The sequence below is a fragment of the Lampetra fluviatilis genome, chromosome 25 (genome assembly GCF_964198595.1).
Source record: "Lampetra fluviatilis chromosome 25, kcLamFluv1.1, whole genome shotgun sequence".
Lineage (NCBI taxonomy): Eukaryota > Metazoa > Chordata > Hyperoartia > Petromyzontiformes > Petromyzontidae > Lampetra > Lampetra fluviatilis.
Window position 1 is genome coordinate 10501136 of NC_136299.1, and position 288358 is coordinate 10789493.

The following is a 288358-nucleotide window of genomic DNA, read 5'->3' on the forward strand; positions in this document are numbered from 1 at the left end:
AAAAGTATGTCATCAAACACTTCACTGCATTTCACTGTAGCACTGTATTAATGGTAGTGATTCTTGCACAAAACTAAGTCATAAAACACCTCACTTCATGCCACTGTAGCACTGTATATAACTTACCTTAAATTTCTTCAAATTCACTGCTCTCATACTTTATTCTCTTCTGCTTCCGGTCGCTGGGGTTGAAATAAATTGGAAATCGATACAATATCTGGAAAATCACCGAGAAATGTCTACTTTACCATAATGTAGAAAATAAATAAAGACACCAAATCCACTTTGTTGCTGCGTATAATTATCAGATTAACTTTCAATAAAGAAACGTCAAACTTAAAGCGAATTTGCAAAAACAAATATTTCCGCTCGACCTGCAAAAATCCACCCGCTCATAAATATTAATGACAGGGCGTGCGGCATGTGGAGTGACGTCACGCGCGTTACACACAAACATTATTGGCTCATTATAGTAATAAGAATAGGTTATACCCTTTCTGGCAATCAAACAGTTGTGTTAAGATGTTCAAACGCCAGACAGAGACCTCTTGCAAGGAATCCTGCTTATAACGAATTTGTTTTAGTCCGTACGGCGATTCGCTCTCCAGACCAAAATTAGTCCGGCAGAATTTGCTTAAGCATGAAAACTGAACAAGCTTGAACTGGCTCTTGGTTCACAGCAACATCTACTGAGTTTGTATACAAGACTGAGTAGGGCCCCACAGCTAAGTTGGCGTGCTCTTGCCAATAACAACTGCTAACCCAGCAGCATTTATTTAACAAAAACCTTGACTGGTCTCGGAAGCCAATATACGGATGAACTAACACGTTATTGTTCCGATTACACATCGCGACATGGTTCTGTTATTTGCCTTCTCACTGTGCCCAATCCCAGTTTCGGTCCGTCTCCCTCCTTGCACCCCTCCACTGGAATAAACTTCCCTGTGCATTGAGCAGCACTGCCCATAGACAAAAAACTGCCCATAGACTCAACACTGCCCATATACTCAGCATTGCCCATAGACTCAGCACTGCACCATCGACTCAGCACTGCCCATAGACTCAACACTGCCCATAGACTCAACACTGCCCATATACTGTATTCAGCATTGCCCATAGACTCAACACTGCCCCATAGACTCAGCACTGCCCATAAGACTCAACACTGCCCATAGACTCAGCACTGCCCATAGACTCAACACTGCCCATAGACTCAACACTGCCCATAGACTCAGCACTGCCCATAGACTCAACACTGCCCCATAGACTCAGCACTGCCCATAAGACTCAACACTGCCCATAGACTCAGCACTGCCCATAGACTCAACACTGCCCATAGACTCAGCACTGCCCACAGACTCAGCACTGCCCACAGACTCAACACTGCCCATAGACTCAGCACTGCCCATAAGACTCAACACTGCCCATAGACTCAGCACTGCCCATAGACTCAACACTGCCCCATAGACTCAGCACTGCCCATAAGACTCAACACTGCCCATAGACTCAGCACTGCCCATAGACTCAACACTGCCCATAGACTCAGCACTGCCCACAGACTCAGCACTGCCCACAGACTCAACACTGCCCATAGACTCCACACTGCCCATAGACTCAACACTGCCCATAGACTCAACACTGCCCATAGACTCAACACTGCACCATATATTCAACACTGCCTATAGACTCAACACTTCCCCTGTACATGAATCAGTCCCGCTCCTTAACCTCCCTTCCGTTCCTCTCTTCAACCCTCACCTCTTCTCCATCTCCCATTCTCTGCCCGTCGCTCGCCCCTCCGGGGCCTTGTGCCGGGCGTTTTGCCGCCAGGGCCCTGCCACGTGCTTTGACGACCCGGCGTGTTCCGAGCGGCTTCATTGTGGCCCAGTGACCTCGCTCGCTCGCTCGCTTGCTCGTCGCCGCCTGAAAAACGCAAGAGAATCCAAATTTGATTTTCCAAATGCGCTAAAGGGGGGTGGGGTGCTCGCGGAACTGAGGCTCTCAATTTAATTTGAAGATTCCTCGAGGCGTTTACTTCTCGTACCGGGAGGGTTTAAATGTGTTGATAAATATCCACGTTTTTTTTTTAAATGCAACTTGCGGTATACACCAGGTGGTGGGGGAACTTTTTGTTTGTAACTCGCCGTGAGCCACAAAGGACTTTCCTCCACCGGGAATTGAGCTCAATATGTGTACACAAAGACAAATATAAAGACTCCCCAGTGTCGCCTTAACGTGCGTTTTTGGGGCAAGTGCAGTTAGCGAGCACCTATTTGAAGGTCGGCACGGCACACGAGGGAGTGGGTGGCCAGTACTACGCCCGGCCGCCTTTGTCTCTCAAGTGGCGATATTTACACGCTGTACCAGGTAGTCATTTGAGGCTGAGTCCTCACTGGTTGTTGGTGGCCTTGAGTGGGAATCGAACTCGGGTCGCCGGGTTCGTCGCGCTGTGTGCTAACCGCTACACGACCGCTCCTCCATTCAACCACACATTAACACACACACACCTTAGAGGCCCTTGCCTTGACAGAAGTCACTGAGGGCACTAAAATTAGAAACGCAATGTTGCTGCCACGTCGAAAATATTCCCCTCCAGGACCCGATTAGTGCGGCTAAGATGCATTGCAGCGACGGGCAAATATTGTTTGTGGGCCCATGGTGGTCTCGCGTGGCTGAGGGTCATATGAAATTGAGTCACGGATGACTTCAGTGGCGAGCAATATAGTCGCTGGAACAACTTGCCCCTCTTCTCTCGCCGCCCCGACCTTCGCCAGCCGTACCTGAACCGCCGAGCTCTCTGGGGGCTGAGCTCCAGAAAATAATTCCCCCACCCCCTGCTCCTCCCATTGTCCAGGGAGGCGGTGGGGGTTCGTGGGTTCCGGGTGGTTATGGTTCGGGGGGGGGGGCTAGAAAATAATATAGGAGGAATTAAGCCCTACGTACGGTCAACAACAACAACAACAACAACCGCCGTTGGCCACTTAGTGGCGGTGATGTCACCACGGCGCGTGAGCCAGGCTATGTGCACGTTAAGGCCACGTGAAGTGTCAAACGCCCGCTGGCAAGGAGATCACGGGACAGACCCATGTGCCCTGGGTTGACTGATTGAGATGACTGGCCGATGCACCACCTGTGCCCCGTACTGTGGCAGCATACGGTCAAACAGCCCCCCTGGCCAACAGGGCACGGGGAGGTCTTCATTCAGCAGTATATTGACAAATGGCTGAGCGTTTTTTTCCAGACTGGAAACTCCTTCCTTTAGAACAGCTTTTTTGTGTTGGGTGTGTTGTCCTTCCCCCGCACCTCCTATTAGCACGGTTGGCTACGTACGGTGTGAAAGAAGTTCAACAAACATACGCTATTATTATTTGAATTAAAAACATTTCACCTGAAATTTGTAATACTAAATTCTACCTCTGGCCTCCTTTGCAAAACAAAAACTTCACCCAGTGACCGAATTCATTTGTTGATGGAAGGTAGCCTCGGGACTGGTGAAGATGTTAATCAGCCGATTTTTGATGTCAAAAACTGGCAACAAAAATGTACCTGGGAGCCTGCACGTGAATTTGGACATTGTTTTTGTTTTCTTATCTCAATCAGCTCTCATCCAGTTCTAAATAAAGATCACAAATGTCATCGACAGCAACCTTTAAATATCGCCCGACGTTATCATGAGTAGGTGGATAATTCTACATTTGTGCCAACATCCACATTTACCAACGTTGTAACTTCCTCGCGGTGACCAATTTAGAATGTAATTGTCCATCCATCCCACACACACAGACACAATAACGACAAATATCCCTCATGTAGCATTATAGGCTGTTGGGGGAAGTGCTGTTAGCGAGCACCCATTATGGCTGGCACGGTGCACATGGGGTAGTAGTGCGGCCAGCACCACGCCCGGGTTGCCTTTGTCTCCCCAGCGCTGATGTCCACACACTGCGCCAGGTACTCGTCTATGGTTTGAATCAATTCTGTCATGTACGTGACCCAGCTCACTCTTGCAAATGAGACTCATCCTCTTGAATTTTCACTTGGTTCAACTTAAATCGACCGAAGGTGGGTCCGGGGACAGATTCCAATATCATTTTGCCACCCATGTTGGCCGTGGTCTGGAATCAGGTTGCTCGTCCAGCAAACGATTGACACGAGGGCTGGACACTCTCTCGCGCGCGCGCGTGCACGCGCGCAAGTGTGGGCTATAAAAGCCACGACGCGTGGAAAAAAGACAAGCCCCAAATGTGGCCGCTCGAGTTATCTGCACACATGCCCATGATAAGTGAGAGCGACGCGTGATTGCCGCACGTGTGACTTGATTGCTTGGAGTGCAACCCTCTTCCCATCCCTCCTTTGCGAGCCACACGGCGAGCCCTCTGAAATAAGCGGCCGCCCATGTAAGGGTAGGAAATTGAGGCCACGTTGATAAGGTGGGCGTGGAGCTATTCCGAGCTTTTAAAAAAATATATATTATTTTTATTATTATTATTAAATCATGGGTCCTCTTAACCGTGCCGCTTAAACGTTCACGCTCTTCCTCCCGACAGGTCTCCTTGGAATTCTCGTCCGGCCAGGTGAGAGTTGTCGATCCATGTGCTGAGCTGTTTCATTTGCTGCGCGTGCGTCACTTGACACCCTTGGAGACTCTTGCCAATGGGATGTGTTCCATCCTCAGGTGCTTTGCAGGTAGGTGTGTTCGTAAAGAAATAGCTGCACATTTGGGCCCGTTTATGCAGTCCCTGCGCGCTGCGGTGTCCATCTGTTACTGTCTCATTCAGACCTCGTAGCTCTGAATGTTTACGTCTAATCTGCACTTTATGTGGAATCCACTGACTCAGCAAGTCTCTGTCTCCAGCTGATGGGGATCTGCACTTACTTTGTAGTCTCCGTCGCTCCGTATGGTTGGGTGCAACACGCACGACTGCATTGGTTGTCACTCGGTAAACCAGGCCAACCTTGCAAGACAGCCTTGAAGTCGCAAATTAAATCAGCCGTTTTGAATGCATGGCGGAGAGGCGGTGCAGTGGTCCGCGCCGTGTGCTACGAATCCAAAAAACTCGGGTTCGATTCACGGTCACGCCCAACATCATAGTGGCAAAAGTATGATCAGAACCAGTCTTGCTCCTCCCACCCCTTCACCGACATGCATTGACCAGCGTGGTGAAGTATGGTCAACCACCCCCCCCCTCCCCTCCGTTATGACCGACAAAGCTTAAGGAGACTTTCAGCCATCGGTGGATTAAACATTGAAAATGTCAGAATTTTTATTGTATTTTTATTATTATTATTGATTGTGAAAGTGTTTTTTTTTTACTTTCGTGCTCTAAATATTTGAGTGCGAGGTCTCCCTCGAACGAGGGACGCGCTCGCAGTGGGCTCGCACCAGACGGCGAATAAAGGAGACGGTGTACGCACCTGGAGGCAATTGACATTCGTTTGTGAGTGGCTCCGTGTTGATCATTGTTATTATTGCGTAGCAAAAAGGCGTGTGGCGTGACAACACAATAATGGAGTGCGCTGTAATGTTTGAGCGCACGTGGTCCCCTTAACGTGATTCCCGTCAACTGTAAATGAAACTTTCATTTGCGAATTCCGAAAGCCAATTTCTGTCGGTCGCGTTGTTCGCTTGCTCTTGCAACAGTCGGTGGTTTCATAATGGCCTCTGCATGTTTTTGCGAGCGGCAAATCGCTTAACCGGATATTGCCTTTGAACACTTTGGCCTGCCGGGGCTTTGTCGAGACAACCATCGAGTTGTTTAGCCGCAAGGGGCATTCGTGAGAAGGAACAAATTTGGCGGCATCGAAAACAGCAAACCCACGGTGCCATTGGGACAATGTGCCGGCTCACAATGCATAGAGGATAATCATCGTCGTCGGCAGAAAGAATCCGTCGTCACGAATTGATACCTCAATCAATTATCTTGCTCTTTCAAAAAATGACTACGGACACATTGGCCTCTAATTCCAAGCATTCAAATTATTCACGAGGATCACGCAGACGCCAACACATCACGGGGGGTTTTTAAGAAAGGTTTTTCTACAATTTGCCACACGTATACACAGCACTGTCATCACATTCTGGAGAAGAACAACGGGAACGAGGGTTATCCACGGTGCAGTCCAGACATCACTCGCCACTTGGTGGTAGCCGTGGCCGGGATTCAAACTCGCTCGCCGGCAGTCAAGTCGCCTCCCCGTCACTCTTCTATCGCTGCTGCTGTGCACGGTTGCTGCCGTCCACGTGAACTTCACTCCATCGACTCCTCCATCCACGCGGCTCTGAGCAGCCAACGACTTTTTAAATCCTTTATATTAAGTTCGCTTGCTTGCTTGCGTGCTTGCGTGCTTGCTTGCTTGCTTACGACCGTGCAAATCTTTCGGTCGTTTTTTTAACCCACTTCCCGTGATCCAATCGAGCTGACATTTTGCACACAGACTCGTTGTGCGTGACAATTTATTTTCGTGAAAAATTTTTTCAAAAATTTTACACTTTTTAGGTAAAAAATAATAATATTTAATTACCAATTGCTTAATGGTGGCAGGCAATCATCTGACCCATAGGTGGCAGCCATCTCAAGCCAGAGGACGAGAGGACTCTAGCCGCCACACATATAAAGGATTTATAGTGAAAAACTTTGTTTTTACGGGTTTACTTGTATTAAGTTCGCTTGCTTGCTTGCTTGTGTGCTTGCGTGCTTGCTTGCTTGCTTACGACCGTGCAAATCTTTCGGTCGTTTTTTTAACCCACTTCCCGTGATCCAATCGAGCTGACATTTTCCACACAGACTCGTTGTGCGTGACAATTAATTTTCGTGAAAATTTTTTTCCAAAATTTTACACTGTTTAGGGAATTTTTTAAAAATATTTAATTACCAATTGCTTAATGCTGGCAGACAATCATCTGACCCATAGGTGGCAGCCATCTCAAGCCAGAGGACGAGAGGACTCTAGCCGCCACGCATATAAAGGATTTAGAGTGAAAAACTTTGTTTTTACGGGTTAATTTATTTCGTTCTCATCCGCGCTGCGTTCAACCACCACCCTGCAGCTCACCCACACGCTCCTCTTCCTGCGTCTTCCCTCGCACTCTTCCACTTTGGAATTCCCTCCCGTCGTCGAATTTTTTCACCAAGTTATTACCAAACCTCATTCAAGTCAAGACACGTGCTAAATCGTATTCTGTTACACCTTCAAATGGCGCTTTTTGTTGCTGTCCACTTGACGTTTGGCGCTTCTTTGAGCCTGTAGTGCTTATACTAGCAATTACAAACAACGCAGATCGCCGTGTTCTTAGCGTAGTGTGCCAACCACTGCGCCACCGCTCCTTCCAATGTAAAATCAGCTCCGGGTTATTGCGCCGACTCAACGTGAGCAGGGAGGGCAGTCTGCGCGAGCGGTGGCATTTGTCACGAATAAAAACCACGTGTGCCACCTCCCAAGATGCCCCGCGCACTTGCAGCACGCACATCCGTGCAATGAGGAGTACGTCCTTAACATAACAGACGAGCCCACTTTTTTAGTTTTTACGTGCCGGGGATATTATCTTGACACGCATGGGATGGCCGCATTATTTAAACGGCGCGCGTGCGTGCGTGCGCGTGCGTGTGCGTGCCTGTGCATAGTGTACAGTGAATGCCTCGCCTAGTTAGCATATGCACGATGTCATTATGCGATACGAAATGGTTGGTAGTTGGGCCGCTTAATATTGTAGGGTGCTTCGCAGAGGCTACTGAGACGATTTCCCCGGGGCATCCGTATTGTAGAGCCTTTTTTATTTTTAGTGTATTACCACAGGTTGATCCATTTACGGATACCGCAGTAAAGTAATACTTGCGTTGGGAAATGACGGAGCAAGAGACGTAGCAATGCAAATGACCCCTAATATGAATCTTTAATATTGTTTTGCATTTGCTTATTCATTTCTGTGTTCACACCCATTTCTAAATATCACGTTTTAGAAATGTAACTGGGGATCACAAGACATCTGGACGACGCCGTACATGTCTTCCAACAATCTCAATCATTTATCCGAATTAGTCATGATCATGAATGCCTCCGATAGCTCACGATGTTGTGATGTAAATATCCCACTTGGCACCTGCACACGTGGTTTCAATCTCAACACACACACATCACACCGTCGAACACTTTCCGGATACAGTTTGCCTAGCATTTATTTAACAATAGTCAATCACCTGTTGAGAGTAAGGTTTAAAGTGGGTCGTTATTAATCAGAGGGGTATCTATAACTGGATCACCTTGCATGTGCGTGTCACGTGTTTGTGTGCGTGTGTATTTAATGCAATGTACAATGAATGGCATGCATGAATATCACGCTATAATGTTCTTATATCGCGGTATTCATAAACTGAACACATTTCATATTGCTTTCCAGCTCTAAAATATTGAATGCTGTGTATATTGTAAGCAACAATATACGGTATTTTCAATTTATCTTTGAGGTTTGTATTTTCGCTGTTACAGTATCCTGTATGCTGACCCTGAGTCTGCATAAGAAGCAGTGCTCATTGTTTAACGAGGTCACTCACTCCGTGGTGGGAAAGAGTTCATTTCAGGGCGCCACTGTGGCGAGATGTTAACTACCTCGCCCGGTATACAGAAGGTCGCGTGGGTTCAATCTCGACCCTGACAATGCCTGCTGTGTATTTGGAGTTTGCGTGTCTCTCTCCCCGTGGTCGCCTGGATTTTTCTCTGGCTCCTCCGGTTTTCCCTCGGCATTTAGAAACATCCCTTTACAGCATTTGGCTGCAATACATTTCGACGTGACAACCCACTTCGTTGGGCTGTCATTTGTGGCCAGGTCACTTCTGAAAAAGAGCTGCATAGCTCCAGTGGGCCTTACCTGGTAAAATAAAAAAAAAGTAGTTTAGTTTAAAAGTATACATTTTTGGGGAAAGTTACGCAACAGTCGCGTTTATACAAGGAATTGGGACCACGTGCATCGCGTTGTCTTGTACCTGCATGCACACGCACACCCCTCTTGCTGTCAGTCCACTGCTGGATGAGTGGCCTCCCGACGCCGTGCGGGTCGTGGGGGTGATGTGACCATACTTCACCGCGCGCGGCTTATTTAAGCGGATGGTGCAAGGGACGGTACCGGTGAAAATTTCACTCGCCCCTGATGTTCGCCGTGTCCTGGGAAATTAACTATACACTGAACAAGTAGCAGCAACACGTAGCAGGCTTTAGCGAGAAATATTATCCATAAGAGGTTTTTTTGGGTTCGATCGCATAAATATATGTGTCGTTAAACCCGCCACCACCCGACACAGCCAGCTAGTAAGGGTTGTCACGTAAACACAACATGCCAATTCGTCACTAGTACAGCACACAGGTGTGTTGGAGAGCAAATCCACAAAACATTTACACTCTGAGTACGACGTTTGGCCAGTAATTACAACTAGCTTCATCAGGCGACGCCCAGATATGTGAAGTCCACCTATTTCGTTCCTTATATAGAGGCGTAGATTACCAGTAAGGCCCCAACTTGAGCGATGGAGCTCTGTGTCAGAAGCGACCTGGCAACAAATGATAGCTCACGTGCAGGGAAAAAAACGGAGGACCCGGAGAAAAATCCACACGACAACGCAGGAGAGAGACACGCAGACTCCAAATATACAGCAGGCGTCAGGGTCGGGATCGAACCCACGACCCTCCTGTATACCAGGCGAGGTAGTTAACATCTCGCCACCGCGGACAGGTCGAAGATAAGCAACAACGGGTTCACGGAGCAATACGCTGACCACCGCGGTGAACATTGAACGTTGAGCCAACGTTGAAACTTGGTTGTAACCATTGAATCAATGTATTGTGTTTACCGGGGCTGCAGCGTAACGCCACGAGCTTTAATTAATCAAGAATGTCTTGCAACGTATTAAATATTGAAAAGGTCACTATGGATTAATCAATCAACAACATATTGTTTCTCAAGTTTATTTGTGATTGAAAAGCTCGGACTAGCTATAATTAATAATTCCGTGGACCACGTGCCTCACATGAATAATTCAACACAATGGGAACATGCTTTGTCTTTTTTCATGTGAAACATTTTCCGAAGGATCAATTAATCATCAATTTGTTGATGCATTTTAAGTAAAAAAAAATGTATTTAAAGACGGGTTATCTCATTGATTTCTGATGAACAAGGAATCACTGAACAGGCCGACTCTTGATTGTTTTCATAATTAACTCGTGAACACGTACAAGATGCAAAACGAGGTTACAATCCATACGTAGTGCAGTATCTATTAATTATCACTCCATTGCTGCATAGCTCATGTTTATTTCGAGACTTAAAAGCAAACCTTTCTTTTGATATCTGATTGATCACTCTGTGTGTGGTTAGCGTCACGTGGCGTGTGACAGTACTCACGTGTCGCCCTCTGAAGGCTTCCCCGTGCCTCGTGAGTCACGAGATTGTTTGACCACACTTCAGCACGGAGGTTGGTGCCCTTTGATAAAAGGGGAACGCCCAGGGCCGGCTCCACGTATTGTTAGATGCGGCCGGATATTGATATATATATGTGAACAGTACACAAGGACAAATACAAAGATCCCCCGTATAGGCTTAACAGAGTTTTGGGGCAAGTGCTGTTAGCTAGCGCCTATGACGGTTGGCATGGCACACGAAGGGATGGCCGGCCAGCATCACGCCTACAGGCCTACAGGCGTGATGCACGTCGGCAGGTACTAATTTGAGGCTGAGTCGACCTAGGAGAGGCCCATGACTGGTTCAAATAATCGTCACTGGTGTTGGCCGGGAGCAGAAAATCGAACTGAGGTCGCCGGGCTTGTAGCTCAGCGTCTGCTACAAACATGTGCGCGCGTGTTCCCATGTACACCCCGTTATCATCTGTCCACTGCTGGATGAGGGTCCTGTGGGTTATTTTGTCATACTTCACCACGCGAGTCAGTGCGGGTTTGTGAAGGCGGGGGGGGGAGCGCAGACGTGGACTACGTAAAAGTGCAATACAACATTGGATTTTGTTGCATTGCCCTCTGCTGCCCACAACGTATACCTGTTTCAAAAATAACAGGTTTAAAAAAAAATCATATACGGTACCATTTAATGGAAAAAAAAAGATAAAAATGCAGCCCTGCAGTTTGCTTGTTCACGCCACTGCTGGCGGAAGAGCCTCCACCAAAGGAAACCAGCGAGCATTCTGTCCAGCTCGTCTATGCTCGCCAGACATCGTTGACGAAATGGGAGTGCCCACGCTTCACCCCACGACGCGCAACCGATGTTACTCAATACTGCTGGGTGGACATAGACGGTAGGATTTTACTGGTAGGAACCTCCTGGTTACACCAGCCCACAGGGGATTATTGTGTCCGTCCGTCCGTCGTGCAACCAACAATGGGAGGGGTGGAGCTGGGTGGACAGGGGAGGGTGGGGAGGGGCTGGGTGGGGAGGGTGGAGCTGGGTGGGGAGGGGCTGGTCACCCCGTGGTGCCCTTATAAAACGCAACGTTTAACCTACTCACGCCGGCTTGTGCCCGCCCTCACAGTCGGCCATATTTGCGGAATACACCACACCGCCGTTGACCCTGGCCATTGACCGAGCAACCCAACGTTCCTACCAGCTCCCTCCGCAGGAATGTGTTAAGATACTAGCACCATTGGGCGCATTTAAAATACATGTATTTTTCTGATTGAAAGCTTTCGTGACTGCAGGGATTCATGTTCTTGGTTATTTCGGTAAAGTCGCGTAGAAGAGATATAATAAAATATAAAACAATATTTTTTTTATTATTTTAGTATTTCCCTTCTACGTGACTTTACCGAAAGAACCAAGAAGATGTATATTTCTATTAGATGATTGCTGTACATGAGAACAAAAGGACTCCGCTGCGGAACGCTGGTTGACAAAAAACAACCCCGCGTGAATAAATCCACCAGGCCCCACGCATTCGATGCGTCCTGATTGATGGGGGGGGGGGGGTGGCAGTTGGTAGACAGACAACCCGTGGAAGGGTGGTGGTGGTGGGGAAGGAGAAACGGTTGTTCTCATTTACATGGGAACATCGCGGCTGGTACAACATTCGTTTTTTTTGCTGTAACATGGGTGGTGGTGGCTATGTATGAGAAAGTTAATGGGCAAAAAATGGGGGACGGGGGTTTAACATCTGGGGGTGGGGAGTCCCCTGGCTTGTATGTCGGAGGAATTGAGGGGTGGGAAGGGAAGTGGAGGGCGAGCCGTGGGAGTTGCCCCCCCCCCCCCAAATCAACAAAACGTCAGGGCGGCTGGTGCTCGACACGACGCTTCCCCGACGAATAGTCGACGCGTCGCTGTAACGATGCCGAGCCTGGAGATGGAATCCAACCGACGACATCTGGGATTCTAGATTTTAAGCTTTCGTGACTGCAAGTATTCATACTCTTAAGTTTTTTCGGTAAAGTCACGTAGGTAAAAATAAATAATAAAAATAAAATAATAGAAATAATAATGGAAATAAAATTATAAATCACCACGTTTCGGAGGCAACACAAGTCTCCGTCATCAGGTGGGACCGTCAAAGCTAAAATTTACTGACATCTGGGATCACAACTCCAATGCGATAACCAGTACGGCCACTGTGGCAGCAGCAGCAAGCGGCAGCAAGCAGCAGCAGAAAGCAGCAGCAAGCAGCAAAGAAAAAAATTACACGAATAATTATACAAATGTATTGCTGGCGACGCCTCTAGAATTAATGCACACTGTGATTACTGGCGTGTAGTGGTAATAATAATGATGGCAGATAATGCGAATATGTAAGCGGCGTGAAATTGGAATGTGAGCGAAGCGCTTTGTGGGCTATCTTCTTCTTTCGCGAGCGGTTTGTATTCGAGATGTGTGCCCGCCCCGCCAAACACCCGCGTCCACCTCATTAACCACCCGCTCGTTTAATTCTGCCGCGAGTCTGAAAATGCTCGCACGCAACGCTGAATGGACGAGTCGATTCATCCCTACTGCCTAAGATGTGTAGGTCTTTTGCGGGATATTGCAGTGGCCTCATAATCGCGTGTGCGTTCATCCGCGGAAGTTCAGGCCGTGTGTGAATTCATAGTCACTATTAACCATGTTTTATCTACTGCTAGATGAAGCACCCCCCCGCCCCACTCCCTCCCATCACGGCCTCGCAATCTCACAATCCACGTTCCTGTACGCGAGCCTATTTCCACGGTGTGTTATTGGTTCCCTCGTTATTTGCGAGGGATACGTGACGGAGATGCTCATGAATGTCAAAATTTCGCAGGTAATGATATCGGCCTAGGAAAATTAAGTACCTTAAATACATATGTAGATAAGCTATTAAATTCATGACGATTATAATCTCATTACTTTATCGCATTACATTCTGTCTCATCACTTGATCTCGTCGCTTTATTTCTCTCTCGATGTAGTCGTGTAGGGTTCCAGTTAAGATGAGCGGATAGCCAAAACCGCGAATAACGAGGTGATCCTTTGACGTCATCTCGGACGTGTTCTTTCTTGTGTTAGACGCAAGGTTAATTTAAAGGAAGTCAATTAAACAAACAATTGGATTCAGGAAGTACCGTGGACACATCATGGCCGGGAGGGATGACTTGCGGCCGATGGGCGAGACTGGTGATGGCATGGCAGCCAAAATGATGGAACGCAGCCGAGAGGTACAACCACAGCGGAGATGGAGCCATGGGATCAGTTCATGAAGGGAGGTCTTCTTCCAGCAGTAGATGAACCACAGTTGATGACGAATACATAATAGTAACGCGTTAAGGGTGAACACATTAATGAATCAATCTTTTCTGCCCACGCTTGTATATAAGAGCCATTTTAATATATATTGCAGATTTGCTTGTACGGCGTCTTTGGCAGTGGGAGGTGATGAATATTGTTCGTGGAACAGAGGGAGACTAGAGATGGTTGTGAGTGTGGGGAGAGGTGCTGCTATGTAGTGCAGATAGATGCGGAGGTGGTGATGGTGGTGGTGGGCAGGGAGGGCAAAGTAAGCTCACAACTGGTGGTGGTGATTTGGTGGTGATGATAATCTTAGTAATGAGTATGGGAAGGATGTATGGGAAAGCACTAGAATTAGAAGCGGTGGTGGTGACGATCATGGTAGCGATGATGATGATGATGAGGGTGATGGATTGGTGGTGATTGTGGTGGGGAGAGAGGAATTCGCAGGGAAGATAGCGCAATAGCAAAGGCGGTGATTGTTTTTTTGTTTGATGTTTGGTAACGATGACAGTGATGGCGCTGACGACGGTGGTGGTGATGGCGATTATTGTAGTAGTAAGAAGTGGGGTCTGTGCACGGGTGACTGCATGATAATGAAAGTGGTCGTAGTAATGATGATGGTGATTGCATGAGTGATGAGTTAAGGATCGATCGCGATAAGATAAAATGTTGGTGTTGATGATGATGATGATGATAATAATTATGCGAATATTAGTGACGAGCGTTGTTTGAAGAGGAGTCTCTGCAGGGAAGATATATGGATAATCGAAGTGGTGGTGATCGTGATGATGACGTTCATAATGACGATAATGTCAGTGATGAGTGTGGTAAGAAGAGTCGGATTGTTACAGCGAAGATATCTGGATAATATAAGTGGTGGTCATGATGAAGATGGCGGTGGTGGTGTTGGTGGTGGTGGCAGCATTGATGACGGCGGTGATGAGAATGATGGTGATAGTGTCAGCAACGAGAGTAATGAGGGCAATGAGCAGATGAAGTGTGTACGGCGCAGAGAGCTGGAGAAGAACGGCAGTGCTGGTGGTGGTAGGCGGAGTTGGATGCGCGCGTCATTCTGCAATCCACGCGCTGCGCGCAGACGTGTCATCGCGTGCGTGCCGAGAGCATTCTCGCGTCTCTGCCGGCCGATAAAGCAACGAGTTGCTGCTGCTGCTGCTGCGACTGCCTCATAGCACGAGCGAGCGAGCCAGGGAGCCAGAGAGCTAGCGAGCCCATTGGACTGGACAAGCACAGCTAGATAGCTAAAAATACAAGCTCGAAAAATCGCATCTTTTTCTTTCTTTCGTTTGTTGTTGTTGTTGTTTAATTAAATCAGCGTATTGGCTAGAAGAAAGCAAAATGTCACTTTTAGAAAAATCTTTGGTACCACAGCCCCGGGTTTTGGCTTTGATATGATATTGCTTTGGCATGTGACTTATTTATTTACAAAATTTATTAATATATTTATATTTTGCGGAATTTTCAAATGTAGATTATTTATTGTATTTATGTAGTTATTATTATTTAGAATTAGGATGCATTAGGCTCAGTGGTCTTTGAGCTCACGGATTTAACGCGCGATGAAAATGAGACGTTTGCAGATGCGCCTCGGTGGACTGCTCACAAAATACGGCAATTAAAATAAATAATAAAGAAAGAACAATAATTAGACGAAGACGAAACGACGACGAAAACGAATCGAGGAAAGGAGGAGATCAAAAATATGAACCGCAATCCACGTCTCGTGTCGTATTGAGAATAAATGAAATAATTGTAACCAAAAAAAAAATGATGTGGACGCAGGGAATGCGCCAGGTAGAGTAGCGCACCATCTGGATGCTCCAGAGACAAGGAGCAATTCGCGCAAGACAGTCCGACTGCAGGTAATGTGCCACCCACGTCTCTCACCGTCTATTCCGTCTCTATTGCGATCGGTAACATTGCGATGGCGAGCGCGTGTGCGCGTGTGCGCGCGCTGGGTTCTCAGCCACGCGATTTGTCCACCCCCGCATTTCTGTATTAAGCGCCGACGTCCGCCGGGGAGATGGAGCGATGCGTTCAGCTCGCGTGGCGGGTTGCTGAACGGGATTATTTCACGACAGCGCGGGACCGATCGTGAGGGTTCACGGTTTCGGGAAGGCTTGCAAGTGGGCTTGACCATTGATGATGATGATGATGGTCGTGGTGCCGATGTCTTAAAAAAACGATGTAATGCTATAGCCGCGTCGAGCAATTGCTTCCCGACATAGTAGTGGATAGAGCGTGTTTCACTGGAGCAGACACACGGACATTCTCGCTTGCGTTAACGCAGACCAATTGCGCGCGCGTGTGTGTCTCTGAGCGGTTTATCATTTTGTCCCGGATTTAATGGGTCCGTATTGATTCCTGATTAACGTGGGTATCTGGGTAAAGGTGCAGGAAGGAGGCATACTTACAATAAAACAACGCAATAAAACCGCATCTAGCAAAATTCGTGCGTGTAAATTGACGCGTGCCAGCGCGTGCAATTATTAGCGTGGCGCTGAGCTGGATATTTCTACAGTCCATGCAAGACTGTATGATGGGGGGTATAATGCCGCCCGACACATTGCACTGTAATACACCAAATCGCATTGAACGCCGGACGTTTTAATAACGGAGCCGCAATAGACACGGGTCTCCGCGCTCTTAGCAGTCATCATCATTAGCCATGATCAATTCACTGCTGGATATCGGCCTCTCTCACCCCGCATCGCACCCCCCAAATCCGTCGCCATCTCCGACGGTCGGAGGCTTGCGATGTAGCAATCATCAAGGAATATGAAGGAGGATGGGGTGGGGGGTGGTGGTGGTGGCGGATACAGAGATGAGGTTTGGAGTGCGTCTGTTATTAGTGATGTTATCGCGGGTGATATGATGAACAACACTGCCGTTGCGCGACTGCCACGCACGTGAGGCGGCAGGGAGAATTTGTAATCACCCGGCGTGATGATGTTGCCTGGCTGCTCATCCTCTGCACACTTTACATACTCGGTGTACTCTGTGATTACGCAACACGCGCGGCGTGTTAAATACACTCGGCGTTGTCTGGTCTGTGTCCAATTCATCCAGCAGTGGATGGACACGATCGAGCCACTGCTGGAGGAATGTCGTCGTCGGCCTCACGTCGTGGTGGTTGTCTGGTCGTCCTTCAGCGCTGCTTGGTGAAAGCGGGGGGTGGGGGGGGTTATAGACGTTGAAGCGGAGTGCAGTACAACTATTGTTTTGCTGCACCGCCCTCTGCCGGCAACGTCGCTCCGCAGAAGCCGACTGACGACGCCGGTGTTATCCCTCGCGGTTGCCCATCCGAGCAGCTATCCAGGCTCAGCCGTGCTTCGCTTCCACCCATGACCCAAATCACAGGGGGTGCGACCGGATGGTTAGGATCTTGAAAGCCAAGCAGGGCTGGAGCCTGGACTGCGCCTGGATGGGCTACCGCCGTGCTGGGCAACGTGGTGGACATGGGAGAGCAGTGCAGTACAACGCGTTGTTGTGCTGTACCGTTATGCTTCTCCTCGCCGTCACCAACCTGTACTGACCAGCGTGGTGAAGTATGCTCAAATACCCCTCGCCCCCCCCCCCCGCACTCCTCCACCACCTTGACTCGCGTAGCGTGGGGAGGCCCTCATCCAGCAGTGGATTGACACGAGGTCTGTGCGTGTCTGTGTATGCAGCTGCATGTACATTTGCAGCATAGGCGAAGCGATGCATTGACTGAAACGGTATACGCGCGTGTGTGTATGTGTGTCGGTGTGTGGTGTCGTCTGCGCGTAGAGCGGTGGTGTAGTGGTTAGCGCGCTGCGCAGCTACGAACCTGGCGACTGGAGTTCAATTTCCGCTCACGGCCAACAACAGTGACGATTATCTGAACCGGTCGTGGACGTCCCCTAGGTCGACTCAGCCTCAATTGAGTACCCAAATGCGGTGTGTAAAGCTCGCCATTCGGGAGATAAAGGCGGCCGGGCGTGGTGCTGGCCACCCACCCCCTCGTGTGCCGTGCCGGCCTTCATAGGTGCTCGCTAACGGCACTTGCCCGAGCAGTCTGTTGAAGGCTATACGGGGGATCTTTGTCTTTGTATGTACTGTATAGAAAGTAGCACGTATCAGTCGGTACGTACGGAATCATAATGATACCCTTTATCATCACCGCTATCAGACTCGTGGACTATTTGCATTCACTATGTATGCAATGCACTGTGTGGTTTGAGTGGAGAAATGTGATTGGGTCTTATACCAAGCAAACCATATCAATATTCATAGCACCACGTACTCTATAGAAAACTGGGAATTAGCAATGACTTGCAAACACCAGTAGCTTATTAATTAAGTGGTAAATTTCCTTTAGGGGGAAAAAAATATTATACTGTAGTCCTTTTAAGTAAACGCATCACAGTATTATGTATGAATCCGTGTGTGTGTGTGTGTATGACTGGCCGCTAGTTGTACGTGCTTCAAGATAGTGTTTGTATTGTATGATTGTACAATGTATGCTGTGCGTGACCGTATACAAATCAATAGCTTAAGCCGTGCCTTTTGCTATTCTTGTGTTATACAGTGTCCTACGTGCATGTATTTGTATATTAAACGTTGCATGTATGTTAGGTAACCGTGTGTATAAAATACCTTGTATGCATGCATGTGTTTATACTATTTGTACGTGGCGTGTTTGAGTATATCTTTCATACACGTGCAGCCTGCACAATCCATCCGCTGTGCACAGGGAGTGAGTGCATAGCTCTATTTACACTCGGAAACCTTTATCCTATAAGGGACACAAGTAGACACAACGTTCTGGTATAAATGAACGTATTCATGGTGAAGAATTGCCATCACTAAACACACAGCATTCCAAGTATGCTGTGCAATATTGCTCACGTCTTTCACGTTTCAGATATCGTGTGTCTGCGTGTGTTTGTGCGTGTCTGCGTGTGTCTGTGTCTGTGTGTGGGGGGGGTAGTGGTTAGCGCTCCGCGCCACGAAGCTGGCTGCCCCAGTTCGATCCCCGCTCAGGGCCAACAAGGCCAGTGGCCAATATCTACACCTGGGCCTCCCCTAGGTCGACTCAACCTGACATGAGTACCCGGTGCGATGTGTAAACATCGCCACTGGGGAGACAAAAGTGGCCGGGCGTGGTGTTTTGCCACCCACCCACCCCCTCGTGTGTCGTCCCGGCCTTCATAGGTGCTCGCGAACAGCGCTCGCCCCAACAGTCTGTTGAAGTCTACACGGGAGATCTTTGTCTCTGTGGATAATGAGCTGATTACGTATGCATGCGCAGCCAGTGATGTGTATGTAGTCAACATGTATACATGCGCAAGGAGTCGGCTCTCTCTTCCTCTCGGGGGAGACGGGGGTGGTGATGGGGGGAGGGTAATAGGGCTTCTCCGTGCGCGTGGCGCGTGGGGGGGGGGGGTGCTGCTAGCCTCGGGGGCCCGTGGAGAGAGGGGGGGGGCATCTTCCCTCTGTCTGTGTCAGCCGCGGGTGCCACGAGCACGGATGTGATTGTGGCCCTCTGTGGAAACTGTCTTGTCCGTCTTCCTGTTTGTCTACCTGCCTATCTGTCTGGCTGCCTGCTTCTCAGGCTGTCTTCTTGTCGACGCGTCTATTTGCCTGCCTGCCTGCCTGTATGTTTGTCTCTCTGTCTCCCTGTCTCCCTGCCTGCTTCCTTGCCTGTCTGTCTGTGTACCTGCCTGTATTTTTCTTTGCCCGCCCCCCCCCTTGCCTGCGTTGTCTTTCTGTCCACTTGATCTGCCCGTTTTTTCTGACCGTCTCTGTCTTGCTGTGCACATGTCTGCCCCGTCTACCTTCACGTATGCCTGCTCGCCTGCCCGCCTGGCTGTCTGTTCGCTGCGATGTGATGGAGAGGCGGGCGCGTTCTGTGAAATCCCCGCTGTGCGGCAAGAGTGGGTGCAGAGATGAGATGATTGCAGAGGCATCGCATCCTCGCGCGAGACCGCCTCTGCAGATACTGGAAGTCGGGCGCATTGTTGCATGGTGCACGGTGGCTCCATCTCTGTGTCGGCCGCCAAATCTCCAAGTTGTAGGCGTGCATCGTCGTCGTCGTCGTCCTTACCATGTCCACGCGTGATTGACACCACGTGACGCGATTAAATCAAGCTGGCGAGGCAGGTTTAATAGACGAGGGCAATCGGAACTCACGCTTTGCACCACCCACTTTTCCAAACCACTTTCCTCTGTCGCCCAGAGGATCGCGGTTGCCTTTTGTCACATGCACAGGGCAGAACGGAACGTAACTTGTCGACGAATAAGAGAAGATTGACATTGTTAAAATGCTAATTCGTGGTAATGGAAAGGATATAAGAGCCCGCAAATTCTTCATGTGCACTTCATTGTATAATTTTATTTTCTTCAGCAATTCCTCTTGTTAAAATATATATATATATCCCCCGAATAAATTGCATTTGATTTTATTGGCATCACGTGACAAGGTAAAAAAAAAAATTCTTCGGTTGGAACTCTCCCGGAGTTCGCAGTGAATCAACCCGCGTGAGAGAACGCGTCCGGGAAGGTGACATTGCACAACAATGTCTGAAGTCACTTCACGAGACCTGCTTGTCCTCAGCAGTAGCAACATTTTAATCTGCTCTGCAAAGAGAGTTTGTCACATGTCAATCAAGCCAAACATTTTTTAAAATCTCAAGATCCTGGAATGTTGTCAAATTCAGTGAGCTCCTTCTCCTACTCCCTCCTCCCCAAAATTGTTCAATATGATGGACTTTTTTTTCTGCCGTCATTGATAGCTAGTCGCACTGAGACCATGGGCTCGCTCAAGTTGAAGCTCCTGTTTAATCGCAGGCAGCAGTTGTCTGGATTCCAACCCAGGCTTTCAGCGGTAATGGATCAGTCCCCTGACATCGGAGCAATCTCACCACCTAATTTTCGAAGTGATTTTTTTTTCAATATAACTTTTCTGCTATTTGCTTGATTTACAATTTTAATAATGTCATTTCAACCTTCGTTTAATCATGTATAAAACAATCATTTCTTTCTATGTATTGTCACAATGTCGTAAATGATATATTGCTTTGGTAAACATTATTCATCAGTTACGTCTGCTACATTTGTAAAGGTGAAAAGATAAATGTCCAGCCCTGTAGTTGCTGGCAGAAGGGCCTCTACTAGAAGGATCTCAACGGAACCCCTCGAGAGGGCATTTGGCCTACTCTTTCACACTGGTCGGTCGTATCGGAAGACGCCATCTGCTCTGTATCTTTAAGGATAAATATTACACGAAATTGATGTGTCGCTCCTCTTGTTGCCACGCAGGGCCCCATTAAAAATGTATTGTGTCTCTGAAGAGTCGAAATTGGGGAGATAACGACTGTTTCTACTACTTTATTATCATTATTAGATGGAGAAATTGAGAGACGGCGAAGAAAGCAGTTCCACTTTTTTGTTTACAAATCGACAAATTGTCTCCCTTTGTTGTCTCGGCTCAATATCAGTTAAATCGGGTAGTAGATTAGGCATGCTGTGCATTCCATACGCGTCTTAATTGGAGGATGTTTAAGGCTGGGTGTTAGGTGGGTGGCTGGTGAGAGCCACTCAAATGAGGAAGCAGTGAGGGGCAGTAAGAGAGACATTAGTGATGGCTGAGTGACTCATGGGTCCTATGAGTTAAAGTACCGAGCCAGTGCGCTGTGGATTCCGAGTTCAAGCCCTGTATAATTACTGGGGGGTAAAAGGAATCTAATGTGTGGGAAGACTATATCTTAATAATTTATAGATTCTTTTTTCTCAAGGTGGCCGGGTGACTTAAGGGGTCAGAGGACTGAGCTGGCAGCGCTGATAGGCTGGGTTTGAATCCAGGTTTCAGCCACCCGTAATGAAACCGGCTTCTCGATTTGAGCGAGTTAATCGTCTCAGCCCGGTCATCCATGGCCAGCGCCCATCGCATTAAACGTGCGCTTTTAATTTAATTTGGCTCGATCCTCACTCTGGAGAATTACATAATTGTATGTGATTAACAATGCGATGATTTAAAAATAGGTCAGTTTAGAGTTCAGGCAAATCTGTCTGTCGCCTGATGAAGCTGGTTGTAATTACTGGCTAAACGTCGTACTCACACTGTAAATGTTGTGGATTTGCTCTCCAACACACCGGTGTGGCTGTACTAGTACACTACACACTACACTACACACTAATGCTGTACTAGTGACGAATTGGCCACGTTCTGTTTACGTGACAAACCCTTTACTGATTGGCTGTGTCGGGTGGTGGCGGGTTTAACGACCCATTTATATTTACGCAATCTAACAAACAAAACACTGTATTATAGATTTACGTCAGCTGGTAAGTCCCAATGAGCGTAAAGCTTCTCTTTCAGACGGATGACCACAGCCCACGTGGTGGCGGTTGCAGTACAATGCGCGTGGCTTCAGAATTGTTCCCGTGACATCATCGTCCGTGGCCTTTTTTTTCCTTCCTCTGAGAACAAGTGATGCGCTACACAGCTGCAAGACGTCTTCTACCCGTGACGTGATGCCGGTAGCAACGGTAGCGTCATAATTGTTAGGGTTGCAGGAGGGAATGGACGTCTTCTCTTTACAAAGGGATATTAAACCCCCTTCGGAGAAGGCCCTGCGTAGAATATATGACCAATTATTTTTGTCAGTGGTTCAGTATGTTTTGGAATACTGTAAAGACTGGTGAAAGCAACAGTAGTGAGGGAATAACACTCCAACCCTGCGCAGATGTTCCTCTCAGAGGCCCACTTGATGTGCGGTCTCCTTTGTACGTCGAACTGTATATGTATGTTTAATTTCTTTCGCACTCTACTTAGCACCTCATCGTCATGCACGCGAATGCCTTATGCAGGCTTCTCCATCTCTGCGTGATTCCTTGCCGTTGGATTACAAGCATGCAGCACCACACCTCGAGGTTGATGGTCGCAGCCCAGCCACTGACGATGGGACACAACTTATTGTAAAACTATACACAGCACTGCATGTAAGAATTATAATTTGAGTTTACAACCCTTGACAATGTGCTACTGGATGAAGGCCTCCCCCCGTGCTGTGCTCAATCAAGGGGGTTGTCTGCTCATTTAAGGCGGAGTCAACCTAGGGGAGGCCCAGCACTGGTTCAGGTATGACTCACTAGTGATGATATCCGTAGTTGGGAATCAAGCTCAGGTTGCTGAGCTCGAAGCACGATGTGCTAACCACTGCACAATCGCTCAATCTGCACACTGCATACAAAGATACATTTTTAGATCCCCCGTATAGTCTAAACAAACTGTTGGGGAAAGTGATGTTAGCGAGTACCTATGAAGGCCGGTACGGCACACGAGGGGGTTTGGTGGCCAACACCATTCCCGGTCGCCCGTGTATCCCCAGTGGCGATTTTTACACCACACCAAGTACGCGTTTCCGGCTGAGCTGACATAGGGGAGGCCCAGTACCGGTTCAGATAATCGTCGCTGAGCGGAAATCGAACTCGGGTGGCCAGGTTCGTAGCGCAGCGCGCTAGCCGCTACACTACCGCTCCCCACTGCATACTCTCACACACAAAGATAAAAGACAAAGATCCCCCGTATAGCCTTAACAGACTGTAGGGGCAAGTGCTGTTAGCGAGCACCTATGAAGGCCGGAACGGTACACGAGGGGGTGGGTGGCCAGCACCACGCCCGACCGCCTTTGTCTCCCCAGTGGCGATGTTTACACACCGCACCAGGTACTCATTTAAGGCTGAGTCGACCTAGGGGAAGCCCAGGACCGGTTCAGATAATCGTCACTGGTGTTAGCCGTGAGAGGGAATCGAACCCGGGTCGCCAGGTTCATAGCGCAGCGTGCTAACCGTTACACTACCGCTCCCCACTCTCTCACACACACACAGATATACAACCACACGCAGCTGCAGAGGGCAATTGAAGACACTGAGATGACTCCCGCAGTCCCCATCGAAGGAGGGTTCCCCATTGAGACGTGTGGGCGCTGTCCACAGAGGGGGTGCTGAAATGGAATAAAGATCGTTTATTGGTCTTGTACAACATGGGTTTGATTGATTGCTAACAGCATGTCCTTCCGTCATCAGCCACGGTCAATCCACTGCTGAATGAGGGCCTTCTCAAGCCGCTGCCACCTCTCATGATCCTGCGATGCGATCATCGACCCAGGAGTTGCACGTGAGATGATTTCATCCCTCTTGGTGGACCGTCTTCGAGGACAAATTCCATTTCTTGGCTGCTACTGTTATTATTCTTGAACATTATCCATCATTCTTACGAAAAAACCCACCTCATTTAATAAACAAAATGTGGAAAGATACACACGTACGTGTACACACATACAACACACGTGCCAAGGCGTGCATACAGCAAGACGCCTGATTTACACACACACACTGTGCTGCCACATTAAGATAATTGTTTGGTGCGAGACGATAAACCGCTGCTTTAGTGGAAAGCGCATTGCATGGGTTGGCAAGATGGGGTTTGTTGAACCCCCCCTCTAACTCGCTGGTACAAAATCAATTTTCCACAGTCAAAAAAATACTCCGAGGGACAGATGATTGCGAGCCGTTAGTGGGGGCAGGGAGTTCTTACTAAGATCTCCAAATCTCTTTACTCTCCGTTGCTGTTTTTTTTATCTAAAACGTTTTAAGAATTTTCTTATTTACACGCCAAAAAACTAGAACGTTTCAATGAAGTCGTAAATTAAGCACGCTCCTGTCACGTGACTGGTCAGTATTACTTTGGAATGCGACTCCGTGTCTGTGCGTCTGTGCGGTGTCGTGGTGGAGTGGTGCTTCGTGCTCTGTGCCACATTACGATGCCGGTGAGCCGCCTTTGAATCTTGCTCATGCACTAGGATGGCAGAGCGGTGTCGTCTTACCTGAACCTATCCAGGGCCCCCTCGAGGTAGACTCAGCCTCAAATGAGTAGGTCGACCTGTCGCAGCGTGCAATCATCAGCAGTGGTGGAGACAGAGAATGATGCTGCCCACTTCTGTGCCTTGCCGCTCTCATCTTAATATGCGCTCGCTAACAGCGTCTTCCACCTCCAGTGTTCCCCATCCACATTTTCTTGCTTAAACAAATGCTGCCGGATAATCATTGGCCGATGGACTAAACAACATGTGAATGCACGTACGGTAGACGGGGAGAACGGGGGAGACACGGAACCGATGCGGCTTCGTGATCGGGGTGGGTGGGTGTTCGGGAGAGTTCTGTACAATTGTGGGCTTGGCAGTGGGGGGTTAGGGGTGGCGATGGCTCATGACTCACCGCGCACCTCATTAAAGCGTCTGCCTGGCTGCTCCGGTGTTTGGCTGCTGGAGCCTCGGGCGTTTCCGCCGAGAACCCCACGAGGACGCGATGGAGCGGCACAGGCGACGTCGCCGCCGTTGCTTCTCTCGGGAGCCGGGCTGCAAACCGTCAGTCATACCCACCCCCCATCCACCCCCACCCCACCCACCCCCACCCACCCCATCCACCCCACCCCCACCCACCCCCACCCACTCCATCTACCCCCACCCCATCCACCCCCACCCACCCCATTCACCCCCACCCCACCCACCCCGTCAACCCCCACCCACCCCATCCACCCCCACCCACCCACCCCCACCCATCCACCCCCACCCACCCCCCCCCATCTACTCCCACCCCATCCACCCCACCCCCCACATCCACCCCATCCACCCCCACCCCATCCACCCCCACCCACCCCACCCACCCCACCCCCTACCCCCCCCATCCACCCCCACCCACCCCACCCCATCCACCCCCACCCACCCCACCCCATCCACCCCCACCCACCCCATCCACCCCCCCCCCATCCACCCCCACCCACCCCACCCACCCTACCCACCCCATCCACCCCCACCCACCCACCAACCCCACCCACCCCACCAACCCCACCCACCCCCAACCTACCCACCCCACCCACCCCACCCACCCACCCACCCCACCCCCACCCACCCCATCCACCCCATCCACCCACCCCATCCACCCACACCCACCCCCCACCCCCAACCCAACCCACCCTCCCACCCACACCCCCACCCTCCCCCACTCCCCACCCCCACCCACCCCCCACCCATCACCCGCCCACCCACACCCCCACCCCCCTACCCACCCCCCACCCCCAACCCAACCCACCCCCCCACCCACACCCACACCCCCACCCTCCCATCCACCCCCCCCACCCACCCAAATACTCCTCCACCCACCCGATCCGGGGAGCTGATATTAACCCTCATTTGCGTATGCAGATGCTTCATTACTGCGCCGCACGTCGCCGCCGCATTAAAAGCGCGCGTGTGCACCCGGCTCGCGAGCGCAGTGGAAAAAAAAATCGTCCACACACGAGCCGAGCCACACATGGCGTGCCCCGGTCAGGCCAGCCACGAATCGTCACATTTGTAACGCGAGCGTATGGTATGAATGTATGTGCACACGTGTCTTCGTGTGTGTGTGTGTGGCGCTGACGAACCTGGTGCGACGTGTATACATCTGCCACCAGGGATACTAAGGCGGACAGACCCGTGTGCTGTGCTGGCCTTCATAGGCACTCGCTAACAGCACTTGCTCCAACAGTCTGTTAAGGCTACACGTGGGATCCTTGTGTTTGTGGCTGCGTGTCTATCCATCTACCCAAAAGTCGTAGGAGTGTGGAATTTAAATTGCGAACGCGAGATGAGATGCGTACCGCCTCAGTTGTTCATTTGAGAAAAAAACTAACTTTGACTTTACTTTTATCTCCTTTGCATAGCAGTCCTTGCCCGGCACCTACCCAGAACCAAGCAGTACCGACCAACTCAGTTACTTCCCTGGTGGTATCTACATGCCTACCAACACATCGCCCCTTCTAACTGCATACCCGTTCAAGCTGCTATCAAGCTACCAATCTACTCACTTACCTATCTCCCCACTCACCTAACCTCCTACCGTCCGGTCTACCCACTCACCCTCTTACATACCCACACATCCACCCCCTACTTGTCTGCCTACCCACTCGTATACCATCCTACCAATTATCTCAGTAGTACCTAATGTCTTTCTGCCTATCAATGAGGATCTTCAAATAAGCTGATGTTTTATTCTTCATATTTTTTGTAAAGCTCCCTAGGATGTTCTGCATGAATAATGTTTCATGAAAGTCAATCGTATTGTTATTCTATCGTATTTGCAACTCAAACAACCATTTAAAGATTACACTCATTATTTGGCGATGCTGCTACTGCATTGGCAGTGGTGCACGAACCAACCTCCACACATCCACCAACGACACCGTGACCTTAAAAGGAAAACAATTATATACACGTATCATCGGCGACGTTTCGGGCAATGGCTCTTCTTCGTCGTATTCTTCTTCGCTGCCCTCTCGTGGCTGGCAGACCTCGACATCGGCATCTAGCTCGGGAACGTTGCCGTCGTGCGCAATAACAGCACGGCGAGAGGGCCAATCGAGCGCCACGAGTGGACAATCGTCAGGGTCGGAGACGACACTCGACTCCGTGAGGCCTGGCGAGAATGGAACTTGAAGATTGGCGATTCTCAGAAAGAACGCGCCTCGCTCCCCGACCAACCCCATTGTGATTTCCATAACAGAGGTTTGTTTTTTTATTGGCGGTGGTGGGAGGGGGGCATCCACGGCGAGCGGGGTGTGCTCGCCATGGACGAGTTAAGGCGACGCAGCAGGCACATGGACGCATCGAAATAAATAATTTAAACATGCACTCCCTTCTGGCAAATATCGACTGCGTGCGCAAGAACATGAGCGCCTCACTGTTGAGACACCTCAAAGGGCTTAATTGGTGTAGAGCTTCAGACTCGCTGTACGTGTGCTCGCTGTTGTTGTTGTTGTCATTATCATCTTGGTTCATTTTTTGTTGGCGAATCTCTTGTGTGGATCCGTGCGTGGGAGAGGAGTGTGAGCAGCGGTTGAGTAGAATAAATGATGAGTTAAATTTTTTTTTACAGCGATGCGGCGACCTTACAGTATTAACAACTCATTCAGCTGCCGCTCACGATGTGTGAGTGGATGCTGAACTTCTTCTGCGCCGTTACGTAGTCCACTCCATCCATCTCGGATGGCGACAGATTGTTGTGGGAGGGGGGGAGGTATTAAACAGGCAGTGGATAGATCATGGCTGATGATGTTAGTGGTTGTTGTTATTGTTGTTGTCGTTTATAAACCATTGTTTACGTCCGTAGGTTATTCACTCGCTGACCGGCGAATAACCCGGTGGTGTGCGAGCATCATTTATACCTGTAATGGTAATTAGATGTCTGCGTTTTAATATTGGAATTCGTAATTTATGAGTGGGCTCGGTGCAAGGCGTCTGTCACGGTTAACCCTACCATCGCGTCCGCAGCAGACAGACATCGACAAGCACAGGGACATGACGTGTACGTTATTTAAAACAACGATGCGAAAACAAGGCACTCGCCTACCGATTGTTTACTTTCACAACCCGACTAGTTTCCTTTGTGTGCGTAAACACGTGCTGGCAGTGGATGTTTGGGGAGGTGGAGGTCGTGGTGGCGTTTTGCGCTGTGAACTCGGCCGTCCGAGTTCAATTCCTGACCGCGGCTAACATCTCTCTATATATAAATCCCGATCCGTTCGCGGGTTCTGTATTGCAGCAACGCACACCGAGCAGTGTGGTGAAGTATGGTCAAACGACCCCCACGACCGGCATGGCGTGGGGAGGGCCTTCATCCAGCTATGGATCGACACGGAGCCGCACAGTTTTATTATATTAATCCGTGAATATAATCTCGGACCTTCAATATTCTCCTGCGGTTAATTTACATTCCGTTGATTTAATAACGGGCGTCCTTAGCAAAACCCAGACGGCTAATACGTTCTAACGCAATTCATAAATCAATTGCCATTCGAAAATGAATTTGCGTATCGTGTGCTGTACACAAATTGCACACCCTTGAATTTCACGTGCACGATGTATGTGCTTGCATCGCCCCTTACTGGATACCTGTGACAAAGAGCTTCACAGCTAATCGGATTCTTTCCCCCCGATCTCAATAGATATTCCGATTCTGTAAGAATTGTTTGCAATCGATGAATCGACGTTGCGTGGCTAGTCGCATAACGCGCGCACGGGACTGCCCGCGCGTGCTCGCGCTCGCTCGGAGTGGATTGACACCGAATTCGAGACGTGCAAAACAAATGGAATTCTCCTCCGCGAGACAATGGAGTTGACTGCGCTGGACAACAATGTTAATGGGCCCGCGCGCTGCGCCTCGATGGGCCCGGTCTGGGCGGATTTCTCCACCCCACAACCTCCACCCCCCCATCCCAAGTGGCTTCTTCCACTGACGTCACGAAAAAAAACCCGCTCCGGAAAGCACTTGCCTCATCCAATTGCCCTTCCGCTGATAAATGTTAAATTGTTGACGCGTCGGTCAGGCGGGGTCACATTATAGCCCAACGCCTTTCCCATACTGGCCACGGACCACGGTCATGAGGCTACTACCCAGGCGAATGCAGGAACATGCGTTGTTGTACTGTACTATCTTTCAACGTGCATGTTCATGGGGCTTCACCAATCCTCTTCCCGATTTTAAGCGACTTTGAAAATTACACATTTACGTAACAGGTTGGACGGTGCTCCCTGCTCCTCGTGCCGGACACGGATAGCTGCTCCTGGGGTGCCCTTGGCTGGCATGCAGCAGAGCATTGCGACTGTTGACATGAGAATTGATGTTAGCCGCTTTAAGTTGCTGAGTCCTTGAACTGCCCTATGAATGCAAACCCTGATCCGCACTTACACATTTGCATTCGGATACGAATGTCTATATTTGGGCGGTATGTGTAACACATTTGTAATGCAGGGGCGATGGCATCGCTTCTTGTTGCATAGAGAGGGTTGCGGTTCTGATACGGCAGGCCACCCTAGTTAATGCCCCGGGCGTATTCACCTCAACAATACACGACGTCCGTCTACTTCAGCGTGGACATTAAAGATCCCCTGATGTCGCTCGGAGTATAGTCAGCCATTGTGTGCCGGCACATCATGGTCCAAAATCGTCGGCTTCAAAACATTACCCGCAAATTATTCAATCGGGATTATGCAAACAGTGGCAGCGAACATCGCCCTCCACCTGCTGCTTGCAGGGGTCGGTGCCGAGTCGCGTTGTACCACACAGGGGCAGCTGCCACTGGGGGTGCCCTTTCAAAATGCGTTGGGATGCGGGTCGCTTGTCGAGCGCAAAGTTCTGCCGAGACTTCCCCGGATGCAAAAGGGGCGCCCCAATCAAAAAAAAAATAGCAATGATTACCACGATGTTACCATCCCAAAGTAACTGTTACCATTCGATTATTCAACTATTTATTTTGCCAGGTAAGGCCCACCGAGCTGTATATATTTTTTTCCAGAAGCGATCTGGTTATCACAAATGAGAGGTCAGCGAAGTGGCTGATCGCGTGGAAATGTATAGCAGGCAAACACTCTAAACGCGTGATGTTGCTTCTCAATGTGGAGGTGAAAAACCGGAGGACCCGGGAGAAAAATCCACACGATCACGTGGAGAGACACACGCAAACTCGAAATATACAGCAGCAGGCGTCAGGGTCGGGACTGAACCCACGACCTCCTGGACACCAGGCGAGGTGGTGAACATCTCCTAGCCACTGTGATGATGATGAGAGAGAGACACGCAAACTCGAAATATACAACAGCAGGCGTCAGGGTCGGGACTGAACCCACGACCTCCTGGACACCAGGCGAGGTGGTGAACATCTCCTAGCCACTGTGATGATGATGAGAGAGAGACACGCAAACTCGAAATATACAACAGCAGGCGTCAGGGTCGGGACTGAACCCACGACCTCCTGTATACATGGCGAGGTAGTTAACATCTCACCACCGCAGCACCAACATTGCACCTCAATGTACCTCTCCTCTAACCGGCGGCTCCCCAAACCCTGACCCCCCCCCCCCCCAGTTCCCTGCCGCCTGAGCCGCTCCCACCGTCCTGGACCCCCGAGAGCGGCGAGAGCGGCGACAGCGACAGCAGCGGCAGCAGCAGCAGCGGCGTGACTACGACGCCCCCTCCGCCCGCGCCCGCACTCGCATGGCTCCGCCGGCGTTCCGGCCGCGTCGTCGGCCGCCGCTGCTGCTGCTGTCGCCTCCGCTGGCGGCGGCCGCGCTGGCGTCGCTGCTGTGCCGCGCCGAGGCCGGCTCGGCGCTCGAGCCGGGAGGAAGCGTCGGCGTCTCGCCGGCCAACGGCACGTGCGGCGGCTCCTACAAGTGCAAGGAGGGCATCATGCTGCCCATCTGGTTCCCGGAGAACCCGTCGCTGGGCGACAAGGTGGCGCGTGCCATCGTCTACTTCGTGGCGCTCGTCTACATGTTCCTGGGCGTGTCGATCATCGCCGACCGCTTCATGGCGTCGATTGAGGTGATCACGTCGCAGGAGCGCGAGGTCATCATCCGCCGGGCCAACGGCGAGACGACGCGCGCCACGGTGCGGGTGTGGAACGAGACGGTCTCCAACCTGACGCTCATGGCTCTCGGCTCGTCGGCGCCCGAGATTCTGCTCTCCATCATCGAGGTCGTCGGCCACGAGTTCAAGGCGGGCGAGCTGGGTCCCAGCACCATCGTGGGCAGCGCCGCCTTCAACATGTTCGTCATCATCGGCCTGTGCGTGTACGTCATCCCCGACGGCGAGTCGCGCAAGATCAAGCACCTGCGCGTGTTCTTCGTGACGGCCACGTGGAGCATCTTCGCCTACATCTGGCTCTACCTGATCCTGGCGGTCATCTCGCCGGGCATCGTCGAGGTGTGGGAGAGCCTCGTCACCCTCATGTTCTTCCCCGTGTGCGTGATCTTCGCGTGGGTCGCCGACCGCCGGCTGCTCTTCTACAAGTACATGTACAAGAAGTACCGCACCAAGCGGCACGGCATCATCATCGAGACGGAGGGCGAGCGGCCCAAGGCCGGCATCGAGATGGACGGCAAGGTGATCGGCTCGGGCGGCGACGGCGGCGGAGACGACTCGATGGTGGACGGCGGCGCGCTGGTGCTGCCCGAGTCGAACGACGCGGACGAGAGCCGCCGCGAGATGATCCGCATCCTCAAGGAGCTGAAGCAGAAGTACCCCGAGAAGGACATGGACCAGCTGGTGGAGATGGCCAACTACCAGGCGCTGATCCAGCAGCAAAAGAGCCGCGCCTTCTACCGCATCCAGGCGACGCGCATGATGACGGGCTCGGGCAACATCCTGAAGAAGCACGCGGCCGACCAGGCGCGCAGGGCGTCGAGCCTGCACAGCGTGTCGGTGGCCGAGCAGACGGACGAGCACACCACCAAGATCCACTACGAGCCGTGCTCGTACATCTGCCTGGAGAACTGCGGCTCGTGCGCGCTGAGCGTCGTGCGGCGTGACGGCGACCTCGCCAGCGTCGTGTACGTCCGCTACAAGACGGAGGACGGCACGGCGAAGGCCGGCTCGGACTACGAGTACAGCGAGGGCACGCTGGTCTTCAAGGCCGGCGAGACGCAGAAGGAGATCAACGTGGGCATCATCGACGACGACATCTTCGAGGAGGACGAGCACTTCTTCGTGCGCCTCTACGACGTCCACGTGAGCCCTGCCCTCGACTCGTCCTTCGAGCAGAACCACGGCGGATTGGCGGGCGTCGGAGTCGGCGCGGCGTCGGCGGCGGCGTTGTTCCCCGCTGCGCGGCTCGTGCCGCCCTACGTGGCGACGGTGACCATCTTCGACGACGACCACGCCGGCATCTTCACGTTCGAGGACAAGATGGCCCACGTGAGCGAGAGCGTGGGCATCATGGAGGTGCGCGTGCTGCGCACTTCGGGCGCGCGCGGCACCGTCGTGGTGCCCTACAAGACGGTGGAGGGCACGGCCAAGGGCAGCGGCGAGGATTTTGAGGATACGTACGGCGAGCTGGAGTTCCAGAACGACGAGACCATGTAAGTGGCGGGCTTCCCACCTCCCCCCCCACCCTTGTTTTTGTATTTGTTATTATTTAGTGGTCTCTCTCTCTCTCTGTGTCTCCCTCTGTCTCGCTCTAAATGTCCCTTGCCGCGTTGATCTGTGCGGACCGGATTGGCCCGGAGGGACGAAGGTCAAAGTTCGCGTGAGGGGCGAGGAGGTCGCTCCTTTTTCATTGTGACGCCGAGCCGCCGATGTTGACCGCTGTGAACTTCTTTGATGAAACCAGCGTCGATGATGTTCGTCGGCAAGGAGCTCGCAGTTGACGAGATCTGTGAGTGGACGAAAATCATCGAGGATGTCAGTGACGACGACCGCCCACCGGACCAAAGTGTGATTTATTATGACGACGCATGAAAACGTCTGACTGAAGATGCACACTGAGACAATGTGCTAACATCATTCGAGACTGCAGTACACTGACGGAGACTACAAATGCCCATTGGATATGTGTGTGTGTGAGCGAGAATTCACGATTGGATGACCTTACAATAATGGTTTGGGCGAAATTTGCAGCTCACACCACCAAAATGTAACACTAAGAGAGGTCACCCCCGCTGCATACATGCACAGGAGTTTCACTTTAAAGAATCACCGGACTTAAAATCTTAAAATGCCCGATTGCTGCAGTTGACCTCGCGGAGAAGAGACTGATAAAAATTTAATCCACAGACCTTTAACAGTTGTCTAAAAAAATCGGACGTTTGCACATCGTCGACGCTAAAACTACGACGAGAATTTGACTTTGTCTCTCTTCTCAAACGTCCGTCCAAATCAACAACCGCGCGTGGGCACTCGGCTGTGGTGTGGCGGTTGTGGCGGTGGTGGTGGTGTGCGCGAGAGGCTTGATCGTTCTATCTCGGCCTCCTCCAGGTGAGTGTTTGCGTCAACGGAAGACGACCGCTAGGGCGAAGGTGGGAAGATGGGTTGGTGGGCGAGGGGGGGGGCTAGGGATTTGTCGTACACTTGGCAGCCTCGATCCTGCGAAGCTCACAAACTTGCATGAGCGTCGCCCGTCTCGAACGGGCGGCGCCGAATAAAATAGAATCAATACCGACGCTTTAATCATCAACTCGCCATTCGTACTTCGACTCGGCCGGCCGCTGCATGCACCGCGCTCGCGGCGCGGCGCTCGAAGTCTCAACGAGAACATCTCCAAGTTGTTGTGCTTTAGACCCCATTTGTGCGAATTAGTTACTTACATTCTTTCTCTCTCTTGTCTCTCGAACTTCCTCTCCACCGGATGCCTCTAGCGCATCAGACGCGCGCTGGCGCAAGCCGAGTAGACTTAAGTGACAGTGATAACAACAACAAAACAGAGTTGAGTCAACATCTGTACACACGGAGCTGGCCGGGGAAACTGTTTGTGCGTTTCTCGGGTGGGTTTGCATGACGGCCGCGCCGGAGGCGCCTTCGATGCTTTGCGCTCGCGATTCGATGCGCGGGTCGCGAGCCTCCGAGTCGCAGTATCGCCGTCATTGTCGTCCTTATTAACCGAGGAGTGCGTGTGCCGTTAACGCCCCCTTCGCTCTACATGCGCGCAATTGATGCGTGCTATGTACGCCTTTGGGGACATTGTTACATAACTGCTGCCTCGGAATGTTGTTGAAATAACAGCTTTCCTTCCGCCGGTTTTGGCATCCGCCTGGGTATTGCAAAGCTCCAAGGTCAGGAGTGACTAATATAATGAATGTAAGTCTCATGTGCACCTATCAATCATTCAATTCATTACATTGCTGACATCACACCCTGGGCCTTTTGCTAAACCCTCGTTTTGCTGGCGGAGGGGAGTGTGGGAGCTCGGGGTTTTTGTTGTTGTTGCAGACCTCGATGCTGCTGTGATGGTGTATTGGCCTTGCCAGTTAAACCATTCGTCCACCCAGCTGCATTCCCTTCCGCCTACCCACTCACAACGCCAGTCGCTTACTCACCTGCCTACTGACCTAAGCACTTACCCACCTACCTACCCACCCACCTACCCACCTACCTAAACAACCACCAAACAACGCACCGACCCACTCAATCACCAACAACCGCCGTTTGACGTTAGCACCTACTTAGCCTTGTTTACATATCCACTCGGCACCGTCCAGATGACTAGGTAGAGTGGTCATTCTATTAAACAATGTGCCATCTGATTTGTATAGTTTCTCATTTGCTCTGTGTTTTTTTTGTAAACCTGTTACCCCGAATGTAACACGAGCATTTAATTTGCATGTAATTTCGATGCATCATAAATCATTCGTTTCTCCACGCATGATTCGATGGGTGCATCATGAGCAAAATAATTTAATGCAATCAATTAACTGTTGCATCATTACATCAAGTCGGCGGTGAGTCAGATCCTTTATAATTCATGCCATGTTAAGAGACCAGGCTTACAAAGGCAAACACAAAAAATAAATGTCAATTTCAAAGCAAGGAAATTAAGTGGCAGGTGTATTAACCAAACCTTCACGATTAAGAACAAACCAATTTGTCGGGACGAAGAATAAACACAAAGCAAATAAAATGGGAACATCATGTTGGTTTATTGTACAACAACGATCAAAAGCAATCTGCACTCAAGCAGATTTTTCCCCGAAGAAAATGAATCCGGTTTGTCAGAGAAGATCGATTGGGACGGAACAGATGGCAGTTGTCGAGGAGACGCCGAATTGTTGCCAAGTACGAATGACGAAACGTTCTCCGAGTCGCGGCGATGGGAGGAATTGAGTCGTGCGTCTCGAGGTGAGGGTTGCCACCAGAGGTCGCAACCGGGTACCCGATACCTGTACCCTACCCGATACCCGGTACGGGTACCCGTTTGCGACCCTGGTGCGGCCGGGTACGGGTAGGCCGTGAGTCACTGGTGAGTAACCGTTTGTCACTCATTACCCAACGTCTTGTCTCTTCTCACAACTCAAGTTCCTAGAATCAACCCACCCGCGCCTGCAACATGGCTTCATCCCAGAGGTCACAATCAGGTACCCGATACCCGTTTGCGACCCTGGTGCGGCCGGGTACGGGTACGGGTAAGGAATCAAAACCCGTTTGCGACCTCTGGTTGCCACCGTTTCCACTGCAAGAGCCAACCGAGACAGATTTGATGAGCCAGCCCGGCCCGGGCCGATCGCGACCGTGCAGTGTGTCGGCTCGGGGCGCTGCACTGGCGAGGTCGCCGTCCCGGTGCACGAAGCTCAGTGCACGCGAGCCGCAGTTCTCCGGGAAGATGTCCGAGCACGGCTCGTAGTGACTCTTAGTGGTGTGCTCGTCCGTGTGCTCGTCCATCTGTTTGGCCACCGAGACGCTCTGCGGGCTCGAGGCCCTGCGCTCCTGGTCGGCCGCGTGCTTCTTCAGGATGTTGCCTGAGTCCGTCTGCATGCGCGTCGCTTGGATGCGGTAGGAGGCGCGGTTCTTTGGATCAGCACCTGGTAGTTGGCCATCTCGACCGGCTAATGCATGCCGCCCGAGCACCGATGCCAATTCGCGTGGTGTCCGGGCCTGCTTAGCTTGCGAGATCTGACAATGCGATCGTTAACATCCCGCATGAGCGAACCAGATGAACGTCGCGGCAGACCCTGAGTGAATGCTTTCAAAATGAGCCCAGACCACGGCAAGTCCCTGCGTGTCGATAGTGGAAGGCCGCCAGATTTACGGTGGAGGTCACGATGATGAACAGAGGCGGCTCTAATTTAGAATAAAGCGCGCAAGGCCGAATGGAAGCCGGGCTCCGGACCTCTTCAGAGCCGCGTCGCGTTTCACATTTATAAATCACATCGCCGTGGTCGATAATAGGCACGGAGGTGGATGAGACAAGCTGGTGGTGAGCAGATAAGAGGCACGATTTGTTTCTGGAAGAGAGCCCCGACTGGATTTCTAATTTATTTGTGAGTTTTTTTGCGTTCACGAGCATTCAAAATCAGGTGCAAATCTCGCCAGGTCACCCTGCCTCGTCGTCTTTGGCTACGATCTCTGTTGCTGTTGTACGATGGCCTACGCAAGCCAAATGAGAGAATGGTATTTCGCCATTCCTCATCGTCTTGCGAGGCCACAATCGATCACACTTCTTGCGAAGGAGCCGATCCCGACGTTCCATCTCCACGGCGGACGGGCTCTCAGCCGTATTCTCTCCATTGGCTGACATTTCATCACAACTCTTTGGTTATTTCGGTAGAGTCACGTAGGTATAAATAAAATAAAATAAATCACGACGTTTCAGGCGCAACACAAGCGTCCGTCATCAGGTGGGAAAGCATGGTCTGCTGCTGAGGCAGACTGTTTTAAAAGGTTTGAAATGGGTGTAGCTCAAGGGTTATAAAGAAGTGGCCGGGCCTCGTGATGTGAATGTGAGAAATAAGCATGTAACTGTCAGACACAAGTCTCATCCATTGGTCATCATCCTCCTAGCGACGATGTCCTCCAGTTCGCCGATCGTACCGTCGATTTAAAAAAAATATTTTATCGTCCCAATGCGATGTCGCCCGATGACTTTTCAGCCCCCAGCTTTCTGTCGCCCCCCCCCCCCCCCCTTTAACTACAACTAGGCCTATACCAACCCCTCGTTATCAATCCCTCTTGTTGTACTGCATCAAAACTACACCATCACTTACAATAACCCCAATTCTTCATTTTAAATTATTATCATGCTATGTACAATTTAATAATTGCTGTAAATTGCCTTGGTGAAGGCGCTATATAAAAAATCTCATTAAGATAAGATGAGATTAAAAAAAAATCCTCAAATGTCAAGGAGGGGTCGGTGGAGAGACCGTTAGGGGAAGCGAAGGAGATGGATGGAGAGTCGGGGGAAAGTTCCAGAAATGATGGAGAATGGGGCTAAAAGAAGGGGATACAAGAAGGGGCTATAAGAAGGGGCTAAATAATTATATAAAAGTAGGGGGTAAAAGAAAGGGATGAAAGGAGGGAATAAAAGAAGGGGATAAAATAAAATAAGTGGAAAAAATGAAGGGATAAGAGAAGGGGATAAAAGGAGGGGGTAAAAGAAGGGGATAAAATTTAATAAGGGGATCAAATGAGGGGATAAAAGAAGGGGGTAAAATAAGGGGATAAAAGGAGGGGAGAGAAGGGATTCTGGACGGCGCCTCAACGGAGACTCGCTGATGCGTTAGGCACCACGCTCAATACGGAATGAAGTTCAACACTTACCAGGGCCAGAACTCTGTATATACTAATAATAATAATAATCATCATCATCATAAAAAAACAACATCCAACATTAATACCGGGTAGTTGCGTCGTTGCAATGTGAGTTGTTACGTAACGGAGGTGACTAACACGCAGGGCCAAAGCGATTACAATTGTTGTGAACGCTTGCAAAGGCGCAAAGTGATTCGCAACATAAATTAATGTAATCGTGGAGAGGCAGCCGAGGTGACTCAGCGTCATCGTCGTCGGAGTGAGTAATCAGGTTCATCTCGCAAATAATTCCCCAAAATAAGTAAACCAACAAGGCTTGGGAGCGCATTCGCTGGAGAGAGAGAGAGAGAAGGGATTTGAGATACGATCGCAGAGAACCTTGGAGCCCATTGACATCTCATACCTCGGTATGTGATATGCGATCTCTCTTCACACTCGACGCCAACTATTGCTAATCACGCATCTGTCGTTTCATATCCTCCCCCCCCTTTCCCCCCCCACCCCGGTTTCGTATTATCTCACCACGCCTCGGCAGCTTCACCCCTTTTTATTTTTTTAAACCGTAGAACCCCGAGGTTATTATTTACGTGGCAATTTACCTGGGTATTAGCTCTGGATGCTTAGCGCTGTACATCAGGACAATGGCGTAATGCGTTGCATTTCGCCGCGCAGTAAGTAATCAAAAGCGTGACTATATTGAAACCGATTGGTGTTGTGCATCGTGTAAGGACATCAATCTCGCGAGCTGCGCCGAGAAACAATGCGTTGTCCTGACAATTGTTTTTTATTGTACGACAGCCAAGGATTTCAATTTGACCTCAAAAATATGATTCTCAGAGAACACGCGCACGCACGCGTGGGTGTGTGCGCAGTGTTGCACGCGTGGTGTGTGTGCTAGTGCGTACAGCCCTTGCCCCAAGAGAATGTTAAAGGCTATACGGGACATCTCTGTCTTTGTGCCCGTGTGGAGGAGTGGTGGCACGGCAATTGGCGCACTGCTCTTCGAAGTCGGCGACCCGAGCTTGATTCCCGCTCGTGGCCAACAATCTGTGCCGGATATCTGAACTGGTCCTGGGACCTTCCTGAGGTCGACTTGGCCTTGGGGAGACAAAGGCGGCTGGGGGGGGGGTGGCCACTCCACCCCCTCGCGCTCCGTGCCACCCTTAAAAAGGGGTTCACTCACAGCACTTGCCCCAGCAGTCCTTGTAGCCTAAATGGGCGATCTTTGTCTTTGTTTGTACCTTCTATGTCCTAGTGAGTGCCAATGTGCACACGTGTGTGTGTGTGCACGTGTGTCCACCCATGTGTATTGTAGTGCGTGCCAACGTTGCGTATGCATGAATGGATGTATGCATGTGCACTCATATGTTCCAGCGTGTGTCACCGTACATGCACACGTGCATTTACGTACGTGTCTACACGCGTGTGCGTGTTCCCTTTGCCCAGAGCAGCCACCTTTTATATATAAAATAAATAAAAAGCTTACAGAGCAGGCTGCGCGCCATGGACAGAGGATGGTTTATCTCATTTTAACCGTTGGAATTGTGCGATTAGATTATGACAAGGGAAGAGATGGTTGCAAGATTAGGCCAGCTTTTAGAGACATCGCATTTATCAGCTGCTCCTCAACACCCCCCCCACCCACCCACTGCCTCCCCCGGCAATTTAACCCCATTGTCTACGTCTTTGCGTGACACTTCACGGGGCCAAAAATTACAGGTGCGGATTTTATTCGTTCCTACGAGTGTTTAAGTGCCTACGTTTGGCCGGCTACTTCAAGGCTATGGAGTTGACATGTGTAAATCCTGCACCTGCTGGTGGTGATGGTGGTAGTGGCGGTGGTCAAAGACAAAAGACATTTTTTTTAGGTGGTGGTGTAATGCTGCTGCTTGTGGTGGTGGCGATGATGGCGTTGGTCATACCAACGGCACTTAAGAAGGCACAATGTAGGCCTTTTAGCATAAGCTGGTAATTGATCACATCTTCCCATATCATTGGCCCTATTCTTACACGCAAAGTCAGAGGGAGAATCCTTGTGAGGCTTGCTCAGGAAATCCTCACCGAGTCTCAAGACTTTTGTTCGCTAGGAGCCTGCTTGATTTTCGTCTGCTCAAGATTTTTTTTGTATTTACGTTCGGCGTCTGAGAAAACTGTAGTGCCCAGAAAAGGGGCAGTGAAGTAACGGCCCATGGGGCTGGATATGACACGTGGCCTCATTCCGTATGGTCTGTCTCCCACATGAGGCCTACCTCTTCCAAACGGGTCCCAAAGTCCATTGTTGCTCATCCATCATGCAATGCATCTTAGCGTCGCTAATCGTGTACTAGAGGGCAAATATGTTCGACCTGGCAACACCAACCCGAGTTCGCTGCCTTCGTCGTCATCCGTGAGTGTAGAGGACGCCGGCTCTCGTATTTGCACCTTCGATGAGCACGTTTGGCTATGCACGGCGCGAAAGAAGTCCAACACACACGCATACATGCAACACGTGGTTTGTGTGCGCAGGGCGACTGCGGCTGCGCAGACCGATTCGCGAGTGTCCTCAGTTGCACTTGCAGCAGGACAGAGAAGAAGAAACCCCCTCCCCTCCCAACTAGTCCTGAGCACACAGCCAATGTCACGGTCCTCGTGCGATCAAAGTTTGGTGGGTATTAATGCGTTGCGCTTCGCCACAGGTGTTTAAAAGGGGCTATTCAGATAAACGGTTCTGCTACCCCGACCTAGAGAAAGCACCCTTCGTGCAGAGTGGGATAACACTCAAATCCTTGCATGTACAGGTCCTGAGAAGCCTTACGTGCATATATATCATATTTGACCAGAGCTGTCGCGGCAAGGTCAAATGTCAGGCGTGATCCAGCGTGATTGTGGTCCCGCGCCAGAGTTAATCAGGCTGGACCTGCGGGTAATTGCACGGTCACGCAGCGCTCGCAGCCTCTCAGATCAGCCGTCCTTCAACAGGCAATTCCGCACACGTCAAACGCAAATTGGTAACGCTCTCCCATCGTTTAAATGTCGTCATCATCCAAAATCCATTTCATTTCGCCTCCGCTGTGTGCTTACCGATCCGTTAGAGTGCACAGACCACCACCGCTACCATCACCGCTACCACCTATACAACCCCTACTCACCACCACCGCTACCACTATCCCTATACAACCCCTACTCACTACCACCGCCACCACTATCCCGATACGGCCCCTACTCACCACCACCATCACTACGAAATTAACACTGTAGTCAAAACAATTAACTTCCCATTATCACCGCATGCTGCCACCACTACCACCACCTTAACCACCACCATCTGTATTCTTAATGTAGGTCCACTCCCAGAAGGCTGTGCAGCTGATGGGTTGTGTAAAAAAACATAAATTTGAAGCAGACATGATCTGGTAGACACAATGGACAGGAAGTACAAGATCAATGGGCCCGCATTATGCGCATGTATCACATCACATCTACGCCTCTATAAGGAACGAAACGGGTGGACATCTCCACAAATCTGGCTGTTGCCTGATGAAGCTAGTTGTAATTACTGGAATCGTCGTTCTCAGATTGGAAATGTTGTGGCTTTGCTTTCCAACACACCGGCGTGATGTACTAGTGACGAATTGGCACGTTCTGTTTACGTGTAAACCCTTACTAGTTGGCTGTGTCGGGTGGTGGTGGGTTTAACGACACATTTATACATTTACGCGATGTAACCGAAAAAAACCTGTATTATAGAATACTTACATATTCCCAATATATTTCACTAACACAGCTCCTCTCCCCAAACACCACCACTATGCTCCCTGTATTGCCCCTTCACCACCACCACCTCCTCCACCACAACCACCTTCACCATCGCTACCACCTCCCCCATCGCTACCATCACCACCACCACCACCTCCACCATCGCTACCACCACCCCCACCACAACCACCCCCACCACAACCACCTTCACCATCGAGACCACCACAACGACCTCCACCATCGCTACCATCACCACCACCACAACCACAACCACCACCACCACCACAACCACCACCACAACCACCACCACAACCACCTCCACCATCGCTATCACCTCCCCCATCGCTACCACCACCATCACCACCACCATAACCACCTCCACCATCGCTACCACCACCAGCACACGGTCGAGTAAGATGTATGCGTGCGATATTTCACGACTGCCTCCACCGCTCCGGCTCAGATTACGCAACTGCGCGAGCGAGGGCATCTTGGCTCTGCCTGTGTAATACCGCTGGGGCTGATACGGGAAAGGTGTGCATCTGCTGCCTCAGATGTTATATCCGATACCCACAATATCCGCATTGTCCTCATCTGCAGCTATCGCAGTGACAGAAGCGTCCCTCGTCATCGCACGGATGCAACCGCCGTCCCTGGAGCAGCGAGACTAATGCGATGGATGTCGATTCTGGTCTCGTATTGTCCGGTTCACATGATATGACTCATATTGTATTTAATAATGAAAAAAAATCTATTGTGTACCATTGTAAGCAATACACAGTGTGCGATCCGGGTTGTTCATAGGGCACCCAGGAACAGTTCGGATATCACATGCCGGTGATGTTGGCTACGGCCGGGGTTCGAACTCAGGTTGCCAGGTTATTGGCGCAGTGCGTCAACCACCGTGCCACCACCAGCACATATCGCTGCAAGCATTACAGGGGATGATAGCCACAATACGCGGACACCTTTAGTAACACTCGGTATCGAGACGAGGCCCACGGTATCAGACGGGCATCGCAATACGTATCTCGATCTTTGTCGTGGGGCTGTTTCTTTGGCGCAGCGATTTGGGGGTCACCCAGCTGTAAAGGGGCAGCAGACCGCGGCTAAGGGAGCGACTTCAAACGGCACGTGGCACAAAGGAGAATTACAGCTGAATGGAGCCCTGGGAGGTACACGATTGCGTCCCATTTGTGCGCAAATGTCTCCTGCAGAGGAGTCTCTCCCTCACTCTGATGTTGGTAGGAGGCTCTGATATTGGCCACGGGCGTCTGGACGATGGGTTATTTATTTTTATATTTTTCATATGCACGCACGCACACGCGCACTGGAGCTGCCATTGGTGTTAATTTCTCGCGCACTGGAGAATGCGATCCAGGTCTCCGATTCCATCTTCCAACGATGCAGGTTTCTTAAAATCCCACCGCCCTCTGATCACCCAGCCGTATAAATGAGTACGGCACAGCTCGTTCATCAGTTGGTCGCGTGTGGTGGGGTAAAGTGTGGGTATTGCCACCTACACTCAACTATTTATTTTTACCAGGTAAGGCTCCCTGAGCTATATATGTTTTTTTCAGAAGCGACCTGGCCACAAATGACAGCTCAGCACAGTGGCTTATCACGTGGAAATGTATAGCAGCCACATACTCTCAACGCGTTATTCTAAAATGTGGAGGGAAACACGTGGAGGTCTCAGAGAAAATTCCACGCGACCACGGGGAGAGAGAGAGACACACACACAAACTCCAAATATACAGCAGCAGGCGTCGGGGTCGGGATCGAATCCACGACTTCCTGCATACCAGGCGAGGTAGTTAACATCGCGCCGCCATTTGCGCCCCCCTCTACGAAGATGTCTGCCCAGTGTGGATTCCCCTGCAAGTAGGGGCCCAGTGTGAAAATGGAGACCAAATATCCTTTGGGGCCCCTCTTAGTGGGGGCCCTTCCACCGGCGGTGTCACGAGCACGCAACTTGCGGGGGCCGCACTTTTACCTTCAACTTGTTATGGACACACGTACAGAAGAAAGTGGCTGACGTTGTTCTTTAGGCACCTCTGCATTTTCTGAGATTCAGCACGAGTGGCTCGAGCTCGGTAAAGCTGAATGAGGGATTTCTAATGAGACAAGACCGCTGTTCAATACACCGCTTAGAACTGAAATGCAATGCGCTCTACGCATTCGCAATCGTCTACAAGAGGTGCATCCCTGCAATTGCTTGCTCATGCAACGACTTGGGGAGATCTTAGACAAGCCACTCTCGAGGGTATTTGGCCTACTCTTCCATATGCTGGCCGAACGTATTTGGAGGGGTGGGAATACCCACCCTTTACCCCACCAACTCGCAACCTGGCGATCGGAGAACTGCTGGGTGCGCATTTATACTGCGCGGTGGACACAGGCGTAGAGGAGATTTAAGAAACTTGCACCATCGTTTCAGCTCCCGCGCCAGGAGATCAAATCGAAATGGTGACCTCTGGCTTGCAAGTCCAGTACGCCGACCATTGCATCACCGCACGCTGCCTGCCGATGGACTAACCGTAGTCTACCCATACATACTGCATACATGGTCAACCCATACATACTGCGGGACGAATTAGCTATGTTGTTGGTGAATCTTTTTGGTTTTGTTTAAAAAGAGTATGCAAATGTAAGTACATCTGGTAAAGTCACGTAGGTAAAAACATTAAAATTAATGAAAGTAAAATAAAACAAAACAAAATAAAATTCACGACGTTTCGGAGGCAACACAAGTCTCCGTCATCAGGTGGGACCGTCACAGCCGAATTAGCTGCATCAAGTGAAGCAATGATTCAAGATGTAATCCCTTATAAGCAAGTTGAAGGGAGGTGGAGAGGGGGGGGGAGAGCTTATCAGGCTGTGGTAGCCAATGAATGGAAACGTATCGGGAGGGAGGAGGAGCGGTGATCAAAGACTGCACGCAGTGCTCAACACAATGAATGGAGACGTGTCGGGACGGAGGGCGAGCGGCGATCAAAGACTGCACGCAGTGCTCAACACAATGAATGGAGACGCGCCGGGACGGAGGGCGAGCGGTGATCAAAGACATCACGTAGTGCTCAACACAATGAATGGAAACGTGGCGAGCGGTGATCAAAGAACAATGAAGAGATTACTGTTAAACACTGTGGATGTTAACACTCGGTGAAGTAAATTAAAATAGTGCCTGTCAGATAAGATGGTCCAAAAAGTGTAATTAAGTCTTTTTTGCGTGGTTAATAACATCTTTCCAGTGATTACTGAGTTTGTACCCATCATCACGGTTGAAATTATGTCTGTGTTTGTATATTTGTATGGCTTCGTGTACAAACCTTTGATGGTAGCCCGGAGGTTTGCAGAGAACCTTGGTCTCGGAAAAGACAATTTCATGAGAGCCCGCCGAGTTGTAGCAATGATCGGCAACGGCCGAAGAAGGCACCCCGCTACGACCCATCGTGTCGACGATAAACTCTCCGACGTACAAACTAGCCCGTTTTCTATCAGATACTCTGCTCCCCTTCACAGGCAAGACCTCTTCGGCAGTACTCAACTCAACCCAATTAGTCTCTATGGTTAAGGACATGGTGCTATTTTCTGATGACATCCTCGTCAGCTTTGATGTAGTATCTTTGTTTACCAAAGTCCCAGTACCGGACACCCTAACAATAATTGAGGACTTAGTCCAACATGGATTGAATTCTGATGTACCTGCGCTGGTTAGGCATTGCCTCACCAACACCTATTTTACCTGGAATGGCACCTTCTACAAACAGAATGAGGGTACCCCTATGGGCTCCCCCTTGTCACCAGTTATAGCCAACATGTTCATGGAAAAGTTTGAATCAGACGCCATCCAGACATCCACCCTGCGTCCTTCCCTGTGGAAGAGATATGTGGATGACACTTTCGTCATCTGGCCACATGGCCTCCCAGCATTGAACCACTTCTTGGACCACATCAATTCTAGACACCCATCTATCAGATTCACCATGGAAGTGGAGAAAGACGGTAAACTACCATTCTTGGATATTCTGTTTAAGAGGAGGCTTGACGGATCCTTGGGACATTCTGTCTACAGGAAAGCCACCCACACAAATTCCTACTTGAAACCGGATTCCCACCACCACCCATCTCAAAAGAATTCTCTCATCAAAACGCTATACCACAGAGCCCATGGCATTTCTGACCAACACCACCTGACTGATGAATTAAGACATGTACATCGGGCCCTCAGGATGAACGGATACTCTGACCGCACTATCCGCCAAGCTGTCTCTCCCACCACACAGAAACAACCACATGAAACTCTGACCAAAACTATCACGTTACCATACATAGCAGGCGTGACCAAAAAGATCTCCAAAATTCTAAACAAACATAAGATCCAAGTCCGATTCAGTACAGTGCATAAAATCCGTGATCTGATTCCATCTGTGAAGGATGTCGTTCCTGACTTACAGTATCCTGGAGTCTACAAATTGAGTTGCATTTGTGGTGATTGCTACATTGGAGAAACAAAACGTCATGTTGCTGATCGTGTCCGCGAGCACAAGTCAGATCTGAAACACGGCAGAACTGATTCTTCGGCCGTTGCCGATCATTGCTACAACTCGGCGGGCTCTCATGAAATTGTCTTTTCCGAGACCAAGGTTCTCTGCAAACCTCCGGGCTACCATCAAAGGTTTGTACACGAAGCCATACAAATATACAAACACAGACATAATTTCAACCGTGATGATGGGTACAAACTCAGTAATCACTGGAAAGATGTTATTAACCACGCAAAAAAGACTTAATTACACTTTTTGGACCATCTTATCTGACAGGCACTATTTTAATTTACTTCACCGAGTGTTAACATCCACAGTGTTTAACAGTAATCTCTTCATTGTTCTTTGATCACCGCTCGCCACGTTTCCATTCATTGTGTTGAGCACTACGTGATGTCTTTGATCACCGCTCGCCCTCCGTCCCGGCGCGTCTCCATTCATTGTGTTGAGCACTGCGTGCAGTCTTTGATCGCCGCTCGCCCTCCGTCCCGACACGTCTCCATTCATTGTGTTGAGCACTGCGTGCAGTCTTTGATCACCGCTCCTCCTCCCTCCCGATACGTTTCCATTCATTGGCTACCACAGCCTGATAAGCTCTCCCCCCCCCTCTCCACCTCCCTTCAACTTGCTTATAAGGGATTACATCTTGAATCATTGCTTCACTTGATGCAGCTAATTCGGCTGTGACGGTCCCACCTGATGACGGAGACTTGTGTTGCCTCCGAAACGTCGTGAATTTTATTTTGTTTTGTTTTATTTTACTTTCATTAATTTTAATGTTTTTACCTACGTGACTTTACCGAAAAAACCTGAGAATATGTAAGTACATCTGTTTTGGTTTGCGTTTTTTTGGCCCGCGTAACATTTTGGCATAATCTGAGATGGTGGCAGGTGTGTATGTATGTATGTATGTGTTGGACTTTTTTCGCACCGTACGTAGCCAACCGTGATAATCGGAGGTGGAGGTGCCAATAGGCCCTTTAATAGTGGGGAGCGGTCAGCGTGCTGCACTACGAACCTGGAGACCCGAGTTCGATTCCCGCTCATGGCCAACACCAGTAGCAATTATCTGAACCGGTCGTAGGCCTCCCCTAGGTCGACTCAGCCTCAAATGAGTATCTGGTGCGGTGTGTAATCATCGCCACTGGGGAGACAAAGGCGGCCGGGCGTGGTGTTGGCCACCCACCCCCTCGTGTGCCGTGCCGGCCTTCATAGGTGCTTGCTCATGGCACTTGTCCCAAGTCTGTTCAGGCTATACGGGGGATCTTTGTCTTTAATAATACTATCCTAAAGTTGACTGAATTATTCTGACATCTCTTGCTATGTTGGGGGCTCCCCGTGTCCTTGGCTCCGAACAACAAAAGCATCCCCGAGGTTAGCGAGCTCACGGTCCGAAAGAGGACCAAAAACATCATCCGAAACGCCACTCCGCAGCTTCAGGATGAGAGGTCCCTTGCATTTACATCGCCCCGCTCCCCTCCTCCTCCTCCTCCCTCCCACCGCAAAAACATCCAGCCGCAAAAATGCAGGTCATTAAAATGATTGACAGCTGCTACATATAACTCAGATGACACATACTGTTCACACAGACCTCCATTCTGTCTCTTCGCGTACAATTACAAATATTTATTTGCAGTCCGTCGGCCAATTGGCTGTCCGGACCAATATCATCAAACAGCATTTGTTTAAGCAAGAGAAGCCGAGATCCAGTTTTGACCATTCTGGATCTCACCGGCATTCTGGCTTATTTCAACAAACGCCAGGCGGTTTAAGGGACGTCATTGGCGACAATAATAACGCAGCGGCAGCCGAAAAATTGCAACGCGTCCTAGCGAACATCCAACGTGAAGAGATGGAGCGATGAAAATCAGTTTGCGTGCAGGTGCTGGGCGGATCGTTTCCCGGCATGCTCACGAGGGACGGCGGCTTGGGGAGGCCTCCATGCAGCAGTAGATTGACCATGGCTGATGATGATTGGCAGGAGCGCTCCACGTAACGCTACAATAGACAGATCTGACGAGAAGTCTCCTGGAAGACCTGGCGCGGATCCGGCGGGCGCGCGGAATTGAGTCCCGGTTCCCGTCACCGCGCAAGGAACGAGCGTCTGTATTCTTAGGTTTTTTCGGTAAAGTCACGTAGGTAAAACATTAAAATTAATACAAGTAAAATAAAATACACGACGTTTCGGAGGCAACACAAGCTTCCGTCTTCAAGTGGAACCGTCACAGCCACGACAGCTGTATCAAGTAAATGAGCTACCACTCCGTATATATACTTGATACAGCTGTCGTGGCTGTGACGGTTCCACCTGAAGACGGAAGCTTGTGTTGCCTCCGAAACGTCGTGATTTTTTATTTTATTTTACTTTTATTAATTTTAATGTTTTACCTACGTGATTTTACCGAAAAAACCTAAGAATATGAATCCTTGCAGTCACGAAAGCTTCAAATCTAGAACGAGCGTCTGCTCCGCGTAAATGTCTCCAATGAAGCCCGTTTTGCAGCTGTGCATTGAAGCAAGGGCACTTTCGGGTAAGGGATCAGCTAAGGGTCAAATCTAATATAAATAGCCACTATATCACTGGCGCTCAAAAGCCCCGTGCAGCATTAACAAAAAAATCCACCCACAGCTCTCAGTCGACTAAATAGCATTAATACTTAAGGCAAACATTTCAAAGGTGAACTCGTTAGCGGATGCATATTGCAGTACAGTTAACAGTTGGCGTGGCAACGCTCACAGTGGCAATCACTCCTCAAAGCTCCCAATCTCAGAGATCTCCAGTAACGCCGCAGGCTGTTAGGGCAAGTGCTGTTCGCGAGCACCTATTGAGGTTGGCATGGCACGCGAGTGCGTGTTGTAAGCCTTGGCTTTGTCTCGCCAGTGTCGATATTGACGCACTGCACCGGCTACTCATCATTTAAGGCCGAGTCAACGTACGGGAGGACCCACTCGCACACCGATGTAAGCCGTGGCCAGGAATCGAACGGAGGTCGCCGGGTTCATAGTGCAGTGCACTGACCACTGCACCACCGCTCCCCACGCACATACAAACACCCGTATGCATGCATTGCCACACACACATGCACACGCAACACAAAGATCCCCCGTGTAGCCTTAACAGACTGCAACAGCAATTGCTGTGAGCGAGCACCTATGAAGGCCGGCACAGCACACGAAGAGGGTGGGTATCCAGCACCACGCCCGGCCGCCTTTGTCTCCCCAGTGGCGATGTTTTGACACATCGCACCAGGTGCTCATTTGAGGCTGAGTCGACCCAGTGGAGGCCCAGCACCGGCTCAGATAATCGTCACCGGTGTCCGCCGTGAGCGGGAATCGAACTCGGGTTACTAGCGCAGCGTAGCGCGCTAACCACTACCGCTGCAACCGTAGATCAGCCAGCGCACGTCTCCTTCAAAACTCACCAGACTGGCAAAAGTCGTTCACAGTTAGGGGGGGGGGCGAACGAAAATAAACCCTCCCCCAATTAATAACTCAACGCACGTCATTGTCAGCACCGCGCAGAAGCCGCAATCACACTTACTCCGCTCGGGGCGCGTTCTCAAAACAACTCTCCGATTCGCGGGTTGTCCAATCGGACGACAGCTTCCCGCGCGAAGTCGCCAAAAGCTAAAATAAAACCATCTCCCGATTTTATTTCCTCTAATTTTTTTTGAGGTTCTTTCATTTCTTCTCATTTTTTGTTGTTGCGGCGAGGACACTTTCTCGCTAAACGCATCTGAAGCTCGCTTGTCCCGCTTGAAGCCCCCTTTTCTAAACGGTTTAAAGACACGCTCGCACGCACAAAGACTCCCCCCTATAGCCTGGAACAGACCGTTGGGGCAAGTGCTGTTAGTGAGTAGCACCTAATGAAGGCTGGAACAGCACACGAGGGGGGCGGGTGGGCAAACACCACGCCCGGCCGCCTTTGTCTCCCCAGTGGTGATGCTTTTACACACCGCACCAAGGTACTCGTTTGAGGCTGAGTCGACCTAGGGGAAGCCCCACGACGGGTTTAAGGCAGTGGCGTTGCTATCGAGTGTGCAGGCAGTGCAACTGCACCAGCATGGACCCAGACAATTGTGGGGGGGGGGTGGATATTGGTCATTTGTGAGGCTCCATAATCTAATTATTTATACTGGAGGAATCCGATGAGCTATCAAGCCCTTGTTTTTGTTTTGCAGGCCTAGAGCCCTCCAGAGTTAATGAATGTAGCTGTTTTTTTCTCATTTCTGTGAAGTCTCCGTGGCAACAGCGAATGATGCGCGGTATCTGGGCAATGGTTTACACAGAGACAGAGGACGTGGCCGATTCAGCCTGGATGCGCCACATCTCGTCGAATTGCGAAAGTTCAGCATTGCTTCGAGTCCGCTTATTGCGTCAATTGGTAACCGCCTTGAGTTGTGTGCGTGGGGATGCGAGGTGGTCACGTGATGGCAGTGTTGAGTTGCAACCTTGTGGGCGCCAAGGTGGCGAGATGTTAACTACCTCGCCTGGTGTGAAGAAGGTCGTGGGTTCGGATCCCGACCCCGACCCCGACCCTGACGCCTGCTATGTTTTTGACTTTTGCATGTCTCTCCCTGTGGTCGCGTGGATTATTTTTTTCCGGGTCCTTCGCTTGTTCTCTCCACATTTAGAAACATGTTTTATTTTTTATTATTTTATTAATTTCCCTTCTACGTGACTTTACCGAAAGAACCAAGAAGATGAATCCCTGCAGTCACGAAAGCTCTAAATCGAAATTTATGCGTGTCAAAGTATTGGGCTGCTGTAAATTCCCACGTGATGAGCCACTTCATCGGGATATCGTTTGTGACCAGGTCGCTTCTGAATAAGAACGGATATAGCTAAGTGGGCCTTATCTGGTAAAAACATATATAGAAAATTTGTGAGTTTTCTCTGATTCCTTCGGTTTCCTTCCACATGAAGCCAAACGCTCGTTAATTAGTATCCCAGTTCATGCAGGAACCTCCTGACAAGTCTTGATAATTATCAGCGAAGCTTTGCTGAGTAACTAATTGCCATTGTTATCATAACCTATTAGCTATGTATGGAATGGTCCAATTAAGCATGGATCATTTCTGTCACCAGTACCAAGCGGTTTCGGTCTCTTCTCAGTAAACTCAGCCTTAAAAGAAGTATGCCTTGCAATTGCGGAGTTAACATGAGCAACAGGAAGCCAGAGACAGGCCTGCTTCACGCTGGCTACATCACTCCACGTTGTGTCGTGGCAGCCCTAATAGGTGCTCACTAATAGCACTTGACCCGCGAGTCTCGAAGGCGCAATTATTTATTTAGGCTCTGCGTTTACGCCAAGTCGGGGCAGCAGCTTCATCATTTTGCAGCGTGCGACGGCGTCTCTCAGGCAGGAGGCCAGGCTCGGTGAGCGGACACGGCCCTGAGGGACGAGCGCCACCGTCCGTCGTGCTTGCATTTCGGGTTTGCTGCACATTGGAGGTGCCGCCACGGTGGCGAGGAGATGTTATCTCTCTCGCCCGGTGCAGGAGGTCGTGGGTTCCATCCCGAGCCTGACGCCTGCTGCTGTACATGTTGGGGTTTGCGTGTCTCTCTCTCTCTGTCTCTCCCCCCGTGGTCGCGTGGGATTTTTGTGAGGTCCTTCGGTTTTATCCCTCCACATTTAGAATAAACACCGGGCGTTTAGAGTGTTTGGCTGCTATGCGTTTCCACGTGATAAGCCAATTCGTTGAGCTAACATTTGTGATAGCCAGGTCGTTTCTGAATAAAAGCGATATAACTCAGTGGGCCTTGCCTGGTAAAAAAATGTTTTTGTTTTAATTCGGATCTCATTGCAGATCAAACCCGGGTGGGCTGATCGTAGGAGGGTCGTGTGCGGGGGATCGGTGTTCCTTGTTGACGAGGAGGGCCACTCCTCGCGCCGCGGTGACTGCTGACACGTCCTAAGGCTTAATGAAGAGTCATTAGTCTTCATAATAGCTCAGTGGGGGGATGGGGGTGGGGAGTGGTAGTGGTGGTGCCAAGGGGATTACACTCCACTATGACAAGAGTGCCCCCGAGTTCGATTGCAGGCCATGGCTAACATCAATTGGCGAGTCATATCTGAATCGGTTCTGAGACCCCCCCTCCCCCATCCATCCCACTCCTCTTCACCAATCCGTGACTGACACGACCAACAACGGCATTGGATGGTGGACTTTCGACCTTCATCCAGCAGTGGGGTGGACACAATCGATGTGATTCTGCATCAGCCGAGAGAAGGGAAATTAACAGTTGAAGACTCCCTCGACCGACCCGGGTCTCCAAATCAGCAGTGCCATATCAGATTGCCCGTTGAAGACCCCAGCCTATTTAAAGATGCCTTCTCGCTCTCTCTCTCTCTCTTTCGTTCCCTATCTTGCTTCTTCAGCCTATCTCTCCCCAGTTTACTTCTCACTTAAACGGACACTCCTTTATATGTACGGCACTGTGAGATTTTGTGTTTGTTCAGGGCACCTTGTGAATCTACCTAATTATTAACGTTATAATACGACGCGCCCGCTTCGCGTGCCGTTTGCCCCTCGGTCTGGATAACCACCGCCTACGTAGGTATGTAAGTCTGTTCTCCTATAACGCGCGTTTTCATAGCGCGAATTGGATATAACGCGATGAATGGATTAAGGAAAACTGTGTATAACGCGGATGCGAATTTGATATAACGCGATCGAGTTAACAGAACTACGTCGTGCGAGTAGGAGTAAGCGGTTGTACGGCTGCCTCGGTGTAGCACTGCACACGGCGGGATGCTGCTGGATGCTTCTAGATGTTACCCACGCGCCTCAAGTCTTTGCTCAGCCTGCGTACGCATCTTACGTGCTTTATACATTCTTTATTATCACGCGATTTTTCCATAACGCGGTGCTCTTCAGGAACGCAACTGCCGCGCTATAGGAGAAGAGGCTGTACGTTGAACTTCTTTCACGCCATAGCGGCCGTACGTAGCTAATCGGAGGTTGCGCGGGGAAGACAACAAACTAAATAATAAGATGATGGGAGAAGGGGTGGTTAGGATGAGGAGGACGAGGACGAGCGTCTCCTCCGGGCTTACCCCACGCTCACGCAAACCCTCGGCGAGACTGGGAGAGATGGAAGGGGGCGACAATGTTTCCACCCTCCCACCTCCTCCAGAGTGAAATTCTTTCTCGCTCTCTCTCTCTCTCTCTGAACGTTACGTAAGGAAATTATTCCAGCGTTAATGTTTCAAGGGCTACCGAGACTCGGTCAAAATTGGCCCAGTTTTTTTCTTTGTTTTGTACGTTTGAGTTTTCGTGTTTTGTAATTCTAATGAGTTACTCTTACAACGGTGTGCAGCCGTTATAATGTTTTATATACGTGTGTGCACATGTGTAAAGTGGCGTGTTTGTTTCATGAACAATATCCGAGCGAGCGAAACTGAAAGCCAAATAAGCAACACTTCAAAAGACATCCTGTGCAATTTACTAGAGTTCAAGAAAATTAAATCTTTCCGCTTAATGTTTTATTCAGCAAGACGATGCAAATCTTTAGCTTTTATTACAAATTCCTGAGACCCACCAATGTTTTTTAATGAGTAACAACATACTTTAAAAAGGAATTAAAATTAATCAATTTTGACCACAATTGTACCGTTACGCGTGTTGTTATCGTGTATAATTTATAAACATCCGCAATGGCTTCCGCCGTGGTGTAATGGTTAGCACGCCAGACTTTCAGTCCAGAGGGCGATTTTATCTCCAGGCGCGGCAGCTGAAACTATGGACACGTTTCATAAATCCTACCGCCTCTCACCACTCAACAGTTTGAATGACAACAAAACAGACTCGACACATTTGTCAATTGCACGGTGGCCTTAAAATGGAAATTATACAATAGGCGACGTTTCGGGCAATGGGCCTCCTTCACAGCACGTAAATAGAGAGGCCAGAGAAACGGAGTGGACAAGAGTTTGGAGACCATTTCTTCACACCATGGGGCATAATGAGAATAACATTAAAAAAACTCTTTTCAAATTAACTTAAAAAAAATTGGAATATGAATAGTTGTCTATTAGTAGCTATTGAGCAGTACATGATAAACGAACACACCACAGTCGATCGTCATATCACATGCGGTGGGGTAAAATGTGGATATTTTCACCTCTCCAGCATGGAATAAGCAAGACAACATACCCTCTAGAGCTGCACTTTAGAGCTCAATTTATTGGAGGCCTTCGTGCCAGCAGTGGGCCGAGAAAGACATTGCAGGGCTGCGCCTTGGTCTTCATCTCCAATGGGCTTTTGCTTCTCATTCATGGGCACCCTTAACCCCACGTGGGAAGATTTTTCATATTTTTTTAATTTGTCAGGGTGGTTCTGTCCTTTTGAATCATATAGAATGTGGGTCATGAAATCCCACAAACAATGCACATCATCAAGAGTTCAACATCCGTCACAGATGATAAGTCGTTACATTTATTATTCATGATTTCGAGTTCTCTATTTTTCAGAAAACACAGGCTCGAGGCAATGTTTATATCATGTGGTATCTGGACAGATGCCAAGTTTATGCTGCAGGGTTTCAGTTTACAATTATCTCCACACCTTTCCTAATTTTTCGTGTAAATGCACAGGATGTTTTTGGACTTGACTGCATGTTTTATTCAAAGTGCAGGAAGCCGGTTGAAATAGAATAAGTATACATATTAATGTAAAATGTTTTTGTTACAATTTTTTTCTTCACAACAGTAGTTTTTATTGCGTCACTGTAACGCCATCTCCACACGGACAGACACAGAATCGGCCACTGGTCTGGCTGCCAGGAGATTTGTCCCGAGCAGTTCCGTGTCTGTGGTGCGGCCCTATTTTCTAAGTTTATATTGAGACAGACACAGAGAGAGAATTAACACATTGACACGCAGGTGAATGACATCGTCCAAACTGCAGAATTAAGAAGCGTAAGTGGGCTTTGGCAGGTCACATTAACGCTAGAAGGGACGGTGGCCAATGGTTAAAAATAAAAACGGAGTGGCAACCCAGGAATGCACATCAGAGAGAGAGAGACGCTCGCCGAGGAGATGGAGCAATGACATTTGTTTATGCGCAGATGCTCGGCGCATTATTCCATTGCAGGATCATGAGAGGCGGCATCAGCTTGGGAAAGGTCTTCATCCAGTAGTGGATTGACCATGGTTGATAATAATGATGGTGATATAATACGTTATTATAATTTTTTCGTAAATGTTTTGCTTTTAACTGGATTGACAGATTTGGGTGATCATGACTCAGCTTCTCTGAAGCCACGGTTTTGTGTTGTGATTCCAATCAGACATCGGCATTGGGAACTCCCCCCGCTCCACCTCCCCCCTCCCGGTTTCTCACCATCGCGTACACTCACAGCCTCGAGGGAAATATGCGAGAGAGGGGAGAATTAGAATGAGTCATTAATCACCACCGTGGACGTGGGCTGTGCAGTGGCTCCAAACACATCTGGCCGTCTTGAGATTTCAGAGAGTGCGTGTCTGTGTGCGTGTGGCCTTCCTTGCCTGTGGGGAGGGCTGGCACAGTGATTAAGCGCGCTGCGCTACGAACCTGGCCACCAGAGTTCGATCCCCGGTCACAGCTAAAATCAGTGACGGTTACCTGAACCGGTCCTGGGTGGACTCCCCGAGGTCGACTCAGCCTCACACGAGACGCTGGAGAGGCAAAGGCGGTCGGGCGTGGTGCTGGCCACCCTCCCCACCGTGTAACATGCCAAGCTTCTTCTTGGTTCTTTGGGTAAAGTCACGTAGAAGGGAAATAATAAAATAATAAAAATCAAACATAAAATACAATTCTCACGACGTTTCGGCCACAACGCAATCAGCCGTCCTCAGGTGAAGAACAGGTCTGTCGGAAAGACAGCGTCTGAATGCCAAGCTTCATAAGTGATCGCTCACAGCACTTACCCCAACAGTCTGTTAAAGGCTATACCGGGGATCTTTGTCTTTGGGATTTTGCCTGGGGAGCGGCAGTCTAGTTTGCGCTCTGCGCTATGAACCCACCGCTTCGAGGTCGATTCACGACCAATAACCACGTGTGACAAATATTTGAACCGATTTTGGCCCTTCCCTAGGTAGACTCAGCCTTAAAATGAGTACCTGGTGCGGTAAAACATGAGCATTTGGGAGACAAAGGTAGTCGACCGTGATGCTTGCCCCTACAGTCTGTTAAACGGGGTCTTTGTCTCTGCCTGTCTAGATGGGGTTATGCAGTTGAGTGAGTTGTTGTATGGTAATACAATTTTTGTTGTTATGGTAATTTAAAGGTCTTGTTGCACTACTGGATATGTTTATTTTCGACATTTTTCTATTATTCCTAAGCTTGTCCGTTTATGCATTATTATTAATCTCTGTAAGTCTATTACATCATCATCATCATTACCATCATCGACATTATTATCATCATCATTGTAATAATTCTCCATCATCCCCATCATTGAGTTATAATTATCATCATCAGCATCATCACCACCAATTTCATACGCACATAATTTACATTTTCATCACACGTATTGCCATCATTGTCTTCATTATCACAAATCATCACGAATCATCATCTTGGCTTTATGAATTCCTACCTTTGTTATTGGTAACTCGGGTTGGTCCTACGCTGCTGTAATTCATCCCTTGCCCTGCTTTCATCTCTCCGTGTCGCCTTCGGTCATCCCATCATGCGTGTTCCCTTTCTTGGCTGCCTTTCTGCACCTATCCATTCACTCTGCTTTTGTTCATTTGTCTTTATGCCATTTATTGCCTCGTGACAGTTTTTGCCCAGTGGCAACTATCCTGAATTTGACACACACACACGAAATGAAAACATATTCCCTGCACAGTATAGACTTAATAACTCTAGGGACAAATGTTGCTAGCGAGCTCCTATTAAAGGCCAAAATCGAGCACCAGGAGGTGGAACGGCCGACACCCTGCCACCATGGTATTCAAGGCCTTAAATGCACTTGCTCCTCCCTACATTCATGACCTCCTTCAGCCACGTATATTCCATCAAGATCATTAAGTTCCTCAGATTGTGCATTGCTCGCTGTCCCACGGTCTCAGGCTTGACACGTGGCGGTGATGACTGTGCCTTAGCAAATTGCGGCACCTCAACTCTGTAACTCGTTGCGCCTTCCAGGCCGGAGGACTTCAGAGACACTTTACAGATCTTCAAATCTCGACTAAAAACGCTTCTGTTTAAAATGGCTTCCTCTCTCTTCAGTTATTTTAAAACGTCTTTCTCGCTTCTACTTCTTCTTGCCGTGGTTGCTCTTAAACTATTTTATGCATTTCCATGCGCAGCGCCCTGAGAACGATTGTTTAAGGTCCCTTTATTAATTTATATTATTGTTGTTATTAACCCTCCTCTTCGTCTTCCCGGTGCTGATGTTGACAATCCGCCAAATCGGGTATCTATTTAAGGCTGGCTTGGCCTAGGGGAGGCCAATGACATTAAGTTCTGATACAATTAGATATACCTGAGAAATCGACTCAAGTCGCTGGTTCGCACTGCAGTGCAGTATGCAAACCACGGCTCCATCACCTCATACAAAGACAAAGATCCCCCGTATAGCCTTTAACAAACTGTTGGGACACATTTAGCGAGCAGCTTTGAAGGCTGGCACGGCACACGAAGGGGTGGAGTGGCCAGCACCATGCCTGGCCACCTTTGTCTCTCTAGTGCTGTTGTTTACACACCACACCAGGTACTTATTTAAGGCTGAGTCGACCTAGGGAAGGCCCAGGACCAGTTCGGCAATTCCTCGCACACGAACACCCAGCCACCTTTGTCTCCCTGGCACTGAACTTCACACATCGAACCAGGCGTCTATTTAAGGTTGAGTTGATCTAGCAGAGATCCTATCCAGGTTAAGAAAACCGTTCCATTGATGTTTTTCTTCCATGATTTATGAATGACTGCCTCCCATCCATCCAATGTGCTCTTTGCCATTCTTGCTCCTTTGTAGCCTCTCTTTCATTCACATTTCCCCGTTTCTTGTGTCCCCTTCTTTTGTGAATCATTCTTGAGCTGTCGTTGTTGTTGTTGTTGAAATGATACGCTTCATAGGATAAATATTGCATTGCATGTCATTCACTTGCACCGATGTTTAGACTTAAAGGATTTTGGGGTTAGCGCAATGAGTGAGCACCTATTAAAGCTACACTTGTGCATCGTGAAGGGGTGATTTAACCAGAAACACGCCTGTACGCCTTTGTCTTCTGAGCGCAAATGTTTATATTTTTTTACACAGCACTCGGGAACTCATTTCATGTAGAGTCAACCTAGGTAAGGCCCATCGCAGGTTTGGGAATCAATTCCCTGACATCATGTGCGCTAGCCACTGTTTCACCTTTCCCCACCGTACACCACAGACACACAACGACTGATCTTCACTACAGTACTCAGGGGGAGGATGATACCACCACGGCGTTCGTGCCAGGCTAGGTGCACTTTTAAGTTACCTAAAATGTTAAAATCTCTCTGGCAAGAGATAACACGACGGAGCCTGCTGTTATGGGTTAACCGTCTGCGATGGCTGGCTACACATTCCCTCCTCACGGTAACAGCCGCAATCCGCCACCAATTATCGCCCACGGCGTTCGTGCCAGGCTAGGTACACTTCGAAGTCATGAGAAGCGTGGGAGGGTTCGCTGGCAGGAGGGTCATCGGACAGAGCCCTGACGCGTTGCGGGTGAACCGACTGAGATGGCTGGAAACACATCCTCAACTCTCTCTCTCTCACACACACACGCACGCGTGCTTGTGCACACAAAATAAAACAATGGGGTCATGGTTCCCACCACCACCACCACGACCACCAGACCCGCCGTTGTTTTTTTTTTAACCAACGACACACAGAGAGAGAGAGAGCGGGAAGGAGAAGAGGAGCGCCATTTTGTGCGTGAGGGAAGTGCTTTGCAATGGCAGCGCGAGGAGGAGGCAGCGGCTACGTTGCGAATGCTAATGCCGACAGCGGAAGGCGAGCGGAGTGGCGAGGGGGTGGAGAAGGAGAGGGGGGATGGTGATGGGGGAGAATTTGAGGGATGGTGAGGGGGTGATGGTAACAAGGGAGGTGAGGGGGAATTTGAGGGATGGTGAGGGTGATGGGGGTGATGGTAACAAGGGAGGTGAGGGGGAATTTGAGGGATGGTGAGGGTGATGGGGGTGATGGTAACAAGGGAGGTGAGAGGGAATTTGAGGGGTGGTGAGGGTGAGGGATTATTTGAGGGGTGGTGAGGGTGAGGGGGTGATGGTAACAAGGGAGGTGAGAGGGAATTTGAGGGGTGGTGAGGGTGAGGGATTATTTGAGGGGTGGTGAGGGTGAGGGGGTGATGGTAACAAGGGAGGTGAGGGGGAATTTGAGGGGTGGTGAGGGTGGTGGGGGAGGTGAGTGGGGTGGTGAGGGAAGTAAGGAGGATTGCGGTTGGGGTGAGGAGGCTGGCAAGTGAAGTGATGGAATTAGTGAGGCGGTCCCGGTCCTCTCCCTAAGTCGACTCAGCCTCAAATGAGTACCTGGTGCGGTGCGTAAATATCCCCACTAGGGAGACAAAGGCGGCCGGGCGTGGTGTTTGTCCACCCAACCCCCTCGTGTGCCGTGCCGGCCTTCACAGGTGCTGCTTGCTAACAGCACTTGCCCCAACAGTCTCTGAAGGCTACACGGGGGATCTTCGTCTTTGGGGAGGAGGAGGAGGCGGCGGCAAGGTGGATGTGAGAGGGAGGATGAGCGGGAGATTACGTGGGGGGTGGGGGGTGTGTGTGGGGTGTGTGGGGTGTGGGGTGTGTGGGGGGTGTGTGGCGTGGGGTGTGGGGGGTGTGTGGCGTGGGGTGTGGGGGGTGTGTGGTGTGGGGTGTGGGGGGTGTGTGTCGGGGGTGTGGGGGGTGGGGGGTGTGGGGGGTGGGGTGTGTGGGGTGTGTGGGGGGTGTGGGGGGTGGGGGGTGTGTGGCGTGGGGTGTGGGGGGTGTGTGGTGTGGGGTGTGGGGGGTGTGTGTGGGGGGTGTGGGGGGTGGGGTGTGTGGGGGGTGTGGGGGGTGGGGGGTGTGGGGTGTGTGGGGTGTGGGGATACCCCCGTTCGGAGCCGGACATTCCCTCCGCAACGACGGAACAGACTGCTCGTGGTTGCGGTGGGGTGAGATTAAGCGCAGCGGGTCTGCCGCAGCAGGGAAGCGGCCATCCACGATCCTATTGAGACGCGGGCGCTGATGTGGCGGAGGAGGAGGAGGCAGGGAGGGAGGGAGGAGGGGGGGCTGATGGGCTGGGTGCTTCCGATGATGCCGGTTCCCTTGGCTAAGCCACGCAGGTTCCTCCTCGTTCAACTCGCGCCCTCTCTTATCCGTTTGCAATTCCGTGCAGCGTGAGATTTCAATTCGCGCGCGTCGCTTCACGACGAGATCCTCACGGACTCGGGTGAGCAGCAGTAGCAGCAGTAGCAACAGTAGCAGCAGTAGCAGCAGCAGCAGTAGCAGCAGTAGCAGCAGTAGCAGCAGCAGGAGCAGCAGCCGCAGCAGCAGCAGTAGCAACAGTAGCAGCAGTAGCAGCAGTAGCAGCTGCAGCAGCAACAGCAGCAGCAGCCGCAGCAGCCGCAGCAGCAGCAGTAGCAGCAGCAGTAGCAGCAGCAGCAGCACCAGAATCAGGAGCAGCAGCAGCAGCAGCCGCAGCAGCCGCAGCAGCAGCACCACCAGCAGCAGCAGCCGCAGCAGCAGCAGCCGCAGCAGCAGCAGCAGTAGCAGCAGCAGTAACAGTAGCCGCAGCAGCAGCAACAGTAGCAGCAGCAGTAGCAGCAGCAGCCGCAGCAGCAACAGTAGCAGGAGCAACAGCAGCAGCAGCAGTAGCAGCAGTAGTAGCAGCAGCAGCCGCAGCAGCAACAGTAGCAGGAGCAGCAGCAGTAACAGCAGCAGCAACAGTAGCAGCAGCAGTAGCAGCAGCAGCCGCAGCAGCAACAGTAGCAGGAGCAGCAGCAGCAGCCGCAGCAGCCGCAGCAGCAGTAACAGCAGCAGCAACAGCAGCAGCAGTAGTAGCAGCAGCAGTAGCAGGAGCAGCAGCAGCAGCCGCAGCAGCCGCAGCAGCAGTAACAGCAGCAGCAACAGCAGCAGTAGTAGCAGCAGCAGCAGCCGCAGTAGTAGCAGCAGCAGCAGGAGCAGCAGCAGCCCCAACAGCAGCAGGAGCAGCAGCAGCGTGGAGTGTGCAGCATGTGGATGCGTGCGCAACGACGGGACGCGTTTGACTTGCGCGTTGTGGCTTTTTTTTTGGGGGGGGGGACGTGGTGGGGTGAGCGGTGGCGCAGCGGTTAGCGCAGCAGCGCTCGCGCTGCGAGCCGAGTTCGATTCCCGCTCACGGACAGCAACACCGGTGACGATTCTCTGAACTGGTCTTGGGCCTCCTCGAGTACCGCACGAACATCGCCGCGAGGGAGACAAAGGCGGCCGGGCGTGGTATTGGCCACCCACCCCCTCGTGTGCCCTGTCGGCCTTCATAGGTGCTCGTTAACAGCACTTGCCCCTACAGTCTGTTAAGGCTACACGGGGGATGTGTTTGTCTTTGTTGTCAACATAACACACACAATATGAATAATTCACTGCGTTTTACTTCTAGATTAACGTGAATTGCGTACGGGGTGGTGTGTCGCATTCGTTTACGCATCGAGTCTAAACACCGTGTTTCCACGTTCAGTTCAATGCTGCACTTAAATAGGAAAGGACATGGAGGTGATTCCGCACGACATGTCCCTAGGAGGGATGGACGATGGGCCCGTGGTCGAGACTGGCGATGGAGTGGCAGCCAAAGGAGAGGGGTGGGGGGTGGGGCGGAGCGCCGCTGACACAGAGGAACAAATAAAGAATCAACCATCGAACACTGTCCTCGTACATCAACGATTGGAATCACAAGGTATAGCGGCTTGGCTCGTGACGAAGCCGGCACATTATTTTCACCCGTGCGTCGCCGTGGCCAAAAAAAAAGACAAATTTACATTTCCTAACAGCCTCGCTCACCCCCGCATAACCCCGACCGCCAGCCGCACATCCTGCTGCGATCTTCCCAAACACCGCTGCGTTTCTCTCCTGCTCCTCAGATCCTCCACTTGAGATAATTGTGTTCTCCAGCTGGGCTGGGACAGATGGGCAGGTCGGACGCTGACCCCGAGTTGAACTCCGCGGCTACCCTCCCGAATAACGAACTGGAGGATGGAAGTGGGGTGGGGGGCCCGAAGATATGTCAGAGCTCCACATCCCTCCGCCTCCGACCATCGATGGACGGGAGAGGCCGGAGTGTGCCATAGTGAGAGGGGGCGGCGTTGATGGCTGCACGGTGAAATACAACCTCACGTGGCTCGCCGCTGTCAGTGATGGACTCGGCGGAATTAGGCTGTGTGGGGGGAATTAGTAATGTCGATCATAAATCATGTTTTTTTTTACATTCCGTCTCTCGTCGAAGAAACCACCGCAGAAAAGAGGCTTCGGAGATGGTGCGCGCATCGCGTGCATCACCATCGTCGTCATAGTGCAGTCGGATAAGTCATCCTGCAGCATTCAAACGTTTGAAAAAACATGATATAGTCTTTACGACCACTTATGAAGGAAGGGCACACGAGGGGGTGGGTGACCAGCACCGCACCCGGCCGCAATTGTCTCCAGAGTGGCGATGTTTACACATCGCACCAGGTACTGGGTTGAGGCTGAATCGACCTAGGGGAAGACCATGACCCGTTCAGATAAATCGTGATTGCTGTTGGCCGTGAGCGGGAATCGAACTCGGGTCGCCGGGTTCGTAGCGCAGTGTGTTAACCGCAGTGTGTTAACCGCTGCGCCACCGCTCCCCACACATACATTCAGACCCACAGGCAGAGATATATTTAATGAAGCAGCACTAGCAGCGATGTTCTGGCTATGGTTATAAGATCAAAGTCTTCGCTTGTTTTATAGCAGGGGTCAAGGTTGTGCTGTTTTTATTTATAGCTTGCTCATGAATAATGTATGTGCTACATTATTTCTGACGCTTTCAATAATTGTATTTTATTCAAATCGCTGTCAGTGTGTGCGGAATTCTCTCCGGCTTGTTTTTATTCGTGCTATTATTACCCTTCTGTTTTTGTTTAAGGAGAGGGGATGAATTACACACGTTTCTGCATCAGCTTTCCATTTTTTTCCAGTTCACGGAATGTCAAAGACTAAGAGAAAACATGAAGCAAAAAAAGGGTCTGTTCACAGGTCTGCAGCCAATGTTTCTACAAAGGCCGAGTGCAAAGGAATAAAAAAAACAATATTGCCATGGAAACAGCTGCTTTGTAGGATACTGTATTGGCAAACGATCAATCATTATTGCATATTTGGACCTTCTGAGGGCAAAAGTGGGAGCCCTGCAATTATTCGCGCACACCGCAGCTACTGCAAGGGCCTCGGGAATGAGGGAGCTCTAGGAAACCCGTCTAAAAGGGTATTTAAATCGACAACATTGCAAATCGGGACCTTCTAAAGGCAAAGGTGGAGCCCTACAACTGCTCAGTGAAGCCCCTGCTGGCAGAAGGGTCTCCAACTCGAGGTCACCCTCCAGAGCCCCTTTCCACGCAGGCCAGACGCTTTGAGAGAAGTGGGACTTCCCACACTTTACCCCATGCACATGCGACCATCTATCGACTGACTGCGGATGAATCGATTTATATTAGTTGGTGGATTTATACAAACTGCCACGCCGGGAGATCGCGTCGAAACGGAGGCCTATGGACTCGCAAGTCTGGCGCGTGCTCTCACCGTTACAACGGCGGCGGCAGCAGCAGCAGCAGCGGTACTCCCTTCCAGAATTTGATGTTTTTTCTTTTATCACGTAGGTCCCGGAAAGGCCTCTGCACAGAAGACGTCAAAGAATAACTCGTATTAATGAGACAATTGGACAGATGATTTCACGACGATCGCGTTGCCAACGTGGGGGGGGGGGGGGGGTGGGGAGAGGAGAATTCGGGGAGGGCTCGTTTGTAATTTCCAGCTTTAAACATGTAAAGCGGGGTTAAATGAAAAGACTAGGAAATCGATTGCAATAACAACCTGTGGGAAAATAGAATTAATCTTTGATGTGTTCCCGCGTCACGAGATGTCATTCCATTCTGGAGGGGTTTTGATAATAGGAGCGAGGGGTTTTGTCTTTGCGGTGGGCATGGTTTTTAGGGTGTGTTGAACTTCCTTCGCACCGTACGTAACCAACCGTGTTCATCGGTGGATGCGTAAAAGGTAAAGGTGCAGCCCTGACAATAGCTTGCTCGTGCCACTGCTAGCGGAAAGGGCCTCCACTAGACTGGATCTCCAGACAGCCCCACTCGAAAGGTAATTCGACCTACTCTTTCTTGCTGGCCAGACATCTTGGAAAATGGTGGCAAGTACGAAACCGACGTTTGACCCCATCACACGTGACCTGGCGATTGAATTCACTGTGGTGGTGTGCACGTGCGATCTAAGAAAACTTGCACCATGTTTAGTTTTTTACTGCCGCACCGGGAGATCGAATCGAACCGGCGACCTCTGGATGTTTGCAAGTGCGGCGGTGCGAACCGCTACACCGTTGCGCCAGCGTCCGAGTGCATGTGCACCAGCTTTCATGCATCGACACTGGGGATAAGCTTTTGTCTGTTTTACCTTAATTTCCTCTCTCTTCCTCCCCCCTTAGGGGAGAAAAAAAAACATTTCACTCGGCTGTCAGTATCACAATCTAATAATAGAGTTTCTGCAAAGTACCACTGCAGTGTGGGATATCCCAGGTGGGTCCATTCCAGAGTTATCAGTACACTCGGCAATTACTTAACCAATGACAGGGTGATTATTAATGGTGATTGCTCGTTTATATAAAAAAAAAACTGTCCAACTTAACCCCACAAACGTCTTATCTGCCTCCCGTGACCACACATCCACCCTGTGGCACTTGCATAAATGTAATCGAAATCGGTGTCCTGCGGATTCGTTTTTTTCATTTGTACCCACGTGAACACGCGCTTCGCCGAAATCTATTGGAAAATTGGTTTTTGTGGTCGTACTTGTTTATTTATGCCAAGAAAGAGGGCATCCCTAACCTTGTAAATGCATTCCTGGGTCCAAATTAACGGCCCGATCGCCAAGCCAACGCAACATGGGCATGGCCGGATGAAATACGATGGGGGCCCAGGACTGTATATTCCTTCCCTAACCTTTGACTGTTTTAGCACCACCATAACCCATAATGCCAGCCAAAACGCTCAATTGTCACTCGCCTTGGTTATTTCAGTTCTGTTTTTTTAAACTACCGATTATAAAGATAAAATTTTAGTTCAAATTAACGAATCTATTTTGGTTTGGCCACGTAACTGCTAGTAATGCACATCGGGGATTCTTTGGCATTAATTGCCAAATCACCTGTGTAGGATTTGTCATAATGCTTACAGTATCGTATTTCAAACATTTTAAAGCAGTGTATAATATAGGTTCCCCTTGCTTCATGCGAGTTCGGCTTCTGCGACTTAGTGTCACATATATACGTGGCTAGCATATATTTCTACCCAAAGTTCCTCTCTGTTACGCGGTCTGAATTCACTGAAATGCGGTTACGCGGTCGGACGTGTGACAACGCTGTGTGTGTACCGTACCCGCCCGCCACCAGGCAGGCAGGCGGCCGTCTCGTGTAGTTTGTTTCCCATTTGTGCCCTTCGCCCCCCCCTCCCCCCGCCGTTCGGAACGCATTTACCGCGTAAATCGAGGGAAATCTGTAATATTTTATTTGTGGCCCGAAACAAATTCGAGCCCTTCCCCCCCCCCCCCCCCCCTGGGCTGTGAAGCCTCTTAAAGCCCCGGCGTGGATCCAGGGTCCCTACGCGCCCGTTATTGGGGTTATGCTCAAGAACAGCCCTCGGGTGGGTAGGGTCAATGAAATTGAGACCTCCTCAACTTTTCCACTGAGCGTGCTTTGATTGCATTGGGCGCACCTGAGCCAGTTGATTTAATGACCGATCACCCGTGATCCCGACTAACACCTGAGGTCGCGTAAAACCTTGCCACCGCTGTCGATTTTAGATACATCCTTTGTTGTTGTTGTTGCTTAGGGCAAAATCGCCCTGAAATGGGTTCCATCTCATCCAGTCGCGGGAATATAAAGCTGGGTTGAGCTCTGGTCCCTATTTGTATGGGAAGGTTGCCTGGGAAAACGAGTATTTGCAGATGCGGGCTGTGATATGCAGGTACTATACGTACGGCATTCTGCCATGATCTCCCCATGGTTTCCCTCGCAACACATTTTTTTTAATCTTGTTTAGCAATATACACGATTCTCACACACAATCTGAATTCTTGCACTCTACTACAGCCTCAGCAGAACAATGTGACAGAGCACACATTTATGTGCCTTGCAATCGACCAAACATTCCCCGCTTGATTCTGTTACATATACACAGGGCACATAAAAACAACCGCAGCTTTTTTGCTAAATGAATTTCCACGGATCGTCAAAAATTGAATTGTAGCACTACGCAGCAGTAGATAAAGTAAACCCCTTTCGACATAAACATTTAACGGTGCTGCGATTAACACGGCCGAGGGTGGCAGTTGGTGGGTGGGGGGGGCAGAATGGGAATGACCGTAAACATCATGCGAATAACCGGCATTAAAACGACGTTGGTATTTTGAGGAGCGCGCATGATTTGAATCTTGATGCACAGTGGGGCAATGATAATGCCATTGAAAGCTTAATGGCTTTTCCTCGGGGAAAAGAGCCAGTTTCCATTCTTCACATAAAGCCTCGCAGCATTCCAGATTATCGCGTGCACTGCCCCGATTAATCTTGCGCGTTATTAATTCATGTTGCTTGTTGTCAAGTTGCGGCACGAATATCAGGCGGCTATTGATTGTCCCGGCCGCTTATTTCTTATTCATTTCGCGCCGAGGAAGTATTTTATGAGATCGGTCTACGTGCACGCACGCACGGGCGCGCACGTGTGCGAAATGGGTCACACATACAAAGATCCCCCAGGTAGCCTTAACAGACTGTTGGGGATAGGTCTGTTGACGAGAACCTGTGAAGGTCAACACGACACACGGGGGTCGCCTGCATCGTGCCCGACTACCTTTGTCTCCCCACTGCTGATGTTTACACACCGAACCAGCTACTCATTTGAGGCTGAGTCAACTTAGGGCAGGCCCAGGGCCGGTTCAGATAATCGTCACTTGGTGTTAACGTGAGTGGGGATCGAACACGGGTCGTTGTATTCTCAGCGCAACGGGCTAACCACTGCGCCACCGTTCAACAGGGCAAACACACACAATAATATTAATGGCGTGATGGATGGTGCCTTGGTTAACGCACTGCGCTATGAATCCGGTGACCTGAGTTTGATTTCCAGGTGCAGCTAACACTCAGTGCCGCGTGATATATGAACTGGTCCTGCCCCCACCCCACATCCACCAAGCCTCATTGGCCAGCATTGGTGAAGGACGATCAGGCAACCACCCTTCACTGAACACCGCATGGGGAGGCCTTCATCCAGCAGTGGATTGATAAGGGGCTGTAAAAAGATGCATTTGACCTGTGGAATATTTAATGTAATCAGAGCCGGCGGTAATGGAGGTGCCCCCTATTCTCCCACCACAACCCCTCCCACGTGTCCCTCCTCCTTCAACCCCCCCGGCAACCTCCCCCACATCCTCCCCACGTCCCCAGAAACCGTGCTCCCCATCCCAGGAGCAGCTTCTGTCAGAAAGGCGCCAACCCACCGATAATTAATACTGCAGTCGCGCAGCCGATGGTGCCTGCCAGGGGAGCTTAATTTGACCGACACGCACTCCCTGGGATGCTGGGGAGTCGCAGAGACACGAAACAAAGACAAAAATCCCCCGTGTAGCCTTCACAGATCGTCGGGGCAAGTGCTGTTAGCGAGCACCTACGAAGGCCGGCACGGCACACGAGGGGGTGGGTGGCCAACACCACGCCCGACCACCTTTGTCTCCCCTAGTGGCGATGTTTACACACCGAAACCAGGTACTCATTTGAGGCTGGGTCGACCTAGGCGAGATGCACACACACAAGCACAGATAAACCTTCATGCACATGCACACCATGATGAAGATCCCCCTTTTGCCTACATATACCGTTGGGGCATTTACTGTTAGCGAGTATAAATTAAGGCTACCACCACGCTCGGCCACCTTTGTCTCCCCCACTACTGATGTTTCTACACAATGCTCTAAGTACACATTTGATGCCGAGTCAGCGTAAGCGAGATCTAAGACCCGCTGCGCCACCGCTCCCATCGCACGCACGCACACACACACGTGTGTACAGTCACGCATGCACAGACGCACTATCTATAGGATGCACGAGTGTCAAGTATGGGTGCGTAATTATATTGGGGACGTACAACCAAACGCATAAATCCCATGGCATCAACGCGTAGGAAAATGCTTTGCGCGTGTGGACCTTTTATTTTCTTCAATATAAATATTACAAAATATATAATGCGTGGCATTGCGATGCCAGCACCGTCCCGAGTGACCGCCGCTTTGGCCCGCTAATCCCACGACGCGCGCGTGGCCGGGTGTGCGTCCGCGTGTGCCGACACTGAACGCGTCAACAAACAAACAAGCAAGCAAAAAAGTAAGAAACGCGAAAACCGCATCGCGAAAAGAAGAGGAACAAAAAACTGCGAAGCTGTCAGTTTCTTCAGCCGAGAGTCCTTCACTGCGTCATTATAATTACCTTGAGGGTTTTTTTTATTATCATTTTTTTTTTATGTTTGTTACCTATTAATAAATGCTGATGGGACAAGCGTGGGCACTCACATGACGTGTACGTGCGATCGTAAGGCACGGCTGCTGATGCGATGATAAATTTTATCGGTTCCCAGGTGCACGCTGCTGCCCGCTAATGAGCGTAAATGTCTCCCCTTTACGCACAATGCTTACCCAGCGCACAACGAAGTTGGGACGCAAACATCTGCCTTGTCCTTTCTTTTTTCCTTTCTTTAACGCTTTCATCGGCCGACCGCTGCTTTGTGAATTTCCTTAATCACCAGAGACGCACCAGAGACGCACCTCGAGGTGGAAGATTCACATTGTCTTGAAGCTGCTACGCCCATTCGAGGCGCTCAGGGTAAGCCAACCGAGCGAAAGCGCAGAGCTCCCAAGCAGCTCAGAGGGAACCTAGATGAATAAAAATGTAGAAATGCGTCAAAATATCAGCTCAAATTCAAATCCTAATAAACATAACACGTCTTCATGTTTGCCTATGCATCTATGGTCTCACTCCATCTCTTGTACACAGCATCACTTCTGTAATCTCACTAGCATTTCATGAATTTGGGAGGTGACTACCCAAAAGAATAACGCTTATGGCCCCCAGTGGGCTAGCAAACACCACTGGCTACGCTCATTTCTCTCCGAGTCAGGGGCTGGCTGTGTTTGTAAAGCCCTCTCGTATAATGAGGTAGCTGGGCGCTCCAGGGAGCTCATAATGGCAATGTTGTTGAAGCAATGTTGAAGCAATGAGCCAATGCCACCAAGATCCTCGAATTAAGTCCACGTGGCCACCCATGATTAGACCACGTTACGAATGACTGTCTATTGAGTGGGCTGATGGTCTGAGCTCAGTTTACACATTTCTGTTATTAAACGGATTTCAGCCGAGCCATCACATTCATGGCCATAATCCATAAATATATCGGATGATCGACAGGGGCCAAATTACGTTTATACGACACAAAGGAGCAGCATCTACTGATTGGCAATAAAAGCAAATTGATTTGACTTGCACCTACGATGACCAAATCACATGAACAGCGCCCTATAGTATCCGATCTCTAAAGCCAAGCAGCGTTGAGCCTGAGCAGAGCGAGGATGGGTGCATCGCTGCGTGTGAAACGTTGTATTGGCTGTTGGCCTAACGTGGCAGGCCAGCAGAGGTCGGTGGATCAAAATTCATCGTCGCACTGGACTGTACTCCTATGCTGCCGCGTCGATGCGCGTCCCCACATTCGCCAATTCCGGGCACCGACCGGCACGACGCACGGGTACCGTCAAGCCACCGTCGCGACCCGCACGTGTGGTGATGCCCTCATCCAGCAGTGGATTGAGAAAGGGCCGTGCGTGACATACATAAAAAATTAACCCGTAAAAACAAAGTTTTTCACTCTAAATCCTTTATATGCGTGGCGGCTAGAGTCCTCTCGTCCTCTGGCTTGAGATGGCTGCCACCTATGGGTCAGATGATTGTCTGCCAGCATTAAGCAATTGGTAATAAAACAATTTTTTTTTCCCAAAACAGTGTAAAATTTTGGAAAAATATTTTCACGAAAATTAATTGTCACGCACAACGAGTCTGTGTGGAAAATGTCAGCTCGATTGGATCACGGGAAGTGGGTTAAAAAAGGACCGAAAGATTTGCACGGTCGTAAGCAAGCAAGCAAGCACGCAAGCATGCAATCAAGCGAACTTAATATAAAGGATTTAATTTAAAAAAACGCATGTTTTGATTAGTAGAAGTTTTGTTTTGTGGGTTCTTCTGGGTCAGTTTCTTCACGAGGTTTCCACAGGGGAGGGCGGGCAGTGGGGGCAGTGGGGGGAGGGGGTGCATGGGGGTGATCCTTCATCTCGCAGCATGGCAGCATAACCGGGAGAAACGGCGCTAAAAATAAAGATTTCCCTTCGTAAAGTTTGACCGGAGACACGACATGGAGGTTAAACGTTCTTTGGGGAGGGTGAGCTCTGGCAGATGGCCGGCGACTGGGCCACACACTTTTTGCGGCCTCCGTACGATATATACAATTACAACGCGAGTCTTATATTGCCTCCTCAATGTGACTGCATCCTCAGAATGCTTCACAGACACATTGGGCAATTGTGAATTTTGTTTTTGAAAGAGAGAGGGGCAGTCATACACTGTCGCCCCATCGTGAACGTCACGATTTAGACCCCCACCAAAACCCACCAGCGATTGTATGAATTGTCACGTATCAGAGTTGTAATGTAATTAGATCCAATTTTCAATTCGTTAATGCCTCGTTTTAACTGTCTCTTTTGTACTGCGTTTTCTCTTTTATTCTGTCTCTTTTGTATTGTTTCTCATGCTCTTTTCACCTGTCATATTTTCATATTATTTTCATACATCACATTAACATTTTTTTTTACGCTTTACCTAGGCATGCAATTTCCATGTCTAACACAAGCATATAATTTGCATCCACTGTATGATTTGCACGAATTGGAAATCATCTATTCTCGCGCGCACACAATTCAGTTGACATTCTTTGCGAGTGTGTGAATCAGTTTTAATCGACACACCGCATGTAGGAGAAGCAGGCCACTGTGAGCCACGGTGGCGAGATGTTAACTACCTCGCCTGGTACACATGAGGTCGTGGGTTCGATCCCGACCCGTGACGCCTGCTGCTGTATATTTGGAGTCTGCGTGTCTCTCTCTCCCCGTGGTGACGTGGATTTTTCTCCGGGTCCTCCGGGTTTTTTCTCTCCACATTTAGAATCAACATCACGTGTTTCGAGTATTTCGCTGCTATACATTTCCACGTGATAATCCACTTCGTTGAGCTATCATTTGTGGCCAAGTCGCTTCTGAAAAAAAATTGCTACGTAGCTCAGTGAGCCTTAGTTGGTAAAAAAAAACCAATAGTTTAGTTTAGTCATGATGCAGCCAGGAACCTTAGGAAAATGTCCATGCACCGCCACCCTTTTCTCAATCGACTGCTAGATGAGGACCCCCACGTGCTGTTTGGATCGTGGGAATTATTTGACAGCACCGAACTGATCAGTGTAGATCGAGTATGGTGAGGAGCATAGCCGTCGGAGCATAGTAGAGTACAACTATTTATTTCTCTGCTTTCTGTTGACAACATAGCCCTGTAGCAGCCTTATAATAAACCTGGTTACTGCAGGTATCATATAGTACGTAGCCAACCGTGCTAGGCGGAGGTGCATGCTGGTTGACCGATGACTCACATCGCTCGGTAGTGCGTCCGATCTTGTCAAATCTCCGAAGATAAGCGGGTTGGCGCCTGGACATGGTTGCCGAGCGCACAAGCAGAGAGGTTGCCGTAACATCTCGCCGATATTCTACCGGAGCGTGCTCTTGACATGAGACGAGTTTGTGCCGAGGACGCTGCCACCGGTGTAGACTACTTGGTCAAATCATGACTGTAACTGCCCTTCCCCCCTCTCCCGTCAAACTAATAAAAAAAACACCACACCACCACTTTGCCAGCCAGAGTTGAGTGAGATCTTTATCTTCGTGGTCCAACTCGGGCAGCTTGACTGCTGTGAATGCAGTTACGCACGGAGTGATGGTAGAATTGATGGATGTCTGGGTGGAATGCAAGGTGCAGAGGCGGGGGCGGCGGTGGGGAGTGGGGGGGAGCCAGACCCGATTGGGAAGTGCATGTAGAAGGGATGTCTGGATATGAGGGATGGATTAGCGAGTGCAATATCGGCAAGCGGGCGAGGACAGGTGACTGACGGGCGCAGTTACGATGGCGGCGGACGCGTGACGGATGGACTGGCAGCGAGCGGACGCAATGCGCAGCACGAAGGCCGCCACCGCGGTTGTTCAACGGAATCAGGAAGGGACAAGGGGCACCACGTGGCCACGCTGGCCGCACACGTCAACGTGTACACGTTCCGGTGCAGGCCCCTTCGTCAGTCCGCTGCTGGATGTATCACTCAATCATCCCAATGTGCATGGGTGTATGTGTGTTGAAGTTATTTCGCACAGTGCGTAGACCAACCGTGCTAATCGGAGGTGCCCTCGGAGAAGGACGGCAGAAAGCAACTATAAAGAAATGAGTTTTCAATCCGGATGATTTAAAAGTGCATAGCTTCGGGTGGCTTCCTAATATCGGAAGGCAGAGGCGTTCCAGACGGCCGCAGAAGATGCGCTTCTGCAACCGAGCTGGCCGGAGTTGAGTGCAAGACAAATACGACGTGGACACGTTCCGTCGCTATATTCTGGGGGATTATTGCCCAAAAGGTTGCCATTAGCAGAGAGTGGTGCCCGATCTATTACACGGCGCCTTTATAGGGCACGTTTTGCATAAAGCAACGCTTGGCGGTAGGCCGCAGCACTTAATGATAATTTAGGACCCAACATGAGGGTTGCTTTGCCCTTTAGCTTAGGAGCATGATGCCATTCGTTTATGCATGTCAGTGCTTAGCGCACCTAATTACTTATTCTTCTTCTTCTTCTAGCCGTATTAAACTTGGCAAAATGTTTGACAAACACAGCAAACGAGATCGCTCGTAAAATCGTTGAAACAATTGTTGAAACAATTTACGTGGAACGCCGGCGGCGTCGTCGTCACATGCTTGTGTACACGCGCTTGTTTTTGTGGGGGGGGGGGTGGGGGGTGCGGCTTGTCTGCAATAATTCCATTGGAAAGTTACAGGAAAACGAATGATTCAAATTATCTCCATTCCGTATTACGTAACGTCAACGATGCTGCTTCCGTGCTCCCGCGTGGACGATCCTCGCCTTCGTCCCCGAACGCACGCGCGTTCGCCGAGCGCTGCGACATCCGCTGCTGTTGTACTGCACTTCTGTGCCGCCGCGCCGATGCGGCTCCCACACCGCGTCGAGCTGCAACCGGGCAGATAAGCCCCCGACCGCCACGGCCCCCAAACTGGGCTGCCCGCGCGTGTCATTTGACCTTGCTGATCTCGACAAGGTGCGTGGAGTATCACGTGAACTCCAGTCATCCTCGACAGCGGTGGCTTTTGTGCTGGCCATCGAACGGAGACGGTGGTCATCGCATCGCGCGCTTCGGGATGCGCTTCTGCGGCCGTCTGGAACGCTCCTCCTTCCGGTATTCGGAAGCCACCGGAGCTGTGCACTTTTAAATTTGAATAAAAAAATAATTTCTCTAGAACTGATTTTTGTTTTTTTCGTTTGTTCTCCTTCCCCGCGTAACTCCGATCAACAACGGTTGGCTACGTACGGTGAGCGAGAGAAGTCCAACACGCATGGGATGATTTAGAAATGTCGACGTAGTGAGTGCGCGTAATTTGCGGAGTTGCCCAGCGGTGGAGTTATCAAGCAGGAGGTCCATCATCGGGCAGCTTTGCCGACGGTGGCGACGGGCTGCGGCGATTGTGTGCAGCGCTCTTTGCCCGCTGTTGCAGTTTATCTCGCGAGCGATATTTAATTAGCGCCACCAGGGGTCACTTGCCACATTGAAAGAAAGAAATTGCCCTCCCGGTCATTGTCCGAAACTTATTTACTTGCCATGATGTTGTTTGTTGCTGCCGCAGTGTTGTTGACAAGCCGATGCCTTAAGGAGATTGGCACGAGTGCATTTCTAATTATCTGGATTTCAAGCTACTTTAAGATGGCAGTCTGTCGTGGTTGTTAATTATTGCTTCAAGTTGATATTCGTTTGGATCGTGTTTTTTTAAATTAATTTATGGAATAGAATGTTACCGTGGTGTCACGGACGGCACGCTGGACTTCATCGCACGGTACATTAATGCCCCGCCCCGATCTCCCGGCGTGCCAGTTTAAGCAGCCCCTTTCATCAATCTACTGCTGGATGAAGGATTCTGTTGATTGTGGGGGGGGGGGGGGGGTCTGGTTGTCCGTGCAGTGCCGAGTGGACCTAGCCTGGTTCAGACATCACTCGCTGGGGACGTTGACCGTAACCCCTGGGCTGTGTGTCAGACGCGGGTCGCCGGGTTCGGAGCGCGTTGCGTGAGCCGCGGTGGGTGTGCCGTTGTCCGGGATGGGAATGCGGTTTAGTTAATTTGTAAAAATGAGGACAAAATATAAAGGCACCGTGCGGAGGATGAACGATGTCTTTGGGGGGGGGGGAATGTGGGATTAAATTATGAAATTTCACAGATATTTTCTCGTTCCTTCTATATATATTTAAACGGTGTGTTGTAGTTATTAATGCATTCTAAATTAATTGATTCAGCAGGAATAGACTATGTTTTATAATGAATTATGCAAATGCAGCTTTAATTAAGCAAATAATAAAAAAAAACATGAATTTCATAACCTGTATTTTTATATATATATAATTTCCTCACCATATGGTACCATTAAGGGATAATGTGTTGAATTTCAACAGTAATATGAGCCCCCAGTCAATTCTAATTTCTACAAATTGACTTTCAAAAGAAACGGAGAGATTGTTTTTTTTGTTACCCCCCCCTCCTCCCCTTCAGGAGTGGCGTCAGATTGGACGGTAATGTGAACGTTTCTGAACTCCTGCGCTATTTATAACGCCGTCAGAGCGGAGGCAGTGAAACCACGCCACCGCTATTGTGCGTGGGATATTGCCGTTGATGCCTCGAATTATTGGTGGAGTCTCCTCAGGTGCCCTGAGCTTGAATGCAATTATGATAAATTGTATTTAAATTAGTTTGGTTCAGATTTAAGCGCGTCTCAATCGGCTCACCGCCTTAATTGCATTACGGTATGCGGTACGTCTGCCAAGCGAGATGCAGAGGTTCGCGGTTTGAATCTGGCGGGCTGCCCCGGTTATAACTTCGCACCTCCGATTAGCACGTTTTGGCTACGTACGGTGCGAAAGAAGTCCAACATACGCACGTGCACACACCTCAGGGCAGGGGCAGGTCGATGCGAAAACGTCACGTGGTCCGGGACTCGTGGCCACAGTCGCACTTGGGGTCGCATCCCTCGTCGTCCACTCGTGACGCAGGCGGTCACCTCGTCATCATCGACCCTCCCCTTCCGTGTCGTCATCGCCCCCTGTGTCGTCATCGAGCCCCCCCCCGTGTCGTCATCGACCCCCCCAACTGTCGTGTCGTCATCGTCGCCCTATGTCGTCATCGAGCCCCCCCGTCGCGTCATCGCCAATCCCCCGCGTGTCGTCATCGCCCCTCCCCCTCCGTGTCGTCATCGCCCCCCCCCCAACTCTCGTCTCGTCATCGCCAATCCCCCCCGTGTCGTCATCGACTCCCCCCCGTGTCGTCATCACCCCCTGTGTCGTCATCGACCCCCCCCCCCCCGCCGTGTCGTCATCGACCCCGGCCCCCGTGGAGAGGGAGTTGCAGGGCGGCTTCTAACGCACGCACACTACAATCATGGGGGGAGCTGAGTACGTGGTGGTGGCGTCCGCTGTGTTCGAGGGAGATCGAGGCGTTGGCACTTTACGTTGCATGCGTCCCACGATTCCGTCCGTCTGGGCGATTTTCAGTTTTTCAGTTTCATTGAATTTATTTAGTATAGCCCTGTGAGCCATTCGGCTCTTGAATCGGGTGCAACCGCAACAAACAAAAAGCTAAAACATGAACAAGAAAACATCTTAAAGTGTTGTCCTTCCCCCGCACCTCCAAAGAGTACGGCTGGCTATGTACGGTGCGAAAGAAGTTCAACGTACATGCGTACTTGATTGTACGCGCTCTCCTCGCTGTCTACAGAGTCGTGGAGGTGGGAGGTGGCCTGGGGGCTTGGAGATTGTCATTAGGCCAGGCTCTTAGGTGACAAACATTGTTTGCTTATAACGGAGCTGTTCTCTTATGAGGTGTGGCTTTATCTGGCTTCTGCCGTGATTGTACAACTGTCAATTTCGATAGACGGTCACACATCTCACCTTTGTCCACATCTGCATTTGTGGTACCCTAGTCGGATATGTGACATCGTACCGTATGTAGTGCATGTATGCAATTTACATAACCATATTACTTAGGATTTAGAGCATGTATATTATTTATTTCCAAATAAATTAAATTATATGTTTTATTGAATTCCTCCATGAAGACATGTTCCATTGGGTAAAAACAAATGCCATTCTGTGCGCAAGCTCTTAATCTGTTCGATGCGTAGTGGGTCGCCGCAGTGGCGAGATGTTAACTCCCTCGCCTGGTATGCAGGGGGTTGCGGGTTCGATCCCGACCCTGACGCCTGCTGCTGTATATTTGGAGTCTGCGTGTCTCTCTCCACATGGTCGCATGGATTCTTCTCCGGGTCCTCTGGTTTTTCCATCTACATTTGGAATCAACATCACGCGTTTCAAGTATTTGGCTCTTATAAATTCCCACGTGATGAGCTATCATTTGTGGCCAAGTCGCTTCTGGAAAAGAGCTCTAGTGCGCAAAAAAGCCCAGCGCCCCAAACTGGCGGTTGTAAGTCATTTGACCGTACCGGTTTTTATTAACGTTATCCAACCAAGGTCAAAAGTGTTTATGCATTAGCGTTATCCGTCCGTCCATCCGTGACTTGGGGTGGGTGCGAGGCACTGTAACTCTAGTAAAGATGATCTAATATGAGCACAACTTTAGCATGCCGTTGCGTCCCGATTAGCGATTTATCCTCGCTAAAACCAGATAAATTGACCCAAGCGTTGGCCAATACTAGGAGACACAAACCGTAGCACGGACTATTTTGCCCTGACACCTGCTCGTCATCATCCGTCCTGCTAATGAGATACTTCCAAAGAAAAACGCACGTGGAAAAGCGTTACAAAACCCAAGTGTGTGCCTGGTGTTTCATAAACTTTTGATGATTATATTCTGCAATTCAATCATGACCAATGGGCCGAAATTGTATGTACATGTAATAATAATAACACTCGAATGATTAAACATGAATATTTAAAGCATTTTGCCAGGAAGTCTTCATTGAGTCCGAAGACTTATCCAGCCGCGCCAAGTTTTGGAAGTTGAACCAATTTGTTGAGCGTCAGCGAACGACGCTCGGCTGTCCAATCAAATTATTACCGAGGTGATAACACACGGCCCCCCCCCTACACCCTCCCGTGTATCTCCCCTTGTACTCAGGCCTGTAGCCGCATGGCTGGGTACTCGCGTGAGAAAGCCAGTGGGGGGGGGGGGGGGCTGGCTTTGGGTGGGTGGCGATGAAGAATTGGCGACACGTGCGCACACCTGAAGACGGAAGCTTGTGTTGCCTCCAAAACGTCGTGATTTTTATTTTATTTTTATTTTACTTTTATTAATTTAAATTTAAATTTTTTACCTACGTGACATTACCGAAAAAACCTATAAATATGAATCCTTGCAGTCACGAAAGCTTAAAATCTAGAATGTCACCGTGTGTCAGCGGCGGTGCGAGGTTCTCTCTCGCTGTCGAGACACGCCAGGTGGGGCTTTGGCAGGAAACGTCGCCAGACTGGACGGTGGCCGATGGTCAAGAGTAATGCCGGAGCGACAGCCGAGGTCTTGGAGTGCGTCCGAGGGCACGTCCGCTGAGGACATGAAGCGACGCATCGGCTCATTATTTCACAAGATCGTGAGAGGCGGCAGTGGCTTGGTGAGGCCTTTAATCCTGCAGTGGATTGACCAAGGCCGATGAACAACATTTTTTTGTTTTAATTTTTCAATTTTCAGAAAATCGTAACTGGTATAGGCCATGAGCGGGAATCGAACTCGGGTCGCCGGGTTCGTATCGTGCAGCGCTTCGAAACCGCTGCATTCTACGTGCCCACGCGCACAGCAACGCTCCAAACCCCATCGTGGCAAAATATTTGTCCACGTTGTCTTGAGGCTGCGAGAAAGCACGGAGCGATCGGGGACGACGGGCGAGTAATCTGCTCGGCTCGCGCGCGGCAGAGTTGCGTGGAGGAGGTTCCCAATGTGGCCGTTCTTCCTTCCCTGCCGCCGACATCACAGGCGACAGCTCGAGATTAGCAGGCTGAAGGATCGCGAGCGTGCGCACAGGGTGCACGTGTACACACGCACGCACGCACGAGGTGTCCGCACCCCGCGAGGTGACCAGGGGATGGCGAGACAGCAACGGATTCTTGAATCGAGCCGGGTGCGAGCTTTGAGTGTCGCCTTTTCACATAGCGCGCGGTTTCTCTGTTTGGATCCTACGGTTGTCTGCCACGCACCAAACAATCGTGAATGGAAATGGCCGAGCGTCCCTTTGCAAAGGCCCCCCCCCCACCTTGAACAGAATGTTGAGACTCATTGAAGGTTTCCTGGGTATGCAGCGGTGACCGACTGGCATCTCGCGAGCCTCATGTGGCTCTTTAGTTCACCACACGCGACTCTATCGAAGGGGCATAACTTAGAACGTATTAATTATCACTGTAGCAAAGAATAATGAATGTCTCCCGTGCTGTGCCGAAAACTGTCAATACATATATACACACACACACACTTATAGGGACTCCTCTACTTACGAACATTCGAATTAAGAACTTTAAGAGATACGAACAAACCTCGTCCGTATGTCCAGTTTGCTGTTCGGACCGATAGTCGTAAGTTCAACCGCCGCGCAATAGATGGCAGTGGTGCCATCTACACCTGCAGAACATGAAGAACCAGTGGCATCTACATCTGCAGAACATGAAGAACCTGTGGCATCTACATCTACAGAACATGAAGAACCAGTGGCATCTATGTCTACAGATTATACAGCTTTTAAGGCCATTCCCCGTGTTCAGTGTACATGCCGTACAACACGTTTCGAATCGACAGGAGTAAAGTTGGACTTACGAACAAATCGACTTACGAACAGACCTCTGGAACCTAATTCGTTCGTAAGGCGAGGAGTCAATGTATGTACACACTTGCCTCTTCGCAGAACTCATTGCAGTGGTTAGCGCACTGCACTATGAATCTGGCGTCCCGATTTCCATATGCGGCTTCGGCTAAACTCAGTGGCAAGCGATGTCTGAACCGGTTGTAAAAAGTTGCCCCCAGATGTCACCAACCCCGCACTGACCATCGTGGTCAGTGTCCTATTGTTTAAACACATCCCATGGCTGACACAGTGTGGGGAGGCCTTCGTCCAACAGTGGATTGACAACAAGCCTGTAAACTATTCTAAGTTTCAACTCACGATTTGTAACAGTTTTCTAAATTCCTGTGAACTCTTACGACCATGACTTTCAGAACTACTTTCATCTTTTTAGGGTTCTTTGGAAAAAGAAACCACCAAATACTCCCGAAAACTTTGCGCTAATAATAATTTAGGCTAATAAAAATGTTCGCTGATAAAGCAGACCTGTGCACTCCTGTAACTAACCTCCCATTTTATTTCCCTCCGTGAACGTTCACAAAGTAATGGGGCAATGAGACAATAGTAAACGATAACAACACCAAGACCGTTTGGAGGATTCTTTATTATATTTTAGCTGTTTGACCCTGATGAACGTTTTGGCAAATTGTAAACACGTAGATGCCAGATTTGAATTGCCTTGCTGTACGATCTTGGTTGCGGGGCAAGCGATGGATTTTGTGTACATCTTTAAACTTGTTTAATTAATCTTTGTTTATCTTCTGACTTCGCATTGGTCCAAATTAAATGCCTTGCACTGTGTGCGCTACATCAGTCAGGATTAGAACGAACAAGACACATCACTGTTGTTGTTACAGAGGCCATTGTCATTTGTCTTCACCCTTTGAAATTTTGATAAGCCACTTCGTTGAGCTGTCATTTGTGGCCAGGCCGCTTCTGAAAAAAACAGCTATATAGCTCAGTGGGCCTTACCTTGCAAATTAAAATAAGGAAATCGGAGTCGGCACATATATGTTGTCTGCTTTCAAACCACATCTCTTTAAAGTGGCCTTCCCTCTTTACTTTGGTCCGTTGCCCTTGTTCTGTTTTTGTTTGTTGCATGTTATTCCTTGCGCATTGGGATCCTAGGATGGAATGCACATATAAATTTGAATCATTATTATAACCTGGAAAAAAAATTGCTTATGGTTGAGTTAAGTAACATCTGTAAACAGCTTTAGTTTATGTAAAAGCATTATGGGTAAAAGTTCACCCAATGCACAGTGCAAGCTTTAAGAGAAGCTGGATGGGGGGGGGAGTCTCATGACTCGCACACTCACACGGTCATACTTCACCTCGGTTGTCAGTGCGGGTTGGTGAAGGTGGGGAGTGTAGACACGAGGACATAGAAGTACAGTGCAACGATTGATATTTAAGCACTGTCCCCTGCTGAACCACGACATATACCTATATACAGAATATAGCGTCATAGCCTTGCTTTTAAAATAATTTAGCATTTTCAGTTGTCAATTAACATGCCAACCATTTAACGATTGTATTTTTTTTCTTCAGTACTGTAAAGCTCCGGAACTCTGCTGACAGATTTGTCCTTGATGGTCACACATTAGAAATACTGACGCGTCAATTGTAAAATATGGCTACCAATCAATTTGTATATTTTAATGATTAACCACTTTAACGTGTATTCAATGTGCGCTTCATATATATTCCAATTATACAGCATCGGTGAACCGCTGCACTCTCTGCCATAAGATCGTTTTTGAGAAGGAAATATGTTTAATTTTCAGGGCTGGAATTGAGAAAAGCCAAGTGCAAACTCATAGATGAATGTGCTGAGACCACCAACTCGCTACACTTTGACAACCTGGTTCAATCACGGGCGGCTGAAACTCAGATTCACACGCACAGATCTCAGCAGTGCCGGTTCAATTGCTCAGGACACCAGAGTGCAGAAAATCGGCAGGCTACAATTGTAGCACGTTCAGAAATGTCGTAAGAGCAACTGCATCGTAAGTCAGAGTAAATTTTTACTATTTCCATTTTATTTTACCAGGTAAGGCCTACTGAGCTAAAAAGCTATTTTTCAGAAGTGACTGGCCATTAATAACAGCTCTGTGAGGTGGCTTACGATGTGGAAATTTGTAGCAGCCAAATACTCTAAACGCATGTTTCTAAATGTGAAGGCAGGACTCGGATCCACGCGACCATGGGGAGAACATGCAAACTCCAACTATACAGCAAGCGTCAGCGTTGGGATCGAACCCACGTCCTCCTGTATACCAGGCGAGGTAGTTAACATCTCCTAGCCTGAGTTGGATTGTAACTCATGCTCTCGCAAGAGCTGTTTCGAGGGAAAACGTTGTCACGAATGCTGCGAGCCACCCAGCCACCTCACTTCCAAATGTTTAACTAACTCAGACTTGTGTGTGTGTGCAAGACTGGTGGGACCTGCAGGGTACTGTTGTGTTTTGTTTTTTTCCCATAATGGGGGGCTTAAACGCCACTCGCATCAGCATGCATTATTTGACATTTTCGCCCTGCCCTTGCACACATTTCATTTCGCAGCTGATGGGAATTCTCATCCGCTCATGAGGATGCTAGCCGTGAATATTAAGGGTAAAAAAAAATAATAATCCGAGGAACAATCTCAACGCACGGGCGCTGAGGGCCCAGGTTTTCATCCAATAGCGCTCACGTCCGGCTCACGAGTTCATACATTAAACATCGTTGCACTCGCATACGATATGTCGCCCGCAGCAGCGCAACGCGCGCGCGCGTATATATACCAGCAGCCCACCTCCCCCCGGACTCGACTTAAGCTGGTTCATGTGAGCTCTGGCAATTCGCTCCTTGCCGAGGGCGAGCGGAATTTCCACCGTGATCAGCCGTTGGCCGATCCGCCGCTGGGTGGAAGGCCTCTCAATGGAGCAGAGATTAGGGTAATGAAATCTAAATATTATGATTATTATTGTAATTGCTGTGGCATTATGGTTAGCACACAGATGCTATCTCCCGGCACGGCCCCTGGCCCACCCGGCAGGATAGATGGGTGTGACCACAGTTAGTCGATTGGCCAGTGCTGGGGTAAATCGTGGGTTCTTCCTCTTCTTCAGACCAGCGTGGAAGAGTAGGCCAAATCCCACCCCCTTGTGGTCTAGAGGGGCTCTCCACAGCTCTGTCAGCAGTGGCGCGACCAAGCAATTGTTGGGCCGCGGAACCTTTACTTTTACCGATACCTCGATCATATTTTATTTGCTTGTGGACCAGGCTATTTCCTTCCATGGTGAAGCCAGAGCTCACCGAGCCAGAATATAAATTACGTACCCAGCGAGGGCATCGACGGCCGATACTAATAGTCCTGTTGCTGCCCAGCCTGCCGCCGCCGCCACGTGGCCTAGATGTTCATTACGGCGTATAATAATGTAGCAAATAAATACAGCGCTGGGCAATTTTGCAGGGAATGGGTGTTATTGACAGTCCCCGGCCGGCCGAATCGAACTCAATTACATAAAAGCTGCACGGCAACGACCGGAGCTGCAAATTTTTAAAGGTGTTACGCGACGCCGCGGTGAATTCGGCAGAAAAACAACAAAAGTAACCGCATTTGTGCAAAAAAAAAAAAACTTTAGTGGATCGTAAACTTTTATGATTTGAAAGCGCGTGGGAAGAGCCGGTTCCGGTTCATGGTTTGTCTCTCTGGCGCGAGATAATCTCTGCTTATCGGACTCATTACGGGATTAATGTGGATCGCGCGCGCGGCATCGTGGCTTAGGATGCCGTGCGCTTGAACGCGGTTCGTTCGCTCGCTCGCATTGACGCGCGCGGGCGGGGGGCGCGCGCGTGACCCCGCTGGCGGTGAGCGCACCGGACTCGAAATTCAGAGATCGCCGGTTCGATTTGACCTCCATGCACGGCCGTTGAAAAGAGCGGCGTACGTTTCTTGCCGTTCGACCCTTTGCCCCCTTGTTCACCCAGCACACACCGGGGTTATTCGGTCGATCGGTAGGGTCGCGTGCAGCGGGCTACTCTGCTGGGCGCTCCCCACATCTCACAATTTGTCAGGCCAGTGGGGAAGAGTAGGCCAAAATTATCTTCGAGAGGGGGCTCTCTCTCTCGAGCTCCCTCTAGTGGAGGCCCTTCCGGCAGCAGTTGCGTGAGAGAGCAGATGCAGGGCTGTGCTTTAACCTTCACCTACGTGAGCCGGCAGACATTTAGACGGAGATGGAGAGGCAGGCAGGCCGGCCGGCCGGCCGGCTGGGCTTTGCGCGAAGGAAGCATTGAAAACATCGGCGTCAGGGAGAGAAAAAAAACAATCCTCCCAACTCACTGCCACCTCAGCCCCCTGGAGATGTTGTCGAGAAAGACCAATCTCCCTGCGAAACAATCCCCGCTCAAGGTGCCACCCTCCTCACACCACCGTCAACCCACGCAGACAAAGCCTTTGCACCTTGACACTGCTGATGCCTTCAAGTCCATGGGGAAGCCTCTTTCTGCAGCTGCCACACACACACAAGCACTTGAAGCCAGATCCACGGGGCAGCCAAACAAACCTCCGCTATAGCCTTAGCAGACCAATGTGGCTTTGTTCGTGAGGGCCAATGAAGGCCGGGAAGGTCTGACAAGGTGATGGGTGGCCAGCACCAAACCCGGCCGCCTTTGTCTCCCGAGTGGGTACTTGTTTGAGGCTGAGTCGACCTAGGCGAGGCCCAGGACTGTTCAGATAATCGTCACTGATATTGCCTTTGAACGGAAATCGAACTAGGGTCGATGAGCACTACACAGCCACCGCCCCCCACAAAGACAAAGATCCCCCGTATAGCCGTGACAGATTGTAGAGGCAAGTGCTGTTAGCGAGCACCTATAAAGGCCGGCACGGCACACGAAGGGGTGGGTGGCCAACACCACGCCCTAGTGGTGATGTTTACACACCGCACCAGGTACTCGTTTGAGGCCGAATCGACCGGGGGGAGGCTCAGGACCGGTTCAGATAATCGTCACTGGTGTTGGCCGTGAGCGAGAACTGAACCCGGGTCGCCAGGTTCGTAGTGCAGCGCGCTAACCGCTACACTACCGCTCTCCCCCCACGCACTGCTAAACACACATGCATTCTTACTCCAGTCTTGATTTTGGCACAGCTCTACGTATCGCTACGTGTCAAGAGCCTTCCAGAGGGGCAGCCTGGGCCCCGGTGCAGCTGCACCGCCTGCGCACTCGAGAGCAAACGCCACCCTCCTAAACGAGCGCGCGTGCTTCCCAGCCGGGTTTCGCAAGAGCTCTCTGTCCGCGCGCTCCGCGGGACGTGGGGATTGCAATTAGCGATGCGCGCCGCAACCTGAGTGACAACAAAACGCGCCGCAGAGTCGCTCCGGCGATGGCCCCGATGGTCGACTCGTCGCCCGCCCGAGGTCCGCTCGCCCCGGAGCAGCTGGCGGGTTGTGATAGAGCGCGGCGCTAGGAAGTGCTCTGCGTCGCCACGCTCATCCGCATGTCACCTCCCGTGTGACTGAGCCACTGACCATATGGCAGGGTCTCTACGGACTTTGTGTGTGTGTTTGTGTGTGTGTCTAGACATGTGCGCGCGCGCCGCGCTACGAACCGGGCGATCCGAGTTCGATTCCCGCTCACGGTCAACGTCGGTGACGATTATCCGAGCCGGCCCTGGGCCTCCCGAGGTCGACTCAGCCTCAAATGAGTGCCCGGTGCAGTGTGTAAACATCGCCACGAGGGAGACAAAGGCGGCCGGGCGTGGTGCTGGCCCACCCACCCCCTCGTGTGCCATTTCCAGCCTTCATAGGTGCTCGCTACATCTTCTTGGTTGTTTCGGTAAAGTCACGTAGAAGGGAAGTAATAAAATAATAAAAATAAAACATAATACAATAATTTTCACGACGTTTCGGCCACAACGCAAGCAGCCGTCCTCAGGTGAAGAACATGTCTGTCGATAAGAGTCTGAATGACACGTTCTAGGCTTGGAGCGTCTATTTAAGCTGGGAGGGAGGAGGAAGAGCTAACAGCACTTGCCCCAGCAGTCTGTTGCAGGCTGGACGTGGGATAGTGGCGGCACAACGATTTAGCGAAACTGCGCAACGAAACGCGCAAGCCCAGTTCGGTTCCCGTCAACGGCCAACATCAGCGGCGACGGTTCCTGAGTCAGCCCTAGATCGACTCGGCCATAAATGAGCTCCTGTTGTTGTGAGTAATGTCCGTCGCGGGGAGGCAGAGGCGGGGTGCTCGCAAGCAGCACCTGCCCCACTGATCACCGTTACATTGTTTTTATCGCATTATTTTTGTAATTTCTAGAAAGGTTTAGTTTAGTCCGATTTTTTGATGCAGTATTGAGTTATACTTAAAATTTTAATCTATATTGTATTATGATTGTTATCGTGATCTAACATCACAATGGGATTTTTTCGCACATTTTTGTACGCAGCATAAACAAATGGTGCTTTTTCTGGAAGATTTAATTGTTTTTGTAGGGGATGTTTCAATTTGCGTACAGTAATTTTTTAACGTATCTTGTAATTTTATTGCTTGTTGCGGTTGCACCCGAATCAAGAGCCGAATGGCTCACAGGGTTATTCCAAAAACATGATTTTTTTTTTTATGAAATGAAAAACTGTTAATGGCTGTGTCCGAGTACTTGCGGGTGTTGGTGTCGGGGGTTAATGAACGCGGACCACCAGTATAACGAGACAAGCAACGTGGCATAGCTACCTGGTCCCTGCGGACGATTGAGCACTTTTACTTAGCAAGCATTTGTGTGAGTAAACCCGTTACAGGTAATACGCTTGCGGTGTACTCACTGGGCGATGAACGGTCAAATTGTTTTTTTTTTTAAGTCGTTAAGGAATGTGTGCAAGCCCCATCGATACCGTTACGTAGTAATTGATTCAATGGTACAGCAGTAGTAATAACAAATATAACAATAAGAATGTACAGCCCTTATGCCGATACTCTGCTGGACGAAGGCTTCCCGATGTCCGACCATACTTCACCTTGCTGGTCAGTATTTGTAGGTTCAGATTTCACTTGCCACGGGTGTTGCCCGTAGTAGGGAATTGTACTCAGGTCACCGCCAGCACAGTGCGCTAACCACTGTGCCACCGCTCACCCAGTTTAGATTTTTGCATGAGTATCAATAAAATGTTTTATAAGTATAAACTTATAAAATAAATTAAAGTCAACATTTCATGTGCTTTGTAATATATATGTTGCAATGTGTGTACTGCAGTAATATTACAAGGACTCAATAACTTGCTCATTTATGTTAATAACAAATCAATCGAAGTATTTTGTGTGTGTACATCTCTCCATATAAAAAAAAAACACAAAGTGTTTCTTATACAACCCATCGGCCTTCTGGGAGTGCACAATATCAGCAGCATTGATTCAGTACAAGCAAACTCTGGATCGGTTTCCACGCTCATGATTATTGTGCGTAACGTACATTATGACGTAACAGAATAATCTTTTACGCCAATACACGCGCGCATGACGTGCACCGCACGTATTTTTTTTCCCACATATACATACGGCGTAAAAGTTGAACACTATTCAAAGGGTACATTTAAATTGCGTGATCGCAATTTTTACTTGAATAATTCACGAAGGTGAAGGGCGTTCACGCGTCGCCGCTGGCCGCGGTGCGCGCACGCGTGCCACACGCCTGAATTAGTCATATGTTAAACGCCGCCTTATCTCAATAAAATATTTCGAACGCCGATTGCTCGCGGAGAAATTGACCGAGGTGCATGAAGACGGGGGGGGGGGGGTGAGGGGGGGGGGGAATGGTTGAGATAAATAATGGAAGTGGCTCTCTTTGCCGCGAGATGTGCGAGGAGTCGCGGGGCAGGTGATAGGTCGTGGAGCCGGAGACGAAGTTGCGGTTGTTCGTCCGCTATTGGCTAATCTCGTTCGACACGAGAGTGAAAAATTGATGACGGCGATTGCCGGCTTTGGATTGACTTTGAATTGATTGCTCGTTGCATTAAATGGGAAAGTGTATGCGCAATGGGGCAGCTAAGGATACTGAATATGTGTGTGGTTTTTTTTCCTCTGCAATGCGCGATACGATTTGGAATTGTACAGCGTCGAATAGCAACCGCGTTTTGGAACGCTGTACGAAAAGAGTGGGACACGGCCGTTACGTGGGGAAGGAGGGATATTTATGTGTTTGTTACAGACCAGAAGACATTACTTCATAGGCAGAGGTGGAAAAGGGTCATGTATTGAGCCTCAACGTGAACAGGGGCAAACGTCGACAGAATAGATGTCTGGGGGAAGAGAGTTGCAGACTTCTTGGGGCAGCAGAGGAGAAGGAGTGACCTCCCACTGACCACATGGTGACTGGGGTTTTTGACAGAAAGCATTGGTTGCTAAAGCGAAACGTGTACAGACGGAAATAGATAGAAATTAAATGAGAGAGAGAGGTAGGAGAGTGCATGGAGGGGAGTAAAGTGAGATGAGAGGGGAGAGGTATGAGAGTGGGTGGAGGGCAGTCGAGTGAGATGAGAGGGGAGAGGCAGGATATTGTGTGGCGGGGAGTAGAGTGAGATGAGAGAGGAGAGGTAGGAGAGTGCGTGGAGGGCAGTAGAGTGAGATGAGAGAGGTAGGAGAGTGCGTGGAGGGGAGAAGAGTGAGATGAGAGAGAGAGGCAGGAGAGTGCGTGGAGGGGAGAAGAGTGAGATGAGAGAGAGAGGCAGGAGAGTGCGTGGAGGGGAGAAGAGTGAGATGAGAGAGAGAGGCAGGAGAGTGCGTGAAGGGGAGAAGAGTGAGATGAGAGAGAGAGGCAGGAGAGTGCGTGGAGGGGAGTAAAGTGAGATGAGAGGGGAGAGGTATGAGAGTGGGTGGAGGGCAGTCGAGTGAGATGAGAGGGGAGAGGCAGGATATTGTGTGGCGGGGAGTAGAGTGAGATGAGAGAGGAGAGGTAGGAGAGTGCGTGGAGGGCAGTAGAGTGAGATGAGAGAGGTAGGAGAGTGCGTGGAGGGGAGAAGAGTGAGATGAGAGAGAGAGGCAGGAGAGTGCGTGGAGGGGAGAAGAGTGAGATGAGAGAGAGAGGCAGGAGAGTGCGTGAAGGGTAGTAGAGTGAGATGAGAGGGGAGAGGCAGGAGAGTGCGTTGAGGAGAGTAGAGTGGGATGAGAGGGCTGGGCATAGGTAGACACCGTGAAATCCACGGAGGATCTTGAAGATGGCTAGCACAATCTTAGAGTTGAGCCGGGGATTGGATCATCTGTCGTCTAAACATAGCAATGATGAAGTTGTGGGGAGAGGGAAAAGTGAGTTTTTGGGAAAGGCTTTGGATTGGCTCATCCTTTGGGGCATTTTTATATCCGTGCCTGTGGCAGGAAGTAGCCATGAAATTACTTTTCATGCCGTTTTGTTGGCATCCCTTTGAACCATATATTTTTCAAGAAGTTCAATTTTAGAGACTTCTCTTATAGCTATTTCCGCCTTAAACCAGACCGTTATAAAGTAGTCGGAGCTCTTTTTCTTCAATATGAAAAAAATATATATATATATTCCGACGGATTTTGTTTCGTAACTTTCATTTACAACCACCTACGGCGGCGGGGTGGAGCCGTGGCGCTGCGGTTCGCACGCACCGCGCTATGAAACCAGCGACCTGAGTTCGATTCCAGAGCATGGTTTTCTCGTTTGCATGTTCACCACGTGTATATGTGGTCAATGCAGACTTGATCCCTCGCTAAGGTTTCAGTTAGGTGTATTAACCAGAGGTGTGGACTCGAGTCATGTGACTTGAACTCGAGTCAGACTCGAGTCATGAATTTGATGACTTGCGACTCGACTTGGACTTGCATAACAATGACTTTGTCCCACCTCTGGTATTAACATCTTAACACAACTGTTTATTGCCAGTTAGATTAAAATTCATTCTTGTATTTTTATAATGGCAAGGGAGGTCCCGTGATGTAGCGGCTCACCCCGAGCTCTCAATGTCCTGATGGTGGCGTTGTCTTTGTGCTGCTCACCTTTTGGCGTCCTCTGGTCTAGCACTGTGTGAGACGAGGCTCTAAAGAAAGCTGTCTTTGGTGCGGAACAATCAGTTTCAATGCATATACTACCAGAGCATGTTTTTTGTTTGCACGCCCACCACAAGTATTGTGGTAAATGCAGACATGATTCCTTGCCAAAGGTTTCAGTTTGGTGTTTTAACATCATAACACAACTGTTTTATTGCCAGAAAGGGTCAAATCTATTCTTATAGTCATATGTGAACCTATCCTGGGCTTAGCCCCCCTCCCCCCCACGCCCCACCCCTTCATCAGCTTCATCAGCATGGTGAAGTATGGTCAAACTATGCCCATGACTGATACGACATGGGAAGGCCTTCACCAAGCAGTGGATTGACAAAAGTTCGCAATGCGGGTGGGGGGTCAGGGGGTGATGGGGGGGTGACGCTAGGGGGTGATGGGGGTGATGGGGGGTGATGGGGGGTGATGAGCGGAATGAATGTGAGGTGTGGAATTGGGAAATGATCCTCATGGCGGTACCCCGGGGTACCAAATCATACAAAATGGGCCGAGGCAATTAAATATTTTATTTCTGGGACACAATTTTTTCCAGGGGTGTACTTCACTCCGTGACTGGGGTACCAATCAATCCGAAATCAGTGCCACTCCGCGATGTCGAAACGCAGCGAGGACGATTGCGCTGAAACCCTGAACGCTCGCGGTACGCACCGTAGCGGTGCATCGTAGTGTACAGCTCGTCGAGATGAGTCGATTGCCGCATCGCCGACCATCAACAGACTCAAAATGACTCCTTGACGGACATTATGCGAGAGCCGGGGTACTATAGATACCCCGGGGTACCGCCATGAGGTTCAAATTGTTACGTGCCACGTATAGTACCTGTTTGATACGCTGCTGTTCCGTACCTGTGTATGTATTTATTCAAAATCGGATTTATTATTTGTTGGTGATGCTGCGTTGGCAGCGGTAGAAATTAGATGAAATATTAAACAATATGTCTCAATCCTGTGCCATGCTAAGGTAAGCACATATTAGTAGTAACCTGTGTATGTGTGCAGTGGTTGAGTATGGTGTTCATGGTTAATTATACATGCACACTTCTCTACGCAGTAATGAAAGTACTTGTAGCAGGTGGCGCAGTCTAAACTTTCAGGTCATATAATGTAGGTGCCTCGTTTATATTGAACCGTATATATGTGTAAAAATTCCCAACGTAAAACCACATTTGGATAATGTTGGTGAAGAAATGCAGGCATTGCCAATTCGTTCAAGTGTATAAAATTAATAATGGAACATATTGTATTTTAATTAACTCTTTCACTGCTCAGACTGTTTATTTTATAGGAACTAACTTCGACGAGAACTGAAAAGTTGCAATGTAATTAACCAATTATTTTAATGTCGAAACATGTAATTTGACTTTATTATAATATTTCAACGTGGTATAATTTAATTGGCATAAAAATGATTTTTAGTGATACATGCAGAGTGTGTATTAAACCATTATAACTGCAGCATTCCCAAGAGCACGTCTATCATAGAGATGGAACGATTAAATCAGCTCGTGTGCAGGTGCTGATGGAACGTCGCAATCCAGCAGTGGACCATGCGGTAACGATAGTGTCGTGGAGTTAGCGTAAAAAAAAAAAACTCGCTCAGCCTCGCTGGAAAGATCCACGCACGCTCTAGCGAATTGATGAATTGTCGCGGTTCGTGGCGGTGATTTGATTCGAGAATCGATTCTCTTTGCTTGAGTTTGAACGCTTTTGCTGCGGTACCGTTTGCTCCATTATCCCACACCTCACATCGAAATGTCAATCGCGTATGATTTTCAAAAACGATAACAAATGGATTATCGCGCGCGTACAATTCAATGTGCGCATAACATCCTGAGCGTTAGAGTCGATACATTTGTCTACATTGGGGTCAAAGGTAGCACCACTCGTTGCTCCTGTGAGCGTTGACGTGCACCCGTTTGCATGCAAGATACACGAATCAGAATGCATTGAATCAAAGACAAAGATCCCCCGTGTAGCTTTAACAGACTGTTCGGGCAAAGTGCTGTTAGCGAGTACCTATGAAGGCTAGAAATGGCACACGAGGGGGTGGGTGGTCAGCACCACGTCTGGCCGCCTTTGTCTCCCCAGTGGCGATGTTTACTACACCGCACCAGATACTCATTTGAGGCTGAGTCCACCTAGGGGAGGCTCAGGACCGGCTTAGATAATCGTCACTGATGTTGGCTGTGAGCGGGAATGGAACCCGGGTCAGTGGGTTGATAACGCACCGCGCTAAGCACTGCACTACCGCTCCCCGTCCGTTTATTAATGTTTCAGATGGGTGCCACGGTGGGGAGATGTTAACTACCTCGCCTGGTATACAGGAGATCGTGGGTTCGATCCTGACCCTGACGCCCACTGTATATTTTAAATTTGCATGTTCTACCCGTGGTCACGTGGATTTTTTGGGTCCTCTGGTTTTTTCCCTCCACATTTAGAATCAACATCACGCCTTTAGAGTGTTTGGCTGCAGTACATTTCCACGTGATAAGCCACTTCGATGAGCGACCATTTGTGGCCAGGTCGCTTCTGAAAAAGAGCTACAGAGCTCAGTCGTACCTAACCTGGTAAAATAAAAAGAAAAAATTGTTTAGTTTTTTGTTTCATGGAAATAAGAGTAGAACGTGTGGCAGATGTGAAACCAGTGCAAGCTCGTGGATTGCATCAGGAAGCGTACACATGTTCTTAAACGTAAAGCACACATACTTTCATCATTATTCCAGACCATTATCTTATAATGTACTTTCCATCCGTGTAATTTATTGAATGAGCTGACATTTAAAATGAGAAAGATTATATATATGTTTGATATAAAATTATTTACCTACTTTTTATGATCTCTTGCACGATTTAACTCGGCAAGTTGAAATGACCCAACTTGACCCAGTGTGGAGGCGCGTGAAGTGGTATTTTAGCTCGTTACAAACATTAAAGGCTTTGCAGTGAAGCATTCCGGTGTTTTTTTGCGACCGCCAGAAATTACAATTGGGACGCGGATGATGGAGATGAAACACATTTGCGCCGTACAATTTAGGCAATTGGTTTTTTTTTTTTGCTAAATTGCCTTTGCCATATTTTCACCCCGATTTGTTTTGATGTTCCAAAATTAGTTTATTTTATTCTTGAAAAAAAAAGTAGCGGTTCATCCTTGCAAGCTGTCATTTTTATATTAGCGTTGAATTCCTCTATGGGGGGGAAAAATACCTCTTGATATGTGCGTAACAAAAGAACACAACCGAACACTCAAATGTTTCTCAATTCCATTTTTGCTCTCATCAACCCATTACACCGCTTCGCAATCGTAGGGGAAGCCGACACATATTTTTCTTGACTGCAATTTCCAGGCGTCTTATTTACCCGCGTGTCATTTGTCAACGCTGTATTTGACTGCCGAAATAAGCGGTATTGGCCGGTGGTCGCCATATAAATCGGGTTGAAGTTCAATAAAATGTTCAATTCACTTAACTACATGATGTGTATAAAAATAATGTACGTCGTGCTCATTCACTGTCGGTCGAAAAATATTTAATGTATAGCCCTCGGTCACTGCTGGATGAAGGCCTCCCTACGCCGTGTGGATTGCGAGGTTCATTTGACCACAATGCACTCGGTGTGGGGGGTTTGTTTGGGGGGGAAGAGTCAAGACGTGGGGGCAATAGAAGTGCGGTACAACAGTGGATGTTGGTGCACTGCCCTCTGCTGCCCACCACTTAGCCCAGCAGAAGCCGATCACGACAACCTGCAATGCAAGTGCTGTTTCAGGCTCAAGCCTGCTCAGCTTTCGATATCTGACGAGATCGGTCACACGCAGATAATAACAATAATAATCACAACACCATGGTATTATATACTCTTCGGTTGTTTCGGTAAAGTCACGGAGGTGAAAAAAAAATGAAAATAACTAAATTAAATCACGACGTTTCGGAAGCAACACAAGCCTCCGTCATCAGGTGGGACAGCCACAGCAATAAATAATTTGATGGAGTGGACTTGATGTGGCTGTCCTACCTGATGACGAAGGCTTGTGTTGCTTTCGAACGTCGTGATATAATTGATTTATTTTCATTTTTTTTTCCCTTACGTGATTTTACCAAAAGAACCAAAGAGTGTGGATCCTTGCAGTCACGAATACTTCAAATCTAGAACGGTATTATATAATCACGATACCCTATATTGTGAAAACATCATGATTCCAGACAGTTGCCATTATTTGACTGATTTCTGGCAGAACAATAATCATCGTAGACGTAATATTTAATTGAAAGCTAGTGTAGTGACCGATTATTCAGGGATAATAGTAACTGGTTGCTACACGAGTAGGATCATTACATCACCATAATCAGACATGATTGGTATTATTCAATTCCAGTATTATCTCCATCATCATCATATTCATAATTGTCATCACCATCATCATCAATTCCGAATAGACATTCATAAATAAAGTATCATTTAATTAAATTCCAGTTTAATAATTATAATAACCATCACATCATCAATTCATCACAAACAGTCATTTCTATAATTTAATTTAATTGCAGCATAATCATCATCGCGATCATCGTCATCATCATTATCATCGTCGTCCGGAGACACGAATGGCAACGGGGAAGATGCGTCTTGACGGGAGAGAGAGAATCGGTCCATGCTGTCAAATTACTCTCCAGCTCCGGTGGCGGAGACGCTCGCAAGCAGCCAAAGTGGCGCGTGGGGACATCTCATCTCGGGATTCATTAATGGCCTGAGAGATGAGACCCAGCGTCGTGACGGCAGTGAAAAGGTCTGATTTACATTCGTTGGCGAGGCTGACGTAAGCTGGTGTGCCTCGGCTACGCTTGCCCAGCAGTCGGTCCAAAGCTAACTAACTAATTATTTTTAACAAAAAATTACCAGATAAGGCCCATTGAGCTATATGGTTCTTTTTTCAGAAGCGACCTGGTCACAAATGATCATTGAACGAAGTGGCTTATTACTAGGAACTGTACAGGAGCCAAATACTATAAACGCGTGATGCTGATTCTAAATGTGGAGGGAAAAACCGGAGGACCCGGAGAAAAATCCACACGACCACGGGGAGAACATGCAAATTTCCAAATAATACAGGCCTCAGGGTCGGGATCGAACCCACGCACCCCTACATACCAGGCAGGGGAAGTTAACATTTCGTCCCCGCACTGCCCCATTTTCAGTGACAGTGATGAGCAATTCGTGGCATCGCTGTTTCTCTTGCTTCATACCCAGGGCTTGATACTTTCTCACGGAATATTTCCTTGGCCTCTGGCAGACAGGAGTAAAGCAAGGTGACGACTGTCATTTTCACGGCCAGACTGAAAGGCATACTCGATGTGGTGTGCCAAGTGTAGATGCATTTGCTGGGTCGTAAATCTAGACGGACCTGGCAGAAATTTCGCCCTGTGTAAGTCGATGGGTCCCTATGTAAGTCTATGAGTCTCCACGTATATTTGTGAGTCTCTATGTAAGTCCAAGGCTTAGTTTTTCACTAAATATGTTCCGGGTCGCCGGTAGACCGAAGTAGGTGGCATGTGATGAGTAGTAGCCACAGCCATATCGAATTATATACTAGATGTGGTGTGTTGGGCACGGAATAATTTTCTTGGTGGCTGAAATGTGTCCCCACTTATAACCCACTTTTCCGTGCTGCAAGCAATTCCGATGATGATGAATAGGCATGTGAATGATCCATGTATTAATAGATGTAAAAAAATCTACTGTAATTTGCTATTCTGTGATGAAACAAATACATTTTACGGATAACTTTCATTTTAGGCCCAAGTAATTGTTTCTTTCAGAACCCAAAGGTTTTCGTCCACACATACAGAGTGTACGAGGACATCTAATATTTGAAAAGTGGAATCAGCTTTTCAGAGACTGGAATCAACTTTTCAGAGACTTAGCCAGGAAAAATATTGGGTGAGAAGCATTATGGGTCAAGAATTTCAATCAGAGAGTTCATCACAGACACTTAGCTACATTTATGCATCCAGAGTAGCCCGGTGAAATAATTCTTCCTATTTGTCATTGGTAATACGAAGAAACAAAATTGCACAGCATTTCTCTTAGAAGGTCACTTTCATTACGTCGGTGTTTTTTTTCTTTCCAGAAATTGCAATACAAGTTCGCGAAGAGCAATATTCACGTCCGTTGTGTTTCCTTTGATGCGAGCGTGTATCTTGCACGGCCCTGTTGACACTCCACTGCTGGATGAGGGCCTCCCTACGGCCGTGCGGGTCGTGGGGTTTTGTTTGATCATACTTCATCACGCTAACGCTGAGTAAATCAGGGACGGTCTTCTTCTCTCTGTCTCGCTCGCATGATTAACGACTTGGAGAGGGTTTTTTTTATCTTCCCCTCTAATAGATCTCAAGCCTGCCTTGTTAAGTTTCTGTGCGTGTCTTTTAATTAGAGGCCTCATTTTGGTTTAATTTGCAAAACCTTTCAGTGGCAGCGACAAACAGCGGCGAGGCTTAAGGCTTGCGAAAGCACATTTCACGAGGGGAAATTAAAAGACCTCACTTTAAAACGACGTCATTCGCACGATCCCCGCACCTCGCAGTCTGCATATAAATTATGACTTAACCCAAAAATAATGGTAAGCAAAATATTGCAGCAATCCATAACAACTTTTTTTTTTTTACAGCTGGCGAGATCTTTGCATACGCTAAATGTGCCAGGGCAAACATTTCTATAGGCTCATAAAATTGTTATATTACAGGGAAGCCCTATTAAAACAAAGCACGGTTACGGTTTATGTTGTGGCGTCCCAGCGTACGGCTCAATTTCAAAACTTATTGAACCCCCGTAATTAGACCTGCCAAGGTGACACGGGCAGAATGTTAACAATTTGCTCAAACACACACACACACACACGGTGTCCTGGTTATCTATGGAAATTGGTGGTTTTAATGCGAGCGCTGTAAAACATTGTTTTCATCGGTGGTGGCAGTGGGCTCAGTGTTGCACGCACCGCGCGCTGTCCACGCGTCCTGGCGTCCCCGAGTTCGATTCCCGGCCACGTCTAACTCCAATATTTGCACACAAGCCCATTCCCCGGCGATGTAATGGTTACGATTTAAGGTCCGCACAATTCATTCACGTGTGAATTTAGTGGCCTGCGGTGACTGCGGGGGTCTCGTTAACCCATTGCACACGGGGCTTGTACGAATAGAGAAATATCGATCCTTACGTGCACGATTCGACGAATGTACCGTGAGTTTACGAATCTTCGTTAATCGATGGAGCCCAGCATCGTTACACTCACAACGTGAGCACTGAGGCAGGGGAGGCAGAGCAGTCGAGCGTAGAGAGTGCTTGGAGGAGGGAACCACCATGCATCCAGCAGCAGGTGTTATAGGCTGCTGTGGAGAACTTTCATTGTTAGTCGGGGACAGTGCAGTAACAATCCATTGTTGTACTGTAATCCCAAGCCCCGCATCTATGCCCCCCGCCGTCACCAACGCTCACTGATTAAGTGTGGTAAAATGACCCCCACGACCCATGTCACGGCGTGGCTAATAGCTAATCAATACTCTGTGTTTATATTTATCCAACCAAAGGACGCTTATTTCCAGAGGGTTTGGCTACACGTGTTTTTTTAAATATTTTAAATATGATTTTAGCCAAATATGAAGTGTATATACAAGTGGGAGGAAACCGGAGTGACCGGAGAAAAAAAAAAAACCCAGTGCGAGGGGGCAACGCTCTATCCCCGTACAGATGGAAACCGATGGCGATAAGTCCACTTCTTGTACCGCCTTCTGCTGGCGAGCCGGCGGCTGTGGCGTCGTCACGTGTTCCTCGAGATGCGCGTGAGTAGGTGCAATGGAAACTTCTGGCAAAACCCCATGTCGGAGTACACCTAGCATGGCACCAGCGCCGTGGTGACGTCACCGGCACTTGGTGGCGAACGGTAGTTTTGTTGTTGGGAAACTTTCGTGATGGATATCGCCAAGGATTTATCGCGTGTGCAAGGAGGCGGATCAAATATGAGGTCCAATTTGGAAGGATGCAAACATCCCTTCCCGCAGGAGAGAGGAATAGCTCTTGAGCGATCCGCAGAGGGCGGCGGGAGACGTTTCAAACACTCGGGGTGAGCGGGGCGCGTGTCGGTCACGGAACGCAAGCCGAGCCAGCTTGCACACGTCATTTTGGGAGTTCATTTGCTGCGCTTAGTGCTCCTCTGTTTATTATTATTTGTGTTATTTATTGGGAACTTAACAAGACAAGCAGGTTGCTTGTTTTCACTTGAACACGTACGCGCGTGTGTTATACAGCATAGCAGTTGTGACACCCGGTGCTTTATTGCTGTGCGGTGGTTCGTTCGTTCGTTCATTTATATTGTGTTATTTGTTGAACAGAGGTGGAGCAAGTCAGTGTGTGTGTGTGATATCAACCTCATATGAGTACCTAGTTCCGTGTGCAAACATCGCAGACTAGGGAGACACAGGCGGCCGGGAATGGTGTTGTACACCCACCCCCTCGCGTGCCGTGCCGGCCTTCATAGGTGCTCGCTAACAGCACTTGCCCCTACAATTTGTTAAGGCTACACGGGATCTTTGTCTTTGATGATCATCAACCTTCAGAGAAATTAGGTGCCTGAGCGAGGCAAGTACGTACTATTATAGTAAGGATCATCCGTGATAAATCCACCGCTGGATGAAGGCCTCCCAAAAGCCGTGAGCATTCCTCCACGGTCTCAAGACAGCGTCCCATCCTGCTGGTCCACACGGGGCCATTCCCATCGCTCCATCTCCATGTTGGTTGTCCTCCTGGGCCTGATTCCTCCTTTTGCTGCGTTGCCGCATGGCATTCGCAAGAGATGCCCACTGCAGCTATGGGGCCCATTGAGAGCAAAACATCAAAGTCATCAAAGCCTGAATGATCGGAAGTAACGTGAGTTTGTAAACGGAAAAAAGTCCTTCTTGGGACGTGAAGATGAAATATTTGAAACATTGCTCCGGATCGGCTTGGCCATAACCTGATGGACTTAAAAAAAAAAGCAAAATTTTTCATGGAGAAATTCACATTTGTCTGTTGATTTACTTATTTGTTTTCCCGAGAACTTCCACAAAAGGGACACATGATATATTTTGACTTTGTACATAATACTAATTAAATGTTACCTACCTGGATCACCATTGCCGTCATCATTGCCATCGCCAGTCAGAATTAATCCCCAAACCGTCGACATCTCTCAAGATTCTTGCATGGCAGCAGGAATCCACCCAGCAACTCCGATTCGCACGGTTGGCTACGTACGGTGCGAAGGAAGTTCAACACACAGAGCTGATTTCATCCTTAACACGACGTACCTAGCCGCCCCACGTTCACATTCACACCGCTGCCTTTGCAGCATCCACCGCCGCCGCTGTGATCCGGAGCGTAAAATAAAAAAAAACTACACGTGTCCTCCACACGACGTTTTGGCAGCTGCTGCTACAACTCTGGGCCCAAGCCAGCTGATCACACCAACACGAGCACCTGGTCCAAAGCAGCAGCAGCAGCCGTGGCAGAGGGAGTGTGTGTTGTGTGTATCTCGCCCTCTGAGATGCTCACCTTCGAACACAAAAAAACCGCTGCCTTAGTAATTGCACGCTTCTGCTTTGACTGCTGTTTCTGTTTTTGTTGTCGCTGCATGCGTTTCAGTACACATTCAGGGGGAGCAGCAAATGAAGCGTTTTGTTTTGCGCGCGTGTGTGCGTGTGCTTTCTCTTTGTCTCTTTCCGCTCCCTTTGCCGTGATCTGGGGTTTGGGTAAAACAGCGGAAATATTTGCAGCTGGGTCAGAGGCAAGTGCGCTGTAGATTGTGTGTTCATTGCGGCTGTAATTTTCTCTGTTACGCATTAACTTTGTCCGGTTATACCGCCGCGATAAATGAATGCAAACAAAAGGTGCGATGCACAATGACAACAACAGAGGCTGCGCTGCGAGGCACAAATAGGAAACTTTGTGCGTCGGTGTTTTTCATGCGGCTGCTGCCAGCATGCCCGCATTTGTCTCGCTGTGCACTACACAGCCCCTCCCTAACGAGCTACGTGGGGCGCTTCTGTTGGGAAGACACAGTAGACGGAGACTCGGCACAGTGGGATCTAACAATAACAACAACAACAACCGAGAAGGGCAGCGAGAGATCAGGAGAGGTGGAGGGAACTCGCTTTGACAACACGTGGGGAGACGCACGACGGCACCCAACGATTTGGCCACGTGGCTCAGCGGTAGAGCGAGGAGATGTTAACTACCTCGCCTGGTACACAGGAGGTCCTGGGTTCGATCCCGGCCCTGACGCTTGCTGCATATTTGAAGTTTGCGTGTCTCTCTCTCTCTCATCATCATCACGGTGTCTAGGAGATGTTAACTACCTCGCCTGGTACACAGGAGGTCCTGGGTTCGATCCCGGCCCTGACGCCTGCTGTATATTTGGAGTTTGCGTGTGTCTCTCTCTCCCCGTGGTCGTGTGGATTTTTCTCCGGGTCCTCCGGTTTTTAGCTCCACATTTAGAAACATGCCTTTCGAGTATTTGGCTGCTAGAAACTTCTACATGATAAGCCACTTCGTTGAGTTATCATTTGTAGCCAGGTCACTTCTTAACAATATCTTTATAGCTAAATGGTCTTTACCTGGTTAAATAAAAAATAGTTTAATGAAAAAAAATGATTAAATTGGTAGGAAGCAAGTTCAAATCTGTTTGAGGGATGACTCAACTCATCATCGCACTAATTTACTTATATTTTCGTGACTTGCTTACCATTTTCTCTCTTAAGCACTCCTAACGATTTTTTTTTCGTATTGTTTGCTGTTGTAACTTGCTGACCCGCCACCATACTGGACATGTGTGGAAAAAAAGAGCTTTATAGCTCATCGGATTCCATCCAGTCAAAATCAAGATTCTGATTTTGAACTGTGGCCAGGCTAATCGATGACCATAGGTTGTCCTTGGTAAACGGGCCGTGTGGCAAATGGTCCATTCTGTTAGCTCACCCAACCCAAGTTGACCATGGCCACTGTGTGTGCCAGATTTGACAAGACGAAATATTTTCCAGGGTATTAATGTCCCAGCACAAATCTGGGTGAGAGAGAGAGGGAGAGGGAGGGGCCACACATATACGTGTAAAATAAAAGTGGATGATAACGCCACTGCCTTGTCACCGTCTCAAACAATGTATCATCATCTTCTTCTTCACCTTTTGGTCCTTTGTAGCTTGAAGGCTGTCATCGGCCAGTACCGTTTACCAATTACAGTAACTCCTACCAGTTTATAATTGCAGAGGTCCTATTAAAGTCAGGCGCGCACGGGCTAGCTTGACTCCAACAGGCATGGCAGGGGAAGGCAGCCCGCGCCAGCTCTTGTTTGGGGTACACGGGGGTCGGGAAGCGAAAATAACAAGAAGAGCCATTTTGTTGTTTCGATTTCGGTCAACCCCTCTCAATATTTTAAGAGCCGTAGCGCACTGTGCGGTGAATACGAGCCGGTGGTGGCCGCTTGGTAAATAACGCGACGAAGCAGCAGTCCTTAGAGAGCCACGCGTGGGGTTGCGGGAGATCGCCGGTGGAAGGGGTGGGTCTCTGGGTGATGGGGCCGAGGGAGCGCGGCTGCGTAGGAGCGGTTAGTGGCAACGCACCGCGAAACCGGCCACCCCAGTTCGATTCCCCCCCACCCCCCACCCCCTCCCTCCCTCAGGGCCAGCAGCAGAGGTCGCAACCGGGTACCCGATTGCGGCTGGGTACGGGTACGGGTAGACCGTGAGTCACTGGTGAGTCACCGTTTGTCACTCATTTCCCAACGTCTTGTCTCTTCTTACAATTCAAGTTCCTAGAATCAACCCACCCGCGCCTGCAACATGGCTTCATCCCAGTGGTCGCAATCGGGTACCCGTACCCTCCCCGATACCCGGCCGGGTACGGGTAGCCGGGTATCGGGTAGGGTACGGGTACCCGATTGCGACCCTGGTGCGGCCGGGTACGGGGGGTAAGGAATTAAAACCCGTTTGCGACCTCTGTCCAGCAGTTGGTGACCAAATATCTGAACCCGTCCCCGGGGCCTTCTTTAGGTTGACTCAGCCTTAATAAACAGTACCTGGTGCACTGGTGAGAGACATGCGACCCGGGCGTGGTGTCGGCCACCCGCCGCTCTGGCTGGCTGTCGGTACTTGCCTCAGCGGTCTGTTGAAGGCGATACGGGGAATGTTGATCTCTCGTCTCTGTGTGTCAGGAGCCAGACTGCTTCATGCTTTTCCTATTTTTGAGTTGCAATGGCTCACATTGGTTACATACCCCTACCCCCCCCTACACCCTCCCACCCCCCCCCTTAACTTATAAATAATTCCTCCCGCTATTGCTAGAGTGCGACCCACTTTCAGTAGCGGGGGGAGTGGGGGGAAGGAGCAATGCGGAGCGGCTATTTTTAATCGAATCCGCAAATGCTAACGCGGCGTGCAATTCCACGGCCTTATTAATGGACTCCTTTGGTGTCACAATTATTTTAATTGCATTGTATTGTTAACAAAAGTGATATGAAATGATTACAGATTGGCACCTCGCTCGCTTGTATGTGTGCATCCCGCTTTGTAATTACGGCAGCAGCAGCAACACAAAGAGTCTAAAACCACCAGCAGCACCACCAGCGGTGTTGAAATACTTGGCTTTTTGTCCGTCTTTAAAAACTAAAAATTATCTCGGGGCTTCGTTGTAAAATGCCAGGAGAAGAGGGCAGCCTTGGCGGGGAGCCGGGGGGGAGGTGCCGTGGAAGATCGGCGAGGGAAACAGATTTTAAGGCGATCAAAACGAATATTTGGGGTTTGTTCGTAGGCAACAACAAACGACAACGTTAAACACCACAGGGCACAGACGTTCGACCTTTACTCCTTAAAACTATGCGGGGGAGAGATTGATGCTCTCTTTCGCCGCTTCGGGCGCCACGGTGGCGAGATGTTAGCTACCTCGCCTGGTATACAGGAGGTCGTGGGTTCGATCCCGGCTCTGACGCCTGCTGCTGTATATTTGAAGTTTGCGTGTCTATCTCTACCTGTGATCGTGTGGATTTTTGTCCGCGTCCACCGTTTTTTCCCTCCACATTAACAATCAACATCACGCGTTTAGAGTATTTGGCTGCGATACATTTCCACATGATAAGCCACTTCGTTGAGCTATCATTTGTAATAGCCAGATCGCTTCTGCAAAAGAGCCATACAGCTCAGTGGGCCTTACCTGGTAAAATAACAAATAGTTTAATGTTAAAGTGGGCAGGGTTCACGGATGGAGAAAGGCGCTGTGCAAATAAGCTGTGTTGCTCATCGGATTCCTCCACTATAAATTAATAATCTGATTCTGAAATGTGTTAGCTTAATCCTTTGCACACTGCTTAAGAGTCATAGGCAGGGCTGGCTAAGCCGGCTTGGGGGGTAACACGTTTTGTTTTCACGACGAGGGTACTCTGACCTGCAGATTCAGCGTGGTCTAGGTCCCTTCTGAACAAAAAGAGCTGAACAGCTCAGTGGGCCTTGCCTGGTAAAATAAATAAATAAAAATGTGTTTAGTTTAGATACGAAAGATCAATGTCCTCCATCGCATGCACACCGTATGCTGTAGACCGCAGATGGCCCCAATGCGTTACCGTCGCAAAATCTTCACTTCCGCTTGTCCGGTCGCAGGACTTTTTGTCCCATTTTTGTTGTTGTTGTTGCAAGGGGCCAGATGCGCGAATATTTGCATTTAAATTAATTCCTATTTAACTGTAACATTGATTAAATTAAGAATGCACCGTGACACTCGGAGTGGCGACACGCGTGCTAAATCACGCGTGCAAAACGTAATTTCAGATTTGTGTGCCTTGTACGTAATGGGTTCACGTGACCCCTGCTGCCGCTAGAGGCCGCTACATTAAACACACAGCACGTATAAATAGGCAATACGCGTGGAGAGAATCCATTCTTGAGCTGAATCGCGACCCCGTATCTGGAAAATGCATCGTACGGGCGGAGGGGAGCCGGACCATTCTGGACCTGGTTCCAGCCGCACTCTATCCCAGCCTTCATTGTGAAGTGTAATTGCTCGTGAAATGCAGTGCGGCCAGGTGAAGAGGGCATGCTGATTGAATGAGACATTTGGAGAAGTCCTGCGGAGTCTCATTCCAGGTTTGTTCGGTGCCAGCAGGGGGTTCCGATAGTGCGGCGGACGAAGCTTCACTCTGCAACCAACGCCAATGGCACTGTCGGCGAAAATACAAACAAAGTAACGGCGAGTCTCTGCTCAAATTAGTTACTGAGGCGGTGCTACTTCTCCTGTTGACGGCCCTGAGCCAGTGATGGATCTTCCACGTTCCTATTACAGGGGTGAGTTTATCCACAGGAACAACCGCTGTTGACTTCTCCACAAAATAGTAGCTATTTTATCGACCCCAGACGGTTGATGGGCTGAGTCAACCCCACCCAAGATTTGAACTTGCAGTATCTTACGATTTGCTTGCTCTAGCACAAGTGACATTTCCATTTCATTAGTCCATAAATACGTACTTATATAGCGTTCAAATACCTCTTATTCTGTTGCATTGGCTGGTACAGAGGTCAGTCAGTGAGCACCTCCTGAAGCTGCTTTCTATGTATGTTGAACTTATTTAGTAACATACATAGCCAACCATGCTAATCGTAAGTGCGGGGGAAGGACAACAAACTCACCACAAAAAGCAGTTCTCAACAAATGAGTTTTTAATCTCGATTTAAAAGTGCACATTGCCAGTGGCCTACTAATATCGGAAAAAAGAGCGTTCCAGACGGCCGCAGAAGCGCATTTGAAAGCGCGTCATGCGGTGGCCGCCGTCTTTGTTCGATGGCTGAGCCTGTTGGTGTCACCGGCACCACGTGACCCTAGCCTCCTGTGTCATCAGTGCTCACTGCATAGAGTTTCTTTTATTTTGTGTGTAATGCAAAGCATCGAGTCGGTCACAAGTCCGTATCGACGCCCGAGCTGACGACACTCGCGTGAACCCTGAGCTTGAGAATCGACGCCGTTCGATTCTTGTCGGTCGCCTCCCTCTCCCACGGCTCCCTCTCTCTCTCCCTCTGCGACATGTTCAGATGCCTGCCGGGGCACTCCGTCGGTGTCTGTCATTCTGCGATCCGCACGTTGCATCGCGGTGCAAATTGTGTGGCGGTGATGCACAACGCACTCACGATCAGACACTCGACACGCTCATTGTTATTATTATTATTATCAAACGCCGTGGGTTTAAAATGAAACACAGAACGTACTCAACGTGTTCTTTTTGTTTCCTTTCAAGGCCGCCGTGTTGTTGACGAGGGTGTTGAGTGCTTTCATCCGTCACGGTGGTTAACATGCAGTCTTAGACATCTCTTATTGTTTCCGGCACGTATCGCGGGTTGCTTTCTGTAATCAACTTCAGTTTAACCAAGGCCACTCCATCATGCTCTATGTCACCCCAATCCGTTCATAATCTCGATCCCAGTCTGTCTTTCATAATTGCCCGAGCCATTCATATTGCACCGCTTTCCAATTGTGCCCCATATTTTTCTTTCGAAAGAATACTTCATTCTCTTTCGCGAATTTGTTTTACGCGACGTTTGATTTGCTCGTAAAAAAATTTCCGGGGTTCAACTTTGCTGTGTTCTTCATTCAACCTCTTCAACCATTCCGTAGGGTGTGATTTCCGTTAGTTGTTATGATGACTGAGTTCTCAACAGACACGAGCTGGTGAGTTATTTCTCCATTTATATTCACGAATATATTTCAGTTTTACAGCGTTGGGAAAAAAATATATATTCTAAGGTTTCTGTGAATAGCCGGGGATGCATGCTTGGAGATTACAGTGGATAACACCTCTAGTGCATGGTGGTCACTGATCAAAGCACCCTATTTGCTAAACGCTGATTCTCGTTGTCATAGGCCTCAGAGGGCAACGCAGCGAAAACAAACACGTTCCTTCGGAGTGGGCAGGTAGGAACTTGGTTGGACAGCGCATTCGTGCACGACAGACAAATATGCACGACAGACAGACAAATAATCCCTGGTGGGCAGTGTGGAACCTGTTGTTCCTACCTGTATAGAAGATAACTTGACTTGAGGTAGCCAGGCAGCCAGCCAGGTAGCCAGCCCCCTTAACTATCGGCCCCTCCCCCTTGCTTAGGCCCCTCCCCTTACCCCCCCCTCCCTTAGGCCCCTCCCCTGACCCCCTCCCTCAGGCCCCTCCGCTGACCCTCCTCCCTTAGGCACCTCCCCTCTCCGTACCCGGCAGTCGGTCTCCACCAATCAAAGAGCTGTTTGTATCATACAGTACAACCTTGGATTGCGAGCATAATTCTTTCCGGAAACGTGCTTGTAATCCAAAGCACTCGTATATCAGTTGTGATCACGTGACGCTCGGCAGAGAAAGCGTATACACGCACTACTCGTATTGCAAGACCTCGCTCGTTTATCAAATTAATATTTATTTAAAAATGTTGCTCGTCTTGCAAAATACTCGCAGACCAAGTTACTCGCAATCCAAGGTTTTACTGAATATATATTTATGCACGACAGACAGACAGACAACAAAAATCCCCGGTGGGCAGTGTGGAACATTGTTCCTACCTGTATTATTTGACCATACTCCCGTGTGTATGCTCCCCCGCCTTAAAAACAACCCCCCACTGACCAGCACGGGTGGTCAAGTATGGCCAGGAAACTCCCACAACCCACTTGGCGTGGGGAAGCCCCCGGGCCGCGGGGAGAGTCGGCGACGCACTTCGTACAAAGAGGGCTTCTTTGACCCGGGACAGGCCAAAGTGGGGTCAAGGCTGTGATTACGTAAACATTGGAAATCTCACTTTTATGACACGTTGAACAAAGCGATAATTTATTGTGCTTGCAAGAAGCGAGTCTCAGGTCACGTCTAGACCATCTGTCACCAATTACATCATGTGCCAACTCTAATCATCCCTGTGTGTTTTTGCAGAAACGATCATTATGTTGTCGTTACCCTGATGTTCTTCCTCTCCACCACAGTCGTGTTCATCTTGACAGAGCTCTGACACATGTTCATTTAGCATTCAAACCCAACTTCGAAATGAACGGCCTCCAAATTATAGCCCTGTTTCCCAGTTTGAACGTCTTTAAGGATTGTCGTATGCTTATATCGTAGTGGTTTGGAGGCAGGCTGGCAGAGACGGGTGGAGGAGAATCATGATCATCACCCATTATCTATCCACTGCTGGATGCAGGCTTCCTCACTCTGGTCAGGCTGCTGCTCCTCCTCATCCACACAACGTTTTGGTTGCTGCTGCTGCTTTGGAGCAGGTGCTCGTGTTGGTGTGATCAGCTGGCTTGGGCCCAGAGTTGTAGCAGCAGCTGCCAAACCGTCGTGTGGAGGACACGTAGTTTTTTTTAACGCAGTGGCGGCGGTGGCTGCAAAGGCCGCGGTGTGAATGTGAACGTGGGGCGGCTAGGTACGTCGTGTTAAGGATGAAATCAGCTCTGTATGTTGAACTTCCTTCGCACCGTACGTAGCCCACCGTGCTGATCGGAGTTGCGCGTGAAGGGCACCAAGCTGAACACGAAGAGCAGTTGGAAATAAATTAGTTTTCAATCTAGAGTTTGACCATACTTCACCACGCTGGACACTGCCGGTTGTTAAAGTGGCCACATTGCAATCTCCATTTACGTTGCATTGTTTGGGAGCATTGCCGAGGCAGCAGCGATGTACAGTAACATCAATGGATTAAGCTGCACTGCACTTTGCTACTCACGCTGGAGCTAAGCAGTGTAGAGCTTGGATCGTGCTTTAATAGGTGACCACCATTCATGCATGCCAAGTGTTATAGGCTCTCACGTTACCATGGTTTTTGCCCGTGCCGGTTGCTCAAGTGTCAGGATCGCCACTGATGTTAACCGTGGCCGGGATATGGAATCGGTCTCGCCAGGTTCAGAGCGCAGTGCGCTAATCACCGCGCCACCGCTCCATCCTCTCGCCTCCGCGTGGGTTTTAATGATGCGCCGGTGTGCGCGTTCGCTCCCTCCTCCACGCTGGGCACACACCCCTGACGTTAATTAACGTGGAGCTGAACCCGCGGTTGTGATGAAGTGGATTTCTCTGCAAGGTGATGTGCACTGCCATTCCGCACACACACACACTCACACTCCTCGTGCCCATGCCACGCATAGCTGGGTAATAGAAGTGCGTTTGGGTGTCCGGTTAAGGGGACTGTCACTTACGTGGACACTCATCTCCGTTCGTGTTCATAGCGGAAGCGATGGTTTAATAAAGCGGATTTAATTCTTCGGCGGAGGAGAAGCGCTGTATCGTTTTGGCTACCCGCGTTCGTTGCCGGTGCGATATTCATAGCTCACTTATGCACCTTGGCAAAATATTTAAATGGAAAAAAGTTGGACCGGGAGTCGTGCTTTCTTTTTTAACTCTCTTGACTTTCTTGGGCGTTATTAGTCATTGTCCTTTAACCAGGTGGCGAAGTCCATTGACACTTCATGATCTGCTCTTGTAATGAGGACCTGAGGTATGATGGTTACATATGGACGGACGACTTCTCTGTAGAAGTCATGAATGCGATTTTCAGATTTGGAAAACGTACACTCCGACATCGGCGCTCGGAGTGGGATGATTCGCATCCCCAGGTGATTTGGTGAATTGTCGTGATTTCAGGGTTGTGATTTTATTCCAAAATCGGTTTGTCTTTTTGACGCCTGTGGCGAATGATAGCGCCCCAAATAGCCGCAAGGGGTGACAGGAAACAATTACATCCACAAATTAAGAATAACAAAACCCGTCAACCTTGACACTGCTCAAGCCAGCAGCCTGGTAGCGTAGCGACACTAGCTCATGCGCCACCGCTCCCCCCCGCACACACACTCACGTGCATGGACGTACAAACGCACGCGCACACATCTCACTCTAGAGTCTACACATAACCTACAAGGTAGCGAGCCGAAGGCGCAGCCCTGCAATTGATTGCTTGCGTCACTGCTGGCGGAAGGGCCTCCACTTGACTGCTGGTCTAAAGAGCCCCTCTGCAGGGCATTTTGGCCTACTCTTCCACCGTGAGGTACAAGTACCCACACTCTACCCCGCAAACACGAGACTTGCCGATGGACTGCGGTGCCAACCATTCATACCACGGGACTGACAGGAGGGAGTGGGGAATGGGGGTGGGGGGGAGGATTCATAAAAATTGCGCCGTTGTTTTAACCACCGAGCTGGGATGCGCAATCGAACCGGCAACCTCTGAATCGCAAGTCCAGGGCGCCTGCCCTTGGCGACGGCCTCACACGTGACCCTGGAGGACCGCAGCAGTGCAGTCTCCCCGCGGGTGGAGAGAAGGTAGCGAGCGAGCGGCACCTGCGCTCACCTGCCGTGTCCCACCCGGGCCCAGGGCGGGCGATGCCAGTCGAGGCGCGTGGTCGACACTCGCGGGCTCGCTCCACGGCGTTCCGTGCTGTCAATCGACGGAAAATTGTCTCGCCGTACTGCGAGATTATCGTCCACTGTATGTTTCAGCTGAAGGGCAACGCATTTCCTGCAACTTCCGCGACGGAGGGCGGGCTGGGTGTCGCCTGGAGAAGGTTGTGGCATGTGCCGCGGATAAATTTTGTTTTTTTATTCAGTTTCTTGGCTTATTTCGGCTGCCGCGCTCATGATCCAGAGAATCATCATCATCAGCAGCAGCAGCGCTGCGAATGCCCTATTTTCGCATGGCATCCGAAGGTCAAATTTGCGTTCGTGCTTGCTGCGTATGTGTATAATGGGCCCTGGCAGGTTACACGATGAACGGATTTCACGGCACCGCATTCGCAGTCCGGCGGCCGGAGCCGCGGTGCGGACAATCAGGCGACTTCATGGGATCGTTCACACGAGGGCATCTCCACATATCAGACGACCTCACGGGTCAAGATTTCACAGTCATCCTTTACAATACGTATGGGATGTCGATTTAAAGATAATGATCCATTCATTTTTTGTTGTCGTTCAAAATATGGCTTCCTTTACGGAATGAGCCAGTCGCTTGACGCATTCGTGAAATGCCCGCGCCCATGACAAAGGTCATTCCGTCCGAATAATTTGGATGTCAATTCACGAGACTTTCTCCCCTGTCAAGAATGGCGGGCCGGTCTCTCCTTCCCCAATCACAGCACCGATTGGTTGACACGTGGCACGTGCCACGCGCAACAACAACAACAAAAAGTCACTTCATAATTACCCCCTCGCCTTTAACGTGCCCCAAAAACTGTGCCACTGCCGACGCGTGAGCCCCCCTTAGTGTGTGACCGCATCGTGTAATGAATCCTTTAACCCTAATTTGAAAATGATCCAGAGGTAAGGCATTAAAGGAATCGCTGTCGCCTTCACGGAATTGTGGTTACACGGGCCTCACTTGAAACAGGGGCAATGCATTTCGAACGACTCTCACCTGGTTAAATGAAAGCTGGCGTACACTGAATACTAAGTTGGAGACTCGCACACAGAGAGGGCTGTGTTTGGCTGTAGGATACAGAACCTCAAAGGAGCCGACCAAGTCCTTTTAAATTGTTTTATTCCGACAGGAGCCCGGTACAGAGCGCGAGCAATACGAAGGGAAAGGGGGCAGAATCAGAATCTTTATTGATATTGGAGGAATCCGATGAGCTGTGAAGCTCTTTCTCACAGATGTCCAGGAGGGGCAAGGGGTCAGAATGTTACAGCAGCAATCCCATAAACCGAATGAGAGCACTGAACAAGTAACGTTGAAATGATGTGTTTGAATTCCAGGTTTCAGCCACCCGTGATTAAGTGTAAGTAGACTGACACCAATAAATGCCCCAAAACACCACCAAAACGTTACATTTGCCACTTAACTTTAATTATTGCGGGCGAGTGAAGAGCGTCGTCCAGGGATCGGTATTTTTCATACTTCATACGATATTATACGTTTTGCCGGCTGGCTGGAGGCAGGCATGGCCGTATCCAAAGAACATGAGGGTTGCTCGCATTAGGTTAAAAACAAAAATCTGCACGCAACCAAATTAAGTCGAGTCAAATTAACTTCCGTAAATAAACGTAGTCGACAGAAATGTCAACATGATTAAAATTACTCTGCGGCAGAGGAATTTATAATAGTCGGTATTTCGGCGAGCACACATTTAGAATGAATGCCGTGATATATTATTGTCAGAGCTAGCGTGAGTATGGAATATTGGTTTGTCTCTCCCCCACCACCCCCATACCCACCCACCGCCACCCTGCCAACCCACCCACCCACCCACGGCAGCATTGGACCAGGGAAACACGTGAGGAGTCGAACTCCCTTCAGGTGTTATCTCTCATCGGATGCGCAGCGTAACAGTATCTTGTTAGCGCGCGTGCAAGGGGTGGGAATAACTTGCGCGCCCCTTGCGTGATAATACGCGAGGCCGCGCTTAATGGAAAATTCGCAAGCGCTAGTCGAGGCGTGCGAGGTCACAGTTCACCGTCGCTTCTCCGGAGCCACGCAGGGTTCAGTGAACCGCTGGGACCTGACTCGCATTGGAGCCGCCTCAACAGTTGTTGCGGTTCTGTGCGCAAAGCGTACACGAGTGGGAAACCCAATTTTTCGATAGGTTGTCGTGGATTATTTATTTTTCAACAATGTCATCAAACCAATCTTTCATGATAAAATGTTCCCACTTTAAACTCTACCCCCCCTCCTTACCACAACAACCAAAACAATCCCGGCTTGCTTTTCGCATCCACGTGACGTGCCGTTTTACGATATACACTGTACACATAACTCACGGTACGTTGAGCTATAAAAGATGAAAATATGATTTTTTAAATCGCAAATGCCCTCCTCGTCCAATAACTATGAATCTTCGCCGGCGTTATTCTAGGGCCAGGTAATGCCGAGCTCCCACACACGAGCCCCCCCCCCCCCGCGCAGAGTTATTGCAATTTCCAGCCGTTTATTTACGTGCGTTTCTAGAGTGTATTGAGCTATTAATTTAAAGGGCTGGATGAATAAATACGAGTGTGCGTACGTGGGGAGAGATAGAGAGAGAGAGAGAGAGGGGCGTTCTCTCTCCGGTTCGCTTCTCTCTCGCCTGATATTCAGGAGGTCGTGGGTTCGATCCCGACTCCTGACGCCTCCTGTATATTTGGAGTTTGCGTGTGTTTCTCTCTCTCCGCGGTTGCGTGGATTTTTTTTTCCGGGTCCTCCGGTGCTCCCCCCCCCCATCCACATTTGGAACCAATGTCACGCGTCTCGAGTATTTGGCTGCAATAAATGTGATGAGCCACTTCGTTGGGCTATCATTTGGGATCTGCAGGTCGCTTCTGTAAAAGAGCGATATAGCTCAGTGGGCCTTGACTGGTAAGATGAAACATTGTTTAGTTTCTAGTAAAGCCACGCTGAGAGTTCCCAGGCTTCTCAATGATGGTAGATAATTGTTTCTGCGCGAGCGAAAATTCAACCCCCCTCCCTGCCACAAGGGATTCAATTAATGTGTCACATTTCACTGGCTCGTGACTCGGTCCAAGGATCGATATTTTTTTTCTGCTCGTTGAGACTTTCTTGCTTGTGTCGTTTAAAAAAAAGAATGTCCATCTCGTCGGTCCTGTTTTCTTCCACCCTATTACGCAGAAATGTATCAATGATATGTGGGAGTGACAACATGTAATGATAGCAACTTTGTAAATCCACTGCTGGATGAAGGCCTTTCCCTCCTGCGTCGTGGGCGTCTAGGGGGTTGTTTGACTATACTTCACCGTGCTGGTGCGAAGAAGTGGGGTGGGGGGACGTTAAGATATCATTCGCCAACGATGGCGTGAGCCGATGAGCACGGTTGACTACGTACGGTGCGAAAGAAGCTCAACACACATGGGTCCGTACAAAATAACCAAGAATCGATTTTAATCGCCGAATCGATGCATCGTTGCTCGCCCCACTCTTCTCGCATTTTCGGCCCGGCACAAAGGGCACGCGCGCTCGCTCAACGGCCGCGGTCGCCGCTCCCTCACCGTTGCCGTCCGGTCAAACAGCAGATCGAGGGAGCCCGGACCCCTAGACGGCGCCGTCAGCGAGCTGCGGGAGGGCATCTCAAATCGAAGAAGTTTTTTTATTTTATTTTGTTCCATCACCAGACTCGAGGCCGCGCCACAATGAAAGTCGCACGATCGCGGGGACACGGCGTGCTGTCCGCCACGTCATGCCTCTCGCCCCGTCTCGGAGCGATTAACCTTGAAGGCTCGTCTGGAAGAATTCGTCCTGAAGGTCCGACTCGAGCGGGGACGTTGTTGGCCTCGGGCCAATGCTGTGGCAAGGGTTGGGGGGGGGGGGTGGATGGGGGGGGCCTCTGACTCTATCGTGATCTTAATGGGCGCCGCTTGTAAAATTTAGGTGACACGCAGGTGTCCTGTCGCTGAGCCTCCCCGCACAATTGGGTTCCCAGGAATTAAGCCCACGCACTCCGCGCAGCGACGCGGCTCGCCGCGTGCATGTTCCACCTGCGATAAAGCGCGGCGTGAATTGCCCGCGACCGGGCCTTAATTTCAGCCGGGTCAGTCCGGGGTGTCGGCGACGCGGAGAATTATTCCCTCCTTCATCCGGCACGCCACGCGCAGCGTACCCCTCGCTGTGTCTGTGGCTCACAAGTCGAATTCCACGTCCTCTGGCCCACGAGCGACGTGGAAAATATTGAGCGAGAAACGAAGCCGTGCGTGCGTAGGACCAGTGACTCGAGGTCGGGAGGAACGTGGGGGAATCGATCAAGCTGCGCCCCTTCATGGCACACATTTGCGGGAACGCAGGGGCAACGTGTACGCAACGAGCACTACTCAGCCTGGTACGCGAACGCTGTTTGGGTCATCGTCATCATCACCACCGCGTTCCATGGGGCAGATTGCCCGTAGGTTTCCACTGCACATTTCGTCATTTGTTTTACACTTTCCTCTGCCCCGTGCCAAAAATGCTCCAGTCGTGCGCACGTCTTTCTGTCACCAATCTCTTGCGTCGTCGTCGTCAAGCCATTCTCCGTTAGGTCTTCCTCTCTTTCCGGTTCCTGCTGATGGAATATTGATTTCCCATCTCGCTGAATGCACCCTCCAAATTTGGAGACCCCCCTCCACCGAGAGCTCCCGCGTGTTATGAACGTTCGGCTTTAACGACTGCCTGGGACCGACCTCCTCTTCATGGGCAAAGAGCTCGGTGGCTCACGCAGACAGTAACATGTCATCGACGGTGCATTCGCCGTTCACGCCGTTCGCATAACGCAAGGCGATCACTGAATGCGCCGTGTTTCACAGTCACAGTCAGACGCGGCCTGCGCCCCGCACGTGTTAGGAAGCGAGGAGGCACCTGCCTTCGGGGCTGTGAGCGTGGCCCTGTTGAAGGCAGCGCAGAAAGTAGGTCGCTCGCCTACTTGCCGCGTCTTAGACACGTGTGAGGCTTTTCTCCGGGGCACTCCGCGATTCTCCTCTCACACTCAAGAGATTATCAACGAAGGAAGCCAAGCAAGGACCCCCCCCCCCCAATCCCCGTGCAAGAGCCTTGAGGCTCACAGTGCAGGCCCCTGTTCCTGGTTAAATAAAACCAACGGCCGACTCTGGGGTTTTATTTCGCTGCGCGATTTTTAATTCAACCCGTCCCAACCCCCCCTCCCCCCCCCCCCCCGCTATTTCACGCTGACCATTACGAAGACGCCGACTCAGCGGGTGGCCAAGCGGCGTCCTTGCGATAGCGGCATATGCACAGATGTCCCCAAAGTAATAAAAAAAACACGTGTGTTGCACGGGCTACTCGTGCGCCCGCCTTTGGAAGGGGAGAAATAAGTCAATTGAATTTTTTTTTTTTGCCGCGGCCAATATTCCTCTTGAGCAGAGAGCGGTAACGATTTCGGCACAATAAGAGTGGCACTGTAACGGCATTCGAAAGCTAGATGTGGAATGCAATGCTTTTTTTGCTCCCGTTACCTTTCCGTGAGAAGCTGAGTCGGTGGATTTTTTTTTCCCAAATCGACAACATTTTGCCATTTGTTTTACGTTGATTGCGTCCCACGTGGCCGTCAGCTGATCCCCCGCGAGAGACGGCTGCCCGAGAAGCGCGGCCCGGGCACGGCTAATGAAGCGCCACCGTCGCTGACACGCAGACGCCGTTTTGCTGTCACGGCTTTCTTTTAGAGAAAAAAAAAACGTCCAAATTATTTCACGCGATGGTGAGAGTCGCAGCTATCAAAGCTTGCGCACGATGAGAACCGCACGCACGCATTTGTAATGAAAGAAATTATTAAATGCACACAATTGTGCGGGTTGCAAAACGATTTGTTTCAAACACCACGCAAAAAACACAGCCGTTGTGTGTGTGTGTGTGGAGCGGGGGAGGGGAAGCCCCATCAGCATTTGCTGAATATCTCATTGTACCTGGCATTAGCCAAGCTAATGGGCCTCATAGTGTTAAAGTGCAGATTCCACCGACATGGTTTTCAGAAGAAAGCCTTCGCAGCAGTGAGCGTTGGTGACCGCACTGAGCTGATGAGCGCGAATGAAAATGAAACCGACCACAATTAGTCTATCGCTGCACCACTGCCACCGCTGTCAGTCGGACACATTTGCTCCCAGTTCTTCAGGCAATGTTGATTTGTAGTTTTTTGAATTTTCACAAACGTTGCGTGCTATTTTTTGCGCACTTTTATTTCCACGTGTTGTTCGAAACTTTGCGTTACGTTATTGATTTTCTCCGATTGAAAATTGGTTTCTCTTTTGTTGTTGTTGTTAGATCACCGTGTAGGAATGTCAGTTTTTAACTGCAACGCTCTCACCACTCAACAGAACCAATCAAATCAAGTTGTCACGTGGGCAAATGTTGCGCGAAATTGATTTGTTTTTTTTATTTCTTCAGCAAACCATTCGGTGGTACTCCTCCCCATTATTACCCCGGACAATCAAGAGCTGGCCCGTGCACCCGTTACGCTCACTGCCAAATAACCCGACGTTCAGACTTGTGAACATGCCGCGTATGCATTGCGACAAAACAAACGGTGAAGTAGATTCTTGCTCAACTGAGCACGGGGCAGTGCTGCTCATAGTGGTGGAAATTCCACATTACTATGGCGGGCGCGAGTCTTTCCGTAGCATCGCTCCTGCCAAAAAACGCACAAAGCGGTGCAATTTTTTTACGTGCAGCTTTTCACGGTCGTACTGCTCACGCTCCGAAAGCAGCTCTCCCCCGGCACGTGGAGCGAAACGTCGGGCATCGTGCCTAACGTCGCACGGCGCAGCACAGGAATTCACCAGAGAGAGCCTCGAATCGATCGGACCTTCGTGGGACCAACAGCTGAGTGGACCACCACCACCACCACCACCGATCGGGAATTGAACTCTGACCTTTCTCGCTGAGGGCCGTGGGCTCTCAAGCTCTGTGTGCCACCCGGGCCTGGGGGTGGTGTTATTGCTCCGCGTGATGAATTTGCACGTTGGTTTGATTTTTTTTTTTACTTTACCAGTTCAAGGCTCCGGTGTGAGTAATGTTTTTCTTTTTCTCGCCGCTGTAACTTTGCGGCAAAATTTATTTCGGCGAAAACTCGTGCGCCCGCGGCCACGTGGACAGCACGCGCGCACGTCGCACGGACATTAATTATGGAGCGGAGCGATTAATTTGAATGAAAACAAAATCAGTGCGATGCATTTTAATATTTAATGCAAAGGCTGTTTAAAGCGAGGAGAGGGAAAAAAAACCGCCATTAAGTTGCCGCGTGAATTACGGCATTGATTTGTGTTATCCCGTCGCTGTGATATATAATGGGGGGAAAAAAATCCATGCATATGTTTGTGGCATTGAAAATAAATAAAACACTGAAACAAAGCAGCAATAGATCATGCCCTTATGTAACTGCTTAGCCACAAGTCGGGTTCGCGAATCATGGCGACGGATTGCAGCTCCTGTGGCAGAATGCAAATCAGCCCTTGCGTTGTCAAGGAGGCTGCATTACCCAGTCTCATTACAAGCAATGAAAAGGCAGATAAATGGCGAGTTAAGAAAGTCATAATTTATTCTGCAACAACGCACGCTATGAATATTCAACGCGGGGCTGAGACGCTAACGGCAACGAACATCGAGCAGCATCTTAATCCCCGTGCCACCATTTAGCGTTCTGGACATCCCTTTTGGATTAATCGTCATTGTCATCGTCGGCCGCGTGCTCAATCTGTTGGCTGCATGAAGGCCTCCCCCGGCTGTCGCCAGCAGAGGTTCTCCCCACGTCACGAGGCACCTTGCACCTGCACCGACCCGCACTGACCCAGGTGCCCAGGTGGTGAAGTATGGTCATATCCCCACCCCCACCCCCACCATATGACCGTATTGGGATGATACAACAACAATAACAACAATAACAACAACAACATCCAAGGGTGGAATGCGCTTGCGCACGATGCACCGCTGCATCGCTTCACCGGCTAGCGGTCGCCGTAGTCCAGCAGCGGATAGAGCACTGGCCCAACGGTGACGATCGTGACGACGCCGACGAGTGCGAACATTCGCGAGCGATCGCCGCTTGACGAGGGTGGACAATGTCGGCATGGGGTGAGGCCCGGCACTCGCAGCGTTGTGTCGGAGGTGGGGAGGGAGGGAGGTGGAGAGGGAGGTGAGGAAGGAGGTGGGGAGGGAGGGAGGAGGTGGGGAGGGAGGTGGGGAAGGAGGGGGTTATGGAGGGAGGGTGGTGGGGAGGGAGGGGGTGAGGGGGGAGGGGGGAGGGAGGGGAGAAAGAAAGGTGGGGAGGTGGGGAGGAAGGGGGGGGGGAGGTGGGGAGGGAGGGGAGGGAGGTGGGGAGGGGGGGAGGGAGGTGGGGAGGGAGGTGGGGAAGGAGGGGGTTAGGGAGGGAGGGTGGTGGGGAGGAAGGGGGGGAGGGAGGGGAGAAAGAAAGGTGGGGAGGTGTGGAGGGAGGGGGGGGAGGTGGGGAGGGAGGGGAGGGAGGTGGGGAGGGGGGGAGGGAGGTGGGGAGGGAGGTGGGGAGGGAGGGAGGAGGTGGGGAGGGAGGTGGGGAAGGAGGGGGTTATGGAGGGAGGGTGGTGGGGAGGGAGGGGTGAGGGGGGAGGGGGGGAGGGAGGGGAGAAAGAAAGGTGGGGAGGTGGGGAGGAAGGGGGGGGGGAGGTGGGGAGGGAGGGGAGGGAGGTGGGGAGGGGGGGAGGGAGGTGGGGAGGGAGGTGGGGAAGGAGGGGGTTAGGGAGGGAGGGGGGTGGGGAGGAAGGGGGGGAGGGAGGGGAGAAAGAAAGGTGGGGAGGAAGGGGAGGGAGGTGGGGAGGGAGGGGAGGGAGGTGGGGAGGGGGGAGGGAGGGGAGGAAGGTGGGGAGGGAGGGAGGGGAGGGGAGGGAAGTGGGGAGGGAGGGGAGGGAGGTGGGGAGGGAGGGGGGGAGGGGAGGGGAGGTAGGTGGGGAGAAAGGGGGGGGAGGGAGGGAGGGAGGGAGGGGAGGGAGGGGGAAGGGGGGAGGGAGGTGGGGAGGGAGGGGAGGGAGGTGGGGAGGGAGGGGGGGGAGGGGAGGGGAGGTAGGTGGGGAGAAAGGGGGGGGAGGGAGGTGGGGAGGGAGGGGAGGGGGGAAGGGGTTTGGCGGGGCTCGAGGCGTGAGACACGGCGGCAGGGCGCCGTGAATGCCAATGCGTGGCGCTCGCCGTCACCGGGCGAGGCAGGGTGGTGGTGGTGGTGGCGGCGGCCGCGGTGAACGCTGCCATTCCAAGCCCATTCCGCCGCCTCCCATCCGCGGGCTGCCGCTGTAATTCCTCACCACGGGCTCGTAAATCGCCGATCTCCTGACGTTTCTCGTTTGGAGCTTCTTCGGGTGGCTTTGCGAGGCAAGATCCCTCTCCTCCTCCTCCTACATGGGCACCCCCTTCACACCACCGCCGCAGTCGTCCGCTGCTCTCAGTCCCCAACCTCCGTTACCTTCACCCCGGCCTTGTTTATGGGCCTGAAGCTGCGGTGCGTGCCGCGGAGCTCGGAAGCTACGCGGCGTTGAGCCTGGCCAGTTCGTAGCGGTGCTTGGATGTTGTAGGTCCGTGAGGTGGACAGGAGATATCGATACAGCGGTGGGTTCATTGAGAAGGGGATTAGACCTGTCTGTGGATTGCATCTATCTGTGCTGAACCTTGAATGTTATCTGCCCTACTATCGGTGGGGTTTTTTTCCAGGTTATCCAGATTTCCCCCCACCCCCCCCAGAAGCCAAACACACACATCAATGGGATTGGCACTATTTTCCAATGCAGGAACCTTCTGAATAAGTGTATTGAGACTCAGGCTATCAGGGGTAAATGAAGGGCATATTATTGTCATCATTATTATTGAGAACAAGTCTCACTGTGGTTAACACACTGTGCTATTAATCTGTCTAACCAGGGTTCGATTCCCGGCTGTGGCCAGTATCACTGTTGAGCAATCCTCTAAAGCGGTCCTTGCACCACGCTCTGACCAGCATGGTGAAGTATGGCCAAGCAGCTGACTATTATACAGTCAATAGAGTGGTGCATTACTCCCAACCTTCTCTCCCAATTGCTAATAGAGCAATGCAAAACCCCAACATAACACTTTGTGGCCTTAAACGGAAAATATATACAGGGTGGCCCAAATGTCGGGACACATAGGGTTATATTCAATATAGGGATTATTTAATTTAATTTAACAAATGGTCAAACGTACTTCCATCAACATGAATGCATGCGTGAATTATCTCTTGAAATAAATTTAGGACATATGTTTGTTTAAAGATCGGAGGTATAATCTTTGAAGATGAATCATGTAAAGTCTCAATTTTTTGGGGGGTTCTTGGTCGAGTTTTGTAAACAACAGATTTGATATGACCCCACAGGAAGAAGAATAATAAATATAGACATAATTACAACGTATAAATTATTAACTTAAACAATTAACAAATACAATGTTCAGTGCCAGTGTTCAAATAAAATGTAATAACCCTATGTGTCCTGGCTTGCTGGGCCACCCTGTATCATAGGCGATTTCTCAGGCAATTGCCCTTCTCCATAACACATGAGTAGAAATATCACCGTTGATTTGGAGGTATTCATTTCTTGGAAATACACATTTGTGAACACAAACACGAACACATAACGCGCTTAACAAACCGTACGACATGACAACCGAGGTTGCTTTCTTGTTCAGTCGAGACACTGCTGGCGAGCTCTTGTGGAACAATTCTCAGGCACGCACGCGCAGCGCATTGCAATCGCACACGAGCACAGGCAAAGGTGCAGCCCTGCAATTTCGCGCCCGCGCACTCTGCTGGTGGAAGGTCCCACTAGAATATTATTTGGCCATCTCTTCCTTGCTGAGCAGACCTCTGTGGAAGAGGCCGGTGGCACCCACACTTGACCCCACCGCGTGCAACCGGCCGAACGATTAACCGCGGTTGCTAATACTGTGGGGTGGATAGAAGCGGGGTGTGGGGGATTTAAGAAATCCGCAGTCGCTGGGAGATGGATCTGAACCGGCCACGTCTGGATTGCAGGTCCAGTGTGCGCTCACCATCATCCCACAGCAGCGTCACCACGTGGCCGTAGAGCGCTGTCGTTGACAAAAAACAACAAATGCTGAAACAGAAATCGAGCTGGATTTATGTTTTTTTTGCTCCCAAAGGATTGCATCGCAAAAATTGGAACAAATTCTAAAAGGACTCCGACGAGATTTTCCAGTCATTTCTAATTCCCCCCGGATGAAATCGAGCACACAGAGGCGTATATACACACACAGAGACATGTATGCACACACGCGCGCGCTGTGTTAATAGCAAAGCAAAAAAAAAACAACGAAAACGGTGAAAGGTCAGGAAGCGTTGGAGAGAAATTAAAGGCGCGTAACGCGTGACTCGCGCCACCTCCGCGAGAAGCCGCAATCTTCACGCAAAGCGCAGCGTCGGCCTGACACGTGGCCCCCATCTTATGGCGGGCCGCTGTTCGCAGCCACAATTCCTGTAAGCGCCCTCCCTCCGCCGCTCGCAACTCGCCACGTGGACGCGGATGAAAGCCGCGGCAACGCTCCGCAAGACACCGCGAGATGTGGCGGTAGGATTCGAGGAGACGGCTCGGTGAGCTCTCGCCTCTACCTGGGAAGAGATGCTCTGCTCCACTGGCAACTCAAATATGACCGAGGTGCGGGTGAAAGTGGAGGTTCCGCGGCCTGACGCTTGCTTGCTTGCTTGCGCCACTGCTGGCTCAGCTGTGAAGAGCCCCTCTAGACCTCAAGGAGGTGGGGGAGGGTGGGGGATTTGGCCTACTCTTCCACGCTGGTTTGAAGTTTTATGAGAAGACAGCGCGATGTGGCAATGTGCCGGCGGCCGCCGCATCGGCGTTGCGGGCCCTAAAGCCGCAGGGAGCAATGGCTTTGACTTTTGTTTACTCGGCACGCGCGGATGCACAACATTTTTCCTCGTCAGTGTGCGTCAAACTGTGCTAAATTTAGTCCCCCCCCCCGCCCGTTGACAGAAAGATCACGTGCAATATTATTAAAAACAAAAGGAGGAGACGACAGATCGAGAGGGGGGGGTGGAATGATTGTCTGTTTTAGCGTTGTAGCCGGTTACTTATTTATTTCTTCTCTCGCAAACTAATTGTTGTGTTGACGCGCTGTGTAGAGAGCGTGGCAGCTTAATTGAGCAGTAATTTGCGTGCGGAGATAACAAAAATTGAGCGCGTTTTGACAAATGTGCAGGAATAAAAAAAAAATCTGAAAAAAAATAATTAATCATCAAGGTGCAGGCATGGATTAAGGTCATCCTCAGCCATAATCCAGAGCTATGCGGTGGCTTGCCCTCTTTACAAGCCACTGGGTCTTCTATAATCCACTGACTTCACAGCCTCGTGTAAAGCCGCCCGGAGCCGCAACTCTTGCTCCCAGTGCTACGGCAGCTGGGCACCAAATGCCCACACGGATTCCTTGAGCCCGTTGGCCAAAAATAAATGAAATAAAGATGGCTCATCCGGTGTACCCTGGTACGGAAACAAACGCTTGCGATTATTTTCTCGAAGGCCTTTTTCATGGCGATTTCGCGCGTGTAAATATGATGACAAGGTCACTGTGGGTGGCTTTTCATGCGGAATATTTTGTTGCAGAATGTTACTCTAATATGCTTTATCGAGAATATCTTTGTAGGGTCGGGGGTAATTATATATATGAAAATAAATAGGATGTGTGGCTATAAAACAGATGGTATACACACCAAGGTTTCCGCTCGTGGTGGATACTGCCCATGGTAGACACCGCCTGTGACGGTGGATGCTGGATAACATTCTGCCACGCCAGGGGGTGTTGAACAACCACCGAAAGCCCATGCTGCAGCGATTGCTTTAGCCCATGTCCTCCTAAATGTCTTATACTTCTCATCATCAGATATCGGATGCCAATCAGCATTGAGAGCCTGCGCAGTAGTTGGTGGCCAGCAACGCCTACCGGGCGTGGTTGTCGTGGGGCTGTGAAGTGCGTGACCACGAGACGACAGTTCTGAATGCCAGCGCCTTGTTGTGCCAAGCGAAGTTCTGCTTGGTTCGTATTCGCATGCGAGGCTCTCTGGCAATGTCGGGTGCTGCAAGGGTGACCTGCAGACGGCAGTACAGCAATAGATTCTTGTATGCATCTGTGCGGAGCTTTGGGTTTTCGCAAGGTTCTCCGCGCTCCTTCCACACGAAGCCAAACATCCACACATGGCGGGACCCTCCTGAATATGAGTCTCGAGACTCTTTTGTACATTTATATTGTCTTTGTCATTCACTGGACTCTGCTGTCACGGTGAGCGGTGAGTGGTGCATTGGCTTCAACATTCCGTCACCCCCCTCCCCCCCGCAGGCCATCCCCAGTACACATCTCATGCCAGGGCTGGGGATTATAACATTGCCAAACGCGAATGCTGGCGGCAGGCCACGATTACACGGTCAAATTTACACCATTTGCAAAATTCCAAATGGGCCACAAGAGATTGTGAGATTCCAAAGCCATTCGTGCGTAGTGTGTCGGCAAGCCATCATCAGCTGGCAACGTGTGCTTGCCCTCGTGGTGTCTGTGCCATTTACCTCCACATCGCGTTTTTTTTTCGTCAGGTGTTGTTATTGATAGGTACAATTGTACCGAGCCTCTGCCTACAAGGTCTTCCCATTTGGTCCCAGGTATTTTTCCAAGTGCTTCTAAGCTTTCCCATCTGGTCTGATTCCTAGGCCTTCCCATCTGGTTCTATGTCTTCCCATCTGGTTCTATGTCTCCTTTGCATGCTCACGTGCATTGGCAATCACTGCAGTACATCCGCTGAGCTTTTTCGTTTTGCTATCCTCACATCCTCAAGCCACGATTAGGAACGCCGGTTAAACAATATTGGTCGATGACAAACATCGTCGGGGAGGTTTTTTGTGTCACTTCACCTTCTGCAATGACACCATTCTCTCCTATCATCTCTTGGTTCATAAGCCTTCGCAAATCACACTCATCGTGTGAAATGCAGCTGCCGAGTGCCGCGTGGTAATCATTTGGAGACGATGAAAAATTACCATGTGGAATTGCCCACGCTGTCTGCTCGATAATTGTTTTTTTTGTCTCTCGCTGCAATTCGTCAAGAGTTTGTATGTTAGTTTTTTTTTTTAATACGTGACTTGCAGGCACGGATAAATAAAGCACGCAGCAAGGGAAAAGTTTGAGAGCCTCCCTGACCGAGCTTTCGGATCGGGACTTCTCCTGGATGAATTCATCCTTGTCAGTCATTGCCCACCATAGAATGGCAAGAGGCCTCTCCAAGAAGAAATATAACGCAGGCCGTGCCTTATGGCCACAGTCAGATTAAATGATCATTACTTGGTGAGAACATCATACAGAGCAAGAGCAAAGCTCCGGGCATGTTTGTATTGGGCTAGAGCCTAATTTTTGTTTATTTATTTTATTTAATTTTCTACCTACGTGACTTTACCGAAAGAACTAAATAGTATGGGTTCCTGCAGTCACGAAAGCTTCAAATCAAGATAGAGCCTAATATTGGGGGAATAATTTCACGATTATACATCACGAATATTGTGGAGCGGGTGTGCGATGGACCCTGCAAACAAACCCGAGTTTCGCGGCCACTGCAAAAGAGGGCGGCGCGTGATATCTGAATGTATGTTGAACTTTTTTCGCACCTTACGTCGCCAACCGTCCTAATCGGAGGTGTACCGGTCGTGGGCCTTGTCCTCACCTTCAGTCATCCCGCACTGACCAGCGCGGTCAAGTGTGGCCGAAAGATCACCGCGGCAGACACGCCGCGGGTATAGGCTTTCATCCAGCAGCGGACCGATCACGGCTGATGGCAAAGAAAACGTGAAGTTGAAAAACTGCGACAACAAAAAATCGCCCAACTGTTTCCCAGCGCGGCGTGTTCGGCTGCGTCTCCCGTCGCTGCGTCCGCTCGCGACCAGGGAAGCGGATTTCGTGTGGGCGCTACAGTAAGCGCGCGTGACGGACGATTCAGCCGGCAAAGCACAATCACACCGTCGCCACGCAGCGCCCGTACGTAAGCAGGCGTCATGGTAAGCAGGTCTCCCGCCCCCGCGGCCCTTAAACGGGCATTGGCGAGGAGGCGTCGGCATTGGTGGCGTGCGGAGAATGATTGGGTCGTGCAGAAGAGCTTGAAATTGCGGTGCGTGGAATTGCCTGCGCCGCCAAAATCTGCTCCCGGGCCAAACGTCGTTTGACCCAAGAAAGCTCCACAGTGGCAGTCGGAAAATTGGGAAATGGGTTCAGAAACAGTTTTGGAGATTGACGACTATGAGACGGACTGATGCCGTTTAATGTCAAAGGCAATATGTCCCTTACGCTTGGGTTTCCAGCGCTTAGTCCGAGCGCGGGCGCTGGGCGCTGACATTCTGTCATGTACAACATTCACGGCTTTGTGTGCCGCCCCTTGAACACTGGGGAGGGGTGAAGGGCGTGGGGTGGGCGGGCGAGGAATGGGGCATGAATTCCGCAAACGAAAAATATCCGAGGATGTGATCTGTTTGTCGAGGACTGAGCTTATCTCGTTTGACGAGGTGGGAACTCGAAGAGGCCAGGATGAGGTCTCAGCTGCAGGAGTGAACCGGTGTTATCAACAATGACAACAAGCGAAGCAAACAAAGCGGAGCAACGGAGCGAAGAGAAATTGGGGGCAAAAAACAAAGTTGTGCAATATGAGAAATAAAAAAAATATTGCACAAATGTGAATCAATATGAAAAAATGAATTGCCCGCAGCATGCATTGGGTCGTCTCGATTGGTTTTTTTGTATTCTGATCACAGAGCAGAATTAAGTTACAGAAATATTCACGAGATTTATAGAGTGACTCTTTTACCAAAATGTCAACAGGTAAGGATGTACGAGCCAAATGCAATTGCAAGTGAAGTGATTCCATCTGTGATTTCATCATCTTAAAAAAACATCTGGGATACTGACACAGTGGTATAATGGTTGATCCCACTGGAAATTCCACATTGCTACGGCGGGAGCCAGTCTCTCCATTGGATAAGCACCGTCGACTTCCCCGCAATGTGGTACTCGTTTTATAAACCCCAAGTGCGATGATGGGTTGAGTCTTCCCCCAAACCAATTTTAACTTGCTTCCCAATTTAAACTATTTTTAGGAACAATTTTTATTTTAACAGGTAAAGCCCACTGAGCTACGCAGATCTTCTTCAGAAGAGACCTGGTCACAAATGAGAGCTCCAAGAAGCGGCTTATCACGTGCATATTTATAGCAGCCATATGCTCCAAACGCGTGATATTGACTCTAAATGTAGAGGGAAAAACCGGAGAACCCAGAGAAAAATCCGTGCAACCACGTGGAGAACATGCAATCTCCAAATATAGAGGCGTCAGGGTTGTGATTGAACCCACGACCTTCTGTATACCAGGCGAGATAGTTAACAATCCACCGATTCTATTCGATCTCAAAGCCCAGCAGTCGGAATAATGGGGCACTTTTCTTGAATCACTCACAGGCATTCAGCAAAATAAATGCCTACACCACAGTAGATTCGCAAGTTGCGTGTGGTGGGGTAAAGTGTGAGCACTCCCATCCCTTCCAAGGCGTTGATGCACGTGCAGAAGAGTCGGCAAAATACCCTCCAGAGGGTGCTCTCTGGAGCTCTCTCGATCGGAAGGCCTTTTGCCAGCAGTGGCACGAGCAAGCAATTGCAGAGCTGCGCCTTTATCATCATCAACGTCATTATCAGCCATGATCGATATACTGCTACTGGATGAATGCCTCCCGAAGCCACCGTCATATCTCTTTTGTCCTGGTTTGCAAAAGTCCACCCCGGCTCCTGCAAGTGAACTGAAACACACCTTGCTTGAGGAATGCGCTGCTCGCAACCCGGTATGCCCCAGCCACTCCAGTGCCAACGCTGACTCGAGGTGCCCCGAAGCTTCTCCAATTGGAGAGAATTCCCCGAGATGTATCGTCCGGTGGCTTCTACCTGGGAGAGCGGTTGTTGTGGTTTCGCGCACAGAGCTCTCTGAGCCCCATGCGCCCGAGTTCAATTTCCAGCCACGAAACAACATCAAGTCACCGGTGCTGTGTGGAACGGGGGGTCACGCGTGCTCCACTTTTGCCAACCTACCCTGACCGCTACGGTGATGTTGCGGTTAAACAACCTCCATGACCGAGACGCCAGAGCCTGGGGATGGGTGGGGAGGGAGAGGGGGGGGGCTGGGCGCTCCATCTAGCAGTGCATCGCCGACAATGCCCCGTGAATTATTTATTACTATTTTTACTTTGAGTGTATCCGCTAACGAGGCTGGGAGCCAGCACCGCAGAAAACCCCGAGTTTCCGGCCCTAAGTTACCGCTAAAAGTTAAAAGGTACCTAATTTAATTATTTTGAACTCAGATTTGAATTGCTCTCGGGGTCATATTAGAAAGAAAAAGCCTTCGCCATCAAACGCCACTTCGGTGCGCCCGAATGTAACGCTGCGAGCGGTGACGGCGCGAGAGAATTGAGACGTAACGAGGAGGGTCAAGGCCGCGGGTCAAGTCGGCAGTGGCCGCCGCGGGCAATGCCCCCCGGCCCGAGCTCGACAAGCAGGTTGCCTGGCGGTGGCGTGAGACTGCGAGGGAAGGTTTGGGGGGGGGGTGGTTACAGGGCAGGTATCGTACAACGTACCAAGCCCTGTTGAGCCTGACCCTGTTTAAAGAGGGGGGGGGGGGGGTGGCGTACAATACAGTGAACGATAAACAAGCTCTAAGCACAACATTTTCTGTGAGAAATGGAATGATGTTGGGGCTTATTTTGCATTCTGCTCCAGCTCTCACGCCCTGTGCATGTTTTGTGACGTAATTATATTTTTGCTGGACTATTGTAAGATTTGAAAGGGGGGCTAAACCTTAAGTGCGGGGGGGGGGGGTATGGGAATACATGTGTGAAAAAGAGCTTTATAGCTGATCGGATTCCTCAAGTATCAATACAAATTCTGATTCTGAATACATGGATTAAGGGGCAGACACACAGGTTAAAGACATAATTTGGACCGTTGAGAAGACGAAATGGGCTCGCCAGAGGAGATGGTGGCCGAAGGGCAGGAAGATCGCCTGCCTAGAAGATGGAGCGATGAGATCGGCTCGTTGATAAGTTACTTGGTGGATTGTTGCATTGGGGGACTGGCTTTGGGAAGCCTTCATCTAGCAGTGGATTGACCATGGCTCACGGCGATGTTGATGAATGACTGGAGGCGGGGATGAGTTGTGCACTGGCTTTTGTTTATTGAACTTCTTTCGCACCGTACGTAGGCAACCATGCTAATCGGAGGTGCGGGAAAGGAGTTCTAAAGAAGTGAGTTTGCAATCAATATTTTAGAATGTACAGCTCCAGTGGCTTCCTAATAAAAGTGCAATTGAGATCTGGCTGTGGTGATGATGATGATGATGATCTGCTCGTATCCGAGCACATCGTTCCACTACAGCCGTTCGAGGAGTATAAGGCTGCGTCTGGCTAACAGTGAAATATTATTTGTAATTTTCACGCGGCAAAGAAGCACGTGGCAGAGAGGGGGTCGAGGGGGGTCAGAGACTCAATGAATAGGCAATCGTAGGCAATTTTGAGAGCCTCAAATCACCCAATTCAGGATGAGATATCACTCGTCGTGATTTGAAGCTTTCGTGACTGCAGGAATTACTCTTAGGTTCTTTCGGTAAAGTCACGTAGAAAAATCAAATAAATTGAATAGAAAACGACGTTTCGATTGCAACGCAAGCAGTCGTCATCAGGTAGAACTACATTTGAGAGAGAGAGACAAAACACAGACACGAGACACACAGACAGACACACACTCGTCTGTTTGCCGATCGGTGGCGGCTACGCAGTTGCCGCTGCTGCTGCACGTGACTGTTTGTGATCCGAAAATAAAAAATGAAAATAAAAAATGTTCAAATAAGTGCGCGGGCAATGTATGACACGCACGCGCGCGCCTGCGCATTAGCAAAGACCAAGATCCAGCGTATGAGCTTTAAACAGACTTGTTGGTGCAAGTGCTGTAAGCGAGCACCTATGACGGTCGTCACGGCACAAGAGTGGCCAGCACCACGCCCGGTCGCCTTTGTCTCCCCAGCGCTGATGTTCACACACTGCACCAGATACTCATGTAAGGCTGAGTCCACCTAGGGGAGGCCCAGAACCGGTTTCATATATTCGCCAGTTGTTGGTGGTAACGAGCGGGAATCGAACTCGAGTCGCCGGGTTCGTCGCAGTGCAGTGGCCTTCATAGGTGCTCGTTAACAGCACTTGCCCAACAAGTCTGTTAAAGGCTATATGTGGGGGGGGGGATCTTTGTCTTTGTACGTACTGCATTGTCTAAACATGATTCTGTGGCCAAACGTGTGGAAGGCAGGCAGTAGGCAGGCATTATTTCTAATTAAGCCACCTTTTCCCAGGCCTCGCCGCTGCTGTGGGTCGCACTGCGCTTGAGGGATCACCCAGATGCAACCAAGATTATCTCACGGTTTCTAAGCGATGTGGAAATTCCCGGCGCTCGGGGCCACGCGTTTAGAGTTCATTAGCAGTCTCTCCCCGGTGGCACGGCATTCCTGGCCCCTTTCACGAAAGCCCCACCACCACTCTCGTCGTTCAAAATACAAAGATCACCCGTATAGCCTCAACGGACTGTTGGGGCAAGTGCGGTTAGCGAGCACCAATGATGGCCGGCACGGCACACGTGGGTGGCCAACACCACGCCCGGTCGCCTTTGTCTCCCCACACCGCGCCAGGTATTAACCTGAGGCTCAGTCGACCTAGTGGAAGAGGCCCAGGACCGGTTCAGATAATCGTCACCGTTGTTGGCCGTGAGCATGAATCGAACTCGGGTCACCGGGTTCGTAGCGCAGCATGCTAACCGCTACACTTCCGCCTCTCTGCCAGACCCCCTCCACCACCACCAGCACCACCACCCCACCGAGTTTTGTATTAATTTATAATATTAATTATTAATAATATTCATAATGCGTTTTTATTTTCACCCCTGGAATCAGCATGCCACTTGTGAGCGGGCGGGCGGGCGGGCGGGCGCTCTCTCGTGCGCCCGAGACGCTCCCTCTTGCTCCCTCGGTCACGTCGAAGGCGCTTCGAGCGCCGTGGCGGGAACGGAACGACGATTGCCTTCTCTGCGTAACGCGCGCTGATGCGTCGACGTCACCGCCGAGCGTTGCGTGTCGTTATGAAGAACGCGGGGGGAGACAAAGTCGCACGGAATCTGTTGTCTAACGACAACGTACGTACGAACGTATGAACGGAATGTTGAACTTTTTTCGCACCGTATGTGGCCAACCGTGCTACTGGGGGGTACGGGAAATCGTGAGAATCGAAGGTGCCACTTTAGAACGCCACGTTCAAAGTGGCACAATGGGATGGTGTCGCGTGACATCGCATGTCAAATGACGTCATCTCCGCACGTTACATGTAATGACATCATTGCTTTGGCGGCCAGGCCCAACTCTTTGGGGCACCGGTTTCATCACCACCATTGTGGGTGACCCTTTTGATCAATTTGGCTAGTTTTATCTCAGATAATTCCCTAATAGCAGTGGAATTGTATACAATAAATGTAGTTCATATCGCGGTTATCGCACTACACTCCCCCCATTGGAGATGGACGGACACAGCTGATGATTGCATTGCAGCTGATTAAAGGGTTATCTTATTACTTACCTTTTTAATCTTCGAATGAGACTTCTCTCCTCCTAAACTTGCCCTAAAACTTCCTCATTACCCTTTATTTCCATCCCAAATGAATTTTCTCCATTCGGTGCCACAACCCACAACTCAAGAATTTCCACTCATCTTTCGCCTACTCTCTAGAGTCGATCTTTGAATTATGAGAAAAAATAATTGTAAAAAACTCTACACATCATACACCCACGTTACATTCCGGCTAATTGTGAGAAACGAACTTCACGAACGAGACAGAAAAACAACCAACGGCACGAAATAAAAGATCAGACAGGAAAACATTGATTCGCGAATTGAATCATGCTCACCTCCACCGAATTGTGACAATTCAGAGTTTGGGTGGGTGGCTGACGGGGGGGTGGATGAATCATTACAACTCCGGACTATTTATATCACCCCTGCGGTCGCTTTAAAAAAATGTCCCTCCACCCCCCCCCCCGACTGTTAAATAAAAATTACTCGGATGCACGTGCGCTCACACCATCCCCTGAGCTTCTTGGAAAATCCCCACGCGGTAGCTTCTCTCGAGCGGGTGGCACGCCGTAGATTGTCGCCTCTTGACGTTTAAGCGATCCCTCTCCCGTGGGAATTACGCATCTGCGCGAGGTATGTACGCATGCCGATGTAGGCTGAGCTTCCTTCGCACCGTACGTAGCCCCAACCGTGCTAATCGGAGGTGCGGGGTGCATTGCCGCTGCAACGCAGGAACGGAGAGAGATGACGATGGTTTGGGGAAGCCTGGGTCCATTCTGGCTGGCGATGACATTGATGACAATGATGACGATGGTGATGGCGATCCAGGTAGATAGAATAACATGAGTATTGCCTAGAACGTCAACACATATTACGCGTCCCTTTTGCGGAAGATAGTGGGTAAACTTACAAATAAATCAACAGACAAATGTGAATTTCTGCACGACAAGGTTACATATTTTCATCGAGCCGTTCAGCTTATGGCTCCTTCCAGAGCAATGTTTGAAATATTTCATCTTCACGTCCCAAGAAGGACTTCTGTCTGTTAACAAGTTCACGCTACTGCCCGATCCTTCAGGAGGTGCGAGGGAAAAAACAAAAACCGGAAGAAAAAAAGGGTGGACACACACACGCACACACGCGTACGCACAAAGCTAGAGCGCGCTCCGAGGCAACAGACCGCTCTGCCTACCGGCTCCAACCCCCCTTCCTCCCCCTCCCGTTTAAGCGCAGATACGTCGAGCAGGAGGAGGTTTACCGGGAGAATAACTAGGGCTGGAAACCCCCAGGGCTCGTCTTCAAAGTTTCAGAAATTCCTAAAAATATCTTTGAAGAAAAATAAAAATAAATAATAACCCGCACAAATCCGCGCGGCTGAAAAAAAATTCCCCCGAAGCTTTTCGTTCTGCGTGAGTGGAAGGGCGCTCCGATTGGAGGTCGAACCATTACAGCGGCTTCCTCCCCTGCAAGGCAAACGAAAGTCTCATTTCTCTGCCTTTGATGCTTCGCGCTGTAAAAAAATGCATTTGTTCTATTCAATTTGGTGTAGTCTATCCCCAGCGAGTGTGCGAGCACGCGCGTGCGTGTGTGTGCGTTTTTACACAGCGTGTGTGTATGTACTGTACGTGTATATGTTTTGTGTTTCTTTTGTCTTTGCATGCGCTGCTGGCCACCCACCCCCTCGTGTACCGTGCCGGCCTTCATATGTGCTCACTAACAGCACTTGCCCCAAAGGAGCCTGTTAAGGCTATACGGGGAATCTTTGTCTTTGTTGTACGTGGCCAGGTGTGATGCTGGCCACCGCACCACCTTGCGTGCCGTGCAGGCCATCACAGGTGCTCGCGAACAGCACTTGCTCCAACAGTCTTTGTGCGTGTGTGTGGTGCATCTGCCAGTCATCTGAGTGCATCTGCCGGTCATCTCAGTGAACTAATGGAACCCAGCTCCGTCCCGTGACCTCCTGCCAGCGAGCCTTCGACACTTCACGTGGTGACGTCGCCGCACTTAGTGGCGAACTGCGGTTGTTGTTGCTATTGTGCACGTGTGTTTACCTGGCGCAGTGTGTAATCATCAGCACTGGGAAGACAAAGGTGGTCGGGTGTGGTGTTGTCCACCCACCCATGTGTCATGCCGGCCTTATTAGGTTCTCGCAAACAGCACTTGCCCCAAATGTCTATGAAGGCTATTGGGGAGAGGGATGTCTTTGTCTTTTTAGCCCACATGCATTTGATCAATTATGCTTGAGTGTGTATGTACGAATATACGCGTGCTGCGTGCGAATGGCAGCGCATGTGTATGTGTGTGCGACCAGGTGTGTGAGTGCGCGCGCGCGTGTATGTGTGTGTGGGTTTGGTTGTGTTGTTTAATGTTCAACGTTTAGGCGGCGTGGTGCCGCTATGGGTTTGCTGATGCGAAGTTAATGCTCTTAATGAGCCTTCACGCTGTAACGGGAGAAAAAAACCCACAGTACACAATCGAAAAACGCGAATTCCTTGGGCTTAATTGAAAATGAAATTACAGATAACCGGAGTAATTTGTGCGAATTTACTTTGTTATGGTGTACGAACGGGAATCACAATATGTTCACCAATTATTAATTTTCCATCGCGGTATATTTAACCAATCTGTCTGTCAATATACACAGTCTATTCGTGTTCATGTCGGCATATATTTCTAGATACATGCCAGCCTGTTGATCGGGTCATGTGTCACTACGCATTCATCTGTCTGGTAATTGTGTTTATTAATTTGCACCTTCCCATCCATTCACCAACTCACTCACCTCCCTATTCCTGCTCCCATCCACCCCGTCACACATCCATACACCCCTTTACGCGTAAATCTACACATGCACTCACCTGTTGATCCACGTATATACATACATACAGGCACTCACCCTTTCAGTCACCCACCAATTCATTCATCCATCCACTCACCCATTCGTCTAATCTGTCCACACATCCACCCATTCATACATCCAACCATGCATCCACTTTCCCATTCATCCACCCTTCCACCCATCCACATATTCATTTGCCCATCCACACATATATGAATTCGCCTACCCCACACATCCATGTATCCATCCATACACACACATCCATCCATACATCGCCCATTCATCCACCCATTGACGCATTAATCCACACATTTATCCACACATACATCATCCGTCTGTTCACACATCCATCCATCCTTACACTGATCTTTCCACTCATCCGCACATTCATCCATCCATATTTACACTAATACATCTATCCATCTTCCCCTCCATTTATCTAGCTACCCCATTCATTCACTCATCCACACCTTCCATCCATCCACCTACCCACCCATTCACCTACTCACCCACCCATCTACCCTATCTGTCTCCTATCCTTGTATGTCATTGCGAGTAAGAGACATACATTCCCTGTATCCTTGTTGTGCTTAAGCCCGACGCTTAATGTACAAATCTTGACTTGAAGCTTTCATGACTGCAGGAATTCATATTCTTTGGGTCTTTCGGTAAAGTCGACGATTGATTGTGTTGCGATCGAAACGTCGTCGTTTTTTGTAAAAAAAAAATTTGTTCTACGTGACTTAACCGAAAGACCCAAAGAATAAGCTTAATGTGCAATGTAATTGTTTTGTTCCATTTTTAAAGTAACGTACGCTTTTCCTGAAGGTGATTCTCAGCTAAATAACCACAATAATTCACCTTCAGCCACTGTGGCTCAGAAGACACTTATGATTTCTGAATCCAAAAAGCGAACCCAGACTCCATCAGCCTGAGACAATTGAGAATTGCGAAGCGGAGAGAAGTGAGACTTCAAATAAATGAGCGTATGTGAGTGCATGTGGGTGCGTGTGTGTGCATGTGTGTGTGTATGGGGAGCGGTAGTGTAGCGTTTAGCGCGCCGCGCTATGAACCCGGCGACACGGGTTCGATTCCCGCTCACGGCCAACACCAGTGACGATTATCTGAACCGGTCATGGGCCTCCCCTAGGTCGACTCAGCCTCAAATGAGTGCCCGGTGCGGTGTGTAAACATCGCCACTGGGGAGACAAAGGCGGTCGGGCGTGGTGCTGGCCACCCACCCCCTCGTGTACCGTTCCGGCCTTCATAGGTGCTCGCCCACAGCACTTGCCCCTACAGTCCGTTAAGGCTATATGGGGGATCTTTGTTATCTTTGTGCCTGTGTATGCGTGTGCATGTGTAGATGCTTTGCCGAATGCCACAAATAATTGTTCGGCCTGGAGTACCCGGAGAAAACCCACCGCATACTCGGGATTCTCGCTGGAAACTCCGCACAGATAGATGTACTAATCCATCGATGCACTACTGCCATCTCTGGTCCACCTCGCTCTTCGTGTATATCGATGCAGCGGCTGGGTGAACGTCTCCCCAAGCCGTTGCCACTGCTCACAATCCCCGCGATCTAACACTGAACTCCACTTAGCACCTGCACACCGCAGCTAATCGATTTTGCACAAAATATACCGGGCTAATTATACTTGTATTATTTGTAATATAATTCGTGTCCCGTTTGTCAATCGTCGGCCGAAAGGAAGGCTGACTTGCGCCGCGTCTGTGTTGAGGGTTGTTTCACCACACTTCACCGTGCCGCTCAGTGCGAGTTAGATGGATGGAGGGGACCATGATGGGTTCAAATGCAGTTATCACTCGCCTCTGACGCTATCTTCGGCCACGAATCGATCTCAGGTTTTGCAGGTTGAGAAACGCGGAGCGCTAACCTCCGTGTTACCGCTCCTCGTGAAGGTGGTTAAGGTAAAGGTGCAGCCCTGCAAGTGCTCGCTCGCAAAACTGCTGGAGGAAGGGCCTCTACCGGAGGGAACTCTCAACATCTCTTCAACTCTAGGTCAGCAGTTATTGACAGCGATTATTATACAAAAAATTTTGTATTTGCTACTTTCGTAAATACGTTACGAAACAGCTGTGTGTGTTTGCAAACACACACCTAATCTACCTCCAACCACAGGTACGTTTCCTCACCTAACACCTCCTGCTTTATATAAGTAAACAAAAGAGATTGGTGTTTGCAGAGCCTTAAATCTCATTTGCTTGCAAACAAGGTGCCAAACCTCACTTTCCCACGGCTCGGACTCACGTGTGCATCTCGCCGTACGCGGAGTTTGGTCGAGTTTACTTCTGTTCTTATCACCGAATCGTAAGAGCAAAGTGATGACAAAAAAACCCACGCACCCACACTAACAACAACAACAACTCTGTTTGGCAAAACAAAGACGAACATACGAGGTGAGCTGTTACACGGTGTGCTACACAAGTGAAAGCAGTAGGTGCTGTTTGTGTTTGTTTTAGGTGCTTGTTTGTGTTTTCTTTTTTCAATCTTCGCAGCACAATTTAATGTTGATGTGGAGATGCAGACGGAGAGTTCAGTTTTGTATGCGTTATTGCCCGTGTTGCCCCAGAGCAAACGCAGAATGAATGTGCGCCATATTACATTGTGCTTTAAACAGGGCCCCGTTGTATAGACGGAGGGCTTTTGCCAATAATATCTGGGCAACCCTGCAGTTATTAATTTACAAATCCCCGACTCCGTTGATGAGAATCAGAAGGTCAAAACCGGGTCAGACTTTGCGTAATTAAACAAATGCTGCTGGACAATATCGGTCAGCAAAATGCAAGAGACCGATGAACCAAATAATATATACTCTGTGTTTCTTTCGGTGAAGTCACGTAGAAAGAAAATAAATTAAATTAAATAATATAATAGAATACGACGTTACAAATCATCTTCTTGGTTCTTTCGGTAAAGTCACGTAGAATGGAAATAATAAAATAAAAAATGGAAATAATAAAATAAAATAATAAAAATAAAACATATTTTATTATGTTTTTATTATGTTTTATTACGTTATATTTTTATTTAATTATTTCCATTCTACGTGACATTACCGAAAGAACCAATAAGATGAATCCCTGCAGTCACAAAAGCTTTCAATCGAAAGTTACAAATCATATTTAGTTTTGTCTGTGGAGACAGACTGGAGTTCGTGGAATGTTGAGGTCAAAGTGGTTCCCATTCAATTGAGAAAGGGACCGGTGCTTATCTTCTGTTTCTTTAAGTTCTCAGTCAGTGGTGGCAGCTCACCATTCCCGTGGCGAGGATGATGGCGCAGTCGTTACGAGCCCAGTGACTTGAATCTAATTTCTGGCCTCGATTAACATCAGTGGTCAGTGATATCTGAACCAATTCTGGTTGCCCCCCCCCCACACTATGGTCAAACAAGTGGCATGACGTTGACGGCCATGGGGGAGGTCTTTATCCAGCAGTGGATTGACAACGGGCTGTAAGTTGTTGCTTAATTACATTCACTGTTAATGGCAAGGCTGAGTCTTTGTATAGGACAACCACCGTTGCCTTTCTCCCACAGTGATGCGTCCTTTTTACACGCTTTCATTTAACTCACTCTGTTGTTGTGGTCGTTGTTGTCGTTGTTGTATCCTCAAATCTTGCAACTCAATTTTAACCCACTTCCCAATGTGGTATCGACTGCCAATTTGTTATGCTTATGTCATACTGATGACAATACTATATTCCATCATAAAAAATACAAAATATATATTTGTAATAATTATTTTTTATATGTTATGTTTCGGCTTGGCTCTAATTGTCCACGGTAAACTGACATTGGCTGTAATTGGCCACGGTCCCTTACGTTATGGCAAGCTTCGGGGCCACTTCCTGGAGTCGTGGAGTCATTCCATTACTAGTACAGTTCATAAAATAATGTTTTTTTTTATATATAACTTTTTTATTATCATCCGTAGTCCAGCCTCCAACCGCGATTCGAACTCACGTGCTTCATGGTGATCACCCATCCAAGCACTTTGCACGCTCAAGTCAGCGCAGATTCTGACATCTGATTAAATTGGGCCAAATTCTGGGTTGAATTGGTCACGGGCAGATCGTGTGCGTGTGTGTGTATTTAAGGGGAGAGAGCGATAGTGCAGCATTACGAACCCTGTGACCCGAGCTCGATTCCCGCTCACGACCAACACCAGTGACGATTATGCTGGGCCTCCCCTAGGTCGACTCGGCCTCAACTGAGTACCTAATGTGGTGTGTAAAAAAAACATTTCCGTGAGGGAGACAAAGGCGGCCGGGCGTGGTTTGCTAGCCACCCACCTTCTTTCGTGTGCCGTTGCGGCCTTTATTCGGTGCTATTGGCGAACAGCACTTGCCACCAGCAGTACGTTAAGAGCTGCACGTGTTCATCCGGTGATGTGCTTGGCTTCGGGCTCGCTGTTGCCGGCGTCTAAATCCCATTACGGAGCTCTCGCTTCCCGTCACACCTACACTCCTATCGTCCGCAGTGGCGCTACAAGCCCACCAAGCAATCGATTACATTTCTCCAGCCTCTATCTATTTTAAATTCGCGCCCAGCCCACGGGCACCGAAGCTCTGCGCAAATAATAGAGACAAATGAAAATGACATTTCACACGCAGGGAAGGGGAATCGCTGACACTAAAAACTTTATGAATAGAATTGGGTTTTTTTTGTAAGTAAATACGCCAAAGAAAATAACTGTATTGAAAGAAACCATATGCTGCTGGATGATCTTGATGTATAAAGCCATCAGGTCGATGGGCTAAAAATATTTTATTTATATGTGGGGACACAGCCGAGTTCTGCCTATATTTGCTTTTACCCATAATGCTCCTCAACAAAGAATAACGGGTTTGTGTCGAGTGAACGAAACCGTTATTTATTTTCCTAATTATTTTTTAATTTTTCCCAAACGTGCTATCACAATGGATGCAATTGAGAGGTCTTCTTCCTTTGTGCTACGGGGGAGAGGACCGGCACCACTTATATGCCCGTGTCAAGGTTGGCGAGTGAGCCAGTGGGCTGCTTCAGAATTAGCCGGGTGAATATCTGCATTTCCGCCGGCAAATGAACCAAAGTTGGCATTGCTGTACTACGCGGTTCACGGTTTGACATTCGTGACTGTGGTGACAATCTGGGTCGTTCTTAACTTCATATTTGATATTGGGTGTATTGCTGTGTAAAATAAAGTGTTAGTTTGAACTCTTACGTTGTTCACTGTGTTCGAGACCCAGCGCGCAAAAAAACACATCACATAACTACTTCTGAGATCCCTTAGAGTGACCTCTTATTCACACTTGGAGGTGTTACACTTTGTCATGCAATCTGTTACAGAGCTGTTCAATATATGGCGGTAAAGCCCAACTGTCATTTCGTTTTATAATTCTCAGAGTTGGATTTGTTTTTGTCACGGTTCGAGTCAAGTGGCTACCCTGATTAATATGGCGCGTGTGTTAACCCGTGAAAAATTCCCCGCTGGCTGTTTCGCAGTGGATGGCAAACATTTCCGGGGCGTCATTTGCAAGAGCAGACCCGTTGTGCGTCGGCGTCATGGTCCAAATGTGCCACATTTTAGAAACAACACCGCAAAAACTCTGCTGAATTGGAATTTACATAGAGAACAACTTTGCTCCCTTCTGTGAAAACTTGGCAGGATCCTCCTGAAAAAAAAAAGTAGCAATGAGACAAAGTGAGGCTTTCCTGGGTAAACTAGGGGAGGAAAAAAAGGAATAAAACAATTAATGAGAGATTTTGTTGTGAAGTTATTGGTGACCGGGATTAGATTAATTATCAACCGTCAACAATTCATTAATAGATCAAATCCCAGGATTTTGGGGGGTCTGGGCTCAGTGCCCTGACACCTGAGCCACCCAGCCACTTCAAAACTTCTTCATTTCAAAATCTCTGACGAAGTGACTCTGAATCATCTGTGGTACATCATCACCAAAGCCATGAACCTGACCTCATCTATCTTGTAGTCAGATGGCTTTTAATTTTGACGCGTGCAGCCAAATGCAACGTAAGTTCAACACCGCGTTTGTCTTGCACGTTGGGGAGAATAACGTCAAAAGGAACAGATGAGGTTGGTGGTGATGGGATGTTGCAAAGTGAAGCTTGATTTGCAGTTGATTATATATCCTGCTGGGCTTGGCAAATGCTGCCTGAAAAAAAAAATCCAAAGTCGGATTAAAGTCATTGGCTACGAAGATTGGGTTTGATTTTTCTTAAACGCTCACTGCATGCAAATGCCGTTGGCCAATGCTGGGAATTTTAATTCAGCGCGTGCTCTTTCTTGGGCAGCCCTCGAAGCACAGCACGTGTCGTCTGCCACACTGAATCTGCAGGTCAGAGTACCCGTGTCATGAAAAACAAAACGTGTTACCCCCAAGCCGGCTTAGCCAGACGTGCCGACGACTCTTAAGCAGTGCGCAAAGGTTTAAGCCAACACATTTCAGAATAAGAATATTAATTTAGAGTGGAGGAATCCGATGATCTGTAAAGCTCTTTTTCACAGATGTCCAGTATATCTGGGAGATTTAACCGGGACATACTGTGAACTGGCAGCTATTCTCTCCATCCGTGAACCCTGCCCAATTTGACATTACACTATTTCAACTTTTTTTTTTGTATTTCAACAGTTTAGGCCCACTTAGCTATGTATCTCTCTTTCAGAAGCGACCTGGCCACAAATGAAAGCTCAACGAAGTGGCTAATCATGTGGAAATGTATAGCAGCCAAATAATCTAAACGCATTTTTCTAAATGTCGAGAGAAAAACCGGAGGACCTTGGCGAAAAATCCACGGGACCACGGGGAGAACATACAATGTCCAAGCAAACAGGCGTCAGGGTCGAACCCACGACCTCCTGCATACCAGGCGAGGGAGATACCATCTCTAGATTTGAAGCTTTCGTGACTGCAAGGATTCATACTCTTAGTTTGTTTCGGTAAAGTCACGTAGGTAAAAAATTCAATTAAAATTAATAAAAATAAAATAATGAAATTCACGACGTTTCGGAGGCAACACAAGTCTCCGTCATCAGGTGGGACCTTCACAGCCAGATTTGCTGTACGTCGTGAATTTTATTATTTTATTTTTATTAATTTAAATTTAATTTTTTACCTACGTGACTTTACCGAAAAAACTAAGCGTAGGACTGTCCCTGCCAAGTCAGGGACGCTTGGTTGGGGGGGAGGGAGGACCCTTCCGCGCAAAACCTCGCTGCAGCCCTGCGGTGGAACGCCGCAAGACTGTGTTGCTAATGCGCGGTAAATACAATCCATCACACGGCACCGCGCGTGTGTGCCGTGCATGCGTGCGGCTCGGAGCACGGCAAGGGACAGAGGCAAAAACTCGCCAGGCGCGCGGTGGGAATGTTAATGCACGACGAGCCAATTCCACTTGCCACTAATCAGATGATTGCTAATGCGGTCGGTGTGTTCCCATTGTCTGTTGGCTTTTTTTTTTAATATGGCACAATATTTTTGTTAGCAATTACGCCGATGAAACTTCTTAATGAGCTTTCAAGCGGACGTGCACTTTGGCAGCCTATCGGCATTTTCGCCTATACACCCCCCCCCCCCACAGCTCAGAAAGAGACCTGTGCCTCTGTTCGGAAGAAAAAAAAACCCTACACTGTAAATTTGAAAGCACGTTTGGTTCTTGGAAGCGCGAGGGATGGTTTTGTCTTTTGCACAGAGATTCTTGTTATTCGTGGAATGTCACAGAACCTTTCTTTTTTGCCAATATCACAGGATGAAAATGATAATAATAATAATATTCTTAGGTTTTTTCGGTAAAGTCACGTAGGTACAAGTCTCCGTCATCAGGTGGGACCGTCACAGCCGAATTAGCTGCATCAAGTAACTTGATTCGGCTGTGACGGGCCCACCTGATGACGGAGACTTGTGTTGCCTCCGAAACGTCGTGATTTTTATTTTTATTTTATTTTATTTTCATTAATTTTGATGTTTTACCTACGTGACTTTACCGAAAAAACCTAAGAATATGATTCCTTGCAGTCACGAAAGCTTCAAATCTAGAAATAATAATAATAATAATGTGTTCACCATTTCAGGCAATAATAAAAGCGGTGTGAAGATGTTCAAACACCAAATAGAAATCTTTTGCAAGGCATCAAGTCACTGCGTTAACCACACATTACTTTTGGTGAACATGCAGAAAAAACATGCTCTGATAATATCATTGCATTGTCTTTTAAACTGATTGGTCTGCACCAGAGACAGTCTTCGTGTGTAGGCCAGTGATTTTCAAAGACAATGCATATATTATTATTATCAGAGCATGTTTGTTTGCATGTTCACCACAAGTACGTGTGGTTATAGCAGACTTGATTTCTCGCAAAAGGCATCTATTTGGTGTTTGAACGTCTTAACACCTGTTTTATTGACATAAAGGGTGAAACCCGTTTTAGTTTTCATATTCTTGGAATGATTTGTCCTTGATGCACGGGTGCAAGTAAGGTGGCACTTTGAGTGCAACCGCTGTCTGCGATGGCGCGGTGTTGTTTTTATTGTGATGCTGCGGGTCAGAAGTTTATCTTTGAATCGCATGAAACAACATATCAATCAAATTCCATCCATCGATCGATTAATCCACGAATAAATCTGCCTACGCCTCCGTGTGGATTCCAAACAAGGGGTATTGAATTATTTTTTTTTAAATAAAAATATGAAAAATCTTTGATAGCGGCATATGAAAGCAATTGCAGTTTACCACTTCATGTCACATGTAGCAGCCGTCGTGTATTTGCATGCGGGGTTTAATTTCCGCCAGGCCTGTCTGGGTCGTCAATCAAGAAAATATCGCCGGACTCGGCACACCACATCCAGTATACCGCTTGCTACGGCTGTGTCTACTTCGTCGCACGCTTACAGTCTCCCAGTGGTCCGGAAAACATTCAGCGAGAAGTTAAGCGCTGATCACGTGTACGTCATCGTACCACGCGTGTATGTCCTTGTATCACACGTTTCGTGCTTTGAGATAGGGTGGGATATTTTATAGCTTTTGGGCTCGAGCTGCAGGCTCCCTACATTTCGCGTGTGAATTCAAACCCCATTTACATAATTCGACCGCGTTCTCAATCATGGGTCCCATCACTGGGTCCTCTCGTGTAGCAGGCTGGTGGAGTGAGCTCCACGCGGCACAGACAACACTTTTTTTTCCTTTGGACACGGTGGTCTCCTGTCATAGAAATATGCAATTCCGACGGCTCGCCGGCAACGGATATGAAAACCAACGAGACACTTTGGGTTACGGGGACAATTTTCCACTAAGACGAGGCTTCAAAATCATGAAAAAATAAAGATGGGCTTGTTTGCCGTGCTGTTGATGTGTGAGCTAAAATATGTGCGGGTTTTATTTTTTCTCTCCCAGCTGTCGGAATATGCATGGATTGTACACATTAATAGATAACGCGGCATACGGGTATACAGCGTAATCCCCATGGGCTGGGATGGGGACATTTGTATGCAGCATGCGCGATCATTCAGATTGCGTGGAATTTGTTGCGTGTCAGGGCGGAGTGCGGCGTTTGGAAGGGAAATCCTGGCCACATTATCAAAGCGGCACCTGTAAAGAGCCGTGGTCATCCTCACCTCACTAGAGGGCTTAGCACCACTGAATCAAGGTAATGGCAATTCCAAAACAAGTGAATAATCGACTCAAAACTACACGTGAAATGAAATAGCATCCTAAGCAGAACATGAGTCGGAAGAAATATACTCGAGTATTGGAGACCCAATAAGGCTCTGTTGTCTAAAAATGCGAAGTGAATTCTTGCTCGATTGAACGGTGAGTCGTTGGTGCCATTGGTCGAAATTATCGATATGGCGAGGGTGAGTCTTTTCATAGCACAACCAGTTTCGAGGTCCCCATGCAGTGGTATTCATTGTTTTAATGAACCCTAGAGGCATTGACGGGCCGACTCAGCCACCCACCAAGAGATCAAATCGCAAGCCACCCGTTCCCAAGCCACCCGCTCCACCTCTGGTCCACCTGGCCACTTCTTTGTTTAAATTAACATTTTATAAAATGTGAACTCTGTGTGAATGAAAACAGAAATTTGACCCCTGCTCCAAATCACGACAGATGCATTTAAGTTCACGGCCTTTTTGCCAACCACTGGCGGGCGAAGTTTTCCCCCATGCCAGATCAGTTGTGGGGGGCTGTCTGACCCTAGTTCACCACTTTGACGCGGGTTCGTGAAGAAGTTGGGTGGGGGGCCCGCCAGAACCAGATTGGGCGTCACTCGCCACCAATGTCAGCCGGGAATCAAACTCAGGCCACCGTGCGAGTTTGTAGTGCGTCAACAACGTGCAGCCCCACCTTCCTTGGGTTATACGCAAAATTACTAAACTAAACTTGTATTTTACCAGGTAAGGCACACTGAGCGATATAGATCTTTTTTAGAAGCGACCTGGCCACAAATGGCGGCTCCTCTGCTTTGGCGATGGCGCGAGGCGCTCAAAGACGGTCCCCTGTACGCTGCACTGTCTCTTCTGCAACACTTTCATCAGAGCCCTGCCACTCCTCTTGAGCAGGAGCATAAACCATCGTCACGCCAACTCCGCTCATTCTCGCAGCAGCAGCAGCAGCTTTTGGTTATAGCCATCGAACAAAGATGGCCACCGCTGCATTGGCATTGTTGCTGCATTGGCATTGCTGCTGCATTGGCATTGCTGCTGCATTGGCATTGTTGCTACATTGGCATTGCTGCTGCGTTGGCATTGTTGCTGCATTGGCATTGCTGCTGCATTGACATTGCTGCTGCATTGGCATTGTTGCTGCATTGGCATTGCTCCTGCATTGGCATTGCTGCTGCATTGGCATTGTTGCTGCATTGGCATTGCTGCTGCATTGGCATTGCTGTTGCATTGGCGTTGCTGCTGCATTGGCATTGTTGCTGCATTGGCATTGTTGCTGCATTGGCATTGCTGCTGCATTGGCATTGTTGCTGCATTGGCATTGCTGCTGCATTGGCATTGCTGCTGCATTGGCATTGCTGCATTGGCATTGTTGCTGCATTGGCATTGCTGCTGCATTGGCATTGTTGCTACATTGGCATTGCTGCTGCGTTGGCATTGTTGCTGCATTGGCATTGCTGCTGCATTGACATTGCTGCTGCATTGGCATTGTTGCTGCATTGGCATTGCTCCTGCATTGGCATTGCTGCTGCATTGGCATTGTTGCTGCATTGGCATTGCTGCTGCATTGGCATTGCTGCTGCATTGGCGTTGCTGCTGCATTGGCATTGTTGCTGCATTGGCATTGTTGCTGCATTGGCATTGCTGCTGCATTGGCATTGTTGCTGCATTGGCATTGCTGCTGCATTGGCATTGCTGCTGCATTGGCATTGCTGCATTGGCATTGCTGCTGCATTGGCATTGTTGCTACATTGGCATTGCTGCTGCATTGGCATTGTTGCTGCATTGGCATTGCTGCTGCATTGGCATTGCTGCTGCATTGGCACTAGTGCACCGCCCATGCTTCTGGTGCTGTTGATACACTTGGGCTATGCCCATTCCCAAACCTTTATAAACCGTTTGCCTTTAGAGGCTGACTCCTTTACCTGATGACGCCCGCTTGTGTTGCGATCGAAACGTCGTGATTTGTTTCATTGTATTTTATTTCTAACTACGTGACTTTACCGAAAGAACCAAAGAGTATGGTCACCACATCGCACGCTTTCAGATGCGGCCGTCTGGAATGCTCTTCCTTCCGATATTAGGAAGCCACTGGAGCTGTGCACTTTTAAATCATCTATATTTAAAACTAATTTCTTTTTAACTTGCCTTTTGTATTTAATTTGCTGCCCTTCCCGCACACCTCCATTTAGCACGATTTGCTATGTTACGTTGCGAGAGAAGTTCAGCACGCGTACTGTACACACTTCGTCTCAATTCCGCCGTGCAGATGGCACGAGCTGGCATTGGGTGTCTCCTTCTGTAGAGGCCCCTCCCAGTTGGAGTTGTTGCGTGACAGAGGCTGATTCCTTCGCCACGCGGCCGCAGCAATGAATAGTCCAGCCTTTCACAATAACGGTGTTTTGGGTTAGATCACGTGAATATAAATCTGTCATTAAACCCGCCACGGCAAATTAGTGAAGTTTGGCACGTAAAAGAAACGTGCCAAACTTGATTTGAAGCTTTCGTGACTGCAGGAATCTATACTCTTTGGCTCTTTCGGTAAAGTCACGTAGGTATGAAAGAAAATAAATGACGACGTTTCGGGCGCAACACAAGCGTCCGTCATCAGGTGGGAAAGCGTGATCTGCTGCTGAGGATTGAGTTTGTGGATGTCATCTATCTGTGCGGAGATATTAATTACTCATTACCACCCTGTGTGTATGGCCCAACGTGTAAACGCAGGGCTCTCTTGCAAAAACTAATTGCATCTCTAGAAGATCAAATGTTGCCTCGATAAACTCACAATCGGTATAAATAAAATATGTTTTCCATTGATTGCGAATTGATTCGCTCAATTGATTCGCAACCATCTCTGCGGTAATTGACCTCGGCGTCGGCGTAGCAACTTGCACTGGGAGACCGTGGGCTGGAAGGAGCTCAGCAGCTGGTCTACGAATATGTGAGATGGAAATTGTACAGGGATGGGGCCCCCATTTCATTCCCTCGCACCTGGGCCCATGCCAACCTGATTACACCCCACTGGCCCAGGAGCTGATGGGCAACCGTCTCTGCCGTCGGCGAGGCAATGCACGAGCTCGAGGAGAGAGGGGGGCAGTTCCCCCCACCCCCTCCCACACCCCCCCCCAACCCCCCATTTTGCCGATTCGCTCGACGGCTTGTGAATCAGCTCCGTCTCTCCCCCCCCCCCTTCTGATCCCCCCCCCCCCCCCCGAATCGTCAACGCGCGCAAATTACACGGAGCGCTCGGTTTCACGTCAGAATCAGAGCCACGTCCCAGAAGGGCCCAGGCAGCTGCCTTGGGTCAGCCAGTTTCTGCAAGGGTGCACGGAATCTAAAATCAACACCGCGGCCACTGAAGATGGCCACGGGACAGATGGACGGTTGCGTTTTTTTCAAAGGGATCAACAAAACATGGCGAAATCCTCCATCTGTTGTTGAGTCGGTTGGCTTTTTTTGGTGTTCAGGCAACACAACTGAGTGCAGTGTCAATTATGTGATTGGTGATTCATCGCATAGGTCACAGCTGCATTGATGAATAATAATAATGGCCCCTTTTGGTCACGCTAACGCTGGAAGAAGGCCTCCCCGTGCATGCAGCGTCGGTCACGGGCGTTGTTTGCTTCACCAAGTTGGTCAGTTGACGAGGGAAAGGCCCAGGACCGGTTCGGATATTACCTAGCCGCTGATGTCAGCCGTGGCCTGGAATCCAACTGAGGTTGTGTGGTCCGTAGCAACTTGCTGACTCGCCCCATGCTGGACATCTGTGCAAAAATAGAGCTTCATAGCTCATCGGATTCCTCCTGCAGTCGACATAAACATGCTGATTCTGATGCGCACGCGAACCACTGCTCCGTGACCACCACGCCGGGTGGATGCAATGAAATTAGAAGCCCTTTGTCAATGAACTTCTCGACAGAGAACTCCCGACGCAGCGGGAGTGGTGGAGGATACTGGGGGGGGGGAGGGGTTTGCTTCGGGGTCCCCAGGGACAAAATGACCTTAATCCAGCCCCGCACTGGTCCCATTGCCGATTTCCCAAAACGTTGGTACTCAATTTGATCCGCCCCAGGGAGATGTTGTGCTGCGTCACTCCGCGATCACTACATCACGTGACAGTGCACGGAAACTGAAGGTGGGACGCGCGTGCGTGAATTGTACCTCGCGTTGCTGACCTTCAAGTGTAATTAATCACGTTCCTGTTTAGCCAACTGTGTAATCAGCAAAGGTGAAAGCAAAAACATTGAATAGGAATGTCGACAAAACATTTAAATTTGCCTGATTTCGTGATGTTCATCTTGTTTTAATCATGCTACGCTTTGCAATATAATGTATTTATTTATTGCAATTGAGTGGGGTGGTGGTGCAGTAGTTCGCATGCTGTGCTATGCAGCTTGTGACATGAGTTTGATTCTTGGTCATGGCGATCATCAGTCCCTGAATTGCTGATCACCATGCATAACAAGTTGCTATAGGCTGCTGCTACGTGACGGGTGACAGAGGACAGCGCAGCATAACCCCATCGTCCTTTTCTTCCATGCCTCCACGCCGATGCTCCCCGTCTTCACTGACCAGCCTGGTGAAGTATGGCCAAGCAGCCTCCGTGACCCACGCAGTGTTGCGGAGGCCCTCATCCAGCAGTGGACGGATGGACAAAAGGCCGGATGTACACGGACGCGTTAAAAGTTCTTCAAACGTCTGAAATTGTGCAACTGCTCCCCTGGTTATTAGCAACTGGAGGCGCATGCAGAAGTAACAATTTCTGATGTGATCCGTTGGCTCGCTCCAAATCATTGGCACTCCAAAAGGCATGCATTTCCTTTTCCTGTTCAAACACTGGCGAAGATTTGTTGCACAAGTGTTGCAGCATATGTGTAGGGCCCACATCTTTTCCTGATTTCCAATTTTGCAGCCAAAACAAAGGTGATAGGCTTTCTTAACCATAGTGGTTATACTGAGCTTTTGTGATGCAAAGGTCACTTCACCACAAACATAGCAGAAGTTATCTGCTCTGTTCACACAAGTGCGAGGCATCTCTGCTCACTTTGGCTAAACAGAAATGTGTCCCTTTGCAAAATCAAACACTGACAAATAATAGAGCACGACACTGTCTGATTTCTAGAGCCGATATAGGGCAATTTGTTCAGCATAGGGGAGGTAAGCCTAGTTATGATTGCATCATCCATGAATTCTAGGAATAACATGATGCAATTCATATAATGTCTGACGCAATACCGGGTTCAGATCGCATCATTCATTGTTTTGCTCAAAAAGCAAGTACTGTCCAAACTCAGTTATGAATTTATTCATAGATCCAGTCAAAGATGTATTGTGTTTATAACTCACTTATCCTCCGCCATTCCCAAGTCAAGGGTCGTACATGCTGACCCAGTAGCATATCTCGCAAACTAGAGCCAGTCAGCAATTTTAGCATCATTTTCATTCTCAGTGACGCAGAATTAGTGAAGGTGGTCTACTTTATTTCGGAAGCATTTTGGCTGTAGACCCGGTGTATCATCGGATGCGAGAGGACCCCTTTCCTTTCTCGTCCGGCGTGCTTTAGCGATGCAACGGGGAACCGCTCGCTTCCCTAATTAACACGACCTCGACGCCGCTCGTCGACTTATCGACTCCGTAGACATCAAGTCGCAGTTAACGCTCCTGAATTTTTTTTTTTTACGACTTTGCTTGGTAGCCGTTGGGCGCTTAAATAAATTGACAAGCGACAAATCCAAAAAAAAGCTCCGTGCAGTGCAGGATTTGTGGCGGGCGTGCCCCGGGTTTGTCCGATTATGACCGCGTGTAAAAGTTTATCACCCGTGTCTCTAAACAAGGCAGCAGTTGTGAGCGTTGGCTGGTCCGGCACGGCCCGAGGGAAAGTTGTGCTCTTCTAGAGTCAGTAGATGTTGATGCCAGTAGCTTTTTCGGCCAGCGATGAATTTGAGTTTCAGCGCAGTGGTGCAACCTGAGTTCCATTCCCAGCGACGGCGGCGGCTTGTTACGTCTCCGCCGTTCCTGGCTCTCACCCAACTCGTTCGCCCTCTCGTCTGTCGTTCATCTCAACAGGAGTTTATACATTGAAAATGGTTTGGCCCCCCAAAAAATAAATATTTGTTAGGGCCCCCCACACCCCTCCCCAACCATGGGATAAGCACCACATCCGTCCATGCATAGGCATGATTGTTATTCTAACTTGGTTATTTTTTTTTCTGCAGAAGGAGATGACGTGAGGCAACAGTGGCGTGTGCCTTTCTACCTTTGCCAATTCAATTCCGTCTCCGGGGCACAAGTGTTGATTAAAGAAAAAATATTGTCTTAGAATGAGCCGACGCTACATCTATGCCTAGTATGATCGTATTTTCATTTCCTCTTCCATAAAAAAAAGACGGCGTAATTTTATCATTGCATTTACTGTTTAAATCTTTGCCACGGCAATTTGCACTTAAAATGAATGGGATAATAATGGCATTGATTATATTTTCCCTCCGATGAAAGTGTATTTATGATGTTAGGATGCGCGCGGCGTGTATACATATCCCGTAGATATAAATAACCCAGCGGAACATTTATTGGTTACATTTCGAATGCCAAGTCTCCTTTAATACGTTTAACTTTGAGAAAAAAAGTCATGCAGGAAAAAAACATGAAATTGGAAACGCTCATTATTGGAAGAAATTGAAGTGTGTGTGTCGTTCCTGGTTTCACTGCTGGTTTTGTTATTGTGTTTTAGAAAGCAGATTGACCATTAAAGTGCAACCACTTGCCTTTTTATGAGCATTTGCCAAGGGTTTGGCAGAGCTTTGTAATAAGGCATGGCATCTTCGAACACATTCAATTTCAACGTTGCTGGATATCAAAGGCAAAGCTCCCCGTATAGCCTTAACAGACTGTTGGGGCAAGTGCTGTTAGCGAGCACCTATGAAGGCCGACACGGCAAGCCAGGGGGTGGGTGGCCAACACCGCGCCCAGCCGCCTTTGTCTCCCCAGTGGCGATATTTACACATCGCACAAGGTGCTCATTTGAGGTTGAGTCGACTTAGCAGAGGCCCAGGTGTGGTTCAGATAATCGCCAATGGTGTTGGCCATTCGAACTCGGGTCTATGAATTCGTAGCGCATGCACATACACAGACAAAAAGGTCCCGTTCTAAAATCAATGTGTATGCAAATTATATTTACCAGCACCTGTTAAGGTGGAGGTGGTGCATGATTTCGTGGTGTGACGAGCAGCACCTAGCTGCCTTTATCTCCCCAGGGCTGATCTTGACACCCCACAATGATTTGTGCTGTCGTGCGAGGAAGCTCACTCTCGTATGCAGAGTGAGCGGAAGTGCTGCCCGCTACTTTGTGTGAACCAGTGATCACTCGCTGGTATCTCAGAGGTTGCTCTGCAATAGCCACTTCCGTGGGCTGGACTTCAACACGAAGGGTTGCACTGCTATGCGAGAGATCTGAAAGGGAAATGTGTCTCGTGACTTGATGCCGATGCAGCAATCGGCGTAGAATTGCAGAAACATTGACGAAAGAATATAGAAGGCTCAAGGCCACAGTCACATCTCAGTCGTCACTGGTGGTGTGCATCGTAGCCACGAATCGAACCCGAGTCACATTGGGGCGTGCAGTATAATGTCGCTATGCCTCTGTCTCACATCTACACTCACACAAACCCCATCTAAACCACCAATCTCTCTCTCACATCATCTACACCAGACAAACCCCATCCCCACCACCAGCCTCTCTCTCTCTCTCTCACATATACACTCACACAAACCCCATCTAAACCACCAATCTCTCCCTCTCTCTCACACATCTACACCACCACCGTCTCTGTCTGTCTGACACGTGGCACACCCACACACCGCCTCTCGACACAGTCCGGGAGGAGGCTTAGACGAGCAAACTCGACGGGTGTGGGTAGTGCTGGGGGGGGGGAGGTTCTGGTGGGGGGGAGGGGGTGCTGGTGGGGGGGAGGGGGTGCTGGTGGGGGGGGGAGGTGCTGGTGGGGGGGAGGGGGTGCTGGGGGGGGGGGCTGTCGCGTTGCTCCTGAACGCAGCGGAACGAGCAGAGCTGATGAAGGACGAACGTCGGCGGGCCGAGATCGCGAGCGGCGTCACAGCCGAGCCCCGGGGTCACCGGTGTGGCACACCGGCCTCGCTTTCTGCGCAACAGAAATTCAGCCCCCGAACCCCAAACAGGGGGGGGGGGGGGTCTAGGGGTGGGGAAGTGAGCGGTGGTCTCGCTACTCGAACGAGCGACGGAGTGGCAAATGTGTCGCCCGCCTTCACCGGTGAGCCAGAACCGATTGATGCAAAAATAAAAATGCCGCGTTCCCACGGTGTCTTTGCAGAAAGAACAAAAAAAAACAACCCAACAACGTCGAGTGAAAGTTGTGACGTTTGTGATGGGAAAGGACAAGTGGGGTGGGTCGCAGCGGTTCGTCCGCCGTGTAATGAACGCGGCGTCCTGAGTCCTGACAACGCATCGGGAATTGTCCAGGACATCGCCGAGTCTCGAAGCTCGGCGAATGATTGTGAAGCAGCGCTTTGGCGGCTGGGCTGTGAGGTGGCCAGGAGGAAGCGACGGAGCACGTGGGTTTTGTAACAACACTCCCCGTGTGGACATTGTCCCCTCGAATGCGTGGGATGTCTCCAGGTGCTCCTGTTTCCTCCGACATGCAATCGTCCCTTGCAAAGGAATTGGCCGAACGTCCCGATTCAAGACGACCCTCGAGACTCGGAGAAGCTTTGCTGGAGAATGAAATTATGTTATTACAATAACATAAGGACTGGCTCTCTTAGGGGAGGGCGGGGAACAAACAAATAAATGTTGTTATTATTGATTGATCCGCAATGTATTTACTGTGTTTACTTACTTAATGGCTTCATCCAAAAGCTAGGAGCGCGAGGGCGTCAGAGTGATGCGTGCGCTCGATGCAGACCCAACACACGCGTCACGTCCACGTGCGGTGGAGTTAAATGTCGCCCTCCTTCAGACGACGTCTCTGCGCATTGCAATCTGCCTAACCACGTGCGCGTAAATCCACGTGGGACGTTTGCAATGTCCCCTTTTTCATTTTTGACTCGAACACCGGGTAGCCCCCCCCCCCAAGCCCCCCCCCCCAAGCCGCCCCCCCAAGCCCCCCACCCCTTCTGCCAATAGCCCCTGCTCCATCTTCGCTCTCCCGCACAACCCCCACGTCTTCGCCTGCCACGCGATACCGATCCGCAGGTGAGCCGAGCGCCACGTGGCGCGGCGTCTCGCGCTGTGGAGGTCGGTGTTATAGCAGCGGTGGGGAGAGGGAGGGGGGAGGAACCTTGTCCTCACCCGGGGTCACGTGGGGAATTTAAAATAGTTCCTTTGGCGGGCACGCGCAAAGCGCGCGTGCACGTAAACGCAACACGCGCGGTCGCGCAAAGCGATGCGCGCGGCGACCGGGCATGGAGCGATATTCGCGGCGACAAAAGTGTCCGAGCCAACGAGAGCTGGGAACAAAGCGTGGCTCGGTCCAATAGAATCCCCTCCAGCACCCACTTCGTGTGGTGAAGATACTTACATCATCATCAGCAGCAGCAGCCGTAATCTATCCACTGCTGGATGACGGCTTCCCTACGCTTGTCGCAATTTGTCAAGGTTACCCCGACGCAATAAATTGCCCAAGCGTCTTCATGCTTAGCCGACTCATCGCTCCAAACTCCACATGGGCAATGCTTAGAGCCATCGATAACCAGTGCTACAAACGCATCTAGCTACGGCTCTGCCGATGAATATTGTCTGTGGGCCGTTCCGAAGTTGGCCGTGGGCTGTACGAAATGAAGTCACGGGCCGTGTGACGCGTACGTCTGTTTAACTTCTTTCGCACCGTACGTAGCCAACCGAGCTAATCGGAGATACGGGGGGGGGGCAACAAGCTAAACATAAAAAAGCAGCTCTCACGAAGTGAGTTTATCAATCCAGATGATTTCAAAGTGGCGGCTTCCTAATCGGAAGGAAGAGGCGTTCCAGACGGCTGCAGAAGCGCAACTTTAAAGCGCGCGACGCGGATCGACCGTCTCCACCAGATGGGCTCCAGCCACAAGCCACCGCCGCCACTGCCGCCACTACTGCGAGGACGAGTGGAGGTCGCTCGATCCGGTTGAACGCTCCCTGCCGAGGAGAGTTACGTCACGGCGGGGGTTGCATCTGGCACGTGGCCGCCGGCGATCCTCGGGGGGTTTGAAGCGCGTGGGGGTCTCGCTGCGCACATCGTTGGCGAGCGAGCCGCTCGCACCCCCGCACGGGACGACCGGACGGAGCTGCATCGATCTGGCAGCGCAGGGGGACACCGCGAGCCCTCGTGGAAGGCGGCGGCGACGGCGGCGGCGGCGAACTCGTAGCGCCGTTTCATGGCAGGCACCGGGCGGAGCAGAGGTGTTAGACTGTGGGGGTCAATCAAATAGCGGGTGGGGTGGGGTGGGGGGATTCGTCATTAATTAAGGTACAACCCATTATATAACGACCTACATTACGTGCGCTTGCTTGGCTAATTAGGCAGACCAAAGGTTCTGATGACCCGAACATTCTCGTCTTTGCCCGTAGTCAATTTTTATCAATTAACGTTGAGCGCGACGGTTGTTCTCTCTCTCTGTCTCTCTCTGTCTCTCTTTCTCTGTCTCTATCTGTCTCTCCTGTCGCTCTCTCTGTCTCTCTGTCTCTATCTCTCTGTCTCTCTCTCTGTCTCTCTCTGTCTCTCTCTTGTCGCTCTCTCTGTCTCTCTCTGTCTCTCTCTTGTCGCTCTCTCTGTCTCTCTCTGTCTCTCTCTTGTCGCTCTCTCTCCCGAGTTCATGAACGAACAACTAACGTCAGCGGCTGCGGGCTGAAGGAAGCTTCACTTGAGTAAATTGACGGTAGTTCCCGAATAGACCTTTGACCTTTCACCGAGTGGTTAAGGCTTCTGGCTACTGCGGCTAAATATAGTTTGGGGCACCGCGTGGTAAAAAAGAAACCCCAAAGGAAATGGGCACTTACTTATTTATAAAAACATTAATTTATTTCTATATAAACATTAGAGCTCTCGTCTCACTTGTGCGCAGAATAGCATACACATTGAGCCTTCTGCTTGATGCACGTTTAAAAAATCCCTCCCACCGCGCTGCCTCTTGTTCGTCTCTCTGCCAAAATCCGTTAGGCGTGTCCTGAAACGCGAACTGTGAGAAGCTGTTGAGCTCCGCGATGAATTATTATTTTTCATCGTGCAACCACTTTGATTAAGACTTGCGACTTTTCCGAGGCAACATCAGAAACATTCAAAATACTTTATTTGTTTCAATGACAGCGGCAGCTGCTCGTATTTGTGCGTGTGTGCGTCTTGGGAGCGGTTGCCCAGTGGTTAGCGCGCTGCGCTTCGAACCCGGCTACCCTCGTTCGATTCTCGCTGCACGGTCAATACCGGTAACGATTATCTGAACCGGTCACGGGCCCTCCCCTACGTCGACTCGGCCTCAAAATGATTACCTGGCGCGGTGCGTGTAAACATCACCGCTGGGGGAGACAAAGGCGGCCGGGCGTGGTGTTGGCAACCCACACCCTGGTGTTCCAACAGTCGCCGGCCTTCGTAGGCGCTCGCTGAACAGCACTTATCCCCGACAATCTATCAAGGCTACGGGTGGGGGGGGGGCACGTGCGCGCTGCATCGCAGGGGGTTCTAAAAAAAAAGAACCACGCTCGCCACTTAGATCCCTCATCCCCTTCGGCGAAGGCCGTGGCCTTTCCACGCTGAGACGAGATTTACATACGATGTACACACAGTATGAGGCGCCCCGCGGGAGTCTTGTTACGTTTCGAAAGGGAGGGAGCGGTGGGGTGGGGGGTTTAAAGAGTGTGTTGGGATTGCGTAATAGGTAGGAGTGGCCTCGTGATCGTTGGGAAAATATACCGGTGATGGGACTTTCTTTTGGCCAGTATCAATGTATGAAAAAATAAGATGTTCAAACACTAAAAAGGAATCTCTTGCAAGGAATCAAGTGCTGCATTAGCCACACACAGTGATTTTGGTGAACATGTAAACAAAAACATGATGTGGTGTAAGCCCATCAGTTTCAAAGACAATGCAATACAATCATCGGAGCAAAATGTTTGAACGTCTAAACACCTAAATTTCGATTTATAGCTTTCGCGACTGCAGGGAATCATCTTCTGGGTTTTTTCGGTAAAGTCACGTAGAAGGGAAGTAATAAAATAATAAAAATAAAACATAATAAAATAATTCTCACGACATTTCGGCTACAACGCAAGCAGCCGTCCTCAGGTATATTTAAGCTGGGTTGGAGGGGGAAGGAGAGCGCCTTGACAAAATAATTTGCATATCAAGAGGAATTTAGCATATTTATGGGAAATGCGTAGGAGGTGGGCGGGGGGTTTCTAAACACCTCCTGTTTAATTATTGCTAGAACGGGTGAACCCCTCTGCTTATTTTTCATACTGAAAGCGCTTCTTCGTGGCTTGTCTTGTTGTTGTTGTTGTCTAAATTCTTCGCGTGCCATCCATTGTCACCTTGATCGCCTCTCGTTCCTCGTTGACCCTGCAACTCCATGCTGCTCTTCTCTGCGGTTTGGCGCAGGGCCTATCTCTTGATGATTCTAATTAAATCGGGAAAACTGCCACTGTGAGTTTCCCTCCGCTGGCTGGACTGCAGCAGAACCGTTGATATGGTTGAGATGAGACGTAAGATTATCTCAGTTGCCGAGGCATTTAAACACCCTATAAATGCAAATAATAATTATGATTATCCTTCATACAACTGTTATCCTTAATTCACTGAGACATTTTGCTGCAATAATAATAACAATAATTTACAGCCATTTTTCAATCCACTGGTGGATATGGGCCTCCCGCACATCATGTCGGTCACGTGGGTCCATAATTCACTTTTCCATTTTTTTCATCATCATTGTGGTTACTGTTTGTGCTTTATTTGTGGTTGTCGTTGTGCTATCATGGTCGTGTTTGATGTTGCATTGTCATTACTGTGGGCCGCTGATATTGCACAAATTGTGGATGTTATGGTTGCTGTGGTGGATATTGCTCAAGCATAACGTTATTTAGCAGTCCATTGGTGTTTTTTTCTTTCTATGTGCCCATGACAGTGTAGGCATTTTGTCATCGTGATGGTTAGAGGTGGGAAAGGAACCAATTTGATTGTCTCTTTATCAGAGAAAAACAAAAACAGGTGCATTTGGTAGCTGCAGGGGCTCATTAACTACAAGTAAACGAGTTTATTTATTTCCCAGGTAAGGCCCTCTGAGCTATATGGCTCTTTTTCAGCAGCGACTAGCCACAAATGATAGCTCAAAGACGTGGCTTACCATGTGGACATTTATAGCAGCAAAATAATCTAAACGCACGTTTTTAAATGTGTAGAGAAAACACGGGGACCAACGGAGAAAAATCCACGGGACCAAGGAAAGAACATGCAAACTACAAATATACAGCAGGCATCAGGGTCAGGATCGAATCCACGATCTCTTGCATATCAGGCAAGGGAGATAATATTATATCTCGCCCCCGCGGTGCCCCTAATGGCCAGGTGCGTACACTGTGCCAACATCGCTGAGATCCTGGATTCGTATCAAGGCATCCACTTGTGATGAAGCCATCTGGTGAGGCAAGATGAACGATAGAGATGAGATGACCTGTTAACAAGAGGTATTCATTAGCGGTCACAGGTGCAGACGTTGTGATGTCACCACGTGACGTGACATCTTCACTTTCTGCTCACGTGGTGCTGTGATATTATTTACTTTTTCAAAAACGTTGCAATTGGAGCCTTGCACGGTGCAACGCTCTGCCCGCCCATGAGCACAGAATAAATGCGATGCAATTGGTTAGACAAAAAAACAACAACTCCGAAATACGTGTTTCTTTGAAGTTACTGAATTTTAAAAATCTGTTACATTTTTTTTTTCAAATAGCTTAAGATTACAATTAAACGCTTATGAAGTATTTCCACCTAAGAAAGAAAATACGCCTCATTATTTCGCCCCCACTCGAAAGCAGATCATTCCTGGGCTCCACGGAAATCTGAGATTGTGTGAATGGAAGCTACTTAATTGCGTTGCTTTCGCATTTGCTTCGATTATTACCACACTCTTAGGCTTTTTCGGTAAAGTCACGTAGGTAAAAAATAGAAATAAAATTAATAGAAATAATAATAGAAATAAAATAATAAATCACGACGTTTTGGAGGCAACACAAGTCTCCGTCATCAGGTGGGACCGTCACAGCTAAAATTACTGCATCAAGTGAGGAAAAATTCCACGGCATCTCTTGAGGAAGGCCAGCGTCTCGAGAAGCTGTGACTTCTTGTTTCTATTATGACTTCTAGAAATTGTATAATTTATTTTTACCCACGTGACTTTACCGAAAAAACCTAAGAGTATGAATCCTTGCAGTCACGAAAGCTTCAAATCTAGAATTAGATTATTACCCTCAATTTCATCAGGGCAGCGACAGCTGGATTCAGCGATTTCGCCGGTAGCCAAAAGACTCGGCATGACCGACTCGATACGATTGATTCAAGCACCCACCGGCCCCGTTTACTACACGCCGTCATCTTTAGTTATCAGCATCAGCAGCCGCCATGCTCAATCCACTGCTGGATGAAGGTTTGCCTCAAGCTGCCGCGCAGCCTCTCACTTGCCCTGCGATGTAACAATCCACCTACACCACCTCCGCACGAACCGATTGCATTGCTCCACGTCTCTCAGTGGACGTCCCCTGGTGATACGTAGAGCTCACTGCGCCTCTTGTCAGATTGGGCGCAGTCGGTTTGACTTGGTCATAGGCTCATAATGAACGTTTTTGGGTTTAGATCGCGTTATTTATAAATGTGTCGTAACCCTCCACCACCCGACACGAATTGCCCGATGATGCTGGATGCAATTGCCAGCGAAACGTCGTGCTCAAATTGTAAATGTTGTGGTTTCACGCTTCAATACAACGGTGGGCTAAAGCAGTGAACTATTTGTTTTTTGTCAACGTGACACTTTTTTACTAATTGGCCCTGTCGGGTGGTCGAGGGTTACGACACATTTATAAATAACGCGATCTAAACCCAAAAACGTTGATTATGAATAATATTGGTCGCGAAAGCCTACGTGTTAAAATAGTCATAGGTCTTCGCAGGGAAGCTCAGCAGCGTTTGAGCCTGGACAGCGCTTGATTGTGTGATCGCCATGCACGGCGTTGCTACAGGTGGACGAGGAGCTACGTGGTGGACAGCTGAGGCCAGTGCAGCAAAATCCAATATTATACCGTACTTCTATGCTACCCGCTTTCACCAACCAGGACTCAACAGCTTGATGGCGAATAGCCCCGTTATCTGCACGGCATTGGGTGTTCCTCGTCCAGCAGCGGGTTAGCAACGGGCTTGTCCATAATGAATTATATGTTTCGATTTAAAGCTTTCGTGACTGCAGGGATTCATATCCTTTGTTCTTTCGGTAAAGTCACGTAGAAGGGAAATAGTAAAATTATAAAAAATAAACAATAAAATCTTGGTTCTTTCGGTAAAGTCACGTAGAAGGGAAATAATAAAATAATAAAAATAACACAATATATTTAATTGCTTTATTTGAATATTAATTTTATGTTGTTCCTGAATTCATAATTGACCGAAGCGATTAAACACTCATCGAAAGGGGCTGTGCATATACAGTAATGCATGTACACAGAATACCCCATGATTTGTATTCTACACGGCAGCAGCCACAGCCACCGATAGAAACACATAAATACATAAATGCGATTGTTTATGACATACATGTCTATGATTAACAACAATAACTTTCGGGGATTATCAGAGAAAACATTCGGTAGCTTAAATTTTGACTTAAAACTTTCGTGACTGCAGGAATTCATATTCTTGGTTATTTCGGTAAAGTCACGTTGGTAGAAAAAAAAACTAATAATGAAATAAAATCTAAATTAAACATTATATGAAAAATAAAAGAAAAAAAACCCACGACGTTTCGATCGCAACACAAGCGGTTTTCATCATTCTCTATATACGTGACTTTACCGACAGATCCAAGAATATGTATTCGGTAGCTTTCATTTTTTTTGGTCGCATTTGCTGACACTTTCTATTTTGTCATTTAATGCTTCCACAAAGTTGTTGATTGTTTTAGATGTTCCTGTTGCTGCGTATTATTATTATTATTCTTGCACACGGAGCACTTTAGGGATTATAGCCTACCTACGGGAATACATGTCGTGCGTGTAGAAGCATTTTATCGCCTCGTCCGTTGGGGATTTGCGACTCATTGTTATGAAAATAAAACTTCTCCCAGCAACATTCTGGAATTACGCTCCCGCATTTGCAGACCGTGTGCGGCAAAAGCGTACGCTCTGTGCACGCACACTCCTTATTTTTTTATAATTTTACAGACGGGTTTTTTTGTTGTTGTTACAGTCAATGGTTTGGCATAAAGGTGTGAAATATAATAAAGGCAAAACATGCGATAATTGCTTTTTGTTCCTAAAATTGATTTTCTAATCTTCAGAGGCCTAAAATTTTGAGTTCAACTAAACTACAAACTAAACTATTTTTTCATTTTAACAGGTAAGGCCCACTAAGCTACTATATAGCTATTTTTCAGGTGCGGCATATGTGGACATTTATAGCAGCCAAATGTTGATTCTAAATGTGGAGGTAAAACCCGCAGGAACCGGAGAGAAAAATCCACACAAACATGGGGAGAGAGACATGCAAACTCCAAATATACAGCAGGCGTCAGGATCGTGATCGATCTCACGACCTCCTTTCTACCAGGCAAGGTAGCTAACATCTCACCCAAAAAAAGGTCACTCCCAAGGTTAAAGTTCACATTTTCTTCTGGCATTTCTTGCACTGCTGCTGCAGTGGTGTCACGGTCAGCACGCTGGTGGACTTCTGTCTCCAATCGCAGTAAGTTAAAATTACGGGCGAGGTTCCAGAGTCCCTTTGACTCCTGTCCACAAAAGAATCGCACACGGTGTTGGGGTACACCGCGGCATTTCGTCAATCGGCAGGTCGTGTGCGATGTAGCAGAGCGTGGGTACTCCTACCTCCATCCGGTGTGGAAGAGTAGACCAATTACCCTCGAGAAGAAGGTCTCCTGCCCTCCCGTCCAGCGGAGGCCCTTTCCGTGAGAAGTGGTGTTAGCGGGCAATTGGAGGGCTGCACTTTTACCTTTCGCATTTTATTAATGTAAGGAAAGCACACAGGGTTACTCGTAAATAGACGTCTTCAATGGGTGGGTGACAAGGGATCGTAAAGAGGGAGTGTGAGTGTTGAAAACGTTGCTGCGTGCTACAGTGGCATGCAAATGAGCTCATTATCATGCTAATGAAACATTTCTGGTTTCGCCAAGGAATTGGGCACTTTTAGCGTAATTTACATTTTTCTTTCATTACCGTCACAGTTTCATAAAATAAACATGAAAATAAATACTTAAATTGAACAGAAAAATGAATGAATGCGATTTGCCTATGCGTGCATCATATATGACTCACGATTTCTCTTTTTGGACCCAGTTTTTTTTCTTTCTCTACTCTCATTGTTATCCTGTTATTGTGTCTGCCCAGCGTGGAAGAGTAGGCCAACATACCCTGCAGAGAGGCTCTCCCCGGAGCTCTTTGTCGAGCGAGGCCGTTCCGCCAGCAGTGGCGTGAGCCGGCAATTGCAAGGGCTGCGCCTTAACCCTCTCACAAAGTGGAGCGACACGAGTTCAGTTCCTCAATGCACTTTGAGTTGCAAACGGCGATCAATCAAATAACCTCTTGCTCAGCGCCTTAACCTGTTACCCTCTGCTCGCCGTGGAGTTGCGGCACGGTACATTCACAGCCTCTGGGATTCCGATGCAGGCTCGGACACCTAAATCTCTGACAGATGGAATTGGTTTCTGTGGCCGGCTGGGGATTCTCCAGGGTCAACTCGGCCTGAAACGAGTACCCGGTTCTGGCCGCCTGTGCCTGTGTCGACGATTTGTGAAGGACTAGAATCCAGCTTGGCGGTGTCGTACATCGCTCACCTTTTACGATGGGTGGGTTCTACGGAGCCGAGGTCCTTCCCACCGGGAAGAAAAGCATGCACGGCTCACTCTTCCTCTGGAGGCGGCAGTGCAAAGTGGCCGATAGTTTTGTGTGGCGGGTGGAGGCAGAGGCAGCGGTGCAAGGAATGAGAATCAGGATATTTATTGATGCTGGAATCCGATGAGCTATGACAAGGCCGTAGCCATGGAGTCAACATTGGGGGGGGGGACAAAATCTTCCAGGGGGTCTAGGGGTTCCCCCCCCCCAGAAAAAAAATCTAAATTTGAAAACTAATTTCCTGCCTAAAAGAGTAAAACATGCACTAACACATGGACTTTTTTTTTACAATAATGTCTAATAGTGTATTGTATTACATTGCTCTGTTTTTTCTTTTTTACCTTTTCTTGTTTTCATTGTATGTAATGGCAGAGATTAGGGATTAATACAGTACAACCATAACCACAATCACATTAACAGAAATCTATGCATTGATTTATATGAAGACAAGTCCAGATATTTACATAGCATAGCAATTTTTTTAAATATTGTTTACAGCAATATATTGGGGGGGGGGACATTTTGAGCATATTTGAATATTGGGGGGGGGGGGTGTCCCTCCCAATATATTATAATTACGGCCTTGAGCTATGAAGCGCTTCAGTGCCCCACTTCCCGTCGCCCCGCGTGTACGATGTCTCCCCTGCCCACGCCTCACTCCGCAGCCCGGCAACCTGGGCCCCTCGATGGCTGCGCCACTCGATGGTAGAGTAACCTTTCTCAAACTTGGCTCGCTCGAGACTCACGATGGAGTGGCAGCCAAACGAGGGAACACGGCCGACAGTGCCCCCCCCACGGAATTGAAGCGATTAAATGGGCTCAGGTGCAGGAAGGAGCTAGATAGATTGTCGCATTCCGAGAGATTTTGATAAGCGGCAAATTGTGGCAATTGCTTGGGGAAGCCTTCGTCCAGCAGCGTACTAGATCACGTCCGGCGATGATGATACCGATGATGACTCGTCTGAACGACGCCACGTGTCACAAAGAAAAGCTCAGCAGGAACCAGACCGTTGACTCGTTCTCAAGCGACCACGTGCTGAGCGGTGCCTTCCAGCGGGAGCGATGCCAACGTGCCCATCATTACTCATCCGCGTCACGCCTGGAGATCGGCCTCGTAGCTGTCGAGTGCCCAGGCGGTACAATCGCGCCGGCAGCACGGGCGGACGGGACCCTGGAACCGGGCTACGAAGGGGTGAGGCAGGAGGAATTGTGACAGAGGGACCCCCCCCCCCCCCCACGATGTCAGCCCTTGCACGAGGGCTCATGCCAGCCTCGCCTACGCCACTGATGGGGGGGGGGGGGGTGCAGCCCTCTTCATAGCCTCAATCTTGCCCGCTGGGACGTGAAGGCAGCTCTTGCCAGCAGTGCTCGTGTGAGATTGTGTTTTTTTTGTCCGAGCGAGAAGGGAGGAGACCGCTCCTTCTGCTGCCGCCATCGCCGTGGAATTTCGTCCGCGCTTGCGAATCACCGAACGCACCGTTTTTGCCGTGGCGTATGCCCAACAAATAGTCCGCGTTTTGTTGTTGTTGTTGTTGTTCGTCGTCCACCAGTCGTGGACTATTTCATTACACATCTCGCGTTATTTATTAAGTCGAACAAAAGTGCTCTCATTAGTAGGCGGGATTTAAAAAAAACAGTCAGCGCAGAGCATGGCGATGTCACGCAAACGTAGCGATGTAACCTTTTGGTTTAGAAGCCACAGAGACAATAGGTCTCTATCAAATCTCACTTTTCCATTTCATACTGCAGACAGTGAGTTTCAACAAGTGGAGGTAATACAGCACAAAGTAGTGTAACCATTATGCAAATACTCCAACCATTAGTCGACCGAGCAGAATAACACTACAGCCACAGTCAATCGCTAGGTCACGTGCGGTGGCGTCAAGCGTGGGTACTCACACGTCTGGCCAGCGTGCAAGAGGAGGCAAAAATACCTTCTTATAGGGGCTCTCTACCACTCTTTAAAGTGGAGGCCCTTCCAGTAGCAGTGGCATGAGCCAGAAATTGCAGGGCTGCACCCTTACGTTGTTACGCAAAGAAATGGAATAGAATTGCAAGCGTGTGTGACCCCTTCAGCAAAAAAAAAATTCGATTTAAAGCTTTCGTGACTGCAGGGATTCATCTTCTTGGTTCTTTCGGTAAAGTCAAGTAGAAGGAAAATAATAAAATAATAAAAATAAAACATTATAAAATAATTCTCACGACGTTTCGGCCACAATGCAAGCAGCCGTCTTCGAGACGACTCTGTCGTCTCGACAGACCTGTTCTCCACCTGAAGACGGCTGCTTGCGTTGTGGCCGAAACGTCGTGAGAATTATTTTATTATGTTTTATTTGTATTATTTTATTATTTTCTTTCTACGTGACTTTACCGAAAGAACCAAGAAGACAAAAAAAATACTTTAAATTCAAATTGAACTCCCAAGTGTCCATGTGAGAGTGTAAAAGTGTCGCTCTCGCGAATGTGGTGCTAAGACGTTGAGTGGATTGGGAATAATTAAGTGATTCTACTTGTGCTCGGGTGCTTATAAGATCACAACTCTCGTAATGATTTCCCACTAATTACAGCTTGTCAGAACAGATTTGCAGCTGAGCATTAGAAATCCATTTTTACTCCTTAAACCATGAGGCAATTACTTTTTCTTTTTACGCTTCCTGGCAAAAAAAATGTGTCCGAGCAGTTAGAAGTTACTGGTCGGACAAACTTCTTTCCAAATGTGTTGGGCATGAAAGGTGGGGGTCATCGGTCGCATCACCACCACGCGGATTCCTCCGCCTCCGCATTGACTTGTGAGTCTTTGGTTTTTTCGGTAAAGTCACGTAGGTTAAAAAAAGAAAACAAATAAATTAAATCACGACGTTTCGGAGGCAAAACAAGCTTCCGTCGTCAGGTGGAACCGTCACAGCAAAATGACTGTATCTTGAAACTTCGTGATTTAATTTATTTGTTTTCTTTTTTATTTACCTACGTGACTTTAACGAAAACTTCAAATATAGAATTGTGAGTCTTTCTCACCCGCCTTTCGGGTATGCACTTTGTACGCATGCAGCTTGAACTTCTTTCTCGCCCTACGTTTATCGGAGTTGTGGGGGAAGGATAATAAATTACAAACCAAACCAATCATACTCGAGGTTTTCTGGGGGTTAGATCGCGTAAATATAAATGTGTCGTTAACCCACCACCACCCGACACAGCCAATCAGTAAAGTTGTTCACGAAAACAAAACGTGGCAATTCGTTACTACTTCAGCATACCGGTGTGCAAAGATCGGGTGGGGGGGGGTCAATGTCATAACATAAATAATAATGGGTTCTGTTAATCTGAAAATACACAGCACATATTACCGGTTGGGTTCGTTACAGTTAATCAATATATGGTAACCTGCATAGGCATGAAATTACACGGTGTATCACCGTTTACCACAGCGGTTTGAAGTAAATGAGTTTTCAATCTTGGTGATTTAAAAGTGAAATAGTTCCCAGTGGCTTCCTAATATCATCATACGTCGTCACAAATGTCTGAACCCCCCCCGTAGGTGCGTGACGTCATTTATGGACGGCCCCTTAATGGAATGAGTAAAAAAAAAACTTCATAAATCTAGAACCGCAGAGCCTGGGCATTTGCTTGGTTGCCTTTCCCGCTCGTCTGCGGTTCCTCACACCTCTTGAGTCGTTCTCTCTCGTACGCACGTATGCACTGTACGTTGAACTTCTTTCGCGCCGTACGTAGCCAAACGTTCTATAAATCGGAGGTGCTGATGTCGTCTAAAGCGCGTGAACGTTATTATCGTCCAGCGAAGGTGTGACCACCATGGAGGAAGAGGCCAAATACACGCTCGATGGGGCTCTCTTTGAGCGTCTTCGAGTGGAGGCTCTTCGTCCCGCAGTCGTGGGAGTGGAGGGGCACAGTCAGAGTGCAAAGCCTCCGTTTGATCCGTAAGAGGTTCTTTTGGGGCTTAGATCGCATCAATATACAAACGTGTCGTTAAACCCGCCAACGCCCCACACAGCCAATTAGTAAGGGGCCGTCCGTTAATGACGTCACGCACCTAAGGGGGGGGGGGTGGGTCAGACATTTGTAACGATGTGTGACGAGGGGGGGGTGGGGGGTTTGAGAAATGTGACGTCACATCAAAATGCGCAACTTTAAATAAATATAGAAATGTTATAACACAACTAATTGTTATAACAACACTAATTGTTATAACAACACTCCTACAACATTAGAGTGCAGCGCCACATAAAATACGCACTACAATATTTTAAAGCGATTTGAAGCATGTTTTATTTTCAAAATGGAAATATATTTGAGGGGGGGGGGGCAGAGCTTCGTGACGTCATATCTGAGGGGGGGGGGGGTCTGACTTTTTGTGACGCCGTGTGACGAGGGGGGGGGGGTAAAAATTCGTCCAAAATTGCGTGACGTCATTTATGGACGCCCCCTAAGGGGTTTTGTCGCGTAAACAGAAGGTGCCAATTCGTTACCCAGTTTAATTCCCGACCAATCGCCTTCGCCAACCCGTACTGAGCAGCGTGGTGCGTTATGGTCAAACATATCCCATGACCCGAATGGCATTGGAAGGTCTTCCACCCAGCGCCCTATTGCCAAAGGACTGCACAGTCGTTGTTATTCTAACACGTAGCAGGCTTTCGCGACCAATATTATTAATAGAGTTTTGTTTGGGTTAGATCGCGTAAGTATAAATGTGTCGAAACCTTCCACCTATTCTGGCAAATCGCCCAATGATGTTGGTTGATGTAATTACCAGCGAAACGTCGTACCTCGAATTGTCAATGTTGTGGGTTTACTCTCGAACACGCCGGTGGGCTGAAGTAGTAACTAATATGCGTTTTGTTCACGTGACAAATCCCTTACTTATTGGCTGTGTCAGGTGGTGGAGGATTTAGACGCAACATTTATACTTGCGCGATCTAACCCAAACGCCTTTATTACGAGTCGTTGTTATTATTAATCAATATTCTGGCTTGCAGGTAGGTAAACAACACTCCAAGAACTAATGCATTTTCTGACTTTGGACAATGCATCGTTGCAGCTTATTTCAATGTAGTTCATTTAAAATTAATATGTGTGAGTGACAGGCCATTACTAAAAGTGAAAAATAATCAAAGAAAAGAAAACCTAATATATTGCATGCTGAAGAGGTATGTGTTGTCACGAGATTCGGACATCATGCTAAGTCAAACATATTGAGCACTCTAAAGATTCAGTGGACATGTACAAGGCATAGAGAACACAACGACTCTACAAAGCCATGTTCCTAAATGTCTACGAACACTGTCATGGAGAAACGACTTCTTCCAGGGTGAGTGGGCTCTGCCTTTGTTTTTCTACGGATTTTTTTTTTTAACGCTCAGATCCAAACTCGCAGCAAACACACGTCCTTTGCAAGTGACTCGTCTGTCCGTCTGTCCATCCTGCCAGACAGAAATATATTTGTTAGTTTTATATATGGAGATTAAATAGCATGAAACGGCAAAGTCATTTGCAGCTCAAGTGAGCATTGACGCGTCGGTACTCATGTGCTGTTTACAGCGCTGCGGAGCCATTGGTGGAGATTCCAAACTCCTATGGTGGAGGCGAGTCTCTCCGTAGGACAGCCACTGTTGACTTTTCCACAAAGTGGTAGATATTTTATCGATCCTGTAAGTCTGATGGGCTGAGTCTACAGCAGCAGATGATGTTTACTCAATTTAAAACTTACTCCCCCATACACTCATCTACATATGTTATCGACCCTGGAGGGATGATGGGCTGAGTCTACAGCAGTAGATGATGTTTACTCAATTTAAAACTTACTCCCCCATACACTCATCTACATATGTTATCGACCCTGGAGGGATGATGGGCTGAGTCTACAGCAGCAGATGATGATGTTTGCTCATTTTAACACGTACTCCCCATAGACTAATCTAGTTATTTTATCGACCCTGAAGGATGATGGACTGAGTCTACAGCAGCAGATAATGATGTGTGCTCATTTTAACACGTCCTCCCCCATAAACGCATCTAGCAGTAAGCAAACACACTCCAGAGTGACAGCTTTACGCTTAATGATAGCTGAGAGTGTGTAAACGTTAATGACACTGAACGGCGCTATCCAACTATTGAGCACAAAGGGGGACCCATCTGGTCCAGAGTGGGCATCGTAACGCTGCTGACTCAAAAAGCCAAGAATAACTGGGCAATCATTCAAATAAATGGAGCAGTCAAAATATCTGCCATTCTGCGTTTGGTGCCAGTCGTCGTACGTGTGAAAGTTAAACGCGCGCGCGCGCGTGTGTGTTGTTGTCGTTGTTGCTGTTCGCGTTTTATGTTGTGCGATTGTACCCTCGGGGCAATGACAGGACACATCTCTGTTTCGGGGGGGTGAGATTTGCGTGCGACGATGAGTGTGTGTGTGCGCGCGCGTGTCTCTGTGTGTCTGTGTGTGCGTCTGGGGAGTGGTGGTGTAGCGGTTAGCGCGTTGCGCTATGAACTTGGGGACCCAAGTTAGATTCCCGCTCACGGCCAACACCAGCGACGATTATCTGAACCACTCCTGAGGCCTCCCCTAGGTCGGTTCAGCCTCAAATGAGTACCTGGTGCGGTGTGTGTAGTAAACATCTTCGCTCGTGTGCCGTGCCGGCCTTTATAGGTGCTCTCTAACAGCACTTGCCCCAACAGTCTGTTAAGGCTACACGGGTGATCTTTGTATTTGTATGGGGAGCGGCGGTGCAGTGGTTAGCGCACAGTTTTACCAACCCGACGGCCCGGGTTCAATTCGCGCTCACGGCCAACACCAGTGACGGCCATCTAAAACTGGTGCTGGGTTTCCCTTGGGTCGGCTCAGCCTCAATTGAGAACCTGGTGCCGTGTGTAAAGCCTCGCGACTAGGAAGACAAAGGTGGCCGGGCGTGGTGCTGGCCACCCACCTCCTCGTGTGCCGCGCTGGCTTTCATCGTTGCTACTCGCTAACAGCACTGGCCGCAAATGTAAATTAAGGCTATAGGGGGCATTTTTTGTCTTTTGTGCTTGTGTGTGTGCGCGTGTGATAGCCTGGGCGAGAGAGAGAGAGAGAAAAACCCTGAGAGAAAGGAGGGCGCATTTGCATGATAATAGACGACACTCACTCCAGCCAGCCAGCCTGTCTGATGTACACTGCACGCAAGTCAATCAGTGAGATGAGCTGCACGCAATGAATAAACGTGAGGATGTTGTGGGTCAAAATAATGAACTTTTTTGTCAGATTATTTCAGGCAATGGGGTATTTTCATTTTTAATTGGCCAACATGCATTGACATCGCATTTTTTTATTTTAAAGCAAGTTTTGCGATTAAAAGAACGTAGCTATAACAAACAGAAACCCCGCTGTTTTGTTTAATATTCACATTCTATTTTGATCGTACAATCTCGATGTCTGTAGCTTTATTTTTAGTAGATTAACAAACGTAACAAAATGTATCCTGTTTACAAACCTTTGCTGAAGGGGGCATTTAACATAAACTATTACCGTTCTCTAACCACATCAAATCACCCAAAATGCTTCCCATCTCATCAGATCTGGGAATGTAACGTAAGTTCAATAATACTACGATACAAGAGACGTATTCATCGACAGATACATGACGTTTACATGTTCGTGATTAAATGTAATTTTTAATTTATGCCACCTAACCCTATTTTGCCAATGAGTTTCAAGTATTAATATTCGCGTCTAAAGCTTTCGTGACTGCAGGGATTCATCTTCTTGGTTTTTTCGGTAAAGTCACGTAGAAGGGAAGTAATAAAATAATAAAACATAATAAAATAATTCTCACGACGTTTCGGCTACAACGCAAGCAGCAGGAACGTCGTGAGAATTATTTTATTATGTTTTATTTTTATTATTTTATTACTTCCCTTCTACGTGACTTTACCGAAAAAACCAAGAAGATGAATATTCGCGTCGTTACCTTAGGGTCGTGCGCCCGCGAATATTAAGGGATTGTTGTCCTGCACTTCTATGCCCCCAACAACGCTCACTGAGCAAGATGTCGAAGCAAGGTCAAAGAACCCACCGCAACAATCACAGCGCGGAGAGACCCCTACTAACCAGCAGTGCATTGACAAAGGACTCAGAGTCTGGAAAGTAAGAAAGCCCATCCATAATAGAGCTTTTTGTTTGTTTCGATTGCGTAAATATAAATGTATCATTAAACCCACCACCACCCGACACAGCCAATTAGTAAAGGGTTTGTCACGTAAACATAACGTGCCAATTCGTTACTAGTACAGCACACCGGTGTGTTGGAGAGCAAATCTACAACATTCACAATCTGAGTGTGCGACGTTTTGCCAGTAATTACAACCAGCTTCATCAGGCAGACAGCCAGACTTGTGTTCTGCTTACGTGACAAATCTTACTAATTAGCTGTGTCGGGTGGTGGCGGGTTTAACGACACATTTATATTTACGCGATCTAACCCAGAAACATATTATGGATAATATTGTTCGCGAAAGCCTTCGTGTTAAACTAAGAGAGACCATATTGACTGCGTCTGAAAATGTGAACATTTCACAGTCTCACTCTGCTCAATCTGCTTGGGAGGTTCCAGTAAAGCTGCATTTTAAAGGTGTCAGGTATAAATAGAATTAAGGTTAGCTCTTATCAATCGTGCTCGTATCCATGGTTAATGTTTGTTCATCTTTACACGGCCACATAAAGTCAGACAGACTCTCTCGCGTGCATCCCCTCCGCGTGAATCGACGCATTAATTCTCGCCAATTGTGGGGGTTGCGATTCGATTCAAGTAGCTCTTCTGTTTCATCTCCTCGTTTTTATTGTTTTTGTTGTTGCCCAATCTCATTCATACATGCAGTTTAATTCGCTCCATTAAGCCCGAAGGTAACACGAGTGTATAACTTGCATATCATCTGCGTACACTAAAAAAAACACCGCTGGATTGATCATTGATATTAATAGTCGAGTCAATGCATCAAACAACCCCCAATGCCACACCGCCTTCACATAAGATCATTCTACATTGTGCGGTTATGAAAAGTGTTTTTTTTTCTGTTAGCCACTCGCCATATATTAATCCTGAATGCGACACAAATGCCCTACACCTAAGTGCGTCTATTCACTGATTGAAAAGCGCACGCTTGTGCATTGAGGTGTATGTGCGCGTGTGAGAATAGGGAGCGAGCATGCGTGTGTGCGCATGTGTACAAGGGTTGTGAGGAGCGGTGGCGCAGTAGTTAGCGCACTGCACTACTAACCGGGCAGAGGACCCAAGGTCGATTCCCGCTCGGTCAACACCAGTGACGATTATCTGAACCAATTCTGGGTCTTCCCTACGTCGACTCAGCCTCAAATGAGTACCTGGCGCGGTTTGAAAACATCGCCACTGGGGAGACAAAGGCGGCCGAACGTGGTGCTGGCCACCCACCCCCTCGTGTAGCGTTGCTGACCATCATTGATGCTCGCTAACAGCACTTGCTCCAACAGTCTGTTAAGATTATACGGGGGATTTTTGTCTTTATATACCGGAATGGGAGTGAGTGGGGTGCAAGCGGTAGCGCAGTGGTTAGGGGGCTGCTCAACAAGGTCAAGTTCAAGTTCATTGATTAGGTATAGCCCTGTGAGCCATTCGGCTCTTGAATCGGGTGCAACCGCAACAAACAAAAAACAAAAACATGAACAAGAAAACATCTTAAAGTGACTATGTGACTATGTGCAAACAGAAAATCCAAGAAAAGACAGCAACATTTTGCAGATAAAGCACCGTACACCAACACTGTGTGCAAGAATCCCAGTGGGATGCAAGTCAAACAACAACAACCACAAGACAACTTAGATTAAGGCCATCAGTCTAACTCTGTACTACAACAAAAAAACATGGCCAAACCAAAAAACTTTTCGAAAATCACCAAAATAAAGCCATAAAAGCAATGAAACAGTGATCATAGGAACTGTGACCGAATTTTCACAATAAACGACATAAACAACACAAACTCTGCAGCCATAGCTGGCTGCATTAGTCACTCCACAACAGCAGCAGGAGCATCAGTCGGAGTATCAACGAACCCGGGTATCCCCAAAGTTCACGACCGACATCAGCGGTACTTATTTGACCCCGCCCGAGACACCCCCCTACCGCAGGTCGACTCATCCTTCGACGTGGGCTGCGCGTTTTGCCCTCCAAAGCTGCTATCCAACAGCACTTGCCTTGCCCCCCCCCCACCCCCTCATCGACAGCCTGCGGAGGCCACACGGGAGATATTTGTCCTCCGCGCACCTTTTGTGCGCGCGCGTGCATAGAGAGCGCCGCGTCCACTCGGAAGGGCGGGAAAGGGTAAAAGAAACGAATTTGCATGATAATGGAAAGCGTTCGATTTTAGCGAGGCGGCATGTCGCGCACGTGCACCGCACAAGTCAATCAACGGGATGATTTATTCGAGCTGCTAAGAAATGCGCACAGGAACTTCTATTTTCTCTCTCTCTCTCTCCCGGCTGGAGCACGCGTACCACACACGTGTCGGTGATGTGCACGTCTTCTTCGAAGGCTGGGGAGCCGGAAAAGCCCCTCTCTGTACCAGCGTGGACGGCACCCTCGTGTTCACCTTCTGAAGCGCTCGCTCGTCGCCGTGGCGTGCGCGATGACCACCACCACCACGTGGCTTTGCTTTCGTGTTGTGCGCGCTGCATTTAGCGCCACAGCGCGTGGATTTGTAGCGATTATTTGTTTGCTGGTGACTTTGTGTATTTCATATCGGAATCGCCTCCAGTGCTGTTGCTGCTGGCGGCAATAAAAGTTGTTTAAAAGTCAAAGTCTCTCGCGCTCGCTCGCTCGCTTCCCTGCAGAGCGAAGAGGCACCAAATGCGGCCATATGTAGTAAGTACTTTACATATGTAGTATATGTAGTAGCTACATATGTAGTAGTACATATATATGTAGTACTACATATGTCGTAGCTACTACATATGTAGTAGCTACTACATATGTAGTACTACAGGCCCCGCACTTTCAAGGGCCCCGCGTTAAATGCGTTCAAGCTATAAATTCCGGTTCAGTGATTCTGCACTTGCTCTATTACTATAGTACTATACTGCCTTCAACTTTTACGAACGACTGGGTGTTTAAGGTTAGCGATTTGTCGTATTATCTGGCCGTATAGCAAATGACAAACTACAATTACTTTAATATGCAAGTAAAAAATTAGTGTTTTAATATTTACGTGGGGTTTCTTTTTTTATTTAGGACCCCTTCATAACATATGCTACAGACCCCGCACTAGCTACTTGTGTAGCTACATAAATTTAGCTTTTGCTACCAAGAAAATCTGGCACTGCGTGGGGGAGGGATGTTGATATGCGACAAGCCTTGCAGAAAACTCTGCCTTCACCCTGCCTGCCTGCTTGCCTGCCTCCCATCATTGGAGATCGATTTGTTTTTTAGTTTTTATTTATATTTTTATTACCCAGGAAAGGTGAAACCTCGCTGAGTCTCGAAACTCTCTTTCGGCGGGAGGAGGGGGGTTCGTACAAAATCGCGTGACGTCATTTATGGACGGCCCCTTAATACTGCATCGAATTGGAATCCCAATTGGTGACAATGCGTCGAATCACTCCAGGGCTTCTATGCCTTTAACAGCTACAACGACTGCGACTCTAACTATTTAACCAGGGCTCTTCATTTAAGCCGCGTATGGACATATTTACGCACACCCGATACCACCGCATCAAGCAGCCCTCTCCACCTGGTTGTGGCTACTGGCCACGTGTCTGCTACAGTCAGCCAGAGACCCGGAAAATATCGAGTGAGAAAAGATCAAATGCCTGTCTGTAACAAGACAAAAACAACTGCTAGAACTGCCGCTGTACATTTAACATTTGTTCTTTCTGACATTTGCGCGTACCTGGCAGCTGATTCCGTGCGATCCCTATTGCCACGTGTAGCGCCAGAACTGTTGTAACATCTAATGAATAACGAATGAGTTCCAGAAAGGGGGGGTGTGGGTGACGTGCGTTCGTAGGGATGAGTGCTTCAACCATACCCTTCACACGAATCGGTGCCCTCTGAGCGTGGTGGTTGGCATCGGCCCAGGGCGCAAGCAGTGAAATCGGGGCCCGTCGCTGTCTCAATTCCCCTTCCCACGCACTCTGGGCCCCGTCCGGGCCTGTGGCGAACCGATGCAGTTGCACCGCCTGCACACTCGATAGCGACATCGCTGGCAGGAATGGTAGACACATCTTCGCCTGTCGAGGCAGGATGCGGGTGACAACGTCAGTCGGAGTGTTGGATATTAGTCGACACGCTATCAGATACATGTGTTAAAAATACGTTAACTGGGGGGGGGGGGGGGAACCAGAGCGAGTGTGTGTCTGTGAATTAAAAATAATAACCATCAAACATCAATACAGCAGCCAATTAAACACGGCGAAGCTTTTGGAAAGGGAAATTGTGCGCGTAATTACCGCGTGACACACCCGCGCGCAGCACGATCGACCAGAAACAACAGCGTATGCAGATTTATTTTAATATAAATATACATTTATAACGAAGGCAGCAGTTTGTCACTTTGACAATGCAAATGACTGACGCCGATGTGGATATGGGTTCACGCGCGCGCGTGCACGCCAGAGGGAGAGAGAGCGAGTGGTTTTGTGTTTCGTGTCCCTGGCCCTCCCTACTCGGCGAGACGTTTTTATTTTGACGCTGCAGCGACGGAGGGCGACAGGGGAGAAGCGGCGCCAACGGCTTCGTTGTGGCCGCCAAAGTCTAAAACACCGCGCCACTTTGAACAATCATCCACTTAACGCAAACAGCAGCATCCGCCGTGGTACCACAGACCCACGCACCGCGCCCATCTCCCGCGAACGAAATGAAACTATTGCAGAGTACATCATCCAATTCGCAAGCAGCTGTTGGAAAAATCGGGAGGCTATAACGCCGCCTGCTGATATTCGCATTGCGTTTCGAAGTGCTGTTTTGGATTCCGCGCTGAGCTGGTTCACGATTCAGCGCTACGTTGAACGAACTGTAACGATGCACTTCTGAGCCACTTGTCGAGTTTGGAGGGGAAGGGGGGGTTAGGGTCGGATGGGGAGGGGGGGGGATGCAATCCACAACGTTATTAATTGTCCGTGCAATGTAAATGAATGCATCTGCCAATTAGTAAGTGCGACGTGTGTGTTTTCATATTTTTTATCAACCCAAATTATTGTCGTGGGTGTTTTATTTCTTCACCCTCCCGGTATGTGATTTGTCGTTGTTGTTGTTGTGTTACTGTGTTCTTCTTTCCAGCAAAATAATTGCGATCAAAGTAATTGACGACGAAGAGTATGAGAAAAACAAGAACATGTTTATTGAGCTTGGCGAGCCGCGGATGGTTGAGATGAGCGAAAGAAAAGGTTGTATACCCACAATGCCTTGCGTGGGAATCCTTAACTCCGTGTGCGCGCCACCCTCTCTAACGCGGCTAATTTCACCGGTTTCACATATCACATGGTGAAATTAACGAGTTCCCCGTCCAAATTTTTGTTCACGTTAAATATCTTCGATTCAAAATAATGACGCTGTCAATTTGACTTCTCGGAGGACGTGAACGGAAGTATATCTCAAACGTGTCATCCGATGTTCCGCCATGTGATATCGCTACGCGCTGATGTTCTGCACTTACCCCTAGGACGTCAATGATGTACCTGTTTGACTAATCGCTTGGTTTGTTTTTTATTGCAAGGCGAAGTGAGTCGAATTGTCCAAGTGTTGTTGGCCGACCCACTCACCCTGCCATTGCTCATCCGTACTAACCAACAAGGATAAGCCTTGTGCCAGGTGCATGGCGTTGGGTTTAATAATCCGAGTCACTCCTTACCCTTGCACTCCCCCTTGTGTGACACTTCCTCAACTCACTCCCCGCCCCCCAAACAAAACCTCTGCCCCCCCCCCCGCCCTACCCACCCCTCCCCCACCCCCATCCCTCTGTGTGTTCCCACAGAAAGACAATTCACATAAAGATAACAGACGATGAAGAATACGAAAAGCAAGATAATTTTTTTCTCGTTCTTGGCGAACCCAGGTGGATAGACCAAGGCACGACAGGTTCGGGAACTTCAACCCCTTCCGCCATCGATCTGCACGCTCCCATCGTCATCCCGCCCCATGATTAAGTGCTTTGCCGTGGTGGTGGTGGTGTTATTTTTATTATCATCATATTTTTATTTATTGTAAATTGTCATTATTGTAAAGAAAACAAGACCCCACCCTTGACGTGTCCATTCGCTCACGATACATTCGTGCAATTCCGCGTGGTGACTCACCGCGACATTCCAAACTCGCTTAATTATTTTACCTGATTCATTCATTAATTTGCCCCCCACCCCGCCCGCCGCCGCCACAAGTTCGTTGTGAGCTGCGTTGGTTTGGGGCCTCAAATTGCAGCACGTTTGTTTACCCCACTTTCTTATCGTGTGGTGCAGTGACACTCATCCAGTATGCATGGGTTTTTTTTCCCCCGCTCTCTCTCTCTTTATATTTTTTCTTTGTTTGTTGACCTTTTGATCCGCGAGCCCTGTGATGTTCGCTGCGTAAAGGTATTTCCTGCACGGATATTTGGTTTGGTTTTGGTTTTCCCTCTCTCTCTCTCTTTCTTTTCAGCCCCTTATCAAGCAAAAACACACGCCACATCCACGTTATGAATACGTGAATGAAAATGTTACGTTGATATAAGTGGGGGGGGGGGGGTTAAAGAAGAGGCGAGAGCACATCTCGACAGCGCCCGCCTGTCGCAAAGGATACAATGCCCCGCTCAAAGGAAACTGACAAGACTTACGTGGGGTTGGGGGAGCCAAAGTGGACGTTTGTTGATGTTTTTTTAAACGACGAAGAATCGTAGCTCTCAGTCGCATTTCCGGGTGGCTGCCGCTGATCGATCGGCATGATGTTCCGACGTTTCGCTCCACGTCCGATGTCAAGCCGGGCGATGCGTGATACAACCCGGCAAGACGCAGTTGAGCTATGAAGCTAAAAGGTGACTGAGGATCATCGTCGTAGGCAGCGATTGCTCAATCTGCTTCTTGGGAGATGTCTTCAGTTGCAGTCGCCAGACATCTGACCACGCGCGCGCCCAAGTGAAATTAGTGCGAACATCATATGTATACATAGTAGAGGTTTGTTGGGGTTAGATCGCGTAAATATTTATACTTTTCGTAGGAAATCTAACTTTCATCACTCCGCCCGCCACCTAGTGTCTCAAAACATATATCGTTTTTACGTGCTGCTTAATAGTGGCTGGCCTTGGAGGTGAAGAAATATGACGGAGTCAATCACCCGCCAGAATATGCCCTCCCACCCACCACATTTTTACGAAAACACCTTCCGCCTAACGTGGAACGCCAGCATACACAGGGGTGCCACGGTGGCGATGTGTTAGCTACCTCGCCTGGTATGCAGGAGGTCGTGGGTTAGATCCCAACCCTGACGCCTGCTGTATATTTGGAGTTTGCGTTTCTCTCCCCGTGGTCGCGTGGATTTTTCTCCGGGTCCTCCGGTTTTTCCCCTCCCACATTTAGAATCAACATCACGCGTTCAGAGTATTTGGCTGCAATGAATTTCCACGCGATAACGATAAGCCACACTAACATTGAGCCGTCGTTTTGTGGTGGCCACGTCGCTTCTGCAAAATAATCTAATAGCTCAGTGGGCCTCACCTGCAACAATTAAAACACAGCAGCCGCAAACGAACGGCACGCCTTTTCCAAAGGGCCGCTAGAAGAACTAAATAATACACTCGGGTGCGGTTGAACACCCCGTTGGGCCGCGGGGAGCTTAGCGCCACGCTTCGCATCGCACGCGAGGGACGCTCACGAAACAACGCTACGACGGGTTGGCAAGTCGCACTGCCCGCTAGCGCCTCGTCCTCACGCCCCCCACCACCCCCCCCCCTCACTTGGCGGTGGCACCACGCGGGAGACCGCCTGCGGGTCGCGCCGCTCCGTGCCCTGACCCAGAGCGCAACGGCGAACTCTGGGGCAGCGTAAGAAGGGGGTGGGGGTGGACGCGCTTGATTTTAGTTCTACGAATGACATTTGGGAATTCCATCCAGAACGTGGCGGGTGGAACCCCCGAGGCGTTGACCCGTCCGCGTTGGTTAGCGCACCGAACTTGCAGGCCAGAGGGCACCGGTTCGAGTCGATCTCCAGGTGCAGCAGTTGGCACGCTGGTGAAGGTTTTCTTTAAACCTCCGCGCCATTGCCTCCAAGCGGCCAGCGGTACAATTAGAATCAGAGGCGTTACCATCGCGGATTAACTCCGCAACACCCGCCTTGACTCGCACACATTTTTTTTGTCTTTCCTTCCTCGTATCGTTTATTTACAATCGCCGTTTTTTTTTCTTCCTCCCGTGTTTTCTCATTTCTTGCTTGAACAGCCATGTTACTGAATGAGCCTGGTAAGATTCCATTCCGTTTCCACTTTCGTTCTCAAAGCTGTTCTCCCACCACCACGCGCTGCTTCTTTTGCCAATCACGGAACACGATTACCACGGTTATTTATCGGACACGCCACATAATATGTACAATGCTACATATGTACGCACACGATGAACAACTCACGCGCGCAATGCGCTCGATCTCGTCTCGTCTTGCAAGCTAAGCAGCCTCGAGCCTGGATAGTGCTGCCATTGGCGCCAGCGATGCACGCCAGGTTGTCACGCGCTGCCGAATGCCTGTGCCAAGTGGCTGGGGGCAGAGGGCAGCGTGGCGAAATCAATTTTGTTGTGCCGTGTTTCAATGCTCCCACTACTACGCTCACCGACTCGAACTTGATCGGCGAGGTGACATTTGGTAGATGTAACCTCCATGACCCGAATGGCAGGGGCCGGCCCTGACCCAGCAGTGGATTGACCAAAGGGCTGTGTGTTTATATATATACACACACACAGCCGTATATATACACACAGACACTATGCAAATCAAGTCACGTAGATTTAAATATATATTCAATTGTTTGCTTTGTTTTTAAGGTGCAATCCAAAAACCACGAATGTCTCGCATCTTGTAGATAGGTATCCAAGTTGCGTGTTCCGGGCTGCCCTACATGATTTTGAAGCTTAAGTTAATCATTTAATGTTTGTTTCAAACTTGTTTACCCCCCAAAAAAGCCTCTCTGAACCTCAAGATCCTTTCTCGGGAGCTTCCTGCTAAGTTTTCGCAGCAGGGGGCAGCGATCACTGAGCATTTCCCCCCATCAAGTAATTTGTGAGCGATTCCCAAATTTCGAACCAAGACGCAGGCATCTTTAACGGGGATCTTAAACGTCCACTGTGAAGCAGCTGGCGCGTATTTCGTGGTTAATGCACCCGCAGCAGGGCGTCGTGGAGGCGAGATGCTAACTACCTCGCCTGGTATACAGGAGGCCGTGGGTTCAATCCCGACCCTGACGCCTGCTGCTGTATATTTGGAGTTGGCGTATTCTCGCCGTGGTCGCGTGGATTGTTTTCTGGGTCCTCTTGTTTTTCTCTCCACACTTAGAATCAACATCACGCGTTTAGAGTGTTTGGCTGCCATACATTTCCACGTGCATGGCCACTGAGTTGAGCTATTGTTTGTGGCCAGGTCACTTCTGAAAAAAGCTACATAGCTCAGTGGGCCTTACCTGGTGAAAATACAAATTTTAAAAAGTTTAGTTTACCTTTGAATTCAACAGGGCGGCCTGCCGGAGTCGAACCGCAACCCTCTGCAAGAAGAGCCGAACGTGCTACCGCTCACGCGGCCATGCCTCGAATATCATGAGAGAAAGAAAAATAAAATACTCTCGAAATTACGGGGCACGTACACTATCATGGCACTCTCGTGCGTTTGGGCGTAAGCATGCATCGCGAAACGTCGGACATCGTGGCGAGCAACACGCAGTGCAACCTGAAAACACAGGGGGGCGCTTAGAGGGCACCATAGCGAAAAGCTACCCAGTGCGCGAGAACATTTGTTCATTGTTGGATTGCATCTTCCTTTAACGTCGTGGTAATTGAAAATGTGAAGATATTTAATCGATTATGCAATATTTATCGTTTTCTGTCTGTAGGTGAGCTAGTGAGAACAGGTATGAGGAATTTGCTAACCTATTAGGAAAAGTAATTATTCTCACATACTTGGTACACTTTTATTAGACATTCACGTATTCTTAAAAGATGCAAAATGTACATCGTTATTATGTCGCTTCATTGTTTGACTGAGTATGTGCTTAAGGAGGCTTATTTGTTAATAATATATCTTACAAGTATTAATTTTAACGTGTCATACAGTGTGAAGAATACTCATACACTTTTAAAATAAATGCTTGCTTTTTTTAAAATGAAAATATATATTCCAAAGTAACATGTTTTTTTTATAATTCATTTGCATATTGTTTTTCATATTTTCTCCGTTGTTTTGCTCTCATTTCCACATTCATCTGCCAGGTGGCATGTTCAAGGGTAAGAACCGTCACTCCCTCTTACTGCATCTCATCAATTATTTCTCACATAAAGATCATCGATTGTAAATTTGCAGTTGTTCACCGCTTGTGCTTATCTCATTCCTACTCTCGATGTCCACGAATGTCACGCCACTGATTATTGCCTTGCAATGACATGTTTTCCTCCCTCTGAATGTGAAAAAAAAAAAACATCTATAGGCCACCCACTGTACAGGAAAATACAGAGCAGAGAGAATATGATTTCTGCTGCCATCGTGAATTTCTCAGGTAGAAACCCCTTCGGTTGTCGATTTAAATGCCACCAAAACTTTAACCAAACCTCGAATAACTCCACGGTCTCGATTCACGTGTTGTTGATGAACATTTGTTTTACGGCAACATCTCCGCGTTGCAATCGTTCGCCGGGTTTCCGTGCAAAAAAAAGTTCCGAGAACAGCTCTGCTTTTTTTTTAATATAAATGTTGATTTTTTTCTAAGTTGAGTCGCTTCGCCATCCTTCATATAGGAATTGGTTTTCTTTAACAGCTAATACTGGCTGCTTTCATAGTGGCTTCCTGATTAAAGCTGTCTGTGATTGGTTGGAATATATTAACTTGTAGGTCATGTTAAACTTAATACTCATTCATTATGTCCTACCATTAATTTGTTTTACGAATTATGAGAAAAAAAATCAACCTATACATTTGTATCCATCCGAGCTATATTCCAAAGAACTTTAATTCGACTAAACCGTATTTCATTGATGAATGAAAAAAATTGTGTTGGGAACCTAGAGTATGCCGGAAATCACGACGGCGATGTGGTTGGCTTTGATTCTTCAAAGATATGAATCTGGCCCTTTGTTAATCTCTACAACTGGACGAACGAGCCCATTTTACAATGCACGTATCCATCTCTGTTCGTCAGTGGCTGCGCTGACTTCCTTTAAGAACACGAGTGATGTGGTGCCAACACATCAGTAACACGTGTTGTGTAAAACTGCGTGTGGTTTGCAGCATAACCCCTTTGTGACCAAACTAACCATGAACACTGACCACACGGCATTTACACAATTCTCTTGACTTCTTAGTTCCATGGGTCTCTCTTAGCAGAGGTGTGGACTCGAGTCATGTGACTTGGACTCGAGTCAGACTCGAGTCATGAATTTGATGACTTGCGACTCGACTTGGACTTGCATAACAATGACTTTGTCCCACCTATGAGATGTGGACTCGAGTCATGTGACTTGGACTCGAGTCAGACTCGAGTCATGAATTTGATGACTTGCGACTCGACTTGGACTTGCATAACAATGACTTTGTCCCACCTCTGTCTCTTAGTCTCCCTTGCAACATTAACTTATTTATCGCATTCCACGCTCGCCCGGGTATAAATTTCACGTATGTTTAGATGTCATTAGACAAAGTCTACCTCAACGATATGAAAAATAGCAACAACAAAAAAATGTAGCACTAGATATAGTTTTTATTTTGACGCCTTTGTACGAAAAAAAGCTGACAAGATCCATATCCCGAGCACTCCGCCTTAGTTATTGGTGCCCGCGTAGTCGAAGCGGCTGCATTCTGTATGTTTATGAACCCGTGTGTGTAATTACACATTTGAGATGTTTTATACGAAGCCAACTTTGTAAATCAGGGCACTGGCTCACGCGAACGCGAAACAAATATTTCGATAATTGCATTCTCTCTGGCTCACCATGGACCACCGCCACTATTGTGTTAGCCCGTAAAAAATAGAGTAATTTGCTGCATTTACAGGCACAAAAAATATTGATTCCCGCGGAATGGAGGCTCTTGAAATCTGTGTTTACACGCCGCTGATAATGAGCTGAAAAGCACCAATCGGGTCTGCACGAAAAGTGTGGACAATCGATTGATTTGGATGACACTCGTGAGCGTAGGATTTGTTTTTTGGCCGTGTAAAATTATTTCGCCGCCAAGTGGGCCATCGCGTAACGTTGGGGATCGGATGGGCAGACTTTTTTTTTATCAATGTGAAGTTTTTTTGGGGGGTTAGATCGCGTAAATATGTGTGTCGTTAAACCCGCCGCCACCACCACCCGACACAGCCAACGAGTAGGGTTTGTCACATAAACAAAAACGTGCCAATTCGTTTCTAGTTCAGCACTCACCAGTGTGTTCGAGAGTAAAACCCACAACATTTACAATTCGAGGGCGACGTTTCATCGGTAATTACAACGAGCATCATCTGGGCAGACAGCCTGATGGCAATTATAAATAATATTGGCCGCAAAAGTCTACGTGTTTGTTAATGTTGCGTGATTACCGCGCTTTTTTCGCACTCTCACCAGGCGCCAATGCTGTCGACCGCCACACAATTGGGAAATGTCCATGCACGATGGCGAATTGAGGCTCTGTCGACGCACGCAGCCTTACATTTTTCTCCCCATTTGCAACAGATCAACAAACCGTCTGTACAGTAGATATGGAGGAATGGATGCTAAATATTTTGTAAAATCAAGTGCCAGTTGTTGTCCAGTAATATGTGAATAGGCTATATATATATAAAATGTACAGAATCAAAATATGTATTTATACCGGAGGATCCGAGGAGCTATGAAGCTATTTTTCACACATATCCAATAGGCGTGGGTAAGAAAGTTACAACAAAACAACACAGAAACACGACAGCAGTGCAAAGTACAAGGAAGGTCAACACATCACCCAGACACAAACAAATTAAACTAAACCATCCCCATCCTTCTTCTTGGTTCTTTCGGTAAAGTCACATAGAAGGGAAGTAATAAAATAATAAAAATAAAACATAAAATAAAATAATTCTCACGACGTTTCGGCTACAACACCTGAAGATGGCTGCTTGCGTCGTAGCCGAAACGTCGTGAGAATTATTTTATTTTATTATGTTTTATTTTTATTATTGTATTACTTCCCTTCTACGTGACTTTACCGAAAGAACCAAGAAGTTGAATACCTGCAGTCACGAAAGCTTTAAATCGAAACATCCCCATCCTACCAGGCCAAGCCCGCTGAGGTATCAACTTTTTTTTCAGAAGTGATCTGGCCACAAATGATAGCTCAACAAAGTGGCCCATCATTTGGACATTTCTAGCACCAAAATAGTCTAATTAATCTCAATGCTTGTACACAGAAACTAGAGATGAGCTTCAGACTTCAGATGAATTTTTTTAACATCCGTCCATGATACTAAATTGTGAAATAGATGATCGGGGAAAAAATATTTGTATTTGGATTGATTGGAAAAATCTTATGCGATGCATTTCCTGCCAAAAAGTGGTGTCACGTTTCGTCGCGTCGGCCTGATGACACTTAAAAATGATTGCAATAACGTGAACGATCCGCCAAATATGAAAATGTTTCCAAAATGGTCCTAAAAATGTGACATCTGAATATATTGAACTCCGACACTTATCCATAATGTGTATAGTATATTAATGGGTCCAGCATAGTTATTATTGTGGAATAAAGATAAACTCATGTTGTTAGTCAGCCCAATCAGTGTTCCATGCTGTCTAAACAGGATACAAATACCAGCAATGTTTTAACGTAGCTGCAGTAATAATAGTCAACACACATTCGGTGCACTTCCTGTAAACGGTGTGAAAGTTTATAGACGGTCCACCAGACAACGCTTATTCACCTACAGCTGTGTTCCATGTACACTGTTCAAACGCTAACCTACTCTACGTAAACATAAGCAAACCATAACTCCGGGAACATTTACTCGCGTGTTATTTTCACACAGCCCAAGGCTTCTTAAACCGTGATCCTCCACGCCCGCTATTACCCCAGATCTTCATGACTGTCGCTCACCAGTTGTCCACAACGGGCACGTACTTTCAAGTCCATTGGAACACGTAGAGTGGGATCACGTGGCAAGCATACAATTAGTGCACCTCATCAAACCCAGTGTAAACATATCGTAGTTGTGTGTGTATATATGTACATGTAGTGGGGAGCGATAGTGTAGCGGTTAGCGCGCTGCGCTATGAACCTGGCGACACGAGTTCGATTCCCGCTCACGGCCAACACCAGTGACGATTATCTGAACCGGTCCCGGGCCCTCCCCTAGGTCGACTCAGCCTCAAATGAGTACCTGGTGAGGTGTGTAAACATCGCCACTAGGGAGACAAAGGCGGTCGGGCGTGGTTCTGTGGCCACCCACTCCCTCGTGTACCGTTCTGGCCTTCATAGGTGCTCGCTAACAGCACTTGCCCCTACAGTCTGTTCGGGCTATATGGGGGATCTTTGATCTTTGATGCGGTGGCTGCCGCCACGGTGCGATGGTCAGCACGCTGGACTTGCGACACGGAGATCGCAAACGCGATCTCCTGGAAAGCACCACAATTAGTCGTCTGTGGGCAGATTGCAGTGTGGTGGGGGAAGAGTGTGAGTCCAATCACCTCTTCCATGATGCCTCGCCAGTGTGGAGGAGGAAGAGGAGAAAGCCAAATGCCCTCTCTTTAGAGCTTCCCCTAGCGGGACCCCTACGGCCAGCAGATTGACGAGCCACCATGGGGTGACGCGGTGGCGAGATGTTAACTACCTCGCCTGGTATACAGGAGGGTCGTGGGTTCGATCCCTCTGCATTTAAAATCAACATGCGTTTCGATTATTTGTTGAGCTATCATATGTGGCCAGGTCGCTTCTGAAGAGCTTTAGTTTAATTACAGGGCTGCACTTTACCTGTTACGTTATATATATTTACAAACAGAACACATACCGTTCCCTCCGTGATTCATGCATCCCGCTTAATTGTGCAGCTTGAGACGAGGTTATGCTGAGACGCTGTGTCCCGTCCAAATTGTATTTCACTTCTTAAAACCGAGCTCTGCATTGTTAAAGTGGAGCCCTGGATTCCAAATAATGGGTTGAAGCATGTACCCTTGTAGGGATAAAAAAAAGTCAAGGTTTGTTGAATCGATTATTTTAAATTTAGTTGTAATACGGATGGACCGTGCAGGAAAAATTAGGCTGTTGTTGAGTAACGAAGCCACATGCATGCGTACACGCACATGAACAACACTTTCCAATGTCCACGTTTGTGCCAGAAAATCCATTTAATAAACCCTTATTGTGCACTGGGACATAGGCTTTAAAAGAAAGAAAAAAGAATCACATATTCGTATATATAAACATTTTACGATGCTGATTTTAACGCGAGCCATTTATAATGCGATTAATTAATTCTTCTTAAGAGGAATCATGCCTGCCATGCCATTGACACATTTATAACTAATTATCTTAACCACAGTTGAAGTGTCGACTGACCTAAACATGTACAATGTATAATTTAATTTCTGCAGTGCCTATTTATTACGGGATATAATAACAACCCCAAATCACCGATGCACAACTGTGATGCATCATCCTATCTGGGTTAATGATCCTAGCTCCAGGCGTAAGAGTTATCGTTGCTTTCACATCGAGCACTTTCCCGTCATTAGACGGTGGAGGTAAAGGTGCAGCCCTGAAACTGCTTGCTCACGTCACTGCTGGTGGAAAGGCTTCTCGCTCAACTGTTTCTGCTGCATGCTGGGTAAGGCATATTGGAATAGGTGGGGGCACCCACCGTTGACCCCACTGCACGTGACCTGCTGCGCAAGTAACTGTGCAGGAGTCGTACCCTTTTCAGCCGCTGAGTGAACAGCGGTATAGTGGGGTGAGTGGGATGGATTTAAGATCCTGACACCGTTGTATGCAAGTCCCCGCGTCGCCAACCATCACGCGCACGGATGATAAAGAGTTCATCAAAATCAATCGCCAATGTCAATTGCAGATTTCCGTGACGAACGACTCATTAAATTGTGCCGGCCGTTGAGTAATCGTGGGCTCGAACTTGGGGGGGGTGCCCCTTTTCGACGAGAGCGCAAACCGCAGGGCAAACACTCCTCGTGATGAGAACCACCTCCTCACCCCGCTGACGAGCAGCAGCAGCAGCAGCCCCTTGCGTTCGATGAGACCGCCCTCACCGATCACACGTTCGCCGAAGCCTTTGATGCTTTTTGTTTACGGGCAGAGAGGGTGGCGGTTTCGCAGAAATGTTCCCGTGGCTTCTCGTAAATGTCCCCGACGGAGGAGAGCCCCCGCGAAAGGGCCAACACCTCGCCCGGCCGCCTTTGTCTCCCTAGTGGCGATGTTTACTCATCGCACCAGGTACTCATTTGAGGATGAGTCGACCTAGGGGAGGCCCCAGGACCGGTTCAGATAATCATCACTGGTGTTAGCCGTGAGCGGGAATCGAACCTGGGTCGCCAGGTTCGTAGCGCAGCGCACTAACCGCTACACTACCGCTCCCCACGCACGCACGCACACACGCACGCACACACACGCACACACGCACACACGCACAAACACACGCACACACACACGCACGCACACACACGCACACACACGCACTGCCGGCGATGTCATCCCATTCGCTTCCAGTGGGATAGCACAGTCGCACAGCCACATCACCACCGCACCACGGAGCTATCCCAAGAGGAGCATCTCGGTGTTTTTTTTTTGTAGCTGAGTTCAAAGGTCATCGATCGTACGTGTCTCATCGTCAATACAACAGGTCCCTGATTGGCACTTGCTCAATCGGCACCGTGCCGAACGGCGCGCGCTACAACCTGAAATCACTTTGAATAGTTGAGGCATTTAAACAACTAAACATCTCATGATTATCATGGTGAAAATTTTCACTCACGGTGTTTTGATTGTTAACCTAAGCCATCCACAGAGCATCATCAATAAGATAGATCATTGGTTTCTACTCGTCAGAATGAGCCTTTACTCGAATTAAGTCTGTTATACTGCAGTTGGAAGCGGGCTGCCCAGTGGTGGTGGTGGCCCATTGGGAGCCCTGAGAAGAAATGAACGTGCAGATCCCTTGTGAGATGACAGATGAGAAATAGACAAGAGACGTAACGTGTGGTAAGATAAGAGAAATGTCAACAAGACTAGAGATGTAACGAGACGAGAGAAGATAAATAAAGACAAGATATTGATCAGAAAGTTGAATTAGCTCCTGTTAATTGTTAGATTTATTTGGTTTCAATTTGAGCAGATATTTTGATGCATAACTATTCGGTTTAGGTACGTACGTTGAACTTCGTTCGCGCCGTACGCAGGGGCAAGGCCAACGAACTAACCACAACAATCTGTTTGGTTCTTTCGGAAAAGTCACGTAGAAGGGAAATAATAATATAATACAAATAAAAAATAAATAAAATAATTCTCACGACGTTTCGGCCACAACGCAAGAAGCCGTCCTCAGGTGAAGAACAGGTCTGTCGGAATGAACACCACCAGGCTTGGCAGCGTATATTTAAGCTGGGTTGGAGGGGGGAGAGAGCCTTGACAAAATAATTTGCATATCAAGAGGAATTTAGCATATTTATGGGAAATGCAGATATGGGATTAGTCATTACTTGTGGAATGCGTAGGAGGTGGGCGGAGGGGTTTTAAAGTCATATTATGCCCGTGCATTATGCAGGATTAGCAGCATCAAAGGGAGGGAGTAGGGTTAGCATTAATAACAACCCTTTAAATCGAAATTTAAATCGAAATTTAACCACAACAACTCAAGCATCCAGGGCCCCCTGGACTACTTGGGGGCCCTCAGCTTTTGCTTGGTTTGCATGCGCACATGCTGGTACACGTGCTAGTACACGTGCTGGTACACGTGCTGGTACACGTGCGCATGCACGAGCATCGTATAGCACGTTTGGCAAACCTCGACGCATCTTACTTTGCGGACCAGGCAGAAAGTAAAATTGGCAGGTTTTTTTTTTTCAATTAAATTCAGCTTTCAATATTTCCCATGCAAATTCGGTCAATTAAAGTTAATTGAAATGCCTGCACTCGGCACAGGCTTTCAGCTGCTAAATCGTATTGGCATCGTACGTGTTTATTTAGCCTTCCTCGTAATTATAAAGTTGTCGCTTAAATTAATCTGGATTTTTTTGTAGTTTCTCCTCAATTTTCAATTTTGCACACGTGTCACTAAGGCGGTATAGCACGATGAGATACATTGTGCACGATTCAACTCGAGAATGAGTTCCACTCTCTGGATCATTTCGCTGAGGAGGTTTGGTACCCAGACGTGTTGAAATGGACGCTTATCTCGAGCCCTCATTACTCTGATAGTGCGTTGTCTCTGAGTTGTGCGCCTTTTGGCGTCATCTGGTCGAACACCGTATGAGACTAGGCTCTAAGGAAAGCTGTCTCTGGTGTGGACCAATCAATTTCAAGGACAATGTGTTTTTGTTTGCATTCTGACCGCAGGTATTGTGGTTAATGTAAACATGTTTCCTTGTAAAAAAAGGTTTCAGTTTTGTTGCCAGAAAAAAGGAGGAAAAACCTATTATTATATTTTGGTACTGGCAAAGGAGGCCTCAAGATGGATCAATAGAAGTGCCGATTCCAGAAGAATCACTTTGCCATCTCAACTCGACAACGTTTTTTGCCAAACTTACTTTTTCAACTTCATGTTTAAAATTTTCCGTAAGTTTTTTGTTTGTTACATTTTTGTTTTCCACATCTTGGACTGCCAATCACGAGTCCCTGCACGGGACAAGAGACTGGCAGATGTGGTTGCCACCTGTCCTGGTTTCCCCATGATCATTCTCTTCTTTGAGAAGGTAGCTGTTGTCCTGAAAAATAGACAAGTCTTCCTGGGTCATTAAAAGCCCCCCGTTCTTTTGTTGTTCATGTAAATACCGTAACAATCCACCATATAATGATCACATTTACTTGTCGTCGTCCCCCCCTCTATTGTGAGATATTATTTTTACCCACAATATGGGCTGGATTTTTTTTTTGCACCGCGGAAGTAGCAACCCTGATCCCCCCACGCGCACCATGCAGGTCGTGGCAGATCTTCGCCCGTACTTGACGCTGGTCAGTGCGTCTTGGTGAAGTAGGGACGCATAGAGGAGGTCGGCAGCACAATACGGTACAGCCGTACAGACACAGAGCTTGCCACCCTACTGGCAGAGTTGAAACAGTTATTTGAAACCAACATGGCTTGAGCAGGGGAGGCGTTGGGAGGTTGTATGCACTTGGATAAATAATGCATAGGCTGTCACGGTGCTGGGATCTGCTATACCCCCCCCCCACTAACGTGACGATTGCTTGCATCGTGCCAGATGTTCAACGTTCAATACATTGTGGGGGGAGGGGGGGGGAAATTAAAGCTGCCACTGCACAAACGATGCGGGCTCCGAGCCACCGCTGTAATTGGGAGGCCGGTGGGGGGGGGGGGGTTAGGGGGGGGGTTCAGCAGCCGAGTCACAGTGACCCCGAGCCGACATTGACGTTCCAAATGCCGCCATCGGTGGTGAGCCTCGCTCCACGATACGTAGATGAGCGTAAAGAGACAATGAAAGTGAAGAAGTGAAGCCGCGTTGTCTTGCATCGCCTATGCAATGTGCGTTGCTGCGCGGGTGGTATAGCAACACGGAGGAGAAGCCTAATGACGATACCGGCGATGGTCAACCATGCACACGACCCGCGTGGTCAGCAGAGGGGAGTGCAGCAAAATCCATTTGCGGTGCTGCAACTCTGTCCCAGAGTCTGCATGCCAAGCGCCGGCACACCGGCACATTGGCGTGGCGGTGAAGTATTCTCACGTAACGCCCCCCAGCCCCCGCAAACCTTCACGGCGTGGTAAAGCCCCTCAATCCAGTAACAGACTAACAGAACTCCCGCACGAGTACACACACACGCACGCACAAATGCGCGCGCGATGTTATTGCTAGGGACCTCGCTAAATGCCACGAGCCGGCAGCGAGCCGGAGTTGTGTGTGACTCAGCTGTGAGAGCCCACGCGACTTCCCGTGGCCTCTCCTCTCTCTCTCTTTCTCCTCTCTCGCCTGCCTCTCTCCACTCTCGCCACTCTGTCGGCGCTGTCGGTGGCCGCCGTGCAGAGGACGGAGAGAGGAAGCCGCTGAGCGTGGAGGAGCAGGAGGCGAAGCGAATCGCGGAGATGGGCCGGCCCGTCCTGGGGGAGCATCCGCGCATGGAGGTCATCATCGAGGAGTCGTACGAGTTCAAGGTGGGAGAGGCGGTCGGTGGCGGTGCGGTCATAACAAAAGCGGACTTTGATCCAACACCATGTGAGACTAGGCTCTAAGGAAAGCTGTCTCGGGTGTGGACCAATCAACTTCAAGGATAGTGCACATTATCAGAGTTATGTTTTTTTTCATTATGACTGCAGGTATTGTGGTCTATGCAAACATGACTCCTTGTAAAAAAAGGTGTCAGTTTTGTTGCCAGATGGAAGGGTAAATAAAACAATTATCAAAAGCGGACTGCTTCGGGATTACCGATCTTGCCGATATTAGCCGATCCACCAATGAAGAGAGAGAGAGAGAGGAGGGGGGAGGGGATTGATAATGGGATGACGCAGCGGATTAACCCGTGGATTCTGATTAACCCCAGTTTGTTTGATGTTTGTTTATTATTGATCGACTGATGAACGATGCGGTCGATTGTAAGGCATCGAGCAGAACTGGATACCCACGTTCACGATATGCGTGCGTCGATAATCGTCGCTCGGGTTTGATTCGAATTGCCTCTCGGAGATTACTGGGTCGCTGCGTTCAACATCGAAATAATGGAATCTCGCATTGGGACAACCCCCAGTGTTAAGGCCCAATCTACACTCGACATAATAGGAATCGAATGTCGCTTTGCGACAATTCACAATGTTTTCGGCCCAAACTGCACGCACTGAGTTGCGTGTGTATACAACGAACGTTTTAAAATTGTAAGGAAATTAAATGCCGATGTTACGTTTCGGCTGGAGGACCAAATCAAAAGACACACGTGGATTAAAAACAAGAATTAGAGATTTTGATTTAAAGCTTTCGTGACTGCAGAGAAACAATAAACTAAAAAATATATATTATATATAAGATATATTTTTTTAATTTTATTGTTTCCCTTCTACGTGACTTTACCGAGTAGAACCAAGAATAAGAATTAGAGAAACAATACAAATGAGGAAGCGAACACGACACGCGAAGCATCGAATTCAAGAATCACTTAGAGGGATAATTTAAAAGTTTTGAACCGAACTTCATCCAGCGACGTACTCATGACGATGATGAATCAGGAGTCTTTGTCAATAAGCACAGAATTCACGCAATGAGCGGTGCGCGTGTGCCTATATATGTAAGTGCAAGTCGGTTGAACTGTGTTTATGCCAACGGGCCACTGCGGTCTGCCATCACGGCCTCGTCATGTGTGTCCTTTGGAATTGCCATCCGTGAAGCAGCCCTCAGTGACAAGGTTTTTTTTTTGCTTACAAATTTTTGATGTCATTTTTTTTTTAAAACTGCGTTATTTATACATTTTCTATATTTACCATCCTTGGACACGGTGCCTCTCGCCGAGTGAGCAATTTCACGGAGATTGTGCACGAAAGCAGCCGACTTCCCGTCAACTTGGTCCAGGTGACAGCCTTTTGCAAGTCGGACAGCGTGAACCGAAAGCCGACATTTTCTCCCATAACCCCACTCGTCACATTACGTAAATATATATTTTAAAGCGTCTCTTTGCCAGTTTTATTCAAGTTGTCTTCTTGGTGTCATACAATGAGACCAAATTGTCTGTCCGTAACCTCCCAGAGCACTGCATCGCCCGTCCTTGTGTTCGAGAACAGCCCGCAAAAGAGAATGTCACAGAACTACTTCCGAGATCTCTTCAAGTGACTTTCCTTCGTCTCACACCCTAGGAGGAGCACACATCCCGCTACAGAGTTCATCGCATGCCATAAAAAATGTGTGTGTTGGGATGAGAAACTCACTGCACTTGAAAACCCGGGATAAATCACGGGTGCCTGAAACCCACCCCTAATGGACATCTATTAAAAATAAAGAGCTTCACAGCTCATCGGATTTCCTCCTGCAGTACGATTAAAGATTCTGACGGCACTGATGTTCGAACCCAGCATCTCGGCGTTGGGGGCGACCTTTCAGCCTCTTGGCCACCCCCGTCACAGCGATTCTGCCGTTCGCGGGCTGCCTCCCTCACATACAATGGGACACGCCCGGCTGCAGCGCTGAAGCGCACGACCGGCACGAACATAATATAATTAATAATTGGAAGGAAAACGATTTCGGAATGTGGGGCGAGGCACATTGACCTGGCACTCGGGAAATTACTCATCCGCTGCTTGCCAACGTCCCCCAGCTGTTAGTTTCATTCCCACGGAATATATCTGTCTGCGTGCCACGCGCTTCAGCGGGTGAACTGAGGACTCGGAGTCATAACTGGCAGCGGCACCTCGCACAATGCGGGCGTCTGCTGGTCGGGGAGAGACAGAGAAAGAGAGAGACAGAGAGAGAGACAGTGAGAGAGAGACAGAGAAACAAAGAGAGAGACAGAAAGAGACTTGACTTTTAAACAACTTCTATTGCCGCCAGCAGCAACAGCACTGGAGGCGATTCCGATATGAAACCCACAAAGTCACCAGCAAACAAATACTCGCAATAAATCCACGCGCTGTGGCGCTAAATGCACCGCGCACAACACGAAAGAAAAGTCACGTGGTGGTGGTGTTCATCGCGCACGCCACGGTGACGAGCGAGCGCTTCAGAAGGTGAACACCACGAGGGTGCCGTCCACGCTGGTACAGAGAGGGGCTTGTCCGGCTCCCCAGCGTTCGAAGAAGACGCGCTGCACATCACTGACACGTGTGTGGTGAGAGATACAAAGAGAGAGCGCGCATGCTGGGCTGGTGCAGGTGGACTAAAAGTAAAGACGGCGTCGCGTCAGAGCCGACGCTGAGACGCAATTAATTAGCGGTGTGCGCCGACACTTTCGAGGCCGCGAGAGATTCACTTCGCTCGCCACGACGCGCCGCTTACCAACTGCGACACCGTGACCACGCGCATTCGCGATCGAGTTCAGCTCCCTTAGCGCCCCCCCCCCCCCCCCTGTTCGCTGTCTCGCACACACGCACCTCGCTCCCTCTCTCTCTCCCGTCGCCCCGCAGAGCACCGTCGACAAGCTGATCAAGAAGACCAACTTGGCGCTGGTGGTGGGCACGCACTCGTGGAGGGAGCAGTTCCTGGACGCGCTGACCGTCAGCGCCGGTGCGTCTCGCCGTCGCTTTGCAAGTGGCCTTCGTGCGCGGTTGTGTGCACGAAGCCGCCCACCTCCCCCCGCGGTTGGACGTTGAAAGCGAACCTCTGAAATCGTTCGTGAGATACAACGGAAATGTAGGGGGGGGGGGGGGGGGGTTGGGGAGTGGTGGGAGTTCGGTTGGGGGGGGGACAGCGCCTCTGCTCAAAGGCAGCGTCAGCAGCGGCAGCGTCTTTCTAAACCGGGCTCGTTTTAATAAAGGTCGTAATAATGTGTTGTTTCTAAGGAAGGATTCAATGAGTCTGAGGGTCTTGTCTTGCTTAACATGGGGATGTTTGGCAAGAGAGTTTGAATGGGGCTTCGGCTCGCGGATGGCCGTAGATCAGCGCGTGTGCAGGATTTTGTGCTGTGGTGTGAGTAGAGGGGGGGGTGGAGGTTTTTGGAAACCTGTGTGGGTGACAGAATGTTGGCCCGAGACGGGAGTAGTGACATCGTAGCAAATGTCTAGTAGCTTAGACTGCTGGGAGGTTTGCCCTTGAGGCTCTTATTTATGGGTTTTCATTTTTCGACAGCAGTCGGATGCTGCCCTCTAGTGGCACGCTTTGATCTCAATCCTGTTGAACGTTCCTACCCCATCACCATCAGTATTAAACACATTCCTGCGGAGGGAGCTGGTAGGAACGTTGGGTTGCTCGATCAATGGCCAGGGTCAGCGGCGGCGTGGTGTATTCCGCAAATATGGCCGACTGTGAGGGCGGGCACAAGCCGGCGTGAGTAGGTTAAACGTTGAGTTGTATTAGGGCACCACGGGGTGACCAACCCCTCCCCACCCAGCCCCACTCCTCCCACCCCCCACCCAGCCACACCCTCTCCACCCAGCCCTTCCCAACCCTCCCCTCCCCACCCAGCCCCTCCAAACCCTCCTCACCCAGCCCCTTCCCACCCTCCACCCCTCAACTAACCCAGACCCCTCCCATTTTTGCATGCACGACGGACGGACGGACACAATAATCCCCTGTGGGCTGGTGGAACCAGGTGGTTCCTGCCAGTATAATGCCAACCACCACTCCCCACTCCCTCTCCAAGCTCTGCGGCCCTCTATATATTTAGTTATCGGTCCAATGAATAAGTATTTACATGGATTTGAGAGGTGTTTTGCATTGACATAGTTGGGAATAATTTGGGGAACCCTCTCCCCACACAAGGCCACGACAATTAGCTTAATCATCTTACCCTTAACAACATACTATTTTTTTCTGGAGAATGACGCTTCTATAGTTATTTGTTTTCCTTCGCAGAACACCCCAATCATTGCAGGAGCGCAGAATACAATCACATCCTATGAACATCTGTATGGCCGTGCGTGGGGCCTGCTTGCCCGCGTGCTGTTCTTGCAATTGGGAACGTGGAGCGAAACGTCGGGACGACACGTTGTCGAAATAACACGCGGTGGAACCAGAAGGCACATCGGAGTGCTACACACATGATGGAAGACGACGATTTAAAATCAACATCACTCGTTCAGAGTATTTCGCTGTGGCTATAAAATGCCCACGTGACAACTCACTTTGTTGAGCTGTCATTTGTGGCCAGGTCGCTTCTGAAAAAGAGCTATGTGGCTCAGTGGGCCCTACCTGGTAAAACAAAAACATTCGATTAGTTCCCGTGAATTTCACGCGTTGATTATTCTGCCCATGGTGCAGACTCGGTTAACCAGACACTGATTCGTCTCATCTTCACTGTGATCAACCACCACACTGCAGGTCACAGCACGACTCACTCACCTCTCACACACTCACCTACCCACTGACTCCCACTCACCACACTGCAGGTCACAGCACGACTCACTCACCTCTCACACACTCACCCACCCACTGACTCCCACTCACCACACTGCAGGTCACAGCACGACTCACTCACCTCTCACACACTCACCCACCCACTGACTCCCACTCACCACACTGCAGGTCACAGCACGACTCACTCACCTCTCACACACTCACCCACCCACTGACTCCCACTCACCACACTGCAGGTCACAGCACGACTCACTCACCTCTCACACACTCACCCACCCACTGACTCCCACTCACCACACTGCAGGTCACAGCACGACTCACTCACCTCTCACACACTCACCCACCCACTGACTCCCACTCACCACACTGCAGGTCACAGCACGACTCACTCACCTCTCACACACTCACCCACCCACTGACTCCCACTCACCACACTGCAGGTCACAGCACGACTCACTCACCTCTCACACACTCACCCACCCACTGACTCCCACTCACCACACTGCAGGTCACAGCACGACTCACTCACCTCTCACACACTCACCCACCCACTGACTCCCACTCACCACACTGCAGGTCACAGCACGACTCACTCACCTCTCACACACTCACCCACCCACTGACTCCCACTCACCACACTGCAGGTCACAGCACGACTCACTCACCTCTCACACACTCACCCACCCACTGACTCCCACTCACCACACTGCAGGTCACAGCACGACTCACTCACCTCTCACACACTCACCCACCCACTGACTCCCACTCACCACACTGCAGGTCACAGCACGACTCACTCACCTCTCACACACTCACCCACCCACTGACTCCCACTCACCACACTGCAGGTCACAGCACGACTCACTCACCTCTCACACACTCACCCACCCACTGACTCCCACTCACCACACTGCAGGTTACAGCACGACTCACTCACCTCTCACACACTCACCCACCCACTGACTCCCACTCACCACACTGCAGGTCACAGCACGACTCACTCACCTCTCACACACTCACCCACCCACTGACTCCCACTCACCACACTGCAGGCCACAGCACGACTCACTCACCTCTCACACACTCACCCACCCACTGACTCCCACTCACCACACTGCAGGCCACAGCACGACTCACTCACCTCTCACACACTCACCCACCCACTGACTCCCACTCACCACACTGCAGGTCACAGCACGACTCACTCACCTCTCACACACTCACCCACCCACTGACTCGCACTCACCACACTGCAGGTCACAGCACGACTCACTCACCTCTCACACACTCACCCACCCACGGACTCCCACTCACCACACTGCAGGTCACAGCACGACTCACTCACCTCTCACACACTCACCCACCCACTGACTCCCACTCACCACACTGCAGGTCACAGCACGACTCACTCACCTCTCACACACTCACCCACCCACTGACTCCTACTCACCACACTGCAGGCCACAGCACGACTCACTCACCTCTCACACACTCACCCACCCACTGACTCCCACTCACCACACTGCAGGCCACAGCACGACTCACTCACCTCTCACACACTCACCCACCCACTGACTCCCACTCACCACACTGCAGGTCACAGCACGACTCACTCACCTCTCACACACTCACCCACCCACTGACTCCCACTCACCACACTGCAGGTCACAGCACGACTCACTCACCTCTCACACACTCACCCACCCACTGACTCCCACTCACCACACTGCAGGTCACAGCACGACTCACTCACCTCTCACACACTCACCCACCCACTGACTCCCACTCACCACACTGCAGGTCACAGCACGACTCACTCACCTCTCACACACTCACCCACCCACTGACTCCCACTCACCACACTGCAGGTCACAGCACGACTCACTCACCTCTCACACACTCACCCACCCACTGACTCCCACTCACAACACTGCAGGTCACAGCACGACTCACTCACCTCTCACACACTCACCCACCCACTGACTCCCACTCACCACACTGCAGGCCACAGCACGACTCACTCACCTCTCACACACTCACCCACCCACTGACTCCCACTCACCACACTGCAGGTCACAGCACGACTCACTCACCTCTCACACACTCACCCACCCACTGACTCCCAATCACCACACTGCAGGTCACAGCACGACTCACTCACCTCTCACACACTCACCCACCCACTGACTCCCACTCACCACACTGCAGGTCACAGCACGACTCACTCACCTCTCACACACTCACCCACCCACTGAATCCTACTCACCACACTGCAGGCCACAGCACGACTCACTCACCTCTCACACACTCACCCACCCACTGACTCCCACTCACCACACTGCAGGCAACAGCACGACTCACTCACCTCTCACACACTCACCCACCCACTGACTCCCACTCACCACACTGCAGGCCACAGCACGACTCACTCACCTCTCACACACTCACCCACCCACTGACTCCCACTCACCACACTGCAGGCCACAGCACGACTCACTCACCTCTCACACACTCACCCACCCACTGACTCCGACTCACCACACTGCAGGCCACAGCACGACTCACTCACCTCTCACACACTCACCCACCCACTGACTCCCACTCACCACACTGCAGGCCACAGCACGACTCACTCACCTCTCACACACTCACCCACCCACTGACTCCCACTCACCACACTGCAGGCCACAGCACGACTCACTCACCTCTCACACACTCACCCACCCACTGACTCCCACTCACCACACTGCAGGCCACAGCACGACTCACTCACCTCTCACACACTCACCCACCCACTGACTCCCACTCACCACACTGCAGGCCACAGCACGACTCACTCACCTCTCACACACTCACCCACCCACTGACTCCCACTCACCACACTGCAGGCCACAGCACGACTCACTCACCTCTCACACACTCACCCACCCACTGACTCCCACTCCCACTCACCACACTGCAGGTCACAGCACGACTCACTCACCTCTCACACACTCACCCACCCACTGACTCCCACTCACCACACTGCAGGCCACAGCACGACTCACTCACCTCTCACACACTCACCCACCCACTGACTCCCACTCACCACACTGCAGGCCACAGCACGACTCACTCACCTCTCACACACTCACCCACCCACTGACTCCCATTCACCACACTGCAGGCCACAGCACGACTCACTCACCTCTCACACACTCACCCACCCACTGACTCCGACTCACCACACTGCAGGCCACAGCACGACTCACTCACCTCTCACACACTCACCCACCCACTGACTCCCACTCACCACACTGCAGGCCACAGCACGACTCACTCACCTCTCACACACTCACCCACCCACTGACTCCCACTCACCACACTGCAGGCCACAGCACGACTCACTCACCTCTCACACACTCACCCACCCACTGACTCCCACTCACCACACTGCAGGCCACAGCACGACTCACTCACCTCTCACACACTCACCCACCCACTGACTCCCACTCCCACTCACCACACTGCAGGTCACAGCACGACTCACTCACCTCTCACACACTCACCCACCCACTGACTCACACTCACCACACTGCAGGTCACAGCACGACTCACTCACCTCTCACACACTCACCCACCCACTGACTCCCACTCACCACACTGCAGGCCACAGCACGACTCACTCACCTCTCACACACTCACCCACCCACTGACTCCCACTCACCACACTGCAGGCCACAGCACGACTCACTCACCTCTCACACACTCACCCACCCACTGACTCCCACTCCCACTCACCACACTGCAGGTCACAGCACGACTCACTCACCTCTCACACACTCACCCACCCACTGACTCACACTCACCACACTGCAGGTCATCTCACTTCTCTTTCTGCTTCTTCCCTCGCACTGCTCCACTCGGGAATTCCCTCCTATCATCATCATCATCACTTTCCCCCAAATCTTTTAACAACAATAACTGTGCTCAATTCATAAAACGTGTTAACTCGTATCCATTACCCAAAATAAAGCTTGTTTTTGTGTTAGATCGCGAAAAATGTAAATGTGTCGCTAAACCCGCCACCACCCGACACAGCCAATTAGTAAGGTTTGTCACGTTAACAGAGCGTGCCAATGAGTTACTTCCTCAGCACACCGCTGTGTTTGGAGAGTAAACCAACAACATTTACAATTCGAGCACGAAGTTTCGCTGTTTATTACAACCAGCTTCATCAGGCGACAGCCAGAGTTATGAAAGACTCCTCCTGGTTGGCCGTGTCGCGGTGGTGGTGGTGGTGGCGGTTTTAACGACACTTGTATATATTTTCGCGATCTAACCCCGAGCAACAACAACAACAACAACAAAAACAACTCTTCTACGTTTCGATTTAAAGCTTTCGTGACTGCAGGGATTCATCTTCTTGGTTCTTTTGGTAAAGTCACGTAGAAGGAAAATAATAAAATAATAAAAATAAAACATAATAAAATAATTCTCACGAGGTTTCGGCTACAACGCAAGCAGCCGCCACCTGAGGGCGGCTGCTTGCGTTGTAGCCGAAACGTCGTGAGAATTATTTTATAATGTTTTATTCTTATTATTTTATTATTTTCCTTCTACGTGACTTTACCGAAAGAACCAAGAAGATGGAACTCTTCCACGGATAATATTGGTCTCGAAAAGCCCACTTACGCATCAAACTTTCGCCCGTTGCCTCGGGACGTCCTGGTGGCGTGCCGCCCCCAAGGTGACGAAGACGAGGACGACGAGTCCGGCGAGGAGAAGCTGCCCTCCTGCTTCGACTACGTCATGCACTTCCTGTCCGTCTTCTGGAAGGTCCTCTTTGCCTTCGTGCCGCCGACCGAGTACTTCAACGGCTGGGCCTGCTTCATCGTCTCCATCTTCATGATCGGCCTCCTCACCGCCTTCATCGGCGACCTCGCCTCGCACTTTGGCTGCACCATCGGCCTCAAGGACTCCGTCACCGCCGTGGTCTTCGTCGCGTTGGGAACGTCTGTGCCAGGTGAACCGCGGGCCAGATGACCTTGTTGACCTCCCCTCCACCACCACCTCCGCGGCAGCGACAAGAGGCGATGCGATGTGTAACAATGTGTTTTTATTTTACGTAGTAGTAATACAGGGACTCCTCTACTTACGAACGAGTTAGGTTCCAGAGGTCTAAATTTCGATATAAAGCTTTCGTGACTGCAGGGATTCATCTCCTTGGTTCTTTCGGTAAAGTCACGTAGAAGGGAAATAATAAAATAATAAAAATAAAACATAATAAAATAATTCTCACGACGTTTCGGCCACAAGGACGGCTGCTTACGTTGTGGCCGAAACGTCGTGAGAATTATTTTATTATGTTTTATTATTTTATTATTTCCCTTCTACGTGACTTTTCCAGAGGTCTGTTCGTAAGTCGATTTGTTCCTAAGTCCAACTTTACTCCTGTCGATTCAAAACGTGTTGTACGGCGTGTACACTAAACACGGGGAATGGCTTTAAAAGTCGTATAACCTGTAGACGTAGATGACACTGGTTCTTCATGTTCTGTAGATGTAGATGCCACCACCGCCATCTATTGCGCGGTGGTTGAACTTACGACTCTCGGTCCGAACAGGCAACTGGACATACGGACATGTTTGTTCGTATCTCTGAAAGTTCGTAAATCGAATGTTCGTAAGTAGAGGAGTCCCTGTAATTTATTCTCGGTCGGGACGGTTCTCCAGGATCTTCCATTCCCGGATTTGTGAGCTGCGCTACGAGCAGTAATGAGCTCGCGTTTTGTGTTCAAATAATAAAAGTAACAATACTTGATTATTGGATTGAATCGCAAACCTTGAACGGTGTATTCCTATAAAACCACAAATTTCTACCATCCTCTCGGGATTTAAATAGTCACCTTTAAATATATTGATATAAAAGTGAGTCTTATAAATCAGGTTTGTGTGTGTGTCTGCGTGTGACCAGATTTATATTGCTTTATTGACACAGGGCACAAGTTTGGAGTGCGTCCTACATTACAGTGTAAAAGTGACACCAACTCTAACCAGGACCTTCATTTCAGCTGGGTTACTGCCGCCGAGTTGGAGAACCGGACTCAATTTATGCACTCGGCACACCACATCCAGGATACGTCTCACTATGACTGCGGCTACAATTCACTCGAGTCTAAAAGCGACCCTAAACCATTACTAAACATTTATTTTATTTTACCAGGTAAAGCCCACTGAACTATACAGCTCTTTTTTGAAAAGCGACCTTGCACAGATGATAGCTCAACAAAGTGGCTTATCATGTGGAAATTTACAGCAAACAAAAACTCTAAACGCGTGAAGTTGATTATGTGCAGGGAAAAACAGAACACAAAAAAATCCACACGACCACAGAGAGAGAGAGAGAGACTTGTAAACTCCATATATACAGCAGGCTTCAGGGTTGGGATCGAACCCACGACCTCCTGCATACCAGGCGAGGGAGTTAACATCTCCTAGCCACCGCCAGACAATATTGCGCGAGCACTAATCCCACGGGTTTGATATCGACAACGGCTTTGGTGCAATTCCTTTTGTTTTTCTCATGGCGGCTGTCAGCACGCTCCTCTCCCAGAGTTGAATGTACAAGGGTAATACTACTACTACTACCTTTACGTACCTCTTTGGAAACCGTATCGACTATTTAATTCTTTATGGAAACTATATAAACGATTCTGTGCTTGCTTATGATGGCAACATGGTCAGGAGCTAAATGCCAACGTCGAATAAGAATCAGTAGTTATACTGGAGGATTCCGAAGAGCTATAAAGCTCTTTTTCACAGGTGTCCAGGAGTTTCACAGATGTCCAGTGGTCGATGTCTCCAAGCCACGACGAGAGGACTTTGGGAGAGAATTCGATTCATTTTGAACGATTTGCATGCTATGCTTATCTGCTGCTTTGCTAATCAGATGCTAAACAGAGAGCTAATGAAATACAGCAACACCCCGATTTACGTCTCCCCCTTTTAAGTCGTTTCGCTTCAGGGTTATCAACACCGCTACCCGATTCACTGCACACTCACGCCGCCGCCAACACATCGTCCGTCCCTTCTCATTATCCATCGCCTCTCTTATCCATCTCTGCACCCCCCCCCCGTCCCATCGATAAAAAAAATGTGTTTTTATGCTGCGCCGGTCGCTTGCCGCGCTCGATCGAGCAGAGCGCCGAACTAACGGAACGCGCCCCCCCCCCCCCGACGCCCCGATCGAGCAGACACGTTCGCCAGCAAGGTGAGCGCCACCCAGGACCAGTACGCCGACGCCTCCATCGGCAACGTGACGGGCAGCAACGGCGTCAACGTCTTCCTGGGCATCGGCATCGCGTGGTCCATCGCAGCGATCTACTGGTGGACGCAGAACGAACCCTTTCGGGTGGACCCGGGCACCCTCGCCTTCTCCGTCACCCTCTTCACCGTCTTCGCGTTCGTCTGCGTCGGCGTGCTGCTCTACCGACGCCGGCCGAGCATTGGCGGCGAGCTGGGAGGTGGCCGCACGGGGAAGATCCTCACCAGCGGCTTCTTCTTTTCGCTCTGGCTCCTTTACATCCTCTTCTCGGGCCTCGAGGCCTACTGTCACATCAAGGCCTTCTAGGAGATTAAACAACAACAACAACAACAGCAGCAACAAAAACACCCGGCGATTGGGAGGCCAGTTTCCCACCCACCACGTCGAGGAGCTGCGGTGCTTTGTTTTTGGAGGGTGCTGGGGGGGGTTTGTTGTTGATGGGGCTGCCGAGGATGGGATGCGGTGGATGGAGTTGGGCAGTTGAGCGATAGAAGAATGGGCGCGGTGGGTTATGATTCGTGGAGTTGATTTCATCAAGAGGATTATTGTTGTGTGCTATTATTGCTACGATCACGTACCCCTGGTGCAAGGAATGAAGTGGGGTCAACCTGTCCAGTTTAATTCACCCCCCCCCCCCCCCACACTCTTCGTAGCACGTCACGCCTGGACCCATCTGGCGACGTGGGATCACCGGTGCAGTTGCACCGCCTGCACACTCGATAGCTACTACGCCAACTGTTATTCCTACTCTTTACTGATATAATTGATATATTATTTTTTGGTTTGGGCCTTAGGTCGTTGATTTCTTTTCTGGGGTAATGTTTAGGGAAAGAGCACAGTGTCCCACTTTTGAAAATGGAACGTGTGCGCAAAAAAAAACATCATCGTCGTACGGTGACGAGCGAACCGAAGCCGAGGTTTGTTGCATCTCTTAACCGGACAGACACATCCACGAACACGGACAGACACACACAGACGGACACATACAGGCACACGGACGGACACATACAGGCACATGGACAGACACATCAACGCGCACGGACAAAGATTTCCACACAGATGGACCGACAGATTCACACAGAGAATCATGCACAATTGCTAACACCTTTACCAACGTTGAGTTGAACAAAATTATTGTGAATACGGTAGTACAATGCTGATTATTTGCTTCGGAAATGTCATACCTGATTAGGTAGACTCCCATGCCCTGCTGTAGAACAAAAACATTATTCTCAAATACAAAGGGCTGATTCGACACTCCCTGAGCTACGAAACAACAACAACAATACTAACAACACTTCACGAGCAGCTGTTCATGTTAGCAGCTCGGCAAGTTGAGTTACACGCGGAATTTTGATAATGAGTTTGTGAATAAATAAATACAGATTGCCACGTGAGCTCCATCTCAGGGGTCATTCCTGGACTCCCCGTTTCGCGGACTAAATTGTACAACAAAGAGTGCTTCAGTGTTTTACTCGTCATTTTATCAAAATATAAAGTGGTAAGTCGAACATTTTTTTTTATCCAGTTCCCAAAACATGTTTATAGTGTCATTCACAAGTCATTATCACGATTTTTTCTCATCTTATTTATTATTTTCTAATGCATTGCTTTGATTGGAATTAAGCAGGCTAAAGCATCGGGCTGTTTATTTCACGTGTTTATTAAAACCAAGAAGGGTTTTAGCTCCGAAGAGTGTGCCTTTCCACGAGGGTGTGTTTACTCCCTTGCTGCAGAGGATGAATAACCGTATCAGAGACGGAACCGTGAAATTTAATCAGAATCAGAATATGCATTTGTACTGGAGGAATCCGATGAGCTATAAAACACTTTTTCACAGACGTCCAGTAGTAGCAGGTAAGAACGTTACAACAACAAACAGTATTAAAACACGAAAGAAGTGTAAAGCATGGGGAAGATGAAAATCACTTTTAAAAAATATACAAATAAAATTAAACTAGATTTCATCTTATCTGGTAAAGTCGACCTGGAGTAAGAACTTGTGACTTCGAAGCGACCTGCCCACAAATGATATCTCGTGTGCAGCAGCTCGATGGGGTGGTGAGACAACAGCGAGAGATGGAGAAATATTGGGGGGTGCAATAACATAGCAGTGGATAGATGAAGGGAGGGCGATGATGGCCATATTCCTCATGCACATGCTTACACGTGCCCCGCTATGAGACAGAATTAAGCACCAGGGTGGCGCGGTTGTAACACCTGTGCCTCACAGCAACTACGGCATTGGGCAGCCTTCCGTGTGTGGAGTTGTGTACCTTTCTCTCTCTGTTCTGCGTGGGTTTCCTCTGGGTTGGGGTTTTTTTCTTTTGTTCACCGTTTCCTTCCATTCCTAAAAAAAGAGAGAAAAAAAAACCCACACAACGCAATTGGTGTTGGGCCAAAACATCCCAAGGTAGCAGGAGCCTCATGAGAAAAAAAATACAAGAAGAGTCTTCAGGGCTCGGTGTGGCTTTCCCGAGTAAATGAGTGAGTAAAGTGATGTTTATAGAGAGCTCCACTTGCCTCCATTCCCTCCTCCCGATCCGTACGTTTGTCGACACCTTGACTCCCCCCTTCTCCACACCGCGACCTCCCACGCTTGTGAACAACAACTACGAGAGTGACCGAACCGAACCGAAGCGCACATTCTTGGAATCGCTCGAGCAGACCCAGAGGTGCAACCTCTTGGATTACAGAACAAATAAGAATCCGAGACATCGCACTCATTAACTGAAGGGAGGTAGCGGGCGGGGTGAGTGTGTGTGTGTGGAGGGGTAATATAGGACATCCCCCTCGTGACGGAACGGTATTCGGGCGAGGAAAAAAACAAACAGGGCCCTGATCCAAGTGGAGATGGAATGGGGCTGAAATAGAGACCGGTGGTGGGAGCGAGTTGGGGCTGCGGGTATCTGGAGGAGTCTCAGTTTTTTTTTCGTGTCGGGGGGGCTTTGTCCAGTAGTTCGATAAAGAGGAATTGCCGATGCCTTTAAAGCGGTTGGCGCCAAATCTCACGATGCCCTTCAGTCGTCGTGAACCCCTTAGCACCGTCCTGTATTCGAGTATCTGCAATAATTGCCATTGTACTATCGATTATATACCTAGGTTGTGTTTAAACCTTCATACATGCGTTTGTTTTTATTCAATTGCTGTGTTGTTGCATTGCACCCAAAACTAAACTATGTTATAGTGTAGACAATTTTTAAGTTAGGTGACCTTTCATTTATTCACTAAAATACGTCCACGTGATTGCCACAATACGGTACCACATGACTACGCACCAAATACATTTCATAACAAAACAACAAAAACGCAAGTGAACGGAAGACTGGTCTTGCCATGACGTGATGTTTGCCGTGGCGTTTCAGATGTTGGGATTGGCAATTTCTTTTTTTTTACAGTCATATTGTATGTATGTTGAACTTCTTTCATACCGTACATAGCCAACCGTGTTAATCGGAGGTGCAGGGGGAAGGCCAGCAAACTAAAACACGAAAAGCAGTTTCTAAAGAAATGAGTTTTCGATCTAGATTTACACCGTTGTGGTAAAGAAAAAAATTAAACCCCGCTATGACAACTCCGAACAGAGGGCACCTCTGCAACGCAAGGTGCATCGAGCCAGGAGGGCGCATTCCCTCCCCCCCCCCCGCGTCATCCCGAGGTGATTCGATATTTTTTTGCTCTGGGGATGATTACATCGGTCGGAGGAAGAACCCGTGTGCAGGAGAACAAACCTCTGAAGCGCGGCCAACCCTCTCTGTGCGCAAGGTGCAAACGGACCAGCCAGCGGCGCACATGTACGGCGTACAGACAGCGCGCACCGCTGCTCTTATCGAATGTTGTGCCAAACCGGAGGTGAATGTAGGGATGGGATGTCTGCGGAGCGCATCGGCGGCAACGGCGTCGAGCGTTCAAACCGGCCAACTGCCGCTCGGCTCCGTCGGCCTTGCGTGGCACGCGCGCTGCGCTGCGCAGGTTTGTGTCTGCCGGGGTCAGCTGAAATGACTTCCACCTCACGCTCGCACGAGGACTTAACGGGAGGGCCACGACCTCATTGTTCTCAGCCTCTGCTGCGAACACTTTGGCTCCACTTGTACATACTCCCGACGAGTCGCCAACATGTCCTTGTATAATGGGATTTGTTACAGCGGGGTTTTTTTTTAATTTTGCTCTGATGTTATAGGTTCACGATGAAAGTGGGAATTTGGGTTAGGCATACTCTCTTTCCCCACCGAGGCTGTTAAGACGAGGTTCCACTATACTGTACCCCCCATACGGATATCCAGGGGCACCCAGTGGGAGGGGTCAAAATGGGCAATTTTTCCTGGGCCTCGCACAAGAGAGGGCCCCACGAGGAAGCTATTTTTTCTGTTGCCAACGAATAAAGAAAGGGACCCGACGTGAAATTCTGGGCCTCCAGGAGCCTCTGGACGATGCTGTGGATATCCTTGTACCAGCGCTTAAGTTATCGATGTTTTCACGGGGTCTGCTGGCAGTCTGGTATAGGTGGCCTTGTGACCATAGTAGCCGCAGCCGCAGCGAGCGATATACTAGCTGTGGTGTGCCGGGTGCGGGAATATTATCTTGGTCGCCGACTCGGACAAGAAGCGGCCGCAACAACTAGGCCCTGGAATGTACCAAGCACCCACCTTCGTCTCGTGATGTGGATGCACGGAACTGAGTGTGTGGTACAGCAGCTGTGTGAGGCATGCACAGGAATGATGCTCGGTTAAAAAAGAATACAAGTTCATGGGACGTTGAGGCATAATAAGCTGTAATCCTTAACCTACCGGTATCCGAGAAAAGAACACTGATGACAAAAGAAGCCATTGAAATGCCTTGCGGCATCTCCTCTAACACCGATTTATATGATTGTTAAACAAAAAAGTTATATATAAAATAAAGGTTAGGGGATGTGTTTCTGTTTTGGAATTCAACCGATGAATTGTTGTGTTTTCTCTGAATATCTGAATGCCATACACAAAGAAAATGTAGCTTTTTTTTCGTGTTTGAGAAACCAGCACTAATATAATGAAAGAAAATACGTAAAAAACACATCTTGGGCGTCACCAAAAACCATTGGGAATGAGACAGTAGGGATACTTCTCATCTTTTTTTTTTTGTTTAGGCTTATAATTCCCATCTTTACGTACAACATATATACGTTAGATTGTTGCGGATGGCTCTATTGAATATAACATTATATTCGTGATACGCGTACCTTGATCGTCTCATTCCCAAAGTTTTGTGATCCTCGTGTTGCATACATATATCTGTAAACGTCCGATTATACATATATGTATGCAACCATACACGCATACATACATATATGTATATACGCTCTATTTAAATGACTGTGCACAGGTTAAACATTTGTAATGCTGTAAAACATAGAGGAGTGTAGAACTTTTGTCTATTTTGTACATTCTCGCTGCAGTGGCAGTCAGGATTTTACCACGTTGGCTCCTTTATTTGTAACTCGTAACTTCTATAACGGCATCACGGGCAATTGATGGCGGGGGGGGGGGGGTCAGGCCGCCGTCAGTAGCTCAGAAAGGGAACAGAGTGGCTGAGCAACTTTCCCTCTCGTTTGACAACTCCTTTGCCCACCTTTTATCGGCGCGAGTGGAAGGTTACTCCGACGTGTTTGGAGTTCAACATCGGTGCTTCATTTTGTTGTTGTTGCTGTTTCACACACGCGGTTGCATCACGGGTGAATTAAATTTTTTTCGTGAAAAACTGACGAAAGGTTAAATGTGCTCCGCGTGTCTTGTCGTCGCTGCACTCGTCGGTCGGGCCACGATTTTGGCACGGTGGACGACGGAGGTTGCGGAGTGCTCGGGGTAATCGTGACTTTTGAATAAAAGTCTATTAAGTTAAAACTTGGAAGTGACCGACGAAACGCATTCGATTAGGCGCTTACCTTTTATTCCCTTTAAAAAGCTGTTTATCAACGGTGGGAATGTTCCATGACCTTTCCATGAATTCTAGTTTTTTTTTCCCACATTGGCTGTGAATTTTACTAAGAATTACCGTGCCAAAATCGTCGCCTTACTCATCAGCAATATGTGTGAGTTGTGCTTAGGTATTTGTTTCCAGGCGTTATCAATGTTTTATTTTTTACATCTGATTCCCACGCCCTTGCTATAGAGCCATAATTAATATATATAGAGTATATATAGAGTGTTCATTCTGACCACACTGGAAATATCTTGTGACTACAACACCTGATATACAGCCAGGTGGCACAGCAGTAGAATGCCTGGCTCGCAAGTGGAAGTGTGTGAAATTCACATCTCAATCGGAAGGTCAACTCAGCCCTTTGTCCTTCCAAGGTCAACAAAGTACCGCTTTGTGGAAAACTCAACATTGTTCAATGGACAGACTCGCCCCACCACCATAGTAACGTGGAATTTCCACCACTGACTCTGAGGCTGTTAACAGCAGATGAGCGCCAACCCGAAACTCAAATGAGCCGGAAACCACTTGGATGTTTTTTTTGACAATGTGAAACCGAACGTGAGAACAAGTGTAGCTTTTGTTTCATAATAGACACGGTCTTTATAAAGCGGTCATGAAATTCATCACGAGAGGCTAGCACTTGTTTCTGTCCGTGCGCATTTTGCCTTTGACTTCATTTCAAGATTTTGCACACTGGAGATTGACGTGTAGCAGCAGCAGCAGGAACATATATTGTCTAATCCACGGAAACGTGCCACGCTTGTTTAACGCGTGTCGTGCAATAGAGCGAGTCCCAATAACGGTGAGAGTGTGGCATCTGATGATGCTTATCGTTGATATTTCAGCCATTAAGTTTGTCGTTTAGCCCAAAGGACGTGTGAAATCTGCCGCAGTGTTTCACACATTCCTCTTAACCCAGCTGTACGCAGAGGTTGAAATGCCTATTGCTTCCAAATACAATGACGAGGAAATTATTTTTCGTGAACCATGTTCTGTTTTAGTTCTTTTTATTTTTGGTTTGTCCCGCCCTTCTTGACGACAAAGAGGTTATTTTCTTACCGTAGTGCTTATCCTTTCGCGCAAATGAAACATTTTGGTAGGAAGTCATTTATCGTTTATTTGGTCGTAGAATTGAGTTCGGAATGCTTCACACACACGTGTTAAGTGTGGGTATTTTGTGGCATTACATTTATTTTTATTTTCGCCTGGCTATTGAGAGTTATTCCCGACCTCTGCGCATATTACTGTGTGGAGTCGGGAGTATTTTACTGTGAAGTATAATGCGGAAACCAAAACAAAACTATTAAAAACTAAAAGCTACAAATGTAAATTACTTCATCATGTGATACAATATTAAAACAATCATAAAGGACAAAACAAACGTTTAACTGTTCTCGTTAAACGTAACAATACACATGTTGATCGCTTGGAATAAATCAAGGTAACACTAAAGCTCGATTCATACATGGGAGAAGCATACTGTGTTTTTATATGAGATTTTAGAAGAAGAAACAAACTTTGGATTAAGGTTTATTTTTTAACTAGATAATATATATTCGGAATATATTGAGGGGCCATCTCGAGCATTGCCGTACAGATGGGATTGGTGCTTTTGGTTTGACATCCTCTACCCTGCCCCCTGCTCTACCCCCGACTCTCTCTCTCCTGTTCCTGCTGCCCACAAATAAAGCGACTAAGCTGTGCCCTGCAGTGAGCGCAACGGCTGAAGCTCGTGGCGTGTGTAGTTCAGAATCGGAATCATAAAATTGATTTAAACTGGAGGAATCCGAGGAGCTATTAAGCTCTTTTTTAAAACAGGCGTCCAGTCGGTGTTCACAGATGTCCAAGTAGGTCAAACGGGTCGCCATCAGGTTAGCATTCGCCAAGCCAATGCCATCGTGGCCGGAGATGAGGCTGGCGACTGCCAATTGTGTTTGTCTGCTCACATCCCACCCTGCACCCAGATCGAGAGACGCAACTGCATGGGAGCTCTCGTGCCCTTAGGCAGGGGTGGGAAACTTAATGGCCCGTGACGGACTGGGACAAAGCAAAAAAAATCGACCGGGGCATTTTGTAAACACAGCAGGCCCCTATTGCCGTGCGATCTCATTGGCCCGTTGGGGGCCGGGGTCCAAAAAAAAAAACAATGGGGCCGGAGAGCAAGTATCTTTGATGCTGCCGAGTATATGGGACTCAATGTCAACTGAGAGTGTAAATAAGCAATGAAGCGTACACATTAGAGCAGTGGTTCTTAGCCTGGGGTACACGCACCCCGTGGGGGGTGGGGTGCGAGAATCTCTTTTCTGGGGGTGCGAGACATGGCCAGATTCTTGTAGAAGGTAAATCATCGAAATATAAATTAAGCCACGGGCACGTCAGTACAACTACTTTGTTTAATCAACCCTCTGTATTTATTAACGTTCTATTTTTTTTTACGATTGAGAACAAAAGGGGTGCAAGGTTGAAGTAAAGGTTAAGAACCACCGCATTAGAGGCAAAAAAATGTTTAAATTAAGAATACATTACTTTTTCTTTTACTCCGATCACATTTGCAATTTCTCCACACAGACTGCCCTATGACCAGTCCGTCCCTGCATATGCCTCACGGTCCAGTTTTATGATTCATAAACTGGTTCCTTTAGGGTTAGATCACTGTGTGGGTGTAATGTCAACTCGAGCTAAAAACCCTCCACCACCGGACACGGACGCACAAAATCAAGTTGTGACGTCATGGTCAAACGTGCCAATTGATTTGGGTTTTGCAGCAAAACACCGGAACGTTGAAATGCATGCAAATCATTGGACAGTTTTGTATATGAACAGGAAAACTTTTAAACACGTGTTAAAACGCGAAGACAGAACGGGTAACGATACGATACGCTTTTGTCTCACCATGCATTCCGCCCTGGTTTCTCATTCAAGCGTGTGCTCATTTTGACGAGAAAATATAAAGAACGGGCGACTGTAACTGAGCCTTCAGCAAGTGGCTTTCAGCACGTTCCTCACCCCCCTCTCCCTCCGCAACAATATATAAATCCGTCACTGCAAGCATCTTAGCTGCACTAATCGGGTACTCGAGGGTAATAATTTGCAACTTGACAACGCCGTGTTTCTAATTTTAGCGCCACGCTGTCACTTCTCTCGCTGGAAGGGCCTCTTCCAGTGACATAAGTGACCGAGTAGGGGGGGAGGGGTGTTTAATGTGTGGTCAGTCAAAGGTATTTGAAAGTCCTATTCGGCCCTTGGTTAGGAAGTCTGCCTGTCTGTGCACTAAGGCAATCATCGATTGTTGTGCGTGTGTTTGTTTGCCAAATCATACAGAAAATGTGTCCCCTCTGTCTGTTAAGAATAAATCACTTTGCTGCAATTCTCTAAACTCTCGGTTCGCCTCCGCGCTTAAATTCTCCCTGCATGACACTGTGTTGATGATTTTATTGCGTTTTTAAATTACAATTTTACGTTCCCTGCTCATATTCTGGACAATATGTGGTTTACCAGGCTTGTTACTATTACGCTTCCTTGAGATTCGATGAATTGTCACGATGCGTGGTCGCGATTCGTTTGAAGGATCGATTATGTTTTTTATTTTACATAGCGGTGCAATGGCTGTAGGGGTCACGTGAACTAATTACATACGACATGTTAAATAATCTAAAATCATTGATTCTCACAACTTATGGTTGGACACATATCGTGAGCATAAAACAACTATTTTAACCCATATAACGACTCATTGTCGCCATGTTATTGCTATACATGCGTATGTAATTTAGGCTGTGGTCATAATTACGTTTTATTATTTAAATTATTTGCTCAGACCTTGTAAACGAATGTTCTGTTTGTTTATGTATACCAAGCCGTGTGACTCATTCCTTCCTCCTACCATGTGGCTGTTTGGATTTGTTTTTCTGATCGGCAAATCGACCCATTCATCAACTGACAATTTAGCCATCGCCAATGCACTCACGAAAATGAGACCATAGTGGAACCCAGACGGCCGGGCTCATACCAACAACCGCCAACGCATGCATTATTCTTGCACGGAATGCATTTTGCTTGTTGTGTGTTCCACACACACACATACAAAGACAAAGATCCCCCGTGCAGCCTTATCAGACTGTTGGGACAAGTGCTCTTAGCAAGCACCTATGAAGGCCTGCACGGCGCACGAGGGGGTTATGTTTACACACCGCACCAGGTTCTCATTTGAGGCTGTGTCGACCTAGGGGAGGCCCAGGACTAGTTCAGATAATCGTCACTGGTGTTGGCCGTGAGCACAGCACGCTAACCGCTTCCACTTCACTAACACTCCCCACAAACATACACACACGTGTCCTCCCACACCGAAATGCACATGCATGCACTTGTAAAAATGTCTCCACACGTATACATGTGAACATACCTCGACATACATGCAGCTACGCATACCTAAGCCCACATTTATACCTATATGCATACCCACCGATCCACCTATATACATACGCACACCTTGAAATACTACTACACATACACATGTTACACGCACACACGCACATACCTACACACACACACAAGTACCTACACATAGAAACCTACACATGCTCATATACATACACAAAACAAGACACAGATCCCCCCCCTCTTATAGCCTTAACAGGCTGTAGGGGCAAGTGCTACACACTCACCTACAAAACACTTAACTACACACGCACACAGACAGGCAACCCCTTCCCCCCACCACACACACATCACGCGTTGTGGCCTTTCCAGAGGGCTACTCATGAATGTGTTTGATATCGAGTCGCCGGAGCAGGCCATCCGTCTCTTATGGCACGGTGTCACCAGCGTTGTGGTCAATAGAGTAATAAGCAAGGACTGCCCAGCAGAAGACTTTGCTAGCACTTTTTCTGCGGGCGATGGCACGAACAGCTCTCCGATGCGCTTGGCACATGGTGTCCGACGTTTCGCTCCACGTCCTTTGATCTTTTTTTTTTTGGAAACCGAATTGAGGGAAGAATAAAAGTGAGCGGGCTCACTTCAGTTACTAAGGAGGAAGGTCCCAAGTACCTGGGGCGAAACGTTGGACAACATGCACCACAAGACACATCAGAGAAATGTACAGCACAGCCGCGAAAACCCGCGCAGCAGTTTCATACCCACTACAGTCAAAGTTACAACTGCATTCACCATTCTCCTGGCTTCTGCGTCGTGATAATGTGGATATTCCCCCGCAAAAGACCTGGGTTAATGTCCTATGAATATCCAGAGTATGTAGACGTCTTGGATTGTTGAGGTGAGGTGCACAATTGGTGGATGGATGTATCTCGTCGTTGGTTTTGTGAAAATTGTCAAATTTTTTCCACGCGGCAGAGAACTGAACATGATGTGCACTCCTAACGTGCAGCAGTTTTGCATCAATGAGTCATGAGGGAAATGCGTTCCCAGCAAGCCTGTGGTGTTTCACACACATTTAAGCAAATTTTGTCCGAGCTTGTAATCCGTAAGTTGGTCACGTTAACAAGTAGTGGCGTAGCGTGGTTGGCATGGGCCCTTGTGCAAGGAATTACGTTGGGCTCCCCCCTGGTCGATTCGCACCCCACCCACGCCACCCAACCCTCTCCATTACCCGCTGCCTGGGCCCCGTTGACCCGTATGGACTATGGTGCAGTTGCACTGCCTGCACACTCAATAGTTGCACCGCTGAGTCACACGCTTGAAACAGAGATGGTATCATAATAACGGCGACTCGGATGTGAGCAGCACTGGTTCCATTCCATCCCATGGCGTGGCAAGTTATGGCAATAGGCACAGTATATATTATTTTGCTGTTGTTGTTATTGTTTTATTACTCAACTGGGAATACACATGGCAATCATTGTTCCCGACTGGAAATGCTCATGCCCACTTGCAGGCCAGGTTCTGAGCCACCTTGTGCCTCACAGGGAACAGCTGACCACAGGAGGGGCCCTTCAAATGTATTCAGATGAGATGTAAGTCACTTTTAACATTTAAGCTTTCGTGACCAGTATGTATCCATAATTAAAGTTTTTCTTGGGGTTAGATCGCGTAAACATTGAAATGTGTCATTAAACCCGCAACCACCTGACACAGCCAATTCGTTAGGTTTGTGATGCAAACAGAACATGCCAATTAGTTACTAGTTCAGCGCACCGGTGTGTTGGAGAGTAAACCCACTCTATGTACAATTCGAGTACAACGTTTCACTGGTAATAAGAACCAGCCGCATCAGGCGACAGCCAGAATTGTGAAAGAGTCCTCCTGTTGGCTGTGTCTGGTGGTGACGGGTTTAACGACACGTTCATATCTTTACGCGATCTCACCCCAAAAATATCAAACCTCTTTTATCAAAGCGTGTGGAGCGCTCTTAGGTGGCCCGTGTGGGAGAATGCGCGCAATCAAAAACTAAATTATCATCATCATCATCATCACTATTAACATTATCTATTCAATCACCTGCTTTTGTTTCACCCAGCAGTATAAATGGGCACACCGTAGTGAGCGAATGGGCAGGTCGTGTGTTGCGGTGGGGTGAAGTGTGGGCACTCCAACCTCTTCCAGCACGGAAGTGAGGCCAAATAACCTCTAGAGGGGTTCTCTAGGGCTCTCTGTAGTTGGAGGCCCTTCTGCCGGCATTGGCGTGAGTAAGCAATTGCAGGGCTGCACCTTTATCTTTCGACGTGAGAGTGTTCCTTTCAGAAGCTCACGTAGGATTTATACGTATTACTTTCCAGTGTTGAATTTGCTGCAACCCCTTGGTACGTTAATTTCGCCAACAGATTGTTATGGAACAAAGTAAGAATGTAGCTACGACAAAAAAAATTCTCCAAATGTATAATATGACATGTATATTTAAAGAAGAAATGAGTGTCTGAAAATTCACTTGTGGACTTTGCATTACAAGGCTTCCATTACGAAAAAGTTATTTTGGATTTTGTTTTCAATGCTGTTTAGTTATGCCTGTGTGGATGGAATTTTAATCACCTTGTAATAATAATATAAAATAAAAGGATATTCCTCAAGAATATGTAAAAAGAATGCCTTGAATTTGTAACTCTTTTTTTTTTGTAAATACTTTCATGTGAATACATTATCAGGAACAACAATCATCTTCGTCAACGCATCGAATAGCCTGTGAAGCGGTGTTTCTCAACCTTTGTATGATAGTGCCCCCCCCCCCCCCAATCAAGACCCCACGTCCCTGCTGAAAGGCTTTCCTGGGAAAGGGAGATCGTGACCCACAGTAATTCAACGCAAATTGATTATCAGGAAAACATTTCAATATTCCCGCTTGTTTTAATCTTGGTTTAAAGCTACACTTGTTGATCAAAATTACGAGTCGCACAACATTCGATTTAAAAAAAAATAACGGACAGAAGTCAAGCTTAACCACTCAGCCGCTGCCTGCTGGCGTCTGCATTAATACATTTCAAGCCAAAATGTTTCTCGCAGTTGATGATGGAGAACCTTTAACGATGTCGCGACGCGTTCATCAAAAGTGTCATGCCCTGCTGTGCCTGTTGGTGGCACTCTCCTTTGCTGGAAAACCATTTGACTCTTTATCAGACACCACATTGTACATATACCCAAGGTTGCATCGTTACTTGTTTTTGCTTCCTATTTTATCCTATCAGGACAACATTGCTCGCCGTCAAGATACAATTTTTCGGAGTGTCCTGCTTTATCCACTGCTGGATGAAGGCTTCTACCACACACTTTTGTCGCGAGGGTTGTTTGACCTTGCTTTACCACTAAACCGTAGTTAGTAAGTATAATGACCCAGTGGTTGCTGAATTGTGCTATAATCCCCGCGACCCGAGGTCCATTCTCGGCCAAAGCTAATACACCAGTCCTGGTTTCTCCCGGCTCCACAACCTGCACGTACGTGTGGTCAAAGAACCCTTAACGACCAACACAGCACGTGGAGGGTGGTCTTCTTACAGCCGTGGATTGACAAAGGGGCTGTGAATGGTCGTTATTACGCGTGGAAATTCCACATTCCCACGACGGTGGCTGTCTCTCCATAAAATAACAACTTTTGATGTTCCACAAAGTGTAATTAACATCATTAGCCGCCATCAATGCACGGGGGATGAAGGCCTCCCCACGTCGCCAGCATTCTTCACAGTCCCACGATGGACCAATCCACCCAGCGCCTGCACATTCGCTGACCTCATCGCTCCATCTGGAATGAACATCATCACTGCATTATATTTAGGAAGTGGCTTCTTGCAGCTAGAGATGAAAAGGAATAACATTCAAAGAATCGCGTGCAAGAGAGACCTGTGATATGAGCAGGAACGTTTATGGATGTGGCTCTTGGCTATACTGTATCATCGGCTCTTGTGTGAATTCAGGTAGCTCAGCCATGCACACTGGGGGAGCCAGATAAGTTTTGCGTATAGAGGGCCCCATGCTCTCCAGATACAACACACTGTCCCATCTGCATTCCAAGAAACGTTTGTGAGATTTCCAGCACTTATTTGAACATTTTTTATTTATTTTACAGGCAAGTAAAGGCTCATTGTGACCGTAAGGAACCAGGGATCTATGGTACTGATGATGATGTATCACTTATGAGACTTTGACCGAGGTAATAAACACAACAAGTGTTTCGCCATGCTAATCTTACGGAGGTGAAAACATTCCTATAGACACTCCTTCTGTTCCTCTAATATTCTGAGTATTTTTTTCGTATGGCAGTGAGTTCACCAGAAATGATCAATCGACCAGTGGTGTTCATATTTAATGAGATGAGAGTTGGTGATAGTTCTGTAAAATAAATTCTTAAAATTCTGGGTAACGTGTGGAGGTAAATGGAGTCTCTGTGGGAGGTGGGGGGGGTAGAGATTTAAATTGTGAAATTTCAAGGGAATTTTCTAGTCCTCGGTGTCATCAATACAACAACATTGTCCTAACCTGCGTTTGCCCTAGAGGGCATCTGCCATGTGCTATCCGCATGTGCCCCAGCCGACAAAACATGTGTCAACAGCAAAATGTATCGATGTACAGTATTTTGTTTGCCAACATCTTCAGATAAGCACTGTTTTACGTCACGTGGGTCAATGTCATGGTATCTTTTGCAAACGCAATGAGCTGTGGTTTAAGTTTATTTTGTATTGCGTGTGCAAAGGGTTGTCAAGACGTCTTTAATTGGGACGTTGAAAGTATGTCTAACTCGCCTCCAGTGAGTGTGACTGATGTCGTCAGAAGCTAAGCAGCGATGAGCCTGGTTAGTAATTAGAGATGGGAGATTGCTTATGAATGTCAGGCGTTATAGGCTTGTACTCCAAGGTGGCCAGGTGGTGGCAGTGCAGCAAACGATTCTTCATTCCATCTGTGTGGAGCTTTGAGTGTTACGTCCGCGTATGCGTGGGACTGTTTCCTGGGTATTCCAGCTTCCTCCCACAAGCCAAACGCTCGTGTATGGAGTTTGCCAAACATCCCAACGCACAACCCTTGTGCAAAAGAGTCTTGGAACTCACCAGGAAGTCCTGGGTAAAAAAAAGACTGATAACATTTCGCACACAGTTACTCGTCTAGACCCAGGATCGACCAAAAACGTATTCATCAAAAACATAAACAAGGGTTTTGGACAAATGTAGTTATGCATGGATTCAGTTCACATGCTGACGGCTACAGTAAGCGTGTTGATGATGATAATTATCATCAATCATCAAGGGTTCAGTAATATTTTTACTGTTGATGATGATAATTATCATCAATCATCAAGGGTTCAGTAATAGCCAACTTTAACGCATTTTCATGCCAAAAAACGTATTAAGCAGGCGACTTCTACAATGGTTCAAATTGCGAAAAGATATGAAGTTGAATGAGAAACTATTATAATGATGATGATGATGTTCACATATGAGGGATGAGTCCTGACAAAAGGAATCGACAGGAATTGATATACCTTTGCAACGTGTCCTTTCTACTTTATTCTTATGTATTTATCTATAATGACTCGCTTATCTTTCCTATACTTTGCACTCATATCTGTTTTTTTGTATTATTGTTGTAGTAACTTTCTGACCTGCCCCTTTACTGGACGTCTGTGTGTGTGGGGGGGGGGGAAGAGCTTCATAGCTCACCGGATTTCCTGAAGTATAAAATCATTATTCTGATTCTGACTAGAAGTGTACCCCGTGGACTCAACGTTGCGAAGCCTGGTATACCACGTGGTCAGAGTGTGTGTGTGTCATGGGAAACGGAGCGAGTTTGACAAGGCTTGCATACCAGAACGACAGGACGCAGAATATACTCTTCGGGGAAAGTTTTCTTTTCACTTACAGAAAAAAATCACCCCACCTCAGCACCTATCGCTTTGCTGATCGCAGTTACAGTGCAGTGTTTGGAAGCCGAACCACGTGTCATCATGAACCACCCGTGCTGCAATGCTGCGTTGTACTTGGGAATAAACAATGAGCGGTTATTATTATTTGCTTAATTCAATTATACGGGTAATATAAACAAAAGCTATATTTCTTATCGAGTATTATTACACAGGTGTCTGTGAATATCAATACAGCAGAGTGAAACGTCGCATATGCGGATATGTGAGCATGTCGGATACGTGAACATCTTCTGGTAAAATAACAATTCAAGCACGCAACAAAAACACACAAAAAAGAGGTGACTGGTCAAAAGAAAATTAATACATGTCAAACTGCTTTAGACATGGAACGCGCTTTGCCGCGCCTTAGATAGGTGGGGGGGCGGACGCATGGATTCGTGGGATTTAGAACCGACATTACCTTGAACGAAAAGGTAGGGTTATGGAAAAATTACGTTAAAAAGACTTCACTGAGTGTGAGCGGTTAATTGTTCATGACGGATACGTGACAGTCGAATATGCGACGACGCATTGTAGTTTGATTTTACTGCTGTTCGGTATTCAGATATTACAACAAAAACCAGACCCGTTACCTGACCCCAGGCATAGCCCTCACAAGGCACCGTTTAGCAATTTGGTGCTTCGAGGCTTGGATTTGTATTCAACAGCAGATCCGTTTTTTTTACCGACTCGCCGGTTGTTACACAACACGAGCAGAAGGGCAAATTAAAACTCACCGTGCCCCCCCCTATAGCATGAGGTGCAAATGATTTCTACCCATAAATCTGCTCACCCATGACCAGTTGGGGCCAGATTTTCTACTACCCTCGCATCTGCGGTAGGTGTCTCCCTACTTAGCATACAATCGTGGACAGTGCTGCACGGTATTTTATTTGACCTTTGCGTTGCTTCTCATTTGTCCCCTCGCTAATGCACAGCTTCGTTCACTCGGTGAGCCCAAATGTCACATCGCCACGTCATTTTGCGTGACATGCCACTGCTGGTCAGTGCGTTTTGGAGAAGGCGCGAACACGTAGAAGTGGGCACCATAGAAGTTCAGTACAACAACGATATATATATGCGGCGTAACTCCACAGCCTGTAACCAGGACATCTGTTGTGGATGCTGGTCGCCTATGAGAGCTGAACTCTGCGTAGCTTCTGATTTGGTCAAAGGCTATTTGCATATAATTTGCAGACATTATAAACAATAAACCCTTAACACTCATCATTAGGACCCTCCCCCCCTCACTCACTCCTTTATTATTTTGATAAGCTAGAGACAATGATTAAAGTTTGTAATTTCACTTAAAAAATTACTTAAAAAAAAGTTGCATTGGAGTATATTATAAGCGTTTATACTGCTTGTGTCTACCGTAGATGGTTGGCTAGTACGTTATAAAACCAAATTCAGTTACATTCATTCAACAAGTAGGTTATGAATGATAGTATTAACAACAAAGGTGTGCTCACAAACAGTTGGAAGGCACGAATCCCATCATGTCTGGCATGTATGTAATGTGACAACCACGTTACATGTACAATGTTCTCATTGCATGCACAATAATACAGTATGACAGTAAATATGAATAACTCCAGGAAGTTTACTTAAACCTGTCTTTACAATGCATACGTTTATATATATATTTAATATTTCCACTGTTGACGTCTTCTGTCAAAAGTTGATGGTTTTACTAAATAGCCTACCTCGCCACCATACGAATGTGGAATTTCCAACCCAATCTTGGACCACCAACCGAGAACACTTTTTTTTTAATCGTGGGGACATTTAATTGCACAGTATTGTTTCACTGGCTGGTTGATTAACACACCTTCAGCGGACTTTTCCAATTTTGCCCATGTCAAGCAGCCTTGGAGATTATTTTGTGCTATAAATGTCCAATTGATGGGCCACTTTGTTGAGCTATCATTTGTGGCCAAGTCGCTTTTGAAAGATAAGTTGATACTTGAGTGGGCTTTGCCTAAGTAGGATGGGGATGGTTCAGTTTTATTTGTATGCGTTTGGGCGATTTATTTACCTTTCTTGTACTTTTCACTACTATCATGTTTTTGTACCGTTTTGATGTTGTAACGTTCTTACTCGCCCCTACTGGATATATGTGGAAAAAGGATTTATAGCTCATCGGATTCCTCCAGTATAAAAACATATTATAATCCTGATAAAGAAAATGATATTGCACGTTTGTTGCTATTTTTACTTTTTAAACACAGTTCAGCACCGTCGACATGTTTGATTCCATGAAATGTATTGTTATTAGATTTATTGTGTCGCAAGCATTGTCATAATATAAAAAGGATAGGCATGATGCATTAGATAATCACTCCATATTTTAACGGTCTTATTCGTGGTATGGTGTGATTAGTGGTAGAGAACTATTTCTTAAACGTGGCTTTCTCACGTGGTTTCTCGGCTTCTAAATATTATTCGTGTGCAATTGATATGATGTGCGCTGAGTCGAATTGGTCTGCAATTAATCACCTGAATTGTTATCCCCATTTTAATAGGAGGAATTATTGGAGTATCATTTCATTATTGACGTAGTCTATTTCATGGTTCTGTGTAAATATGTGAGTGAATATGTCCACGAATTGTATTCAAGCAACTGGTTTCACTTCTCTTATGCTACCCACGGTTTTACCATCTGACCTTGGGGCTTATATGAGCGTGGTTGTGCATGATAAAGCGGAACATGATGTATTTAAAATCAAACATACATTGTTTAAAAAAAGACCATAATGAATACCGTATTATAAAACATATCTTAATGCGTTTAATGTAACTGGCCACTGACGCCTTTTCAAGATGGTTAAGCAGTAGTTTGCAGTCTGTTTACATACAGTGTACAAGGTACGCTGTACATGTTGCAATGCTGCATTTAGTATGATGAAAAGTTGTGTTAAACTTGGAACGATGCATGTAGTTGTTTTTTTTGTTTACATATACATGACACGTGCATGATAAGAATACTTCAGTCGGTCATGGCACAAGTATGTTTTATTCATAGTCTAGTCGGGGCCCATTCTGACCAAAGCAACAGGACCCATGGTATCAACGATGACATATGGGGCCGTCCATAAATGACGTGACGCACCTAGGGGGGAGGTGGGGGGTCAGACATTTGTGACGATGTGTGACGATGGGGGGGGGGGGTTGAGAAATGTGACGTCACATCAAAATGCGCAACTTTAAATAAATATAGACAACGCGTTCTACTTAATTAGACTTTTAAATAAATGTTTTCTCCTACAACATCAGAGTGCAGCGCCACATTGAATACGCACTACAATGACAATAGTTTAAAGCGATTTGTTTTTTTTTGGGGGGGGGGGGGGGGCAGAGCTTTGTGACGTCATATTTGAGGGGGGGGGTCTGACTTTTTGTGACGCCGTGTGACGAAGGGGGAGGGTCAAAAATCGTCCTAAAATTGCGTGACGTCATTTATGGACTGCCCCTATGTACAATTTATGACCGTGGACCTAATCATGTGGGGGGTCTATGATAATAATCATTTTAAAAAGACGTGTCCAAACTGGTGGCAGCATGAGTCTTTCAAGAGTTGAGAGTTGGAAACAGTTTTGAGCAAAGTGGAAAACAATTCCCGTTAACGTGGAGGGAAGGAAAAATTCGAGCCTTAGGAAGGGAGGGAGCCTTGAACCGTCGGGACATTTCGCAGGCACGTTCTCCGTTTTAAACGCGGCACACAATGTGAGTGGATGCAGGGCTGCGTGATGGGCAGCAGAGGGCGTTGCAACACATCGCGTTGTGCTGTACTTCTATGTCACCGCGTATATATGGTACCGATCCGCACTGACCAACGTGGTGAAGTATGGCCACATATATCCCCACGAAGCGACACGGCGTGGTGGGAAGCCCTTACTCGATAGACAAAGGGATGGGTTTTTTTAATGAAACGACCTATTTTCCAATCGCGGCGCACGTCAGGGGTGAGTGCTTGGGTTGACTGGGGGCTGGTGGGTGGGGGGTGCAGGGGCGACCGCATCACTTCCTCTCGCCCGGAGAGCGCTCCGCGACGCGCTTCACTAAAACCCAACCCGCGCTGCGCACCGCTCCACTTTTATTTCTTTTATATTTATTACTCCCGTCGTTAGTAAGCGAGTTTACAAACTTTTTTCCCTCTTCATATCAAACATCCCTTCTTCTTCTTATTCTTATTTACTCGGCGACGTCCTTGCCCGTGCCCGTCCTAAATCATCTTCTTTGTTGTTTCTTTACACACACTTTTGTTGGGTTGTCGGTGGCGTGTGTGCGCGTGCGTGCGCGCCTTTCGGGACATCTCTAACACTGCTTTCACACATCGCCCCAATTAACTAATCGCCTTCCACGTATTATACATTATTCGTAGCAGCAGCAGCAGCAAGCAAGCAGCAAGCAAGCAGCAAGCAAGGCAAGGCTCGAGCCGAGGGGAGTAATCGTTCACATGCACGGACCATGTGAGAGCCTCAGCAGCAGATGGTGCCCAGAGCGGAGAGTCGTAAACCATGAGCGAGGATTGCAGCGCAGACGAGTGAGTAAACACCACACTCTTTAGTACCTGTTTTATCGACCGCGTTTCTCTCGCGGTGTTGTGTGGTTTGTTTGTGAGTCTATCCGGCGGTGGTGGTGAGGAGATTTGCATTGACGGTACAGTGCGCGTACAGTGCGCGGTGTAACCAATTCGTGTGTTCGGCCGCTTTGAATGTCGAGCGGTGGGGTCGGTGACAGCTCGTCTGGGTTGTTGTTGTTGTTGTTTGATCTGCTGGAGCAAGGTTGGTCGTGTGAAGCGGGGTTGGTGGCAAGTGGGTGTTGAGGAGGAGGAGGATGATGATGAGGTTCGTGCCGGCATGGTGTGGCGTGTGTGTGTGTGTTTAACCGGGGCGTGTTTCGTTTTTGGTTCGCCTCCATTCGCACGCGGGGACGTTCATTCACAAAAAAGCCACCACCATCACCACCCACCAGGACTCCCGTGAAACAATCTAATAATTAACCCGTCGTACAATGCGCCGTGGCAGTGGGGCGTTAATGTGTGGCCGGTTATCTCTTTACGACGACGACGATGACGACGATGATGATAACGATGGTGATAACCGAAGCACACTATAAGACGAGGCAAGGGGATGGTGTAACAATGGCACACGACGTTACAAGCCGCGTGGATTGTTTTATTATAATTGTGAATGTCGAGTTGGGGGGGCAGAGGGGCCTGTGCTATCCGAGCGCGGGCGTGCGAGATTCCTCCGTTGTCATTTTGTTAATTTTATTTGTTAAATTCCTAAACCCGCACCGATTAACACCATCGGACGTGGTGCGGACGTGCTCTTGTGATGATGATGATGATATGTGTGTGTGTACACTAATCTGCCACCATCACAAAAGGCGGTGGTCGCCTTTGAGTGCTTTTTACAGTGGCCTAGGGTCACGTGGCGCCTCTCATTCATAAATTCATGAAGGCGCCCAGCGGCTCCCTCTCTCTCTCTCGGCGCACACTTTTGTTTTGAATGACCTTGCTTGAGTATGAAAGAGAAGAGACACACGAACAAGCAACACACACGCCCCACTCGAATTAAAGATACCAAGTAGACAGCGAGAGAGAGGGGGAGAGAATGGTGATTATAGCACGTGGATAATAACTTCTCTTCAACATCGGCATTTTGTTTGAGGTCTCCTCGCTTGGTGTTTTAAAAACGTAGCGTCATTATTATCATCATCGTCGTCGTCGACACCATCATCGTGCAATACAGTGAGGATGTATGCCGCGTATCAATGTAATTTAAGATTTAACACGTACAGACACGGTGGGGGGGGGGGTGACAGTGTATTGACATAGGCAGTGTTTGTCATAGGCTGATGAAAATTGTGCAAGGGAGTTCGACAGCGCGGACGGATTGGGGGGAGGCAGTTCCAGACTACGGGGGCAGCAAGAAGGGAATGGTAATCATCATCGTCAAGATACCCAACATCATCACCAGTGTCGTCACCGTTTTATGTATAGAGCTTCTCACGAAACAAGTTCCCCACAGGATGCACTTATTCACGTTATTGCACCATCAAAGGATGCACAAAACATGTGCAATACACGCCTTCCTTATTACACAGCAGAGCCCAATTGTCTCAATGGGCTCTCACCTCGTTCTGGACAAAGGTGACTGATTGACGGAGTGAGAGAAGTGTGAAATCCACGGACGATTTAACACACGAGAATACCACTACCAGAAATGTACACTCATGTACACACATGGCCTCGCCACCCCTACTGCATTACGTATACTTCAAGCCAAGTCTTAAGAAGTACTGAATGTGCGTTGTGCATCACTTTTAAATGAAACATCTTGACAGCCGTAACAGAGGGATTGCTACCCACGTTACAATGTAACCTTGTAACCATTTGCAAGCAACACACCAGCTTATCTCGCACGGCTTAATGGACCTATATGACGCCAAACAAATAGTGCTAAATTTTACTTGCCTTTGTTAGAGTTTTACATTTTATTCATGGCCTAATGGACAGCCAACATAGCCATCTCAACAACCGTAACTCGAAAAACATTTTCTTGTTTAAACCATGTAGCCAAGTTAAAGTGGTGCATCGGGCCCAGCACTGCCCCATGATGGCCTAATGTTCACCCTTTGTTATTGTCATTTGGTCAATTGTTGCGTGGGTCTCCGTGATCTTAGCGGAGACTTGCCATGGACGCATGACCCACTTACCCACTGCGTGTACACTACTGTAGTGCCTTAGGGGAGTTAATGCATCTGATGGTTAATGCATTTATTAATGTGGAGCCGTTGGCCGCTTCCCCTCCTGATTTAATATTTATAAGAAAGTTGCCGTTCTAATAAATATTGTCAGAAAAGTAGCCGGTGATATTGACGATGTTTATTAATGAAAGATACTCTACTAGTCCACTGTCAAGACATTTCGGCAGCGGTCTGAGATGAATGGATTGTCTTGGACGTGCCGTGCACTTTTTTTTGGGGGGGGGGGTTCTGATTTTAGCAGCAACGTTGTTAATGGCTTAGGAAGTACTGTATTGCAATCTTCAAAAAAACCTCTAGGATATGTCACACATGGTTTTAACTGTATGCATACAGACACTTGTTTTATGTTGTACGTATACAACTCTTGAGCAGGTGGACGGCAAAACGTTCGCTCATTAGTGATGACAGGCAAACAGAACAACTGTTTCAGGAGACTATTTTAGTGACCATGAAGACAGGGCCTTTAACCCCCATTATCCTCTACCCAAGGAAGACACTCAAGCCTTAGACCAATTGCTTTTCAGTTCCAGCAATGGACCCCTAGTGGGACGTTGACTCCGACATTTTAGTTGACCATCGGTTAGCTTTATAAATGCAAGAAAGCGAAGTGCATATTTACACGCTGGTTAAGCATAATATTGGGGGTTTGTATTCGTATTACCTGCTACGAAAGTATTCCATACAGGAAGTTGCTTTTAATACATTGAACGTGATGAATGTTAGGCAAAGACGATTTGGAACTGTACAGTACTTTGAGCCTCGGTATCTCGAATAATTGAAGTAGTTGAGTGCTTTAACTGTGGCGTTGGGTATTATTGGGACCTGCCCATACTGGCAAGCCTATTAAATGCAATTCGCATTACATGGCAGTGTTTCAGAGACCAACTTAACACTTAGTCACCTGCTTGCATATGTATGAGAGCTGTCGCTTGCACCTAGGTCATTGGAGTCAGTTTTTTTTTTATCTCGTACAAATGATGCTTTACCATATTTTTCAGCACAAGAGCAGCAGCACCACGTTCATGAATAGCCACAATTGTGTGACAAAGTTGCGTGCGGATTAATTAAATGTAAGTTCTTGCATAAAGGGAAAACAATATATATTTTTGTTACAGCATTTACGGTAGATTATCTTTGACAATCATCAATTAGCATCGCAGAGAGTAATGTGCTGCGTTCTGCTCATCACGCTACCAAGGCCGCTGGGTGTTTAAATTTGAACAACGGTTTTATTTTTAGTATAAAGTGCAATGCTTGGGCATTGAGAGGGGTTACACTTCTTTGAAACAATATACATAATGGTCTGAACGTTGCTAAAGAAGCACTTTAAAAGCACCAGCTTGGATGGTAATTGAGGCTTTTACTGTAGAATGGCCATCGTGCTACAAACGATTATTCAAAAGCTTTTATTTCAAGCGGGGTATTTTGGGAGCTGTATTGAAGCAGTCTGTAATTGGGAATGTCTGTTTTTCAAATAAAACCGATTATACACACTTAAGGATGTACCACCGGAATACAATGTCATGCGATGTTTTTCACATGTTGAGTGTAGAACTAATCGTAAAAAAAAATATTTTCAGTGTTATCCCCAGTAATTCCATCGTTTGGGATGTTAGAAGTGCATCATTGCATGTTGTGTTGTTGCATGTGTGTTAAATCTGCCTGCGCCACCCATATCAGTAATTAACACCATTCATTTATACTGCACAGTGGAAATGATTGTGTCAACAATAAGCCCCCAGGCTTTGCACAGATCGCGTGCACATGCAAGTGCATCTTTCCTGTCTAGACAATCACAGTGCTTTGAGCGAAACGGTATCCTAATTAATTCAAATTATTTGGGATTTCTGTTTTGGCGGTGGTGCCCCAAGCACAATGAAAAATAATCGACACACTCTGCAACAAAACTGGCTTAAAATTTTTTTTTTATAATTATCGACATAGTGCTCTGAAGAAGGGTCTATTGCCTGAAATGTTGCCCAATGAATGCAAAGCTTGACAATTGCATCATCCCCTAGAGCTATTTTGTGTCTGGTGTAGATTTCCTTTACGGGTCTATTGTCACAGTGTATTAAGTGTCGGTAGATTAGTGAAGCGAAAGATTAGAATATTTACATTTTCCATAGCTGTAGCGTATCGTGTTAGAGTGCCGTTTTCTGAATTCTTTTGAACACCTGCAAACCCGCCCGTAAACTCCGTAACTACGCAGTTTGTGAAAATACAGTGCATTAAAATATTTAGCATGAAACTACAGCTCTTTTATTAAAACGTACATTTCAAGGACACATACTTTGTCATAATTTGAATGCAGACACCCCCATATTTATATTACTGTAGAATTTAGATATCTTAAGTTTTGTGTTTAAATTGCATCGGAACCTTTGACATAACAGTGGCCAATGCTGGCTTTATTGTTTTAAGGTTATTTCTCTATTTTGCAAGAAAACGACAAATATATGAAAATGAAGTCTCATTTCCAAGATCGTACAAAACACAAGCCATACATGTCTTTACAAAGAGCGTACCAATAGTTAACATTTAACAATTGCGCGAGTGATTTAACCAACACAATTACATTCAGTATGTCATATGCGTCACGTTTTATTAATGTTACCGTTTTCCAGTTGAGGGAGAAATAAATGGTCAGATGTGTGTTACGCAGGGAAAGATGGCCAGATATTCCTCCCTTTAAATTGCCAAATTCTACTTTTCTAACGCAACACTGTCCTTGATGCAGTTTCAACTGCATCCGCTCTTTCTCCAGGACACAGCCCTGAACCAGATTTCCAACCTCTTTGCCATATGGGCCATTTTAGAAGCTGCCCTTCTTGCACTGCGCTCACACACACACAACTCGTTCATATCCCTGCAGTAGTGTTAAGCAGCTGCATGAACTATTACCGACTTTCCTACGGGCCGCACGGCTCCCAACGACACCAGAAGCTCCTGGCGACTTGTATACGAAAATGCACGCGCACAAACTCCACAAATTGCTTTTGTGGTGCGTTCGCGTCGCGTCTTTCGATAAATAAGAATTTAACTTCGGGAGGCTATTAAAATGCTTTGGCATAGCAGTTTAACTTGGGAGCCTGACCTGTATTGAAACAAGGGGTTGATTCTGTTAAGTGTTGGTTGTCTATTGGAGCTGATATGGATATCATTGGATAGTTTTGAGCCAGGGTATAGTTGGGGGTGGTGGGTTGGCGGGGAGCGGGGTAGAATCGGTGTGGAGTAAAATATCAAATTGATTGCTGGGGCACCGCAAGGGTAGCTTGCAAGTGTAACTTTGCTGTGCCCCTAACAGTGTGGGTGCTCATCACTCATGCAGCTTGTCATGTGTGCTGTATTATTTATGTGGGCCTTTTTCAAATAATGTACAGTGCTGTAATATAAACCTACAGGATGTTCCGTGTGAGTATGAGCATCGTTCACCTGAATAGAAAAAGGGCAATAATGTAATGATGCAATGCTCCAAATTACATGGAATGCACTACATTTATTTGAATTTTTTTACCGGGTAACTTTTTTTCCCAGTTCTCTGGTGTTCGTACATGTGTAATTTTAAGGTCTTAATTTCAAAGCAGTTTAACAAACTTTGCTTCTGAACACCATCCTTATATGTTTACATCATGGTCTTTTCATCGTGTGCACGGGACAGACCACCATCTGCATGTAAAATCAACGTATGCGCATCAATCAAATGGATTAACTCGACTCTGCGTGCCACAAATGTGCCAAAGCTGTTTTTCTAGCGAACACTAACTCGTCAAAGCCGTGGCCACAAATGTCACACCGCTCTCCATGCACTCACTTTAAATCAACTGGCAACACCTGACCACAGGCACTGCACGGGGTGGGGGGTGGGAAACCCGGGGCTGGCATATTTGTCTTATTCGGAGTGGACCTCTGGCTTAATCCCTGGAATTTTACGACTCGCCGTAGCGCACTCTTGTTGCGCACGTTGTGCCAAACGTGACCTGCCTTTGTTGAAGGCGTCGAACGTGCGCAAGTTGTTCAAGAGGCAGGTTAACGAGAGGGGTGCATGGCCAGTAAGTCGCCGAAACGCGGGTGGTGATGGTCGTTCCGGGGAGTGCTTGGCCGTCTGAATACCTGCCAAGCTCATTTAAGCAAACGGAGCATTCCCAGCTGTTGTTCATGCGGCGCGGTCTGCAAATGCACGCAACAACTTGTTGTTCTTTGTAACACTACAGCGTTCGAGCTCCAAAGCCATCTTCCATCGCGAGTTAGCCAGACTGCTTCATTTGGGAAATACACACCACCGTGATGTTATGATTTTTGCCGTGTAAAAAAAAAGTTGTATGCTCCGGTTTGATTTGTATGCATCAGCCGTGGATAGAAAGTGGGTTGTTTTTGGTTAAAGTGTAAAAAAGTTAATGTTTTCAAAGCAGCAGCAGCAGCATAGTTTGTATTTTGAAGTGTGTGTTTGTGCTGTGGTTGAAATTGTGTGTTTTCCTTGCACAGAGGTGATGCAGGTTACTTAGAGGCTGTCTGCATCACAACCGGTCGGGGTGGGGAAGTCGATTAAAACAGCGGTCATTCTCCCCCCCCCTCTCTCTTTCTTCGATTGGTAGCGACGCTATCACATGCATGCAAAAACACGGCGCGATACAATGCGAGCATTGTGCAAATGCGCCAGCAGCGTGTTGTGTTTTTGTGCATGGTTATTCCGGTATGAACACAAATATGCTGACAAGGCAATCTGCGAAGCCAATGAAATAACACTTCGAACCCCCCCCCTCCCGCGTCAGGTATTGCGAACGTGTTGATTGCAAATACGCTCACCGCTTATACGCTTTGACGCCGCCACTTTTTTGGCCTTCGGGCATCCCACAGGCAGAACAGCGATTTTTGTTAAAGCCATTGGATCCAAATTTAACAAGCGGTGATGGAACATATTTAACCATTTTTCCGGATGTAAAGTAGAGGAGCGTAGTGTTCTGCACTTTGCTTGACTGTTCCACCCTTTATTGTCCACGTGTGCTTTTCTTTCTATAAAGTTGTTTGTAACGCTGGACATGAACCGTGAAAGAAGCGCGCCCCCTCACCGCACCCCCCCAGTTCTTCCACTAAGCTCTCCTGGTTTTTGGTGTGTTTGGGACCACAAGTGGCCCTTTTTATGCATCCCGCCTCGCTCCTTCTCTTCCCGCGCAACCGAATGGCACGTTCCAAATTTAACCGTGGACGCGCACATGTACGGACGTGCGTTAGTTGATTAATTATCCTTGAAGTAAACGTTGGCACGGTGAAAGGGAAAGCGGTGTACTTGTCAAACGTATGCACTGGGCCATGGCAATGGTATCTGCTTGTATACAGAAATACCAAAAAAAAACACTGTCGGTGCTACGCAAGTTGCAGGTCAAGGGGATCAGCATGGAAGGAAAGACATCCACAGGGGGCCGAGGTCTACAGCTCTGACCCTTTTGTTGGTGGGGTGGGGTGGCGGGTGGGAAAGAGAACCTCGGGAGGAGATAGAAAAAAAAGCACCTACCTTGTCACGCATGCCACTTTTTTTTGTGTGTGGGGCGGGAAATCTCCCCGTCTCGTTTGGTTTGAGGAAGGAGTGGATTACCCCCCCCCCCACAAAAAAAACTGATACGAGACATTTGTGGAAAAAAGGTTAACAAGTGGAGCCGTGTGCATTAATTAAATTAAGAAAGTAAAAAAATACAATGAAGAATTGAGGAACCGGCTGATGTTTGTTTCACAAAGAGTAATAGTTATCTTTCATTGTTGGGGCAGTTTTTTTATCTTGCATTAACTGTAATCGTGTAAGAAAGAACGGTAAAAAAAATCTCTTTGGAAAATAGGTTTATTGTGATATCTGAATTGTATTTATTACTTTAGGTGTTTTGTACATTCGTAATTACTTGTGTATTTTTCTTCTTCGTTAGTTTGGCCGTGTATGTACTGTACAGGTTTGTTGTGGTAGAGATGGCCTCAGGTCTGCTCAAAGTGAGGTTTGGAGTGTACTTCAACAATGCTACGCTTCGGGGAAAGAATGACCATAACATTCTCGCAAGCATATACTTTAGTATTTAGAGGCTCTCAAAAACGGTACATTGTTCGGGGCACAAATGCTATTTTCCGTTCGCCAGATGAGCGCAACAGAAGTTGGTCACTTTAATTAAGGAAAAGGGCGTGCACATGCGCTCAAGAATGCGAAATTAGTGTGCGGTACGGAAAGGCAAATTGCAGCAATTAATACGAAGGCTTTTGCAAGTCAGACAGGCACTCCTTTATGGGTTCTCCGTTTTAAAGTTTTAAAACAACACACAGGGATGTCTTAACGGTACTGACCTGTATTCTTGGTTCTTTCGGTAAAGTCACGTAGACCTGGTTTTCTTGTATTTTTGAAACATACTTATATTGGGAAAATCTTTACAAAAAAATATTGATTTGTCATCGTTAATATTTCAGGGACACTCATTTGTCCAGTCCGTTATTTAGTAGTATTTAAAGTCTGTGTGTGATTCGGATTACTTGCCCATTACAAAGTTAGAGTGGTCAATTGGGAATATAAATTGTGGGGATTAATTTAATTTTAAAAAACGCAGGTAAAATTGTGCTGTACTTACAATAATGCTTAGGTTTCCACTGTGGCTTCCATGGGTGCTCCCAGTAGAAATACTGTTAATTATATAAATTACTTGGGAAAATGGCCCCATTCAGAACGCCATGAGAGAAAAAAAAACTTACCAACTGGTTCATGTGGTAGTTTTTTGGTGAAAATGAATAGCCGTTCATTGCAAACATGTTGTTTGAGTAATATTTGTGACAGTCCGGCAAAATGTAATCGACGCAAACATGGAGTGGGGGTGTCAGCTGAGAAAAAAAATGTGCCCAAATTTCAAATTCTGGAAAACATAAGTTGGCATTGAAAATATCAATACAAGTTTGTATACGTTGTATTTAGATTTTTAATGTATTTTAAATATCCAATTTATGACGAACAAAAGCAATGGCTTGCAGAAAGCGTGCAATGTCATGGACCGTGTGTACATGTGAGAAATTGTATGGTCAGCTAAAGTACGTTAACATTTTCCTACCGCGGATTTTACTGTACTGTAACCATATACGATATGAATCTGCCTCAAATTTCCATGTTAATATAGCAAGTTTTTTTTTTCCCCAGACAACATAGTGTATACAGCATTTAAAATTCTCGCTAAAGGTAAAAATACCATGTCTATACTATTAAACCATTAAGAATGAGGGATGTACATGCACCAATAAAGCGTTTTAAGCAGTACTATTTAGCACATCAATATTAACAGTTGAGGAAATAACGTTTGAAATGGCAGTGAGGTTCAGACACTGAGTAACTTTAAGTCAAAACATGCGTACATTGGATGGCAGAGGTCACCCGCTCGTAAGGACAACACTTATTAAATAATGCCCTTATAAAACATTTACCATTTGGAAATGGGTTTAGATCTCTAACCAAGTGGCATTGTGTATGTTGGGCTTGAAGACCATCTGGCTACCTGATATCATGAGTATGCAAAAAGCATACCAGAATTACACGTTTTGGGAAAAGCTAAGCATCGACTTTTGTTCTGAAAAGTAATCTCTGCTGGGATGTGGTGGGCCCAGACTAGCCCTAAAAATGCTGTTCGAATTGGTCAAGTGGTTAAGAAGATGTCCTTGGAAGCATGATACATGCACATCACAATCACATGTTGAGACGGAGAGAGATGTGTCCTTAGATATGTGGTTGATGATATGCTGACCCCTTCAACTCATAATTAAAACTATGTAGCATTTTAGACTTTACATTTAAGTGGCTATACAGTGTGATATGCATTGGAATTCTGCATATGTGCTAGTTAACTCTTGTCTCTACCAATTATTGGCATGATTGGTTTGCCAATCATTCACCTTTCCACCTTACCTGAAAAGTGACTTCAGATGTTGTGTGGTACGAGTCCATTCCTCGGCTAAGGAATTGAACATGTATTTGGCCTATCTTTGAAGAAATATGCATTGTATTATGAATGGATAGTCATGGTCCAAATTTATTGTTTTAATAATATTGCATTTTTTTCACTTGCAACATGGCATAAGGTATGTATTCATTTTTACCTTGTGGAAAAAGGGTAACACATGTTACAAGCCTGCTAGTTATTAAAATATTCAGCTTTTTGTAATCTCTCGGTAAATGAGGCCAAGCACTTGATTTTTCCAAATGCTGCAATGTAACGGTGCTGGCTCTAATGGGTCCCAGATATGTCCTGGAGGATTGTCTGAAAAGCTTGGCATGTCTGGAAGCGATCTCTGCACAGGAGGCCAGCTATTAGGATAAACCGCATTTCCTTCCTTCCTCCCTTGCTGCTTCCTCCTCCTCCTCTTTCTTTGTGGCTAAAAGTGGAGCACCCAAATTAATGCTTGAACCATGGTTGATTGTGGTATTATTTTTATTTTCTCTTTGTTTTTCCCCCCCTTGTTTTTGACAGTGGCCTTCGCTGGGTTGCCTGCAGTACATCCTCTAAGTTGCTTTGTTTGTCTTGGAAACTTCATGAACTAGAGGCTAAATTTTGGCGGGGATGGTATGTCGTGGCGCATACACATTTTCTGGGAAGTTACAAAGCACATTTGTATTTTTAATGGTGGAAAAATGCATGTGCGTTCGTCATACATATTTTGGAAAAGAAAAAAAATTGTATCGAAATTGGCACAATGGCATTGCACAATATCACGTATGCATTTCTAGAATCACAGCAGCCATTTTAAATTTAGTCTCCATTATTAATGAGCATGCTCAGCACCTAGATCCAGTAACTTTCTCATTCACATCATTCTGCTTTTTATACATTCCCCCCCCATAATATTACATTATTTAGGTATAACACATAGCCTTCATTGTTTGATTCCAGCAGTTACTCTTTAAGACTAAACACAAATGTACAGGATTGTTTTACTCTCACTACAGCATAGTTACTTAAGTCTGCACAGAGCTAGTTAAATACAAGGAGAGGCCCTGTTGCCTCGGTTGCAGAATTTGGAGAATGTTGGTGTTTAATCGTACACAAGGTTGACCATTACACGGGGCACACAGTGGGATACCTTTGCATAACGCGCTTTGGGATATTTTATATTCATAAGCAAGGAGATGGGATGGGGCCCTCTTGGGCACAGCCAGGTGTTTGATAATGTTCTCATAACAAGTTATTAATGGAGCCGAGATAGATGCTTCGGCTGTCAAAATGTGGACTTTGAGGCCAACGGTGTTATCTTGACTACTCAATCGCCCTGCCAAGCAGGCATTCTTAAAGAAAAAAATGTGTCTGCAGGTTTATATTTTCGCAGCATGTGAATACAAGAATGTAAAGTGGCGTATTATGTAAAATTGTTCACGCGCAATGTCTATGTATAACAATCTATGTTTACTCCACCAGTTAAAGTATTTTATTCATTGGAATTTTTGTGAGTGGCATTCTGGGTGTTGATACTTTTTTCGTTCACAGCGTAGGGCACTGCACCATTAACATAAATGCCACAAAGCGGATGGAAGTGATGCAAGCGAAGCCACTGAGATAAGCTTCTGGTTTTGAGGGATTTGGTTTACTTCCTTGTTTTGCAAAAATGTATATCTCTGCGGTTTAACTGCTCATTCATGTTGCATGCAAATCTCTTAAATTTCCACCTAATGTACAGCAGCGCCAATTTATATCTTAACAGCGTGTGCCTCATGTAGTTACCACAAATTTCCATCAACATGCGTTTCGCCAATGCATGCATCCATCATTCTTCCAATTACATTGACCACCATCACAGTGCTGTTTTTTTATTATTATTACTGTTTTGATGATTTGTGATATCAACTTTCTAGAACTGGTTGGCGTTTGTTAAATTATTATTCATCCTGCAATGGCATTTTTCATGACAGGATAACGCTATTAAGCTGCATAGAACATCTTTTCTATAAAGAGAGCATTAACTCGACCATCTCACTTCCTGGTGAAACATTTTACGACTGAAAATGTGGCATATCCGGAGAACAGAATGCCACATGATGGCATTATGGTTAGTTAGGTCTTTTAAGAACCACATGGCAAGGGATTTACTTGTAATTAATATACCACTGAGAATAATGTGCCTGGAACATATAGCCCGGAGGGTCCATGATGGTATCCCTGGGATAACGATGTACTCTAGCAGTAAGATGTATGTAAAGCTCATAATTAGAAATTAGGATTTATAATGTCCATATTAGGATGTCTTTTTATATACCGTACACCCAATTGTGACTCGGTTAAATTTTGATCCATGCGTATTCATGCATTGGATCTAGATTGCGGTGGACAGATGCCAAGCGTACCACGTGTCACTTCATTGTTTGGCATTATCACGCTGGAATTCCTGGCTTCACAACTTTGTATAACGCCTTCATGATTATTGTTTTCTTCAGATACATTTCGGCTCACTCTAACTCTAAAGCAGTGCTTTCTCTGCGACTTGCGTGACCCTTAAGAACAACAGCCGCATGACACGGTGCGTGTCGCACACAATCTGGATTGCGCTCGAGCCAGTGCTAAGGCCCAAGTCTATAGTTCGGCAAGGCAACACTCCACCCATACACCCACACCCTGCAGTCAAAACTGGGTGCATGCCATTTTTTACTCTGGCCCGGCCCAGCGGCTTTCTCTCTCTCGCTCTGTGCCATTGCATTGTGGCACGTTAGTAAATGAATGGTGCAGTATGTCTTCGTAAGTACATTTTTTTTTTGAAATAAAGCAGTTGTTTTTGTGCGTGTAATGTTTTTGTCTTGCATCCGTTAAAGTCTACATGCAAAACACATTTGGATTTTTTTTATATAGAAAAAAGGCTGATTCTGTTTATTTTTTTATAAACCTGGAAGTAATAAACTATATGAAGCACTGAAGTTCTGCACGTACAACAAATCTTGGCAGGACTTTGCGAACCTTGTACATTTGGAAGTGATCAATTTATACTTACTGGATATTTTTTAAAGGATAGTTTACAAGTTTAGGCTTTAGCAACAACAATGAGATGAGTGGTGTTTTTGAGTTGTCTTCATTCATGTTCCCTTCAATCTGCTTTGGAATATTCTTCAACAATGACTGATTATTTCAAAATAGTTGTTATTTAGGCCTTAGCGCGTGCTTAGTTTATGGGAACTTGGATGACCGCATCAGTTTCCACTGGGTCGAATACCTTTTCGTAGTCTACAAAGGCCAAGCATAATGGTATTTGATATTCATTAAAAAATTTCAGAAACCAATTTTTGGTTTGCTTGTGGTAGAGTAAATGGGAGAAAACCCGTAAATCCTGAACCCAGCTTACTGCTGTGGTTGGTTGACCTCTACATTTTCCATTATTCTTTTCCCAATGATCTGCACAAACAATTTATATCCATGTGATCAGAGGCTCATGGTTTTGATTTCATGATTGTATTGAACGTATATAACACATGTTGAAGGAATTAACAAAATACATATTAGATGGTGAGTTCGGCACGGAGACACACTTTCACCTTGGCTTATTTGTAATGATGTTCGAAGGTGTTTTGTGAAAATTGGATTGCAGAAAGAGGCATATGCATAAATGGTGGCAGCATTAACCAACGTGGGTTATTCATTAAGTTAATTGAGCAAATTCTGCAAAGCGTGCATATGAAGCATAGAGTGGTGTACAGATAAGCGTGGAGAGAAGGAAAGGGGAAGGATTTGATGGCATGTTAGAGACATTATATTAGAGACATGACATTTTCTGTCAAGAATATTGGGCTGGGCAGAACATGTCACGAGAAGGCATGATTGCCAGCGGTTGGAACTAACAATGGAGTTACAACCGAAGGAGGGCATGTGCCAGAGAGGATTTGCCAGTGGGGATGGTGCAGTGGGCTCAGATTTTTGACTGCTTGAGGGAAACCTTCATACAGCCGTGGATAAATCATGGCTGTTTATGGCCGCGACTGATACAACAATAAAAAGCGGAATATTATTTTTGCAAACACTCAAAGAGAATGCACGTGTTTATTTTTTTGTCTCTCAAATGTAAACACGATTTCGTAATATTACGAGTAAATGTTGAGATGTACAAAATGACGCACCTGCGCACGTCTTTCAATCCTCTTATGTTCGCACGTGCAACACCACGCAACTCATTCCTCCTTGCAAGCGAGTTGCCAGTGCGCACAAACACACACATATAGGCAGTGTGTTTTTTGTGGCCGCAAAGTTTCGTGGCTTTCCCTAACTGTGGCCCTGTGTTGCCACGCGTGCCTGTGCGCGACAGTGAAAACTACATCGTTCGCGTGCGCGCTGTCGTGATGACGAGGGACGACTCGACGGGCGGCTGGGTGCCCCTGGCTGGCGGAGGCATCAGCCGAGTGGGCATCTACAAAGTGCTTCACCATGAAGAGACCGGGCGCAATGAGTTCCTCATCCTGGGAGAACGTCTCAAGGATAAGCTGGTGAATAATGTCCGCATTGCCGTTCAAGAGTGTGTACAAAGTTATTTCCACGCGTGTGCAGTTAAACCGCGGAGAATCGTGGGGGGGTGGCACGCTTGTGCCCAGTGCTCGAACACACTTGCGAAAGGACAACAATTTAGAAGTTCACAAGCTGGTAGCATATGTACATATGTGGCAATTTTTGAAAACCACTTATGGATGAGGGCCTCCCCACACACTGTGTCATTATTTGACCACGAGCTTGTTTGCCCATCTTAGGACAGAATCTGTAATATTTACAAAAAAATTGAGCAGAGTATCTTAATGGCAGTGAATCTTGCACAAAAGTATGCCATAAAACACCTCACTTCATGTCACTGTAGCACTGTATATAACTGACCTTCAATTTGTTCAAATTCACTGCTCTGATACTTTATTCTCTTCTGCTTCCGGTCGCTGGGGTTGAAATAAATGGGAATTCGATACAATATCTGGAAAATCACAGAGAAATGTCTATTATACCATAATGCAGAAGCATAAATTAGACTTACCTTTTGTCCCAAGTGCTGAAGAAATAAAGACACCAAATCCACTTTGTTGCCGCGTAGAATTATTGATTAGATTCATAGAATTATTTATTAGATTCACTTTCAATTAAGAAACGTCAAACTTAAAGCGAATTTTCGAACAAAGTTATTTCCGCTCGACCTTCTGCGCGAGTGTAAAAATCCACCCACTCATGAATATTAATGATGGGGGGGTGCGGCATGTGGAGTGACGTCACGCGTGTTACACACAAACAGACATTCTTGGCTCATTATCGTAGTAGTGCGGGTTGGTGAAGGCGTGCACCATAGACGCGGCATCGTACACTACAACAATGAAGTTTGCTACACTGCCCTCTGCTGCCAACTAAATTGGCAACAACGTAGTAATGTATACAGTTGGAAAATCTTGAACGTATTCCTGACATTAGTGAATACAAAATAAATTAGTTACAGAAACCGTTGAAAGGCTATCCAGATTAAAATTTATATATATTAAAAAATTACTTCCTCAAGCTGAATTTGCATTGGATCTTTTAACGGTCTGCCAGACGTTTACTGCATCAAATTTTAAATTGAACCTTTATTTAGTTGAAAACTGCTCATCAGTCCAGAGCTGTAACACTTGGTTGTTTAAATGTATTCAGATTATTATTATGGTAACTGTGAATATACAGAATAATCAGGCATGACTTGGTTTTATTCTTGGCCCTAAGGGTTTTTTTATTGAGCCGATTGGTAATCTTATCTACAGCATGTGTTGCAGCCATAGCATTAAAAGATGCAGTTTATTGGAGGTGGCCTGCAAACTCAGAGGTCTTAGAGCACTGAGCTGGTACCGTTACGTTCCGTGGCAGGAGTCTGCGATCAAAACTGGATTCTCAAGTCTTACCGAGTTGATGGTCTCCGCCCGATCACAAGTGACTTAAATAACAACCAAAAATCACATTATGTTTATTTACTTAGTTTCGCCAATTTTCAATCTCTGATAAATAAAATTATTGGTTTGACTGCCTAAAAATTAACTTATCTTCCTTCAGCAGAGTGGGTGGAAATGTGCAAACACTAGTGTAAGAGGTCATTTGAAGATGTTTCAGTATTAGTGATGTACTCTCTCTATCCATGGACTCTTTTCCAACCTTGCATTTTTCATTTCGTATGACACGACAATGATAGCACAATCAGTATAAAATTAGGACGGAATGTTGATTTTTAGGCTCTTGTCAATTTGGGAGCATTCTGTGACTTGCTGAGCAAACGTTGGCCTTCACATGCCATGCCACAACTACATTCATCCATGGAAATTCTTCAAAGGTTAGGGCGCTTACACACATTAGTGTCGTGACGTAAAACCTCACGGTGAGCCATGTTCGTGCTACGCATACATATATTAAAACTATATTGTGTATCTATAAATACTACTTTGTCATATGATCCATCAATTGCTGTTCAAACAGACTTCCTATGTGTACAACGTATTTTACTTAAGAATGATTGAAGGGGGCCTCTTGTCAGATTAAATTGAACAGGGTCATCCAAAAGCCACTGTCTTTGTCTCCATCGTCTTTAAAGACGACTTCTCTAAATCTCCGCAGTGAGCGTGTCTCGCCTCGCCACCTTGCTCATCGCTCCGACTCCCTCGCCTGGACCGCTAACCGCTGACCACTCGCCTCGTTGACAGGTCGTACTGGAATGTGTCCTGAAGAAGGATGTGGTGTACAACAAGGTAACGCCAATCTTCCACCACTGGAAGATTGACGAGCAGAAGTTTGGCCTGACCTTCCAGAGCCCGGCGGATGCTCGCGCTTTTGACCGCGGAGTGCGCAAGGCCATTGAGGACCTCAGCGAAGGTAGAGGAAGTCACGGGACATTCGGTTTTTCATTTTTTTTCTGCTTTGCGCTTCCCCTCTTTATTTGACCTTCACTGTGAGATTCGATTTGTAAACGCATTGTCATGCCTTTCCGTGCTTGTTTTGACAATTTATTTTTGTGCACTTGCATAAAAAAGTGCACTTGCATATACCGCTGCCTCCGCGCTGCGCAGCTGCAATCCATCTTAACTCGCACATGTGCCTTGATGTCATTCTCCTTCTCCCCTGTGGTCGTTCGCTCATGTGTTTTCCTGCCATTCTGCCACTGGTTGTGTCCATTGGTTTTCATCCTTTCTGCAAATGTATCCTGACCAATTTCATCTTTTATAGTGAAGTGTCATGGCATAGATTTTTTTGGTTCCACACGTGTGTTTTTATTTATCTTTCTAAGCTATTCGAAGAATAACGTTTTTACTTGGTCGACGATATGCTTGGAAAGTTGGATGATAAGTGCGCTTTATAGGAACAAATTGGTGTACTGCAATAAGTAACTTCACATGTGACCTGTAATAGGCTGAGGTCTTGTCATATCATACATTTGTGTAAGAACTGCGGGCCAAATGCCACTTGACAAAAGGAGTTCCCTTGCTTGTAATGGGCTTTAGTGATGTGTGTGGTGTACCTTTTACTCTTTGAAATTTTTCTGTAATGGCACGCATTTTGTTGCCGCACGTAATTCGCTCTTCGTCTTCCAGCAGGGTCCACAACGTCATCTTCCACGTTGCAAAATGAATCTGAAGTTGGGGATGACGATGTCTTCACCGTGAGTGCTTGTCTCGTTATTTCGTCCCGGTGTACTGTGCTTTTCATTTGCACCGATGATAGAGTAAATACATTGAAAACAAATCAAATAATTGCATTAGAATGTCTAACTTGTGTTTTCCCCGTTAGGTCAGCTTGCTCCTAAGCTAATTGCATTGCTTGTTAAATGTTAACCTTTCTGCTTGCAACAGCCCTCCACTGACTTGGGGCATGAAGTATATTTCTATCTTTTCCATGCTTTTCCACTTGGCCTCATTCCCATCACATTTAAAAATCACATCCTGCTTTCAAATTCTTTCTCTTTCGCACAGATGTACAAAACATCTCTGCTTTTGCGACCAAATTTTTCCAGTAACTGAAATGAAATGGCAACGTGTACAGTATGCGTGTGTAAAATCCTGCCATGGTAGTCGGCTTAAACATATGAGCGATACTTTATACATTTGTTTTATGTGCTCATACAAGCCGAATGTAGACCTTATGGAAAACACATTAACTGTACAAAGCCTGGGTTGGGCATGGAATTAGCAAAATTGCACACAAGTATAGATGCCAAGTCTCAAACATAACTTGTAAATAAATAACCGACCAATACTCTCATTTTGTTTTCTTATGATTAATTTGTTTGTGCATATTTAGCTTTCTTAGTTTGGCATTTTTTTCCCCTCCTTTTTCAAGGTTATAAAAAAATACCATTGGACTAGAAGCAAAGACTAGGACATTGTTTTAACATTTTGAAGCTCATGATTTTTTTTTGCTTGATATTTTTCCCTGCACATCTGGCTTTCATTTTGTAATTATGTGGGATTGGTGGAAAAATTCAGTAGGCTCAAGCCCCAAAGAAGGGGGTACTTCTAATGCCAAACTCTTTTTGATGTTGTCATTAAAACATTCACAGGTAATCGTTATTTTAAGGAGGTAAAACAAAGGGGATCATTGTATTATTGTTGGGCTTAGCCTAGCCACTTTAATAAACTATCATTAGAAAACTTCATACCGTTCAAATGAGTTTTCTAGCTCGATAATGTCACTGGCAGCAATTTTTTTCATTTATTTTTACATTTAAGCTCACATTTCTTACTCGCATGTTACGCTAATCTTTTACGTAGCCTTTCACACCATAAGAAGTACACGCATCTCAAAAATATCAGCCATATCTCGCTAGGAAGATGTGTGTTTTCGAGCATATGGAGTTTGCTTGTTCATAGGCTTTATGTGTACAGTGTAAACATTGCCTAGTCGCTGTGGTAGGTGTTCCACTGCCTTGCTCTTTGCCCTTGGCTAAGGAGCCATTGCGTAACCTAGGCGGTAAGGAGGGCCAATTGTCATTGAACTCGAGGAAAGTCACCACTCGCCAATTGTGCAAACAACTGGGTTGCAATTTTCGATTACGTTACAAATGATTGCCGCAAGAATTTCCGTCCCGCAGTATACACAAAAACAGTGTTCTCCCTACAACTGTAATCCATTCTGCCGGGACTGGCAAAAGTGTGCTTGCTGGTTTTTCGACTCCCTTCTAAAACATGTGCACACTAAACCCACTGACTTCTTGCACTGCATCATTAAAGCCTGTGCCATTATCCACATTACAGGCCATGGCAATGTAAATAATATGTGGTGGTGGTGGTGGGGTGGACGGCGAAAAAACGCCTGATGCCTAACGCAGGTTTTTGTGAGGAATGTTAAATCTAAGAGGATCTGCAAATTGGCGTCTGCTCCTTCAAAAAAAAGGAACCACTGCCTCTGCTGCTTGCCTCTTGGAAGTTGCCTGTTGCGTAAGGTTGTCGGCAGCGGTGTGGAAGCTGGTGCTTCCGCTCTGTTGGTTTTGCAATTCGTTTGCCGCAGTCTTCTTTTCGCTCGGTTCTCAGGCTCAAGGAAGACAAGGGGGGGGGGGGGGCAAAGGGGGGGTGTTTTGCTCATGACATCTGGGTGTACTTGACCGTACAGGTTTTATATTTGCCAAATCAAAATGCGCTTTGGTAAAAAGATGGAAGTTGCCTACCCAGCACTGTAGGATATTGTTCACCCTATAGCGGTATGAGTTATTTAATCGCATCGCACTGGTTTTAACTTGCACATTACAAAGCAGCATTTCCTTGTGTTGCTGGCTACAAGCCACCGATGTAGTAGAATCTCCTTCGTTTATTCTTACGTGAGAAAGTCCGGTTTGCGCGCGCACACACGTACATGTGTGCAAATAACACATGCGCACACACACACGTACATGTGTGCAAATAACACACGCGCACACACACACTCACGTACATGTGTGCAAATAACACATGCGCACGCGCACACACACACTCACGTACATGTGTGCAAATAACACACGCGCACACACACACGTACATGTGTGCAAATAACACATGCGCACGCGCACACACACACACTCACGTACATGTGTGCAAATAACACATGCGCACACACACACGTACATGTGTGCAAATAACACACGCGCACACACACACGTACATGTGTGCAAATAACACATGCGCACGCGCACACACACACTCACGTACATGTGTGCAAATAACACATGCGCACACACACACGTACATGTGTGCAAATAACACATGCGCACGCGCACACACACACACTCACGTACATGTGTGCAAATAACACACGCGCACACACACACACACACACGTACATGTGTGCAAATAACACATGCGCACGCGCACACACACACTCACGTACATGTGTGCAAATAACACACGCGCACACACACACGTACATGTGTGCAAATAACACATGCGCACGCGCACACACACACACTCACGTACATGTGTGCAAATAACACACGCGCACACACACACGTACATGTGTGCAAATAACACATGCGCACGCGCACACACACACACTCACGTACATGTGTGCAAATAACACACGCGCACACACACACGTACATGTGTGCAAATAACACATGCGCACGCGCACACACACACACATACATGTGTGCAAATAACACACGCGCACACACACATACGTACATGTGTGCAAATAACACATGCGCACGCGCACACACACGTACATGTGTGCAAATAACACATGCGCACGCGCATACACACACACAAAACTAGGCGCCAGGGTGACTGGTCGTCACAAAGTGGGGTTGATTGCAGCTTACACATTTGGCGGTGCCTCACTCGTAACACCATACAGACCGGTAGGATTTCAGCTGTCAAGTAAACATTGCCCCAAGAGCATTCCATCCATTCATTGATGATTTTAAAAGCGATGTTTTTTTGTTGTTTCGATTCGGTATCAATGGAGGTGGGGTGGGTGGAGGGAATATCTACAACACCTTTTAGACCTCTCTGTGAAAATATATTTTCGTCAACTTTTGTTTAAAGTACAACTCATTATTGTTATTGTTTAAATTGCATCCAGCCATAGCCCCTTTTCTGGTGTTCACGGGAAGTGCACCCTACTTAACACGTCACAAACACGGGTAATGAAATTTAAAGGGGATTGGCAATAGGGTAGGGCACATTAAAGTGAGCAGTTTTTTGTTCAATCGGGGCCTATTTGTGTTTACATTTTTCTGCCTGCATAGCTCACATGCTGAATGCATTAGAAAAGGCTGCAGGGCAGCTGTTGGACCTCGGCGCTTGGTACAGTATTGGCATCGCCAATAGAAACACTTAGATTCTCTGAAGTCCAAACTCATTTCATAGTGCCGTTCTGACGTTTAACGTGGCAAAATGTGCTCTTGCAGACCGTCAGCTGGAAAATGTAAAAAAAATGTTAAACTTCCACTCCGTGACATACTCTGGGTGGGTGTTTCCCTAATTTTCACAGTTACTCAAGAGCTGAATTCGACGTTTGTTAAACGTGCCCATTGCTTCTGTGTTTTCTTTGTTGACCTCCCACCACACATTAGTCATACTTTTGCAGAGTGAACATCGTGGCTGTTGCAGTGTGTTGATAAGAAAAAAGGTTTGTTGTTAACATAATATTAAATATTTTGTTACAACTCTTTTGCTCTTGCTATCCATTTCCTGTGGGTAGTTTAGCCAACTTTGTTGCAACATTTGTTTAAAAACAACAACATACATTTCATGTAAAAAAAAACGAATAGAACTTTGCACTTGTCACCCAAGGCATAGATATGATAGCTGTCTGTGTATTTATTGATAATTTGTTTAAACATTTGCCATGCATTATACGTTTCAGATATTTAAAGCAAATTCCAATTTACAGATATCTAAAATTTGTAAAATTTTCTGAAATTTTGTCATTCTGAAAGTTGGCATCACTTTCTAATACAAATCCATAGGCTGCATTCAGCTGACCTCGCTCTTTCCACACTTCTGAAATTCTTAGTGTAACCTTTAGCCCTGGGAATTAACGGCGATGGCAGACAGGTGTTCCAAACACGACGGAGAGTAATTACCATAGCATGCCAAGAAAATAGCAACATTGCCTAAAAAGAGAACATTTTGTGCGAATTGAAGGTCTTTGTATTTGCAAGTTTAACTTTTCTTTCCATTGGGACTACAATGCTGTATTGTTTTTTTTATTTTTAATGCTTCTTTTAATTTTCTCACCAGTTGATGGGTAGCTAGTCTCATCTTTGTAACAAATTGGTGGCTTGTGCTTAATTTGCGGTCTCATCTGCCTGATGTGATCTTTGTAGTGGCTTAATTTTTGTGGTGGGGGGGGGGTTAGAATGCAGCAGGTCAATGCCGTAAGTTCATTCAGAGTTATGTTTGATCCCCTGGTGGACTTTACCATGTGTCAACATTCCAGTGCTTTTTCATGTTGAACCAAATAAACTTAGAAGATCCTGTTCTGAACTTGAACCTATAGGCTTAATGCTGTCATACGGGGCACAGAGTGGACCCGACTACTGTGGCAGTTACATATCTGAAATGCTGCAGCCTGCAGGAAAAAGTCTTATAATTTATTTTAATCTGTTAAAATATTGCTTAATCTTCACACCTGCATGAAATTGCTGACCGCAAACTTTTACATTAAAGCATCAGACAAAGGAGCTCTTTTTAAATCAAATGTGCAGGACATGTTCCCACATGTTCACAGAGGCAAGACAAATCATGATCATTCCTTAGACTCCAAAGAATGATCGTACATTTTTTTCCCTGTGTGCCTCGAGAGTGGGACATTTCACGGAAAGAAAACAAGGCTCAGCCGCATTTATGTAGGTCAGGTATTTAAAGTGGTCCGTTGCCAGCAATATTATATAATTTCTATCCAAGCAAAGTCATGAACATACATTGTCGGGACCAAGTTTGAGCGAAATCCTTGACGGGACTTGCATTTGTGACTAGGGTAGGCGCCCTTGCTAATTCTTCGCGGCGTCTCTTCGTTTTGGCGTGGCAGACGGCGACCGACAGCTCCTCGGCATCCAGTCGCAGGGAGCCACCACCGCCGAGGCCCGTCGAGCCGTGCCGGGGCCGCTGTCTGGTGCGGCCCGCGCACGAGGACTACCGCCATATGGTGCAGCTGCCTTCGGAGCGCGTTGTGCAGGTCCGTCTCAACTGTTGCTCACCCAGTCCTCCTCCTGCACTGGGCGCCGCGGTGGCGAGATGTTAACTACCTCGCCTGGTATGCGGGAGGGTCGTGGGTTCGATCCAGACCCTAACGCCTGCTGCTATATATTTGGAATTTGCGGGTTCGCTCTCCTCGTGGTCGCATGGATTTTTCTCCGGGTCCTCTGGTTTTCACAAAAATTTAGAATCGATGTGTTTAGAGTATTTGGCTCCTTAAAATTTGCACGTGATAAGCCACTTCGTTGAGCTGTCATTTGTGGCCAGGTCGCTTCTGAAAAAAAGCTATATAGCTTAGTGGGCCTTGCCTGATAAAATAAAAAATAGTTTAGTTGATATGGTGTGTCCTTGAAATATACCATGTACCCGTAAATTAAAATATTTGAAGCACACTCCCCCGAAGCTCAGTTTTGCGAAGCGATGCTGACTTGTTGCGTTGGCTGAAATCTCCGTGCTGTGCAGAAACGTCACGTGCCAGGCAGTTCCAGTTTAGTCACTCCTTTTGCATTGGATCGCATGTTTCCCGAATTGCCTTGTGGTATTTGTTGAATTCAGTCGTGGTTTTTTTCCTTAACCTTTACAATTGCATGTACCATTTCAAGCTGTAAATTGACTAAATGTCTTCATGGAAATAATGGGGTTCTTCAGGAGGAGGACTTCTTCACAATCATGGCTATCGCCTGCTAATGAAGCTGGTTGTGATCACCAGCGAAATGTTGTACTCTAATTATAAATGTTGTGTGGGTTTACTCTCCAGCACACCGGTGTGCTGAAGTAGTGGCTATTTGGCACGTTTTGTGTACGTGACAAACCCTACGAGTTGGCGGTGTCAGGTGGTGGTGGGTTTAATGACACGTTTATATATTTACGCGATCTAACCCAAAAAACCTTCATTATGGATAAAATGCTTGGGGACCCCACCGCTAAATTAGCCATGTTATGTGGCTGTGACATGCGGCATGTGGTTTCTTTTGAAGACCCTCAAAAGTCAGCTTCTCAAGTGTTTTTTTAATACCGGAATGCTGGGCTTAGATTAACGCCCCCTAAAGTTTTCATTCAGTCCCCACTTGGTTTTATGACTCGTCGTACCCTTCATTCCAACCGCGACCGGATGAACATCGGTGGCATTGTTGAGCCATTCGCAGCTGGGGAGGTGTGGACGTGCAAAGATGTTTACCTTTCGATTTAAAGCTTTCGTGACTGCAGGGATTCATCTTCTTGGTTCTTTCGGCAAAGTCACGTAGAGGGGAAATAATAATGCGTTGTGGTCGAAACGTCGTGAGAATTGTGTTTTATTATGTTGTATTTTTATTATTTCATTATTTCCCTTCTACGCTACATTAAAGAGAGAGGTGTTCGAGTTGTCCGTGAGCAATTTTACATTTGTTCAGGCTTCATTGTTGACAAGCGTAGCCATTCCCTTTCCACTGTTTGATGAAGGCCTCCGCAGGCCAGTGGAATTCCTCATGCTCTCATAAAACCACAATGCACTTCACTCCTGCACAAGACCTCGTCTCGCAATGCCATCTTTGCGGCGGTTGTCCTTCCCAGCGTGTTCTCTCTTGAATAATACCATTCTGTCACGCAAACTCCAGTCATCCTTGCAGCGGCTTTTTACTCAACCATCGAACAAAAGATCGTTACTGCATCGCTCGCATTCAGATACGCTTCTGTGGCTGTCTGGAATGCTCTTTTGATATTAGGAAGCCACTGGAGGCTATGCACTGTGACATCTAGATTGAAAACTCATTTTGTACAACTGCTTTTTGTGTTTAGTTTGTTGTCTTCCCCCGCACCTCTGATTTAGCATGGTTGGCTACATACTGTGTAAAAGAAGTTCAGCATACTGTCTTATCCATCGGCCATTATTCCTTCTCGTGATAGGTCCTTACCCAAGCCCACTCGTTGACGGCTAATGTATCCGACTTGTGTGTCTTCTCCGATCCATCTGTTTCTCTCTCTGTCTCCGAGTGCAATTCCAGGCATGCATCTCCCCACGCTTCTCTGCATGTTTTTTCAGCTTTTGCTCTTTTTGTCAGTGTCTGCATTTGTGGTCCATGTCATAGCAGGTAATATGCATTGATTAAAAACTTTCTTTTACAGGCACAAGGATGTGCTGCTTTTCATGATGACATTCAGTTTTCCAAAGACGCTAAACTCTGCTCTTGTTCACCTTCATCTTTATTTATTTATCTCGTAAAAAAAAATCCTAAATCCTCATTCAGCAATTTCTCTAGTTTCACATTTTATGCTGCGTTTTCTTCTAACGGAGTCCTTCCAACAATTATTTACTTTTGTTCAGCGACCTCTTGTTATGCATGACGAACATATAAACGCAGATATTCAACACAATGTATATTTCTGAACGTGTTGCACAGAAACTATTTGCTAATATTGTCAGCTTTATACGCACGAAACAATCTTTATACACTTGAACATTTGTGCGATGTATATGTAATAACGCTCTAATTATGGCAATGTAAGATTCCTCTGATTGAAAGTACAACTGGGAAATGGTGCCAGTTGCCTCTGGCATGTTCAGAATGGTAGAACTTAAAGAGGGAAACGGCTGGCCCTAATAGCTTGTAAGTTATTTCACCTGGAAAAGGAAAGGGGGCTTGCGCATTGTCAGTAAACGTTCTCGGAAGAGCGGCCACATGCACGGTCTCACGGGGGGTTACTTGGTAAACAGGGTGACAGGTTTGACTAATCCGAGTGCACCTGCAAAAAACCACTGTACTGGGGCACGTCCGTTGTCCTTGGCAGTCTTTTTTTATTTATAAAACCTGCTGCGTACGTTTAGTAATCTCCCTTTGCTTATTCGGAAGCTGCACGCCGTTGTCATTTCCAATCTGTAAAAGATGCACGGGGCTTCTCCTAACAAACGCCAACCATTGTTAGATTTCTTGTTTGGAAAACGGAATAAACACACGGTTTAATAATTAACGTTGTTTGATGCTGAAGGAAATGACCATTTTCCTCCTGTGTATGCTGATGTTTAGTTTTGTAAACCAAACCTATTTTCCAGAGTGCGTCTGTGACGACCATTTCCTGTGGACCCGCTCGGAACACTAATGTATTTTGCATGTGTGCAAGCACATTGTATACGCTCCATGCATTTGGTTTGCCACCTGCTGGGAACTTTCAGAAATTACGTTGATAAAGCTGCAATCTTTTGAACAGGAAATTCAATCAACTTTAGATAGAATGAGAACTTTTCATATTAGATTCAGAAGGGTCTTTAAACACATTGCATTCTCTCGCGTTTATTCTTTCCATCAAAAAAATTGCCTTACACGGCTTGGTCTACAAATGAAAAATCACTCGTTCCTCACGTCTCAGGATTTACAGTCCACACATTCCCCGAGGCAGGTTTCAAACGGTGCACATCTCGTGTCTGTTGTACGCATTCAAATGAAAAACGTCTTCCGTGGCCTGTGTGGGTGTGCCACGGTTAATTCACATTGCCTTTCCTGCCTTTGTCTGTTTATCCTCTTCGCCATTGCCCGTGAGAGCAGAAGGTAGTCAGCTTCGACGAGAGTGACCTCATCGAGAGGATCAATCCCCTGGAGGAGCGCTGGTTGCGAAGCGGCTACGAGGACTACCGCCACACCGCCATGTGCCGCCGCGAACTCGACGCCGACGCCGGCGCCGGCTCCTACGTCACCTTTGACAAGTCGCCCTCCGCTGCCGACCACCACCACCACAAGAAGCACGAGTACACGTACCCCTACGTCGACGCTTACCGCCTCGAGAACAAGCTCCGGGTGGTGCGCAGCCAGCCGCGGCGGGGCCACCGCTGGGACCCGGGGGAGCCGAGCGGCGAGCGCGCTCGCTGCATCTACTGCGGCGAGCTCTTCGACCCGTCGCGGCCGGGACGGGCGCGCCGTTGCGCCGACGCACCCGACCGCGCCCGCGTTTGCGTGGAGCGTGCCAGCTGCCTGTGGCTGGCCGAGACGGTGCTCTACCACTGCATGTCGGACCCAGAGGGGGACTTCTCGGACCCGTGCTCGTGCGATGGAGATGGCGATGGGCGTGTCTGCCAGCGCTGGTTTGTGCTGGCCGGCCTGTCCCTGCTCGCGCCCTGTATGTGCTGCTACCTGCCGCTGAGGGGCTGCTACAGTTGCGGGGTGGCATGTGGTTGCTGTGGAGGCAAGCACAGGGCAGTGATTTAATAGAGCGGCTCGGGGAGAGAGAGACAAACGTTTTTTTTTTTTTGCGGAATGTCTGGCTCCACCTTCTGCAAAGCCCTTGGGGGGAATTAAATCGGGATGAATACAAAAACTACCCGTGTGGATTGAAACTACGGACTAGGCCTCTCGACCCCAACTTTAACTGGACCTGTATGTGTGAACAAACGTCGCCTTAGTCATTATTGCGAAGCGCCACGTCACATGGCAGAAGATGAAAGGGACATTTGATTGGGTTTACAAATCATTAATGTTGACTTGTCGCTGATTAAAAAAAACTCAACCAGTTTATCCCAATTTAGGGGATTCAACATAGTAACATCAGACACTTGTATGAACCGAGTTTGATTTGAATCGTTATGATGAAGAAAGCAAAATCTTGTGGCCTTTTTAATGTTGATGTGTGCTTGAAATTGTGAGATAATCAATCCTGGTAGTACTATAATATTGGAACAGTGTACTGCACTTTACGTCTTTAATGGTAATGTTGAACACGTCAACCGGTTGTTCTTGACCTGAAAAATAAAACAGTATTAAAATTACAATTGTCCTTATAAAAACCATGGAGAATTTAAGTACATTTTTGTTTCTATCATTGTCAAAGCTGGGCATCTTTAAACTAAATGACGTAACTTTTCATTAAGGTTGTATCTTGATAGTGAAAATGTAATTGTTAATGCTTGATGACTTTGCAATATCTTGATGTTGAGAAAAACAACTAAAGATGCCATTTAAAGGCAAGTTGCACATCAAGTATTACGTGCGTGTTGCTCAGAACATCAATCATGAATAATAATTATATTGGGACTAATATGTAATAAAAATTTATTGAATTTTTATAACCTTTAAGAAAGTTACAGGAACTGATTTTCTGTTTCTCTCTCTGTTCACCTTTCATTGCGGGGAAGAGAAAAAAAAACAACACTAATCAGCTTATTAAGCGTCAAGAACCATACATGCCATGACGCGTCATCCACCAATGAATGTTGCGGAAGGCGGCACACAACTCTGGTTTCAACATTTGGCTTTTTTGAGGTGCGCAGACGTGTGAACCTGGCGATGCACGTTTTGAGGCTGTGCGCATGCCACAGCAGTCCACGGTCGAGCAGCCGTGGGTGGTGTGGTGGCATAGAATGAGGCCAGTGGTGCCGCGCTTCAAGTGGTGCTTTGTTCAAAGTCCGTCCCAGAAACAAAAATATGGCTTGTTTACAAAAGTGCGTACAGCTAGGGTTTCCACTTTTGTTATTTAAACACTCAAAGCTTGACTTGAACGCCACCAACAAAAACAATATCACTTAATGTGTTTCTAAAAAAAATTCCTTTTTTACATAGTTGCTATAAAAACATGAGCAGAAAAAAAGTCCAATAGTTTCCATAGAAATTAGAGGTATTAATAAAATGTATGATATTTTTAGCTGCGCTGGCATATGTAACTTGTACAACACTTTAACTTCGATGAAGTGCCATTCCCTGCATTCTGAGGTTCATGTTTTCTTTTATATAATTATTGGCAAAATAAATTACAATTGCCATTAGTCGTAAGTATTGTTAACTCATAACCTCCTCGTACACCAAGCACAGCTGTCTGTTGCGGTTTATTCCACTTGATATGTGTACGCATGAAACTGAATGCCTTTGTTCATCTGTGCTGTGTGAGTTAATGAATATGATTTTGCATGTAATGAAGCTGTACATTCTTTTTTCAGGGACTGTAAATACGATTATTACTTTGGTTTTATTTTTCTATACACAAACTGTCTTATAAATCTAGTAGCAGCTGGACTACATTTAAGTCTTTTGTTGTTAATGAATATGCTTTTGTTAATCTTGCAAACACTTAATATCATTTTTATTGCTGTACATTATAATAGTGTTTCATATTCCACATTGTTTTGTTACATATGGAAACTGGTATGTATATTAAAGACTTAGGTTAAGGTCTGAAAACATTTATAATGCCACATGTTTTGCTTTGTTGATTATATATTTACGTGTATGCTTTTGTAGTTGTACATTGGAATATTAATAAGTAATTAATATTATTCTATTATTCCCAGTGATCCTACGGGTTTTTTGAAAATGGATATTCCAATCAGTGGCATCAAAGGCCTTGTACACACGTTTGTTTATATTTAACCATTATTATTTTTTACCAACTTGTATGCAACACGTTTCTTTTTAAAAGGGTTTACTGAAAACTTCATGTCCATACTGTGGGTGTCTTTATTCGTGACATTTTATAAAATTGACAATCTATGAGCGTCGGCTATGGTTAACATGTGTTGATGCCAACTACCCAAAGTGAGGCAAAACCATCATTTTAAAAAATAAAACTGAACTACTATAAGGCAGATGTTTTCAGTAGCAGGCTCGACGTGTGTGCACAGGTGGATTGAGCGGCCTTAATATGCTTAGAAAATGTTTAAAAGCATTTACGTGTGTACGATGCCAGATTAATCCTGAATGGCTTCTGTTTATAAGCAATGCCATATTCGGGTTGTTTTATTTAAATCCATTCCATCATACAAAAATCAAGTAATGCAAGTAAAAATGTTTTGGTTATTATAACCACTTATTTAACTACCTTATTTGTTTATGTATATGGTTTATTTCACAGTGGTACAATTTGCATTTCATTGCATTGGGTGCAGGCTCAAACTATTGTAACTGCTTGAATTCACTCCAATTTGGCAGCTTGTGAAACACTCGGTGGGTGGTGCATCCCTACACGTGTGCATGTCTGCTCAAGCGTTCTCTCTCCATTCAACTGCTTGGCTTTCGGCGATGTGGCTAAACCGTGTCCCGCAAGAACCGAGTAGCAGGCGCTCACCAATGAGTTTCAAGACACTTTTGTGCTTTGCTATATTCTGCAGACAACATTTTTGCGTGCAGGTGCAGTCAAAATGAGGAACTTCATCGGGTTACTAATTTAGTAAAATGCATGCTTTTCTGTTATTTACTTGCAGCTAAAATCTTTTTTCAAACTGACCAATACCATACTTGAATACGAGCCGAGTCACCTTTTTGGAATTGGACAGAGGCATTGCGTCTTATCTTCCAAGTTTCCTCGGTTTAATGGCTATGGTTCGAGCAGGATGTTAATAACCAACCTTGCATATTTAAGCTTTGCCAAAGTTCACAGTCTGGCCACCAGCTTTGGGATGTTATTACCAGTCGGCAGGTCAACGCATGGGCGGGTGATACCATTATTAAAGGTTGAATAAATAAAACGGAATAGTACACTAACTTTTTAAACGTTTTGACACGTGTCATTTTATGCTTTCCCCAAAAGAGTTGCTATGTCAATTGGGTGGGCCTAGTTGTGATTTTACCGAAAGTTAATGTGTGCTAGGCTGCCACGTTGGAGTGAATGTTAGGAACATAGCATTTGGTTCTCAGTATACCCCGACACCATATTGGTACGCATTTTGTAGTGTTATTGTTCTGCATCATTGCACACATTAACATATAATGCAAAGAAAACCCCACTAGTTTTGGCTTTTTATTTCCTATTAAGATTCATGAGATAAAAATCATAAACTTGTTGAACTTTACTCTTTGCAATATTGGTAGTTGAGATTACATTTTTAGAAATAAATTAAAACCGACATGAATTGATGTAAATGCATACAAAACAAAGCCTTACATTTTCGGGTTAATGTCTGTCGATCATCTGCTTTGAGATGGTTAGGTGGCTTGTCAATTAGACTTTGATAACTTGTTAATATTCAAGAAAGCATTTGACTTTGTATGCAGCTCTCGTATCCAAAGTTGTTTTCACCATTTTCCAAATTTAACCCGTTCGGAATGCCCGAAATTATCTTCAACTCGAAGCATTTTTTTTTCGTTGTACTAAAATATATTGCGGTAAGAGTACTGTACGCCAAAACAAAACATTTCATTCAGAGGAATTCAATGTTTGTGGATACTTTCTCTGGCACTTTGTTTAACTGGTCTGATCTAATGTGATGTCGGAAACATTTTAAAGAGGCAAAGCGGTTGAATATTGTTTTTGTGGAAATTAAAATTATTTTACTTTGGTAAAATGAACAACAGTGGCCTCTTACATTTTTTAATTAAAATTGTTCTCGCTCTAGTTTCTTCCAGCCATTACTACTTTATTTAGGGATCGGATTTATTGGCTTTAACTGAGGATTTCTCTTTGCCAAAATGTAGTGTTTCTAAGTCCTCTTGTTATTTGGTTCGGTCTAAAGCGAGGTGACCACTGTCAGTGTCAGACATTGTTTACGCCATTACCATGATTTTATAAAACATAAACTATTTTACGTGTAATAAAAGCAACGAAAAAAAATTCCTTTAGAGCATGGAAATATTAATGTCAACGCCTGTAAACAATTGTTGAATTTGGCCAATCGCACTTGGTGAGTTAAAGGGAAAAAATCCGAACACTTTGCAACATGAAAAATGTTCCTGAATAATGGTACACTATAAAGTGTTTAATACCGCTGCATATTAAGCACAGGAGAGTTCATTCTATATGAATCCGTACATTTTTGTCGATATGAAGGTACACTTGTCCTGTTTATTTGCATTTGTAACATTATTTCCGAGTCATGTAATTGGCTATATTTTAAGAAAATATATTTACTTGAACACAGTTTTGATTTAATGTTAAGGTTTTTCGTTGTAAACTCAAGTATACTTTTTATGTTTGGTCGTGCTTGTTCCACTATTCCTAAATGACATTCTGATTTACCTTTGCATTTCTTGTAGCTATGGTATATGACTTTAATTTTAAAAGTACGGTATAGTAAAGCACTTTTATCTGTAGCATTAAGTTAATTATTTTCTATGCTACACTATATTAAGCTCACAGAACATGCTCTGCAGATAGAAAGGTGCTGATATGTAAATGCATTTGCTTGCCATATAGGCAGCATTTCATTGAAAGAAAGAATATTCTTGCAGGTCACAGGTTGAGTCATTGTGAATTGTCTACATTTTCGTCCAGAAATACGTGTTACTGTCTAGTATAATGCCTTGCTGTCAGTGCCATTGCTAAAATAAATGAATAATTAGTATTTGAGTTGCCTAATACTACATATTACAACTTGGTCAACAGCCATGGTCAAGCCACTGCTGGATGAAGGCCCTCCCAAGTCATTGCCATCTTTTATGTTCTTGTGATGCTATTATCTCGCTTTTGCACGAGCGCTAATCTCATCGCTTCATCTCTGTTGCTCATCTTCCTGGGTGTCCTCTCTTTTGGCTTTCATTCCACCACCAGTCTCCTCTTAGCCATCATTCCTTCTAACCGATGTGTGCTACCCAAGATCACTTTTCTTACCAGTCGGTGTCTTAATTTACATTTGTTCTGTGATTAAATGTTTTCCTCATTCTGTGTTTTTTTTAATTCCCAGCATGCATCTCTCCATGCATTTTTGTATACATATTTTAGTTTCATCTACTTTGTCAGTTTCCAATTTTCCAATCTGTGTCATATCGGGCAATATCAACCGATTGAAAATGCTCCTTTTTAGGCACATTGCTGTATTGATTTTCATTATTAAATTCAATTTAACCTGCTCTTGCTCACCTCTTTATTTTATAATCGAATCCCTGCCCATCTTTATTGATTGCCAAAGACGTGTATATACATACATACACCATTGTGTTTTCCAGTAGTGGTCCTCCAACGATTGATTTTGTTCATTGAACTTGTACGTGCCATTTTGCTATGCTTTAATTTATTTAGCCCAGACTTTGCAACATTTAAGTTTATAAATTATCTCCTGTAGTTAATTTCTCTTGGTTGTAATACCTATGCCATCTGCAAATCTGATGGTTAATACTTTCTCCATTTATATTCATTTCTTTATCCAATTCATTTTCTGGAGGGAAAAAAGGTTACGTCACTGAATAGCCTTGGTGAGAGATCTGCTTGCTGCAATCCTCCTGATTTGTATGTTGTTGTTTTTTCAATCTCAGAGTAGCTGTTCCACCATACAGTGTTTTTTCTTCTTTCATTTATATATTAGTAAAGACTTGATTTGTGAGAGCTTAGATGACCCATTTGCCACTGAATGAAATAAAATGTTATAGTCTGCAATATCCAGGCGTAATGGCGGTCCCATTGCAAACAATATTTATTATTTGAGTTTCCATATTACAATAACATTACGAAGACCATGTAAGCCACAGTAAAATACATATGGTAAGAATTTCAGTAATTACTGCATTTGTTGGTAAATATCTACATTTATATCCTTTCCCCGACCTACAATTAGCATGGTTGGCTATACAGAGGGCGTTATATACAACGGAGATTTACTTACGACAGAGGGCAATCAACCGTCGAGGGTTAGTGATTAATTGATCCGTAGGAGCGATATAGATTGTCATCTCAGGAATTACTGAGGACCTAGTCAGTGCTTCATCCAGCAGTAGATAGATTTGAGGTTTCTGCAGCCTCGATTACCATTAATATTCTCACTTTATTCAGATATGACTGAATAACCAAATAAAGTTAGAATAGACAAGTTCTTATGATGAATGACCATACACTTTAATTCTCCAGTGCATACATTCATTCGAGTTCTCGTTAAATACGCGTGACAGACACTATTTATGAAGTTAAAACAGCAACAAGTGTTTTTTGAATTTAACATGTAGGCTTTCACAACCAATGTTAATCATTGATTGTGATTAATTAATTTTGCGTCGGATCTTGCAAGTACAGTGCAAATGTCTTGTTCACGCTCCTCCGCACGAGTCAAATAAAATCACGTTAACAAAAAGTTCAATATTATTTTACAATAAAGGTATGCGTTGTGGATTGTTCTTCAACGTATCGTGTGCTGTAGCAATAAAAACGCGCTCGTTCACGTGGTAACTGTATTTGCCTGTTGGGTGGAGGGTACAATACACACATTGACATTGTACTCGCGTGATCTGACGAAAATGTTCAATTACGAATCAAGTTTCGATTTAAAGCTTTCGTGACTGCAGGGATTGATATTCTTGTTTTTTTCCGTAAAGTCACGTCGAGGGGAAATAATAAAATAATAAAAATAAAACAATAAAAGTATCACGACGTTTCGATTGCAACACAAGCAATCATCATCAGGTGTGAAAACCACAGCAAGAAATTTTGGGAAAAAATTTTAAGGAAAAAAACGCCACTTTTTCCAAATGTTATTTCCCTTCCACGTGACTTTACCGAATGAACCAAGAATACGAATCAAGTGTTTTGCTTTTAATCAGTTTTGCATTCGTGACTTTCACGGCAAGCGACATCGTAGGCAAGACTACAAGCATGACTGCGAAAAAAAGGTATCTTCAAGTTTAAGTCGACATTGCAGATTCAGATCAGTTTTGCAAATAGTAAATTGTGTTTTTGCTGCCTCTCGGTCACATTTCAGTGTGGTTTAAAATTATTAGAAATGCCGAATGGGATAACTGGAGACCATCCCTGAATAGAGGAATTCCCTCGATTTACGAATGCGGGGTGCCATGCACGTGGAGGCGTAGAAGTGACGGTACAACGATGGAGTTTTCTTCACTGCCCTCTGCTGCCCAACCATGAAGCCCCAATTCCGCGAGCCCAATATGATAAATCGATTTGTGACTCTTAGGTTTTTTCGGTAAAGCCACGTAGGTAAAAATAAAAAAATAAAATAATAAATGAAAATAAATCAATTAAATCACGACGTTTCGGAGGCAACACAAGTCTCCGTCTTCAGGTGGGACAGTCAGCTAAAATCTAGAACTCGATTTAAGACTCCGTGATCAACTCAAGCAATGCAGCAGCGGCAGCAGAGTCAATTAGCGAGTACCTATGAAGGCCAGCACCACTCTCGACCGCCCTTGTCTCTCCAGGTACTCATTTGAGGTGGAGTCGACCTCGTGATGGCTCAAAGACCAGTTCAGATAATCGTCGCTGGTATTGGCCGTGAGCGGGAATTGAACTGGGTTGGTTATTGCAGTGCGCTAGCCGCTACAACTACCGCTCACTCAACAACAACAGCAGCTGCCATTCGCCACGAGGTGGCGGTGACGTCTTCACGCGCACGTGCCAGGCCAGGTGCACGTTGAGGCCACGTAAAGTGTCGAAAGCTCGTTGACAGGTCAAGCGAAACATACCCAGGTGCCATGGGTTCACTGAGATGACTGGCAAATGCACCCAACTGCTGTGCCAACTTTTTCTGTATGTTAATCGCCCGGCGTTCCGCTCGTTGTTGTGAGCGTCACTCTGCCCTCCGTTGTTGTTGCTGGAGGGCGACTGCCTCTAACTGCCCAGCAGCATCCTTCACGAGCCTCCTCCTCCACAGAGGCCGATCTTGACACCGCTGGTGCCGGTCATCGGCAAGTCCACTCAGCTCCACAGCCTCCCGTACCGCATCAGCGATCTCATCTCTTCTCGAGCCCGTGCAGTGCCCGTTTTGGTCCCCCTCTATCCGGCCCTACAGAAACTGCTTGGGCAATGCGGTGGCTGGGCAATAGCGCTCCTCAAAAGGCTGCTGTGTCCATACATTCATAATCAACGTTTTTGGGTTTAGATCGCGTTATTTATAAATGTGTCGTAACCCTCCACCACCCGACACGGCCAATCAGTAAAAATGTGTCACGTTGACAAAAGACAAATAGTTCACTGCTTTAGCCCACCGGTGTGTCCGCTGGTAATTGTATCCAGCATCATCGGGCAATTCGCCAATTGCCCGATGATGCTGGATGCAATTACCAGCGAAACGTCGTACTCAAATTGTAAATGTTGTGGCAATTGGCGAATTGCCCGATGATGCTGGATGCAATTACCAGCGAAACGTCGTACTCAAATTGTAAATGTTGTGGCTTCAACACACCGGTGGGCTAAAGCAGTGAACTATTTGTCTTTTGTCAACGTGACACATTTTTACTGATTGGCCGTGTCGGGTGGTGGAGGGTTACGACACATTTATAAATAACGCGATCTAAACCCAAAAACGTTGATTATGAATAACATTGGTCGCGAAAGCCTACGTGTTAAACTGTGTCCATACATGTCCACCAGAGGGCATGTGCCTCGCTGTGACTTTCGCCTTATTCTTGGGTCTTTCGGTAGAGTCACGTAGATAGGTTAAAAGAAAATAACCAAATTAACAAAATAAAATTTAGTTATTTTCATTTATTATTATTATTTTTTTTATTATTTTTTTACCTACGTGACTTTACCGAAAAAACCTAACAGTACGACGTTTCGATCGCAACACCAGCGATCGCCATCAGGAGAGAAAAAGAGAGAGGAAAGCTGCTGAGGCAGGCTGTTTTAAAGGTTTGAAATGGGTGCTTTGTGGCCGCACATTTTAACGCCTCGGTGGGCACAGCGTGGATCTGAGTTGCCGTCCACACGGCGTCTCCCGCGCGAGCAACATCCCCGTAGACAATGGGCAATGCGTGCGTGGCTTGTAACAGCAAATCAAAAGCCATGTGGCGTGCGTGAAAAACCTAAGAACCGTGAAGGATTGCGTGATGAACGACAATTCTCGCGCCCCCTTCGCCCGCAGTGATTCTATAAATTGGGCTTGAATGTCATCGATATATATTCGTTTTTGCATCTTTTTTTTAACTGCTCCGGTTCACAAAATTGTGAAGGAAACATCAATAATCCATCGCTGGAATGGAATCGATACTGGAAGTCGTCTCTGGAGCAATCGAATCGAGGGCGGGGAGGGGGGTCACGTGACCGCGGAACCACGCAGCCCCGCCCTCACAAGACCGGAAGTGACGCGACGTCACGCGCGCGGACTTCCGGTTATACAGCGGCAAATCGTCGGCACTTACGCTCGGCGAAGTTGAAGTTGGAACGACCGCAGGACATTTCACAATGGTACGATGTTTGCAAACGCTTGCCTCTTCGCTTGACCGAAGGCGTCTGACTCTCGCCAATGATTGTCGTGTGCTTGCCACGCGCGCTCCGTCGCCTTGCGAGTTGAGGCCTCGAGGCGCAGCCTGCCTTGCCTGGTTTCTCCGCCGCCCTCGGCGCCGCCACGACGGGCAGCGAGAAGCAGCCGAAGCTCTAGGCGTGGGCGTGACCGCCCGGTGTCTTGAGATTTCACCGGATAAAAAAGGGGCTGTTTTATGTTATTAAATGTGGGGGAAAGCATGTTGATTGTATGGGCTCTCGTGAACCCCACCTACCATTTGTATGTTTAAGATGCGTGATACTGTTATAGCGGCATCGTTTATGCAGAGAATCCTTACTGATTCTCAAGTGTCTGGGGACTGTCCTGCTACACTCGAATGGTTTTTCGCCAATTCCAAAACGACGACTATATAAACCGCGTGATTGCTGTTCAAGTCAAGGGACTATGTTGCAGCGGTGCACACACACACACGTACACATGCAAGAGCACCACATGAGTCGTTACCGCTACCAGCGAACGTGAATAGGCGCGTTCTCTGGTAGCCACTGACGTGTTGAAGGATTTACTACACAGTCGTTAAGAGATTGCGCCTTCAAATGCATTAACAGCGCCAACCCATTTAGTTTTGTTCGTTATTTTAGTGGATTTTTCTTTTACAGCTGTATTGGAATTTGCCTAAAATGAAATTTTGTCATTTCAATCACCATTTTTGCCTGAGGTTGAATGGCTGACAGGTTAGAAGTTACGATCACACGGAAGTGTTATATTTCTTTTCATATTCAGCATACAATGAAAATACATTTTCAAGAAAACCACTTTATGAAAACCAAGTCAACCCTTTTTCAAATTCTTTATTTAAAGCAATGCAAACCAGTGATTTTAAATTATTTTAGTGGATTTTTCTTTTACAGCTGTATTGGAATTTGCCTAAAATGAAATTTTGTCATTTCAATCACTATTTTTGCCTGAGGTTGAATGGCTGACAGTCATACACTAACGACCCATCGATTAATATGTATTCTTTTGGTCGCGCTAATACTTTGTACGCTTAGATTATTGTACAGGTTCACGTGCATACTGTATGTTCACGTGACTTTTGCATCGGGTACATTTATCGAAATGAATGTTGCATCAACATTGACCTGACAGTCGCTTTCGAATAGCAAGAGGGACGTATTGTTGCATGGCTGCCAGTGTCAGGCATTTTTGGGGTTTCAACGCTCTATAACGCGGTGGTCTGGTCATTGTAAACTTTGCAATTAGCAGTTTTAAACTGTTCATCTGTCAACTTAAAGTCCCTAAATGGAGGTTTAGCAAGTGCATCCATGGTTGAAAATCTTCCCTCGTATGAGTGGTCAGGTTTTCTTAAGGTACGCTGACTTTTCCTTCGGATGATAAACACTTTAAAATCAACAGGTCAAAAACCCCAATGCAGAACCCTCCTGAAAGTCTACCTTTAAGTATAGAAATGGCTACTTGCATTGTTAAGTTGTCTGAATTAGAAATACTCTGATTTTAAACGATATAAATGCATTTACTCGTATATGAAATGTAACATTTTACCATCATCCAGAAAACCCCTTTCGGCGGTGAGCTTAACAACGAACATATTACCCTTTGTCTCCACAGATTCGCTTCATTTTGATTCAGAACCGAGCAGGCAAGACGCGCTTGGCAAAGTGGTACATGCAGTTTGATGATGACGAAAAGCAGAAGCTGATTGAGGAGGTGCACGCGGTGGTGACAGTGCGCGACGCCAAGCACACCAACTTTGTTGAGGTGACAGACCAGCAACACAACTCTTCATCTCTGTATTAGACAGACGATGCTCCTGTATTGGTTCATAGAGCACTGTGTGACCTGAGCCACTGTTACAATGATTTAGTTTTGTTTGAAAATGTAAACTTTTTTGTTTAAATTTAACAGCGATGTAATTTTCACCGGTAAAATCGTATTTGTTTTACATTTGTGCTTTATTGTGCATATTTGGGAGTTCATTAACATGAGGGTTATATTAATAAAAAATGTAGTTTGCAGATGTTTTCCAATCCAATGCTGGATGAAGGAATGTTTGGCGATTATAACCATGCTGGTTAGTGCAGAATTTTTTTGGAGCTCGGTGAATGAGCTCATGCATACTGATTTGTACAGCATAGCTATTCTAGGACATTATAACATTGTTATGCCTTTTCTGTCTTTAACAGTTTCGTAACTTCAAGATTGTTTACCGTCGCTATGCTGGTCTCTACTTCTGTATATGTGTGGATGTAAATGACAACAATTTGGCTTACTTGGAAGCCATACACAATTTTGTGGAGGTATGTTTTTTTGTCACGCTGAAAACATCCAAATTATTATGCAGTTTGCCTTTTTTATGTATTTTATTGTGCTGTAGATGGAAATCTCACTCGTTTATAATAACACGATCCTTTTTATTTCAGGTGCTGAATGAATATTTTCATAATGTATGTGAATTGGACCTTGTTTTCAATTTCTACAAGGTATGTGTACTTTTAATTGTTTCACACTGTTTTTTTTATTTTGTTTATGATTGTTTAACATCAGTTCTTGTCTGAGTGAACGAGAACAGCCTTTTTAAAACATTAAAAAAATGAACATTTTGTAAAAACAAATGCATGAGATTGTGCTTTAAAGTATCCCACTTCCCACTGGCAACCATGGTTGTATCTGCCCTTTGTGCATACTCACATACTCACACACACACTCTGTTGGGTCATAAACATTTCACTCTCTGGAGTGTATTAAAAACACGCGTTGCCAAAAACAAATTTTTGGCTTGAAAATTGCAGAAAATTGGAAAATATATCCCATGGGATTTACTCATAAAAGTTTTTGTTTCTTGCTCAGTAGTGTTGTCCCTGCATTTATTGAGTTTTGATGATGTGGAAAATTATAGGATACTAAAGAGCAGCCAGCCAAGTGCCCCCCCCCCACCCACCCCCATTCCAGTATTGTCCTTGTGTCTTTAGTTTCCCCGCGAGATCTCCACCCCCATTGTATTCGAGCTTGTCCACTTCCCCCTTGTAATTTTGTTGCCGCTGTTCCGCTGCAGGTATACACGGTGGTGGATGAGATGTTCCTTGCCGGGGAGATAAGGGAGACGAGCCAGACGAAGGTGCTCAAGCAGCTGCTGATGTTGCAGTCACTGGAGTAAAGACCAGTGCCCGGCATAAGTTTACCTTCCTCGCGTGTAACATCACAGAAGGCAAATGTCGGGACAGCATTTACATATATATATAAATAACCCGCTATTGTGTTCAGGAGTCGAGGTAATGGTTTCCCCACAGTTTAGATTGATTTCAGCAAGGATGATATGATCGGTGCATAGTTGAATAATCGAGCTGCAGTTGTGATGTTCACGTGAATCGTCTGCTTTATTGAACGGTGACGTGTTGAAGCGTCACAATTACCTCAATTCCCGATTGCAAGGAAAATTGTAGCACCGTAAGCTGTGTATGAATATTAGCTGGAATATTATATAGCTTACACATTTTTTTGTTACAAATTGTAAAATTGTGTGTGTGTTTCACCAACGAAGGTGACTTTACGCTTATAAACGTTCCTTCAGCGCAACTGTACATGTTAAATCATTAAGCTGATGTGAAGGTTTCAGCAGTGCATAGTTGATGATACAGCACACACGTAGGCATCATGTTAACGCGATGAGTGGTAGTTGGCCAAAGGAGTGAATGCCCATGTCCAGAAAAAAAATCTGAGGCAGCGCTGCAGATATGCAGGATTAACACCCCAAGCAGCTATCTAAGCTTGAAGCAGATTCTCATCCTTTGTTCAGCAATAGACCTATTGCAGTCACCGTTAACTAAACAAACAAAAAATACTGATGGATTAAACTTCAGCGTAACTTGGCTGAGCTCAGACCTGGTGTGGTATATTTTGTAAACATTAATCGGATCATGGATGGTTTTGGAATTCGCTGTGCACATGGTGAAGGAATGCTCTCAGCTAGCCGAGTTATCAAAAGGGGAGTCACCAGATATATTTCCATGGCGTCGCCTGTTGGACCTTTATTGATAGAGATGTCACTGCTGTCGGTAGAAAGTTACTAAAGTGCTACCTGTTTTGACGTGATTGACTCCTTTCCCCGCAATTGGAATATAATTGGTGGCACAATTGTAAAAAGTAGGATAGCGTTTAGGTTAGAAGTTACGATCACACGGAAGTGTTATATTTCTTTTCATATTCAGCATACAATGAAAATACATTTTCAAGAAAACCACTTTATGAAAATCAAGTCAACCCTTTTTCAAATTCTTTATTTAAAGCAATGCAAACCAGTGATTTTAAATTAATTTTCAAAAATACAATTGCTGTATTACTGCTGTGATTTATCACTGATTGCTGCGTTGGTTTAAAAGAGACTTTGTAAAGAAAATAGTGTATCTTGTAAATGTAACTATTTAAACTGGAATCACACCCTTGCACTTAAGCATACCGTATAGAAACGCTTAAATTCCTCGTACAGTCTGTTGACATTTTTTTTGAAACCTGCCATACTGGGTTGTTAATTTGTGAATGTGCTTAACAAAATATAAAGTTATGTTTTCAAGCAGTCAATTATGTTTCCATTAATTTCTGACGTGAGGAAACCATTCCACAAATGCCGACAACATGGCTAATGAAATTCACTAAATAGTAATACATGTCTGTAAATGTTCTGAATGTCAAAAAAGTGACCAATTTGTATTTAACTTTAAGTATTGATTTACCGAATATATGGCATTTAGTGTTACTGATAGAAAAACCTGTAATGCACCGTTAATTTTAGTTTTATAAACCTTATTGCATGCAAGTTCTCCTTACCTTTGAGAGACAAATTATCAACATATCCTTTTTAAATCAACAGTGTATGATGGTGATGTTTTTGATTAATGAAATAATTGGAGTGGATGTGGTAATTGTTTAATGTAACTAAATGTACTCTGTCTTTTACCATTTCAACATCTGTGGACTTAAAACGTATTAAAAAAATGTACGTACGCACTTTTCTGTGTCTGTGTTATTCACTGTGGTGTGGAAATTTATCTTAGTTTTTCAACTTCTAACAAAAATATGTATGTACTTTAGGATTCACATCAACATATTTCATTGAACTTAACGATAGTGTTTGTGCAAATTATTATTTTGTTTCTTTTTTTAACCGTAAGACAGCTTAAATGAGAAGACAAATCCCAAGTTTACTGCTTACATGCCCCTCATATTTCTGGTAAGTGACCTCAACACAAGTTACAAGTGACCATGAAGCATTGTAAAAAAAAATAAGGAAGTGTAACATGTATTGTCGTTTAATAGCAAACGGGTATTTTGCAATACGTCAGCATTTGCATGGACAGAATGGACAAAATCCCAATAGTACAATAGCGGGAAATGGTCTGCATTTCCTGCGACGTTTATTGTACAAGCCCCAAAGTACTGGCAGCTCGAATTCCCATTGTTCTTTTATTGTGCATTTCTCAAAGAAACCCACACTAATATACTTTTGGGGGAAAAAATACCCCCCATGTGAAAGGTCAAATGTAATAAGCCGTTGTGTTTACAACTATTGTGGGTAACGTTACGTTAATCTACGGATCTGTTGCGTAATTAATTTATGTAAAAAAACGTTTAAAAAATCCGTTGCATGGATTTAATGGTTCACGATAATGTCAAAACATCCTTAAATCAGAAATTCGAGATACTATTGCAGTGTGGCTGACTTAAACGTTTTTATTTTGTCACAAAACCTCCCAAAAAACCCCCGTCTTGGTTGCTGTGCACTTCGCACTCAATTAAACTTTAATTTCTGTCCATTATCGGGCTGTGTAGTGCGGTCAGTCCTGTAGTACCAAGTGTTATTTCAGCCTGGGCTGTAATGCTAAACTGACAAGGGAATGCACATTTAAGGCAGAAGTGAAATGCATAATGTACATTAATTCCCAGCGGAGGCGTCCAAAGCAGCGCGTTTTGGCCTGAGCACGAATCAAAACAGACAACCAACAACCTTGGATGTCCTACATCAATATTAACCGGCTAGGACCTCTGTCTCGCCGGCCTGATCGGCAATTATGATGCATTTCTCTCCGGAGAATGGCTTTTTTTTTTCACAGGCAAGTGGTGCCGTGCATTTTAAACTGTTAGGTAAGCATTCGGTTTTATCACACGTTCTGCATTGTGGGCGTAGGCATTTTTTGTTGTTGCTAAATATATATTGTATTAAAGTAATGCAGGTGTGTGTGTTTTTTTTTTGGCAAATTTGGTGGTGATGTCAAGCTCTTTATTATGCTCTGAAAGTCCATTGCCTTGAATGACATTTCACTTTCCTATCGTTTACAAAGACAATAAAACGGAGTAAAGGACCGTGTACGGTACTGCACGTGACACGATGGGAAAGGATCCATCCTGAATTCTGGATTTTTTTTTTACTGGAACAGCATTCCAAAGTAAACAGTGAATGAACTTCCAACTCATTTAAATTTCTTTTTTTTGTATCCCCTTCCCCAACACTTGGCAGAACATCAGATGATGTCTGGGCAGCAGGAAACGACTTGCACAATGTGAAGTCTTGGGAATTGGCCCTACTGTTGTCAAGTGGGAGTCGAGAGTAATTAATACTGGCGGATTGTGTCCATGATGTAGTGTAATAGGTTGTTCTTACCCAGAATCAGTTGGGCAAAGTGGTGTGTGTGTGTGTGCTACCAATAGCGATGTGCATGCTGAACAATCTGTTATCTCTGAAAATGTATTTAGTAAAATTTTCAACTGCTACAAATTCGTTTTATTACGTCTGTTTATGAATGACTTAATATTCACGTTTAATGCCTGGGGACGGCATTATAATTTCGTTTCATATTTTTGGCATTTGGTATAAGGCATTTATTTACAAGTTTTTTGAAACGTGATTCATTTGGTAAAATCGTTTCATAACAATCTGTTATTGTTTAGCATTCAATATAGCAAGGTGTTTGTAATTTATGTATTCAACTTGTTTTTGTGTCTTGGATTTTACTAAATTTTCTCGTGTATATTTAAGCGATCCAATGTTTGTACTATTAACTAAAAATAGCTTTCAAATATAAAACCAACAAAAGGGAATTTTCAAATTACTAGAAAGGATTGTAATGTATTCATGCGTATCTTGATCTTGGCTCAACATATATTTGTGAACTTAAGAAATCTGCATGTGTTATGTTACATCACATCAAATATGTAAAAAGAACCTACTTGTATGATAACAGCATTAACATTTTTGTAATACTGCTTTGTTATACTACACTATACAGTACGATGAATTTATCGTGATAAAAATTATATCAGCTTCACCCGTAAGGGGGCGCTGTTACGCAGGAAATTGAAGAGTTAAGGCATGAACTTTTATCGCATTGTTCCTTTCCTGTGGATGGTCCCAGGAATAAGCGATATTAGGATGTGCCTGCATTATGCATTTTTCCAATTATAATTTACCTCATGCCTTATCCACATCACAGTATTTACTCAATGATTGTCCAACACTTCAAGTCATGATAAACCGCCGTCGACAGTGAACAATGCTGAAAGTGCAACATGTTTTGACACTAAACCAAAAGCCATGTTAATTTCATGCAGTTTGCGGACAGTTTCGCGCGCTATGATGCTTGGATTGTAAATTGAAAAGAAATGTATGCAATTTTATTGACACGGCCTTGTGGGTCGTCGTTTGTGCGTGCCTTTTTTGCTTTTCACCATCAGTGACACCGAGGATGAACTACTTCGCTGCGGCGTTGCATCAGCATCTTTGCTAAAAGTGTTTTTCTATCTATTAATTAATTATTTGCTTTATTTCGTCGAGATTGCCGCAGGCCAGGCGGGGGCCCATCCAGAGCTGTCACTGCCATGCTCGGCGCTGAGAGCAGACGACCAAGGCGGTGTACGCGCGCCGGCCGGGGGCGACGGATTTGCATCGTGCATCGCCAATGACCTGCTTTCCTTCCTCCACTCACCCGCCACACAAATTTAAGGCAAATGTTCGCGATGCGATTGCTGGCTTTTCCCCTTCACCACCCTCCCCCGCTCCTCCACCCCGAATTAGAATGTTGCTCTTGCTTCTGTGGTGTCTGTGGCCTCGCAAAAAGGGATTCCGGTCAATTCGAGACCGGCTATTGTTTTTACATGTGGTTTAACATTTTCTTGATTATGCCCGAGCAAATAATAATAATAATGATGATTCCTATATGTGTGACCAAGTGCTATTTTAGAGTAAGCATCAGTTTTGGTGCTGTAGCTGTGAGTGGCTGTATAGTTTGGTATGCATTGATAACAACAAATTAGAAAAGTACATCAGTAGAGAAATGTTTTACTGTGAGTTGTAGTATAATCGTACCGAATTACTATTTTTGACAACACGTCCAACACATTATGTACGTCGGATGTAAATCGTCGGACGCGTCTCTTTTATTCGTTGCTGTGGTTGTAGGGACCGGGGAGGCAGCACGAGAATTTCCAGAGGCAGTGGAAAAGTTCAAGCACTGGTGAACCGTGAATTAAAAAGGGTAAAGTGCAAACAAATACGATGCATCTTTCTCGTAGTTATACATGAAAAGTGAAGACCTTTGGCAATGTCAATGAGGGCTGTCTTCAACGTGATCCCGTTTTGTAAGCTCGTTTATTTATATATTTCCAAAAGGCCATGTTTCCCCTCTCCATCACCCCCCCCCCCTCGTATTTTGTAGGTCGTACGTGGGAATAGATGCGCCACTCCGGGAATGAATGAAATAAATGAGAATTCAAGGGGCGGAGGTAGATACGGCGAGAGGGGGGGGGGGGGAGAAAAAAAGAAATAAAATACACAGCTTGGTGACCTCGGAGAAGCGAGCGGATGCGGCTGTCATAATTTGATTACGGCGGCCGGCGGAGAAAAACGCAATTTCTGGAAACCGCCGCCGCGCACGGATCCTGGCGCTGTCGCATCGAGTTTGTCAGGCGAGGCCGGGCGAGCATCCTCCGGCGAAAGCGGCAGAATCGCCCGCGGATCCCGGGGATGCGGTCTCTATCTCAGCGTGTGCCGCTCGCTCGCTCGCTCGCGCTCTCCGCATCTCCGTTGCTCCTACCATCCCCCTACGCCCCCCCGCCTCCCCCCCCCCCCCCACAGTCCACAGAATCCTCGCCGCTCCACTGCCCACAAGAGAGCCCCCACCCCCTGCCCGGCACGCAACGTGACCACGGCGGCACTGACATTAACAAGAGGTAATGTCCTCTGACAGTAAGGGAACGCATCATGAAAATTGAAAGGCGAGGTCTCAGCTCGGATCTAAATCAGCCGAGCCTGTACGACAGACTCGTGGATGGTCGTCCGGATTATCATTTTAATCTGGTTTGCCGGACCATCTACAACTCGTGTCCTTGGCCCGCTCAATTTCTGACTTTTGCACGGCTCTTCCTCGAAATGTTCTCATTACGGTGCACCGGTAAACATCACTCATTCCTGCCGCGGTGTGTTCGCACGGCGGTGGCGAGCGACGTCGTTTCGAGTCGCCAAATTCGCGGCGGTTTTCAACTCACTGCGGGGCAATATACACCGTGCCACACCGTGCCACAGCGAGCGAGCGCAAGTGACAAATCGAGTGAGTTTGAGGGCTTGCCCGAGCGGTGCTGTAGGGGGAGCCCTCCGTCTACGCATCGGCCCCGGCCGTGACTCCTCACGGAAAGAGCCCCTCGCCGCAATAACATCAGAGCGTCTCCTGCCAAATCCTATGTGTTGTTTTCATTTTCCATCACTAATTAGGCAATTTAGGCCTATTTCCAAAGCCCGGTTTCCATCCCTTGCCTTTTCTGGAGTCCTTGCCGACATGCTGCCCGCTATTGCCAGGGCGGCTGTCACAGTCTAATTGATGCATGTCGCTTCTTGGCTGGAATCGATGCGTTTGGGGGTATTGCCGTTATTGGAAGAGACGTCTGAGTGAAGGGATGCTATCAAAGTCCTTAGTTTTTCCGCCTGGCCTTGATCAAAGCTATTCGGCTCCAGCAAATGAGCTCCTCATTGTCTATTACACTGCTATTTCTCTCCTGGGTTTCAAGGTTTGATGGTCCTTACCCCTGTTTTTTTCACCCTCCTTGTGATTGTCACACGGCGGAGCAAGCCGGCTGCAGCTGTGCCTGCTGGCTCGGTGGATCGCCGCTGGTGTTGCGGTGATATATAATGTTTCCCCCCCAAAAAAATGTATTTGGAATTGGCGTTAAGCAGTTTTATTGTTGTTGTTACTGCAATATGTCACTTCGTTTGACATTTTTTTTAATATGCATTTTGTACCGGCTGCAGACGGCTAATATGACGGCAGCGAAAGAAGAATTCCTCCATGATTTGAGTCCTCTGGCATCAAAATAAAGAAATAATTAATGGCTGACATGCGCATGTATTACCATCACCTGTCTTTTTAATACCACGTAGTATTGACTTTTCATATATTTTGCACGTGTAATGTATATATATATATTTTTAGCATCGTTGATCCGGCATGGTCGCGCGTGCGGAATCCTGATCGGCAAAGTCAGAGGCAATACCATTGTTCCATATTCAGTGCTTTCGCCCTTCTCATCACAGTATGCATTAATTTTCAGCCAAACATGCCTGGACCAGGCTTATCTGCTCTAGGGCATAGCATGTCGAGTGCATAAGCAATGGCCCCTGAAAAGTAAAGCAGAATAAAATGTGACACCTTTTTTTCCTGCTTCAACCTTGTCCCCCCCTACCCCACACCCCCCCACTCGACTGCCCGTCTTTCCTATTTGGATGTCCTGCTGTACAGCGAGATGAAATTGCTATAATTGGAATTGGTACCTGCAACGCTCAGGCACACACGCGCACGCACGCACGCATGTGCACTTACAAACACGCGTTGGCGGATGGGCACGCTTGAGTGTGCATGCGCATGTACGCACCGCACAGTTCTGTCGGCGCAGGAGGCCTCCACTCCCGCGTTGGGTGAGCGTTGGTTTTAATGGGTTTTGCTTCGTGAATTAAGATCTTGTTCGCAAAAGAAAGCTACCTAATGTAGCCGGCTGGTACCATTGTAGAGCTCTGCACAAGAAACCTCACCAACAAGCCAAACAAACCCAACATCTATCGTCGCTGACGTGAGAGTGACAGGTTTGGCATGCTGCTTGGAATGTCTTTTTAGGGAAAGCAAGCTGTCATTTTTCTTCCCATTGTTATTTATTTATTTTATTTATACACTTTCTTATCGACTCATCTCTATTCATGCTGTCAAAGCCCGTCCTGAAAACGTTGCCCAACCCTTACAGTAAAGTTACCCCAGGCATTGAGGTTTAGACTGAAAAAAAAACCACACACACACTAGAAATAATTCCACTGCGAAAGACAAACATCTTTACATTAACATTCCCTTTTTGATGTGTATGAATAAAATAATAGCAATAGAAAATCTGGGAGCTACATGTCCGTAACACGCTCTGCTGTTGATGTAAACATTGCTCTTTGGGGCATGTTACACGGGCACTCAAAGCGCACTGCTGAGGAAGTGCACCGTAAATCAGTCACGGGGTACAAATTATCGGAGTGGACTCCACGCTGCGTCATTGCCTATCTCGCCAATCCATTCGAGTTCCAGCGTCCGATTTATGGAGCAGCCGCCCATTTATATACTAAGTAGCATGTAAGCAGCTGTTGGTGCAACGTGATTCTTTTTTGCAGTTTTTCAAGTGCTTCTCAAGCATTGGGTTCCGCCGCTTTATATTCGTAGTTCGTTTCTTCAAGGCAGCGACGGGCGGGGAACCTTACGGCCCATGAGCCGTACCTGACCCGCGACTTAATTTCACACGGCCCATGGCCACGCGTGGGCTACCGCTTAGAAAAAGGCCCAAACGATATCTGTCCATCCATCACTGCAAACGTCTTAAGTCGCACTAAACGCGTACGAGGGGGCAACGCTATTGACCTGGCAATGCGGTGCAATATTAGCGCAATCGTGACGTCTTGTCACTGCAATGGGCTGTCTATACTCGGTCAACGCGCACGTAATGTTTTGCATTATTATTGGATGATGCCAAGGTGTGTGTGTGTGAATGTATGTACGGGGGGAGCGGTAGTGTAGTGGTGTGGGTGCTTGCGCTACAAAGCCGGCAACCCGAGTTCAATTCCCGCTCACGGCCAAACGAGTACCTGGTGCAGTGCGTAAACATCACCACTGGGAAGACAAAGGCGGCCGGGCGTGGTGTTGGCCACCTACCCCATTGTGCGCCGTGCCGGCCTTCATAGGTGCTACTCACTAACAGCACTTGCCCCAACGGTCCGGTTAAGGCTACACGGGGGATCTTTGTCTTTCTGTACGTATGTTGAACTTCCTTCGCACCACAGGTAGCCAACCGTGCGAATCGGAGGTGCGAAATATCTGGATTTCCGCCAAAGGTCTTTATTTGACAGACCTGTTCGGTCCCCGGTAAGGGAAATGTTTCCAGCCCCCGTGTAAAGACGAGGCTACTGTGCGCGGCGACGTGCAGGTGCAGTCGTCTTTATCAGCGTGTTTTTATCCCCTCCCCGCGCAAACGTCTTCGGTGATTGAGTTTTTAAACCATCAACCTCTTGGCTTGCAAGGGGAAGCACGCAACCCCTAATCCACCCTGCCACTCATGGAGATAGTTGCTTAGGAATATAAGTGTTTGTGCTCAAGCTATTTAGCCAAAAAACGGGGGCCTCCTTTATCCCTTTCCAAAAAAAAAAACTCCCCCGATAAATGTCACCGGATTACTGCTCAAAGCCAACAGCAAACGACAAGTGACTTATCAACTCACGTTATTATGGAAGGGGGTAACTCAATAACAATGCTTTTTTTCCCTCCCACCCCCAATGGTGCCATACAACAAAATGCGGCTGTTGCAGCTTATATTTGTTATTCGCTGTTACGTTATTTGCGCGGCCACGCCGCCGTCGAGCCTGATCTCGTTACGGTTCGGAAGCTAAGCAAGGGGTGAGCCTGAATGTATCGAGATCGAGAAACCAAATCAGTTCTGCTGCGGGGAATTGAAATGGCCTCACTCAGGGGGCGCGTTCCCCTCTGTGTCACTGCCGGACCTAATGCCCTGGTGTGGTTCTCGGAAAACTGAAGGCTGTAGCATTGCTCTGCCGTGTCAAAGTCAAGGGAGATTTCTTACTCAAATGAACATTGAAGTGGTGCTCATCTCCTGTTTGCAGTCTCGAGCCAGTGGTGAGAATTCAATTCCACGTCGTTAATATCTGGAGGCGAGCCTATCCGTAGGACAACCGCTGCCGATTAACTCGCAATGTGGTGCTCGTTTTATCGACCCCAGAGGGGCGATGGGCTGAGTCAAGCCGCCGACAAGGATTTAAACTTGTTACCTTCAGTTTAACACGTTACCTTCACCTTCAGTTTAACACGTTACCTTCACATTGTGAGCCGATTACTCTACCGCTGACCTGCCAGGCCGGACGTCAACAATACGGTAGAAGTGGGATATAAGCACACCTTGTATTAGCACAGTTCTGTTATAAGCAACACATCTTTACATTATTCTGGTGGCATGAAGGTGAAGGGCGACTTCTGATCTAAGCACAATTCGGATATAAGAACACCTGGCCTTGCTCCCAATGGCTATCCTTTTTAAGCTTCAATTGTAATGTCATTTATCCAGGAAGCCTCACTCAGTCTGAATACTTATTTTAGAATGGTCGTACGTTGGGATGTTTGGCCAATTCTTTTTTTTAGTTTTGGTCTCTTACGTCTCTGTCAATTTTATTATCACTGTGCTATCGGTATCATGTCACGTGATGAAATGATTTTCATTCGAAACGCTGGCATAGCAGTATAGCACCCCGTGCTCGAGCATGACCTGTGGAAGTTGTTACAACAAAACTACTGAGATCCTTTCATGTGACCGATTATCGACTCTGGGCACTGATATACAGATGTTTGTTAGATGGCGAGTCATCTAACATGTTTTAATGTTTTCTCTTGCCGAGTGGGATTTGTTTAGTACATTTAGTGATAAACCAACGTTGTTTCTCTGCATTGTGTGTGCAGTTATTGGTGACACTTAATAATTAAGTCTGGGAATTACCCAGATTTTTAATCCAGGACTTCAGTGATGCCAACTTAGTGCTCTGACCTCTGAGCAGCCCAGCCACATTTTGGCCATTTCCGTTTTATGACCGTGTTGCGTGGAGGAGGATATCGCAGCACCTGGAGGAAACCAACACACACATAGGAGGGGGTGACACTCTGAATTCCACACAGATAGGCGTACAACCCCATTTGCTGTGCGGTTGGCTGCCGTGCGCCGTGGTGGACCGCAGAGCCCAGGCGGGGTTTTTGGAGTTTCGCAAATCTGCATGACTCCAATCAACCCTCGCTTCCGAAGCGCTGGATTGCAGCCGAGCACAGTAGTGCTAAATACAGCAAACTCCTTGTCTACCTCTGGACATTAAAGGGGCCTCATGGCACTCCTCCGTTTAAGATCAGGGTCGTTAATCCCCGGTACCCTGGCTGCAACCCCAGTATAGCTTCATAAAACCCCTGGCCTGAACCAATCCTCAAAAAATCAAGTGTTCCCTTGTAATGGTCACTGAAAAAAAAGGAAAAAAAAAGATCTGTAAACGAGACATATGTGTCCCAGCAGATTGGCGCCAGCATAAATATCCTCGTTCTCACAGCAAAAATTATCGCACTGTTGCGATCGAGTTTTTTTTTCCTCTGCCATTGGATTGGCTTCCTCGCTGATGGGAGGTGGGGGGCACATCCGCCGATTGGATGCATTACCTCTGGCCCCCCTTGTTAATGTGTTGCCGGACTAGCATTGCTTCCTTTTCGTCCTCAGAGGAGACGTTAAGCCGGCGGTCTCGTCTGCTTCCTCGTGAACTTGAAGCAGGGGTGGGGCAACCTTTTCCTTACTTGAGGGCCAGAGAGGACTTTCAAATGCCTTTGAGGGGCCACACGTTACACCACGTGACACCACGTTACACCACGTGCACACACACACACGCGTGCGCGAGCGTGCACCAGAGTACACTTCTGTTACTGCGAGAGCCCCTTGCAGGAGCACACGCAACTGAGGACGCTAATATTTCAAACGCGGCGTTGTTGCCAGGTCAAACTAAAAATATTCCCCTCTATTACCCGATTAGTTCGGCTTAGAAGCTAGCCTATTGTTTGCGGTGCGTTTCGAAGTGGGGGGCTTCGTATGGCCGCGGGCGCTGATTCCCCCCCCCCCTACCATACAACCGCTGTATGAAGCATCTTCATTCACACCCTGACCAAACTGCGGTCTCGTTTCCCTCCGAGTCAGGAGAAAAAGACGAAAGTCTGGAACCTGGTCTTGGGACATTGGAGGTGCGGATGACAAGGGGTTATGGGTATTTGCAGATAACGGGTGGGAGGGGGGGGGGTCAGCAAACAGAAGCAGCAGGAGAGACGGAGCAACCTCCCGGTGGTGCGGTGGTTGCTTTCATCGTTATTAACGCGGGGCGAACGTCGCCAGACCAACAGACACGAAGGAAGGTGAATTTCGATTGAAAGCTTTCGTGACTGCAGGGATTCATCTTCTTGGTTCTTTCGGTAAAGTCACGTAGAAGGGAAGTAATAAAATAATAAAAATAAAACATTATAAAATAAGTCTCGATTTAAAGCTTTCGTGACTGCAGGGATTCATCTTCTTGGTTCTTTCGGTAAAGTGACGTAGAAGGGAAGTAATAAAATAATAAAAATAAAACATAATAAAATAATTCTCACGACGTTTCGGCCACAACGCAAGCGCAAACGTCGTGATAATTATTTTATTATGTTTTATTTGTATTATTTTATTACTTCCCTTCTACGTCACTTTACCGAAAGAACCAAGAAGACGAAGGAAGGTGGTCTCTTTTGGGACAAACGCAGTAAACAGCGTTGCCCTCCACCCAGGAGATGGCAGTCTCGCGATGCCGCTGGGCTTGGCGTCCCAGCTCGCTCGCACAAATCCGCGCTGCTTCGCAGAGAAGAAGACACCTCCTGCCGCCTGCCGCCTGCCTCCTGCTGCCTGCCGCCTGCTGCCTGCTGCCTGCCTGCCTACCGCCTGCTGCCTGCTGCCTGCCGGGGTTTTCGCGATTCTCGAATAGATTTTTGCCGCGAAAAATCCCTGAAGATTAGCGCCCCGGCAGTGGGAAGACGGACCCGCGATTTTACGTGGCCTCAACAATGAGGGGTGCTAATCTCTACAGGCTCAGTTGTAAAATAAAGTTGACAGTTTTGTGAATAACGCAAACCCCCCCACCCCCCCCCAAAAAAAACACAACCCCCCCCCCACCGCGCACGTGCACAAAGCACATGTTGGCCCAATTTGTGGCATGAGTGGAAACATTTTGGTCCTTGAGATGGCTTACAGTGCCATTATCTCTGGTGAGTCTTTCGGAATGTGTGCGTGTGTGTCATGTTGTTTCTCAATGCCAATGCCGAATAATAATAGCGGGACTTATTTACGGCCCCGTGTTAATCCACAGCTGGATGAAGGTGTCAGGCCGATCATGGGGGTTGTTTGACCATACTTTTTTCTGAGCTGGTCAGTCAAGGGGGGTGGGGTGGAGGGGTACAGCCAAGACTGGTCCAGATATCGCTCGTCACGGATGACAGCTGTGGCCAGGAATTGAACTCGGTTTGTTGGATCCGTAGTTTCTGTATGTTGAACTTCTATCGCACCATACATATCCAACCGCGCTAATTGAATTTGCGGTGGAAGGACAACAACCTAAACGCAAAAAAGCAGTTTCAAATAAATGAGTTTATAATCCAGATTTAAAAGTGCACAGTGTCAGTGGCTTCCTAATATCGGAAGGAAGAGCGTTCCAGACGGCCACAGTAGCGCATCTGAAAGCGCGCCATGCGGTGACCGTCTTTGTTTGATGGCGAGAAATTGGTTGTGTATTTGTGTTTGTATGTTGAACTTCTTTCGCACCGTACGTAGCCAACCCTGCTTATTGGAGGTTTTATAACAAACTGCGCCACCACTCTCTAACAATGAATTATATGAGAACCCAAAAGTTATAGTGTTTTAGAAAAAAGAAAAGCAACATGTGATAGTACAACAAAATAAGATGGGCTCATGAAAACAAACGTTTTGCAACTGTGTGTATAAAACGCGTGCCTTAAAACAAACATAAATTGAATAACGAAAGCTATAATCTTGCACATAGCAGCAATTTAAAAAAAAAACGTAGTCCCGCAAAGCTGCATGTGGTTTTGGACACTTGCTCTCCATGTAATTTTATGGCCCTATAAAAATTCCCCGCATTTTTTGACCTCTTGTACAGTGCGGGAGAAACGGCTGAAATCCGCGACACTCGCCGGCCGCATCATTGCGAGTTTACGGAGGCTTTAGGAGCGTGCCGAGGTAAGGAGGAGCGAAACATCACGCACCGCACGTCGTTCCTCCCGGAGTTGTGAAGCGTCCTGATTGAGTGGAGCGTTATTCGTCATTGACTCATAACGATTGTGCCGGTCGCTAAGTGAAGAATGGCTCATTTGGCTGTATGTACTGATGTTGAATGTTCATTAGCACGGCAATGCATGGAGGAGATATTTTGTGTGTGTGTATGTTTATGCATTTGGGGAGCAGTAGCTTAGGGGTTAGCGCACTGCGCTACGAACCCAGTGATCCGAGTTCAATTCCCACTCACGGATAATATCGGTGGGGAATATCTGAACTTATCCTGGGCCTCCCCTAGGTCGACTCGGCCTAAAATGAGTACCTCGTGAAGTGTACAAACATCACCACTGGGAAAACAAAGGCACGCCGGTCGTGGTGCTGGCAACACGCACCTTCTTGTGCGCATTGGCAGCCTTAATAGGTGCTCGCTAACAGCACTTGTTCCCAACAGCCGAGAATCGCTGTATGGGGGGTGTTTGCCTCTGTATGTGTACATACCTGTATTGATGCGTGTAGGCCTAAGACTATTGCCCGCGAGAAAAATAAAAAGGTAATTATTGAATGGCTCGTGTTTGTTGTGGACAATCGTCCTGAAGCCATTATCATCCCCGCTGTGAGGTTTCGGCATAATTGGATTCGTGCAAGCACTCCCCGCACCCTTCTTCCCTGTGTGTTCTTTTAATTATGGTTTCTTTATTTCGCTTGTTAATTGCCGTTTCTGGCAGTGACGGCCGCTCAGATGAGGCCTCGCTGGACTTGCGCGCGATGTGCGGCGTTCACTTTTTAAGAGGGACGTTCAATTTCACGTCCCCATGGTCTGCGACCACGTTCTCTGGAAGGGAAGGTCGCCCGCCTGCTGTAGCATTGGGTCAAAATTACTCCGTGCACGTGAACTGATGTATCTTCGTACGTGAATAGCTTTTTCTGGGGGAAATTTTGGCGGCCGAGTTGCGCAACCGACGTGCTTGTCCGGCGTCGTCGAGGCGAGAGACGATACGATTGTGGCCGAAACGTCGTGAGAATTATTTTATTATGTTTTATTTTTATTATTCTATTATTTCCATTCTACGTGACTTTACCGACAGAACGAAGAAGATGCGATTTCAGTTGCAAACTGCACGAATGCAAGCGAGTTTGGACACTTTTCTTGTGTAACAGTTTGCGTAAAAGCGTGGTCGCTCTCTCTGTATCGTGATACTGATGTGATACTCAAGTAGAAGATATGAAAATTTTAGTGAACGTAATGGCACAGGCAAAGTAAATCCAGCACGCCAATATCCCCCCCCGCCCAGACTCTAAATATTTTGCAAATGACACCAATATGATTGTGTGCATGAGCGCCAACTTTGACAGTGGACCAGTGTTGCCAGGCACTTGTACAATTAATATCGATACACACAGTATGTTCATTTCAACAACAACAAATCCCGAAAAATCCATTCCTCCCCAATAACATGCGGCGTCACACGTATCCATACCGGCCGCATCCGCGTGCATCGGGGGCGGTAGCCGGCGTGGCAAAGTGCGTAAAGTGGCACGCGCGCGCTTCTTAACGCGTTGTTGGATTTTATCGCGCGGAATAAAGAGGGCACGTGCCACCCAGGACCGTGACGCTTGCTGTAGGCACAGGCGTGTGCTCGCCCGCCCGCTCGCCCGCCCGCCCGGCAGTGTTTGGGAAATCGTTAGTTGTGCCTGCTTCCAGCTTTATTATGCAATGGGGGCTCTAACGGGCCTCGCTAATGTTCGGCTTGAGAATTTCGTCTCTCCTCTGTCATATCTCTAATCGCCACATTTGTTCTCAATTACCGCTAGCAGATGGCAGAGACACGGGGAAAAAAAGATGTATCAGTTTAATTTTAATCTAATGAGAGCTGGCGAATCGGTAATGATTTATTAAGCGAGGCCGGCGTCTGATGGACGATTTTAACACGGCATCGTCGATAATTACCCGACCAATATACATCTAGCGGTACATTATCCGGCAGAGTCCCGGGCCGTAAAAAATGCAATGTTTATACTGCATTTAAATTCAGAGCGCGGGCTATAATATCAAATATATGTGTTTATTAAGATTTGTTTTAAGTTCACGCCACGCGCAGATGTCTGTCTGAATTTAGATTTGTATTTTTCAGCGGGGAGAATGAGGCCGAGACCGCGGTGATTTAAAGGGGGATTTGTTTTGCAAATGCGTTGTCGTTCTTTCCCGTTCTTGCCTTAGTCCTCTATGAATAAAAAGTGTTTAGTTTCATTTTTTTGGTGGGGTGGCGGCGGTGGGTGGTGGGGGGGGCGTATAAATATATGTTTTTGCGTTGTAGTATTTATCGTCGGAGCATCAGAAATCATCGGCAGTAGCGGCTGTTAAGCTGCTAGATATGATCGCGCACGCCTCTGATCCGGCGCTTTGGAGACAGGGGGTTGGTGGACCACAACGTGGGCAGTGGAACGCAGTACAGAAAGTAGGTTGCCGACTCACGCGTATGGATTTTTGTTGGATTTTCTCCGCGTAAATGTTTTGTTTCTTTTACTCCAGTTTCACCCCCAAGGTGGGATTCTAATTTTAAAAAAGGCCCTTTAAATATTTAACATTTACATGAAATATTGGTCTAATATTTTACAAGACTGTAGGAAGAGGGGACACCTTTGAAGGAACTTTTAAAAATCTACATTTTTACAGAACCTGGAACTGATATCCTTTGCTGGAGATGGAGTCTCGGTATATGCACGGTTTGAGGGTAGCGGAATTACGAGCACAGTGAAGGCGCATTAGATACAGCAATTAAATGGGGCCTGCTTTATATATATAGCACCAAACCTGCTGTGCAATAAAGTTTAGGAACTTGAAAAGCCAAAATTATTGCGTACTTTTTTTTCTTTTTAAGTCGTCATCAGGTTGCGTTTTCTGTGCTGTAATTCTGTTACTTGCTACGTGAAAAGATCCCTTTTGTTATTGCGAATACAAAAGCTGTTGTGATCAGTTCAACGTTGCACGTTAGGAACACGAACTTCAAGCGACATTTTATCTGAGAGTGTTTTAATTACCGACTCATTTGAATTAAAATAGAAATTACTCCAAATGTGTAATTGTTCTAATTGAAATTAGAAGGAAAAAAACTGTTGACAACTATTTCCCCCCTGACCTGCATTTGCATTTTCTGCACGGCAGAGCTAACCTAAGCACGGTATCATGTTGTGAATGTCGGCATGGCACAACTTACAAATCACTGGATGTCTGTCAAGAGACTCAACTTATTCATCAGCAAAACTGCCTTGAAAACAAATAAATAAGTATACGTGTGCGATGAGGAAGGTCCATTGCCCGAAACATCACCTCTTATATAGTCTTGTTATTGCTGAGGCCACATCGTTGATTAACGAATGTGTTGAGTTTTTATTATTATAATTTTTTGGTTCTGCACGACTACCAACTTAACTTCGCCAAATAAGCTGTCGGTCAAGTCATGTTTAAGACCGAAGCAGGATGATTTCTCCACCACTCTGGCTGTCACCTGATGATGCTGGTTGTAAATGTTGTGGGTTTAATCTCAAACACACCCCTGTGCTGTACTAGTAACGAATTGGCATGTTCTGTTTACGTGACAAACCCTTTACTAATTGGCTGTGTCGGGTGATGGCTTGTTTAACTCCAAATTAATATTTATGCAATCTAACCCATACACCTCTATCATGAAGTAATGTTTAGTTTTTGACTGTTCCTGCCGTCTTTCCGCTTCTGTGTTAAGATATTGTAACAGTTATGCGAGTGACGTGGCTGTTATCATGCTTGATCATCATTGACGAATAATAACACCCTTATATTCGTTTTTTTGGTACCAAATTTTGACGAATATTTAACCTCATAATTTGTTTTAAATATCAATGTGTTCTTCTTACTATGTGCCAAATAGCTCTACGTCAGGGCATATGGGAAAGTACAGCCTCTCTCGTGTGGCTAAGAAGTCACTTAAAGGAATCTCAGATGTTGTTCTGTATTATCTATTTTCACAGGTTACTCTATAACCCTGGGAGATGCACTGATCTGCTCTGCAAGAGTCTTAAATGGAAACTGATTTGACTCGTGAAAGGCTGCCGAGAGCAGAAATGTTGCTGGTCTATACGCGTGGGAAAACACAAGGATGATTGCAAACATTTACAGGGATGCGTGTAAACAGGTGCCACTTAATGGTGTTAAAACTCGTGAATTCACAGTGAGACACGGGGGTGTTCCAGGCCACACCACTGCACTCCAATCAGCATTTCACACCACAATTAATAACCTCCCTTGCGATTGAAACCTGTAAAACTGCATTGCATGCAAGGCACTTGCATCCGAACGATCATATCATCCGCAGTACATTTTAAGTGGACGGATATGCTGACTGCACGCGTGCGTGCACACACAGAGCCCTTGTTATAATCCACTGCTAGATGAGCGCTTTCCCACGTCGTGGCGATCGTGGGGGGGGGGGGGGGGTGTTTATTGAACTCAATGGGAAAAGTGATTCACACCAACATTCAACTGTCCCATATTGGCGACGCTAACGAAAGATGGGATTATTTTTTATCGCAGTAAAAACACAACAAAGAATTAATGGAAACCTATAAGTCTGCGGATACATTCCTTGAGGATTTACATAGATTATTATATATTTTTGGTACATTTACCCACAAAAAGGGGGTATCTATTGAGCTCTGTCTAGCGGAGGCCCTTCCACCAGCAGTAGGGGGGGAAAGAACTTGCAGGGCTGCACCTTTACCTTCATCTATATACACGAGGAAGAAGGTAAACGTGAGATGATATACAAGTGAAGTAGACTATTTACGTCTCATTTGTTTTCCCGATGCAAATGTCACGGAGCCACGAAGCTCGCTGTCAGCGGGAGTTCCTTTACACGACATGTGGCCGGGGTGATATTTTGATCGTTATGAGGCATATCGCACAGAGAGTGACTTTTGTCTACAAAACATCAGGCAGCTCTCACCAGCATTTGTTTAAGCAAGCCTGACTCTGCTGGATGCTTGTGTCATACCATCGTTGTTGAAATAGTGCACTCCCAGAAGGCCGTGTGGCCGACGCGATGGCATTCGTTTCTTATTCCGTTACTTGTATTTTCCACAATAGCGCTCATGGTTATTTTTAGTTCCTAATTTACGCGAGGAGGAGGGTGACCTAGTATCGGGACAAAACCCAAACGTAAGAGGGAATAGTGCCCATGATTCGTTTGCCATGTCCTCGTGGCTGCGGTCGATCGTGCGTTGCTGTCTCCGTAACCACAGCTCGCGACTTGTTGTTAACCGCTTAGCTGATCGCGCCGATTATAATTTTTTCACCGTCTCCTTTAAAAAATTTCGGTAACGGCCCCTTCTAAAATTATCACTCAGGTGACGAATGTGCACGCCCGGATGACACTTGGTCATTGCACCGTGACGCCTCTACTTTTCTGAGAGGGCACCCCCCCTCCACCCCTCTACCTTCGCCCCCCCCCCCCCCCCGACAAACAAAAACAGAGAGAGAGCAATTTGTCCCAAGTTAAAGCACCGTGGAAAAAAATGAAAAAAATATATGCGCGCCAGCACTCAGACAGATGCCAGATTTTTCCGATGGAAAAATAGCAAAACATTTTGACCCCTCTTCAAAAGTTATGGTCCCAGTGGCCACAGATTTATGAGGCCTGTGTCACCATTTACATTGAGGAATGTACCACAGAAACGCATCGCTAGGCCATGCAAAGGTGAACCAATTAGTGCGTCATTTATTCCAAATCGGTGTGTGCGTGGAAGGCTGGACGTCTTCAATTCTTCAACGCCCCCCCGCCTCCTCTCCCCCCCGCCACCGCCCGCCTGCCCTCTTCCCTTCTTGTTCATATTCTTAGGTTTTTTCGGTAAAGTCACGTAGGTAAAAAATTAAAATCAATTAAAGTAAAATAAAAAATAAAAATCACGACGTTTCGGAGGCAACACAAGCTTCCGTCTTCAGGTGGCACAGTCACCGCACGATAGCTGTATCAAGTGAGAGAAATTCCGACTTTACATTGCCTCTCATCAGGGCTGGCTGCCCAATATGTATGCACGTGTGTTGAACTTTATCCGCACCGTACGTAACCAACCGTGCTAATCGGAGGTGCGGTGGAAGTTCGTCAATCTAATTGGTTTAAAATTGCGTAGCTCCAGTGGCTTCCGAATATCGGAAAGTGGAGCGTTCCAGACGGCCGCAGAAGGCGAGTGAAAACCGCTTGCTTGCGATTAACAGTCGACCACGTTTTCCTCTCGTGCGGCATATGTTGGCATCCGTTTCTGAGTTACGTAAGCTTGTGTTAGAGCGCTTGCGCTTAAATGTCCGCCGTTCGCAGAGTTAAATCCGTTTACACTATGAGACCTCCTTTACCAGTGGCAAAATATAGTGATAGGTTTTTACCCTTTCAACTGGTACAAAAACTGACACCTTTATACAAGGCATCATGTTTGCAATAACCACAACACAAGCAGTCAAAATGCGACCCTGGTGCGGCCGGGTACGGGTAGGCCGTGAGTCACTGGTGAGTAACTGTTTGTCACTCATTTCCCAACGTCTTGTCTCTTCTCACAATTCAAGGTCCTAGAATCAACCCACCCGCGCCTGCAACATGGCTTCATCCCAGAGGTTGCAATCAGGTATCCGATACCCGTACGGACAGGTACGGGTACGGGTACCCGTTTGCGACCCTGGTGCGGCCGGGTACGGGTACGGGTAAGGAATCAAAACCCGTTTGCGACCTCTGTGCGCCAGTGGGTTGATGAGAATGTCCGTGAACGGGCGTGCACTTGGTTGTCATACTGTGGGGAAGGGAAACATTGCCGCACTACACCGGTGGCACCCTGTTCGTTCATTCTCTTTCCCACAACTCCCTCATCCCCCCCCTTCCTTATTTTTATTTAATAAAAGAAAACAGATCCCAGCGGGTTTTTTTTTTACCATTCTAAACCGTAGTGGTATTTAAAGTAAATAAATGAAAAATAAGAAATATATTTTGGACTACGCCTCGGCAAGCTATGCGTTGGAGTCGGGCAAGACGTCAAGGAAATGGGCAATGAATTTGTGTGGAGTTCGTTCCCGTGCCGCGTGACGAGTGTGGGCCGTCCTGATTTGAGGAGTCTGGGTTTTTATTTTCTTCTTCAATGTTTGTGTTACCACTGTAGTCTGTTCCAAAATACACAAAGGCAGTCTGGGAAGCCACAAAGCTCCGAGTTAATAGTTGCAGTATTTCCTTCATTTTCGTGGCTGCCTTGTTATGCTTGGACACCTCTAAAAAATTGGGTACCGTGTTCATTTCTACACACCATTGTTTACTCGACTGGGGCTTTTACACATATGTATACATTTTTGGCATGTAAATGTTTTTTTTGCAGGTTTACTACATGCAGAATCGTAATTTATCCTCGCGGAATCCGACGAGCTATGAAGGATCTTTTACACAGATGTCCAGTATTCAGATGCCCCAAACAGTCAGCCCATAGCTCGGAATGCAGAATGTAATAATGGTAATGAATGTCATTAATGATGTCATCAATTAATCTTCTAAAATCGCCCATACATCATATCATCAACTGCGTCGTCAATAAATCAGCTGCCATCAGTCACTGTCAAGCTACCATCAATCGTGAATCATCAATCTTCAATCATCCGTCCCTCATCAATCAGCATTCATCAATAAGTCATCGTCATTATTTTTGGAGAGCACTTGCAATATCCCTTTAGGTAAAAGTATTACTGCTCTCGTAGCCAGAGGCAAATGAATGTTGTGGGCCGTATTGAATGAATGAGAAAAATATATGAAGTAAGCGTTGTGTTTGTTTATGTTGGACTGTTGTTTTCCTTTGCCTGGAAAGCAATTTGCCCCCGATATTGTGAGCCCACTACGTGGAATATTCTATTTGTTTAGTGTATGTGTGAGTTGGCGTTTGGCGCAGTGGTTAGCGCACTGCACTCCGATCCCATCAACCTGAGTTCAATTCCTGGCTGTGTGCGATGCCAGTGAGAATTTGAACATTAACCTGGTCTGGGTTTCCCCTATGCTGACTTAGCCTAACATTAGTTTTGCTTGTGTTGTGTGATGATCAGCAGCGATAAAATAAAGACAGTTTGTCCGCCATAAACCCTCCAACCCGGATTCAAACCCCTGGTCACAACTAAGGTTCGTGGCGAGTGATCGTAGAACTCATTCTCGGCCTCCCCTAGGTTGACTCAGCCTTCGGTACGGTGTGTAAACATCAGGACTGGCAAAGCGTGGTGCTTGCCACAGTTTCGTCTCGTGTGTCCTGCTCAGACCTTAATAGGTGCTCGCTTACACCGTGTCCTCTCAACAGTCTGTCAGGCCACATGGGAGATCTTCATCTCCCTTGTGTGTGCATGCACTTCATTTTAGGACTCTGCCAGTTGTGGAATGGTTGGCACCACTGGACTTGCAATCCAAAGCAAGTTCGATGGAATACCCTCACCAGCCCCCCTCCCTCTGGGCAACTGTCACCTTTGTAAAGACGTTTGACCTGCGTGGAAGAGTAGGCCAAAAACACTCCCCAGAGTGGTTCTCTGGAGTCCCCCCCCACCCTGATTTGAGACTCCCACGCAAGCAGTGGCGCGAGGAAACAACTTCAGGGTGGCACTTTTACCTTTACCTTAACTCTTCATCTTAAAAGAAAAGAGCAGAGAAAGACGAAACAATTTTTTTAACTTAGGCCGTGTGAATAACCGAGATTCATTGTCGTTGCAGGAAGGGGTTATTCTGAAGCGTGGTCTTTGCCTCCCTTCTGTGCTCGCGAGTAAAAAAAATATATCCGCGCCTGTGTCACTCTAAATAAGCGTTCCCGGTTTGCATAAAATCGCGTAAAAAAAGAACGAGGGAGGGAGGTTCTTATGCATCTCGTATTATTAAAACAAAAACATCACAATACTGGCAGAAAATGAGCACTTACATGGAACAAAATTGCATAATTACACGTCCGTGCATTTATATGCTCGTGCTAACGGTAACGAAATAAATGTTTATAACGGTAGAAATGTAATTTGGGATTTTTTTTGGCGGGTGCTGCGCCGAAGATCTGGTAACACGTGAAAGATTTAGCAGCGCAGGGTGTTACGTTTAGTTATTTTCTATTTTTATGACATTCTGCTCTTGCGCGTGTGCCTTCCCTACACACGGGGCTTGCAGCGATGTGCATTGGGGCAGTGGCGCTGTATGGTTGGCATGGGCCCTGGTGCAAGGAATTATATTAGGGCCCTCTCTCTAAACCCCCCTCTTCCCCCTTCGCTCTTTGCGGCCCAGTTGCAGTTGCGCCGCCTGCTCTACCGATGGCCACGCCGCTGCACCGGTGGAAAATGAATACTCAAACGTTGTTCTTTTAAGTGAAGCAAATTACACGTCACTTTTTTTTCCTTTCTATTTCCCCGAGTGGCCAAGAGTGCCGGTTATAAACAAATGCATGAATTCACCAACATTCAAGAGAACGGGTTTTTTTGGCCTCCACTGCATGTGCCGAAAGTTGATTGTGTTGAGTCCTCAACGCGAGCACGCACCCCCATAGTGTCGTGGGCAACTAACAAACGCGAAATGAAATGTACGCTGTCTACCATGCATTAGCGCTTATTCAATACCGTGTTATTATTTGCATTAATCTATTAAAATAATTATAGATTGCACGCAAAAATATGACTCCTGCCGCCACCCCCCACCCCTTTCCCTGTGAACAACAAAAACGCGCTCGGAAAAAAAACCCCATAAAATAAAACCAGTACTGCATATATGAAATGAGTAATACGGTACATTTAATGATGAAAGACTGGTTGGAATGTGTACATTCTAGCCTGCGGCCTAACAATACGAACTATTATGTGCTTTATGTCAATAAGAACTTCGCTGCATCTCGCCGCAACTGGCTTCAATTTTTGCACTTTTTTTTTTTCGCAAAACTGAAAACGAACTCCTTTGCAGGTGGTTGTGTGCCACATCGGGTTGCGTGGTTTATGGCAGCTATTGCTTTTGACTTTTGAAATGTGACTCGCCTCTAGGCTCACGAGCAAAAACCTCTTCCACACGAGTCGGGCTACTGCTGCTGCAGCAAGAACTTCCTTTAAAATCTCGCTCTGGCTTTTTAGGGTGCTCAGTGAACCCCACTTCTTGTTGGGAGCTTCTTCCACAGCTTTGCTTTAAAACAAAATATCCCGTCCCAGTTGGCCGGGTGGCTCAGAGGTCAGAGCCTCGAGTTGTTGCTGCTAAGATTTGAATCCTGCTGAGTTTGAACTGTGTGATTTTAAATCTGGTTCTCAGGTGTAATGAGTTCATGGCTTCTGCACAATGAACACCATCGCATTCAAATTTGGCCCAGCACTTTATTTGCCTGAAGAAAAAAAAAATCCTGAGAATGTAACTGTCATACAACAAACATTCCGCTCAGTGGCACAGCGAGTCGGGAATGCGCTGCCCCCCTTCTGTGTGGAACTGCCGTCACTCGGACGGATCTCAGCGGTAGCTCTGTAATATCAGCTTCCACGGGCCGTTCCCTAACATAAAAGGTCCCACTGCTCTGCGAGAGATGTGAACAGATTAGTCATCTCGTGACACGAAGCCGATCGCGCAACCGCATTAAAATTGGAGATTTTTTTTTCTTTCTTTCTTATAATCCTGTCCACAGGTATGAGCGGCGAGGTTTGGGGTGGGGGGGGAGGGAGAATGGAAAAAAAATCTGAAAGGTGCCGTGGCTTTGCGGTGCCGCGTAATTGGGTGGCGTGGCGCTCATGCGTATCGTGCAAGTGATGGCCGGGCATTTGTGAGTGCATGGGACAAGCAGTGCCGTTGAGCGCGTGTGCAATTGAATCATTGTCTCGCACACAGCAGCAGCAGCTGTGTCTAGCACGGAGGTATCCGAGCCTTCATCTGGGCCCGTTTCAAATATCTACTCGAGTAGCACTTAATGCATTTGAAGTTGGCTCTCAAAGTTACATGAGAAAGATTTAGCAATATATTTTTCAATACGTCTTCATACAGTGCATGTATATTGAATATATTCTGTTCTCTGCCAAAGATGATCATGTAGGCTTTTGGTTTTCTGACCGATGTGACCATAGGGATTCTCTTATTGTGAAGTTCTGACTGTGTGGATGACCCAACGTAGCCCTGGATTATCATGCCAAGCGGTATCTCAGCTGACATTTCACAGAGCTCATTGCTCGATATGTAGTCCTGCCGTTTCTCCTTAACAAGCATACACATATGGATACTTACAAGCGGACTGAATTTGATTCTCCTTTCTCTCGAACAAATTGGTCAGGGGTTTCATATCAAACACTAGCAGGTTATTGATTCGCTCAAAATACGGAAATGTTAGATGTTTTTGTTAAATCTGCACGCTTCATTTTGTTACTTCATAATACATTTCCATTAGTAGAGCAGTGAACATTCACACCAGTTCCAGAGGGAGTTGCACATCCTAAACTGATAAATTAATTAGAATTTGCTGTAAACGTAGCATTCAAAATATAGTAATACACATCGCAGCAGTGCCATCGAAGGGAAGCCGACATCACATTCATAATCATCGCCACCCAACAGCTCTGATCTATCCACTGCTGGATGAAGTCCTCTCGTGGTCTTGTGACCCCGCAGTCCTGAAATGCGAGCTCACCCACCCCATTTAGTTCTTGATTGGCCTCCGATAAAT

At 47.5% G+C, this 288358-nt stretch overlaps 3 protein-coding genes across 13 annotated transcripts; all 3 read left to right on the forward strand.

The window, feature by feature from the left end:
* The first annotated feature begins 14843 nt into the window (after positions 1 to 14843).
* On the forward strand, positions 14844 to 206752 carry SLC8A3 (solute carrier family 8 member A3). 9 transcript variants are annotated; one of them, XM_078868258.1, is made up of 10 exons: positions 14844 to 15603; positions 30671 to 32661; positions 174350 to 174453; positions 178432 to 178449; positions 178808 to 178822; positions 179023 to 179091; positions 188741 to 188868; positions 191815 to 191914; positions 198432 to 198707; positions 200937 to 206752. In XM_078868258.1, exons 2-10 carry the CDS (start codon positions 30800 to 30802, stop codon positions 201311 to 201313), a joined length of 2949 nt encoding a protein of 982 aa, XP_078724384.1. In that variant the 5' UTR covers positions 14844 to 15603; positions 30671 to 30799; the 3' UTR covers positions 201314 to 206752. The 9 variants fall into 9 exon arrangements, with proteins under 9 accessions (XP_078724384.1, XP_078724390.1, XP_078724387.1 ...); XM_078868259.1 differs by lacking the exon at positions 14844 to 15603 and adding an exon at positions 17114 to 17289; XM_078868260.1 differs by lacking the exon at positions 14844 to 15603 and adding an exon at positions 27037 to 27312.
* Positions 206753 to 221377: 14625 nt separating this feature from the next.
* On the forward strand, positions 221378 to 256228 carry LOC144941808 (sprouty-related, EVH1 domain-containing protein 2-like). 3 transcript variants are annotated; one of them, XM_078868268.1, is made up of 6 exons: positions 221378 to 221844; positions 236355 to 236532; positions 238738 to 238906; positions 239623 to 239690; positions 245033 to 245179; positions 248718 to 256228. In XM_078868268.1, exons 1-6 carry the CDS (start codon positions 221819 to 221821, stop codon positions 249372 to 249374), a joined length of 1245 nt encoding a protein of 414 aa, XP_078724394.1. In that variant the 5' UTR covers positions 221378 to 221818; the 3' UTR covers positions 249375 to 256228. The 3 variants fall into 3 exon arrangements, with proteins under 3 accessions (XP_078724394.1, XP_078724395.1, XP_078724396.1); XM_078868269.1 differs by having other exon boundaries at positions 239626 to 239690; XM_078868270.1 differs by lacking the exon at positions 221378 to 221844 and adding an exon at positions 222057 to 222085.
* A 2871-nt stretch (positions 256229 to 259099) lies between these two features.
* On the forward strand, positions 259100 to 264274 carry AP2S1 (adaptor related protein complex 2 subunit sigma 1). The gene is made up of 5 exons (XM_078868271.1): positions 259100 to 259215; positions 260882 to 261031; positions 261457 to 261570; positions 261694 to 261753; positions 262326 to 264274. The coding sequence occupies exons 1-5, from the start codon at positions 259213 to 259215 to the stop codon at positions 262425 to 262427; spliced, it is 429 nt and encodes a 142-aa protein (XP_078724397.1). The 5' UTR covers positions 259100 to 259212; the 3' UTR covers positions 262428 to 264274.
* Positions 264275 to 288358: the final 24084 nt, after the last annotated feature.

Excerpts from the sequence above, each read along its gene's own strand:
- AP2S1 (XM_078868271.1), top strand. Across the intron at positions 261,032-261,456 it reads AGCACACCAACTTTGTTGAG|TTTCGTAACTTCAAGATTGT; the intron begins GTGACAGACCAG and ends TGTCTTTAACAG. Across the intron at positions 261,571-261,693 it reads CCATACACAATTTTGTGGAG|GTGCTGAATGAATATTTTCA; the intron begins GTATGTTTTTTT and ends TTTTTATTTCAG.
- LOC144941808 (XM_078868268.1), top strand. The coding sequence starts at position 221,819 with ATGAGCGAGGATTGCAGCGCAGACGA. Across the intron at positions 236,533-238,737 it reads AACGTCTCAAGGATAAGCTG|GTCGTACTGGAATGTGTCCT; the intron begins GTGAATAATGTC and ends CCTCGTTGACAG. Across the intron at positions 238,907-239,622 it reads CATTGAGGACCTCAGCGAAG|CAGGGTCCACAACGTCATCT; the intron begins GTAGAGGAAGTC and ends TTCGTCTTCCAG.
- SLC8A3 (XM_078868258.1), top strand. The coding sequence starts at position 30,800 with ATGGCTCCGCCGGCGTTCCGGCCGCGTCGTCGGCCGCCGCTGCTGCTG. Across the intron at positions 32,662-174,349 it reads TTCCAGAACGACGAGACCAT|AAAGACAATTCACATAAAGA; the intron begins GTAAGTGGCGGG and ends GTGTTCCCACAG. Across the intron at positions 188,869-191,814 it reads AGGAGTCGTACGAGTTCAAG|AGCACCGTCGACAAGCTGAT; the intron begins GTGGGAGAGGCG and ends GTCGCCCCGCAG.